Source organism: Pseudophryne corroboree, chromosome 1, assembly GCF_028390025.1.
Source record: "Pseudophryne corroboree isolate aPseCor3 chromosome 1, aPseCor3.hap2, whole genome shotgun sequence".
In the NCBI taxonomy this organism is placed as follows: Eukaryota; Metazoa; Chordata; class Amphibia; order Anura; family Myobatrachidae; genus Pseudophryne; species Pseudophryne corroboree.
In genome coordinates this window covers 490,990,726-491,279,083 of record NC_086444.1, presented here as the reverse complement: position 1 = coordinate 491,279,083, position 288,358 = coordinate 490,990,726, and the positions used below count along the sequence as shown (strand labels likewise).

At 43.8% G+C, this 288,358-nt stretch overlaps 1 protein-coding gene and 1 pseudogene across 8 annotated transcripts; one reads left to right on the top strand and one right to left on the bottom strand.

The window, feature by feature from the left end:
- Nucleotides 1-18,638: 18,638 nt before the first annotated feature.
- On the bottom strand, nucleotides 18,639-18,757 carry LOC134945901 (5S ribosomal RNA; annotated as a pseudogene).
- A 36,387-nt stretch (nucleotides 18,758-55,144) lies between these two features.
- On the top strand, nucleotides 55,145-256,502 carry LOC134895232 (transducin-like enhancer protein 4). Of its 8 annotated transcripts, none has more exons than XM_063913825.1 (21): nucleotides 55,146-56,133; nucleotides 58,349-58,446; nucleotides 59,775-59,838; nucleotides 60,061-60,105; nucleotides 112,862-112,924; nucleotides 142,999-143,073; nucleotides 174,459-174,660; nucleotides 174,785-174,801; nucleotides 199,622-199,741; nucleotides 207,129-207,182; nucleotides 207,339-207,491; nucleotides 208,700-208,829; nucleotides 209,351-209,538; nucleotides 210,622-210,698; nucleotides 211,407-211,656; nucleotides 225,826-226,073; nucleotides 244,337-244,484; nucleotides 245,043-245,193; nucleotides 249,010-249,086; nucleotides 250,237-250,724; nucleotides 255,753-256,502. In XM_063913825.1, exons 1-20 carry the CDS (start codon nucleotides 56,089-56,091, stop codon nucleotides 250,342-250,344), a joined length of 2,313 nt encoding a protein of 770 aa, XP_063769895.1. In that variant the 5' UTR covers nucleotides 55,146-56,088; the 3' UTR covers nucleotides 250,345-250,724; nucleotides 255,753-256,502. The 8 variants fall into 8 exon arrangements, with proteins under 8 accessions (XP_063769898.1, XP_063769897.1, XP_063769896.1 ...); XM_063913824.1 differs by having other exon boundaries at nucleotides 209,348-209,538; XM_063913823.1 differs by having other exon boundaries at nucleotides 174,456-174,660.
- Nucleotides 256,503-288,358: the final 31,856 nt, after the last annotated feature.

Here is a 288,358-nt window from a genome sequence, read left to right as displayed (position 1 = left end):
ATGATCTCTGACATTTTTTTAAAGGGGCAGTTACTTAGAAGGCAAAACCATGCCTTTAAGTGATTGCCCCTTTAAAAAAATGTCCACAATCGTCTGGCATCTCGCACCTCCAGCGATCTCGGGCATCATTACATTCAGCCCAAAATCCCTTATTAAAATCGACCAAAATCTAATTTGATTTGAAAAACGAATCCAAATCGATTTTTAGTAAATGAGGGATTTTTTAAAGGATTTTTTCAGTTCGAATAGAATCGATTTCAGTTGATTTTATTAATTCATAACATTTAATAAAAAAATAGACCAACTTCTGGCTGGTGTCAGGTCTCTGGTTTGTCTGTCCCCGGCGGGGGCGCTAGTGGGTCAGTGTTGGTGCGATGTACAAAGCGGGGAGGCAATATAAAAGTCCTGCGCATAAGCGCTGATATTTATTAATGCAAAGCAGATGGTATAATACTGAATACAATGGAAACCGGTAATGTGGAAAACTATGACAGGTAACTGAATCCAAACAACTTAAAAGTCTCTTGCAGCAGAACATAAAATAACTTGATAATGAATGCAGGTGAAATAACAGAACTCCAGTAGTATTTGGAAATACGCAGTCTCCGAATAACACAGGGCAAACTGATAATGGTTAGGAAAGCAGAACTACGGAATATATAAGTAACTCACAGTCTCTGTAAAGCACAAGTCCATATAGCCACACTTAGGCTAAAGCAGGAGACAGTCTCTAAGCAAGTAGATGTTATACTGCTGAGTTGCACAGATGGTATGCTGACAATTAGTGCACAGGTAAGTAATGCGAAAGAACAAAAGAACACCTGAGGAGACTAGAGTCTCTTACTGCTGATGGGTTTGAAGCTGGATGTAGCTGAAGTCCGGAGTAACAGGAGAGCTGTAGAAATGGAAACTGGAACAAATGAGGTAACCACAGGGGAACGCTGGAAACAGGAACGCAGGAACTGGGAGAACTAGACACAGGGTATGTGACTCGTTGTCCGAGGCGATGAGAGTGAGCCCCGGACAGGAACTTATACCCCTTGCTCTGCAGTGATTGGTCGCAGTGTTCTGGCTGGAAACACAGGGCTGGATTAGATGCCGGGATTAGCTGAGTGCAGGTGTCATAGCAGCATCCATACAGACCGGATGCCGGCACACAGCAGAACACAAACGCAGGACCAGACTCAGGGGTACTCAGCGACACTGGAGATGACGCTCGCGGTCAGCGCATCCATGCAGCCGCGACTGGGGCCATGACCTCCGGAGGCCTGCACACCAGCACGCTGGTAGGTGAGACGCAGCTGACCGCCGATTCCTGACAGTACCCCCTCCTTTATGGGTGGGCACCGAATACCCACGAGGCTTGGCAGGGAAGAGTCTGTGGAAGGCTTGTACCAACCGTGGAGCGTGCACATCTGTAGCGTTTACCCAACTCCTCTCTTCAGGACCATATCCAGACCAGTCAATTAGGTATTGCAAATGACCGTAGCGATGACGAGAGTCCAAAATTTTTTCCACCTCGTATTCCACGCCCCGATGAGTTTGTACCTTTGGGGCTACTGGAAGCGCTCTCTGGAAACGATTGAGAATTAGTGGTCTGAGGAGAGAAATATGGAATGAGTTGGGAACTTTCAAATAGGAAGGCAGTTTTAATTTATAAACCACCGGATTAATAACACTTTCTACTGGAAATGGTCCAATAAACCGTGGAGCAAATTTCATCGAAGGAACTCTGAGACGGAGATTCCGAGTAGATAACCAGACTTTGTCGCTTGGCTTTAAAATAGGAACTGCTCGTCTCTTTCGATCATCAAACATTTTATACCGTTGAGAAACCTTTTTAAGAGAGATTAATCTTCTTCCAAATTTGAGAGAACCGCTGAAGAGCAGAAGCAGCTGCAGGCACGTTTATGACGGGTAAATCATGGAAATCCGGTACTCTAGGATGTTGACCATAAACTGCGAAAAAAGGAGTTGTATCTGTAGAAGTATGATAACGGAAATTATGAGCAAACTCCGCCCAAGGCAATAAATCTACCTGTCATCCTGTGAAGAGAAAATATACAGTCTTAGATAAGTCTCAAGCTCTTGATTTACCCTCTCCGTCTGCCCATTTGTTTTAGGGTGATAGGCCATAGAGAACTTAAGTTTGACTTGTAGCGCAGAACACAGAGCCCTCCAAAACTTTGCCACAAACTGTACACCACGGTCAGATATTATTTCTGTTGGAAGTCCATGTAACCTAAAGATTTCATAAAGAAATAACTGTGCCAGCTTTGTAGCAGAGGGTAACCCCATGAGTGGGATGAAGTGTGCCATTTTTGAAAACCACTACCCAAATGGTATCATATCCATTAGAGGGAGGAAGGTCTGAAATAAAGTCCATTGATAAATGAGACCAGGGGCACTTGGGAATGAAATTTGGTAGCAATTGGCCTGCAGGAGCCTGACGAGGAACTTTGTGCTGAGCACATTTGGGACATGAAGCTATGAATTCTTAAACATCTACTTTCATATGAGGCCACCAATAAGCTTGGGACAGAAACTTGAACGTTTTTAGGACTCCAGGGTAACTAGTAAATTTAGACGTATGAGCCCGGGACAGGAGATTTGGACGAAGCTCAGGAGAGACAAACATCTTGCCTGGAGGTGGAACTTGGGATACCCCTGTAGCTGCGAACACCACAGGATATAATACGGGTCGAGCAGCTTGTTCTGATGATTCCTCAGTTGAACTCATAGAGCGAGATAATGCATCTGCCTTAACATTTTGTGAGCCAGGTCTAAACATCAACTTAAAATCAAAATGAGAAAAGAATAGGGCCCACCTTGCTTGTCGGGAATTCAGACACTGTGCTGCCTTCAAATAAAGAAGGTTCTTGTGATCCGTGTAGATGGTAATAGGGAATCTTGCACCCTGCAGCAGATATCTCCATTCTTCAAGGGCCAATTTGATTGCCAACAGCTCCTGGTCACCGATGGTATAGTTCATTTCTGCGGGCAAGATTCTACGAGAGAAAAACCCGCAAGGGTGAGTCTTACCATCAACGTCCACCTGGGTCAGGACTGCGCCCACGCCAACCGTTGAGGCGTCTACTTCCAAGATGAAGGCCTTATTGACATCTGGCTGTTGTAACACGGGAGCTGAAATAAAAGCCTGTTTTATTTTATGAAAAGCAGACAGCGCTTTATCAGACCATTGGGAAGGATTTCCCCCTTTTTGGGTTAGGCAGGTAATTGGGGCTATTAATGTGGAAAAGCCCTTAATAAACTTCCTGTAGTAGTTAGCGAAGCCAATAAAACATTGAACTGACTTGAGTGTTGTTGGAAGAGACCAGTTCTCTATGGCTTCTAGTTTAGCTGGGTCCATTTGAAGGTCTGTTCCGGAAATGATGTATCCCAGGAAAGATATTGAAGAAGCTTCAAACGTGCATTTAGATAGTTTGCCATACAGATGATTCTGTCGAAGACGTCGAAGACCCTCTTTTACCTGTTGGCGATGAGAAACTAAATCACGGGAAAATATCAGGATGTCATCGAGGTAAACTACTACACACTTATACAGGAGATCTCTAAATACTTTGTTGACAAAGTTTTGAAACACAGCCGGGGCATTACTCAAACCGAAGGGCATCACTAGATATTCGTAGTGGCCATCACGAGTATTGAAGGCGGTTTTCCACTCATCACCACTTCGAATCCTGATAAGATTGTAAGCCCCGCGAAGATCCAGTTTCGTGAAGATGGAGGCACCTCTGACTCTGTCAAACAGCTCTATGATGAGAGGTAACGGGTAGCTGTTTTTAATCGTGATGTCATTTAAACCCTGATAATCAATACAGGGGCGTAGTCCTCCATCCTTCTTCTTTTTTAAGAAGAAGAATCCCGCACCGGCCGGGGAAGAAGATGGACGGATAAACCCTTTCTGTAAATTCTCCTTTATATATTCGCTCATTGCTTGAGTCTCTGGAACTGAAAGAGGGTATGTACGCCCTCTAGATGGCTTGCTCCCTGGAACCAAATCGATGGGACAGTCCCATTCTCGATGAGGCGGCAAGACATCAGCAGCTTTCTCACTGAAGACGTCAGCGAATTCCTGATAGGCCTCTGGAAGGCCAGACTGAGGTTTTACACTTGTGGATTTTATTGGACATACTTGAGCTAAGCATGAATGGAGACAGGAGGGACTCCACGCCTTCAACTGTAAGGTAGACCAGTCAAATTGTGGATTGTGCAATTGAAGCCAAGGCATACCCAGTACAATTTAATAGGTAGCTTTTGGTATGACCAGGAATTTGATGAGCTCAGAATGCAGGAAGCCCACTCCCAGAACTACCGACTTGGTCTGCTGAGTGATGGATCCTTCAGCAATACGGCTTCCGTCTACGGCAGTAAGATAAACTGGATGAGACAGCTTTGACACTGGGAGGGAAAGTCTATCCACTGCAGCTTGTGTGATGAAATTCCCAGCAGCACCACAATCCACTAAAGCGGACAAAGACTGGAGTCCATCTGGCATTTCCAAAGTGACAGGCAATATTAGGTCTTGAGATGAAGGAGCTTTATTCAAGGTCCCTAACTTGACTCCTCCTTTGCAAGTTAGGACCTGGCGTTTCCCAACCAAGCAGGGCAGGAGCCAATCAGATGACCATCAGCAGCACAATAGAGACACAGTCTTCCCTTTAATCTTCTGGACCGCTCCTCAGGTGTTAAACGAAATTTGTTTACCTGCATAGGTTCGTCAGCAGTAATAGGTGGAGACTGTACAGGAGGCATAACTCGGTGCTTGCGAAGATCACCTCGAGAGCGTTCACAGGCTCGCTCGCATAAACATAGATCCAACTTGACACATAGAGAGATTAGGGCCTCCAGTTACTCTGGTAGATCTCGGGTAGTCAATTCATCCTTTATGCGGTCCGACAGACCATGCCAGAAGGCGGCAACCAATGCCTGGTTGTTCCACTTCACCTCTGATGCCAATGTCTGGAACTGAATGACGTACTGACCCACAGTACATGTTCCCTGGCGGATCTGAAGGAGGTCTGAGGAAGCAGAAGTCGTACGCCCAGGCTCGTCAAAGATGCGTCGGAATGCGGCAACAAACTCTGTATAATTATTCAGCAATGCATCTGCTCGCTCCCACAGCGGAGAGACCCAATTCAGAGCAGAACCAGCTAAAAGAGAGACAATATATGCAACCTTTGCTCTAGGTGTTGGAAAGTTCTGTTGTTGCAATTCAAAGTGGACTTCACATTGATTCAAAAATCCACGACACATTTTAGGATTACCATCAAATTTACTTGGTGTAGGAAGATGGATGCGAGACATTGGAATAGAAGCAACTGGAGAGCTAGAAACTATGGAACTAGGAACAGGAGCAGAAACTGATGGGGACACTGGAGGAGCTGAAGTTGGAAATTACTGTTGCAGAGTATCTAAGCGAGAAGACATTTCCTGCAGGTATTGTATAATCTGCTGCTGCGCAGCCTCTTGACCATCTAGTCATGACACTAAACCTTGGAGTGTCCCTGACCCCACACTCTGACCACCGTCCGGGTCCATGGGCCTCGGACAAACTGTCAGGTCTCTGGTTTTGTCTGTCCCCGGCGGGGGCGCTAGTGGGTCAATGTTGGTGCGATGTACAAAGCGGGGAGGCAATATAAAAGTCCTGCGCATAAGCGCTGATATTTATTAATGCAAAGCAGATGGTATAATACTGAATACAATGGAAACCGGTAATGTGGAAAACTATGACAGGTAACTGAATCCAAACAACTTAAAAGTCTCTTGCAGCAGAACGTAAAATAACTTGATAATGAATGCAGGTGAAATAACAGAACTCCAGTAGTATTTGGAAATACGCAGTCTCCGAATAACACAGGGCAAACTGATAATGGTTAGGAAAGCAGAACTCCGGAATATATAAGTAACTCACAGTCTCTGTAAAGCACAAGTCCATATAGCCACACTTAGGCTAAAGCAGGAGACAGTCTCTAAGCAAGTATATGTTATACTGCTGTGTTGCACAGATGGTATGCTGACAATTAGTGCACAGGTAAGTAATGAGAAAGAACACCTGAGGAGAGTCTCTTACTGCTGATGGGTTTGAAGCTGGATGTAGCTTAAGTCCGGAGTAACAGGAGAGCTGTAGAAATGGAAACTGGAACAAATGAGGTAACCACAGGGGAACGCTGGAAACAGGAACGCAGGAACTGGGAGAACTAGACACAGGGTATGTGACTCGTTGTCCGAGGCGATGAGTGTGAGCCCCGGACAGGAACTTATACCCCTTGCTCTGCAGTGATTGGTCGCAGTGTTCTGGCTGGAAACACAGGGCTGGATTAGATGCCGGGATTAGCTGAGTGCAGGTGTCATAGCAGCATCCATACAGACCGGATGCCGGCAAACACAGCGGAACACAAACGGAGGACCAGACTCAGGGGTACTCAGCGACACAGGAGATGACGCTCGCGGTCAGCGCATCCATGCAGCCGCGACTGGGGCCATGACCTCCGGAGGCCTGCACACCAGCGCGCTGGTAGGTGAGACGCAGCTGACCGCCGATTCCTGACAGCTGGTGAGTTTGACAGAAGCCTGCACAGATCACTGAGATCAAAGCATGCTTCTGTCAGGAAAAGTGCTAAAATAGTAAAAATAGGAGAAAAAAAAAGATGTTGTGTCGTTTAGATCTACTGTAAAATAAATATTACAATAAAGACATCACTCACACTCACATGCATACTTACATGCACATACACTCACATTTACATATACTTACCTACCGTCCCACATAGCGCCTCGGTCCCCTTGTGCAAGTAGAGATCCTTTGGGTACCTGTTAAAAAAAGAGCCAAGTAATATAGTTCTCTAATTCAGCATGGATTGTGTGGGGTGTGTTCAAACTGAAATCTAAATTGCAGTGTAAAAATAAAGCAGCCAGTATTTACCCTACACAGAAACAAAATAACCCACCCAAATCTATCTCTCTCTGCACATGTTATACCTTCCCCCCCTGCAGTGCACATGGTTTTGCCCATTAGAGAAAGATTTTGTTGTTGTGATCCATGCTGAATTAGACCCATAAAAATAATGCAAATATATCGACACCAGTCTATATATTACGTGGTCAGATCCTGATATACAGAGGTCAAGATGTGCTACCCTAGTATTGAATTTTCCTAGAATTATCCCAGGTTTTAGAAAACATTTTAGAGGGTCCACAATGCAAGTAAGACACTCTATTTTATTTATATACCAAATTCTGTTTATTAGAACAGTAAGAGACAGGGGGTCACGCATATCCACTCTGCCACACTTTGAGAGGTCACTTAGATGTAAATGTACATAGAGGACTATTTGAGAGACGTCAGTCAATGTACTGGAATGGAGGATGGATGTCAGGATGGAGATAACCCCCTTTAAGGCTGCTCCACCTGCTCCCTCCCCACAGCCCTTCTCAACCCACCTCCAGGACCCTCTTTGCCCTGTACCCAGCTCCAGCCACTACATTGTGTGGTTATTAACTGCGGGCTGGCCTTTCCTCTAGAAACACCCATGCGCCTTTCCCATCTTTCACTTCACATGGTCCTCCCCTCTTCCCCCTCAACTGCCCCTTCATCCTTTATTCCCCCTCCCACGCAACACCCCCCATATAGACAGAAAGAGTATCTGTCAGGTAGGTGGTGTGGCAGGCAAGAACAGTTGCCCGTGAGGGGGAAACATTCAGCAATGTCTGGACACCAAAATTAAATTTAATCTTGTTCCTAAAAACATTGTGGGGCCCCTGGATGTGGGAGGGAGGGTCTGCCTTTACCGGTACACTTATGCTGCACTGCACCGCTCCAAGCATCCTAAAAACACCCAGAGTGGCTGTAAAGCCTACAGAGAACATTTTCAAAGTACTGTACACGCCATTCAGCACTTCAGCATGCCGAATATTACCCTGCTAGCCAGATCTAGTGGCAGCGAGGGTGCCACCCCCAGGGTACTCTGGCCGCACTTCTCTCCTTATGGTCCTGCAAATGCTATTTGAAAATTTTGCTGAGATGTGTTTGAACATATTATTACATGTTATTTCCCCAAAATATACAATTGTTGATGGACTGAACACAAATTTCAACATACAACATATATTTTTAATGCATTGGCAATATTTACCAAAAACAATATACTGTATACTGATCATATATTACTGTAATCTTTTATATATTTAGAATGAATTGAAAAATGCCAGCATATTTTTCATATAAGAGTTTGTAAACAATTCAAACTTCTGCTACAAATGTATCATTTCTCCTTCAGGGTCAATCTCAGCAGGGCCAGATGCAGAGCTGGAGGGATATTATGTTGAAGATAGCAACTAATGCGGTACCAGCTACCAGTAGTGTTATTTCTACACAATCTCATGTATGTCTTTATGGATTCCAATCACAATGTCACTGTTTTTGCATGCTGCCTTGCAGTACTCCAAGAGGTGCAAATATGGTGAATTATCCCGACTACCAAACAGAGATGGGCTTGGCATGTTTGATGGCAGAGGCAGAACTGCCGGAGACAATAGAGTCAGGGGAGCACGTGTCCTCCATTGCAGGTCTGCCCTGCTGCCCCATTCCGTGTCCTCCCACCTACCCTATGCCTCCCCCGCCCCATCCCATGTCCTCCGGCTGCCCTGTGTAACCCCCGCTGCCCGTTCCATGTCCTCCCAGCTGCCCTGTGTCCCCCACCTATTGCCCTGTTCTATTATTGTGTCCTTCTGAGCAAAGCACTGTTGATAATCTTCAACCATGGTCCTCCCCCTTGACGCAGTGCTCTGAGCCTGACAGTGGAGGAGCAGCAGACAATGCGGTTATGCAGATAGGAGGGTGGTGCCGCTGTCCCTGTGTGCAGATGGGACTTGGGAGATGAGCACCAACAGTAGTAAGTAGCAGTGCATGCCCTGTGGGAGTGTGGTGGGGGTAGATGCTAGATGTGATATTACTCACCATTAGGGGATCATAATATTCCTTTAATCTGGGACACCTATGATTACAGTTTAGCCAGCCACAGAACCTGTGTAAATCATAGGTGTCCCAGATTAAAGGGATATTATGGTCACCCTACTCACCATGATATATTTAAAGATGGTGTAATAATGTCTTTAATATAGATTAAATACACCTCCAGTGCTGCTAAAATAAAGTAATTTAAATATATAAACAGGAAGTGACATATGGTCAAAAGAGGTATAAATATAGCAGCCCAAGTCCTAGGCAGCATTGTCTGTTTGACCACAGGACTGGAGAGACCAGAAGAGAGTACTAAGGTAGGACCAGTTAATTGCCTCAATATTTGGCCTGCTAATTACCTTAAAATTCCTGTTTTTATGTAAATCTTGTCTAATATAACTCCCTAATAGTAACATTGTTATCTAATAGGATTTCAGTAGAGAGTAACCTTGGTGGACCATCAAAGGATTTTCAAATAAGGAATACCAGAAAGTCAACTTTATAATTTAATTTATTTACCTCATTCCAATTTAACAGCTAATAATGGTATATTAACCCCTTAAGGGGGGTACACACGGAGAGATCCGTGCTTAAAATCTAAGCAATCTTGCTAGATTGCTTAGATTTTAAGCATGGATCTGCCGTGTGTATGCCCTCCAGCGATAGCGATGCGCGGCCCGCGCATCGCTATCGCCGATGCTAGATTGAGCCTGCATGCAGGCTCAATCTAGCGGGTCGCTCACTTCACCGTTGTGTGAAGTGAGCAGCCCCCCGTCGGCTTTCCCCCTCGCTCAGCACATCGCGCTGTGCTGAGCGGGGTGACAGATGTGTGCTGAGCGGTCTGTGTTAAGATCGCTCAGCACACATCTCTCCCGTGAGTACCCCCCTATACTAATATCTGTTAGGACAACCAAGCTCTGGAAAGCAACCGTCCTCCCAAAACAAACAAGGGAGGCATTTGATTGTTGATATAAATATAAGGGTAAAAACACTCCAATCGGTTCAATAAAGGCTGTTATTAAGTATTTCCAGACCAAGTGGATTTAAACACTCATTATAAGGTTATAGATATTAACAAAATTATTTGTCAGGTAAAAAGCCCACAGCTCCAGGCTTACAGTGGGTCCTAACAGAAGAGACTTGCATGCACTGTATACTTTAGGTAAGTTACCTAAGGCCTATAAAAGTCCATACTTTGATTATGGCTAAAAGACCATTCTATGATTATGTATATTACTACTCACTAATGAGTTACGTGATTAAGTTTTCACTTTTATGTAGTCCCATCACTAATCATCACTACAATGATATATGGTTATTAAAATGCATATTCTGCTTTGAGAAAATGATTGTATAAATTGTAATGGAACAATTGATGTGTATCAACCCACTTAAATCCTACTACTTTGTGAAATCTATTGTCTCATCTTTTAAAAATATTATGTGTTATCACCTTAAGATGTACAAAATAATATGTGCCCTCCATGTTTGAATTGTAACACCTTATGAAATGTATTTATTATTCTTTTGTGAGAAAGGATACTCTACAACTGTAAATTTATTTTTCAAATGTACTTCTGTAAATGAAATAACGTAAGGAATGTCCTTCTTATTGTCATGAGTCACTGCTGTGGCTCATTCCTGTTTGCATTCTGTTTATGTTTTTATGTTTGCATTCCATGTTTTTTCATGTACCTGTTTAAGCCAATATGTGGTGAGTCTGTGTAACTGCAGCCTGACTCCTGTTTGTGTGGCCTGTGCAGTCTCACCTGTCAGATAATTAGGCCATTATGTGGTGAGTCTGTGTAATTGCAGCCTGTCTCTTGTATGTGTGGCCTGTGCAGTCTCACCTGTCAGATAATTAGGCCATTACCTTGTGTCTGGCTTCCAGCCATCCTGATTGATGCTTGCTTCCTTTATTACCCACCCTGCCCTTCACTTGACACCGGTGATAGATACATGTTCCTGTTTGTACTAGTGTCCAGGCCTTGTCCTATGGTGGAATCTTTAACCTGTGCAATCGGTGATGTAAAACTACTTGTTATATTCTGTCCAGTTGGAATCCTGTGTACCCTGTCCTGACAGAATCCTGAGTACATTACCCATCACCTGAGTTCCTGCTTTTATGAGAACTTATCAGCTCGTATGAGATCCTGTCTGCCTGTGTTGAACCCGTGACCTGGAGACCTTGTCAGATTGGTACCTGACCAGAATCAGCTGGCGTAGTATTAAGGTTTTTGTGAGTTTCCACACAGACACTGTTTGCTTGCATTTCTGTATTATAACATATTTGAGCATTGTTGCTTTCACAGTTTATTTAGTAGCTTATAACACCTAGGAGCATTGTTGCTTTCCCAGTTAATAAAGTTGCTTATAACATCTTTGAGCATTGTTGCTTTCACAGTCTTAGTCAGTTTTCCTCTTGTTCACTCTCAGTCTCAGTTGGTGCCTTGTTATCTCATAAGACCTGGGGGCATTGGAGTCTGGGTGGACCTAACTCACCCATTCAAACGCAGCTGCTATAGGAGAAGACTAGCTTTGCAGGCGACCACTGACCACTGGGGAGAATAACAGAGTCAGTGGCTAGAGTAGATACTCGGATAATAACACTTATGAATCTATGGATATATTAAGACAATCCATTTCTGTTCTCTCTAAAGACACCCCTGATAAAGTCGTTACTAATGAAACGTGTTGGGTGATACGCATTCTTTGAGAACACAGAAGCTAACACAAAAACAAGCTCTGCCCCAATTAGGGAGTTCATAAGGAAATATTTGTAATAATTGAATGTACTTTATTACTACAGTGGTTTTTAAATAATGTTTTAATAAATCAAGTATGTATTTAAATTGTACTTCGAATAGATTTATTGGGTTGTATTGAATAGTACATCGTGTAAAGGTTATCCACTGTAGGCCACAATGGCCACCACATGACAGATCAGGTTGATACCAATTATAAATAAAAAATAGGCGCCCTTGAAGATACGCCATATTTTATATATATACACATATATATATATATATATATATATATAATGCACTGTGTTTTGGTACCTTACGATCTATCGTACCTCCACAGTTGCCTGCTGCCTTGATCGACTGATCATATGTGCACATATGATCAGTTGATGGGACATGCAAACCGCAGGGCCACGCATTGCACCCAGATCATGCACAATGTTCATTCGATGGGTCAAATGATGCGTTAATATCGTGTATTCGTACACGATATCGACCTAGTGTATGGCCAGCATTACAATAGCTTTACACAATCTTGCTTAAATATATCATGACCGAGTCAATACACAGAAAAAGAAGCTGCACTTAGAGTGTTTTTAAAGATGCTGAGAAGTTATATTTTTCATATACCGACATTTCAGGGCTCTCTAGCCCTTTTTTCAAGGTGGACAAACAAAATGTAATTACTGCTTACCTTAAAAAAGGACTGACAATTAATGGAATGCAGCAGGCTGGGGAGGTCAGGAACGCCATACACTTATTAGGAGAGTGCTGGACTGCATGTGTCATAAGAGCAAGACAGTGTAATAATGTCTTTATGATAGATCAGGTACACTGGAGGTGTATCTAATCTATCATAAACACATTATTGTTATCTGGCCAAAAACAAAATGGGAGCAGTCCTTTTGAATACCTACTGAAAATAATCATAGACTGCTATAGCAACAGTACCAAGCTCAGTAGGTAAAGTGAAACACTTGTATGCATACTTGCCTACTTTTAAAAACTAGAATCAGGGAGATTAAAGTAGGATGTGTGCACGAAGCGTGCCGCAGAGGGGTTGTGTCATACTCTGCCAAAAGGTTGAGTCTAGTTCCACAAATGGGTATGTCTATGCTTATATGCTTGTTGTTGCAAGATATTACTATAGAACATTAGTAACAATATATCTTGGGAAGTTTTTCAAGTACAGGTATTGATACTAACATTGCAGTATGGAGTTTCTTGTTTGCAATATGTATTCACTGTGATATTTCTTTCATTCTCACAATATACATTATAAATATGATGCCTATGCAATAAATTTCAAATGCAATTTGTCCTTGGGTGAATTCATCCTTAAACATATAAGAAAATTATGATTTTGATGTATTAGATATTATTTTATTGCAAACACTGGACGTCTACATCTTGTGAGCACTACCTATATTTATTAGATGTGTTGTTTTCCATACCATTACAGCATTAACCCAATCATTAAAGACACCAGATATTCTAATTAAACAAATCTGTCATACTAAAGAAAGATGAATAACAATTCTTACCCTAACAGCAGCAGCAGCAGCACTCTATGGATCAGTGCACACCAGCATAAACAAGAATAAGACCCTGTGCATGATCATTTGCTGCTGTCTCTTTCTCTTTCAGGGTTTCCACAAGTGTGGATAATGAGTCATCAGCAGTGACTCCTGAGCAGCTACAGCAAATCACTTTTCTTGCAAAGAAACGCCTTATTGTCACCCCTAGCAGAATCTGAAGAATCCGGGAGATGTGACCTATAAAGCAGGGCAGTAGGAGATTTATGGCTGAAATGGGCGCTGCAGGAGAGTAGGCAACTATACTTATATGGGGGTCACCAACATTTGTCTTTCCTCTGGGCAACTGGGATGAAGTTACACCACTGTTTCATGGTCAATGCTCAGGTAGGTCTTCCTCTGCACTGAGTATTTGCTCCATATCTAGGTATATGAGAGAAAAAAATTATATTTGATTGGGCTACTAAATTTGGATTTTCTTAATTTTTACAAAGTAAAAAGAAAATGTAATCAAGTTACTTGTTTGAAGTTGAGACTTAATTATTATACTTTTAAAAGTAGAAAAAATGTTGAAGTTAACAAAATATACCTTGTACTTAAAAATGTTCACATTCTATTATTATGATTATAGCAAAGAAGTTTCATGTGTAGCTTTGTAACTGAAAAGGAACAAGTTGTAGCAAGTGACATATTGTACTACCATAAAATAATTTTAAAATAAATAATATATATATATTACAGTAGCAACAATGACAGTATGACAGTAGTAATAATATGACAATAATATGAAACCCAACGTGTTCATCAAGGGGGGTCTTAAGAACAAAAGATGAAGGTTTTAGGATGAAATGCATTGGATTTTCCTCCCTGAACCCCTATATTACAGATAAGATATAGTTACAGACTCTTTTATGCATAGTTGATACCCTTTTTCTTTTTATGTGTCTTAGAATAACCTGAACATATTGTCTTTATGTATATATATATATAGAAAGTGGGGTAGACCTAACAATAGCGCTAAATGAAGAGCTCAACCTCAAGACGTACTCCCTGTTAGACGGAGTACAGAAGTACAAATGCAGAGAAAGGGGTGGTGTCTAAGGGAGCTGAACCCAATTATATCTTCCAGAATTTGACCACAAATCACTTTAAAATAATTTTTTTATATATTTATATAAAAGTATCCAACAATCACAGTGAATAACAAATGGCTGACATCAAAATGCAGACATGAGATATGGACACCATATATTGTGGATAATTATTAAGTCCAATGTGGTTTTCTTAATTATTGCATATAGGATGTTCTTATATCCGAATCGGGTGAATTAAACTAAAACATTTCTAAAATTTTAGAAATGTTTTAGTTTAATTCACCCGATAGGTTTTTGAAACATTATATATATATATATATATATATATATATATATTATGGTTTTTTCAGATGTGGGATTAATACGATCATTTATTGGTCATCTATTCCTTTATGTTCTTCCGACTTGTTTTTGGTATGTATATGCATGTACATATATGTATATATTGCTATCCAATTATCTGTCCCTATCCTTTTGACCATTATGGCCTGACCTTGCAATTGTTCATATTATCATATATCATTGATCTATTTATTGTTTAGATATTGAGCCCCCGATGAAGTCCAGTTGGACGAAACGCGTCGGGTTTCTGGTTCGGATATAAGAACATCGGATATGCAATAATTAAGAAAACCACATTGGACTTACTAATTATCCGCAATATATGGTGTCCATATCTGATGTCTGCATTTTGATTATGTCAGCCATTTGTTATTCACTGTGATTGTTGAATACTTTTATATAAATATATTAAAAAATTATTTTAAAGTGATTTGTGGTCAAATTCTGGAAGATATCATTGGGTTCAGCTCCCTTAGACACCACCCCTTTCTCTGCATATATATATATATATATATATATATATATAAGCTATAGCAATTGGTGCAGAACTCTAGAGTTATAAATTCTCACAGTGGCTCAAAAGTGTAGAATCAACGTTTCAATAAATGGCATTGAAACGACGTTGATTCTATACTTTGAGCCACTGTGAGAATTTATAACTTTGGAGAGCTGCACCGCTTGCTATATACACTGCTCAAAAAAATAAAGGGAACACTAAAATAACACATCCTAGATCTGAATGAATGAAATATTCTTAATAAATACTTTGTTCTTTACATAGTTGAATGTGCCGACAACAAAATCACACAAAAATTATCAATGGAAATCAAATTCATTAACCCATGGAGGTCTGGATTTGGAGTCACTCAAAATTAAAGTGGAAAAACACACTACAGGCTGATCCAACTTTGATGTAATGTCCTTAAAACAAGTCAAAATGAGGCTCAGTAGTGTGTGTGGCTTCCACGTGCCTGTATGACCTCCCTACAACGCCTGGGCATGCTCCTAATGAGGTGGCGGATGGTCTCCTGAGGGATCTCCTCCCAGACCTGGACTAAAGCATCTGCCAACTCCTGGACAGTCTGTGATGCAACGTGGCGTTGGTGGATGGAGTGAGACATGATGTCCCAGATGTGCTCAATTGGATTCAGGTCTGGGGAACGGGCGGGCCAGTCCATAGCATCAATGCCTTCGTTTTGCAGGAACTGCTGACACACTCCAGCCACATGAGGTCTAGCATTGTCTTGCATTAGGAGGAACCCAGGGCCAACCGCCCCAGCATATGGTCTCACAAGGGGTCTGAGGATCTCATCTCGGTACCTAATGGCAGTCAGGCTACCTCTGGCGAGCACATGGAGGGCTGTGCGGCACCCCAAAGAAATGCCACCCCACACCATTACTGACCCACTGCCAAACTGGTCATGCTGGAGGATGTTGCAGGCAGCAGAACATTATCCATGGCATCTCCAGACTCTGTCATATGTGCTCAGTGAGAACCTGCTTTCATCTGTGAAGAGCACAGGGCGCCAGTGGCGAATTTGCCAATCTTGGTGTTCTCTGGCAAATGCCAAATGTCCTGCACGGTGTTGGGCTGTAAGCACAACCCCCACCTGTGGACGTCGGGCCCTCATACCGCCCTCATGGAGTCTGTTTCAGATCGTTTGAGTAGACACATGCACATTTGTGGCTTGCTGGAGGTAATTTTGCAGGGCTCTGGCAGTGCTCCTCCTGTTCCTCCTTGCACAAAGGCGGAGGTAGCGGTCCTGCTGCTGGGTTGTTTCCCTCCTACGGCCTTCTCCACGTCTCCTGATGTACTGGCCTGTCTCCTGGTAGCGTCTCCATGCTCTGGACACTACGCTGACAGACACAGCAAACCTTCTTGCCACAGCTCGCATTGATGTGCCATCCTGGATGAGCTGCACTACCTGAGCCACTTGTGTGGGTTGTAGACTCCGTCTCATGCTACCACTAGAGTGAAAGCACCGCCAGCTTTCAAAAGTGACCAAAACATCAGCCAGAAAGCATAGGAGCTGAGAAGTGGTCTGTGGTCACCACCTGCAGAACAACTCCTTTATTGGGGCTGTCTTGCTAATTGCCTATAATTCCCACCTGTTGTCTATTCCATTTGCACAACAGCATGTGAAATTGATTGTCAATCAGTGTTGCTTCCTAAGTGGACAGTTTGATTTCACAGAAGTGTGATTGACTTGGAGTTACATTGTGTTGTTTAAGTGTTCCCTTTATTTTTTTGAGCAGTGTATTTCATGACTTTCTGTGATGGCACCTGGTATCTTACCAGTTTATGAGGCTGTGCCAGATCTATGTATTTTATTTATATATATATATATATATATATATTGGCAGGGGCAGCATAATTCCACATGAAGTTAATGTGGAATGTCCAGGTTCAGCAGAGCAAAAGCAGCAGGTTCTAAAGGTCCAGTTCAGGTGCTGCCTCAATCAGTTGTCAGCAAGGAGCTAGGCTAATTAATTAAACTGTACCTATGATATCAGCCTTTAAGTATGTGTTCAGGGTACAGGGACTAGCAGGAAGCAGAGAGCTTCCTGTCAGATGGGATCCTGGCGGATAATATGCCAACGCCGGGATCCCGAAGTAGGAGGCAATGCAGGCGTCAAGATACCGACGCCACATGGGATGCCGGCGTCACATTACTGACAGCTGACATCCCGACCATCCGGACAGCGGGAAGCGGTAGCGTCCTGACGCGGGGAGGTTAGGTTTAGACTGAAGGGAGGTTAGGGTTAGGGACCAGGGAGAGTTAGGGTTAGGCACATAGAAGGGGAGGTTAGGGTTAGGCATCAAGAAGGGAGGGTTAGGTTTAGGCACCACCAGGGAGGGTTAGGCACCCACAAGGGAGGGTTAGGGTAGGGGGCAGAGGAGGGTTAGGGAGCTTACTAGGGGACTGTCAGGATTATGATGGATGGGATGCCACTGTCGGTATTCTAACAGCCGGCATCCCGTTCATCGGCAAATCATATTGTTCCCAGACTAGCATCCAGAAGGAGGTGTGGGGATATCAGGGCCACTGAACTTGTGATATGATCCTGTGCTGCTATACTGATCTGTTTGGAGAACTGCCTAACAATATGAACTGCAAGCCTGGTGTATGAAGCTGTAACCTGCCTGTGCTGGTAATAAAGAGTGTTGGACTTTTCATCCTGTATATGTGATTTTGTGTCACAAAGTTTTTTTGCTTTTACATCCATAACCACAATCACAGTAGGGGTGCACAGTATGGAAAAGCAGCAAATAAAGAAGGCACTCACCGAAAAATAATCCACTTGAAAGAGTATGTGCCGACGTTACAGTACAGGCGAAATAGAGGCAGGGTGATTCAGCACCAGACAATAAAGATCAAAAAATATATATGTATCTCTTAAGAACCAGATGTCAAAATCCCAGGGGATTAACCCTATATAGTATTATACTGGTGGTGCACCCTGAGTCAGAGTGACATTTACGAACAGTAGTAAAGAAAGAAGAAGACTCTTTTTGGGTGCAGTCTTAGATTAGGACATAATTGTCAAAATAGTTATAGATTTAAAACATAAACTTTTATTAAGCATCTTAAAATAAGTCTGTGGTATCCAGACACACAATGGACAACATATAACACATAACACACAAATATTAAATGAACATATCAGGTCCCTAAAATAACCCTTATAATAGTGGGTGATAGTCACAATGTTTGTGTTTTAGGGACCCTGGCGCTGCAACCTTGATGCACATAAATGATATAGACCAAAGGTTGGTCAATAGGGGTGGAATTAGAGATACAGACTGTAGATAAGTAGTTAATTAGGTTTCTTATTTCATGGGCAAATAACCTATGAAGTGTATACATCAACAGGAGGAAGCAAGATGAATGGCGATTCTGCTGTCAGTGTTAGGCACTGAGTTATTTGACCTGATGTTGATTTACTAAACTCGGTATTCCCTGGTGGTCTCCCATCCAAGTACTGACCAAGCCCACCAATGCTTAGCTTCCGAGATCGGACAGTATCGGGCGTTAACAAAGTGCTATGATAGTAGATATTAAGGGTAAACTGTCACTCCTGGAGCACTGATGAGAGATCACCTAATAAAGAAATTGTAGAGGGAAAAATAGGAAGGAACAATAGGTGACAGCAGAATCCCCACTCTTCTTGCTTCCTCCTGTTGATGTATACACTTCACAGGTTATTTGCATCCTCCCGGTGAGGAGAACCTGATTTATATCTCATCATCTTATAAATTAGCCAACTCTGAACTAAATGTACTGTCTAAAGGACTCTCTTTAAAGGCCAGTACTCACGGCCTGATTTGGGAGAGATGTGTGCTGAGCGAACCGCTCAGCACACATCTCTCCCACCGCTCAACACAGCGAGATGTGTGCTGAGCAGGGGGGGGGTTATCATTTCACCCAGCGGGTGAAGTGAGCGACCCGCTAGATTGGCCTGCATGCAGGCCAATCTAGCAGCAGCGATAGCGATGCGCGGGGCTGCGCATCACTATCGCTGTTAGGGCTACATACGGAGTGATCTTACTGAAAATCTAAGCAATCTAGTCAGATTGCTTAGATTATCGCTCCGTGTGTGCCCCCCTTTATACATTTATTTAAATTTGAGTTATATAAACTTAATAGGCAGCTGAAACGTAAAGATTTTCAATAAATCACCAAGCCCAGTATCTACTGAGAACCTGGTGCCAAAACAACTTTAAAAATTGCAATCATTCACCATTTGAACCATAATCCTTAATTCCTACAATTAAAACATGAAGGTTACTAATTTATGTTTTCACAGCCAGCACCCCAATCTGACTACAAATAAGGATTTGGCCTAGCAAAATGTAGCTGAAAAAGTCTATTAATTTTCACAGTGACGATAAAGGAAGTGAAAAGACCTGGTTGTTTGTGAAGCTGGGACTCAATCCGTCCTTCTGAACATACTGGCTATAGAATCATTATTTCAACCACTCTATTTATATTTAGACATGTTGCTATAGCCATGCTTCAAAAGACATCCAAATATCCTTCTGTCTTCTACTTCTTTATTAAACAAGTTGAGGATATTACCACCTTTACCCAATAACTGTTGGCTCATAAGTGTATAAGCTACTAGTCTTTACAACATGATTCCTCATGGGAAAGGTTTAGAGGCTGAGGCATGGACGTCGCCATGTGAGAACATGTCAGATGATCATATTCTCCCCAGAGTGGTCATAACTATGGCAGCCAATCAGTGACCTGCAATTTCTATGTAAGTCTTCTCTGAAGATCAGATGACTGCCAGAGCAATAAGTCACTCCCAGGCTGCTGTTTGCAGCAAGCCGCGTTGCTATTGCTGGCTTTTGTTAGTAGAAAGACTACAGTTCTTAGTTTACTACAGATCCGTGCATCGCCGGGTCCCTGCTTGCAAAGCCTTCCAAGCCCCAGACTCCTCCTAAATTCATTGGGCACTAATCTGTTAAATTAGCTACAACATATCTATAACCAGCCTCTTAGCTCTGACCAGATTTCAGCTGCAGTCTACTGATTTCAAAACTCTTCAGTGCATTCAAGTTTCAAGTCTGCAGTAATCTTCAGCCTTGTTCAAGTGTCTGGTTCTTAGTTTGCTGTGACTCTTTGTTGAATAATCATCCACCTGTGAGCATTACCTGAGTATCTTGTCTGCTATATCCAAATTGCACATATTTCAGTTTAACCAGCTGCTGGATTAGTGCACTATTCATTTCAGCTACAGAGTTACTGAAACCCTGACGTGCATCCTGTCATGCATTTACATCTATAAGCAACTCCATTCATCTGCATCATTCTAAGGACACTGCCATCTTCTCTTGTTCAGTTTGCACTCAGTTTTTCTCTGATTTCTCTAACATTTGCTGGCAAGCAAGTATATATTAGGGATGCAGTTAAGTTACTGGCAGTTGGGATCCTGGCTGTCAGAATCCTGACACCAGTCACAATGCTGACACCGGAATTCTGAAATGGTCAGGAAACTGATATCGAAATTTTGACTGTCCGAATCCCAACCATACTATACTGCCACATTTAGGTTTGAGGTGGGGAGGGGGTTAGTTTAGGCACCCCCAGGGAGGGTTAGGCTGCAGGGGAAGGAGGGTTAGGCAGCGGGGAAGGGGAATTGATGTTATGCACCAATTGGGAGGGTTAGGTTTAGGCTGCAGGGAGGGGGGTTAAGCTTAGGCACTGCCAAGGGGAGGTTAGGGTTAGGCACTATAGGGGGAGATTAGGTTAGGCTGTGGCAAGTGAGGGTTAGGGGTAAGAAAAAGGAGAAAACAGCCACAACTCACCCTTGTTGGTATTCCAAATTTTGGTATCCCGGCATTGGTCTTCTTACCACCAGTATACCAAGCACTGGCATTTCCTACTGATTTCATATATTATTGTTTACTTTTCCTCAATCTCCTGCCATAGAACAAGCACCTGGAGCACAGACTCTGACTCTCTCTTAGGCATGCTTGCCAGCCTCCTGGTTGCCCTTGCCGGGAGGAGAAGGCCAGATCGGCTTAACAGGAGGGATATATTGGTATAGATGGGCAGTGTGGGGGTGTGGAGATGCGATTGCATCACTGTGAGTAAAGTTCCAGGAGACTTACCTCCTTTTCCTGGGGCCTTTTGGGAGCCTCCTGCCCATTCCAGGAGAGTTGGCAGGTATGCTCAAGTATCCTAAGGTCACTATATGTCCTATTCCTAGCTCAGCTGTATCTATGCCATAGTACTATTGAAAACAGCAATATCCGGTTCCAGTGTGGTTCCAATACTGGTCCCAGTCCAGGCACCTCATGGTTCCAGTGCAGCTCCAATACTGGTCCCACTCCGGTCATCTCCTGGTATCAGTCCAGCTCCAATACTGATACCAGTCCGGGCATTTCCTGTTTTCAGTCCGGCACCAATACAGGTCACATATCGGTCATCTCCCGGGTCCAGTCTGACTCCAATACCGGACCCAATCTGGTCACCTCCCGGTTCCAATCCAGCTGCAATACTGGTCTGTCTGGTCATCTCTCAGTTTCAGTCCAGATTCTACTTCCTATTCCAGACCGGATTCTGACAAGTTCCAGACTGGTCCCTAAGCATTCCCAGTTCCAGTCTGGTCTGATACATAACTGGTTCCAGGTTTACTCTAAAGCATTACTGGTTCCAGTCTGGTCACCAATCCCTTTCGCCTTGCTTTAGTTCCAGGGTTCACACACTAATCATTTAAGCACTTGCCTATACTACTTCATCTATAGAACAGTTGTTCAGCCCCTTGGCCCACAAACAAATACACTGGATCCAAACAGGATGGATCCTAAGAATATCATTTCATGGTCCCTATATCACAGTGTTGATAAGGTAATATTGGGGATAATGATATAGTGCTAATAAAGGTCATTATTTTGGGTCACTGTTGAAAATGTGTATATTTGTTTAATGGGAATACTTCTGTTTGTGGTAGGATATACAAGGGATCAAATATATAAATACTATGAAGAGAAAAAAATTGCTTAAACATAGATTAGCACATATTCAACTTAAATTTAGAAACAGTGGGGGTAATTCAGACCTGATCGCTAGGGTGCATTTTTTGCATCCCTGTGATCAGATAGTCACCACCTACAGGGGGAGGGTATATAGTGTGTGCAGGTGTGCGATCGCATTTGTAGCAGATCTGCACAAACATCAGTTTGTGCAGTCTCTGCACTGCCCAGGACTTACTTAGCCGCTGCAATGGTTTCCTAGTGTTCGGGGCCGGAGTTGACGTCAGACACCCTCCCTCCAAATGCCTGGTCCCTCCTGCATTTCTCTGAACACTCCTGTAAAACGGTCAGTTGCCACCCACAAACGGCCGCTTCCTGTCAATCACTCTGTGATTGCCCGTGCAATCGCTTTTTTCGCACCATCCCGTCGCTAGGCATCAATGCCTGGTGCATTCGTCCGACGCGCCGCTGCATTGCAGTGCAGATCTGATCGCCCACTGTGCGAAAGCGCACAGCAGCAATCAGGTCTGAATTACCCACATTGTTACAATAGATTCAGTGTCATAATAATCTATTAAGTGTAATTATCCAGAGCAAATATAAAATTTTCCTTTGAAACAAAACACAATGAAACAACGGTTCTGGTATGAATGGTCGACCATGTTAAGGTCGACATTCATTAGGTCGCCATAGACATGGTCGACATGGACTAATAGTCAACACATGAAAAGGTCGACATGGATTTTTTTAATTGTTTTTGGTGTCATTTTTTCCGTAACATGACCATTAACCCCAATTAGTGTACAGCGTCCCCTTGCATGGCGAGCAACTGCGGACAAGGTTACCGTTCCCAATCGTAGTCCATGTGGATGGTAAAGTATGAAAAAGTAAAAAAAAAAAATCATTTTTAAAAAAAAAAGCCATGTCAACCTTGTCCTGTGTCGACTTGTCCTGTGTCGACCATATGTCATGGGTTGGTCATATGTCCATGTCGACCTTAACATGGTCGACCATCCAAATGGATACCGAAACAACATTCATCACACAAACTCACACACAAACAAATTTTATTACCTGGTGAAACGGGTTCACTACGGCTGGCCGGCGGTCGGGCTCCCGGCGACCAGCATCCCGGCGCCGGGAGCCCGACCGCCGGCTTACCGACAGCGTGGCGAGTGCAAATGAGCCCCTTGCGGGCTCGCTGCGCTCGCCACGCTACAGGCACGGTGGCGCGCTACGAGCGCCACACTATTTTATTCACCCTCTATGGGGGTCGTGGACCCCCACGAGGGAAAATAAGTGTCGGTATGCCGGCTGTCGGGCTCCCGGCGCCGGTATACTGAGCGCCGGGAGCCCGACCGCCGGCATACAGAAGACCACCCGGTGAAACAGATATTTTAAGTCTGGGTACACACAGTTGCCAATATCACATCAGATGTGACATCGTGCAAGATTCCCCCCCCCACCCCCACCCCAGCGCAAGCTATATTGTTCATATACACTGAACGGTATAGTTTGCTTCTCATCAGTGATGGCATGCACTCACATCCAGCTGCATGGTATCTTGTACAATGTCTTTAGATTTCAAGGTGAAAATAGATATTGTACTTAGTTAATGACCAGCGGGAGCGCGCATCATTAGCGATATAGTGAATACACGTCGGACGATGTGAACGATATATCAGGGGCACATCACCAAGTGTGTACCCGACCTACAGTCAGCGGCACAAATTGGACTATAAGATATTAGCATTTTGCATCTAGTTTTATTCTCAGCCTTTCTACTCCTTATAGAGCTGCAAAATACTCACTTGGAGCAGGAAAATCCTATAGAAATATAAATACATTATTACGAAAGGCAACAATACATATACATTTTATTTAATTACAAATTGCTGGTGATATGGGTGGCGTGCCCAGGGTCTTTGCCAGCTAGTGTTCATAGTGATCTACTACTCCTGTGGTGACAAGCTGAATTTAAGGGGGAAATGTTCCTCTCATCTAGCAAGCTATTAAGCTCAGAAAATATTGCATGCCGTGTCTTTGGAGTTTAATTGCTCTCATGTGACAGGACAGGAGCATTCCCCATTTACTTTATCTTATTACCATAGCAGCAACTGATCGCTATGAATGCTAGCACTTTTGTAACTGGAAAAGCGCCATCATTCAGAGCACCTGTGTAACGCCACCCTCAGGGCTTGTTGTCAAAAGAGTATTTGCCAATGTGAATTGTAGCCCACTGTTACAATTACAAAAGATCACAGTGAAAGTACAAATGTAATTTAATTCAGAAACCAATACATCACATTGTGAAAAAATGACACATTCACAATCTTATTTGTTTATATAATCCATACATAGCAGAGCCAGTAGAAGTTCAGTGGGTGTTCAGAACCTCCTGGGACTCCCATCTCTTTGTTTCTTGCCTTATTTGGCGGAAGCAGCATCTTCTGTTATTCAGACTGGAAGGGTGGCGCAGGGCTGTGACATCACTGTCCAGCACCACAATTCAAATGTATCACAGACATGGAGGAGGTGCAACAGCCATTGGCTTCATAGGTAACAAGCCGTCAGTTGCTGTTGTTCTATGACTTCCAATGTGCAGTGGAAACATTCAAAACACTAACTCAGTAGAAGTAATTCAATTGTATTTTGGGCACCAATAAGTAATGGGCGACCGGTGGAGCTGTTCAATTGTTTTGCCGATCAACAGTAAGTGAATTATTCTACCTCCTGAGATGATGAGCAGAAATCAGCGAAATAGCCGACTGGGCACGCTGCCCAGTACTTTGCATGGGTTTAGCCACTTTATGCATCTAAACTAGGTGCATTAAGTGCAATTAGTAATGCAGTCACATCCGACTAGCAAAACAATTGAATAGCTTTCTTGGGTGACCATTACTTATTGGTGCCCAAAAAACTAATGAAATCCCCCCACCCAAACTGACATTATAGCACTCATTTGGTGCTTTAGGTACCTTTATGGGTGTGTATAGCGTGATACCGATGCTGGCGGGCAAGCACAGCGAAGGCCCCCAGGAGTGGGAATAGTCCCTGATAGTCGGCATTCCGACTGTCGGGACTGTGGGTTGGCAAGATGTAGATGGCAGTATTGTGACAGGCGGTCTCCTGACCACATAACCACCGGTGGTCTCCTGATCACATAACTACATCCCACCTTTATAACTTTGGAAGCCCAGGTATCCACATACAGATGTAGCCACCTTTATCTTGACTATTTCTCCGCCGAGACGGGCGTTTAGTCACGCTAATGCGATAGCTGAGTTTCATCACAGGCAGGCGCGTTGAGGCGATCTAGATACTCATCATGCATTACACATCTCCACCACTGTGTCGCTAATGCTCCACTAATCCAGTACTTTCGATCGTACAGTATAGCGGCGGATTGATCTACAGCTCTGGCAATACTGTAGGCGTAACGGGAGGCGGTGGAAAAAGTATGGAGTACTGTACAGTATGTGTATGGAGACGCAACTACAGTAATTGTGTAAAAGGAAGAATGTACAGTACAATGTATAAACACCGTGCTTTTAAAATATATGAGCGTCTGAGTTCGCTAATGCATAATGGGAATGGAGGACTAGCAGGAGGCGGAGGAAAACACCGTGCTTTACAAATGCGAGCGTCCGAGTCCTCTAAGGCATAAACCAACAGCAATGGGGCGGGGGCCGGCCGCTGTTTGCAGTACTTTCACACATGAAATTGGAAATCTCTCATGAGGCGTCGTGGGCTAGGGGTGAAGGCTCCCACCTCCCTCGCTGGGGGTCCAGGGTTCGAGACCTGATGTGCTTTCTTTCTTTCTTTTTTTTTTTTTTTCTGTAATAATGCACTGTATTATTTTATTTACACTGTAAGACAGTCAATGGAAGGATGCACACAGATTTCACATAAATCAAAGTACATCTGCAGGAGCGATTCTTTACGCTAAATGCACCTAAACAGCGGGAATGAAATGAGTGTATTCTGACGCTACCAACTGAGCAAAACAGTACTGTAGATCTTCAGCGTTTGTGTATTGCACAGGACCTGAATTTCCTCCCTGTGCAGGCCCCCAGGGGGGAAGGGCGATGGGGGTAGGGGGGAGACGATGGAAAATACTGTGCCTTTGAAATGCAATTACATGAGCGTCCGAGTACACTACGGCATACTGTAAACCAACACCAATGGGAAGGAAGTGCCAACCTTATTTTTAATGTGTTCCCGTGACATTCACTTTAAAAAAAAAAAATTTCTCTCCAATACAGTACATCCAATGGAAGGATGCACACAGGTTTCACATACAGTAAATCAAAGTACATCTGCAGGAGCGATTCTTTACGCTAAATGCAACCTACAGTACAGTACTGTAAGTGAGCAAAACAGTACTACAGTGGGCGTTTGTGTATTGCACATGACCAGCATTTGCATTCCCTCCCTGTCTACTGCATGATCTGTGCAGGCTCCCATGGGGGAAGGGCAACAGGCTAGCCGGAGGCGGAGGAAAACACCGTGCTTTACAAATGCGAGCGTCCGAGTCCTCTAAGGCATAAACCAACAGCAATGGGGCGGGGGCCGGCCGCTGTTTGCAGTACTTTCACACATGAAATTGGAAATCTCTCATGAGGCGTCGTGGGCTAGGGGTGAAGGCTCCCACCTCCCTCGCTGGGGGTCCAGGGTTCGAGACCTGATGTGCTTTCTTTCTTTCTTTTTTTTTTTTTTTCTGTAATAATGCACTGTATTATTTTATTTACACTGTAAGACAGTCAATGGAAGGATGCACACAGATTTCACATAAATCAAAGTACATCTGCAGGAGCGATTCTTTACGCTAAATGCACCTAAACAGCGGGAATGAAATGAGTGTATTCTGACGCTACCAACTGAGCAAAACAGTACTGTAGATCTTCAGCGTTTGTGTATTGCACAGGACCTGAATTTCCTCCCTGTGCAGGCCCCCAGGGGGGAAGGGCGATGGGGGTAGGGGGGAGACGATGGAAAATACTGTGCCTTTGAAATGCAATTACATGAGCGTCCGAGTACACTACGGCATACTGTAAACTGTCAAAGTCAGAAAAATGTCTTAGTCCACACTGCCATATTTGCACCGCACACTGGTCCGTGCTGCGCATGCGTACGCTCTCCCGTGGAAGCGCATACCCGCAATAGCGTGCACTCGCACGCGCAGTATGCGCATTTACGGTAGAGTTTATGTGATCGTAGCGTGCGACTCATTCGTTACAAAAGTTCACAATTAATGTCGTTTATAGATCATGTTCCCCTCAATAGTTTCTGTAAGTTTGGTTTAGATAGAATGTCCCTGAGCGGAGGAATCCCTCTTTGTATTGTACGAAGGGTCTAACAGGAGTCATACAGCAGTATTTGGTACCCATCGGAAGAGTATTTAATTAGCAATATTCCGGTGTTGGTTTGGAGCGTATTAATCGCTCGTGCGAATAGTTATGAACATAAGAAGTTTATGTCCATTTCTATTATTTACCCATACTCAGGTATGCGGCGGGAAACCCAGTTTCCCACCCACCTGAGCCGTTTAAACTCAGCACAGCCCACCTGTATGAATCAACCTATGACCTTTGGTTACAGTACAGGGCCGAATTCCTGTGTCCAATAAACTGAAGGATTGTAGGACCAGGAGATTGCATTGTGTGTGGGGCATAAATAGGCAGGCCGACCACATCCAGCTCTCACTCTCTCATCAACGGTTATCTGCTGATAATCGGGAGCTGGATATCGAGGCGCAGGCGATCATACCCTTTGTGCGTAAGTTCTCTCCGTAATCATTGTCTTTCTGTGAGCCAATATCTCTCTTTCTCTCTCTATCTCTCCTCTCCTCTTTTTCTCTTAAATACTTCGTAGTATTATTGTATTGTATTGTGTTAGACCAGGATAGCATTGTAGTTTATCCCTTAGTTAGGTGTTTGGTTAGGAAGTCTTTGTTATATTGTAGTGTATCATTTGTACTGTGTTACTCTTTTACAAGTATACTAGATATAATACAGATTATAGGCTTTGGAACCCTAAACCAGTATCAGTGTATTTACTATAGTGTTAAGTGTTCACTTGAGCGTCGGTGACGCTCAAACAGCTTTGTAGATAGTCAGGTTACACAAGGTTGCATTTACACCCTGTACTCACATTAAGGTATTCTGTGTGTTTCATCGGTATAAGGTTTAACATAAAGGTATAGTGTTGTGAGCGTCTGCATCGCTGGTGACCTCCTCGTGGTCTCTAGCGTACGCTACGTTACAGCGAATCTTTCCCCTAGACATAACCAATAACGTGTCCTGTGATCACTGGGCCGTGAGCGAACGTGACGCTTGAGCGTCTCGCCTACGGCTGAGCGATCGTTACGCAAATAGCGTATCATTACGGTATTTCTTAAGTAAGCAGCGTACAGTGTTCTTAGCTTCATAAGGGTTATTTATACGACAAAGGAATTTAGCATTGTCAATTGCGGACTCGTCCGGTCCTTTTCACATCTGCACTAGGTAGATCAGCAGACATTATCCCCCAGCAAAGGGTGGGAGGTTGTCTCGCAGTTGCTGACGGGATAAGCGTCTGCTTCACTTAGGTAAAGAGTGCTGAAGGAACCCGGTAACCGGAAGTAAGAACAAAACGCTTGTGTCTTTTTAAAACTGTTTATTTTTCTTTTGTCTTGCGTACGCACGCATATATCTGCATTTCTATTTCATTTTTTCGTATATCACTATTCCTGTTTGCCAAATTTTATAGTTGATAGAAAGGGCTAAAAGGAGATTTGCTGTTATTTAATAGTAGAGGTAATAGTTAAAGTATAGAACAAACACACGGTTTGTCTGAGATACAAGGCAGTCAGTGTGGATTGCGGTAGATGATCAGGGATCATTTACATTGATAAAAGTATATATATTGTGTTACGGTGGATCCTTTGCATTGCGTACACGTGTCGCTAACAAAGACTAGCGTACGCAATCCAAAAGGCAGACGCACGCAGCGTACACTACGCAACGTAGCGTCTGGTTACGCCCACGTAGCTCAAGTTGTGATAAAGTGGATTTTAGCGCAAAGCGATAATTAGCGCAAAGGCGATAAGTAACGCACAGCGGTAGATAACGCGACGCGGTAAATAACGCAAATCTATTTTTGGGAAAACTGAAATTTAGTTTAACAGATCCTGCTCCTAATTGGTAACACTTTTGGCCTGAAGACAATTTCTGCGCAGAAATAGATATAGAAACAAAAGTGTACATGTGTTGAGTGAGTGTGTTTTGTATACAAAAGTTTATATAACTTTAAGGTGGAACCAAAAGGAAAGTCGGGTACTCGTTAAGGAACATACGTGTAAGTGACATATACGGTGGCCAGGGAGGCATCTCTGGTTAAATAATATTTGAGCATTAGAGTATAGCGGACCATAAGGTAACAAGACCAGGAGGTCATAAGGTAACAAGACCAGGAGGTCATAAGGAACAAGACCAGGAGGTCATAAGGTAAAAAGGTCCGCTATAAAAGTCCAGTGGCACAACGCCTGGGGTGTTGGTGCAGAACCCATATAGGCCATACAAGCTCTGGTTGAAGGAATCGCAGCCGGAAACATCGATTCCATTGATCTTTCAGTACATGACAAATAGTGCTCGTGTACTGAACGATTGGACCGCACGTAATTGTGTGCAGTAGTTAGTAATCTGACCTAAATACCATTAGAGTAAAGTGGTCACAAACGCTATCTGTACATTCTGACGTGATTTGTGTAATTTTTTATTTTTGGAAGGGAAGTTCGCTGGTCACTCAGGAACTATCTAACAACCCCAACTTTACTGGAAAGAGTAAGTGTCCTGCGGGTAACCCTCATATGTTCCAGTAAACTAAAGGTTTACAGGGGCCCTGGGTTGGGTACCACAGCTCTGGTTACAGTGATTGCGGCACAGGCCAACGTGGGCGAGAAGTAAGTGGGGTACTTGATAAACCACCACCGCCGGCCTGCCCAAGGACATCTTGGTTTGTTTGTAAGGGTTCGCTGAAAACCTTGAGATAAAAGATCCAAGGAGGAATAAGCAACGCCTACAGATTATGGGGGCCATTTGTTCCGGTAGGGGGCGATCAACCCAGGTTCAGGTTGATTCGGAGGACCGACCAGTTGGGTCGGCAAGATACATTATGTGTGAAAAATACGGTAGTCACACAGAAGTTTTTTGTGATGAATGGGAGAGAATGACTGTACAAGACAGGGACAAGTTCCCAAGAATAGGTAGCTTCAGTCCAGAGGTGTTACAAAATTTAAGGAGGAGGATAAGTCTCGTTGAACTAACGAAGAGACAAAATAAACATTATGAATATTTACAGTTATGGCAACAGGAAAGTGAATTACAAAGAGAGTCTATTGACTTTTCTGACTCTTATCTTGAGAGGAGAGACATGGCATCGGGAGAGGAGTTGATTGCGGAGAGAAAAGCACAAGGGTGGAACAATAAAAATGCACTTAGTAACTGTATTAAGAATGAAAGTGTTAAATGTAATAATGTTTATGAAAATGAAAGTGTAAAAATTACAAATGTTAACCTGTGCAAGTCGCACCCCATGTTAAACTTCCCTCAGGATTACCAACAAGAAAGTGAGCCCAGAACGATGTCGGCACCTCTTCCAGAAGCCATCCTACAAGACATCCAGGTGGACACGACCAAATTGGTAAAGGCAATAATCAAACCCCCTAACGGAGGGTCAGGTGAGGTCGTGTCCACAGGTACGTACAATGTTTTATATCACGCACAAACAAATGTACCCCATATTGTAAGACCAAAACAAGGTGATGTAATTGAGTTTAGTCCTGTCAGGGTGATCTCAGTCCCCAATGGGAAGACTGACGATCAGGGAATCATTCCCGTCAAGGACAGTGCAATGCGCTGTCTCTTGTCCCGGACCGAATTGAGATCAATTGTGTCTGAATTTCCTGATCCTAGGAAAAATCTAGCCAAATGTCAAAGGTTTATAAAAGAACTAGGAAACGCCACAGAACCCACCAACAAAGAGTGGCGGACAGTGCTGAGGGCATGTTTGCCCTCCAGGGTTGACCCTGAAAAGTTCATTGCTGATTGTAAATTAAACACAGAGGTACCTTGTACGGAGGAACACAATCAGGAATGTATTAGGCAGATTAACCGACAGTTAGGAATATATTTCCCAGCTGCTGTCAAGTGGAATGAAATTTTCTCCATAAGACAAAACGAAAGGGAAAATGTTTCTAATTATTTCAATCGAGCACTGCAAATAATGGCTGGAAACACTGGGATCACGGACATCAAGACAAATGCACAACATAGAAGAATAGCGGTTAAGGTATTAATGAATGGTTTAAAAGATGAATTAAAAACAAGGGTACAGACCACCAACCCAAACTGGAGAGATATCTCGGTGACTGCACTAAGAGAGGCCGTCATCAATCAGGATCAGAATATCACCAGATACAGAGAGTCACAAAGAGATAAGTTAATGGCAGCGAAAATACAGGCCCAAACCACAAGACCACCCCAACAAAAGCCCCACACCCCTGCGAGAAATCCAGATATGGTAGTCTGTTACCATTGTCATAGAAAGGGACACATTGCAAGAGATTGTAGATCACGAGAAAGACAACACCATAATCATAAAAACCAAGGAACCAGGGAAGCACAGGGGAAACGATTGATGATGATGAGCATCCGAGCGTTTGAGGAGGCATCCAATCAGCCAAGACCCCATTTCACTGACACTTGGAGGAAGCCCAGGGTTTGTTATCATTGTAGAAGAGAAGGGCATTATGCCAGTAACTGTAATAACCCACATAAAGTTAGACCCCCTAGACATGAAAATGAGCAAAAGTTATGACACACCAAATTACAAGCAGGGATCATATAGGAAGAATTTTGGGCCACACCCATAATATATAGTCAGGAAAGGTGATCATTAGGACTGATGGTAAGCCTGAGGTAACGGTTAATAAATTGGGAGGTCATTCACTGAAAGACACAGGAATGACCAGGTGAAAAGTTGTAAATGTATTTGTGAAAAATGTTTTTCTCTCCCTCTCTCTATCCCCATCTCTGACGATTATTGGTAAGAATTCGAACATTGCATATTCGCTTGGTCCTTGCAGAAGTCTACCAAACCCCAGCATGACCTATCCACCACAATGTATTCTGGCCAGATACAGACAGTGGAATAATGCAAGTGCTGGTGGGGAGGGACTGCTCAAGGAGACCAGTAGACACATAGATATGACAGCCTAATAAGTCTGACAATGTTTTTCTAATGCTAACAATGTTTTCTTAATGTTGACAATGTTTAAAAATGCTTTGTTTCTCTTTTCTTATTGGTGGTTATTGTCGAGTTATGTAATGTATATATGCACATGAATTGTTCTCTATCTCTTTTGTTTTTTTTTGTTGCCTCTCTCTTCCCACTCATGTTTCCATGGTTTAAAGATGGTATGTCACCCCTCAGTTGGACCTATGGTAATGCCAGATTTTTGCTCCTTACAGAAAGATCGTCGGTTAGGAAGGAATATTGCATCACCAGAATGATCGTTTTTGAAGACTGAAGAGACAGCACCTTTTGAGAGGACAGCAGAACAAGAAGAACGACAAGACGAGAGAACTTATTATCGTAACGAGTTCTCTCCCCCTCAAACTGATTTTCTTATACCCCATTTACAAATTTCTTCTTTTCTCCTCCTGTAAGATGGACTTGCCCCAAGAGACTGTGATATGGATTTTTCCGTTAACCATGATGTTGACCAGAGCAGTCTGTTTCGGTGAGAGTACCAGTGAGGTCGAGAAAGGATCCAGAAAGGTCCTGATGACTGAGACGGAGGTGTAAATTTCCAATAGCAACCCAATCACCAAGCAAAGGCGAGTACCGGGCACGATCTAACAACCATGTTATCTGTAAACAACTGTGAAGGAATGTTAGTTCAAAAAGAAAGTTGTATCTGTAGGCTCTGTAACAAAGAAATGCCAATCCAGTTTTAATATCCATATGGACCGGCATCCATTGAGTGACTATCACTCTCTAGTGGGTAACGTGTTGAACCAAACAGATTGTTGGGTATGCTCTCAAGTACCTCAGGGTCACAGCAAATCAGGGCTAGTACCATTTCCTTTAACGGTAGGGGAGGTACTTGAGCTAAAGGGTGGGAGACCGGTGGACCGGAGGTTTAACATCTCCAGCCCTCCTAGTTTGAAGCTCCACCAATACCATGTGGATAGGTCCCTCTTATGTTTTAATATCTCCAATCCTAGAAAACCGGGAAATTGGGAAGTGTCATGGAGCAACCTTACCATGACCTTTTCACACAGAGCAGATAGAATGCCTACAGATACAGAGCTTGTACGCCACATAGCCAGTAGAGGAAAATCTTTCCGGTATAGGTATACCTTAGGAAATAGAATTACTAAAGTTGGAGAGGTATCACCAGGATACTGTGCACATATCGTACAAACCGATACATGTATTAGACAGATGGAAGAATTAGGGTCAGGAGATTTCACCTGGAAGGTTTGTAACATGGTCATGTCCTTCTCCGTCCCTTATGTTCTCCCCGATGATGCATATTTCATATGCGGGAGAAAGGCGTACAAGTGGCTTGCCCCAAACTCTGAAGGATTGTGTTATATTGGAAAAGTATTGCCTGAAGTGATGACTGTAACACATGACAAAATGAAAGACATACACCGTGGTGCCCAAGCTCCTTATACTCACACTCACTACGAACACCGAGTTAAAAGACAACTGTCAGAAAGGTTAGAGCATCCGGCCTCTGATCTTATCCATGAATCCACCGGGATTCAGGTTCTGGTAGCGTTAGATTTCACTCGTACCGCTCGAGGAGTGATGAATTATAAATACATTTCCGCACTCGCCAATTTGTTAGATAATATCACTGAAATGTATGATGACACGTTTAGATACACTGGAAGGGAACTCCAAGCTTATAAAACAGAACTAGTTCAGCATAGGATGGTTCTTAATTACCTTACAGCAGTAACAGGCGGATATTGTGTTACATTGGCAACACAGTACGGCATAAAGTGTTGCACGTACATCACAAATAGTACCGAGGATCCGGTAGAGGTCATAGACCAAAAGATGGACGACATTCTGCAATTAAAATGGGAATTTCGTCGAAAACACAATCTCACCCTTGTTGCTGTAGGTAATGAGCTGACTGGTTGGGTGTCATGGTTGAACCCGCGAAATTGGTTCTCCGGTTTAGGAGACTGGGCTCAAGGAGTCATAATGGATGTTGGAAAGTTTCTCCTATGTATTTTGGGTGTCGTTATATCTATTGGATTGATATTTAGATGCGGGCAGGCTTTAATGAGGTGCAAACAAAGTACGAAAGTGAGGAGCTTGAGGAGTGAGGAAACTGTAATTAACCTGGATTTGATTTATGACCCAATGCTAGAAACCATGACGTAATGATGTAATGAGTATACGGTCCGTCTTTCACCCATTTCTATGTTTTCCTCCGAGGTACAAAGACCCACGTAGACGAAGGATTTGATGAGCCAAGGGGCCGACAACGGAAAGATGGAAAGAAGAAGAGCAGACGACCTGATAAACAAGATTTTGATGGACAATGCCATGGGTACCCCAGTTTCCCTAGGAACTTTAAAACCACGCTAGCCCAACATTTTTTTGTAAATCCATGGACGTTGTATGCTTTACTCACGATTTATGAGCAAAAGCACAAAGAAGAAGACTCCAATCAACCGACACCAATCAAGACCTCAATCGACGAACGTACATTACCCTGACATAGAATATCATTGCATTTTTCGTAAGTGTTCTTTATCTTCATCTCTGCAACCCTCAGGCAATAACACACATAGTCGATAGGGAATACAGGCACAGATAGCAGCAACCACATACCCCCCCCCAATTCATGTATCATCAACTAAAATGTGCATCCCCATTTTGTTACAACTACAGCCGAAATGAGCTCGGTAAAGTTTGACAGCCCATCCACAGACCTGTACCACAGGATAAGAAGGAATTCAAATGTATACTTCGCAATACCTCGAAGCTTGATTTACCACACGTACGGCACGATGATACATGACCCTCCAAACATGGACTCATACACACATGCTTCTGCTTTCTCACTAGGTCATACCCTCTTCACACCTTCTCCTCTCTCCTCCCCTACCCAACCATGGAAATCAATTAACCCCTGACTTACATTTTTCTCCTTAAATATTTTGTGGCAGTTATTATTGACTGCCAAAGGGTGGACTGTCAAAGTCAGAAAAATGTCTTAGTCCACACTGCCATATTTGCACCGCACACTGGTCCGTGCTGCGCATGCGTACGCTCTCCCGTGGAAGCGCATACCCGCAATAGCGTGCACTCGCACGCGCAGTATGCGCATTTACGGTAGAGTTTATGTGATCGTAGCGTGCGACTCATTCGTTACAAAAGTTCACAATTAATGTCGTTTATAGATCATGTTCCCCTCAATAGTTTCTGTAAGTTTGGTTTAGATAGAATGTCCCTGAGCGGAGGAATCCCTCTTTGTATTGTACGAAGGGTCTAACAGGAGTCATACAGCAGTATTTGGTACCCATCGGAAGAGTATTTAATTAGCAATATTCCGGTGTTGGTTTGGAGCGTATTAATCGCTCGTGCGAATAGTTATGAACATAAGAAGTTTATGTCCATTTCTATTATTTACCCATACTCAGGTATGCGGCGGGAAACCCAGTTTCCCACCCACCTGAGCCGTTTAAACTCAGCACAGCCCACCTGTATGAATCAACCTATGACCTTTGGTTACAGTACAGGGCCGAATTCCTGTGTCCAATAAACTGAAGGATTGTAGGACCAGGAGATTGCATTGTGTGTGGGGCATAAATAGGCAGGCCGACCACATCCAGCTCTCACTCTCTCATCAACGGTTATCTGCTGATAATCGGGAGCTGGATATCGAGGCGCAGGCGATCATACCCTTTGTGCGTAAGTTCTCTCCGTAATCATTGTCTTTCTGTGAGCCAATATCTCTCTTTCTCTCTCTATCTCTCCTCTCCTCTTTTTCTCTTAAATACTTCGTAGTATTATTGTATTGTATTGTGTTAGACCAGGATAGCATTGTAGTTTATCCCTTAGTTAGGTGTTTGGTTAGGAAGTCTTTGTTATATTGTAGTGTATCATTTGTACTGTGTTACTCTTTTACAAGTATACTAGATATAATACAGATTATAGGCTTTGGAACCCTAAACCAGTATCAGTGTATTTACTATAGTGTTAAGTGTTCACTTGAGCGTCGGTGACGCTCAAACAGCTTTGTAGATAGTCAGGTTACACAAGGTTGCATTTACACCCTGTACTCACATTAAGGTATTCTGTGTGTTTCATCGGTATAAGGTTTAACATAAAGGTATAGTGTTGTGAGCGTCTGCATCGCTGGTGACCTCCTCGTGGTCTCTAGCGTACGCTACGTTACAGCGAATCTTTCCCCTAGACATAACCAATAACGTGTCCTGTGATCACTGGGCCGTGAGCGAACGTGACGCTTGAGCGTCTCGCCTACGGCTGAGCGATCGTTACGCAAATAGCGTATCATTACGGTATTTCTTAAGTAAGCAGCGTACAGTGTTCTTAGCTTCATAAGGGTTATTTATACGACAAAGGAATTTAGCATTGTCAAAACCAACACCAATGGGAAGGAAGTGCCAACCTTATTTTTAATGTGTTCCCGTGACATTCACTTTAAAAAAAAAAAATTTCTCTCCAATACAGTACATCCAATGGAAGGATGCACACAGGTTTCACATACAGTAAATCAAAGTACATCTGCAGGAGCGATTCTTTACGCTAAATGCAACCTACAGTACAGTACTGTAAGTGAGCAAAACAGTACTACAGTGGGCGTTTGTGTATTGCACATGACCAGCATTTGCATTCCCTCCCTGTCTACTGCATGATCTGTGCAGGCTCCCATGGGGGAAGGGCAACAGGCTAGCCGGAGGCGGAGGAAAACACCGTGCTTTACAAATGCGAGCGTCCGAGTCCTCTAAGGCATAAACCAACAGCAATGGGGCGGGGGCCGGCCGCTGTTTGCAGTACTTTCACACATGAAATTGGAAATCTCTCATGAGGCGTCGTGGGCTAGGGGTGAAGGCTCCCACCTCCCTCGCTGGGGGTCCAGGGTTCGAGACCTGATGTGCTTTCTTTCTTTCTTTTTTTTTTTTTTTCTGTAATAATGCACTGTATTATTTTATTTACACTGTAAGACAGTCAATGGAAGGATGCACACAGATTTCACATAAATCAAAGTACATCTGCAGGAGCGATTCTTTACGCTAAATGCACCTAAACAGCGGGAATGAAATGAGTGTATTCTGACGCTACCAACTGAGCAAAACAGTACTGTAGATCTTCAGCGTTTGTGTATTGCACAGGACCTGAATTTCCTCCCTGTGCAGGCCCCCAGGGGGGAAGGGCGATGGGGGTAGGGGGGAGACGATGGAAAATACTGTGCCTTTGAAATGCAATTACATGAGCGTCCGAGTACACTACGGCATACTGTAAACCAACACCAATGGGAAGGAAGTGCCAACCTTATTTTTAATGTGTTCCCGTGACATTCACTTTAAAAAAAAAAAATTTCTCTCCAATACAGTACATCCAATGGAAGGATGCACACAGGTTTCACATACAGTAAATCAAAGTACATCTGCAGGAGCGATTCTTTACGCTAAATGCAACCTACAGTACAGTACTGTAAGTGAGCAAAACAGTACTACAGTGGGCGTTTGTGTATTGCACATGACCAGCATTTGCATTCCCTCCCTGTCTACTGCATGATCTGTGCAGGCTCCCATGGGGGAAGGGCAACAGGCTAGCCGGAGGCGGAGGAAAACACCGTGCTTTACAAATGCGAGCGTCCGAGTCCTCTAAGGCATAAACCAACAGCAATGGGGCGGGGGCCGGCCGCTGTTTGCAGTACTTTCACACATGAAATTGGAAATCTCTCATGAGGCGTCGTGGGCTAGGGGTGAAGGCTCCCACCTCCCTCGCTGGGGGTCCAGGGTTCGAGACCTGATGTGCTTTCTTTCTTTCTTTTTTTTTTTTTTTCTGTAATAATGCACTGTATTATTTTATTTACACTGTAAGACAGTCAATGGAAGGATGCACACAGATTTCACATAAATCAAAGTACATCTGCAGGAGCGATTCTTTACGCTAAATGCACCTAAACAGCGGGAATGAAATGAGTGTATTCTGACGCTACCAACTGAGCAAAACAGTACTGTAGATCTTCAGCGTTTGTGTATTGCACAGGACCTGAATTTCCTCCCTGTGCAGGCCCCCAGGGGGGAAGGGCGATGGGGGTAGGGGGGAGACGATGGAAAATACTGTGCCTTTGAAATGCAATTACATGAGCGTCCGAGTACACTACGGCATACTGTAAACCAACAGGGGGCAATGCAAAGTTCACGGTCGGCGGCCATGTTGTCAGGTTGCTAAGCGATCCAGCTCGGTATACCGTAATGTGCATACAGTAGACCTCGCTTATCCCAGTGTAATTGAGCTAGGGGATTGTGACGCTCCTTCAGCATTGCCCCCTGGAGTGTGAAATGTATGCCATACTGTATCTCACTACATATCCGAGCGCTGCCACGTGCTGGGAGTTCACGGTCGGTGGCCATTTTGTCAGGTTGCTAAGCGATCCAGCTCGGTATACCGTAATGTGCATAGACCTCGCTTATCCCAATGTAATTGAGCTAGGGGATTGTGACGCTCCTTCAGCATTGCCCCCTGGAGTGTGAAATGTATGCCATACTGTATCTCACTACATATCCGAGCGCTGCCACGTGCTGGGAGTTCACGGTCGGCGGCCATGTTGTCAGGTTGCTAAGCGATCCAGCTCGGTATACCGTAATGTGCATACAGTAGACCTCGCTTATCCCAGTGTAATTGAGCTAGGGGATTGTGACGCTCCTTCAGCATTGCCCCCTGGAGTGTGAAATGTATGCCATACTGTATCTCACTACATATCCGAGCGCTGCCACGTGCTGGGGGTTCACGGTCGGTGGCCATTTTTAGTGTGCATAGAACTCGCTTATCCACATAGGCCCCTGTGTTTTTAACTACTATATTGAGATGCACATTTCTAGGCCTACAGTATTTAATATACAGTAAGCAGCATTGTTGTTAGGCAATAATTGAAGAATTTACATACAGTACTGACATGTACTGTATGTAATGCTTGTACATCATGTCAGTCGACCCTTATGCTGTACACTACTGTAAGTCTCACAGGGCCCATGCACTTCCAAGGAGGGTTATTTACTGTACTGTATCTGTTTCATACAGGAAACTAATTGCAGTCCATAACACTGAAGTTGTATTTTCAGTACTGTACAGTATACAATACTTAAATTTGAACATCAGGTACTGGATAGTAAACATGTACAGTATTAACTTCTATCATAAAACTCTTATGCATTTTCAGATGTGTAAATTTTAGACTACAGTATTCACAAATGTTTTCTCTCCATACAGGAATTATAGTTGGACAACATGCCAGTAACTATCAACAAAACGATGAGCAAGATAATCGCCAACATGAAAAAAGAAAATAAAACCATCAAAGAGATCCATGCATGGCTCAAGGAAAGTGGCATTATAGTCACTTTAGAAACGGTGCGCTATCATGCATTCGAGAGAACAACGCCCAGATTTGTATTTCCTACAAAATGCACATGGTACGTACTGTACACTACTGTAATGTTTAAATGACTTGCTTTATACCATAAACAATTTTTTTGAAATAAAATAAAAACTTCATCAATTGTAACTGTGATTGTGCTGTTCATGAATTCATATTTTTCATACTGTATTGTACTGTAGGAGAGTGCAACAAATTGTGGAGGAACTAACTCGTGAGGATGATGAGCGTACTGCTCTGCAAATAAAACGAATTCTCCATTCCAAGTATGACCTGGACATATCGGCCACCAGCATCAGAAGGATGCGACGGAAAATGGGATGGACCTTTGGCGCAACAAGGTAAAATACTGAAAGCAGTATAAACCATACAGTAAATGCACTGTTAATAATCCCTTGATACGTGATATAATAATGCCATAAATCATTATACAGAGTGTGTACTTTATACTATATACAGTATGTGTGTGTGTATATACTGTATATATTCTATCCCAAAAGAGATACCTACTGTATAGGCACTCAGAGACAGCAATGAAGCATTGCCGGCTTATTGTGATGATTACATACTGTATACTGTGTGTGTGTGTTTGTGTGTATGTACAGTATGTATATATATATTACTCTGTATGTAACTTAATGTACTGTATGTACAGTTTAATGTATACAGTAGGTATATAATACAGTATACTGCACATACAGTCTACTGTATATACAGTAATCTGTAAATCTGTAATTTCATAACTGTATCTGATTTCATTATTTTTGGCTCTTCACAGGATATCTCCAATGATAAGAGATGTGAATAAAGAAAAGAGAGTGGAACAGGCACGGCGATGGATTGAGAGTGGTGAAACATTTGATGATGTCATTTTCACAGATGAATCGTCTGTTGCCCTTGAGCGGTTCTCCAGAATGTCATTCAGGAAACGTAACCATATCTCTTTAAAACCACGCCCAAAGCATCCATTGAAAGTCCATGTATGGGGAGGCATATCACGATTAGGAGCTGGTCCCCTATTATTTTTCGAAGGTACAGTACTATACTTTATTCTGTGCCTGTGTTCTGTAAAAATACATGTTGTACTGTAGAGTACGTGTAACTGCACAATAAAAGGAGTTGCTTATTAATGAACAACATTTTTTGATTTCTGTAGGAATCATGGATAAGAAATTTTTCCAAGAAACAATAGTAGAGAAATGTATGGTGCCATTTGTGAATAAATATTACCCAACTCACCATAGGATATTCCAAGACAATGATCCTAAACACTCCGCCTCAGCCAAATTTATGGAAGAGAAAGGTATGAATTGGGAACGCACACCACCAGAGTGAGTATTCTTTCAACAGTGTACAAGTAAAATTTTGGATAGCACTCTAGTACTGTAAAAAAATTTTTTGTTTAATAAACAGTACAATATTGTATGTTTAATTTTCTCTATTTACTGTAATGTAATTAATTTTTTCTATACGCTTTTTTTTTATTTTTATATAGATCACCAGACATGAACCCAATCGAATTAGTGTGGGCTCAATTGAAGAGGTACGTTAGGAGTGTTGCAAAGCCAACAACAAAACAGCAACTGGTGGATGGGATAAAGAAATTTTGGCTAGAAGTACTCACACCTGAACATTGTAATAATTATATAAATCACCTGTATAAAGTATTACCTGTTGTAGTTGAAAGAAATGGTCAAGCCACAAATATGTAGTTCTGTATTTTCTGTTTAAAATTTTAAATTGGTGCATTATTAAAAAAAATGATAAAATTGCCTTTGTCTGATTATTGCATAAACTAATGTAGAATATTATACAGTAGTAATGTTATTGATGTGTACTGTATGAACAGTTATTTTCAGTTTTATAAGTCCTGAATAAGAGTACTGTACATTTTGATCAGTGCAGTACATGGAATCGGATGTTGTAATACTTTATTTTTACATTAATATTGATGTTTTTCCAATAAATATTCAATTTTACAGTATGGTACGGTACAGTACATGAGGGTACCTGTACAGTATGATACGTCATTATGGGGGAGAAATACTGTATCCACTAAATGTACAGTAAAATGTTTTTTTCTTATTACAAACACACAAATGCATCTCAGATGGAAATATGCTATACACAGCAGACAGCTTATGGTGACAGAACTTCCCTACTGTATCCCCACCCATAGTCGTGGTATATTTTAGATTGCCTAATGAGACACTCCTGCAGCATTGCCAATGATTCATGTAAAACCTGTGTGCAAACAGTATCTGTATTGAATGCAAAGTACAGTAAGAGTACAGTATACAGTATTATCAGAGCCAAACCTGACCAACATGATGCCCTAGGCTAGATTTTGGCTGATGCCCTCTTGCACAGATGCTACGTAGTTCCGCCTCTAACCCTGCACCCCTTTCCCAGCACCATCACCCATTTTGGCGCTCCTACCCCCTATAATCTAAATAAGAACAATGTGCACATTTAGTGCCAGCCCAAAACAGTGTACAGTATGTTCTTGCTGGGAAGGGGCATGGTAACACAATAATACCCGAAGATGAAATGACACAACACAGTACTGCAACTTTATTCACATTATATCATGCAGTGGTGTCTCTTATTCTCATGACATCATATCATAGTACCACATTACTCCTAACAGTAATGCCCCTTATTCACATTACACCCCACCACATTCATCTTTATTTACATTAGACCACAGGTTCTCAAACTCAGTCCTCAGGACCCCACACAGTGCAGGTTTTGCAGGTCTCACAGAATCACAAGTGAAAAAATTAGCTCCACCTACTGTATGGACCTTCTAAAATGTGTCAGCTAGTAATGAATACATCTGTGCACTTGCTGGTTTACCTGCAAAACATGCACTGTGTGGGGTCCTGAGGACCAAGTTTGAGAACCACTGCATTAGACCATGCAGTAGTGCCCTTTCCTTATGTTACACCAGAAAATATTGTAGTACACCTTATACACATACAGTACAGTAATGCCACACATTAGTAATGCATTTCATATTTAAATTTTCTGATTTAATTTCATAGAGCCGCAGTCACTCACAGAATATAGGCATGTACTGTAGCATCTCATTTTATTCTGCAGAAGCTGATTATTCCCGTTTGGCTAGTTTGCCGCCTCTGTACAGTATATCACAATAGAAAAAAGTTATAGTGTCAGTGAAAAAAGCACCTCATGACAGATACTGTACACAAGCTCATGTCTAAATACTGTATACTGTAAGCAGTGACATTAAGGGGTACAGTACTGTATATGCAATTGCAGTCGAATTCCGGCAGGAATACGGAAAAAATGGACACGGGATCCCCCATCTTTTTAGAACCAGCACCGGGCTCTGCGCCTGGTCCTGGTGCAAAAAATAAGGGGGACAAAAAAAGCGTAGGGGTTCCCCATATTTTTTGAATCAGCACTGGGCTCCACTAGCTGGACAGATAATGCACAGCCGGGGGAGACTTTTATACCGGTCCCTGCGGCCATGGAATTAAATACCCAACTAGTCACACCTGGCCGGAGTACCCTGGAGGAGTGGGGGCCCCTTAAATCAAGGGGACCCCCCTCCAGCCACTCGATTATCTCTATCACCCCTGTGTATTGTAGCTAGGGGATTGTGACGCTCCTTCAGCATTGCCCCGTAGCCTGCAAAATCTGTGCTGTTATTTGCTCCATAGCTGAGTGCCTCCTAGGAGCTAGGAGTCACAGGCGGTAGCCATTTCAATTGAGTCTGCCCTGCTATAGAATTGTACAGGTATGTGTACATTACCGTACGGTGCATAGAACCTTTACAGTAGAAACTCTCCTGCAGCTTTGGCCTGCTTTACTGTATGTACTGTAAAACTTGTGTTTTGTCAGTTTGCTATGCGACCGAGCCCGGTGTAACGTACAGTACTGTAATGTGCATAGACCTCGCTTACAGTATCTCTGTGTATTTTGGCTAGGGGATTGTGACGCTCCTTCAGCATCGCCCCGTAGCCTGCACAGCTTATGCCATTTCTCATTCCATACCCAACTGCTGCCTGCCACGAGGTGGGGGTTCAGGAGGTGGGGGTTCATGGGTAGTGGTTGTTTTGACAGTGTGCTATGCGATTGAGTCCGGTGTACCGTAATACTGTATGCAATCCTACAGTAGCTTATCCCTCCCCTGTGTATTTTGGCTAGGGGATTGTGACGCTCCTTCAGCATTGCCCCATAACCTGCACAAGGGTTCAGGGGCGGCGGCCATTTTGCCAGTGTGCTACAGTATGTCATCGAGTCCGGTGTACCATAATATGCATACTGTGTATTTTAGCTAGGGGATTGTGACGCTCCTTCAGCATTGCCCCATAGTCTGTACAATCTGGACTATTACTTGCTCCGTAGCCTAGGGCCTCTGTGGGGCAAGGAGTCATAGGTGGTAGCCATTTCTATTCAGTCTGCCCAGCTACAGAATTGTATGTGTACTGTGTACGGAGCATAGAACCTTAACCTGCATAGAACCTGCACATTATGGTACACCGGACTCGATCGCATAGAACCGCTCATGCAGCTACTGTATGCCCTGGTTTACAGTATGTGAATAAAAAAAATAATAAAGTGTCTGAAAAAAACTACAGTAACATGCATTCGTACTTAAGGAATCGAACCCTGGACTCTGAGTATAGGAAGCGAAACACTTCACCACTTCGCCGCAGACAAATGTATAAATCCGTTGGTTTTGATTATGCTGTAATGGCTACGGGATTAGGACGATAACATACTGTAGAAAATTCCTAATCTTGAGAGGCAATAGTGAACTTGTAACACACATCCATTTGCGACAGTGTACACTACTGGTTTTACAGTACTGTGTTTTGTCTGCGGGACTTGGACGCTCACATACAGTATTCATAAAGTATTGTAGATGGATCATATACTGTATGCTGTACTATTTGCGTCGGTGTCGTACTGTATATACAGTACTGTATTAAATAATGCAGCGTAATGAGTACAGTATTTACTGTATGCAGCGTAATGAGACGCCTTAGTAAAGTAGTCCTTATTATGTATGTCAGTATTGTATTTTACGGGAGACCACACGCATGCGCAGTGGTGATTGTAAAAAGCGACATCTGGTGGCTGATCGCAGGTATTACACGTAAAGGTAACGCCAAACGTCAAATGTCTGTCTCCGTGCGATTAGATAGCCTCTCTGTGGCTAGGCGCGCCTCGCTACGCCACAGTACGCTGCGTATGGTCGAACGGGACAAACGCCGCGGCCACTCAAGATAAAGGTGGCTACATCTGTAGGATCACCTAATTATAGTGCCAGCCCTGTAGACAGAGGAGACTGGCTTTTTATTTAAAATGTTGCATCACCCAATGCATTACAAAGTGTCTCCAACACCCAATGCATTACAAAGTGTCTCCATATATGGTTTAATCGGGAGGGTTTTTTTTTTTAACATAAATTCACAAAGATTTAGCCTGATGGGTTTCAGGTCATCAATGTCCCTCATTTAAGTATTTAAACCTAAAAATGGGAAGACGGATTCCTAAAACATCCATGAATTGTGGTAGCAAATATGCAAATGACCTTGTAATTATGCAGAAAATGGGATGTAGTCAGCATGCTGACGATCACAATACCAACAGCAGCATTCTGACTGTCAGAATCTGGACACAGTCTGCAAGTTAGTATTATGGGCCCTACACACATGGTTATTTTTTCCGATGTTACCAACCAACGATATTATCAATATTATCATTGGCCGATTTTTCTTCAGCGATTTTAAGCATGCCGATATGACATTACATACAGCGATATAGTCCAAATTGGCTTCATGTTTAAACGATGATTGATCAACAATGAACGATTGCGGGGATGCGCATCGTTGTTGCATACACACTGAAAGATATGAATGATTTATCGTTCATTTTTTAAATGAGCCAAATGTGTAGGGCCCTTTAGGGTTAGGATTAGACTGCGAGGAGGGGTGTGGGGGGTTAATGGTTAGGGCTTAGGCTGTGGGAGGGGAGGGTTAGGCTGTGGGTTCGGAGGAGGGTAAAGGGCCCTACACATTGGCCGATCCACCGCCGAGCTGCCCGATGGCGGATACGTCCGATGGGCGACCCGGCGGCGGAGGGGCAGTGACGGGGGGAGTGAAGTTTCTTCACTCCCCCCCGTCACCCGGCTGCATTGAAGTGCAAGCAAATATGGACGAGATCGTCCATATTGGCCTGCATGTACAGCCGACGGGGGACCAGCGATGAACGAGCACGAGGCCGCACATCGTTCATCGCTGGTGCCTCCACACTCAAAGATATGAACAGGATCTCGTTCATTTATGGACGAGATCGTTCATATCTTTGACTGATGTAGGCCAGTGTGTAGGACCTATAAGAGTAAGGGCTACAGTACTTACCAAAATATGTCAGGATTGACAGTCGGAATGCCTCTGTTGGTATTTTGAGCATCCTGACTGTTGGGATGTCGTGCCCAACCAATAGAAAATAAGAATTTACTCACCGGTAATTCTATTTCTCGTAGTCCGTAGTGGATGCTGGGACTCCGTAAGGACCATGAGGAATAGTGGCTCCGCAGGAGACTGGGCACAACTAAAAGAAAGCTTTTGGTCTAACTGGTGTGCACTGGCTCCTCCCTCTATGACCCTCCTCCAGACTTCAGTTAGGATACTGTGCCCGGAAGAGCTGACACAATAAGGAAGGATTTTGAATCCCGGGTAAGACTCATACCAGCCACACCAATCACAACGTATAACTCGTGATACAATACCCAGTTAACAGTATGACAACAACTGAGCCTCTCAACAGATGGCTCAACAATAACCCTTTAGTTAAACAATAACTATATACAAGTATTGCAGACAATCCGCACTTGGGATGGGCGCCCAGCATCCACTACGGACTACGAGAAATAGAATTACCGGTGAGTAAATTCTTATTTTCTCTGACGTCCTAAGTGGATGCTTGGACTCCGTAAGGACCATGGGGATTATACCAAAGCTCCCAAACGGGCGGGAGAGTGCGGATGACTCTGCAGCACCGAATGGGCAAACTCTAGGTCCTCCTCAGCCAGGGTGTCAAACTTGTAGAATTTAGCAAATGTCAGATAAGGAAAATCAGATAAGGGCTTTTACATGACAAAGCCGCCAATTCTGATACACGCCTGGCCGAAGCCAAGGCCAACAACATGACCACTTTCCACGTGAGATATTTCAATTCCACGGTTTTAAGTGGCTCAAACCAATGTGACTTTAGGAAATCCAACACCACGTTGAGATCCCAAGGTGCCACTGGAGGCACAAAAGGGGGCTGAATATGCAGCACTCCTTTAACAAAAGTCTGAACTTCAGGTAGTGAAGCCAGTTCTCTCTGGAAGAAAATCGATAGAGCCGAAATCTGGACCTTAATGGAAACCAATTTGAGGCCCATAGTCACCCCTGACTGTAGGAAGTGCAGAAAACGGCCCAGCTGAAATTCCTCCGTTGGGGCCTTCCTGGCCTCACACCACGCAACATATTTTCGCCAAATGCGGTGATAATGGTTTGCGGTCACTTCTTTCCTAGCTTTAATCAGCGTAGGAATGACTTCCCCAGGATGCCCTTTTCCTTCAGGATCCGGTGTTCAACCGCCATGCCGTCAAACGCAGCCGCGGTAAGTCTTGGAACAGACAGGGCCCCTGCTGCAGCAGGTCCTGTCTGAGCGGCAGAGGCCATGGGTCCTCTGACATCATTTCTTGAAGTTCCGGATACCAAGCTCTTCTTGGCCAATCCGGAACAATGAGTATAGTTCTTACTCCTCTTTTTCTTATTATCCTCAGTACCTTGGGTATGAGAGGAAGAGGAGGGAACACATAAACCGACCGGTACACCCACGGTGTCACTAGAGCGTCCACAGCTATCGCCTGAGGGTCTCTTGACCTGGCGCAATATCTTTCTAGCTTTTTGTTTAGGCGGGACGCCATCATGTCCACCTGTGGCCTTTCCCAACGGTTTACAATCAGTTGGAAGACTTCTGGATGAAGTCCCCACTCTGCCGGGTGGAGGTCGTGCCTGCTGAGGAAGTCTGCTTCCCAGTTGTCCACTCCCGTAATAAACACTGCTGACAGTGCTAACACGTGATTTTCCGCCCATCGGAGAATCCTTGTGGCTTCTGCCATCGCCGTTCTGCTTCTCGTGCCGCCCTGTTGGTTTACATGGGCGACTGCCGTGATGTTGTCTGACTGGATCAGTACCGGCTGGTTTTGAAGCAGGGGTTTTGCCTGACTTAGGGCATTGAAAATGGCCCTCAGTTCCAGAATATTTATGTGTAGGGAAGTCTCCTGACTTGACCATAGTCCTTGGAAGTTTCTTCCCTGTGTGACTGCCCCCCAGCCTCGAAGGCTGGCATCCGTGGTCACCAGGACCCAGTCCTGTATGCCGAATCTGCGGCCCTCTTGAAGATGAGCACTTTGCAGCCACCACAGCAGAGACACCCTGGTCCTTGGAGACAGGGTTATCAGCCGATGCATCTGATGATGCGATCAGGACCACTTGTCAAACAGGTCCCACTGAAAGGTTCTTGCATGGAACCTGCCGAATGGAATTGCTTCGTAGGAAGCTACCATCTTTCCCAGGATCCGTGTGCAGTGATGCACCGACACCTGTTTTGGTTTTAGGAGGCCTCTGACTAGAGATGACCTTGGCCTTCTCCTCCGGGAGAAACACTTTTTTCTGTTCTGTGTCCAGAACCATCCCTAGGAACAGTAGACGTGTCGTAGGGACCAGCTGTGACTTCGGAATATTTAGGATCCAGCCGTGCTGTTGTAGCACCTCCCGAGACAGTGCTACCCCGACCAACAACTGCTCCCTGGACCTCGCCTTTATCAGGAGATCGTCCAAGTACGGGATAATTAAAACTCCCTTCTTCCGAAGGAGTATCATCATTTCGGCCATTACCTTGGTAAAGACCCTCGGAGCCGTGGATAGACCAAACGGCAACGTCTGGAATTGGTAATGACAATCCTGTACCACAAATCTGAGGTACTCCTGGTGAGGATGGTAAATGGGGACATGCAGGTAAGCATCCTTGATGTCCAGTGATACCATGTAATCCCCCTCGTCCAGGCTTGCAATAACCGCCCTGAGCGATTCCATCTTGATCTTGAATTTTTTTATATATGTGTTCAAGGATTTCAAATTTAAAATGGGTCTCACCGAACCGTCCGGTTTCGGTACCACAAACATTGTGGAATAGTAACCCCGTCCTTGTTGAAGTAGTGGCACCTTGACTATCACCTGCTGGGAATACAGCTTGTGAATTGCCTCTAGCACTGTCTCCCTGCCTGAGGGAGCAATTGGCAAGGCAGATTTGAGGAAACGGCGGGGGGGAGACATCTCGAATTCCAGCTTGTACCCCTGAGATACTACTTGAAGGATCCAGGGATCCACCCGTGAGCGAGCCCACTGATTGCTGAAATTTTTGAGACGGGCCCCCACCGTACCTGGCTCTGCCTGTGGAGCCCCAGCGTCATGCGGTGGACTTGGAGGAAGCGGGGGAGAACTTTTGCTCCTGGGAACTGGCTGTATGTTGCAGCTTTTTCCCTCTACCTCTGCCTCTGGGCAGAAAGGACGCGCCTTTAACCCGCTTGCCCTTATGGGGCCGAAAGGACTGTACCTGATAATACGGTGGTTTCTTTGGCTGTGAGGGAACATGGGGTAAAAATGCAGACTTCCCAGCTGTTGCTGTGGAAACGAGGTCCGAGAGACCATCCCCGAACAACTCCTCAACCTTATAAGGCAAAACTTCCATGTGCCTTTTAGAATCTGCATCACCTGTCCACTGCCGAGTCCATAACCCTCTCCTGGCAGAAATGGACATTGCACTTATTTTAGATGCCAGCCGGCAAATATCCCTCTGTGCATCTCTCATATATAAGACTGCGTCTTTAATATGCTCTACGGTTAGCAATATAGTGTCCCTGTCTAAGGTATCAATATTTTCCGACAGGGAATCTGACCACGCAGCTGCAGCACTGTACATCCATGCTGAAGCAATAGCTGGTCTCAGTATAATACCTGTGTGTGTATAAACAGACTTCAGGATAGCCTCCTGCTTTCTATCAGCAGGCTCCTTTAGGGCGGCCGTATCCGGAGACGGTAGTGCCACCTTCTTTGACAAGCGTGTGAGCGCTTTATCCACCCTAGGGGATGTTTCCCAATGTGACCTATCCTCTGGCAGGAAAGGGTACGTCATTAGTAACCTTTTAGAAATTACCAGTTTCTTATCGGGGGAAGCCCACGCTTCTTCACACACTTCATTTAACTCCTCAGATGGAGGAAAAACTACTGGTAGTTTTTTCTCTCCAAACAGAATACCCTTTTTTGTGGTACCTGGGGTAACATCAGAAATGTGCAACACATTTTTCATAGCCTCAATCATGTAACGTGTGGCCCTATTGGAAGTTACATTAGTCTCATCGTCGTCGACACTGGAGTCAGTATCCGTGTCGACATCTGTGTCTGCCATCTGAGATAGCGGGCGTTTTAGAGCCCCTGAAGGCTTTTGAGACGCCTGGGCAGGCACAGGCTGAGAAGCCGGCTGTCCCATATTTGGTATGTCGTCAAACCTTTTATGTAAGGAGTCGACACTGTCACGTAATTCCTTCCACATAACCATCCACTCAGGTGTTGGCCCCCGCAGGGGGTGACATCACATTTATAGGCATCTGCTCCGCCTCCACATAAGCCTCCTCATCAAACATGTCGACACAGCCGTACCGACACACCGCACACACACCGGGAATGCTCTGACAGAGGACAGGACCCCACAAAGCCCTTTGGGGAGACAGAGAGAGAGTATGCCAGCACACACCAGAGCGCTATATAACACAGGGATTAACACTATAACTGAGTGTTTTCCCTTATAGCTGCTTATATATATATATTGCTGCGCCTAAATTTAGTGCCCCCCCTCTCTTTTTTACCCTTTTGTAGCTTGAAACTGCAAGGGAGAGCCAGGGAGCGATCCTTCCAGCGGAGCTGTGAGGGAAAAATGGCACCAGTGTGCTGAGGGAGATAGCCCCGCCCCTTTTTCGGCTGACTTTTCTCCAGCTTTTTTTATGGATTCTGGCAGGGGTATTTATCACATATATAGCCTCTGGGACTATATATTGTGATTTTTTGCCAGCCAAGGTATTCATATTGCTGCTCAGGGCGCCCCCCCCCCCAGCGTCCTGCACCCATCAGTGACCGGAGTGTGAGGTGTGCATGAGGAGCAATGGCGCACAGCTGCTGTGCTGTGCACTACCTTGTTGAAGACCGAAGTCTTCTGCCGCCGATTTTCCAGACCATCTTCATGCTTCTGGCTCTGTAAGGGGGACGGCGGCGCGGCTCCGGGACCGGACGATCGAGGTCGGGTCCTGTGTTCGATCCCTCTGGAGCTAATGGTGTCCAGTAGCCTAAGAAGCCCAAGCTAGCTGCAAGCAGGTAGGTTCGCTTCTTCTCCCCTTAATCCCTCGTAGCAGTGAGTCTGTTGCCAGCAGATCTCACTGAAAATAAAAAACCTAAATTATACTTTCTTTTCTAGGAGCTCAGGAGAGCCCCTAGTGTGCATCCAGCTCAGCCGGGCACAAGATTCTAACTGAAGTCTGGAGGAGGGTCATAGAGGGAGGAGCCAGTGCACACCAGTTAGACCAAAAGCTTTCTTTTAGTTGTGCCCAGTCTCCTGCGGAGCCGCTATTCCCCATGGTCCTTACGGAGTCCCAGCATCCACTTAGGACGTCAGAGAAATTGATAATTATGACACTACCTACTGGTGAAAAAGCCATCACATTTGTATTTGTATTTTTCCCACCTTACTTGGACTGCTGCACGGTTTCTGGTGATAAAATGGAGTGTGTCTAATGATTGTAATACATTTTCAAAAGGTATTTGCAGAATTATACTATTTTTCTGTAACAAAAAAGTGTACAGCTTGTGACAGTCACTTGTAGGTGTACAGTATGCTCACAATGGTTTAGATCATGCATGTCCAAACTGCGGCCCTCCAGCTGTTGTGAAACTACATATCCCAGCATGCCCTGACACAGTTTTGCTGTCAGAGAATGCTAAAGCTGTGTCAGGGTATGCTGGATGTGTAGTTTCTCAACAGCTGGAGGGCCGCAGTTTGGACATGTCTGGTTTAGATTGTTTTGAAAGTATCATAGGTTGCAGTTTATGCAGGAAAAAAAGCTAACAAAACCAGTCCTCTATCATCAGTAGGATTTAAATATTGCCTGTGAAATCAAATCACCCGTGCATATAAAATTCTACATCATCACAATATTGAGAAATACTTTATACCTGTATTGCTGTAACAAATATGGGATTGAGAGCACATAAACTGAATTTGCACTGCTGAAAAGGTCAGAACCCATGACTTGATAGACCAATTTATCAATGTAAAATACCTCCTCCCCCACTGCATCTAGGGAGAAATGATTGAAAGGATATCGTAAAAGCTCTATTCCTAATTAGATATTTATAGTCCAGATGACAACATTGAGATAGCAAACCCCCTTCATAATCAATGCAATGAAAAAGACACAAAGAACCCTCCGCGTGGCTTATTTAGGCACAGTGGGCTTTGCAATACACTTTTATTACATTTCAAAACACAAGTAAAAAGCATTAGAAACCCCATCTTTATTAGAATGCATTTGGTTTTCTATCTGCTTTACTGTTAAGAATATGGGGCCTATTTATCAAAGCGTTTTTCACAATAAGTATCAGCACTATGGTGGTCATTCAGACCCGAACGCAGCCATGCATCTGTATGCAGCGACTGCATTCAGGTGGTCTGCGCACACGCACTGGCTGCAGTGCGCAACCTTACACATTGCGGCCGCATCCTGGGAGGATGCGGCCGCAGTGTGATTGACAGCAGCAGCGGCTGTTCACGGGACGGCAACGCAGTGTTGGGGGGACAGGGTGAGTGGAACGGCGGCAAGCAGTGACCATTTTGGGGGCAGCCAGTGGTCGACCTTAGTTTGATGCATCCGCAATCTAATTGCGGATGCATCGGGAGGTGGCCTGTCACACCTTGCCCTGTGCTGGGCGGCCCCCAGCATGTGAGGGGATGGACGCAGATCTGGCTGCGTATGCAGCGATCTGCGTCCATCTCTGAATAAGGTCCTATGTACTAATAGCTTAATGCAGGAGTTTTCTCAGAATTCTCGTAGGAGAGGGATCCTGCATCCTCCGTTTGACTCCCAAATCTGGCACTGTGCACATGCAGAGCAGGATAGGGCGTGGTATGGTATGCCGGCGGCCGGGATCCTGTCAGACAGCATACCGGCGCCGGGATCCTGACCGCCGGCATACCGACAGCTGGACGAGCGCAAATGAGCCCCTTGTGGGCTTGCTGCGTTTGCCACGCTGGTGGCACAGTGACGCGAATCGCTATTTATTCTCCCTTCAGGGGGGTCGTGAACCCCCAAGAGGGAGAATAGTTGTCGGTATGTCGGGTGCCAGGATCCCAACAGCCGGCATACTGATGTTTTTTAAAGGGGCAATCATTTACAAGAAATGTAATGGAGTCAGAGTTTGCCCAACATTTGGGATGCCAGCCTAACTTGGACTTTTTTTAAAAGGGCAATCATTTACAAGGCATGGTGCCTGACTGCCCCTTTAAAAAAAAAAAAAAAAAAAAGTCAGAGCTCGGACAGAATCCCTTGTAAATTATTGTCTCTTTAAAAAAAGTCTGAGTTCAGTCGGCATCCCGGACAACGGTGCGAACCCGGACTCCATATCATCCCACCCACAGTGTAAGATTCCCAAGAGGAGCCTTCCAAAAATGTGAAAAACTCCTCCGATATGCCCGGGATATAAATTGCAGGGAAACAGGTTATTGCTACCTCTGTCCCTGCAAGTTAACTTTAGTACATAACGGGAATAATCATGAAAAAAAAAAAAAAAAAAAAGAATAGAAAAAGATTATCCTCACTTTAATGTAAATTGAAAAAATGATGGCACTCCCACAATGCATTGTACGTAGACCCCTATATCTTGCTCAGGCCACACACAAAATACATATGTAAATGCTTAAGTACACCTCATTGCCTTAAAAAGCGCTCACATGCAGATAATGATGAACGCAAGTTATCAGTTGCACTGAAGCCGCCCCGAATAAACCCCAATGCGCTACAGGTCAATGCAATATAAACACGCCTCAAAATTCAAATAGTTACTCATTTGCTAAAATGCTATTTTTATACCCATTTCAAAGAGATGAGCTGGCAATAAAAATGCATCTTAAGTGCAGAATTTACACGCCTGTATGTACGTAGTGTTTCACAGACATAGAAGTAGCAATTATTATTATCTTTGTATAAGATTGTGCGACCGATAGCTATCCTAGAAACCAATAATGCATGCAGAGCAAGGCAGTTGAGGCGGGTTAGGGGCTCAGCCATCCAAGCAGCTTGTTGGGTCTGTAAATAGCACAGAACAGCTTCTCCCTCCACCCCCCTCTTTTTTTTCACATGAAAATTATGCCAGCTCCAGTGGTGCGTAAAATTGGTATGAGCCAAGGGAAGTAGGTTATGCCTGTCCCTCCTCTCTGCCTTCACTTAGCATGGATTTCTCAGCACGTTGCACAAGGCCAGTCTTGTCTCTTTAAGGAGACACTGGACTCTAATTAGCCAACATTCCTTGATGTGGGTGATAGCTAACATAGGACAAGGGAGCAAGAGGAGGGAGGAGGACATGTGGTGATGTAGGCGTGCAGGCGCCCCCTCCTCTCTGACTCCTCATGCCTCCATGCTTGTTTTCACCACAGATTGCCACACAGAGCAGCAGCAGCTCCTCATCCACAGACTAGCAGCGAGCAAGTGGCCCACGTTACTTTGATTGACAGCCGGACAAATGTTTCTCCTGTTCGAACGCTCGTTTTGAGAACCGCCAGCCCTCTCCCTCCCCCATGTGACACCACCTAGGGCGGGGCTACGAGCATACTGTGGCGCTGATTGGCTGGGAGAGGCAGGACAAAGAGGAAAAGACTTTATCGGATACGTCTAAACCCCACGTGGGGATTACCCAATGACAGCAGCTTCTTTTGCTTCTCTTATTGGCCAAAAGAGAAATGATAGGCAGTCATTGGAGAGGGGCGATTAGCGTTCCTATGCTTGCTATTGGCTGGCGAGAACCAGCGCTGGGCTCCTCGGGCGGGGCCTCTTTCGCACTTCTTTCTGGGAATTGTAGTTTTATCTTAGCTGAGGACGCGCATCAACCTAGGGAGAAGCTCTTGGCTGCGGACTACATCTCCCAGCAGGGACGAGAGCTCTTTCCTCAATGTTGTGAATATGTATCAGAATGTTAATGATTTGCTGCTGCTAAATTTGGTCATAGAAGTCACCTACACAGAGCGTGTTGTGGGAGCAGCCGCGAGTGGTGCTAGCCTGATCGGTGCGGGGATCCTCTGGCTCCGAGTCGCCGCTTTCTCTTCCCCCCTCCTCTAGAGAAGTGTGAGTGTGTGTGGCTGTGTACGCGGGCAGCGAGGAGAGGGCGATATCACTCGCTTGGATTTAAGGGCTGGAAAGAGCAGACGAGGCAACATCAACAACACACAGCGGACACTCCGGGAGCAGCCACTCGCCCGGGGATCACAGCAGGGGACCGGGGAGATCTCTCCTCCAGCGCTCCCTTCATTCCCTCCGACTCATCAGAAAGTTGTATAGAAGACAGCAGCTGCTTTGTTACCCGGGAGGCTGCCCGTGTGCGGCCGCCGCTGCCGGTGTGTGCTACTCTCGCCTGGGGATCTAGCTGTGATCGTGCTACACTACTCTCGCCATCGCTGTGTGATTTGTTGTTTCCTTCCACCCTGTGTGGAGTGAGGGTGTCACGGAGCATCGCACCCCTGTCCTGGGTGCAGACAATGAGAGCGGGGTCGTCACAATAACCGATCCAGTTGCCCCCCTCATCCTCCTCCTTCTTTCCCCCGTGGAATGTGGAAGGTTTCGCTCCGGGGATCAGAGATACCCTCCGGCTGGGCAGCAGCATTAGCATTGCTATTAGCAGAGGGACCCCGGGGGCAGCAGTGTCATTAGCTGGATCACACGCACCCCCTCCCTCCCCTCTCTGCACTCCCTCCTCCCTTCCTGCTCGCAGGGGGAACCCCCCTCTCCTCTCCGGCAATTAGTCAATGAACCTTCGTGCTCCTGGGAGAGGCACCTAACAAGCGGTTTGGATGATTCGAGACCTGAGCAAGATGTATCCCCAGTCCAGGCACCCGGTGAGTACAGGGCACGGCGGCCCTTCTCTTCTATCACCCTATGCACTTCTACATCTCTCCCCAAGGTGTGGCCGCGGAAGGGTTAAGGTCAGGGAGGGCCCTTTAACCCAAGCACTCCCTGTGTAATAATGCGGATATATCATATACAGTAAAGTGGTGAGTAGCGTATGGTGCTGCGCTCTCTTTGTTCCTCCTGTAATGTGTGTGTGTGTAATACTCAGTCCTCCTCTCTCCGACAGCCGTGTGGTCCTCTGTGCAGCCCTGACCCCTCCCCTAATGCTGAGCTTCCCATGTCCCTCATCTGGAGCCTCCTATTGTACTGTAGCTTTTATGATCTCTCCTAGGACACAAATAAGAAGAAAAAAAAATGTCTGTATTGTGGTGACAGTCCTTATATAGAGGGTGAGGGGCATCGCAGCAGGCGCTGCTACATGTGCTGCAAGTGGGACAGTGGATGCTGGAGCTGAATAAGCCATTATGTCAATGGATCAGACTCCCCCACATCGAGTGAGCTGTAACATTTGGTGTGTGAGACTCCCCCCTCCCTCCTTTCCTCTCCTCGGACTGTGTGTTTCCCTAGTATGCTTACATTGGACAACGCTCCCCTCTCTCTCTCCCTCCCACCCCAGCTTTGCTTATCTTGGATTGTGTGCTTTCCTCCTCACATAATACACTGTGAGGTCTTTCTCATCTCTGACCTGGGTTCATCTTTCTGTCTTTTACTTTCCTCATTTGGCTTGCTTTTGTATGTTTAGTTAAGAACAGATTTCTTTATACTTTTATGTTACGCCATCCTTGAAAAACTAATGTTTAATTTAGATGGTGGCTGTTGACATACACTACCGTCCCAGAAAAAGGTGTATCTGGGATAAAACAGGAAGTGTGTGTGTATAGAGATACATATAGATTCACCGTTTATGCAGTATGATTCACCATCCACTTTGGGAATTAGTGGAGTCAAATAATTACAAGTTGTTAAAACCATTTTTGAAGACTTTATAGATGTTGTTCTAACAAGTTGGGTCTCCTATTTCCGGTTATTAACTGAAATGTAATTGGAACACACGGTGATCCTTTAATACACTATTGTGTAGACAGAAGAGGCTGATAAGAGATTGACTTCCCTCCGCCCAAATGCTCTGATCTTTTCTCTCCAGCAAATGACCTTAGTAAGAAAAATATGCTTATGTTGTGGCCATTTTCTTCCCGGCTCAGACTAAATTTAATCTGCAGAGTGTCTGAAATAAGAGAAGCAAGCAGGCACATCTTTCCCCATATTGCCTTTTATTTATGGTTCTCTATTTTTATATTTTATTTCTTTATTTGTTCACTTAACATCTGGCTGCAGATCCCTAAGATAGACAGGAGATTCTGCGGCCTTAGACTCCTGTGCCATATGAATCTGCCCTTTGTGCATATAATCTTTCATAAATGATTAAAATGAAAAGCTACACTTGTGTATATCTGTGCATCTATGTAATTGTGTGTGTATGTATGTATGTGTGTGTATATGTATGTGTGTGTATATGTGTGTATATATATATATATATATATATGTGTGTGTGTGTATGTATATATGTATATATATATATATATATATATATATATATATATATATATATATATTTTGTGTATGTATTTTTTTAAATTTATATTAGACATGCATGTAGGTTATAGTTTTGGCTATGTCAATAAATCTTGCTCACTGTACAGAAGCCACATAAATACATAATGTATGGAAGACTGGATACAAGGTTTCTTGTTTGCAGGTGTGATGAAAGGAAAAAAAATAAGACTACATTTTTATAGTCTTATACATATTAAACTTTCTCCTTTTTATACCTAGCCATTTACAGACAGTATACTTTTATTCATACTCTTCCAAAATGTTAATATCATGACTTAACTGATACATATCTTAAGATAAGAAGGTCACCTTTCAGCTGTAGGTCTGTTCTGCACCTCTAATGTAAGGCGTGATTTTCTGTAATTAGTCCTCTACAAAACACCTGTGTCTTACAGATGGCCTTTTCTTCATCATATGGACACGATTGGGAAACACAGCTTTTGTGCTTGTAATCTATTAACGATTCCTGGACTTTGGTTTTGTACAAGCACTATAATCATCTCCGTTTTATAGGGCAGACCCACGCCTTTCTGGCAATTAAGAAGCAGCCTAGCCTGATAATTTCATAATTAATATTTATTGTTTTAGGCTCCGCATCAGCCAGCTCAGCCCTTCAAATTCACCATATCCGAATCGTGTGATCGGATTAAGGAGGAGTTTCAGTTTTTACAAGCTCAGTACCACAGGTAATACTATTTACTTTAACTGATCCTTGTATTTACTTAGTCCTTGTTGTCAGATCCTTTTTTTTTTTTTTTTTGTGTGTGTGTACATAAGGCGTTAACTGTTCAAAGGGTTTGGCCTTTTCCTATAGGAAATGCATGTTAAAACACCTTCGCTTCTTAGAGCCAAATATGTGGCAGAGTATACCCATTATCTGTGATTACAAGCTTGTGCTTTTATAAACTGCTGAACTGTTACAACAATGGTACAAATGCGCAGCTGAAGTTTACCTTGAGGTGATCTCACCTGTGTGGATTACCTCCTCCAGTGTTTGAGATCAGAGGTTAGTGGTTTAAAATGCCTGCTGGCTCTATGTGGTAATTATGATTAAGCAGCCTTTGGCAATTCAAGTGTAGGGTGCATCTATTATTTTGATAAGCAGAAACAATATTGAACATAAAATATTTATGCTAATGGCATGTGACATAACTAATTCACTTTGCAGATAAATGCTTTTGTGGGGAAATGCTAGGTTTATATCCATTTTATAGAACATGTGTCTTGAACATGGAACGCAGAGGGCAGAATTGCGCGTACAAAAGCAGAATAGGTTGGTAGACCTGAATTTCCAGCATAAGAAATGTTACTACAATCCGCAATCGTTCATTCTTGCCCCAGTTTACAGTGCTGGATTACACTGTTTAATCCCCTTTCATTTGAGTAACATGCAATACATGTCACCGCAGTAGTGAAAGGATTAAAGGAATTTGTATGTGCTATTAACACACTGCTGATAGATTGTGTGTACATATATACTGTATATACACATTTATGTAATAGTCTATCAAAATGTAATTTATACGTAAATATTGTCTTATATTGATGAACCATCCTATAGTTGGTATGTTTTTGGAATTCAACGTAATCGTAAACCTTTCTTCATCTCTCCAGCTGTACCTTGAGTACAACGCCAAGTGTTCTTGGCAGTTGGCTGGATAATAATGATGGGAGTTTTAGTGATGCAATAGCTGGGCTCCAAAGCCTGCCCAGCTGTAGACTAACAAGGGGCAATGCAGAATACAATCATAGCTCAATCTCTGAGCTGATGTGACTGTCTGCAGATGATTAAAATGCACTAATGATTTCTTCCTGAGATAAAAGAGTTAACTGTACCATGTCAACAGAGGCTAGCATTTAAGCTGTTTGGAGCCATTAGAACAATCTACCTCATCAGCGCTTCACTGGAACATAAACCAGCCCTAATTCTATCTTCTTTATGGCTCCGTTCAGATTGCTGTGGTAAAAGTCAGTGCAGTGTAAATATGACCATTTTTGTCATTGCTTTGTGCAGCCTGAAACTGGAATGTGAAAAACTGGCCAGCGAGAAGACAGAGATGCAGCGACATTATGTTATGGTAAGAAAGCCGTAGAGCCAACTAAAATGTCTTTTTGCATTTCTGTTTACAGTTATCTTACATACCAGACTTTTTTTTGTTTCTGGAGGCAAAAGATAAATTATAGGTTAAACCATTTGGATAGTTGGTATGTTCCTCTATCATGTTACCACATTCTTAGACCCGTAGCTCTAAGGCTATCTAATGGGCTTTCTGTTCTGTTTTTTTTCTTTTTTTCTCCAGTACTATGAAATGTCGTATGGGTTGAATATTGAGATGCATAAACAGGTACGTTGAATTATCTGCTCCCCTTGTCTGTGTATCTGTACAATACAGACTGTCCACATTTCCTTTTACCGTGAATGTATTTCTTTCTTTCTGGATTTAATAAAGAATGTGAAGAATTTTTAGAACACTAGAGTTATTGTAGCCTGGTTTTGTGGTCCGTGGAGCTATGTATATGTAATATATATTATAGTGTGTGTGTATATTTTGCACTAGTTTTGCTGTAATTCTTCATTTAGTATATATGTGTTCTCAAATATGGATACCAAACATGTTTACCTAAACACCGATCTGCAGAAGTACTGGAAGACCCTACTATGTAGACAATATTTGGGTCTGTGTAACCCTGCATTTATGAACTGGAGCATGGAGACCCATGTTCTAGAGTAATGTTTTGACTTTTCGTGTTGTCTGTTTATATGGCCATTTGGATTGCTTGCTTCAGTAAAGTGGTTAAAATGTTTGCTAAGAAAATTGCATGTGTGGTGTTTTTTTTTTTTTTTTATTATTATTATTTTTTTTTTTAAAGAATATGAATAAAAAACATTGCTTATCAAGTACTAATTGTGCTAAAATCTAAGCAATCAAACTCTATTGTTGATTACAGATTCACAAGATAAATGACATTTTAATTCCAAACATTGTAAAGACAATTGTTAAGGGCTGCACTTAAGCTTTAATGGGGATGTTGTATGTGTAATTATGACTGGAATTGAGGATTACTGAGGATTAAGTTTAATTAGAATATAATTTTCCATTACTGTCGTTTTTGTTCAAATTAGTAATGTAAACAACCCGGTAATACTTGCGGACTTCATCAATTCCTGATGGCAGTAGTGAATTGCTGCATCAGACTTGCTTGGTAATTATCAGTGTTTTATATGCGATACAGCTCTAAATATTGCATGTCAGAGATTGCAGCTAGGAAATTAATTGGTTGCTTTAAAGAGTTTAATGATCTAAGATTTGGTGGTAATGTCATATTGAATCTTGTTGTTTTTTTTTTTTTTCTCTAGTGTTTTGTGCAATTCCATTTCCCCATATTTTTATTTATATGCATCTTTCTTTATGAGGGAATTTACTGAATTTTATTAGAGAGATTATGCTGTCATATTTCCACCAAATCTTCTCGGTTCGCCTTGATTTTTACAGCTTAAAAGAGAAGCTACATAATCTTCCTTCTACTCCAAAATTGATCTTTATACAGTCTTTCTTAAATGCAATCTTACCCAAAATCCTGCAGGCTGTTTATCGCATTAAGAACTACAGACAGCCCAGCAAAACCACCTACTTACTATATTCCCTTTTAATCTCGGCTTCCTCCTCTTTTCACCAAAGCAGAAGAGGGAAGGGGAGGGGTTGAAAGGGGGGTATATGTGTCTTTGTTTTCATCCACTAGACAGGCGGCCTTGGTTCCTCTCAGGCGCTCATCCAGATGTACTTACTCGATACCCTTGCAGCAGAAAGCAGGTTATAATTCTGTGAAGTTACCCTGCGGCATAATTGGACAGAGTGCTACAGATCGAGTTAGTCTTATTAGATTTAAGCCTCTCAGGGTATAAGAGCAGGGATCTCAAGAGACCTTGGTAGTACCCCCTAGTAATTGGTGACCCTGCTTTTTTAAACCTGTTGTGTATTTTAAATGATATATATATTTTTTTGTTTCCATGTCCGTTCTCTCTTGTTTATCATAGCATCTTTTGGGCAAAAAAAAACTTTATTATTATTATTATTATTATTATTATTTTTTCTTTCTGTGGTATAGTCTTTCGTTGGAAGAGAAAATGAGGGCGGTGATTGAGGCAGTAATCTGTGACTTGGCAAATTGATGAAAGCATAAGCACACACGGCTGTAACCGTGTGGGGTCGATGTTTCCAGCCCAGCCCTCCCCCCTTATTTTGATGCTCATCATCAGTCATCCAGTGTTGATTTTGATAGACTATTAAAGCGAACCCTATGGGGAATTTGTCATTCTGAAAGGAAAGCTAATGCAATTAGTACCAATTAAAGTACATTTAGTAAATTGGATTTAATCTTAATTAAGCCTGTGTAATGTTGCCAATTTTTAACAATTATGTTTGAGAACATAATTAATTAAAATTTTGGTAACTGAGTAAATAGCTGTAGCCTAGATGTTAAATGCATATAATTTTTTTTTTTCCCCCTCTCTCTTCCTCGTATCTGTTTTCCTGGAGAACGCAAGGGACAGTAGCTACTGTGACATTGGCTATAATAATTAACAATTGCAGATTTTTAATAGCGATGTAAGGCTACAATGAATGCCTAATAGTGAAACCATGTTCTACCCTATGGATATAGAATGCTGCTTGTTTTCAGTCTGACTTAATACATTTTTAATGTGTATCCTTTGACTGTGTCTTGTGTTGCTGGAAATGTCAGACCCTTTCTCCCAGCATGCGTGGAGCCCTATGTCTGCGCCTCTAGGGTTAAATGCAGCCGTGCCTATTGAAAACGAATCTGTTGCTCTCGCCATGTAAATTTTATTGCTAGACCTGGGCAACAGCCATTTTGAAGTGCTGCTGAAATATTAATTGAGCAGACATGAAAGGGCTCGGCAGCCTGATAGGATGTCATAATTGTAGATGCAGCAGTCGATGGCAAATTATGATAAATGGCATTAGAATCCTTTTAGCAAACTGTAATAACTTGAAGGAGGGAGGCACTATGGATTTGCTTTATATCTGATACCCTCTAGTACCAAGTGGATTTCCAATACTGCTTGTTTAGCATTTTCTAAGGGCTATAGGATATTGATTTTTGACTTACAAGGAATAGCTCTATTTTCACCATTGAAAAGTATTGCAGGTTGTTAAGAAGAAATTGACTTGAAGAGGGCTGACTGCTGCCCATCATGGAGCAAATAAAGCAGAACTGCCGAAGCATGGTGAAGCAGCGAGCTGGGCCCTCAGCAATTTGTTGCTATTAATTTACCATGCTCGACAGCAAATCAATCGGCATCTACTTCATCTGCCGGAGAAAATGCTGTCCAGGGCAGATAAAAGGGCCTGCGTGTTTCAGGGAATAGACTGGATTTTCCGAAAGGAGGATGAAGTTAATGTGTAAATAAGCTGCGGCTACAGAAGAAGCTGTTTTTAATTAGGTTGGGTATTTTGGTGAAGTTTTTTTTTTTTTTGTTAGATTAACAGACGCTCAGTCTGCATAACAGATTTCCAATGAATGCCTTGTTCTGCGTTGTTATAACAATTTGCATTGAATATCGTAACACATCCTTATACATATTTTCTTGTTTAGTATGTTGTAGGGTTACGAATATCCTAAAAAAAACAAAACAAAAAAAACTATATATTATGTGTTAATGGTGTAGAGTATGCACTAGCCATAAGTGTACTTGCATTTGCACCTATGCTGCTGTTGGGTTACGCTAGTAGTTTTTATTCCTGAAAGCTCGTTAACGCAAGGATGTTGTGATCCTAACTATGTAGTAGGAAGACCCATGTTTTGTTAGCAAACTGTCAGACTTCCCATTCCACATTTGGCCCTACTGTTGATAAGGAATGTCATGAAAGGCATTCAGCAGATTGTTACCAGTATGCACCAGAAACAAAATAACATATTGTTTGTCTTTCTGCAAAGGATGATGGGTAGGTTGTGTAAGAATAGCTGCACTGTGTTCTTTAACCGTTCTATGCCATTAGCCTCTACTAGAATGTAGAAGTTTCACTTCTGAAATGTTAGATCAGTATTTCCTGGAAAATTGGAGAAATGAAAATTGCTTATGTTAGCTTTGGTTTGGTTTATGTTTAAAGAAATACATCAATAATCTGTTCTGTTCCTCAGTTCTTTTAAATTTAAACATGCTAGGGTAGAGCATCTATCTATCTATCTATCTATCTATCTATCTATCTATCTATCTATCTATCTATCTATCAGTATGGGATGCCGGTAGACAGAATACGGACACTGGCATCACTGTCTAAAATCCCAACAGGGCTGCTCAACATCGGGATGCCACCTACAGACCTTTTTCAGCTTGTTACAGCTTGGCTAAAATAGCAAAACTGCAACTGCTTGCGATTGCATGATGGGGACTGCCCAGCATAGGGCAAGGCAACCCAGAATGCGAAGGGCCGCCCCATATTGCCTTCGCATTTCTAAATGCACCGCAATGTAGGCATTAGGAAATGCTGGTAGCCCCGTGCATACTCAATAAGGCTGCGTATGCAGGTGTACGGCACCATCTTTCCTGTCACAGCGAGCGTGTGGGATGTCTTGCGGCCCCCCTAATAACGTCCTGGCCCCGCCCATATTTTTGTTGCCAGGCCCCTGTAACGCCGCCCAGCGAATGAGTTCGCGTCACCACGATGCGACTGCATCTGCCAGGTTGAGCACCCACACAATAGGTCCTATGCGTGCGCACTGGCCTGGTAATCTGCCATATGCGATTGCATCGCAGTAGCGATCAAAGCTGAATAAGGCCTACATCCCATCCTGTATAATAAAAGCCATGTCTGCTCCTCTCCTCTGTTATGTGCGCTGCTGGCCACTAGAGACCACCACATGGACCAAATGATTCCTTTTGTGTGCTGGAAGCTGACACAGCTCAAAGTGAAACGAATACTTCAGGTAGATGTTACAGCCTCCTAGCCTGCTGCTGCTAATATTAGTAATACTGATCTGACTGTTTCTCACTTGGTGCATACAGAGAGAGAGTGGGTAGGGGCAGATAGGGAGTGAGGGTGGATAGTGGTGTAGGGGCAGATAGCACTCGGAGAGAGAAAGAGGTGGGGAAGGTGTTGGGTTAGATAGGGCCTGGGGAGAGAGTGGACTGGTAGGGACATATAGGGACAGTGGAGAGAGGTGCAGATGTTTTCAATATAGTCACCTCTGTGTGACACGGATGGACACGCACACACTCCCTATGTACAATGAAATCCCCATAATTTACTGCACTCCCTTCCTCTTCCATATTCTGCACCCTCCACCATATGCTGCCTCCATATAATGCCCCTATATACAGGGCGTCCCCTCCTCCATATATTATGCTGCAAGCCCAGGTTACCTGACATCCCGGGACTCTGCAACAAGTAGCAGCAATAACCAAGAAACGGATGCAGGAACGACCCATCAGTCCCGCAGTGCTCAGAGCGGAGGCAACGGGGACACGTGGCCACTTATCGGCAGGGGGAGAAGGGGAATCAGTCTGGCAGGGAGAGGTGAGACCCTGTGTTGGGTGAGCAGTGCGGTGACCGGGAGGAGGAGGAGCTGGTGCTGCAGATGAGGGTAAGGAGGAGGCAGATAACTAGCTCGGTTGCTTTATATATACTGTGTGCCGACGGAGGGTTGGGGTCCTGTGTTCAGCCTGTGCAGGGTGTAGTAGGGCCATGCCCAGACCTCTCCAGACAGTTGCTGGTGGCTACTGGTGTTTTGTGGAATTTGGTGCTCTATGCCTGGAATCTATTGAATTACTTTAATAGCTAAATCTCATTATTTCTCCATATTGCCATCCCCTTTATTAAACTCTTGATCTATGTTCTTTAGAGTAGTTATAGAGAGAGAGAGAGGCACTTGGTGATCAGAACTGTGCACAGGACCCTTACATACGGCCGCCATATTTTACTTATAGTTCTGTCTGGTTTATAGAATTTTCTGTACAAGAGGTTATCGTAGTACATTTCTTATACCTTGCCATATGGGAGGCTAAAAGAAGACCTTGCTCTGTTTCAGAATTACGTTTTTCCAATTGTATTTTTTTGCTGTGGGGTGTATTGAAGGAGTGATCATGTCAGCTGTAGAGAGGACAGCTGAATCTCTGGCTTTGCAAGCTTTATATATGTGTGGGCTTTTTTTTTTTTTTTTTTTTTAAATAGACCTAGGTATGTTAATTTGGAAGAATTTGAGGATGAGACAACACAGTTGGTAAACCAAAATGACCGTGAGTTAGGCTCTGTGTTTGCTGAGATATTTGAGGCAGGTTTGGTTGTGCAGTCTGTGTTGGGATTCCAGCAAGGGCTTCTGTAACCACAGTGGGACGTTAACTACACCGTACTATTCATTCCCCAAACTACAGAAAATATGAGGCAAGACAACCGCAGAGCTATAACACACATGTCATCACTTACATGATTTTTTTTTTTTTCTTGAGTGGAACTGAGCAGCTGAAATTTGAGGGGGTGTGTTGGGTTTTTTTTTTTTTTTCCCTCTCCCCTGGTCTCTTCTGGTATTTTGTTCATCAAGCAAGTGCAAATAGCAAGTGTTGATTATCTTGGAACCACTTTGTAAATGAGTAGTTCACCAAGCATACAGCTCAGTCATTGATACGCTGGCAACTTTCTTAGGTAAACATAATAGCTGTAATCTGTCTCCAATTGTCATAAGGTATAATATTGTAGATTATACGTTATTGCTCTTTAGAAATGAGAGGGCACTGATCATCTATAACTTTGGATTCTTGACAATATCTAGATATTTTTATTTCTCACACTTTAAGAGGTCTGGAAAATTTAAGAGACCCAGACAAGACTGTTTACTGCAGTTTGGTAAACCAAAGTATTACTCGGTGGCTTTAAGCCACATCCATTAAACTGTGCAGAACTGTGGTTTTGCAGTCTTCAGCAACCAAGCAAAACATGTTATGTCTTCAGATCTTGCTTTCAATTCCTGTTTTTAGATTTGAAACAGTTGTGTAGTAACCTTTTAATAAACTTTTTTTTTTTTTTTTTTTTTTTATATTAGTTTAATACAGCGTTTTGCAAATTGTAGTTTCTCTTTAAATGCAGTTTTCAGTAAATCTCTCCCTATAGTATGTGGGTTATCATATTAGTGTTCACTCTAGGCTGTTTTAGCAGGGCGCCGCGCCCTGCCCGTTTTTTAACAGGCAAAACCCGCCCTGCCCCTTTTGCGGCGCCCTGCTAGAACAGCCGCCCGCTCCCTGCCCTCCCGGCGTGTATAGATGCTGTGCGCATGCGCGCGGTATCCATTCACGCATCGGGAGAGGGCTGGGGGAAGCCCAGCACCGACGGAGGTGCTGGGCACGCCCCCAACAGTGACGTCGCCGTCCACAGACTACTCTCTATAGTAGCGTCTGTGGGCCGCACCGCCCCCTAAAATGACGGAGGCGTGGTCACGCCCCCTAATTTGCGTGGCCGCCCCCCCATTTCGAACGCGCGCGGCTTCGCCGCGCACGCACACATGTGCCCCCGGACTCCGGCGCCCTGCCCCATTTCACTCCTAGAGTGAACACTACTTATTGTTCACTATTTTGTGTTCCCACAAATGAATAGACACTGTGCGATCACTATAAGCCTGGTACCCGCTATGCAATATGCTGTTTAATCAGCCGACAAACTTCATTGCATCTGTCTGTGTGTACAGAAGATATGTCTGGGAACGATGTTATTCAGACATATTACGTTATCCCTTAACCACAGCCAATGCCAATCGGGGACATGCAGTGAGGTAAATTGCTCAGGAGGCTCTGGCTAGTACCAGAGCCAGATTTACACACCATATATGAGCCAAAGGGTTCACGTGGGCATTATACAAAGGTGCAGCAGTATATAGTACTAGAAAGTTGGTGAGTTTTGATAGACTTACGGAAAAGATGGGCACTGCCTCAACTGCCATAAACTTTTTGCTCCAGAGTTTTGATTATAGAAATGATTAGAATAATACAAAGAAAATATTTCCAATAAATTATTTCTCTTACGTCCTAGAGGATGCTGGGGTCCAATTTAGTACCATGGGGGTATAGACGGGTCCACTAGGAGCCACTGGCACTTTAAGAGTTTAATAGTGTGGGCTGGCCCCTCCCTCTATGCCCCTCCTACCAGACTCCGTTTAGAAAATGTGTCCGGTGGAGCCGGTCACAGCTAGGGGAGCTCCTAGGAGTTTTCTTTTAGTTTTAGTTTTTTCTTAAAGTTTAGAGTTTATTTTACAGGGAGGCTGCTGGCAACAGCCTCCCTGCTTCGTGGGACTTTGGGAGGGGTGGGGGAGTAGTAGGAACCAACTTAATAGAGAGTTAATGGTTCTCTATCTCCGCTGACAGGACACTGAGCTCCTGAGGGTGATGATCGCAAGCCCACGAGGCGACCACTCACTCCCGCAGCACGGCTGCCTCCCCCCTAACAGAGCCAGAAGAGAGAAGAGTGGTGAGTATGGCGCTGGCATCCTGGTTAGCGGGTCGCCAGCGGGTATGGTGGCACAAGGGTTGGAGCGCAGCCTCCCAGAGCTGCGCTCCAGTATGGCTCGGCAACATCTCTGCATGTAGACGCTAGAGGGGCGTCCTGAGTCGGCAGGTTAACCCTACACTGGTCATGGTGTTAACGGGCTAATCTCGCTGTTAACATATAAAATCCTCAGGCCAGTTTAAATAATAAGTGCGGGAAGCCGCAGGGCTTCCTCTCAGAGCGGATCTGGCATTCACCAGCGCCATTTTCTCCCTGCAGATTACACAGAACGCTAACAGGGAGTGCTGCCCTCCACATAACTCCAATGCCTCACGGTACCTGGGTGTTACAGACGGGGGGGTGGAGTGTGATAACAGTACTAACTGCTCTATTAAGGGTAGTTAGTTAGCGCCGGGCTTTTATCATTATTGCCTACAGGGGCACGGTGTGGCTGGCTCCTTATACTTTGACTCTCTCTAAAGGTGCTCTGGGAGAAACTGAATCTGACATTTTCCTGTGTGAGTAAGTGTGTGTATCTCGCGTTAACATGTCTAAGGACACTGGGGGTCATTCCGAGTTGATCGCTAGCTGAAAATGTGTACTGCGATTAAGTAAAAAAATGGTAACTTCTGCGCATGCGGCGCAGTGTGCACGCGCGACGTACTTTCACAACGGCCGATGTATTTTTACACAAGGTCTAGTGAAGCTTTTCAGTCTCAATGGCAGCCGCAGAGTGATTGACATAAAGGGGGCGTTTCTGGGTGTCAACTGACCGTTTTCAGGGAGTGCTCTAAAAAACGCAGGCGTGCCAGGAATAATGCAGGCGTGGCTGGGCGAACTCAGGGCGTGTTTGTGACGTCAAATCCGGAACTGAATGGTCTGAAGTGATCGCAAGCGCTGAGTAGGTCTGGAGCTACTCGAAAACTGCACAAATTTTTTTTTTTTGTAGACGCTCTGTGATCCTTTCGTTAGCACTTCTGCTAAGCTAAAATACACTCCCAGAGGGCGGCGGCTTTGCGTTTGCACGACTGCTAAAAACTGCCAGCGAGCAATCAACTCAGAATGACCCTCACTGTGTCCTGCGCTGCAGAGTGTTTATCTTCTCCAGAGGAGTCTATTCCATGTACTCAGGACTGCAATATGCTTTCTCAGCCTTCTGAATCCGAACCCGCATGGGTGGATTCTTTTAAGGGGAATGATATCCCAGATCTCAATGAGGATGTCGCATACTGAGACAGAGACTCCGTTTTTGAGGAGGACTGTGGAGGGGTTGCAATATCCAGCCCCCACTACTTTGTAAAAAAACACGTTGTCGGCAATCTTCATTCCGGGAGTGGACAACTGGGAGGCAGACCTTCTCAGCAGACACGATCTCCATCCAGGAGAATAGGGCCTCCACCCGGAGGTATTCGCAGAGGTATCAAACCGATGGGGCGTACCTCAAATAGACATGATGGCCTCTCGCCTCAACAAGAAGCTTCAGAGTTACTGTTCCAGGTCACGAGACCCACACGCAGTGGCGGTGGATGCTCTGGTAACTCCGTGGGTGTTCTGGTCGGTGTATGTGTTCCCTTCGCTTCCGCTCATCCCAAGGATTCTCAAATTAATAAAAAGAACAAGAGTTCAGGCGATCCTCATTGCTCCGGACTGGCCAAGACGAGCTTTGTATGCCGATCTTCTGGAATTATTGCTGGAGGATCCTAGGCCTCTTCCACTTCGCGAGGACCTTCTTCAACAGGGGCAGTTCGCCTGTCAAGACTTACCGCGGCTACGTTTGACGGCATGGAGGTTGAACGCCAGATCCTAGCTCGGAAGGGCATTCCAAACAGGGTTATTCCTACTCTGATCCAAGCTAGGTAGGGAGTAACGTCTAAGCATTACCATCGGATTTGGAAGAAGTATGTGTCTTGGTGTGAATCCAGGAAGTTTCCAGCGGTGGAGTTTCAACTAGGACGTTTTCTCCTCTTTATGCAAACAGGTGTGGATGTGGGCCTACGCTTGGGCTCCATAAAGGTCCAGATTTCGGCCTTGCCCATTTTCTTCCAGAAACAATTGGCTACTATCCCTGAGGTTCAGACATTTTTTAAAGGAGTTCTGCACATCCAACCTCCTTTTGTACCTCCTACGGCACCTTGGGATCTTAATGTGGTGCTGCAGTTCCTGCAATCGGATTGGTTTGAACCTTTGCAGGAAGTGGACGTAAAGTTTCTTACTTGGAAGGTGGTCACACTGTTGGCATTGGCATCTGCAAGACGAGTGTCTGAATTGGGGGCATTGTCACACAAAGCCCCTACTTGATTTTCCATGATGATGGGGCTGAGCTCAGAACGCGTCGGCAATTTCTTCCAAAGGTGGTTTCATCTTTTCATATCAACCAACCTATTGTGGTACTAGTTGCTACTGACACCTCGTTTACCTCAACATCCTTGGATGTTGTGCGGGCTTTGAAAATATATGTGAAGCAAACTGCTCGTCACAGAAAGTTGGATGCATTATTTGTCCTTTTTATGATCCAAACAAGATTGGGTGTCCTGCTTCTAAGCAGATGATTTCTTGCTGGGTCAGGCTTACTATACAGCATGCTTATTCTACGGCAGGATTGCCGCTTCCAAAATCTGTTCAGGCTCACTCTACCTGTAAAGTGGGTTCTTCCTGGACGGCTGCCCGGGGTGTCTCGGCTCTTCAGCTTTGCCGAGCAGCTACTTGGTCGGGGTCGAACACGTTTGCTAAGTTCTACAAGTTCGATACTTTGACCAAACTTCAGGTCCTCAGAGGCCAGTCTGTTCTGCAGGAACCTCAGCACACTCTCCCTCCCGTACTGGGAGCTTTGGTACATCCCCATAGTACTAAATTGGACACCAGCATCCTCTAGGACGTAAGAGAAAATAGGATTTTATATACCTACCGGTAAATCCTTTTTCTCGTAGTCCATAGAGGATGGTGGGCACCCGCCCAGTGCTTCGATTTCCTGCATGCTTACTTGGTTAAGTATTGTTGGTTCAGCCGTTGCTGAATCATTTGACGTTGGTTAGCTTGGCTTTCCTATTGGTGTGTGTGTGTGAGAGAGAGCTGGTGTGAATCTCGCCATCTCTGTATTTCTCATACGTCCTAGAGGATGCTGGGGTCTCCAAAAGAACCATGGGGTATAGACGGGTTCTGCAGGAGACATGGGCACTTTAAAACTTTGAAAGGGTGTGAACTGGCTCCTCCCTCTATGCCCCTCCTCCAGACTCCAGTTTAGAATTGTGCCCAGTGAGACTGGATGCACTCTGCGGAGCTCTGTTGAGTTTCTCGGAAAAGACTGTTAGGCTTTTATTTTCAGGGAGAACTGCTGGCAACAGTCTCCCTGCTTCGTGGGACTTAGGGGAGAGAAGAATGACCTACTTCTAGTGAGTTTTAAAGGCTCTGATTCTTGGCTACAGGACACCATTAGCTCCTGAGGTCTTGATCGCTAGGTATGCCTAGATGCTCTCTCACAGAGCCGGCCATCACCCCCCTTATAGAGCCAGAAGTCAGAAGACAGGTGAGTAGAAGCAGCAAAGAAGACTTCAGTGACTGCATTCTGAGGTACTACACAGCGATCGCACGCTGCGCGCCATGCTCCCACACACAGCAGCACTACAGGGCAGCATATAAACCTCTACATAGACTGGCCAGAACGGACATAGGTGCAGAGGCACTGTCCTAACCCCCGCCAGTATAAATATTTAGTTTAAAAAAGCGGGACTGAAGCGCGCCATTGCGGGGGCGGAGCTTAGTCCTGTCAGCTCACACAGCTCCGCACCATTTTCTCCACACAGGCTGCAGAGACGCTGGTCCTTCCTCAAACACAGTAATTTTGGTGCAATATATAGTTATTATAAAAGCGCTGCAGGTCTGGGGCATTATTTAGTGTTTCAGAACCGTTGGTGAAGAGCTGGGTTGTGAGCTGGCAAACTCCCTCTGTGTGTGTCTGACAGACTTTTTACTGTGGGTCTGTCCCCTATATGCCCAGTGTGTCTGTGAGTATTGGGTACACATGTGTCGGCATGTCTGAGGCGGAGTGCTCTTCTCAGGAGGAGACTGTGTTAGGGACACAAACGGCTGTGGGAGTGACCATGTCGGCACCGCCGACTCTTGATTGGGTAACTGTTTTGAATGCTAATGTGACTCTTATTAATAAGAGATTGGATAAATCTGAGTCTCAGAACCAGGCATGGAAGGAATCTGTGGAGGATGTGTTGTTGCAAGTCCAGACCCCTTCGGGGTCGCAAAAAAGATCGTTTGCCCAGTTGGCAGACACGGATACCAACACGGACTCTGACTCCAGTGTCGACTATAGTGATGCCAGATTAGATCCGAAATTGGCAAAGAGCATTCGGTACATGATTGTGGTGATAAGACGTATTACATATCTCAGAGGACCCTACTGTTCCTGATAAAAGGGTCTGTATGTATAAGGGAAAGAAGCCTGAGGTAACGTTTCCTCCCTCTCATGAACTGAACACTTTATTTGACAAGGTTTGGGAAAGTCCTGACAAAAAGTTTCAGATTCCCAAAAGGATTACGGTGGTGTACCAGTTTCCCTCTGGGGACAGGGAAAAGTGGGAGTCGCCCCCCATTGTGGACAAGGCTCTATCACGGCTGTCCAAAAAGGTGGCTCTTCCCTCCCCTGACACGGCAGCCCTTAAGGATCCTGCGGATCGTAGGCAGGAAAATACATTGAAATCCATTTATGTCACCACAGGTACGCTGCTCAGGCCAGACATTGCATCTGCGTGGGTGAGTAGTGCTATCGAAAAATGGGCAGATAACTTGTCATCTGATAAAGCTATCCCTATCTAGGGTATCTATATCTTGACACTAGGTCATATCAGGGACGCTGCAGCATACCTAAAGGAAGCTGCGAGGGATATTGGCCTTTTGGGATCAAAGGCCAATGCCATGGCGGTCTCAGCTAGGAGAGCATTGTGGATTCATCAATGGAATGCTGATGCTGACTCTAAGAAAAATATGGAGTCTCTACCGTATAAAGGTGGTGTCTTGTTTGGTGACGGCCTCGCTGATTTGGTATCTACGGCTACCGCGGGTAAGTCGTCATTTTTACCTTATGTTCCTGCACAACAAAAGAAAACACACCACTATCAGATGCAGTCCTTTCGGCCCAATAAATACAGGAAAGGCCGAGGTTCTTCCTTCCTTGCTACTAGAGGAAGGGGAAAGGGTATGGCCGTGGCAGGTTCCCAGGAACAGAAGTCCTCCCATGCTTCTGCCAAATCCACCGCATGACGCTGGGACTCCTCTGCGGGAGTTCAAACCGGTGGGGGCACGTCTCAAACTCTTCAGTCAGTTCTGGGTTCGTTCGGACCTGGACCCATGGGTTGTAGAAATAGTGTCCCAGGGGTACAAACTAGTGTTTCAAGACGTTCCCCCTCGCCGATTTTTCAAATCGGCCTTACCAGCTTCTCTTCCGGACAGGGAGGTTGTACGCGATGCAATACAAAAGTTGTGTCAAAATCAGGTCATTATCAAGGTTCCCCCGTCACAACAGGGAGAAGGCTTTTATTCGAGCCTGTTCGTGGTCCCAAAGCCGGACAGCTCGGTCAGACCAATCCTGAACCTGAAATCCCTCAATTTCTACCTAAGAAGAAAATTCAAATTTAAGATAGAATCTCTCCGGCCAGTGATCTCCAGTCTGGAGGTAGGGGATTTTATGGTGTCGGTAGACATAAAGGATGCCTACTTACATGTTCCCATTTATCCTCCACATCAGGCTTACCTGAAGTTTGCAGTTCAGGATTGTCATTACCAATTTCAGACGTTGCCGTTTGGTCTGTCCACGGCTCAGAGGGTTTTCACCAAAGTAATGGCGGAAATGATGGTTCTCCTGCGCAAGCAAGGAGTCACAATTATCCCGTACTTGGACGATCTCCTGATAAATGCGAGATCCAGGGACCAGCTACTGCAGAACGTTACGCTCTCCCTGACCGTTCTGCAACAACATGGTTGGCTCCTAAACTTGCCGAAATCGCACAGTTGGTGCCGACAACGTGGCTGTCGTTTTTGGGAATGATTCTGGACACAGAATTAGAGTTTTTCTTCCAGTGGAAAAGGCTCTGGAAATTCAGAACCTGGTCAAACAAATTCTGAAACCAGCAAGAGTGTCAATCCATCAATGCACTCGGTTGCTGGGGGAAATGGTGGCGGCCTACGAGGCCATTCAGTTTGGCAGATTCCATGCCAGAGTGTTTCAGTGGCACCTGTTGGACAAGTGGTCCGGATCTCACCTGCACATGCACCAAAGAATAATACTGTTTTCCAAGACCAGAATCTCACTCCTGTGGTGGCTACACAGCTCTCTCCTCCTAGAGGGGCGCAGGTTCGGGATCCAGGACTGGATGCGAGCCTCCGAGGCTGGGGAGCAGTCACACGGGGAAAACTTCCAGGGAAGATGGTCAAGCCAGGAAACTTGTCTACACATAAACGTTCTGGCGTTAAGGGCCATTTACAACGGCCTTCTTCAAGCGGAACATCTTCTGCGCAATCTGCCCGTCTTGATTCAATCGGACAATATAACGGCAGTAGTGTACATAAACCGCCAGGGCGGAACAAAAAGCAGAGCGGCGATGGCAGAAGCCACAAAAGTGCTTCGCTGGGCGGAAAGGCATACAAACGCTCTGTCAGCAATCTTCATCACAGGAGTGGACAACTGGGAAGCAGACTTCCTCAGCAGACACGATCTCCATCCAGGGGAGTGGGGTCTTCATCAAGAGGTCTTCACAGAAGTGACAAGTTTTTGGGGTATTCCTCAAATAGACATGATGGCATCTCGTCTCAACAAGAAACTTCAGAGATATTATTCCAGGTCGAGGGACCCTCAAGCAATAGCAGTAGACGCCCTTGTGGCACCATGGGTGTTTCAGTCGGTGTATGTATTCTCTCTGCTTCCTCTCATTCCAAAAGTGATAAAGATCATAAGAAGAACAAAGGTTCAGGCGATCCTCATTGTTCCGGACTGGCCAAGGAGGGCTTGGTATCCAGATCTTCAGGAATTACTCATAGGAGATCCCTGGCCTCTTCCTCTATGAGAGGATCTGTTGCAGCAGGGGCCTTGTGTGTATCAAGACTTACCGCGGCTGCGTTTGACGGCTTGGCGGTTGAACGCCAGATCCTAGCCCGAAAGGATATTCCCAGTGAAGTCATTCCCACACTACTTCAGGCTAGGAAAGGAGTAACGTCTAAACTTTACCACCGTATTTGGAGAAAATATGTGTCTTGGTGTGAATCCAAGAAGGCTCCTACAGAAGAATGTCAGTTGGGACGTTTTCTCCATTTTCTACAAGCAGGTGTGGATGCGGGCTTTAAGTTGGGCTCAATTAAAGTACAAATTTCAGCCTTATCGGTTTTCTTTCAAAAACAATTGGCCTCCCTTCCAGAAGTTCAGACTTTCGTGAAAGGCGTATTGCACATCCAACCTCCATTTGTGTCCCCAGTGGCACCATGGGACCTTAACGTGGTGTTGCAGTTCCTTCAATCACATTGGTTTGAACCTTTACAGAAGGTGGAGTTGAAATTCGTCACTTGGAAAGTGGTCATGCTGTTGGTCTTGGCATCCGCAAGGCGGTTATCGGAGTTAGCGGCTTTGTCTCACAAGAGCCCTTATTTGATCTTCCATGAAGATAGGGCGGAGTTGAGGACTCGTCAGCAATTTCTGCCGAAGGTGGTTTCATCGTTCCACATGAACCAACCTATTGACGCCTTAGTGGAGTTGAAGCTTCTCGATGTGGTCATAGCTTTAAAAATTTGTCGCCAGGACGGCTCATATTAGGAAAACGGAGGCTCTGTTTGTCCTGTATGATCGCAGCAAGATTGGGGCTCCTGCTTCCAAGCAGACTATTGCACGCTGGATCTGTGCTACGATTCAGCAGGCTCATTCTACGGCTGGATTGCCGTTACCGAAATTGGTGAGGGCCTATTCTACCAGAAAGGTGGGCGCGTTCTGGGCGGCCTCAGCGTTACAACTTTGCCGACCAGCTACTTGGTCGGGTTCAAACACTTTTGCAAAGTTTTACAAGTTTGATACCCTGGCCGATGATGACCTCAAGTTTGGTCAATTGGTGCTGCAGAGTCATCTGCACTCTCCCGCCCATTCTAGAGCTTTGGTATAACCCCATGGTTCTTTTGGTGACCCCAGCATCCTCTAGGACGTATGAGAAAATAGTATTTTAATACCTACTGGTAAATCCTTTTCTCTTAGTCCGTAGAGGATGCTGGGCGCCCATCCCAGTGCGTACTGTATCTGCAGTTATTAGTTCTGGTTACACACAGCATGTGTTACGTTTATACTCAGCCTGTTGCTGACATTGTTCATGCTGTTGACTAGAGTTCTGTTGAATGCCATGTTGTACATGCATGAGGTGTGAGCTGGTATGTATCTCACCTTAGTTTAACAATTCCCTTCCTCGAAATGTCTGTCTCCCTGGGCACAGTTCCTATAACAGGAGTCTGGAGGAGGGGCATAGAGGGAGGAGTTCACACCCTTTCAAAGTCTTAAAGTGCCCATGTCTCCTGCGGATCCCGTCTATACCCCATGGTTCTTTTGGTGACCCCAGCATCCTCTACGGACTAAGAGAAAAGTATTTACCGGTAGGTATTAAAATCCTATTATCCTTCTCTCGAAGTATGTCAGTCTCCTCGGGCACATTTTCTAAACGGAGTCTGGTAGGAGGGGCCAGCCCACACTATTATTAAAGTGCCAGTTGCTCCTAGTGGACCTGTCTATACCCCCATGGTACTAAATTGGACCCCAGCATCCTCTACAGACTACAAGAAAATGATTTACCGGTAGGTAAAATCTCCAGAGATTTCTTAAGAAATGTATTTTAGTTTTCTTATTTCTAGGCTGCACTGGCTGGCAACCAGTCTGCCTGCATTGTGGAACTTCCTAAGAGTTCACGGTTCGTAATCCTAGCTGACAGGACACTGAGCTCCTGAGGTGCTGTTTCTCACATCCCCAGGTTGTGAGCCCACGCCGGCAGCATGCTGCCACCCCTTAACAGATGCCGAAGTCGACGTGGTGCAGTGAGTTACACCAGGGACACTGTTAGCGGGTCCCTGGTACACATTGGCAGCATGAGGAGACAGTGTTCACCTGGCTCCGTTACCCACTGACTACCCAGACTGGCAACATGGTAAGCGGGATGTATACACCGATTTTCACAAATTATGGAGAAAACAAGTATAAATAGTATACAGGGACCATTCGTCATTATGGGGGCGGGGCTTCCCCGAGAATGGGACCAGAGGCTAAATGGCGCCATTTCCTGCTGCTGCTGATACAGTCTGCACGCGGGACTGCTCCAAGACCCACTGAATCACCATTGTAACTGGTACCAGGGGGTATATCATAATCAGCATTTCTACCACTGTGTGAACAATTACACATAGAAGACACCCAGCGGGGTGCTGCTCAGTCTGTGGTGTTGTGTGCTGGTTCCAATTTCTCTCTGTGTCACTCCATTCAGGGGGTAGTCTGGGTTAGTGTGCATATCTCACTAATACTGCACTTTGTTTTCATACTAAACTGTTAGAGAAAATAGGAATTTAATACCTACTGGTAATTCCTTTTCTCGTAGTTCGTAGTGGATACTGGGTGCCTGCCTCTGTGCTTCATTTTCCTGCCTTCCTGGTTGTAAGTGTTGTTGGATGGGTTTGCTGTTGCTTCCCTGTTCCATGTTTGGCTAGCGTTGCTATCCTTCTATTGTTAGCGTTGCTTTCCTCTGATCAGGTTAGCTCTGCTATCTTAATGTTTGGTTCGTTTCCTCACTGCTTTGTGTTATATCCTTCTCTCAAAGTATGTCAGTCTCCTCCTAGACTGAGTCTGCTAGGAGGGGCATGGAGGGGAGGAGCCAGCACACACTGTTGATTTCTTAAAGTGCCAGGCTCCAGTGGACCCGATCTATACCCCATGGTAATATACTATTCTCCAGTATCCACTACGAGAAAAGGAATTACCGGTAGGTATTAAATTCCTATTTTATTTTTTAATATACTTGACCTAGTCAAAACTCTGGTGCAAACATCAGTATGACGGGAAAGGATCTGCCTCACCTCACTGAATGTCATTGATGCCAATATATCTTGCATATATATCTGTACACCTACATGTATGTATGGAACACCCACTGAATGATCCATATGTTGGGTGCAGTAACCACAGAAAGAAGCACAACCTTTAAATGCACCCAGTTGTTTAATAATTTATTAGCAGTTTCTTATATAGCGCAGCATATTCCGTTGCGCTTTACAATTAGAACAACAGTTATAGAACAAAACTGGGCAAAGACAGACATAAGGGTATATGAAATTGTCGAATTTCGGGTCATTTTCGACCAAAAAAAAAATTCGCCTATGCAATTCAGTGCTTTCCGACCAAAAAACGGACTTTCAAAATTCGACTTTTTGAAATTCGAATTTTTGCAAATTCGACTTTTCTGCAATGATATAAGTGCTGCAATTCGACCAAAGCATATTCAATTCAAGTTTGGAAATTCGACAGCAGTGCTTTTAGACAGCAAATTCGTCATTTTCAATCCGCCACACTTTGGAGGATGAAAACAAATAAAAAAATTTTAAACATGTTTTTTTTTGTGTTTTTTTTTTTTTTGGGAATAGCAGATCTATTTATATTAGAAGGGATTAGGTACTTTTTTTTTTTGGAGGCACAAATATTATTTATATATTTTTTAAAATATAATTTTTTTTAATTTTTTTTTTTTACTGCTGGAACGGTAAAATCCTAAAAAAAAATGGCGTGGGGTCCCCCCTCCAAAGCATAACCAGCCTCGGGCTCTTCGAGCTGGTCCTGGTTCTAAAAATGCGGGGAAAAAATTGACAGGGGATCCCACGTATTTTTAAAACCAGCACCGGGCTCTGCGCCTGGTGCTGGTGCCAAAAATACGGGGGACAAAAAGCGTAGGGGTCCCCCGTATTTTTAACACCAGCATCGGGCTCCACTAGCTGGACAGATAATGCCACAGCCGGGGGTCACTTTTATGCCGTGCCCTGCGGCCGTGGCATTAAATATCCAACTAGTCACCCCTGGCCGGGGTACCCTGGTGGAGTGGGGACCCCTTCAATCAAGGGGTCCCCCCCCCCAGCCACCCAAGGGCCAGGGGTGAAGCCCGAGGCTGTCCCCCCCCCCCATCCAATGGGCTGCGGATGGGGGGGCTGATAGCCTTTTGTGATCATGAAAAGAATATTGTTTTTTTCCAGCAGTACTACAAGTCCCCAGCAAGCCTCCCCCGCAAGCTGGTACTTGGAGAACCACAAGTACCAGCATGCGGGAGAAAAGCGGGCCCGCTGGTACCTGTAGTACTACTGGAAAAAAAATACCCAAATAAAAACAGGACACACACACCGTCGACAGTAAAACTTTATTTCATACGTCGACACACACATACCTATGTTCACACGCCGACATCGGTCCTCTTCTCCATGTAGAATCCACGGATACCTGAAAATAAAAGATCAATATACTCACCTCAACCAGGGTCCAGAGATAAATCCACGTACTTGTAGAAAATAACAAACCGGACACCCGACCAAACGGACTGAAAGGGGTCCCATGCTGACACATGGGACCCCTATCCCCGAATGCAGAGAGACCTCTCAGTGACAGCTGTCACTGAAAGGTCTCTAAAGCCAATCAGGAAGCGCAACTTCGTTGCGCTCACCTGATTGGCTGTGCGCTGTCTGAACTCAGACAGCGCATCGCACAGCCCCGTCCATTATATTCAATGGTGGGAACTTAGCGGCTAGCGGTGAGGTCACCCGCCGGTCAGCGGCTGACCGCGGGTTAACCCCACCGCTACCCGCAAAGTTCCCACCATTGAAAGTAATGGAGCGGCTTTGCGATGCGCTGTCTGACAGCACAGACAGCGCACAGCCAGTCAGGTGAGCGCCACGGAAGTAGCGCTTCCTGATTGGCTGAAGGGACTTCAGTGACAGGAGTCACGTGATGTCCCGGCATTCGGGAGAAAGGGGTCTGATGTGTCAGCATGGGACCCCTTCAGTCCGGTATGGAGCGGGTATTTGCGTTTTTTTTTTTTTACAAGTACGTGGATTTATCTCTCTGGACGTGGATTTATCTCTGGACGCTGGAAGGTGAGTATAATTTTTTCACAGGTACCCCGGATCGTCGGAGACCGTGGCAGTCGGCGTGTCAACATAGGTAAGTATGTGTGTGTCGGTAGTGTGTAATAAAGTTTTACTTTCACGGTGTGTGTGTACTGTTTTTATTTGGGTATTTTTTTTCCAGTAGTACTACAGGTACCAGCGGGCCCGTTTTTCTCCCGCATGCTGGTACTTGTGGTTCTCCAAGTACCAGCTTGCGGGGGAGGCTTGCTGGGACTTGTAGTACTACTGGAAAAAACAATATCTTTTTATTATCACAAAAGGCTATCAGCCCCCCCATCCGCAGCCCATTGGATGGGGGGGGGACAGCCTCGGGCTTCACCCCTGGCCCTTGGGTGGCTGGGGGGGGGGACCCCTTGATTGAAGGGGTCCCCACTCCCCCAGGGTACCCCGGCCAGGGGTGACTAGTTGGGTAGTTAATGCCACGGCCGCAGGGCACGGCATAAAAGTGACCCCCGGCTGTGGCATTATCTGTCCAGCTAGTGGAGCCCGATGCTGGTGTTAAAAATACGGGGACCCCTACTCTTTTTGTCCCCCGTATTTTTGGCACCAGCACCAGGCGCAGAGCCCGGTGCTGGTTTTAAAAATACAGGGGATCCCTGCCCAATTTTTCCCCTGCATTTTTAGAACCAGGACCAGCTCGAAGAGCCCGAGGCTGGTTATGCTTTGGAGGGGGGACCCCACGCCATTTTTTTTTCCGGGTTTTTTCCCGTTTTTTAAAATCGCGGCAAAATCCGCCAAATCGTCCGATTTTCGCCCGCGATTCTGGCGAATCCGTTTTTCATTGAATATGGTGAATTCCGGCAGCCACCTGCCGGAATTCACCTGGCGAATTTAGTTGAATTAAAAAACGGCGAAAAATTGCCGCGATTCGCCGTGAATTGCATATACCCCATAGAGGTAGGAAGGCCCTGCTCGCAAGCTTACAATCTTGTAAATGTCAGCAGACAAGTCAGTAAAATGTGTACCCAGCATGAAACGGGATATGGTCGCTAGGTCGACATGCATTAGGCCGACAGGTCGACATGAGTTTTTCACAATTTTATTTTTCTTAATTTTTTGGACTTTTTCATACTTGACGATCCACGTGGACTACAATTGGGAATGGGAACCTTGCCCGAAGAGGGGCACTGTGCACGAATTGGGGTTCCCCATCACTTTACGAAGAAAACGACGCCAAAAACAGTCCAAAAACCCATGTCGACCTATTACCCCTGTCGACCTAATGCATGTCGACCTAAGTTGAGTTGACCCATACACCAAAAGACTCTCACATAAGAGTTAAACCTAAAATACTGATTGCATTCCATATATTCCTTTTATAAAAGTTCCCATATCATGATAGAACATAAGAGGTCAAACTTTGTATTTACCTGTACCATGCAGTTAAGTACAAGCTATTGTTCGGTTATCAGCCATTTTCAGCAAAGGTATTAATGACTAGGAAGTTTGTTGTGTGTCTGAAAGATCTCTGCTCACAATCACGTTACCTTTTTTATTTTCCATTCTGATAAGCTTTTAAAATGTTTACTTACATGTTTGTAAATGTTATTAGTAATATTTTTGTATAATCCAGCTGGTATTTCAGTCTCCAGTGGTCCTTTTAAAAAAACAAAAAAAAACCTTTAAGTTATTTATGTAGCGCACACATATTCCGCAGCGCTTTACAGAGCATATTTGGCCATTCGCATCAGTCCCTGCCCAAGTGGAGCTTTACAATCTTAGGGGCTAATTCAGATCTGATCGCAGCAGCAAATTTGTTAGCTAATGGACAAAACCATGTGCACTGCAGGTGTGGCAGATATAACGTGCAGAGTGTTAGATTTGGGTGGGTTATATTGTTTCTCTGCAGGGTAAATACTGGCTGCTTTATTGTTACACTGCAATTTAGATTTCAGTTTGAACACACCCCACCCAAATCTATCTCTCTCTGCACATGTTATATCTGCCCCACCTGCAGTGCACATGGTTTTGCCCAACTGCTAACAAATTTGCTGCTGCAATCTGATCTGAATTAGTCCCTAAATCCCCTATCGCATGTACACTCGGACACATTCATGCTAGGGTTAATTTTGTTGGGAGCCAATTAATCTACCAGTATATTTTTGGAGTGTGGGAGGAAACCGGAGTACCTGGAGGAAACACACACACAAGTGCAGAGAGAACATACAAACTCCACACAGTCAGGGCCATGGTGGGAATTAAACCCACGACCTCATTGCTGTGAGACAGTAATTCTTACCATTGCACCATCAGTACCGTCCAATGTTGTGTAACTGTTGGCATTTGAAATCGGTTGGTCATCTTGTTAAATTGTGCGTTTACATATGTTCGGGGGAGAACTTGTAAAACCATAAGGTTCAAAAACACAAATGCCACATAATGGGGGGAATTCATATGTTATCGCCGTCCCCCCCCCCCCCCCCCAAATCTCCCGTCTAAAGTGACGGGAGATCGCAGGGGTGATAATCAATTGATGTCCCCTATCGCGCTGATCGCTCCCGTTAGTGGCGGGTGGTACCCAAACGGATAACTTTTCCTGGGGCTGCAAACTAAAATGTCTGTGCCAGCAGCCATCGCGCCTGAACTGAGCTTCAATTGAATAGCTCCCTCTGGCACCATCTAGTGGCCGCTGACACGACCAACATTTGACTCTTGCCCAATGAGTCTATAAGAACTCATTGTTACTAAAGGTAGTTAAATACACAAAATGGACACCATTGTGTATGACCTCACATGGTCTCATGAAAGGTACAGTAAACCTCATTTATATATGATGTCAAATTACAGCAGAATTGCAACTACACAACTACTGCGGCTAAATGTGAGGAAAAACAATAATAAAATTACCAAGATGTCATCAATTTTGTCTTTATTGCAAATGTTTGTTATATGTAATGAACATTATTTTTTCTGCTTTTTTTTTTTTTTTCCTTTATTTCTTCGTTCCTCTCCGCCCTGAATTATTTAATTCACTGCATCGTACTCTTAAATTGGGTTATATAGTTTACTACAACTAGTTCCGAGGCACTAGTGAGAGCGGATTTCTGCTCTTCCGTCAGGAGGGTATGAGCAGAAATCCGCTAGTTGCGGGTTTGCAGCGCAGGCAGTTGAATAGCTCCAGGCACTCATCCCAGAAGCTACACACCCTTGCTTCTAGTTGAATTCCCCAATCTTTATATATAATCTCAAATTATTTCAATATCGTGCATGCTATGTATGAACACATTTAGTTTGTGTACGTCACAAGATAGAGTAAGATTTCTAATTCTGTAGTTGCAGCTGCCCTTCCTATTCTATTTGTTAGATGTGTAAGCCTGTGGCATACATGGTCTACAGACATTTGGTCGACAGGGAAGAAAGGTAGTCTTATGAAAGATCAACAGTGGAAAAGGTAGACATGGTCAAACAGTCAACAATTTTTTTTTTTTTGCATTTCTAAGGTTAGTGTGGATAGCTTTTTCATCGAGGACCACCATTTGTTGAAACTTGTCACCTTGCAGGTTCGCTTTGCTCACCAAGCTATCGGCATGGTGTCTTGCTCTGCTTCACTTGCCACAAGGATAGTAGAGGTTATGATTTGTGACATGGATAGTAAAGGATGGAAAGTCCAAAAAACATGAAAAAAACAAAAACGAGTGTCAGCAATACGTGTGTCGGCAATATGAACCTGTTGACCTTTTGTCTGTCGACCAGATACGGTCGAACTAATGACTGTCTATTTAATGCATGTGGACCCGTAGTCCGGATCCCAGTGGGTAAGACATCTAAGGCCATTCATTGTGTAGTGTAGTGCTGCATTGCCAGTAGGGCCTCTCCTAGATGTTTTGCATAGGCGAATGAAGCATTAATCTAAATGTGACAGGTTCTGCTTGTTTCCATTCTTACATTAGATACTTCACTACACTGCAGGCAAATCTGATAGTGAAGAAATTAATGAAGCATAATACTTTATATTTATTTTGAAGGTGACAGTGCAAACCATTTGCTGTAGTAATTTTTATTTTTTTTATTTTTGTACAAAGCTGGAAACTGATCTTCTTCTTTTGTACGAGTTAAGGCTTTATTTTCTTGTGACATTACTTCAATCAGCATTCATTAGTCTAAGATATGGAAGCTTCCATGCTAAGTACAACATTTTTTTTTTATTTTTTTTTCTATTCTTGACGTATATCATCCAGGCTGTTTTATTTTCCACTGTATTGCAGACAAGGTCACTGGCTTTTTCTTTTCTCCTATTACAAACGCTTGGTTTGGTAACAACACAGTAGTTTAGAAGTTTAAATTGTCCTAGTTGGCAAGTCATATGACCTTCAATATGCCTGTCTTATTGTACTATATATTTCCTGCTCTTAAGTATGTTAACATGTACCATATGCATTACACTGTTTTATACTACATCCCTTATGCTTTGTTTAATCTTAAACAGTGTTTTCTAAATGCTTCTGATCTTTGTTATTGGCGATTTAGAAAATTGCGTGTTGTGCTAACTTGTTCTGCATCTCAGTATGATAGAATTTCAAGTTAACAAAGGTTATATTTATGTAATCTAATCAAAACAATGCATGACACAAACAAGGTTATTTGTATAACCTAAAAGGGTATTGGCGTACCAATTGGTAAATACTAAAATTTATCATTTTAAAAAGTGTACATGGATGCATCCTATGTAATCTTAAAACAAAAGTGGTGTTTAATTAAAAAAAAAATGAAAAATTGTATTTTTGCGACTTTGGTTTAGGTTGATGGATTCTAAAAAGTCTTTGTAACCTGTGAGTTTCCGAAGTATTCAAGATGTAGTCTAGGTATACCATCAGCATTCTCTGATTCCACTTCTCATCCTCATTTTTTTTTTTTTAGCTGAAAGTAGCTGTCAAGACATCGGATTCCCTTTCTTCATACTTCGATGTTCAGCTAATTTGACCTTGCATTATTAAGGCTAGCTTAAATCATTATAGTTCTTAACCTTGATAATGCATTGAGCTACATTCAATTATTTTTAACCTTTTACAGCAACATTAAAGTATTGTAGTATAACATGAAGGATGTGCTTAAATTTAATGAGATTTTTAATAAAATACAGTGAATGTGGGGTGTTTTTCAAATGCGTCTTTGAAAACGGTTTTCTCTCCAACTGGAAAAATGTACATATAAAAGTTATCTACCAATGCATGGAGTTATTAACCTGGTGATTCCAGACTATATCAGTCATGGTGCTCTAGACTATTCGGTATGATATACCGATAGACGAGATGCCAGCAGTCCGAATACAGACAGCGGCATCCCGACCATCAGAATCCCGACAACCCTCAAAGTATCCTAACCCCCTCCTGCCCCCTACCCTAACCCTCCCTTGTGGGTGCCTAACCCTAACCCTCATTGCTGCCTAGACCTAACCCCTCCCCGCTTGGTACCTAAATCTAACACCGCCCCCCCCCTTCTAATGCCTAAACATAACCTCCCACCCCCTGCGGCTAATAGAATGTTCGGGTTTTCTGGCATCGGTATTTCGACTGCCAGGATCCTGTCCAGCGGCATTTTAACTACATCCCGCTCTAGAAGCTCTGCAGATATGTTCTACAAAATAATGACTACAATGTAATTGTGCTCACCTCCCGTCATTCGCTTAAGTTACGTAATGGTGGATATTTGCTCTATGGCTTTGTCCACATTGCTTCTGATATGCAACCATCAGCACTAGTTTTGTCTCACACCAAGCGGAAAATGGAAGACAAATTGGAGGGTGGAGCTGTGGTGGGTAGTGGGTTTGTGGAAAAAAAAAGGAAGGGCAACAGGCACACACATGGAGACAGAAGACAAGTAAAGGTACACATAGAGATTGGAGATAGAGGTGGAGAATGTATTAAATGTTTTAGAGACATAGGGGCTGATTGAATTGTTGGTCTCCCCAGCACCACTAGATGGCACCCAATGGAGCAATTCAATTGTCTCCTCAGCTGGATGCAAGCCCGAACAGTACATTTCATCTTTCAACCTACTGAGGTATGATCTGAGATGTGTGTGAACTCCGTGGTTCCTTTGAGCGCCCTAAACACGGTACTAACGGTGCGCATAATGGTATGCGCGCCCCAATAGGGGCAACAGTTGAATAGCCCCAGTGGGTGCCGAATACTTTTGGGCACCCACAAAAGTTTAATTGGCCCCATAAAGTAGTGTATTTGCCCATAGCAACCAATCCTCTCTTAATGGTACTTTTATAGACTCTGCTAGATAAATGACATTAAGAAGTTTTTGATATAGGAAATGTTTTATTTCTCTCGACAGATTAATACATTTCTCTATCGTCCTAGTGGATGCTGGGGTTCCTGAAAGGACCATGGGGAATAGCGGCTCCGCAGGAGACGGCACAAAAAGTAAAGCTTTAGGATCAGGTGGTGTGCACTGGCTCCTCCCCCTATGACCCTCCTCCAAGCCTCAGTTAGATTTTTGTGCCCGGCCGAGAAGGGTGCAATCTAGGTGGCTCTCCTAAAGAGCTGCTTAGAAAAGTTTAGCTTAGGTTTTTTATTTTACAGTGAGTCCTGCTGGCAACAGGATCACTGCAACGAGGGACTTAGGGGAGAAGAAGTGAACTCACCTGCGTGCAGGATGGATTGGCTTCTTGGCTACTGGACATTAGCTCCAGAGGGACGATCACAGGTACAGCCTGGATGGTCACTGGAGCCTCGCCGCCGGCCCCCTTGCAGATGCTGAAACGAGAAGAGGTCCAGAATCGGCGGCAGAAGACTCCTCAGTCTTCTTAAGGTAGCGCACAGCACTGCAGCTGTGCGCCATTTTCCTCTCAGCACACTTCACACGGCAGTCACTGAGGGTGCAGGGCGCTGGGAGGGGGGCGCCCTGGGAGGCAAATGAAAACCTTTTTTGGCTAAAAATACCTCACATATAGCCTCCGGGGGCTATATGGAGATATTTAACCCCTGCCAGAATCCGTTAAGAGCGGGAGACGAGGCCGCCGAAAAAGGGGCGGGGCCTATCTCCTCAGCACACAGCGCCATTTTCCCTCACAGAAAGGCTGGAGGGAAGGCTCCCAGGCTCTCCCCTGCACTGCACTACAGAAACAGGGGTAAAACAGAGAGGGGGGGCACTAATTTGGCGTTAGAAATATATAAAAAAGATGCTATAAGGGAAAACACTTATATAAGGTTGTCCCTATATAATTATAGCGTTTTTGGTGTGTGCTGGCAAACTCTCCCTCTGTCTCTCCAAAGGGCTAGTAGGTCCTGTCCTCTATCGGAGCATTCCCTGTGTGTGTGCTGTGTGTCGGTACGTGTGTGTCGACATGTATGAGGACGATGTTGGTGAGGAGGCGGAGCAATTGCCTGTAATGGTGATGTCACTCTCTAGGGAGTCGACACCGGAATGGATGGCTTATTTAGGGAATTACGTGATAATGTCAACACGCGCCAAGGTCGGTTGACGACATGAGACGGCCGACAAACAATTAGTACCGGTCCAGACGTCTCAAAAACACCGTCGGGGGTTTTAAAACGCCCGTTTACTTTAGTCGGTCGACACAGACACAGACAGGGACACTGAATCCAGTGTCGACGGTGAATAAACAAACGTATTCCTTATTAGGGCCACACGTTAAGGGCAATGAAGGAGGTGTTACATATTTCTGATACTACAAGTACCACAAAAGAGGGTATTATGTGGGATGTGAAAAAACTACCGTAGTTTTTCCTGAATCAGATAAATTAAATGAAGTGTGTGATGATGCGTGGGTTCCCCCCGATAGAAAATATGGGCGGTATACCCTTTCCCGCCAGAAGTTAGGGCGCGTTGGGAAACACCCCTTAGGGTGGATAAGGCGCTCACACGCTTATCAGAACAAGTGGCGGTACCGTCTATAGATAGGGCCGTCCTCAAGGAGCCAGCTGACAGGAGGCTGGAAAAATATCATAAAAAGTATATACACACATACTGGTGTTATACTGCGACCAGCGATCGCCTCAGCCTGGATGTGCAGAGCTGGGGTGGCTTGGTCGGATTCCCTGACTAAAAATATTGATACCCTTGACAGGGACAGTATTTTATTGACTATAGAGCATTTAAAGGATGTATTTCTATATATGCGAGATGCACAGAGGGATATTTGCACTCTGGCATCAAGAGTAAGTGCGATGTCCATATCTGCCAGAAGATGTTTCTGGACACGACAGTGGTCAGGTGATGCAGATTCCAAACGGCACAAAGGTGTATTGCCGTATAAAGGAAGAGGAGTTATTTGGGGTCGGTCCATCGGACCTGGTGGCCAGGGCAACTGCTGGAAAATCCACCGTTTTTACCCTAAGTCACATCTCTGCAGAAAAAGACACCGTCTTTTCAGCTTCAGTCCTTTCGTCCCTATAAGAGTCATATCTGCCCAGGGATAGAGGAAAGGGAAGAAGACTGCAGCAGGCAGCCCATTCCCAGGAACAGAAGCGTTCCACCGCTTCTGACAAGCTCTCAGCATGACGCTGAGACCGTACAGGACCCCTGGATCCTACAAGTAGTATCCCAGGGGTACAGTTTGGAATGTCGAGACGTTTCCCCTGCGCAGGCTCCTGAAGTCTGCTTTACCAAGGTCTCCCTCCGACAAGGAGGCAGTATGGGAAAAAATTCACGAGCTGTATTCCCAGCAGGTGATAATTAAATTACCCCTCCTACAACAAGAAAAGGGGTATTATTCCACACTATATTGTGGTACTGAAGCCAGAAGGCTAGGTGAGACCTATTCTAAATCTAAAAAAAAAAAAAAAAATTTTGAACACTTACAAAGGTTCAAATCAAGATGGAGTCACTCAGAGCAGTGATAACGAACCGGGAAGAAGGGGACTATCTGGTGTCCCGAGACATCAGGGATGCTTACCTCCATGTCCCAAATTTGCCCTTATCACTAAGGGTACCTCAGGTTCGTGGTACAGAACTGTCACTATCAGTTTCTGACGCTGCCGTTTGGATTGTCTACGGCACCCCGGGTCTTTACCAAGGTAATGGCCGAAATGATGGTTCTTCTTCGAAGAAAAGGCGTCTTAATTATCCCTTACTTGGACGATCTCCTGATAAGGGCAAAGTCCAGGAAACAGTTGGAGGTCGGAGTAGCACTATCTCGGATACTGTTACAACAGCAGGGGTGGATTCTAAATATTCCAAAATCGCAGCTGATCCCGACAACAAGTCTCCTGTGCTTAGGGATGATTCTGGACACAGTCCAGAAAAAGGTGTTTCTCCCGGAAGAGAAAGCCAGGGAGTTATCCGAGCTAGTCAGGAACCTCCTAAAATCAGTGCATCATTGCACAAGGGCCATGGTAAAAAAATGGTGACTTCCTTCGAAGCAATTCCAGTCGGCAGATTTCATGCAAGAACTTTTCAGTGGGATCTGCTGGACAAATGGTCCGGATCGCATCTTCAGATGCATCAGCGGATAACCCTATATCCAAGGACAAGGGTGTCTCTCCTGTGGTGGTTACAGAGTGCTCATCTTCTAGAGGGCCGCAGATTCGGCATTCAGTTTTGGATGTTGGTGACCACGGAGGCCAGCCCGAGAGGCTGGGGAGCAGTCACACAAGGAAAAAATTTCCAGGGAGTGTGATCAAGTCTGGAGATTTTTCTCCACATAAATATAGCTAAGGGTAAATTTATAATGCTCTAAGCTTAGCAAGACCTCTGCTTCAAGGTCAGCCGGTATTGATCCAGTGGGATAAAACATCACGGCAGTCGCCCACGTAAATAGACAGGGCGGCACAAGAAGCAGGAGGGCAGCGGCAAAAACTGCAAGGACTTTTCGCTGGGCGGAAAATCATGTGATAGCACTGTCAGCAGTGTTTCATTCCGGGAATGGAAACTTGGAAGCAGACTTCCTCAGTAGGCACGACCTCCACCCGGCAGAGTGGGAACTTCATGGGGAAGTTTTCCACAGTGGACGTTCTGGTAACACCGTGGGTGTACCAGTCGGTGTATGTGTTCCATCCTCTGCTTTTCATACCTAAGGTACTGAGAATTATAAGACGTAGAGGAGTAAGAACTATACTCATGGCTCCGGATTGGCCAAGAAGGACTTGGTACCCGGAACTTCAAGAGATGCTCACAGAGGACTTATGGTCTCTGCCGCTAAGAAGGGACTTGTTTCAGCAAGTACCATGTCTGTTCCAAGACTTACCGCAGCTGCGTTTGACGGCATGGCGGTGGAACGCCGGATCCTAAGGGAAAAGGCATTCAGGAAGAGGTCATTCCTACCCTGGTCAAAGCCAGAAAGGAGGTGACCGCACAACATTATCACCACATGTGGCGAAAATATGTTGCGTGGTGTGAGGCCAGGAAGGCCCCACGAAGAAATTTCAACTCGGTCGATTCCTGCATTTCTTGCAAACAGGAGTGTCTATGGGCCTCAAATTGGGGTCCATTAAGGTTCAAATTTCGGCCCTGTCGATTTTTCTTCCAGAAAGAATTGGCTTCAGTTCCTGAAGTCCAGAAGTTTGTCAAGGGATTATTGCATATACAACCCCCTTTTGTGCCTCCAGTGGCACTGTGGGATCTCAACGTAGTTCTGGGATTCCTCAAAACACATTGGTTTAAAACCAGTCAAATCTGTGGATTTGAAGCATCTCACATGAAAAGTGACCATGCTCTTGGCCCTGGCCTGGACCAGGCGAGTGTCAAATTGGTGGTTTTTTCTCAAAAAAGCCATATCTGTTTGTCCATTCGGACAGGGCAGAGCTGCGGACTCGTCCCCAGTTCTCTCCCTAAGGTGGTGTCAGTGTTTCACCTGAACCAGCTTATTGTGGTGCCTTGCACCTACTAGGGACTTGGAGGACTCCAAGTTGCTAGATGTTGTCAGGGCCCTGAAAATATGTTTCCAGGACGGCTGGAGTCAGGAAAACTGACTTGCTGTTATCCTGTATGCACCCAAAAAACTGGGTGCTCTTGCTTCTAAGCAGACTATTGCTAGTTGGATGTGTAATACAATTCAGCTTGCACATTCTGTGGCAGGCCTGCCACAGCCAAAATATGTAAATGCCCATTCCACAAGGAAGGTGGGCTCATCTTGGGCGGCTGCCCGAGGGGTCTCGGCTTTACAACTTTGCCGAGCGGCTATTTAGTCAGGGGCAAACACGTTTGTAAAATCCTACAAATTTGATACCCTGGCTAAGGAGGACCTGGAGTTCTCTCATTCGGTGCTGCAGAGTCATCCGCACTCTCCCGCCCGTTTGGGAGCTTTGGTATTATCCCCATGGTCCTTTCAGGAACCCCAGCATCCACTAGGACGATAGAGAAAATAAGAATTTACTTACCGATAATTCTATTTCTCGGAGTCCGTAGTGGATGCTGGGCGCCCATCCCAAGTGCGGATTATCTGCATTACTTGTACATAGTTACAAAAATCGGGTTATTATTGTTGTGAGCCATCTTTTCAGAGGCTCCGCTGTTATCATACTGTTAACTGGGTTCAGATCACAGGTTGTACAGTGTGATTGGTGTGGCTGGTATGAGTCTTACCCTGGATTCATAAATCCTTCCTTATTGTGTACGCTCGTCCGGGCACAGTACCTAACTGAGGCTTGGAGGAGGGTCATAGGGGGAGGAGCCAGTGCACACCACCTGATCCTAAAGCTTTACTTTTTGTGCCCGGTCTCCTGCGGAGCCGCTATTCCCCATGGTCCTTTCAGGAACCCCAGCATCCACTACGGACTCCGAGAAATAGAATTATCGGTAAGTAAATTCTTATTTTCCCCCAGAGAGACTAACGCAAAGATGGTGACAGTTGGCAGAGACACTGAGCATGGGACATTCCACTGTCTTTGTACAGCACTGTTTCTAATACTATAGTTGTGCGCTTAACAAATATGATACTCAAACCTGAATTTAGTATTCCATCTAGCGTTTGTTTGTATTTAAGGGTTTTTCCATCAAAAAGTATTTACATCATTACGACATCCAGGAGATGACGTGCATAGTCGCACAATAGCAGAGGTTCCCAAACGTGATCTTCAAGGCACCTTAACGGCCCAGGTTGTAAGGATATCCAGGCTTGAGCACGGTTGACTTTCTTAGAACCTCAGTCAACTTGATTTACCCATCTGAGCTCAACAATGAATATCCTTAATACCTGGACTGGTAGGGTGCCCTTAGGATTGGATTTGGGAACTACTGCACTAGAGTTCTGATTAGACACATAGCGGCTTATGTGTTAGTGTCACTTGCAGGGACAGTAGTAGCGATAACCATTGTCCCTGTGTGTTTTATCTGGCAGCATGCGCACAGTCTTCAGCACTTTTCTTATGCAATAGGTTTCTGTGAAATGGCTAGCAACGATATATGACATTATGCTTAAGTTGTTTCTACATCATTTTTTGAGAAAAAAAATGCTTGACACAAAGGGCCTAATTCAGGTTGGATCACAAATCTCGATGCAGCCACAGTTCTTACAATCTCACCCGCAGATCCCGTCCGTGGGCGTTATCAGGGCGGCTGTGTGTCGTCACACGCAGCAAGCTGCGTTGTGAAAAACGGTGGTGGGCCTCCTGCCGTCGCAGCCAGGCTGCGCCGGCAGGAGGCATCCACTATTTCAGCAATAACGCTGAAATTGCAGCTCCATCGCAATTTCAGCGTGATTGCTTCGCTGGGCAGGAGTTTGCATACTGGGTGGCCTTGCCCTGCGATAGGCAGTCCCCAGCATGCGAACAAAAGGATTGGTTACCTTCAGTAACACTTTTTTTTTTTTTTTAAATATGTTTCTCTAACGTCCTAGTGGATGCTGGGAACTCCGTAAGGACCATGGGGAATAGCGGGCTCCAAAGGAGGCTGGGCACTCTAGAAAGATTTAGGACTACCTGGTGTGCACTGGCTCCTCCCACTATGACCCTCCTCCAAGCCTCAGTTAGATTTTGTGCCCGGCCGAGGTTGGATGCACACTAGGGGCTCTCCTGAGCCTTTAGAAAGAAAGTATAGTTTTAGGTTTTTTATTTTCAGTGAGACCTGCTGGCAACAGGCTCACTGCAGCGAGGGACTAAGGGGAGAAGAAGCGAACTCGCCTGCTTGCAGACGGATTGGGCTTCTTAGGCTACTGGACACCATTAGCTCCAGAGGGATCGACCGCAGGCCCAGTCCTTGGTGTTCGGTCCCGGAGCCGCGCCGCCGTCCCCCTTACAGAGCCAGAAGCAAGAAGAGGTCCGGAAAAACGGCGGCAGAAGACATCAGTCTTCACCAAGGTAGCGCACAGCACTGCAGCTGTGTGCCATTGCTCCTCATGCACACTTCACACTCCAGGTCACTGAGGGTGCAGGGCGCTTGGGGGGGGGGGGGCGCCCTGAGCTGCAATAAAAACACCTTGGCTGGCAAAAATACCACAATATATAGCCCTAGAGGCTATATATGTGGTAAATTCCCCTGCCAGAATCCAGAAAAAAGCGGGAGAATTGGCCGCGGAAAAGGGGCGGAGCTATCTCCCTCAGACACACTGGCGCCATTTCTCCTTCACAGATCCGCTGGAAGGAAGCTCCCTGGCTCTCCCCTGCAGTCTACACTTCAGAACAGGGTAAAAACAGAGAGGGGGGGCACTAAATTTGGGCGCAATACATATATAATATAAAAAGCAGCTATAGGGGACATAACTCCGTTAGTCCCTGCATTATATAGCGCTCTGGTGTGTGCTGGCATACTCTCACTCTGTCCCCCCAAAGGGCTTTTGTGGGTCCTGTCCTCATTCGGAGCATTCCTTGTGTGTGTGCGGTGTGTCGGTACGGCTGTGTCGACATGTTTGATGAGGATAATGATGTGGAGGCGGAGCAGATGCCTTTAGAAGGGATGTCACCCCCTGCGGGGCAGACACCTGAGTGGATGGGCTTATGGAAAGTAATGAGTGCACATATAGACTCCTTATATAAAAACGCCCGCTACCTCAAGCAGACCCAGATGTCGACACTGATACTGACACCAGTGTCGACGACGATGAGTCAAACCTGATGCCCACTAAGGCCATTCACTGTATGATTGAGGCAATGAAAGAGGTGTTAAACATTTCTGATATAACTACTGGTACCACTAAAAAGGGTATTATGTTTGGAGAGAAAAAACTACCCGTAGTTTTTCCCCCATCAGATGAATTAAATGAAGTGTGTGAAGAAGCGTGGGCTTTCCCTGATAAAAAATTGGTAATTCCTAAGAAGGTACTAATGGCGTTCCCTTTCCTGCCAGAGGATAGGTCACGTTGGGAAACACCCCCTAGAGTGGATAAAGCGCTCACACGTTTGTCTAAAAAGGTGGCACTACCGTCTCCGGATACGGCCGCCCTCAAGGAACCTGCTGATAGAAAGCAGGAGGCGATCCTGAAGTCTGTATACACACACACAGGCATTATACTTAGGCCAGCTATTGCGTCAGCTTGGATGTGCAGTGCTGCCGCTGCGTGGTCAGATAAACTGTCAGAAAATATTGACACATTAGACAGAGACACGATCCTGTTAACCATAGACCATATAAAAGACTCAGTCTTATATATGAGAGATGCACAAAGGGAAATCTGCCAATTGGCATCTAAAGTAAGTGCATTGTCCATTTCTGCTAGGAGAGGCTTATGGACTCGCCAGTGGACAGGAGATGCAGATTCAAAAAAGCACATGGAAGTGTTACCATATAAGGGTGAGGAATTATTTGGGGATGGTCTCTCGGACCTAGTTTCCACAGCAACGTCTGGGAAGTCAGCATTTTTACCCCATGTCCCCTCACAGCCTAAGAAGGCGCCGTTTTATCAGGTTCAGTCCTTTTGGACCCAGAAAAACAGGCGTGGAAAAGGCGGGTCCTTTCTGTCCAGAGGCAGAGGTAGGGGAAAAAGACTGCAACAAACAGCAGGTTCCCAGGAGCAAAAGTCCTCCCCCGCTTCTTCTTCCAAGTCTGCCGCATGACGGTGGGGCTCCACAGGCGGAGCCAGGTACGGTGGGGGGGCCGCCTCAAGATTTTCAGCGATCAGTGGGCTCGCTCACAGGTGGATCCCTGGATCCTTCAAATAGTATCTCAGGGGTACAAACTGGAATTCGAGGCGTCTCCACCCCACCGTTTCCTAAAATCTGCCTTGCCGATTGCTCCCTCAGACAGGGAGGCGGTGCTAGCGGCAATTCACAAGCTGTATTCCCAGCAGGTGATAATCAAGGTACCCCTACTTCAACAAGGCCGGGGTTACTATTCCACACTATTTGTGGTACCGAAACCGGACGGTTCGGTGAGACCCATTTTAAATTTGAAATCCTTGAACACATACATAAAAAAATTCAAGTTCAAGATGGAATCGCTCAGGGCGGTTATTGCGAGCCTGGACGAGGGGGATTACATGGTATCCCTGGACATCAAGGATGCTTACTTGCATGTCCCCATTTACCATCCTCACCAGGAGTACCTCAGATTTGTGGTACAGGATTGCCATTACCAATTCCAGACGCTGCCGTTTGGACTGTCCACGGCACCGAGGGTATTTACCAAGGTTATGGCGGAAATGATGATACTCCTTCGAAAAAAGGGAGTTTTAATTATCCCGTACTTGGACGATCTCCTAATAAAAGCGAGGTCCAAGGAACAGTTGTTGGTGGGAGTAGCACTATCTCAGGAGGTGCTGCACCAGCACGGCTGGATTCTGAATATCCCAAAGTCACAGCTGGTTCCGACGACACGGCTACTGTTCCTGGGTATGATTCTGGATACAGTCCAGAAAAAAGTGTTTCTCCCGGAGGAGAAAGCCAGGGAGTTGTCATCTCTAGTCAGAGACCTCCTGAAACCAAAACAGGTATCAGTGCATCGCTGCACGCGGGTCCTGGGAAAGATGGTGGCTTCTTACGAAGCAATTCCCTTCGGCAGGTTCCATGCCAGAATCTTTCAGTGGGACCTGTTGGACCAGTGGTCCGGATCGCATCTTCAGATGCATCGCTTGATAACCCTGTCTCCAAGAACCAGGGTGTCACTACTGTGGTGGCTGCAGAGTGCCCATCTTCTAGAGGGCCGCAGGTCCGGCATACAGGACTGGGTCCTGGTGACCACGGATGCCAGCCTTCGAGGCTGGGGGGCAGTCACACAGGGAAGAAACTTCCAAGGACTATGGTCGAGTCAGGAGACTTCCCTTCACATAAATATTCTGGAACTAAGGGCCATCTACAATGCCCTAAGTCAAGCAAAATCCCTGCTCCTACACCAGCCGGTGCTGATCCAGTCAGACAACATCACGGCAGTCGCCCATGTAAATCGACAGGGCGGCACAAGAAGCAGGATGGCGATGGCGGAAGCCACAAGAATTCTCCGATGGGCGGAGAATCATGTACTAGCACTGTCAGCAGTGTTCATTCCGGGAGTGGACAACTGGGAAGCAGACTTCCTCAGCAGACACGACCTCCACCCGGGAGAGTGGGGACTTCATCCAGAAGTCTTCCAGATGCTGGTAAACCGTTGGGAAAAACCACAGGTGGACATGATGGCGTCCCGCCTCAACAAAAAGTTAAAAAGATATTGCGCCAGGTCAAGGGACCCTCAGGCGATAGCTGTGGACGCTCTAGTGACACCGTGGGTGTACCAGTCGGTTTATGTGTTCCCTCCTCTGCCTCTCATACCAAAGGTATTGAGAATAATAAGAAAGCGAGGAGTAAACACCATTCTCGTGGTTCCGGATTGGCCAAGACGAGCGTGGTACCCGGAACTTCAAGAGATGCTCTCAGAGGACCCGTGGCCTCTACCGCTCAGACAGGACCTGCTACAACAGGGGCCCTGTCTGTTCCAAGACTTACCGCGGCTGCGTTTGACGGCATGGCGGTTGAACACCGGATCCTAAAGGAAAAGGGTATTCTGGAAGAAGTCATTCCTACGCTTATTAAGGCCAGGAAAGATGTTACGGCAAAGCATTATCACCGCATATGGCGGAAATATGTTGCATGGTGCGAGGCCAAAAAGGCCCCAACAGAGGAATTTCAACTAGGTCGATTTCTGCATTTCCTGCAAGCAGGAGTGAATATGGGCCTAAAACTAGGCTCCATTAAAGTACAGATCTCGGCTCTGTCGATTTTCTTTCAAAAAGAACTAGCTTCAGTACCTGAAGTTCAGACATTTGTGAAAGGAGTGCTGCATATTCAGCCCCCATTTGTGCCTCCTGTGGCACCTTGGGATCTCAACGTGATGTTGAGTTTCTTAAAATCACATTGGTTTGAGCCACTAAAAACCGTGGATCTGAAATATCTCACGTGGAAAGTGGTCATGTTATTGGCCTTGGCTTCAGCCAGGCGAGTGTCAGAATTGGCGGCTTTATCATGTAAAAGCCCTTATCTGATTTTCCATATGGATAGGGCAGAATTGAGGACTCGTCCCCAGTTTCTCCCTAAGGTGGTGTCAGCGTTTCACCTGAACCAGCCTATTGTGGTGCCTGCGGCTACTAAGGACTTGGAGGACTCCAAGTTGCTGGACGTTGTCAGGGCCCTGAAAATATATGTTTCCAGGACGGCTGGAGTCAGAAAATTTGACTCGCTGTTTATCCTGTATGCACCCAACAAGCTGGGTGCTCCTGCTTCTAAGCAGTCTATTGCTCGCTGGATTTGTAGTACAATTCAGCTTGCACATTCTGTGGCAGGCATGCCACAGCCAAAATCTGTAAATGCCCATTCCACAAGGAAGGTGGGCTCATCTTGGGCGGCTGCCCGAGGGGTCTCGGCTTTACAACTTTGCCGAGCAGCTACTTGGTCAGGGGCAAACACATTTGCAAAATTCTACAAATTTGATACCCTGGCTGAGGAGGACCTGGAGTTCTCTCATTCGGTGCTACAGAGTCATCCGCACTCTCCCGCCCGTTTGGGAGCTTTGGTATAATCCCCATGGTCCTTACGGAGTTCCCAGCATCCACTAGGACGTTAGAGAAAATAAGAATTTACTCACCGGTAATTCTATTTCTCGTAGTCCGTAGTGGATGCTGGGCGCCCATCCCAAGTGCGGATTGTCTGCAATACTTGTAAATAGTTATTGTTAACTAAAGGGTTATTGTTGAGCCATCTGTTGAGAGGCTCAGTTGTTTTCATACTGTCAAACTGGATATAGTATCACGAGTTGTACGGTGTGATTGGTGTGGCTGGTAAGAGTCTTACCCGGGATTCTAAATCCTTCCTTATTATGTCTGCTCGTCCGGGCACGGTGTCCTAACTGAGGCTTGGAGGAGGGTCATAGTGGGAGGAGCCAGTGCACACCAGGTAGTCCTAAATCTTTCTAGAGTGCCCAGCCTCCTTCGGAGCCCGCTATTCCCCATGGTCCTTACGGAGTTCCCAGCATCCACTACGGACTACGAGAAATAGAATTACCGGTGAGTAAATTCTTATTTTTTTTCTTATTCTGTTTTAAATTGTTTATAAATAGAGCTGTGTTAGGTGTAACTTTGCACCTATAAGCTGGGTACACTACACACTAGATGATATGTTGCCCGATCCCACGGATCAGAGTGACATAACGGGTATATTGTCTAGTGTGTACCCATGACATGCGTGCTCCCGCAGGTCACTAGCAACATCTCCCGATGGCCCTGTGCGAGGGTTCAGAGGTCAGACCAACTGTCTGCAACTGTACTATAGTGGTTACATAGTAAAGGGGTTTTCAGTTACTCCATTCAGTAGCACCAATCTATAGCGACATATGCAGTGGGAGCAAGAGCCTCCCTCCATTGGCTAATGCTACCAACAAGACATAAGATTGAAACTTTTTTTTTTTTTTTTGCTCTTACCTCCTAGTTGGTCGAATGTTTATGCAAATTGCTGACCTTGTGAAACATACTATATATTTTTTTATTACATTTTATATGACACTGTGATACTGGTTGGTTCTTAGTAATTTTTAACTGAAGTTTATGACTTGCAAATAACTGTTCATATAAGTCTTGAAACAAAAGTTACATGGTTTACGTGTGCAGGTTACTTATCAGATTTTATGGTATGTTAATCTTGCACCATTAAAGATATATGTTTTTTGTAGTGTGCTCCCCCCCCCTTCTTGTGAATTGATTGACTTGAGTAAACAAAGACAAAAGCACTTCAACATTCTTAGTTTGCTCAAGCACTCCAACAAGCTGTCAGATTAGAAAGTTCAATGGGTTGCCCTTCTGTTTCCACTGCAACTAGATGTTTCATGACAACACAGTTTAACCAAATGGTCCCAATAGGTTGTATGGTTTAGCCACAATATCAGAATAGTAATGCATAACTACATATATTTAATCCTATCATTTCACCAAATTTATGCATTCAATCAGAATCCCTTTCATTATAGTATAACTAGTATTACTGACCTGACATTTGTTGGGGGGTTGTTGACTGTCTTTTCTCTGTCCTCCTTCTTTTTTTTCTTTTTTTTTTTTCCTCTCTGTCTTTCTCCCACTCTCTTATCCCATCTGTTTTTGCTTCCTCTGCGCCCCCAATCCCTGGTTTCCAGGGCCTCACTCCTTCCTTCCCTAGCAGTCATTGAGAACTGTGCCATACAGAGCATCTGCTAGACTGGCATTTAAGAAGTTAAGTTAAGAAGTTTCTCTGACGTCCTAGTGGATGCTGGGAACTCCGTAAGGACCATGGGGAATAGACGGGCTCCGCAGGAGACTGGGCACTCTAAAAGAAAGATTAGGTCATATGTGGTGTGCACTGGCTCCTCCCTCTATGCTCCTCCTCCAGACCTCAGTTAGAATCTGTGCCCGGCCAGAGCTGGATGCACCTAGTGGGCTCTCCTGAGCTTGCTAGAAAGAAAGTATTTGTTAGGTTTTTTATTTTCAGTGAGATCTGCTGGCAACAGACTCACTGCTACGTGGGACTGAGGGAAGAGAAGCAAACCTACCTGCGTGCAGCTAGCTTGTGCTTCTTAGGCTACTGGACACCATTAGCTCCAGAGGGTTCGAACACAGGGCCTGGCCTCGATCGTCCGTTCCCGGAGCCGCGCCGCCGTCCCCCTTGCAGAGCCAGAAGACAGAAGAAGGAGATAAAATCGGCGGCAGAAGACTCCGGTCTTCATTAAGGTAGCGCACAGCACTGCAGCTGTGCGCCATTGCTCCCACTGCACACCACACACTCCGGTCACTGTAGGGTGCAGGGCGCTGGTGGGGGGGGCGCCCTGGGCAGCAATAAGTATACCTTTTGGCAATATATACACATAATACAGTCTGGAAAACTGTATATGTGTAAAACCCCCGCCATTTTTAGTCAGAAACAGGACAGAAGCCCGCCGTTGAGGGGTCCGGGCCTTCTTCCTCAGCACACCAGCGCCATTTTCTCTTCACAGCTCCGCTGGAAGGAAGCTCCCCAGGCTCTCCCCCGGCAGTATCCTGGTACACAAAGGGTGAAAAGAGAGGGGGGGGGGGGGGGGCACATAAATTTAGGCGCAAAAATTTGTATATACAGCAGCTACTGGGTAAACACTGAGTTGTAGTGTAATCCCTGGGTTATATAGCGCTGGGGTGTGTGCTGGCATACTCTCTCTCTCTGTCTCTCCAAAGGGCCTTGTGGGGGAACTGTCCTCAAATAGAGCATCCCCTGTGTGTGTGGTGTGTCGGTACGCGTGTGTCGACATGTCTGAGGTAAAAGGCTCCTCTAAGGAGGTGATAGAGCGGATATGTGTGTGAGGGTGTCTCCGTCGACAACGCCGACACCTGTTTGGATATGTGTAAGTGCTAAGGTGAATTTATTGCACAAAAGGTTAGGGAACAGACAGGAAATCTACCCATGTCTGTCCCTATGTCACAGAGACTTTCAGAGTCTCTCAATGCTCACTATCCATAATAACAAACACTGGTATCGACATGGAGTTTAACTCCACTGTCGACTACGATAATGCAAAGTTACAGCCAAGATGGCTATAAGGTATTCAATATATGATTATTGAAATAATAGATGATTTGCATATCACTGATGACTCATCTGTCCCTGACACGAGAGTACACATGTTTAAGGGGAAGAATGCTGAGGTAAATTTCCCTCCTCTCATGAGGAAAAAGAGCGGGAACTCCAGACAAGAGACGGCAGCTTCCCACAAGAGAATTCTCAGGCTGTATCCTTTCCCCACTAGGGCCAGGATATGTTGAGAATCTTCCCCTGGGGTGTCCTGTTTGCACAGATGGTAGCACTTGCTATTCTCAGGGATCCTGCAGATAGCGTGCACATTCTAGTAAACTACCCAGCCCGGCGATTGTGTCGGCATGGGTTTATAGCGCTGTGGCAGCGTGGACAGGTGCCTTATCAGCAGAGATGAGACCCTAGTATGCAATATAAATATATTAAAGATGCTGTCTTAAGTGATAGATATATAGTTATAAAGAATGCCCAAAGAGACATGAGTATACTGGGTCCTAGAGTCAAAGCTATGTCGATCTCTGCTTGATGTGTCCTGTAGAATATGCATTGGACAGATGATGCCAACTTAAGAGGCATATGGAAGGCTGAGGATTGTGTGGAGAAGGGTTCTCGGGCCTGGTCTCCACAGCTATAGCTGGTAATTCTGCTAGTTTGCTTTGTATTCCTGCACAGCCTAAGAAAGCACGACATTATTAAATGCAGCCTTTCGTATAAAGAAACAAGAAAGTCTGAGGGGCGTCCTTTCTTGTCAGAGCCGGGCAGCTAGTTCCCAGGAACAGAAGTCCTCCCCGGCCCCTACAAAAATCCACCAATGTCGCTGGGGCTCCACAGGCGGAGCTAGGCCCGGTGGGGACACGCCTTCGTAAGTTCAGCCACAAGTGGGTTCACTCCCTGTTCGATCCCTGGGCAATAGATATTGTGTCTCAGGGATACAAGCTGGACTGTGAGAAGATGCCCCCTCACCGACGGCCCTGCGGGCTTCCCCCCAAGAGAGGGAGCCAGTGTTATCTGCAATTCACAAATTGTATCTTTAACAGGTGGTGGTCAAGGGTCCCCTCCTTCAACAAGAGGGTGTTATTATTAGACCATGTTGTAATCCCGAAACCAGACGGTTCGGTCAGACCCATATTGAATTAAAAATCCCTGAACATATACCTGAGAAGGTTCAAGTTCAAGATGGAATCGCTAAGAGCGGTCAGTGCAAGCCTAAAAAGGGGGAGACTTTATTGTGAATCGGGACATAAGGGATGCATACCTTCAGGTCCCCATTTATCCACCTCATTAGGCGTACCTCAGAATTGCGGTACGGGATTGTCATTACCAATTTCAGATGTTGCCGTTTGGTCTCTCCACGGCCCCTAGAATATTCACCATGGTAATGGCGGATATGATTGTGCTCCTGCGGAAGCAAGGTGTCACTATTATCACGTACTTGGACGATCTCCTCATAAAAGCGAGATCAAGAGAGCAGTTGCTGAACAGCGTATCACTTTCTCTGGAAGTGTAACGGCAACACGGCTGGATTCTATATATTCCAAAGTCGCAGTTGTTTCCTACAGCTCATCTGCCTCTCCTAGGCACGATCCTAGACACAGACCAGAAAAGGGTTATCTCCCGATAGAGAGAGCTCAGGAGCTCATGACACTGGTCAGGAATCTATTAAAACCAAAACAGGTGTCAGTGCATCACTGCACTCGAGTCCTGGGAAGGATGATGGCATCATACGAGGCCATCCCCTTCGGCTGGTCCATGCAAGGACAATGGGACTTACTGGACAAGTGGTCCGGATCACCTCTTCAGAGGCATCGGTTAATCACCCTATCCCCCAGGGCCAGGGTGTCTCCTGTGGTGGCTGCAGAGTGCTCACCTTCTCGAGGGCCGCAGATTCGGCATTCAGGACTGGATCCTGGTGACCACGGATGCAAGCCTCCGAGGGTGGGGGGCAGTTACACAGGGAAGAAATTTCCAAGGTCTGTGGTCAAGTCAACTGACTTGCCTTCACATCAATATCCTGGAACTAAGGGCCATATACAACGCCCTAAGTCAAGCGGAGATCCTGCTTCGCGACCAACCGGTTCTGATCCAGTCAGACCGCAGGGGTTCATGTAAACCGCCAAGGCGGCACAAGGAGCAGGGTGGCGAGGGTAGAAGCCACCAGAATTCTTCGCTGGGCGGAGAATCAAGTAAGCGCACTGTCAGCAGTGTTCGTTCCGGGAGTGGACATCTGGGAAGCAGAATTCCTCAGCAGGCACGACCTCCACCCGGGAAAGTGGGGACTTCATCAGGGAGTCTTCACGCAGTTTGCAAATTGATGGGAACTGCCTAAGGTGGACTAGATGGCGTCCCACCTCAATAAAAAGCTAAAAAAGGTTTTACGCTGTGTCAAGGGACCCTCAGGTGATAGCTGTGGTCGCACTAGTAACACCGTGGGTGTTCCAGTCGGTCTCTGTATTCCCTCCTCTTCCTCTCATACCCAAGGGCTGAGAATTGTAATAAAAGGAGGAGTGAAAACAATATTCTTTGCTCCGAATTGGCCAAGAAGAACTCTGTACCCGGAGCTGCAGGAAATGCTCTCAGAGGACTCAGGGCTTCTGCCTCTCAGACAGGACTTGTTGCAACAGGGGCCCTGTCTGTTCCAAAATTTACCGCGGCTGCATTTGACGGCATGGCGGTTGAGCGCCGGATCCTAGCGGAAAAGGGCATTCCGGATGCAGTTATTCCTACGCTGATAAAGGCTAGGAAAGACGTGACCGCAAGACTTTTTCACTGTATATGGCGAAAATAGGTTGCTTGGTGTGAGGCCGGGAAGGCCCTACAGAGGAATTCCAGCGGGGTCGATTCCTGCACTTCCTACAGTCAGGAGTGACTATGGGCCTAAATTTAGGATCCATAAAGGTCAAGATTTCGGCCCTATACATTTTCTCTAAAAATGAACTGGCTTCACTGCCTGAAGTTCAGACATTGTTTTCGGGGGTGCTGCATATTCAGCCTCCTTTTGTGCCACCGGTGGCACCTTGGGATTTTAACGTTGTGTTGGATTTCCTGAAATCCCACTGGTTTGAGCCACTTAAGACCATGGAGCTAAAATATCTCACGTGGAAAGTGGTCATGCTATTGGCCTTAGCTTTGGCTAGGCGTGTGTCAGTATTGGCGGTTTTGTCATGTAAAAACCCTTATCTGATCTTCCATATGGACAGGGCAGAATTGAGGACTCGTCCCCAATTTCTTCCTAGGGTGGTATCATCGTTTCATTTGAACCAGCCTATTGTGGTGCCTGCGGCTACTAGGGACTTGGAGGATTCCAAGTTGCTGGACGTAGTCCGGGCTCTGAAAATTTATGTTTCCAGAAAGGCGGGAGTCAGAAAGTCTGACTCGCTGTTTATTCTGTATGCAGCCAACAAGGTTGGCGCTCCTGCTTCGAAGCAGACTATTGTTCGCTGGATTTATAGCACGATTCAGCTGGTTCATTCTGCGGCTGGATTGCCGCATCCGAAATGGTGAAAGCTCATTCCACAAGGAAGGTGGGCTCTTCTTGGGCGGCTGCCCGAGGGGTCCCGGCTTTACAGCTTTGCTGAGCTGCTACTTGGTCGGGGTCAAACAAGTTTGCTAGGTTCTACAAGTTTGATACCCTGGCTGAGGAGGACCTTGAGTTTGCTCATGCGGTGCTGCAGAGTCATCCGCACTCTCCCGCCCGTTTGGGAGCTTTGGTATAATCCCCATGGTCCTTACGGAGTTCCCAGCATCCACTAGGACGTCAGAGAAAATAAGAATTTACTCACCGGTAATTCTATTTCTCGTAGTCCGTAGTGGATGCTGGGCGCCCGTCCCAAGTGCGGACTCTCTGCAATACATGTATATAGTTATTGCTTAACTAAAGGGTTATTGTTATGAGCCATCTGTTACTGAGGCTCAGTTGTTGTTCATACTGTTAACTGGGTATGGTTATCACAAGTTGTACGGTGTGATTGGTGTGGCTGGTATGAGTCTTACCCTGGATTCCAAATCCTTTCCTTGTTGTGTCGGCTCTTCCGGGCACAGTTTCCTTAACTGAGGTCTGGAGGAGGGGCATAGAGGGAGGAGCCAGTGCACACCATATAGTACCTAATCTTTCTTTTAGAGTGCCCAGTCTCCTGCGGAGCCCGTCTATTCCCCATGGTCCTTACAGAGTTCCCAGCATCCACTACGGACTACGAGAAATAGAATTACCGGTGAGTAAATACTTATTATAGATGATCTATTACCTCTACTTAAGGTTAATGATCAAAAATGAGAATGCATTGAAAAGAGGCAGCAAACTTGGAAGCTCTTGGAATCATGGAATCCAATGCATAGCATCTCGACAAGCAAAAATATGTGGTGTCTGTAAATTGTGGGTGGGAAATGCATATACCTGACCAGCGTTTGGCATGATGGTGCTCAGAAGACTGACAGCAGCATCCCCGATGATGAGAATCCCGATTTACCCTACCAGGTGGTGCGTAAGCCTAACCCTGACCCCCACTTAGTGTCTAAACCTAATATAATAGAACAGTAATACAACAACACTGGATAATAACAGATAAAGAGATGAGGGCCATGCTTTCAAGATTACCATGTACGTGCTACATATTGCATATTGGTCCAGCTGTAATGCAGAGCTTCTGGAAGGACTGTATGATCCAGTCACACAGCAGTGTTGTGGGCATAGTGCAGATATTCATAAATACAAGAGCAGCAATTTCTGGTAACCTGCGCCGGGATGTAATGGCGTCTGAGTTTGACGGAGGTAACAGATGCTGGCTGACTTCTGACCTTCTTTTTTTTTTTTTTTTTTTTTTAAAGCGGCAGTCATTTAGAAGGCATAGTTTTGCCTTGTACATGACTGCTGCTTTAAACAGATGTCCGAGTTCAGTCTGCATCCCACACCTCTGGCAAGCTTGAACGCCTTTACATCCAGCTGCTAGTCTTAAGAGGTGCAAAATAGTAAATAGATAATTTTTTGGATTTGGGATTAGCTGTGTGTGTGTGTGTGTGTGTGTGTGTGTGTGTGTGTGTGTGCGCGTGCGCGTGTTTTTCCCCCAGCTCTTTAGTCTCTTGGTGACCAGCCAGCAGAAAGATTCCTTGTTAAAGGAAGATGGTCCTTATCGATTTGACCCATGCTGCTCTCATTCTTTGTCACATTTAGAGGTGTAAGGATCAGGGGCTGGATGGCTTCAGTAGCATATGTAACAGTGTTGCCATTTCCTCCTATTGATTTTCTTTCTCCTCCCCGCCCCCTCCCTTCCTACAGCTTGTATTATATTTTGTTCTCCTTAACAGACTTGCCATTGAGCAGTGATGTGCATTTTCTATGCGGACATTGTGTATTGATTTAACAGCTGACAATGCTTTTGTTTGATTTTCTTTTTCCCCTATTTATTTTTCAAATGGTGTTAGCTTTGTGGTGGTTTAGTATGATTTGTGGTGTGTGTGTGTGTGTTGTGTGTTTTTTTTTTTTTTTTTTTTTTTTTTTTTTTATTGTAAATGACATGCATCATCATATACAATATAAAATGGCTACAAATTTTAGTTCCCGCTGTCTGAGGTTAAATGCAGTTTTATATTTGTTTCTTCTTGAAGGAAATAGAGGACATCTGCTTTTTAATGTGTTATTTTCAGGTTTGCTAAAATCACACTGCATCTAGAAACAATAATTTAGCAGCTGTTGATTCTTAATGCCTTGAATAGTATTATAACATGTAGCTAGGCCTAATAGCTTTTTGAAATCCGTACCGGGATAAACAGAATCTTCATGAATGTATGTGTTCAGGGATGCATGACCCACATAACCTACAAATTTGATTGGGTTGGCATCGACTGATGGATAGCAGATTAGAATCCCGTGGTTTGCAGGCTACAAATTTGTTGTCAAGCAAGATTTATCAGATACAATCAGAATTTCAAGAGGTCAGATAAAAATTCCAAAGCACACTTCTCTTGGTTTTTTTTTTCTTTTTCTTTTTTTTCTTCTTCCTCGCCCCCAGTATAAGATTCAGTGGTAAGGTTGTGTCTGAGTGGGGGTGGGGGATATATATGTATAGCTGATGAATATTCTCCTCTCCCTAAAGCTGTCTGTCTGTTATTCATCAGAAAGCAGGTCGCAGCTCACTGAGCAGAAGAAAAGATTTTAATAGAAGTTGTGCCAAGGGCTGTAATGCATCATTTTAGGGCCTTAATTACATTACAATGACAAATATCAATGGTGACAACAGCAATAACCTACATCCTTTAATGACTGCTGGAAAAGGAGTTTGGGCTCTGCGCCATTAGTTTAGCCTTGCTTTCAAAAACATAGGCCATTAGGAATATGTTTCCATAGTGGTGCTTGTTCAGTAAACGAAAGCCCAGTAGTAAGAACTGTTCACGCCTCTTTAATGCTTGGTCTTGGGGCAGCAGAGTTGGTCCATATTCGAACTTTGTTACTAAAGAAATAAATATATACTGTTATATGGGGGTCGATTCAATTCGGCAACTTATGAATAGCGCCGGGAATTAGCTCCCGACGCTATTCAATTCAGCTGCTAGTTACCCGCAATTGTCGGGAATTCTTCTCTCATCCCCGGGGGGGTGAGAGAAGAAAACCAACAAAAGTGCTGCCGCGAGGCTGATTCTGTCGGGAATCAGCATCGCCGCGGGTAGTTAAGTCGGAGAATGCCCGTTCTCCCGACAAAACTACCTGTTATGTCGGCGAGAACGGGCCATCGCCGACTTAACTGGAGCTGAATTGAATAGCGTCAGGAGCTAATTCCCGGCGCTATTCATAAGTTGCCGAATTGAATCGACCCCATGGAGTGGATGGTATTTCTGTACCGCAGTCCCATGCACTTTTGTCGCCTTGTACAATGTAATAAGAAACAATTCATTTTTTTGATGTGGCGGTTTTACTGGAACTTTCTTCCCTTTGCAAAATCTTTTTGGGGAAACCTGAAATCTCTGTAAAGTATCTCACTGGTTCATTTTAGTATGTTATGTTATTTCTGAGGAGATGACTTGTTCTCTGACTAAGGGGTTTATGTGGAAAGGGAGTGTGGCACCTGTAAAAAAAAAGTAATACTTAAAAACTTCTGTTTACAGCTCTTTTGGGAAATGGTTAGGTTGGTGGTATCCAGATATAGATGTAAAAGTCCGGAATCTAACTGTCCCTAACTTACCCACGGGGATTCCTCAGCCGTTGGTATCGCTATGAGGGCTGTCCGTGGCCGGCTTTGTGAGTCGCGGCTCTCACCGCTGCGTCCAGCGGGAGAGAGATGTTGTAGAAAAGCCGGAAATTGCGACGTCGGTTCGGGTCCGCCAAGCGGCGTAGATGTTCTTCTCTGTAATACCACTTGTCCACCAACGCGTTTCATGCTGTTCAGAGCACTTTTTCAAGGTGGTTATTTAGTTTAAAAGTCATTTATTTATACTAGTATTACTCTTTTTTTACAGGTGCCACACTCACTTTCTACACGCATAATTTAGCGCTCGTTTTTTAACCTATAATCATCATTCTTATCTGAGCTGCTTTTACATAAGCGCAGACAACATTTTTTATTGATTTTAAGGGGTTTATGTAATGCCCTGCAAGTTGACCACTTTGTGGAAATTCTGGAGAGTCTGCCCGAGGTGTGTGTGTGTGTTTTGTGTTTTTGTTTTGTTTTTTGTTTTTTAAAGCTGCTATCATTTAAAAGGCAAAACCAGCTTGGTTTTGCCTTTTTAAATGATTGCCACGTTAAAAATATGAGCGTGAATTTACGCGGAGCAGGCAGCTCTTAGGCTATTACATAATCCTCTATCTTTTCTTTATGAAAAGGGAAGAGGATTTCTTGTGACGGAGCATGCGCGGCAGAAGGGGCGTTCTAAAGCTTCTCTGCTCATTACCTCATATGTCATGTGACTGGTTATCATTACAGCAACTTGACATTTGGCAGTCTGTGATTCATTTATAACAGCTTGCAGAGCAAAAACGTCAATATAATCTATTTACTGTAAACTAAAGCGACTTACCGTATATACTCGAGTATAAGCCGACTTTTTCAGCACGTTTTTTTGTGCTGAAAAAGCACCCTCGGCTTATACCCGAGTCAGTGGAAGGAGGGACACGGAGGGCACAGCGCGCGGCTCTCCTGTGTCCCTCCTGCGTCTCCGTCTCAGGCGGCGTGTGTGTGTGTTAAATGAACTGCCCGTTCGTGAGCTCTGATTGGCTCACGAACCGGCACTTCATTTAATACACACACGCCGCCGGAGACGGAGACGCAGGAGGGACACAGGAGAGCCGCGCTGTGCCCTCCGTGTCCCTCCTTCAGAAGACAACGCGGGAGCGATGGAGGGTAAGTACCCTTCCTGGCACTGTGGGGCATATCTGGCAGCATGAGGGCACATCTGGCACAGTGGGGCATATCTGGCACAGTGGGGCATATCTGGCAGCATGAGGGCACATCTGGCACTGTGGGGCATATCTGGCAGCATGAGGGCACATCTGGCACTGGGGCATATCTGGCATATCTGGCATCATGATGGCACATCTGGCACAGTGGGGCATATCTGGCAGCATGAGGGCATATCTGGCAGCATGAGGGCACATCTGGCACTGGGGCATATCTGGCATATCTGGCAGCATGAGGGCATATCTGGCACTGTGGGGCATATCTGGCAGCATGAGGGCATATCTGGCACTGTGGGGCATATCTGGCAGCATGAGGGCACATCTGGCATCATGAGGGCATATCTGGCAGCATGAGGGCATATCTGGCAGCATGAGGGCATATCTGGCACTGTGGGGCATATCTGGCACTGTGGGGCATATCTGGCAGTATGAGGGCATATCTGGCACTGAGGGCTGTGTACGGCTAGAGCTGCATTTCCCACCCTAGGCTTATACTCGAGTCAATGAGTTTTCCCAGGTTTTTGTGGTAAAATTAGGTGCCTCGGCTTATATTCGGGTCGACTTATACTCGAGTATATACGGTATATAAAAATCGTAAACTCTGCCCCAAAAAAGAAATTAATGCCATTGCAGCCTTAAAAGGCTATTACATCTAAAATACGAAGATATGCTATATGGAAGCTCATGTTTAACCTATATGTACATTTTTTGTAAAAAATACTGTTCAAGGGAACCTAGTCAATGGTGCACTGTGATTACCATGAGGCGAATGCAGTTTGAAAGCTTGTCATATTTGTGATCTATCAGCTTCCATGGCAGATGCTGTCCTCACTCATAGCAGTTTCTACAAACCCGTTAAGGGATAATCCTGTTCTGTTCTGTTTAGACTTAAATAACTGTGGCATAGAGCAGCACGCTACCTCTCATACTACACATACTCTAACATTCTTTTTCCAATTTACATGTACCTGCAGTGTACTATGAGGTGTTATATATAGTTCTGTATCATTGTCATCCTCTGCATCATTCAGTTGGTTACAAATAACAAGGAGTATGGTTCCAAAAAGACCACTGACAATAATCCTCAAATAATCATTTCAGTTTTGAAACTGGTGGAAAAAGCAACCTTTTTGGCATCTTGCATCTTGGGCTGGCTGGACAGCGAGATCAGCTGGTGAATGTCCATATTTACAGTCTGGAGATCATTGCAATCCACTCTGCATAACTTGAGCTGGCCATAAAATGCTTGGAAATATGTGTTGAGTGTTGGCGTCGGTTATACCCATTTTTCCACCCAAAGCCTGGGTCGACCTGGGTAGTTAAACACAGTTTATTTCAAGCTGTGTCACAGTGGCTTGAAACCCCGTTCACACTGAAGGTTGGACCCGGGTTAGTAGCTGGTCTTCTATAACTTGGAGATGAGCTGGCTTTTGCTATGCTTTTAGTGTAACCTGGCTGGGCTGTTTACAGCGCACTGGTACCCGGGTCTTTCCTGGGTTCGATCCTGGTAGCTACCAGAGTCGGATCCCAGGTAATGCGCCAAGGTTCTTTTTCTCAGACCATTTCACACTAGACTTGGACCCAGGTTGTCCTATCAATAACCCGGGTTATTAGGTTCGTGGAAGAGGGCCATTAGTCTAAAAGGGATACAAACACTGTTGAAGAATATGATTAAAATGACAAACTACTGCTTTAGTTGTAGGAGATGGTGAACACACAAAGTATCAGAGACCATAGCCTATTTTGTTTCCTTTCTAGTTCTGCAACATGGTTTTCTACAGTGGAAGACAGTATTTTGCATATGCTTTGCGTGTTTCTAAAGTGTTGAGGTTTACTGTGGCCAGCTGACTAGCTTGCTGTGGTTAGCTATAGGTGTGACCTAATTGTCGGTGGTCCTCTGTAGAACAATGAATATCAATGGAATGCATGGTTTATCGTTTTTTTTTTTTTGTGTAGTTGTCAACAGTCAGCTCTATATTGAAAATTTACAGATCTTAAATATGTCACATCACTATGACGCACGCGTTCACCAAACATCACCTGACATTCTGTGTAACTGATAAAAAATCTCTGAGGAAACAAAGTGTTGCACATTGTTCTGTGTCCACTTGTTCACACGATGGTCATAGGTTTTACCAGTGCAGATTAATGATCACTTTATGGTTTGCAGACTACACTCGGACTAGTTTATACCCCTTTCATAGATTGAAACCGGGAATTTGCAGGGTCTAGCAGCCGACACGGCTGATGCTCATTGACATGCGCAAACTTGGGACTTGTGCTAGTGTGGAAGGGATATTTAGAGGGAGATTCAAGTAGTCTCAAACTTCACCTGTTTGGCCTAGTAATTCTATACACAGTACAGATGTCAGTTGACCTTGATTCATATTTGTAGTTGAAAATGTACATATGTTAAAACTATTATTCTGTCTTGCTATTTACATTTTTTATATATTTTTTTTTTCTTGTGGTTTTTTTTTTTTTTTTTAAATCTAATACTGAATATAATTTTAAATGCTTTATGCTGATTTTTTTATGCTGGTGACTTTCAGCCTGTGGATATTTTCTTTTGTGTAGCGAGACCTGTCACAATTCCAAACAGTGTATATATAAGACGTGTATGTGCGTGGCCAAATACATTCTACACCAGACATTTTGCCCATGTATCCAATAAACTTTAATGAGTGTCAGATTTTCACTTGACACGGGTATTGGGTTTATTTTGTCTTTGTGTTTTAAGACCTCTTTCCTTCTGTGCAATCTACTAGCCACATGCTAGATAAGCTATAGATACTTGAGCAGTTAACTCGTTAGATGGTGTCAAATGCCATGTGGATGTGCTCATTAATGAGTCACTGTCAGGTTTCAAGGCTGACTTGGCAACCTCTACAAGTTTCCATGGTCTACTGATCTAGCTGTAAAGCTTTAAAGCACAAAAAAAAAATGCAAATTATGAATGGAAATGTAGCTGTGCTTTTCACTGCAACAAAAACTTTTCAGACCTGGCCTTATTAACATACTGCTGAGCTGAAGGTTTTGGATGAACACCACCCACCTACTGCAAATTCGTGGTCCTTTTGCATTCCCTTCCTGGGTGTTTATTTAGACAATGTGCAGTTTGTATACATAATTCAGTATATCATACAGCCTGTCTCTAGGATATGCTGCGCTTAATGTAATGCTCTTATAATATCTAATTATTATTATTATTATTTTTTTGCAGGCTGAAATTGTCAAAAGACTGAACGCTATCTGTGCACAAGTCATTCCCTTTTTGTCCCAAGAGGTACGTGTGCTTCATTTATAGTAACCTAGCTAAGTAATTTCATTTAAATGATGCAGTATATATGTATATACAAAACGCCATTTTTTTTCCCCCCATCCTCAATCTGTGAATCGCTTGTATTTACTTTTTTTTTTTTTTCTGTTCCGCTCATTTATATCTCAGCATCTTATTAAAATTCAGAGCAATATAATTTAAATGCACTTGCATAGTGGAAAATGTTATAATGCGCTAAGCGTAATGCAGCTGTTTTCTTGTCATGTACGCTCAGTGTTGCTTGGAATTATGACTGTTTGTCAGAATGGCAGCTAATAGAGTAGATTGAAAAATTGCCAGAATAGGCAGAGAATCGTACTCCTCTCCTGATGATAGGCATTAAATGCTGGCGGAAATGTGGGTTGGCATATCAAATTGAAGTGCTGCTAAAACAAAATGAATAGAGATTTGGCTAACTGTTTGCATTTTCCTAGAAATAAAGTCCCCAAGTAAAAGGTGATTTTTGAAAGCAGTGATTTTCTCAGGTCCCATGGGGGGTCATTCTGAGTTGATCGCATGCTGCCGATTTTCGCAGCGCAGCGATCAGGTCTTTCTGTGCTTGCGTATGCACCACAAGGTGCACGCGCGTCGTATGGGTACAATGCGGATCGTTGCTGAGCTATGGATTTAACGAATCCATACGCACATCCGATCGCAAGAAGATTGACAGAAAGAGGGCGTTTATGGGTGTCAACTGACCGTTTTCTGGGAGTGGTAGGGAAAACGCAGGTGTGTCCGGGCGTTTGGAGGGCGGGTGTGTGACGTCAATTCCGGCACCAAAAAAACTGAAGTGATCGCAAGGGCTGAGTAAGTTCAGACCTACTCAGGAACTGCACAAAATGTTTTTGCAGAGCTCGGCTGCACAGGTGTTCGCACACTTGCAAAGCAAAAGTACAGTCCCCCGTGGGCGGCAACTATGCGTTTGCACGGCTGCTAGAAACAGCTAGCGAGCGGTCAACTCAGAATGACCCCCATGGTACATATGGGCAGTCTCTCGTACAAGACAATGCTAAATCTGTTTGTTTGCTGTGGAAAAATAGATGCTTTGATTCTTGTTTAAGAACTATTAAATTGCAAGTTCCTCCTGGTTAAATTTAGCAATGTACAGCTGTAACTACGGGATTGATGTATCAAACAGTGAAAAGAGCAGAGAAGTGGACCAGTGGAGAAGTTGACCAGATTAGCCAATCAACTCTTAATGCCCCCATACACTAGAGCGATATCGTGCCTTTGGGATGCCTTTCGCGAGTAAGTGGACTACATCGTGTGTGGTCTACTTACGATTAGGCACACTCCTAGGAGTCGTAAGTAGGGCTTTCAGATCTTACCTGCAGTGTATCTACACTATTTAGACAAAAGTTATTGGACACTGACTTCAAATAGCTACTGAAGATTTATTGACGTCAGTACTTTATAGGTCCACCGCGTGCAGTGATTACTGCAGACATCCTTCTTGTCAAACTGCCCACAAGTTCCTGGACAAGAGCAGGCAGTATGTTTTGCCATTTCTTAAGTACAGTGACCAACTGTGACACTGAAGGAGGTACAGTCCAGCGTCGCCATGGAAACATGACAGCGTGCAGCCTACGGTGATCCCCTTTTCAAACTCTGTTAGCTCCTTCCGGCAAACCATTTAGTTAGCAAGTGATTTAATGTGTCCCTCTATCCGTTTTATACCACCACAAACACAAAGGGCAAGCTTCAAATGTATTCTGGCGTGCAGCCACTAGATCGCACCCAACGGAGCTATTCAATTGTAGCTCCATTCGGGCGCAATCAACTGCCAGTGTCTACATTTCAGCTCGCATCCCCCGGGGGTGGCGAACTAAAATGTGTGAAAAGTGACCCGTTTGGGCGCCCAGACGACACTTTTCTATATCGTGCCCATTAGTGTAGTTGGGTTTAGTTGCTTTACGCAGCTCAATCCAACCCTAATGGGCGCAATAGAGGACATCAATTGAATATTGCCACCTGTCTTCTCCTGTCACTTTAGACAGGATATAGGGAGCGATAACCATTTAATTCCCCCCAAAGAGTTTGTCAGTGATATTGAAGAGCCAGCAAGATAGGGGTCTTTTCTGTTAATGTCAGAGGCCTACCTGTTAGGCTGGTAGTCCTTTTCTTACTCTCATTGGTCACATTGCTCACAAGATTTCTGCAGCGCATTTAGCCTAATGAATGGTTCATGGGCTGTCTGTGGTTTTTCAGTTGTTAGTAGCAAAAAAAAAAGTGACCACACTCGTGTCATTCAGAAATTGTTGTTGTTGTTGTGGTTTTTTTTTTGGTTTTTTTACGCTGACTTACCTGTAAGTGATTAATTTAAGCCATACTGTATTTAATTACAAAGCTTTGGAAGCCTAGAATCGCATATTCTTACCAAAATACAACATGAAGGCACACAATGGGTCCAATTACAAGTAAAGTACAAGACCTGAACACCTTTATCTCAAAGCCTGTCCAAACGTATGCTAGTTTAGGAAATGAGTAGTCCCCTCAGGGTCTCCAGGTGATAGGACACGGCTAATAGGGTACCTTCTGCATAAACAAGGGGTACACCCTCTTAGAGATGTGGTTATGCATCTCTGGTTGCCCCCCTTAACTCTCACGCACTCTTTGGGCACCCCTAGATCCCCGAAATACAGCAAGCAGGTTGCTTTAAAGTTAAGCCCTCTCCATTCTTTGGGCCAGATGCATCATTGTTTGGAAAGTGATAAAATGGAGAGTGAAAAAGTACCAGCCAATCAGCTCCTAACTGCCATTTTTCAAACACCGCCTGTTACATGGCAGGTGGGAGCTGATTGGCTGGTACATTTTCACTCTCCATTTTATCACTTTCCAAGCGATGATGCATCTAGCCCTTTATCTGCTTTCAGTAAACACACACCAAAGAGGAAATCTAAATTTCTCTGACGTCCTAGTGGATGCTGGGGACTCCGTAAGGACCATGGGGAATAGACGGGCTCCGCAGGAGACTGGGCACACTATAAGAAAGATTTGGTACTACCTGGTGTGCACTGGCTCCTCCCTCTATGCCCCTCCTCCAGACCTCAGTTAGATTTCTGTGCCCGGCCGAGCTGGATGCACACTAGGGGCTCTCCTGAGCTCCTAGAAAGAAAGTATATGTTAGGTTTTTTATTTTACAGTGAGACCTGCTGGCAACAGGCTCACTGCAACGAGGGACTAAGGGGAGAAGAAGCGAACCTACCTGCTTGCAGCTAGCTTGGGCTTCTTAGGCTACTGGACACCATTAGCTCCAGAGGGATCGACCGCAGGACCCGTCCTTGGTGTTCGTTCCCGGAGCCGCGCCGCCTTCCCCCTTACAGAGCCAGAAGCAAGAAGATGGTCCGGAAAATCGGCGGCAGAAGACTTCAGTCTTCACCAAGGTAGCGCACAGCACTGCAGCTGTGCGCCATTGCTCCTCATACACACTTCACACTCCGGTCACTGAGGGTGCAGGGCGCTGGGGGGAGGCGCCCTGAGCAGCAATAAAATCACCTTGGCTGGCAAAATAACCACAATATATAGCCCCAGAGGCTATATATGTGGTAATTACCCCTGCCAGAATACAGAAAAAAGCGGGAGAAAAGTCAGCCGAAAAAGGGGCGGAGCCATCTCCCTCAGCACACTGGCGCCATTTCTCCCTCACAGTTCCGCTGGAAGGAAGCTCCCTGACTCTCCCCTGCAGTCTACACTACAGAAAAGGGTAAAAAAAGAGAGGGGGGGCACAAATTTGAGGCGCAGTAAATATTATAGCAGCTATAGGGGACATAATTCAGTTAGTCCCTGCATTATATAGCGCTCTGGTGTGTACTGGCATACTCTCTCTCTGTCTCCCCAAAGGGCTTTTGTGGGGTCCTGTCTCCTTTAAGAGCATTCCCTGTGTGTGTGTGTGTGTGTGTGTGTGTGTGTGTGCGGTGTGTCGGTACGCCTGTGTCGACATGTTTGATGAGGAGACTTATGTGGAGGCGGAGCAGATGCCTATAAATGTGATGTCACCCCCTGCGGGGCAGACACCTGAGTGGATGGACTTATGGAAGGAATTACGTGCTAGTGTCGACTCCTTACATAAAAAATTTGACGACATGCCAAATGCGGGACAGTCGGCTTCTCAGCTCGTGCCTGCCCAGGCAATTCAAAGGCCATCAGGGGCTCTAAAACGCCCACTACCTCAGATGGCAGACACAGATGTCGACACGGATACTGATACCAGTGTCGACGACGATGAGTCAAATTTAATGTCCACTAGGGCCATTCGTTGCATGATTGAGGCAATGAAAGAGGTTTTACACATTTCTGATATAAACCCAGGTACCTCAAAAAAGGGTATTATGTTTGGGGAGAAAAAACTACCAATAGTTTTTCCCCCATCTGAAGAATTAAATGAAGTGTGTGAAGAAGCGTGGGCTTTCCCTGATAAAAAATTGGTGATTTCAAAAAAATTACTAATGGCGTTCCCTTTCTCGCCAGAGGATAGGTCACGTTGGGAAACTCCCCCTAGGGTGGATAAAGCGCTCACACGTTTGTCTAAAAAGGTGGCACTACCGTCTCCGGATACGGCCGCCCTAAAGGAACCTGCTGATAGAAAGCAGGAGGCTATCCTAAAGTCTATATATACACACACTGGTGTTATACTGAGACCAGCTATTGCTTCAGCGTGGATGTGCAGTGCTGCTGCTGCTTGGTCAGATTCCCTGTCAGAAAATATTGACACCCTGGACAGGGACACTATATTGCTAACCGTAGAGCATATAAAAGACTCAGTCTTGTACATGAGAGATGCACAGAGGGAGATCTGCCGGCTGGCATCTAGAATAAGTGCATTGTCCATTTCTGCTAGGAGAGGCTTATGGACTCGGCAGTGGACAGGGGATGCAGATTCTAAAAGGCACATGGAAGTTTTGCCTTATAAGGGTGAGGAGTTATTCGGGGATGGTCTCTCAGACCTTATTTCCACAGCAACAGCTGGGAAGTCAGCATTTTTGCCCCATGTCCCCTCACAGCCTAAGAAAGCGCCGTATTATCAGGTACAGTCCTTTCGACCCCAGAAAAACAGGCGGGGAAAAGGCGGGTCCTTTCTGTCTAGAGGCAGAGGAAGGGGAAAAAAGCAAAAAAGCTGCACCACGCAGCAGGTTCCCAGGAACAAAAGTCCTCCCCCGCTTCTTCCAAATCCGCCGCATGACGGTGGGGCTCCACAGGCGGAGCCAGGTAGGGAGGGGGGGGGGGGGGGGGGGGGCGCCTCAAAAGTTTCAGCGATCAGTGGGTTCGCTCACGGGTGGATCCCTGGATCCTTCAAGTAGTATCTCGGGGGTACAAACTGGAATTCGAGGCACCTCCCCCCCGCCGTTTCCTCAAATCGGCCTTACCGACAACTCCCTCGGGCAGGGAGGCTGTACTAGAGGCAATTCACAAGCTGTATTCCCAGCAGGTGATAGTCAAAGTACCCCTACTTCAACAAGGACGGGGTTACTATTCCACACTGTTTGTGGTACCGAAACCGGACGGTTCGGTGAGACCCATTTTAAATTTGAAATCCTTGAACACATACATAAAAAGATTCAAGTTCAAGATGGAATCGCTCAGGGCGGTTATTGCAAGCCTGGACGAGGGGGATTACATGGTATCCTTGGACATCAAGGATGCTTACCTGCATGTCCCAATTTACCTTCCTCACCAGGAGTACCTCAGATTTGTGGTACAGGATTGCCATTACCAATTCCAGACACTACCGTTTGGACTGTCCACGGCACCGAGGGTGTTTACCAAGGTAATGGCAGAAATGATGATACTCCTTCGAAAAAAGGGAGTTTTAATTACCCCGTACTTGGACGATCTCCTAATAAAGGCGAGGTCCAGGGAGCAGTTACTTGTCGGAGTAGCACTATCTCGGGAAGTGCTACAACAGCATGGCTGGATTCTAAACATTCCAAAGTCACAACTGGTTCCTTCCACACGCTTACTGTTCCTGGGGATGATTCTGGACACAGAACAGAAAAAAGTGTTTCTCCCGCAGGAGAAAGCCAAGAAGCTGTCTTCTCTAGTCAGAGACCTCCTAAAACCAAAACGGGTATCGGTGCATCACTGCACACGAGTCCTGGGAAAAATGGTGGCTTCGTACGAAGCAATTCCATTCGGCAGGTTCCTTGCAAGGACCTTCCAGTGGGACCTCTTGGACAAGTGGTCGGGATCGCATCTTCAGATGCATCAACTGATAACCCTGTCTCCAAGGACCAGGGTGTCTCTACTGTGGTGGCTGCAGAGTGCTCATCTTCTAGAGGGCCGCAGATTCGGCATACAGGACTGGTTCCTGGTGACCACGGATGCCAGCCTTCGGGGCTGGGGCGCAGTGACACAGGGAAGAAATTTCCAGGGACTTTGGTCAAGTCAGGAGTCGTCCCTACACATAAACATTCTGGAACTGAGGGCCATTTACAATGCCCTAAGTCAGGCAAGGCCCCTGCTTCAAAACCAGCCGGTTCTGATCCAATCAGACAACATCACGGCAGTCGCCCATGTAAACCGACAGGGCGGCACAAGAAGCAGGGTGGCGATGGCAGAAGCCACAAGGATTCTCCGATGGGCGGAAAATCGCGTAATAGCACTGTCAGCAGTGTTCATTCCGGGAGTGGACAACTGGGAAGCAGACTTCCTCAGCAGACACGACCTACACCCGGGAGAGTGGGGACTTCATCCAGAAGTCTTCCTACTGTTGGTAAACCGTTGGGAAAGGCCACAGGTGGACATGATGGTGTCCCGCCTCAACAAAAAGCTAAAGAGATATTGCGCCAGGTCAAGGGACCCTCAGGCGATAGCTGTGGACGCTCTAGTGACACCGTGGGTGTACCAGTCGGTTTATGTGTTCCCTCCTCTGCCTCTCATACCAAAGGTACTGAGAATAATAAGAAGGCGAGGAGTAAGAACGATACTCGTGGTTCCGGATTGGCCAAGAAGAGCTTGGTACCCGGAACTTCAAGAAATGTTATCAGAGGACCCATGGCCTCTACCGCTCCGACAGGATCTGCTACAGCAGGGGCCCTGTCTGTTCCAAGACTTACCGCGGCTGCATTTGACGGCATAGCGGTTGAACGCCGGATCCTAACGGAAAAGGGCTTTCCGGATGAAGTGATTCCTACGCTGATAAAAGCTAGGAAGGATGTAACAGCTAAGCATTATCACCGTATATGGCGAAGATATGTTGCTTGGTGTGAGGCCAGGATGGCCCCTACAGAGGAATTCCAGCTGGGTCGATTTCTGCACTTCCTACAGTCAGGTGTGACTATGGGCCTGAAATTAGGGTCCATAAAGGTCCAGATTTCGGCCCTATCCATTTTCTTTCAAAAAGAACTGGCTTCACTGCCTGAGGTTCAGACGTTTGTAAAGGGAGTGCTGCATATTCAGCCCCCTTTTGTGCCACCAGTGGCACCTTGGGATCTTAACGTTGTGTTGGATTTCCTGAAATCCCACTGGTTTGAACCACTTAAGACCGTGGAACTAAAGTATCTCACGTGGAAAGTGGTCATGCTGTTGGCCTTAGCATCGGCGAGGCGTGTATCAGAATTGGCGGCTTTGTCATGTAAAAGCCCTTATTTGATCTTCCATATGGACAGGGCAGAATTACGGACTCGTCCCCAATTTCTCCCAAAGGTGGTATCATCGTTTCATTTGACCCAACCTATTGTGGTCCCTGCGGCTACTCGGGACTTGGAGGACTCCAAGTTGCTGGACGTAGTCCGGGCTTTGAAAATGTATGTTTCCAGAACGGCTGGAGTCAGGAAGACTGACTCGCTGTTTATTCTGTATGCACCCAATAAGCTGGGTGCTCCTGCTTCAAAGCAAACTATTGCTCGCTGGATCTGTAGCACGATTCAGCTGGCTCATTCTGCGGCTGGATTGCTGCATCCAAAATCAGTGAAAGCCCATTCCACAAGGAAGGTGGGCTCTTCTTGGGCGGCTGCCCGAGGGGTCTCGGCTTTACAGCTTTGCCGAGCGGCTACTTGGTCGGGTTCAAACACTTTTGTAAAGTTCTACAAGTTTGATACCCTGGCTGAGGAGGACCTTGTGTTTGCTCATTCGGTGCTGCAGAGTCATCCGCACTCTCCCGCCCCGTTTGGGAGCTTTGGTATAATCCCCATGGTCCTTACGGAGTCCCCAGCATCCACTAGGACGTTAGAGAAAATAAGAATTTACTCACCGGTAATTCTATTTCTCGTAGTCCGTAGTGGATGCTGGGCGCCCGTCCCAAGTGCGGACTTTCTGCAATACGTGTATATAGTTATTGCTTAATAAAGGGTTATTGTTATGAGCCATCCGTTGAGTGATGCTCAGTTGTTGTTCATACTGTTAACTGGGTAAGGTTATCATGAGTTGTACGGTGTGATTGGTGTGGCTGGTATGAGTCTTACCCTGGATTCCAAAATCCTTTCCTTGTAATGTCAGCTCTTCCGGGCACAGTTTCCCTAACTGAGGTCTGGAGGAGGGGCATAGAGGGAGGAGCCAGTGCACACCAGATAGTACCTAATCTTTCTTTAGAGTGCCCAGTCTCCTGCGGAGCCCGTCTATTCCCATGGTCCTTACGGAGTCTCCAGCATCCACTACTGACTACGAGAAATAGAATTACCGGTGAGTAAATATATTATACACACAGCCAGCAAACGTAGCACTCCTGGTGTCTTGTCAAATGAATCTCTCAGATGGGCAGTTTAGTAAAACAACGTTTCTCTATCGTCCTAGTGGATGCTGGGGTTCCTGAAAGGACCATGGGGAATAGCGGCTCCGCAGGAGACAGGGCACAAAAAGTAAAGCTTTTCCGATCAGGTGGTGTGCACTGGCTCCTCCCCCTATGACCCTCCTCCAGACTCCAGTTAGATTTTTGTGCCCGGCCGAGAAGGGTGCAATCTAGGTGGCTCTCCTAAAGAGCTGCTTAGAGAAAGTTTAGCTAGGTTTTTTATGTTACAGTGATTCCTGCTGGCAACAGGATCACTGCAGCGAGGGACTGAGGGGAGAAGGAGTCAACTCACCTGCGTGCAGGATGGATTGGCTTCTTGGCTACTGGACATCAAGCTCCAGAGGGACGATCACAGGTACAGCCTGGATGGTCACCGGAGCCGCGCCGCCGGCCCCCTTGCAGATGCTGAAGACAGAAGAGGTCCAGAATCGGCGGCTGAAGACTCCTGCAGTCTTCTAAAGGTAGCGCACAGCACTGCAGCTGTGCGCCATTTTCCTCTCAGCACACTTCACACGGCAGTCACTGAGGGTGCAGGGCGCTGGGAGGGGGGCGCCCTGGGAGGCAAAATGAGTACCTATAAAGGCTAAAAATACCTCACATATAGCCCTAGAGGCTATATGGAGATATTTAACCCCTGCCTGATTTCTCAAAATAGCGGGAGACGAGCCCGCCGGAAAAGGGGCGGGGCCTATCTCCTCAGCACACGGCGCCATTTCCTCTCACAGCTCCGCTGGTCAGGACGGCTCCCAGGTCTCTCCCCTGCACTGCACTACAGAAACAGGGTAAAACAGAGAGGGGGGGCAAATTTATGGCGATATTTTTATATAACAAAGCAGCTATAGGGGAGCACTTATTATAAGGCTATCCCTGATATATATATAGCGCTTTTGGTGTGTGCTGGCAAACTCTCCCTCTGTCTCCCCAAAGGGCTAGTGGGTCCTGTCTTCATTAGGAGCATTCCCTGTGTGTCTGCTGTGTGTCGGTACGTGTGTGTCGACATGTATGAGGACGATATTGGTGTGGAGGCGGAGCAATTGCCAAATATGGGGATGTCACCTCCTAGGGGGTCGACACCAGAATGGATGCCTTTATTTATGGAACTACGGGATAGTGTCAACACGCTAAAGCAGTCGTTTGACGACATGAGACGGCCGGACAATCAATTAGTGCCTGTCCAGGCGACTCAAACACCGTCAGGGGCTGTGAAACGCCCTTTGCCTCAGTCGGTCGACACAGACCCAGACACAGGCGATGACTCCAGTGGTGACGGTGACGAATCAACCGTATTTTCCAGTAGGGCCACACGTTATATGATTTTGGCAATGAAGGAGGCGTTACATTTAGCTGATACTACAGGTACCACTAAACAGGGTATTATGTGGGGTATGAAAAAACTACCTATAGTTTTTCCTGAATCAGAAGAACTAAATGACGTGTGTAATGAAGCGTGGGTTGCCCCTGATAAAAAGCTGATAATTTCAAAGAAATTATTGGCATTATACCCTTTCCCGCCAGAGGTTAGGGAGCGCTGGGAAACACCTCCTAGGGTGGACAAGGCGCTAACACGCTTATCTAAACAAGTGGCGTTACCCTCTCCTGAGACGGCCGCACTTAAAGATCCATCAGATAGGAGGATGGAAAATATCCAAAAAAGTATATACACACATGCAGGTGTTATACTACGACCAGCTGTAGCAACTGCCTGGATGGGCAGTGCGGGGGTAGTTTGGTCAGAATCCCTGATTGAAAATATTGATACCCTGGACAGGGACAATATTCTACTGTCGTTAGAACAAATAAAGGATGCATTTCTTTATATGCGTGATGCACAGAGGGATATATGCACACTGGCATCACGGGTAAGTGCTATGTCCATTTCGGCCAGAAGAGCTTTATGGACGCGACAGTGGACAGGCGATGCGGATTCAAAACGGCATATGGAAGTTTTGCCGTATAAGGGGGAGGAGTTATTTGGAGTCGGTCTATCAGATTTGGTGGCCACGGCTACAGCCGGGAAATCCACCTTTCTACCTCAAGTCACTCCCCAACAGAAAAAGGCACCGACTTTTCAACCGCAGCCCTTTCGTTCCTTTAAAAATAAGAGAGCAAAGGGCTATTCATATTTGCCACGAGGCAAAGGTCGAGGGAAGAGACAGCAACACGCAGCTCCTTCCCAGGATCAGAAGCCCTCCCCGGCTTCTACAAAAGCCTCAGCATGACGCTGGGGCTTCTCAAACGGACTCGGGGACGGTGGGCGGTCGTCTCAAAAATTACAGCGCGCAGTGGGCTCACTCGCAAGTAGATCCCTGGATCCTGCAGATAATATCTCAGGGATACAGGTTGGAATTAGAGACAGATCCACCTCGCCGTTTCCTGAGGTCTGCTTTACCAACGTCCCCCTCCGAAAGGGAGACGGTGTTGGAAGCCATTCACAAGCTGTACTCTCAGCAGGTGATAGTCAAGGTACCTCTTCTGCAACAAGGGAAGGGGTATTATTCCACTCTTTTTGTGGTACCGAAGCCGGATGGCTCGGTAAGGCCTATTCTAAATCTGAAGTCCTTGAACCTGTACATAAAGAAGTTCAAGTTCAAAATGGAGTCACTCAGAGCAGTGATAGCGAACCTGGAAGAGGGGAACTTTATGGTATCCTTGGACATCAAGGATGCGTATCTCCACGTTCCAATTTACCCCTCACACCAGGGGTACCTCAGGTTCGTTGTACAAAACTGTCACTATCAGTTTCAGACGCTGCCGTTCGGATTGTCCACGGCACCTCGGATCTTTACAAAGGTAATGGCCGAGATGATGATTCTTCTTCGAAGAAAAGGCGTATTAATTATCCCATACTTGGACGATCTCCTAATAAGGGCGAGGTCCAGAGAACAGCTAGAGATGGGATTAGCACTGTCTCAAGAAGTGCTAAAACAGCACGGGTGGATTCTGAATATTCCAAAATCCCAGTTAATGCCGACAACTCGTCTGCTGTTCCTAGGGATGATTCTGGACACGGTTCAGAAAAAGGTTTTTCTCCCGGAGGAAAAAGCCAAGGAGTTATCCGAGCTTGTCAGGAACCTCCTAAAACCAGGAAAGGTGTCTGTACATCAATGCACAAGAGTCCTGGGAAAAATGGTGGCTTCTTACGAAGCGATTCCATTCGGCAGATTCCACGCAAGAATTTTCCAAAGGGATCTGTTGGACAAATGGTCAGGGTCGCATCTTCAGATGCACCTACGGATAACCCTGTCTCCAAGGACAAGGGTGTCTCTTCTGTGGTGGTTGCAGAGTGCTCATCTATTGGAGGGCCGCAGATTCGGCATACAGGATTGGATCCTGGTGACCACGGACGCCAGCCTGAGAGGCTGGGGAGCAGTCACACAAGGAAGAAACTTCCAGGGAGTATGGACGAGCCTGGAAACGTCTCTTCACATAAACATTCTGGAACTAAGAGCAATATACAATGCTCTAAACCAGGCAGAACCTCTGCTTCAGGGAAAACCGGTATTGATCCAGTCGGACAACATCACGGCAGTCGCCCATGTGAACAGACAGGGCGGCACAAGAAGCAGGAGGGCAATGGCAGAAGCTGCAAGGATTCTTCGCTGGGCAGAGAATCATGTGATAGCACTGTCAGCAGTGTTCATCCCGGGAGTGGACAACTGGGAAGCAGACTTCCTCAGCAGACACGATCTTCACCCGGGAGAGTGGGGACTTCATCCAGAAGTCTTCCACATGCTGGTAACCCGTTGGGAAAGACCAATGGTGGACATGATGGCGTCTCGCCTCAACAAAAAACTGGACAGGTATTGCGCCAGGTCAAGAGATCCGCAGGCAATAGCTGTGGACGCGCTGGTAACGCCTTGGGTGTACCAGTCGGTGTATGTGTTTCCTCCTCTGCCTCTCATACCAAAAGTATTGAGAATTATACGGCAAAGAGGCGTAAGAACGATACTAGTGGTTCCGGATTGGCCAAGGAGGACTTGGTACCCGGAACTTCAAGAGATGATCACGGAAGATCCGTGGCCTCTACCTCTAAGGAGGGACTTGCTTCAGCAGGGTCCCTGTCTGTTTCAAGACTTACCGCGGCTGCGTTTGACGGCATGGCGGTTGAACGCCGGATCCTAAAGGAAAGAGGCATGCCGGAAGAAGTCATTCCTACTTTGATTAAAGCAAGGAAGGAAGTAACCGTGCAACATTATCACCGAATTTGGCGAAAATATGTTGCGTGGTGCGAAGATCGGAGTGCTCCGACGGAGGAATTTCAACTGGGTCGATTCCTACATTTCCTGCAATCAGGATTGTCAATGGGTCTCAAATTGGGATCTATTAAGGTTCAAATTTCGGCCCTGTCGATTTTCTTTCAAAAAGAATTGGCTTCAGTCCCTGAAGTCCAGACCTTTGTTAAGGGAGTGCTGCATATACAGCCTCCTGTGGTGCCTCCAGTGGCACCGTGGGATCTAAATGTGGTTTTGGACTTCCTAAAATCTCATTGGTTTGAACCACTAAAAAAGGTGGATTTGAAATATCTCACATGGAAAGTGACCATGCTTCTAGCCCTGGCTTCTGCCAGGAGAGTGTCAGAATTGGCAGCTTTATCTTACAAAAGCCCATATCTGATTTTCCATTCGGACAGGGCAGAACTGCGAACTCGTCCGCATTTTCTCCCTAAGGTGGTGTCAGCATTTCATCTGAACCAGCCTATTGTAGTGCCTGCGGCTACAAGTGACTTGGAGGACTCCAAGTTACTGGACGTTGTCAGAGCATTAAAAATATATATTGCAAGGACAGCTGGAGTCAGAAAATCTGACTCGTTGTTTATATTGTATGCACCCAACAAGATGGGTGCTCCTGCGTCTAAGCAGACGATTGCTCGTTGGATCTGTAGCACAATCCAACTTGCACATTCTGTGGCAGGCTTGCCACAGCCTAAATCTGTAAAGGCCCACTCCACAAGGAAGGTGGGCTCATTTTGGGCGGCTGCCCGAGGGGTCTCGGCATTACAACTTTGCCGAGCAGCTACGTGGTCAGGGGAGAACACGTTTGTAAAATTTTACAAATTTGATACTCTGGCTAAGGAGGACCTGGAGTTCTCTCATTCGGTGCTGCAGAGTCATCCGCACTCTCCCGCCCGTTTGGGAGCTTTGGTATAATCCCCATGGTCCTTTCAGGAACCCCAGCATCCACTAGGACGATAGAGAAAATAAGATTTTACTTACCGATAAATCTATTTCTCGGAGTCCGTAGTGGATGCTGGGCGCCCATCCCAAGTGCGGATTATCTGCATAAGTTGTACATAGTTATTGTTAACTAATTCGGGTTATTGTTAAAGGAAGCCATCTTTCAGAGGCTCCGCTGTTATCATACTGTTAACTGGGTTTAGATCACAAGTTGTACGGTGTGATTGGTGTGGCTGGTATGAGTCTTACCCGGGATTCAAAATCCTCCCTTATTGTGTACGCTCGTCCGGGCACAGTACCTAACTGGAGTCTGGAGGAGGGTCATAGGGGGAGGAGCCAGTGCACACCACCTGATCGGAAAAGCTTTACTTTTTGTGCCCTGTCTCCTGCGGAGCCGCTATTCCCCATGGTCCTTTCAGGAACCCCAGCATCCACTACGGACTCCGAGAAATAGATTTATCGGTAAGTAAAATCTTATTTTCAATGCCGTTTTATTATTAAGGCATTTTCCTCAGGTTACAAATACATACAAAACAGTCTTACCTTTAAAGGCTACTAATCACCCTGTGAACCTGCCGTGTGTGGCCGGCGGGATGCCGCCCGCTCCGTCTGGCGCAGCTATAGTGACGTCAACCTACGTCACTTCCCCCATGAGTGCTCCCCATCACCATAACAACGTATACAGGACAGACGGATTGCTATAGAAACCAGCAGGAAAAAATGCTGCAGACGAATCTGAAAAGCGTAACTGGATACTATCAGCATACATCCATAGCTACAGTATATAGCCATGGATGGTAGATAGTGTCCTAAAATCTAAGACCGTGTCTATGCATAAAACATAATATTTGCAATACAAAGTTCTAGCACAAAGAGATCACAAAAGTATCTAACACCCATAAACACTTGGGGCATATCATAGCAACATGCTTACTCAGCGTACAATAAACAGTAGTGACGCATAGGGCTCAGAGGATGTAAATTTGGGCACTCAATCTAGTGGCCCTATACTGTCCTCCTGTATGCCCCCAGAGTAATATAGGTAGATCTAATCTGCAATAGCAAATGGTCAGAAACACTAGTGGGTTTATCAGCGGTGACAGTTGCAGGTGCAGAAGAACAAATGCAGCTACCGATAAAGTCAAGCTACATAAATGGGCAAGGAAGCTAAGATAACTGTATTAGTTCTAAAAAAACAGTTAAATTCCTGGGACTCATTGAGTCCCCTTGGGTGGATAGTGCCTAAACGATAGATCCATCGTGCTTCCAACCTAAGGAGTTTGCCTCCCCGATCACCACCTCGAATAGAGGCTGGTACGTGGTCGATCATACGGTATTTAAGCATGGTAAATGGATGTTTACTGTGGGCAAAGTGCCTTGCTACAGGCTGTTCGCTTGTACCCTTGGCAATAGCTAATTTAATTGCAGACCTATGGGCTGCCATACGTTCTTTGAACATTCGTTCTGTTTTGCCGATATATGACAGCCCACAGGGGCATATAAGCTGGTATATGACAAATTTGGAAGAACATGTAAGCGTGTGAAGAATATACATGGTCTTGGCAGATTGCTGGATGAACAGACTAATATGCATGTGACCAACATGCCACAATTACGTTACAATTTAACCAAAGCCGAAAATGAAGCCCTACACCATCTTGCAGCACAGGACAATCTCATTTTTCGCCCCGCGGATAAAGGCGGGGCACTAGTGATCCAGAACAAAAAGGACTATAAAGATTAAATGCAGCGACAACTACAAGATTCTGAGACATATTGTCGGCTTACTAAGGACCCCACCAATGAATTTAAATGTCAACTTACTACACTACTAGATAGTGCAGTACAGGAGGGTTTAATAACGAGTGCTATAGGCAATGCTCTAATTCCAGCTCATCCTATCATGCCATTACTATATACAACACCCAAAATTCATAAGTCCCTTAGTAAACCACCAGGGCGCCCCATTATTTCCGCTCGATCATCCCTATTTCAACCTGTTGCTTTATATTTAGATTCTTTGCTACAACCATGCATACAAACGCATCCGCGGTTCCTGTGAGATACCACTTTGTTACTTCACAAATTACAGCAACTACCTAGGTTTGATGATAATGTTTTACTTTGTAGTATTGATGTTCAAAACCTATATACAGTGATCCCCCATGATTTGGGCCTTGCGGTTATGGAGCAATACTTGAGTCATCATGTTGAATTTCATGGTACCAGTTTGAAACTGTGCATTCAATTATTACAAATGACCTTACAAATTTTTTTTTTCTTGTATGATGGGCAGATCTATCTGCAACGGAAGGGGTGTGCCATGGGGTCTTCTGTGGCCCCGGCGTACTCCAACATTTTCATGTTTCAAGTAAAACAGGAAATATTTTTCACAGATCCCGATGTGGCGAGCAGTATATTGTTCTACTGCCGCTATATCGACGACCTGCTGTTAATCTGGCAGGGTCCCAAGAGCAGACTTGAGGAGGTAATTCAAGCGCACAATATGTTGCAGCACCCTATCAGACTCACGTATACTATCAGCGATCATGCCATCAATTACCTAGATGTACACATCTCTCTTGAACAGGGAATGATAACAACTTCCCTTTATTCTAAAGCCACCGATAAGAACAATATGTTGCATTATAAGAGCTTTCACCCTCAGCCACTTAAAAGGGGGCTGCCATTCTCCCAGCTCCTTAGAGTTAGACGCATTACCTCTGACCCTGTCATAGCGAATGCTCAGATGGATGAGATGATAGAGCAGTTCGCCAAACGGGGCTATCCTATGCACCTTCTTACAGCCGCTAAGGATAAGGCATTGAGGGTAGAGCGGGAGACACTAATTGGCCCTTCCAAAACTCACAATGCAGAAAGCCCAATGATCCCTTGGGTGGTGCAATACCACGCTGCCAGTACAGGGATCAACCAGATTTCTAAAAAATTGTGGCCTATCATCCAGAGCGACCCTGAATTGGGACTACAAAACACCACATTGATGTCCTGTTAAAAACGCATCAAAAATCTTAGAGACATCCTAGTCAAAGCAGATGTCTCCCAACATGTATCTCCTCAACTTATGTATAATAAAAAGGGATGCATCCGGTGTACTTGCACTACGTGCCAGTTTCTAATACCGGGCGACACGTTTCAACACCCCCTATCTGGCAAGACCATGTATATTCTTCACACGCTTACATGTTCTTCCAAATTTGTCATATACCAGCTTATATGCCCCTGTGGGCTGTCATATATCGGCAAAACAGAACGAATGTTCAAAGAACGTATGGCAGCCCATAGGTCTGCAATTAAATTAGCTATTGCCAAGGGTACAAGCGAACAGCCTGTAGCAAGGCACTTTGCCCACAGTAAACATCCATTGACCATGCTTAAATACCGTATGATCGACCACGTACCGGCCTCTATTCGAGGTGGTGATCGGGGAGGCAAACTCCTTAGGTTGGAAGCACGATGGATCTATCGTTTAGGCACTATCCACCCAAGGGGACTCAATGAGTCCCTGGGATTTAACTGTTTTTTATAACTAATAGTTATCTTAGCTTCCTTGCCCATTTATGTAGCTTGACTTTATAGGTAGCTGCATTTGTTCTTCTGCACCTGCAACTGTCACTGCTGATAAACCCACTAGTGTTTCTGACCATTTGCTATTGCAGATTAGATCTACCTATATTACTCTGGGGGCATACAGGAGGACAGTATAGGGCCACTAGATTGAGTGCCCAAATTTACATCCTCTGAGCCCTATGCGTCACTACTGTTTATTGTACGCTGAGTAAGCATGTTGCTATGATATGCCCCAAGTGTTTATGGGTGTTAGATACTTTTGTGATCTCTTTGTACTAGAACTTTGTATTGCAAATATTATGTTTTATGCATAGACACTGTCTTGGATTTTAGGACACTATCTACCATCCATGGCTATATACTGTAGCTATGGATGTATGCTGATAGTATCCAGTTACGCTTTTCAGATTCGTCTGCAGCATTTTTTCCTGCTGGTTTCCATAGCAATTCGTCTGTCCTGTATACGTTGTTATGGTGATGGGGAGCACTCATGGGAGAAGTGACGTAGGTTGACGTCACTATAGCTGCGCCAGACGGAGCTGGCGGCGTCCCGCCGGCCACACGCGGCAGGTTCACAGGGTGATTAGTAGCCTTTAAAGGTAAGACTGTTTTGTATGTATTTGTAACCTGAGGAAAATGCCTTTAATAATAAAACGGCATTGAAACGTTGTTTAACTGCCCATCTGAGAGATTCATTTAACAAGACACCAGGAGTGCTACGTTTGCTGGCTGTGTATGGAATCTTTTACGAAGGCACCCGGTGCAGTAATTCCCTCAATGGAGAGCCGGAATACATGGATTTTGTGTGCATGTATGTATGTATGTATGTATGTATGTATATTTATATATATTTCTCTAACGTCCTAAGTGGATGCTGGGGACGCCGTAAGGACCATGGGGATTAGCGGCTCCGCAGGAGACTGGGCACAACTAAAGAAAGCTTTAGGACTACCTGGTGTGCACTGGCTCCTCCCACTAAGACCCTCCTCCAGACCTCAGTTAGATTTCTGTGCCCGGCCGAGCTGGATGCACACTAGGAGCTCTCCTGAGCTCCTAGAAAGAAAGTTTATTTTAGGTTTTTTATTTTACAGTGAGACCTGCTGGCAACAGGCTCACTGCATCGAGGGACTAAGGGGAGAAGAAGCGAACCCACCTGCTTGCAGCTAGCTTGGGCTTCTTAGGCTACTGGACACCATTAGCTTCAGAGGGATCGACCGCATGGAACTGGCCTTGGTGTTCGTTCCCGGAGCCGCGCCGCCGTCCCCCTTACAGAGCCAGAAGCAAGAAGATGGTCCTGAAAATCGGCGGCAGAAGACATCGGTCTTCACCAAGGTAGCGCACAGCACTGCAGCTGTGCGCCATTGCTCCTCATGCACACCTCACACTCCGGTCACTGATGGGTGCAGGGCGCTGGGGGGGGGGGGGGGCGCGCCCTGAGCAGCAATAAAAACACCTTGGCTGGCAAAAATACCACAATATATAGCCCCAGAGGCTATATATGTGATAAATACCCCTGCCAGAATCCATAAAAAAGCGGGAGAAAAGTCAGTGAAAAAGGGGCGGAGCTATCTCCCTCAGCACACTGGCGCCATTTTCTCTTCACAGTGCAGCTGGAAGACAGCTCCCCAGGCTCTCCCCTGTAGTTTGCAGGCTCAAAGGGTTAAAAAGAGAGGGGGGGGCACTAAATTTAGGCGCAATATTGTATATACAAGCAGCTATTGGGAAAAATTCACTCCATATAGTGTTAATCCCTAAATTATATAGCGCTCTGGTGTGTGCTGGCATACTCACTCTCGGTCTCCCCAAAGGACTTTGTGGGGTCCTGTCCTCAGTCAGAGCATTCCCTGTGTGTGTGCGGTGTGTCGGTACGGCTGTGTCGACATTTTGGATGAGGAAGGTTACGTGGAGGCGGAGCAGAGGCCGATAAATGGGATGTCGCCCCCTGTGGGGCAGACACCAGAGTGGATGGATAGGTAGAAGGTATTAACCGACAGTGTCAACTACTTACATAAAAGGTTGGATGACGTAACAGCTGTGGGACAGCCGGCTTCTCAGCCCGCGCCTGCCCTGGCGTCTCAAGGGCCATCAGGGGCTCAAACAACGCCCGTTACCTCAGATGGCAGACACAGATGTCGACACAGAGTCTGACTCCAGTGTCGACGAGGTTGAGACATATACACAATCCACTAGGAACATCCGTTACATGATCTCGGCAATGAAAAATGTGTTACACATTTTCTGACATGAACCCAAGTACCACATAAAAGGGGTTTTATTTTTGGGGAGAAAAAGCAGCCAGTGTTTTGTTCCCCCATCAGATGAATGAATGAAGTGTGTAAAGAAGCGTGGTTTCCCCCGATAAGAAACTGGTAATTTCTAAAAAGTTACTGATGGCGTACCCTTTCCCGCCAGAGGATAGGTCACGTTGGGAGATATCCCTTAGGGTGGATAAGGCGCTCACACGTTTGTCAAAAGGTGGTACTGCCGTCTTAGGATACGGCCACCTTGAAGGAACCTGCTGATAAAAAGCAGGAGGCGATCCTGAAGTCTGTATTTACACACTCAGGTTATATACTGAAACCTGCAATTGCCTCAGCATAAATAGTGCTGCTGCAGCGTGGTCTGATACGCTGTCAGATAATATTAATATGCTAAGACAGGGATAATATTTTGCTAACATTGAGCATATTTAAGACGTTGTCTTATATATAAAGGATGCACAGAGGGATATTTGCCGGCTGGCATCCAGAATTAATGCAATGTCCATTCTGCCAGGAGGGTATTAGAAACCCGGCAGTGGACAGGTGATGCTGCCTTTAAAAGGCACATGGAGATTCTGCCTTATAAGGGTGAGGAATTGTTTGGGGATGGTCTCTGGGACCTCGTATCCACAGCAACAGCTGGGAAGAAATTTTTTTACCTCTGGTTTCCTCACAAAAGCCTAAGAAAGCACCGTATTTTCAGGTACAGTCCTTTCGGTTTCAGAAAAGCAAGCGGGTCAAAGGCGCTTCCTTTCTGCACAGAGACAAGGGAAGAAGGAAAAAACTGTACCAGCCAGCCAGTTGCCAGGATCAAATATCTTCCCTCGCTTCCTCTGAGTCCACCGCATGACGTTGGGGCTCCACAGGTGGAGACAGGTGCGGTGGGGGCGCGTCTCGGGAACTGCAGGGACCAGTGGGCTTGCCCACAGGTGGATCCCTAGGTTCTGCAAGTAGTATCACAGGGATACAGGCTGGAGTTCGAGACGACTCCCCCTCGCCGTTGCCTCACATCAGCCTTGCCTGCTGCCCTCGGAGAAAGGTAGTACTGGCGGCAATTCACAAGCTGTACTTCCAGCAGGTGAAATCAAGGTACCCCTCCTTCAACAAGGCCGGGGTTACTATTCCAAAATGATTGTGGTACCGAAACCAGACGGTTCGGTGAGACCCATTCTAAAATTGAAATCCTTGAACACTTATATACGAAGGTTCAAGTTCAAAATGGAATCGCTCAGGGCGATTATTGCAAGCCTGGAAAATTTCAGGGCATCACTGGACATCAAGGATACTTACCTGCATGTCCCTATTTACCCTCTTCACCAGGTGTACCTCAAAATTGTGGTACAGGATTGTCATTACCAATTCCAGACGTTGCCGTTGGTCTGTCCCCGGCACTGAGGGTATTTACCAAGGTAATGGCCGTAGTACTTATTCCGTACTTGGACGATCTCCTTATAAAGGCGAGGTCCAGGGAGCAGTTGTTCGTCGGAGTAGCACTATCTCGGGAAGTGCTACAACAGCACGGCTGGATTCTGAATATTCCAAAGTCGCAGCTGGTTCCTACGACGCGTCTACTGTTCCTGGCTATGGTTCTGGACACAGAACAGGATAAAAAGGGTTTCTCCCGGAGGAGAAGTCCATGGAGTTGGCGTCTCTAGACGGAGACCTCCTAATACAAATACAGGTATCGGTGCATCAATGCACGCGAGCCTTGGGAAAGATGGTAGCTTCTTACGAAGAATTTCCATTCGCCAAGTCTCATGCAAGGATCTTCCAGTGGGATCTGTTGGACAAGTGGTCCGGGTCGCATCCTCAGATGCATCGGCGGATAACCCTGTCTCCAAGGGCCAGGGTGTCGCTGTGGTGGTGACTGCAGAGTGCTCATCTTCTAGGGGGCCGCAGAATCGGCATACAGGACTGGGTCTTGGTGACCACGGATGCCAGCCTTCAAGGCTGGGGGGCAGTCACACAGGGAAGAAACTTCCAAGGCCTATGGGAAAGTCAGGAGACTTCCCTACACATAAATGTTCTGGAACTATGGGCCATTTACAATGCCCTAAGTCAGGCTAGACCCCTGCTTCAAAACCGGCCGGTGCTGATCCAGTCAGACAACATCACGGCGGTCGTTCATGTAAACCGACAGGGCGGCACAAGAAGCAGGATGGCGATGGCAGAAGCCACAAGGATTCTCCGATGGGCGGAAAATCATGTGTTAGCACTGTCAGCAGTGTTCATTCCTGGAGTGGACAACTGAGAAGCAGACTTTCTCAGCAGACACGACCTCCACCCGGGAGAGTGGGGACTTCATCCAGAAGTCTTCCAAATGATTGTACACCGTGGGGAAAGGCCACAGGTGGACAGGATGGCGTCCCGCCTCAACAAAAAGCTACACAGATATTGCGCCAGGTCAAGGGACCCTCAGGCGATAGCGGTGGACGCTCTGGTAACACCGTGGGTGTACCAGTCGGTGTATGTGTTCCCTTCTCTGCCTCTCATACCCAGGGTAATGAGAATAATAAGAAGGAGAGGAGTAAGAACTATACTCATTGTTTCGGGTGGCCAAGAAGAGCTTGGTACCCAGAACTCCAAGAAATGATCTCAGAGGACCCATGGCCTCTGCCGCTCAGACAGGACCTGCTGCAGCAGGGGCCCTGTCTGTTCCAAGATTTACCGCGGCTGCGTTTGACGGCATGGCGGTTGAACGCCGGATCCTGAAGGAAAAGGGCATTCCGGAGGAAGTTATCCCTACGCTATTTAAAGCTAGGAAAGAAGTGAACGCAAACCATTATCACCGCATATGGCGGAAATATGTTGCGTGCTGTGAGGCCAGGAAGGCCCCAAAGGAGGAATTTCAGCTAGGTCGATTTCTGCACCTCCTACAAGTCAGAGGTGACTATGGGCCTAAAATTGGGTTCCATTAAGGTCCAGATTTCGGCTCTATCGATTTTCTTCCAAAATAGAACTGGCTTCACTGCCTGAAGTTCAGACTTTTGTTAAGGGAGTGCTGCATAGTCAGCCCCCGTTTGTGCCTCCAGTGGCACCGTGGGATCTCAACGTAGTGTTGGATTTCCTGAAGTCGCATTGGGTTGAGCCACTTAAATCCGTGGAGCTACAATACCTCACGTGGAAAGTGGTCATGCTGTGGGCCTTGGCGTCGGCCAGGCGTGTATCAGAATTGGCGGCTTTGTCAAAAGCCCTTATCTGTATTTTATATGGATAAGGCGGAATTGAGGACTCGTTCCCAATTCCTTCCTAAGGTGGTAGCAGTTTTTCATGTGAACCAACCTATTGTGGTGCCTGCGGCTACTTGGGACTTGGAGGATTCCAAGTTTCTGGACGTAGTCAGGGCCCTGAAAAGTATATGTTTCCAGGACGGCTGGAGTCAGGAAAACTGACTCGTTATTTATCCTGTATGCACCCAACAAGCTGGGTGCTCCTGCTTCTAAGCAGACTATTGCTCGCTGGATCTGTAGCACGATTCAACTTGCACATTCTGCGGCTGGACTGCCGCACCCTAAATCTGTAAAAGCCTATTCCACGAGGAAAGTGGGCTCTTCTTGGGCGGCTGCCCGAGGGGTCTCGGCTTTACAAATTTGCCGAGCTGTTACTTGGTCGGGTTCAAACGCTCTTGCAAGAGTCTACAAGTTTGATACCCTGGCTGAGGAGGACCTAGAGTTTGCTCATTCGGTGCTGCAGAGTCATCCGCACTCTCCCGCCCGTTTGGGAGCTTTGGTATAATCCCCATGGTCCTTACGGAGTCCCCAGCATCCACTTAGGACGTTAGAGAGAATAAGATTTTACTCACCGGTAAATCTATTTCTCTTAGTCCGTAGTGGATGCTGGGCGCCCATCCCAAGTGCGGATTGTCTGCAATACTTGTATATAGTTATTGCCTAACTAAAGGGTTATTGTTGAGCCATCTGTTGAGAGGCTCAGTTGTTATCATACTGTTAACTGGGTATAGTATCACGAGTTATACGGTGTGGTTGGTGTGGCTGATATGAGTCTTACCCGGGATTCAAAATCCTTCCTTATTGTGTCAGCTCTTCCGGGCACAGTATCCTAACTGAGGTCTGGAGGAGGGTCTTAGTGGGAGGAGCCAGTGCACACCAGGTAGTCCTAAAGCTTTCTTTAGTTGTGCCCAGTCTCCTGCGGAGCCGCTAATCCCCATGGTCCTTACGGAGTCCCCAGCATCCACTACGGACTACGAGAAATAGATTTACCGGTGAGTAAAATCTTATATATATATATATATATATATATATATATATATATATATATATATATATATATATATATATATATATATATATATATATATATATATATATATATATATATACTGCCACAAGCAGGAGGTGTTATGGGAACATAATGCTCAGGGGTATTCTTTGGTACTAGTGGCTGCATCTGTACTGCGTTGGAACTACACCAGAGCCCTTGATGAGTTTAACATATTGCACAACGTGTACAGTGAGACCGTTTCTTTTGCGGACCACATGATACATAGATGTATTGCATACATGTACCTATGAAACCATTGAAGTATTAGTCGGCTGAATCACCGGTCTTGAGAAACGTAGACAAAAATTAATGTTCCTGGTGATCATTAAGAAGACTCATTCACTGAATGAATTTTTGAATTATTAGACATTTGCGAGAGTGCACCGTCCACTTTTTGTGGATTCTTTTGTGGTATATTAGTGGACTGGAGACGGGTCATTGGGAGCACCCGCCCTCTTTCCTTGATAAGATGAGAGTGCAGGATAACGTATAGCTAGAGATATACTGGTATTTGCGGACCGACACTCCTCCCTCACTTGCAGCAATGCTCCAGTGCCCTCTGAAAAAACTTTTGAATAGCAAAGAAATATAGCAAAGTAGCAGCACTCGGAGACTATAGGAATCCAAAAATGTATTTCACAAGAAACTCTCCCAAAGTTTCGGGGCTACCTTGCCCCTTTGCTATGATATTATGAGTGCACAATTACAAGGATATTATGTAAGCATTAGTGACTAAAAAGGGGGATATCCAATTAACTGTGGTACATATCCGCATTTAATGGATTCTCCAGGGGCTATCCAATTAGCCCCTGACTGCCGGCACTTATCAGGGATTAGGCATGCACGTGAAGCAGAATCCCCGATAAGCGGCCTTCAGAGACCCATTTTTACTTGATAACGCATGGGTCCGGGAACTATGTAAACTTTCGCCGACAATTGGATACCGGCAAAAGTCTCTCCAGTCAGTTCATGGGCACAATTCACGATCTTCATAATTTAAGACAATGGGGAAGATCTACTAAGCTTTGAAAAAGTGATAAATTTCACAGAGATAAAGTACCAGACAATCATCTCCTAACTGTCATGTCACAGGCTGGGTTTGAAAAATGACAATTAGGAGCTGGTTGGCTGGTACTTTATCATCGTGCAATTTATCACTTTTCAAGGTTTAGTACATCTGGCCCAATAGGAGTACTTGATTGAAAAGAGAGGTTCAAGATTTGCCCAGCAGTGAAACTAGACCAGTATATGTAGGGATATTTGCTTGTAACTGGGAATATTGGGGCAGATGTATTAAGCCTGGAAACGGCATAAGGAAGTGATAAACCAGTGACAAGTGCAAGGTGATAAACGTACCAGCCAATCAGCTCCTAACTGTTGTATTACATATTTTAGCTGATTGGCTGGTACGTTATTACCTTGCACTTATCATTGGTTTATCACTTCCTTATGCCTTCTCCAGGTTAATGCATCTGCCCCAATATGTATTATACCACTTCAATGGAACGTTGACATTCTTGGTCCATTACAGTCTTTTTGTGTTCAGTTAAGCGTGTGAGTAAACATAGCTTTAAAAATACTCTGATAGCAGGTGAACTAGCTTCTTGGTATAGTATATGATGATGAACAGTGATATGTCCAATTTTATCAGTCTGGCTAAATCTGACTATTGGCTCACCACATCAAATGGCCCCAAAATGTATGTGTCATCTTTATTAGTAGGTGTTTAATTATCTAACAGTAGCTTTAGGGTGATATATGAAGTGGTTCGTATCGGGGATGTGATTTGAATTTATTGGGCCTAGAGACTTCACATAAATCTAGCCCCATCATATGCATCTTTATGTGGTAGACACAACTAAACTGCCCACAGACTGTCCACAGTATGTATGGAGTAATGTTTAGCATTACTGCCACACAGCACTGATGTCGTGGTATCGATTCCCGCCACTGCCCTAACTGTGTGGAGTTTGTATATTCTCCATGTGCTTGCATGGGTTTCCCCCGTGTACTCTGGTTTGCTTTCACAATCCAAACATATACTGGTAGGTTAATTGGCTCCCAACAAAAATTAACCATAGCGTGTAGGTGTGCATGTACATACATGGGCAGACTATATGGGCCAAGTGGTTCTTTTCTGCCATTAAATTCTATGTTCCTATGTTTGGTGACAGGCTGCACAACTAATTTTGTGCAGTGTATCCACCTATGTGACCAAGTTTGTTATACCTAATATATCTAATAATTATTAGAAATGAGCTACTGACTGCAGTGTTGTTCTACAGTACATAGGCCAATGATTGTGGCTCTCCAGTCTACTTTGACTTGACTATGGGAACTGGGATTCTTAATTACTGTCATTTGCTGTATGCATTAAATTAGAGGCAACTGATATTTAATATGGTTTATTAAATTGCGGTGTCTGTCATGCTGTCTTCATATTACTTGCAAGATTTCCCATTTCTCCAGGGCTAGGTTTTTGTGCCACAATCTCCTGTCACTGATTTTAACAGTAGCCTGAAATCACTAATGTTCTGTTTTTAAATATCCTGCTCCTTGTTTGCCTCAGTTCCCCTCGCCACATGACCCTTTCCCTGTCACATGAAGTCCTATCTATACTTAGACTGCACCCTAGAGTATCAGACATTTTTTCACTACACCCCTAGGCCAAAAATTTCTTACTGAGAAGTTCAGAAAAATATTAAAAATACCGTATATACTCGAGTATAAGCCGACTTTTTCAGCACATTTTTCTATGCTGAAAAAGCCCCCCTCGGCTTATACTCGAGTCAACGGCTGCAGCAGACGCCGTGGGCTGTGTGGGCGTCCGCTGCAGCCGGCTCCAGGGACAGACACTAGAGGTCATTATTGACCTCTAGTGTCTGTGCGGCGTTGCTATGGGAGAGACGTCATGACGTCTCTCCCATAGAGATGATCGGGTGCCGGGAAGCGGGCGCCGGCGCGGGCGGCCAGACGGAGCGGCGACCATACAGAGCGGGTGGACAGATGGAGCGGCGTCCAGACGGAGCGGGTGGACAGATGGAGCGGCGGCCAGACGGAGCGGGTGGACAGATGGAGCGGCGGCCAGACGGAGCGGGTGGACAGACGGAGTTGAGCAGCGCAGCAGCAGAAGAAGCGGTCGGGAAGCAGGAGCGGGGCAGTGGTAAGTATTGTTTTAGTGTGTGTTTGTGTGTTTGTAAGCTGCAACGGGGGCACAGTAACAGGGGGCAAAGAAAGGGGGCACAACAACTACTGGGGGCAAAGAAAGGGGGCACCACAACTACTGGGGCAATGAAAGAGGGGTCATAACTACTGTGGGCAATGAAAGAGAGGGCATAACTACTGGGGGCAATGAAAGAGAGGGCATAACTACTGGGGGCAATGAAAGAGAGGGCATAACTACTGGGGGCAATGAAAGAGAGGGCATAACTACTGGGGGCAATGAAAGAGGGGGCACAACTACTGGGGGCAAAGAAGGGGCATAACTACTGGGGGCAAAGCAACGGGGGCATGTTTTTATCTGGCACTGTGGGGAGATATCTGTCACTGGGGGTATATGTGGCACTGGGGGCACAATCCTAGAAACAAACATTACCCCCTGGCAACAAGCATAACACCTACCGCATGAAATCCCTGGCAACGAGCATGACACCCTGAGCATGAAAAGTAAACCCCTGGCACCGTGCATTTCCCACACTAGGCTTATACTAGAGTCAGTAATTTTTCCCAGTTTTTTGTGGTAAAATTAGGTGCCTCGGCTTATATTCGGGTCGACTTATACTCGAGTATATACGGTAAGTAAATTGTGTTTATATGTAATCCTTGGGTTCAGATATGCGCTGAGGGACAGAATTTGCTTCTGTTTGTCCACATGTTTTTTTGATTGGAACCCACAAGCACTGGTTTTGCCTATTGCATTGACTATATAAATAATTTGAGTTGGTTCTGTGCCCTCAAACAGCACATGAAGCGTAATAACCAAAAGGTGCCCTGACCCTAGTTGGTATCCAGTTTTTCACTTTTTTTTTTCCATACTTTACGATCCACTTGAACTACAATTGGTAACGGTAACCTGAGCAAAGTGAGCCATGCGAGGGGACACGGTGCACTAATTGGCTTTCCTGGTCACTGTACGGATAAGACACCAAAAAAAGTAAAAAACAAACAAAAAACCCTCATGTTGACCTTTTTCTCATGTCGACCTAGAAACCATGTCAACCTACTTACTGTAGACCAATAATGGTCGACCTAGACACCGTTGACCTAAGTCTAATCTACCTAACATACCACACCCCCCTAGTTTCATCTGATTGCTTAGTGTATGTCAGCTTCACATTGACCATAAATCCTCATTACCAAATTAATACCTTTTTATAGCAAGAGTATACATATGCATTCTGGTGAAGTTGGATCTAATAAATCTTATTTTCTTTTTAAGCACTATTAAAACAGAACACACAAACTCCCCCCCCCATATAATGTGCTGCCCATTGACTTAGTGTGAAGCCCATGTGAGACCCTAAGGTCAGTTTGAGCACATATGAGCTCCATCTTCCAAGCTATAGTTTATGGAGGTGGGACAGGTAGCATGCTGGGCGTTATAATCTTGTAGAGTCATTTTCTGTGCTTTGACAACGTGCTTGTGTCTAAAGGTATTCTATCTGAAATTGGGCTACAGCTGCTGCACTTTCTGCAACTAGTGACCGTCTGCATGCTTTTATCGCTATTGTCAAAGAGGGTCTGACGACTTAGTTGCGATTGGTGGATGTGAATAACTGCTTGTTTTCCTACAAAGTGTTCAACTTTGACCGATTTAGGGAGAATCGTAGAAATCTGGGGATTCTATGAGCAGGTCAGTTGTACACGAGATGTGCAGGGGAAGTTCAACTGTTCTATGATTGCATGTTTCATAGATATTATTGATTGAGGTGTTTTTTTCCTCCCTTTTTTTTTTTTTTTTCTCCCCTTGTATTTTTCATTGAACAGATTGTACTATAATTCTCCTAATTGGCCCAAGCTGACTTTAATTCCGCCTCATTAACCAATACTTCAATCCATTCGCAGATAGACTTGCAAGGAGAAAAAGCCTCTAATTGGAATGACTGAAGTATTTTTTGTTTCTAACGCTTGTCTCATTTTATACAGTGAGAGATTAGGTAGTTGGCTGACCACAGTCTTGTACTCCTGCGCTATACTGACAAGTCGCTGTCTTGCATTTCTGTTAGGCTGTTATCACCCTTTGTGTTCTAATGAACATTTGCAGCACATACAGTTTATAAATCTCTAAACTCATGGCTGTATTTTACAGTAACGGAGTAGCAGACCCCTGTTCTTCTTCTGTGTTACTAGGCCTGGATCTCTTTAGTTCACATCTGTATTAAAAGGCGGAGTAAAGATTCCACAGAAATCACAAGGCAGAAATAGAATCTTCAATGGTCATACATTATAGGAGCAATTAAACCGTTTACTCTCTTCCCTGCTGATCTGTGGTAAACCACTTATAGCTCTGCTGTTTGATGAGGTCATGAAGGAAATTGTCCATGCAGGGATATGTACATCCAGCGTAGTGTTCTGTATATACGCAGTCGTTTCAGCAAGAGGATGTTTACTTTTGGTTACCAGTTAGAGGAAAGGTTGAGGTTAATGCTGATTAAAGTTCTATAATTATTTCCTTATGGCAGAATCCTTACCCACACCTTGTTAACTTCTGCAGTGTCTTGCAATGACAGCATAAACCAACAAGCAGTCACCAGTGTGTTTACACATTGCGGGGAGGAATTTCCAGAAGTAAACACTGGGACTTTAGAGTGCTGCAGAGGAACACACAGTAGCTGTACTGTAATCTTGTCATGGAAGCTTTCTAAAGGCGGTCTGCTCCAAAGCTGCCCGTTGATATACCATACGCCTAGCAGTAGCGAGAAGGCGTAATAGAAGTGTGTTGAAATGCAGAGAATAAAATAATAAAAAAATGATGAATCTATTCTGACTTTTTTTTTTATTTTCTTCTCATTCTAGCACCAGCAACAAGTGGTACAGGCTGTGGAGCGTGCCAAACAAGTGACCATGGCAGAGCTGAATGCAATCATTGGGGTATGTTGTCTTTTTGTCGCAGGTTAATACAGTTAACATTCCTTTTTACTTAATATACACTTATAACCTTTGTTGACCTACAATGCAGACATGGGAACTTTTTTTTTTTTTTTTTCTAATGTAAATAGAATCTCTTTGATTTAAGGGTACTGACACTTGCTGCAGAAATCCAGCTAACACCACGCTCCCAGGCAGTCACACTCCTGTATGTATACAGTATATTTATTGGGGCAGATTCATTTGTTTTGGAAGTCTAAACAGGACTTTTTAGACGCCCAAGCAATTGTCACAATTTTGTTGTGTTTGGATGCCCATACACATTGCGCATGTTCCACCCAAACAGACTGGGTTTAGCAGTCTAGAACGGCTAAACAGGCCTCAACTCCCTGCTTTGGAAGCCCAAAGTGCAGAGCTTCCACACATTTCTTCTCGCACCTCCGGAGGCTACAAGAACAAATGTGTCCTCCGCGGCCGCCACACGCCCAAACAGTAGAACATTTGAATTGTTGCCGTTGGACACCCTCTAGTGGCGGCCTTGCACAAAACAATTGAATCCGCCCCATACAGCATAACTAAGTGTTACCACTGCATGGTTAGACATGACAGTTTGCTGAATAGTGGGTTTCTGTGGCAGCAGTATGTGTATAGAGATGTCAGTGTGCCACTACCCTTATTTGCACCTGCTCTACAACACTTGGGATACATTCATACTTGAGGTGCGGATGCTATATAGGTCTCTCTAAATGCATTTTTCCTGTATACAGCAGGAGTTTAGTTTAATGAATGGCACTCTGGAATCTATAAAAATATATGTATAGTTGCATTTCTTGGAGAGAACACATAATAAAATCATATCATCCAGGTATTGTCTGTCCATGCAGAAAACCTTTCCTGACAAACGCGAATGTCTTCTCACATAAGTGAAATAAAACCAGACGGACCTTAATAGGCTAAATTATTTCTCTCCATTCCTTCCCACATTCCCCTTTAACATTAAGACAAAAAAAAAAAAACCCTGAAAGTAATTTTTACCATATGTCACCACCGTAATTGCAGCTATAGTAACCGGTTCTGTTAGACTGGATTGGGACACACTAGCGACACAAGATGGCTAAACAATGAAATATTGTCTGTTTCACTTTACATTGTAGAGGTGAGAAATCATGGTTTAATAACACATTATTCATATGTATAATTATACAGCTGGTGGAAGCAGCTAAGTTATTCTAATGAAGACACTACAACTGTACTTTTCTTATTCGCCCCCTCCCAAATGCTTTTTCTTTTGTGTATAGATTATACATAAAAGTCTTTTCCTCTTTTATTCAGTGTATCAAACACACTTTGAAATGCTAATTATTCCATTTACTTTCATTAAAATTCAAATTGCTGAGTGAAGATGTGGATAAGGGTCGCCGAATAATCAATCTGAAGTGAAGATATTGCCTCAATTATGCCTCTGTCTTTTAACAAGGAAATCAGCACTCTCTGATCCTTGCTGACGGAGGTAGAGTGCAGTGTTCTGATTGTGGTCTGCATTTAATGGGCTATTTCTTATTCTGTTTTGTGCCCCTTTGACCGCAGGAGAATACTGGTAGTCAATTAAGGGTTCTAAATGGAGAAAGAGTAACCTTTTATTTCCTGTGAAGTTCCCCAATAAAAAAGACAAATCTGAGGAAGCTGTGTTCAGCCATGAATAACATTTGCTGCAAGCTCTTCAAGCACAAGTAAGAGTGCAAAAGGCCAGTACCCCTTTCCTTCAGAGCCTTTGCAGTCAGAGTTTGTGTGTATGTATGTATGTATATGTATGTATGTATGTATGTATGTATGTATGTATGTATATGTATGTATATGTATGTATGTGTATATATATGTGTGTGTGTATATATATATATATATATAATTATAATATATATTACACGTATGTTGTGCAATAGTCCGTTTCAGCCCTTTATAGAGCTCTCTGGAGTTCTGTTCCTCTCAATGCAGATGATTGGTGCTGCCTCCTCTGTTATGAGCCTTAACCACAGGTTCAACGTCACACATGTAAAAGATGAAGTGAGGGGCGCACCAGGTGAGTATTAAAGTATCAACAATTTAATAGCATAATAAAAGCTCACATACATCTAAAAAAGAATTCATAAGCCTCGCGCTCCTCCTGCGATACTTCTGGATGGCTCACAGTACAAAAGCTGTAACAGCTGGTATAAGTGGCTCCGGATCTCCTGCTGGCAGCACTCACAAGCATCTGCAGTATGTTTTAAGCACTCCCGGCTGGCTTCGGATCTCACTCTCCACGGACACAGACTGTGACGTCTATCCGTCTCTGTCCACAGGCCTCAGCCAATGCGTTTCGTCGTTAGACACACACACTAAGTCTAACGGCAAAACACGTTTGTCGTGGCCTGTGGACAGAGATGGATAATACTCACCTGGTGACTGACACACACACACTTTTTCAACCTCTCTTCATATCACAGGCAACTGGAATACCATTGCATTCCCCCTAGGTTGACTCTTCAACCAGAATGAGCGCTAGTTTGGGCTGGTGTCCACATTAGTGCTAGATCACAAGTATGGGCCTCCCCATACGATCATGAAAAACCGCTCCTTGCTGGTCGGTATGGGGCTGGTGCCTCTGGGGGTTGCCATGGAGGGTGGTTCTGAAAGTGTCCAGCCTCTGTAGAACTGGTTATGGATTTAGTAGAAGTAGCAAGCTGCCCATTTTGGTCTCTGTTTACTCTGCAGTATATATTGAGAAAATTTAATTTATTATCACATTTTGCTAAATGACCTTTCGTGAACCAAACCATTTCCTCCATCCCTATATTGTGAGGCTCGTTAATATGGCCATCATTTTTAAGTTCCTTTTTTTTTTTTTTTTTCCTTTTTGTTCCCAGACGGCTATTATGCCTCACATTGTGAATATGTTTGTATTCCTTTCTTTGCATTTTTTCTTTTTACTTCTTGAGCCTGCAATTGGAACAGATTGCATGTTCTGCACTGTTGATTCTCATACTGCAGATCTTAAACAACAATTTGTTTGCAGGCGGCGAACAGTCTAAAAAAACAGAATGTTTTCCTGAAACCTGTAAAGGCTTTCTTGTTGCTGTTTTTGTTTTTGTCTTTTGTTTTTAGCTGTAATAGACCATACTGATTGGCTATTGTAATACAGCAGAGAAGTAAACATCTAGAGAGTCTGTAAGTTATTTAAAAAAGAACCTGCTACATTCATGGGTTTTTTTATTTATTTTTTATTTATTTGTATTTGGTCACTATAAGCCATCTACTTTTTCTGGATTACTTAAACATACATTATAGCCCCCTTTGCAGATAATTTTAACTGAGGAATAGATGAAAAGTATGCTATACTTATACATAGTTTTCATATTGGAATATATTTAATCTTTTAGACTACACTGACTCGTGTGATCCTTGCATTGGGTTTTGTCTTGACGGGATGAGCACACTGTTAAGCATTCATGTTTGTCTTGGGCAGTAAATCTTTGTAGCATTTCCTGAATTTTTACACTAAGCACTCAGACAGGGGCTGCCGGGTTTCTGGAAGTCCTGCTGCTGGGAGCTAGGGCTCTCTCTCATGCAGAGCAGGTGTGTGCATGTGCAGCGTCAACCTTTTATGTATGTAGATGCTGTATATCTGTAATGGACAGGCAATAATGATTGTGTACTATATACACCAGTACTGGCACGTGTAAGCACACCAGTCCCCGCACAGCTCCTGGCCAGTCTGGGGGTAGAGGACACCATTAGCTACCAGCAGCTGGCCGGAAAGTCTGTGCTTGGCCTGTGTGGGGTGTGGTAAGGGTGCGAACAGGATCCCACCTCTCTACCGACGCTCATTGTATATATAAAGCAGCCAGTTATCTGCCACCTCCTCACACGCATCATCTCCAGGCCCAGCACCGAACCCCCCTCCCCTCCTCCTCCCGGTCACTGCACTGCTCATTTCTTCTTGCCTGACTGGTAAGTGGTCACACCTGTCTCCGGTGCCTCCGCTCTGAGTGCTGCTGGACTGTCTGGTGGTTCCTGCATCCATTTCCTGGTTACTGCTGCTACTTGTTGCCGAGTCCCTGGATGGCAAGTAACTTGGGATTGCAGCATAGTACAGTGCATCCTGAAAGTGATCACAGCGCTTCGCTTTTTCCACATTTTGTTATGTTACAGCCGTATTCCAAACTGGAATAAATTTCATTTTTTCCCTAAAAATTCTACACACAATACCCCATAATGACAACGTAAAAGTGTTTTTGAGATTTTTGCAAATGTATTAAAAATAAAAAAAAACAAAGAAATCACATGTACATAAGTATTCACAGCCTTTGCTCAATACTTTGTTGATGCACCTTTGGCAGCAATTACAGCCTCAAGTCTTTTTTTAATATGATGCCATAAGGTTGGCACACTTAACTTTGGGCAGTTTTGCACATTCCTCTTTTTTTGGCAGCACTTCTCAAGCTCCATCAGGTTGGATGGGAAGTGTTGGTGCATAGCCATTTTCAGATCTCTTTAGAGATGTTCAATTGGATTTAAGTCTGGGCTCTGGCTGGGTCACTCAAGGACATTCGCAGAGTTGTCCTGAAGCCACTCCTTTGATATCTTGGCTTTGTGCTTAGGGTCGTTGTCCTGCTGAAAGAGGAACTGTCCCCAGTCTGAGGTCGAGCGCTCTGGAGCAGGTTTTCATCCAAGATGTCTCTGTACATTGCTGCATTCATCTTTCCCTCTATCCTGACTAGTCTCCCAGTTGCTGGTGCTGAAAAACATCTCCACAGCATGATGCTGCCCCCACCATGCTTCACTGTAGGGATGGTATTGGCCTGGTGATGAGCAGTACCTGGTTTCCTCCGAACATAACGCCTGGCATTCACGCCAAAGAGTTCAATCTTTGTCTCCTCAGACCAGAGAGTTTTGTTTATCATGGTCTTAGAGTCCTTCAGGCGCATTTTGGCAAACTCCGAGCAGACTGCCATGTGCTTTTTACTAAGGAGTGGCTTCCGTCTGGCCACTCTACCATACAGGCCTGATTGGTGGATTGCTGCTCCTCTCTCCACAGCGGAATGCCGTAGCTCTGACAGAGTGACCATCGGGTTCTTGGTCACCTCCCTGACTAGAGCTCTTCTACCCCGATCGCTCAGCTTGGACAGCTGGCCAGCTCTAGCAAGAGACCTGGTGGTTCTGAAATGTTTCCATTTACTGATGGTGGAGGCCACTGTGCTCATTGGAACCTTCAAAGCATCAGATATTTTTCTGTACCCTTCCCCAATTTGTGCCTCAAGACAATCCAGTCTCGGAGGTCTACAGACAATTCCTTTGACTTCATGCTTGGTTTGTGCTCAGACATGCACTGTCAAGTGTGTGACTTATATAGAGACAGGTGTGTGCCTTTCCAAATCATGTTCAATCAACTGAGTTTACCACAGGTGGCCTCCAATTAAGCTGTAGGAACATCTCAGGGATGATCAGTGGAAACAGGATGCGCCTAGGCTCAATTTTGAGCTTCATGGCAATGGCTGTGAACACCTATGTACATGTGGTGTCTTTAGTTTTTTTTATTTTTAATAAATTTGCAAAAATCTAAACTTTTTCACATTTTCATAATGGGGTATTGTGTGTACAATTTTGAGGAGGGAAAAAAAATGACTTTATTCCAGTTTGGAATAAGACTGTAACATAAAATGTGGAAAAAGTGACGCATTATACTGTATATGGAGGAGGAGGAGGGGCAGTGTATGTGGTATATGGAGTAGGCAGGTGCCTTGCACATAGAGGGCACTATGTGGAGGGTTATGGTGGGTGCAATGTATGGTGGGGGGTGCAGTGTATATAGGGGCAGTATATGGTGTCGGGCGCAGTGTACATAGGGTGTGTGTGTCCTGTCGGGCTTTCTCCAGCGGCCGCATGCAGCACCACAGAGGTAAGGAGCAGCGTTAGCCTTTATCTAGATAGATCATTGCAACAGTTTAGGTTTACCAATAACAACCCTATTCAGGCCACATAACCACTGGTTTGTGTTTGCATGAAAATGGGACTGTACATGGAAATAATTTTCTCTGACGTCCTAGTGGATGCTGGGTACTCCGTAAGGACCATGGGGAATAGACGGGCTCCGCAGGAGACTGGGCACTCTTAAAAGAAAGATTAGGTACTATATCTGGTGTGCACTGGCTCCTCCCTCTATGCCCCTCCTCCAGACCTCAGTTAGAATCTGTTAGAATCTGTGCCCGTCCAGAGCTGGATGCACCTAGTGGGCTCTCCTGAGCTTACTAGAAAAAGTATTTGTTAGGTTTTTTATTTTCAGTGAGATCTGCTGGCAACAGACTCACTGCTACGAGGGACTGAGGGGAGAGAAGCAAACCTACCTGCGTGCAGCTAGCTTGTGCTTCTAAGGCTACTGGACACCATTAGCTCCAGAGGGATCGAACACAGGGCCCGACCTCGATCGTCCGTTCCCGGAGCCGCGCCGCCGTCCCCCTTGCAGAGCCAGAAGACGGAAGAACCAGGAGAAAATCAATAAGGTAGCGCACAGCACTGCAGCTGTGCGCCATTGCTCCCACAGCACACCACACGCTCCGGTCACTGGTGGGTGCAGGGCGCTGGGGGGGGGGGGGCGCCCTGGGCTGCAATATGTATACCTTTTTGGCAAAATGCACATAATACAGTTATAAACTGTGTATGTGCCTAATCCCCCGCCATAAATATTATTAAAAAAGCGGGAGAAGCCCGCCGCTGAGGGGGCGGGGCTATCTTCCTCAGCACAGCCAGCGCCATTTTCTCTTCACAGCTCCGCTGGAAGGACTCTCCCCAGGCTCTCCCCTGCAGTATACACTACGAGAAGGGTAAAATAGAGAGGGGGGGCACATAAATTCTGGCGCAAAAGGTGATATAAGCAGCTATTGGGGGAAAATTCACTTTGTGTATAGTGTAAATCCCTCTGTTATATAGCGCTGTGGTGTGTGCTGGCATACTCTCTCTCTGTCTCCCCAAAGGACTTTGTGGGGTCCTGTCCTCAGTCAGAGCATTCCCTGTGTGTGTGTGCGGTGTGTCGGTACGGCTGTGTCGACATGTTTGATGAGGACGCTTACGTGGAGGCGGAGCAGGAGCCGATAAGTGTGATGTCGCCCCCTGCGGGGCCGACACCAGAGTGGATGGATATGTGGAAGGTATTAACCGACAGTGTCAACTCCTTGCATAAAAGGTTCGATGACGTAACCGCTTTGGGACAGCCGGCATCTCAGCCCGCGCCTGCCCAAGCATCTCAGAGGCCATCAGAAGCTCAAAAACGCCCACTACCTCAGATGGCAGACACAGATGTCGACACGGAGTCTGACTCCTGTGTAGACGAGGATGAGACAAATGTACAGTCCACAAGGGCCATCCGATGCATGATTACGGCAATGAGAAATGTGTTGCACATTTCTGACATTTACCCGGTTACCACAAAAAAGGGTATGATGTTTTGGGAGAAAAAGCAGCCAGTGACTTTTCCCCCATCTGATGAGTTAAATGAATTGTGTGAAGAAGCGTGGTGTTCCCCAGATAAGAAATTAGTGATTTCTAAGAGGTTACTAATGGCGTACCCTTTCCCGCCAACGGACAGGTTGCGTTGGGAAACATCCCCTAGGGTGGACAAGGCGCTCACACACTTATCAAAAAAGGTGGCAATGCCGTCTCAGGATACGGCCGCCTTAAAGGAGCCTGCAGATAGAAAGCAGGAGGCTATCCTGAAGTCTGTGTATACACACTCAGGTACTATACTGCGACCTGCTATTGCTTCAGCATGGATGTGTAGTGCTGCAGCAGCATGGTCTGATTCCCTGTCAGAAAACATTGATTCCCTGTCAGAAAACATTGATTCCCTTGACAGGGATACTATTTTGCTAACCATAGAGCATATTAAAGACGTAGTCTTATATATGAGGGATGCACAGAGGGACATTTGCCGGCTGGCATCTAGAATTAATGCAATGTCCATTTCTGCCAGGAGAGTATTATGGACTCGGCAGTGGACAGGTGATGCTGATTCTAAAAGGCACATGGAAGTTTTGCCTTATAAAGGTGAGGAATTGTTTGGGGACGGTCTCTCGGACCTCGTATCCACAGCAACAGCTGGGAAGTCGACTTTTTTACCTCCGGTTCCCTCACAGCCTAAGAAAGCACCGTATTATCAAGTACAGTCCTTTCGGCCTCAGAAAGGCAAGCGGGTCAGAGGCGCGTCCTTGCTGCCCAGAGGCAGGGGTACAGGGAAAAAGCTGCACCAGACAGCCAGTTCCCAGCAACAAAAATCCTCCCCTGCTTCCACTAAGTCCACCGCATGACGCTGGGGCTCCACAGGTGGAGCCAGGTGCGGTGGGGGCCCGTCTCCGGAACTTCAGCGACCAGTGGGTTCGCTCACAGGTGGATCTCTGGGTTCTACAAGTGGTATCTCAGGGATACAAGCTGGAGTTCGAGACGTCTCCCCCTCGCTGTTACCTCAAATCAGCCTTGCCAGCTACTCCCAAGGAAAGGGAGGTAGTACTGGCGGCAATTCACAAGCTGTACCTTCAGCAGGTGATAATCAAAGTTCCCCTCCTTCAACAGGGACGGGGTTACTATTCCACAATGTTTGTGGTACCGAAACCAGACGGTTCGGTGAGACCCATTCTAAATTTGAAATTCTTGAACACTTATATAAGGAAGTTCAAGTTCAAAATGGAATCGCTCAGGGCGGTTATTGCAAGCCTGGAAGAGGGGGATTTTATGGTGTCTCTGGACATCAAGGATGCTTACCTACATGTCCCCATTTACCCACCTCACCAGGAGTACCTCAGGTTTGTGTTACAGGACTGCCATTACCAATTCCAGACGTTGCCGTTTGGTCTGTCCACGGCACCGAGGGTATTTACCAAGGTAATGGCCGAAATGATGATACTCCTTCGAAAGAAGGGAGTTATAATTATCCCGTACTTGGACGATCTTATAAAGGCAAGGTCCAAGGAGCAGTTGTTGGTCGGAGTAGCACTATCTCGGGAAGTGCTACAACAGCACGGCTGGATTCTGAATATCCCAAAGTCGCAGCTGGTTCTTACGACGCGTCTGCTGTTCTTGGGCATGATTCTGGACACAGAACAGAAGAAGGTGTTTCTCCCGTAGGAGAAGGCCAAGGAGTTGTCATCTCTGGTCAGAGACCTCCTGAAACCAAAACAGGTGTCGGTGCATCACTGCACGCGAGTCCTGGGAAAGATGGTAGCTTCTTACGAAGCAATTCCCTTCGGCAGGTTCCATGCAAGGATCTTTCAGTAGGATCTGTTAGACAAGTGGTCCGGATCGCATCTTCAGATGCATCGGCTGATCATCCTGTCCCCGAGGGCCAGGGTGTCTCTGCTGTGGTGGCTGCAGAGTGCTCATCTTCTCGAGGGCCGCAGATTCGGCATTCAGGACTGGGTCCTGGTGACCACGGATGCAAGCCTCCGAGGTAGGGGAGCAGTCACTCAGGGAAGAAACTTCCAAGGACAATGGTCGAGTCAGGAGACTTCCCTACACATAAATATTCTGGAACTAAGGGCCATTTACAATGCCCTAAGTCAAGCAGAACCCCTGCTTCAAAACCAGCCGGTGCTGATTCAGTCAGACAACATCACGGCTGTCGCCCATGTAAACCGACAGGGCGGCACAAGAAGCAGGATGGCGATGGCAGAAGCCACAAGGATTCTCCGATGGGCGGAGAATCACGTGTTAGCACTGTTAGCAGTGTCATTCCGGGTGTGGACAACTGGGAAGCAGACTTCCTCAGCAGACACCCGGGAGAGTGGGGACTTCATCCAGAAGTCTTCTAGCTGATTGTAAATCGTTGGGAAAGGCCACAGGTGGACATGATGGCGTCCCGCCTCAACAAAAAGCTAAAAAGTTATTGCGCCAGGTCAAGGGACCCTCAGGCGATAGCTGTGGGCGCTCTAGTGACACCGTGGGTGTACCAGTCGGTTTATGTGTTCCCTCCTCTTCCTCTCATACCAAAGGTACTGAGGATAATAAGAAAGAGAGAAGTAAGAACTATACTCATCGTTCCGGATTGGCCAAGAAGAACTTGGTACCCGGAACTACAAGAAATGATCTCAGAGGACCCTTGGCCTCTGCCGCTCCGACAGGACCTGCTACAGCAGGGGCCCTGTCTGTTCCAAGACTTACCGCGGCTGCGTTTGACGGCATGGCGGTTGAACGCCGGATCCTAATGGAAAAGGGCATTCCAGTTGAAGTCATTCCTACGCTGATAAAAGCTGGGAAGGATGTGACAGCAAAACATTATCACAAAAAGAACTGGCTTCACTGCCTGAAGTTCAGACGTTTGTTAAGGGAGTGCTGCATATTCAGCCCCCTTTTGTGCCTCCAGTGGCACCTTGGGATCTCAACGTAGTGTTGGATTTCCTAAAATCACATTGGTTTGAGCCACTTCAGACCGTGGAGTTGAAGAATCTCACGTGGAAGGTAGTCATGCTGTTGGCCTTGGCCTCAGCTAGGCGTGTGTCAGAATTGGCGGCTTTGTCCTGTAAAAGCCCATATCTGATTATCCATATGGACAGGGCAGAATTGAGGACTCGTCCCCAATTTCTCCAAAAGGTGGTATCAGCGTTTCATTTGAACCAACCTATTGTGGTGCCTGCGGCTACTCGGGACTTGGAGGATTCCAAGTTGTTGGACGTAGTCCAGGCCCTGAAAATCTATGTTTCCAGGACGGCTAGAGTCAGAAAAACTGACTCGCTGTTTATCCTGCATGCACCCAACAAGCTGGGTGCTCCTGCTTCAAAGCAGACTATTGCTCGCTGGATCTGTAGCACAATTCAACATTCTGCGGCTGGACTGCCGCAACCTAAATCAGTAAAAGCCCATTCCACGAGGAAGGTGGGCTCTTCTTGGGCGGCTGCCCGAGGGGTCTCGGCTTTACAACTTTGCCGAGCTGCTACTTGGTCGGGATCAAACACTTTTGCAAAATTCTACAAGTTTGATACCCTGGCTGAGGAGGACCTTGAGTTTGCTCATTGGGTGCTGCAGAGTCACCCGCACTCTCCCGCCCGTTTGGGAGCTTTGGTGTAATCCCCTTGGTCCTTACGGAGTACCCAGCATCCACTAGGACGTCAAAGAAAAAAAGAATTTTACTCACCGGTAATTCTATTTCTCGTAGTCCGTAGTGGATGCTGGGAGCCCGTCCCAAGTGCGGACTTTCTGCAATACTTGTATATAGTTATTGCTTAACTATAGGGTTATTGTTCTGAGCCATCTGTTAAATGAGGCTCAGTTGTTGTTCATACTGTTAACTGGGTATAGTTATCACAAGTTGTACGGTGTGATTGGTGTGGCTGGTATGAGTCTTACCCTGGATTCCAAATCCTTTCCTAGTAATGTCAGCTCTTCCGGGCACAGTTTCCCTAACTGAGGTCTGGAGGAGGGGCATAGAGGGAGGAGCCAGTGCACACCAGATATAGTACCTAATCTTTCTTTTAAGAGTGCCCAGTCTCCTGCGGAGCCCGTCTATTCCCCATGGTCCTTACGGAGTACCCAGCATCCACTACGGACTACGAGAAATAGAATTACCGGTGAGTAAATTCTTATTTTTTTCCCCAGTGTCACATAAGTTACCTGCTTATTTAAGTATAGCGCCAGAACTGAGTCCTCTCCATTCAATGTGTTTATCATTAAACATACTTAGGATTGGGAGATTAATATTGACCTCCTGAATGCAAGCAGCAACATGTTCCACATACGGCTTCACTGTTTGAACTTCTGCTTTTAAATGCAGATCAAACACCAGTGGATACCCAGCCTTAACTATTAAGGCTTAAGCAGTCCAATTATGTTTGTAGTTTTTTAGAGGCATATATATCAGAGGTAATGCCTGCATGCAGTGTACTCCTCTAACGTTACAGATTGATGCAAAATGTAAAATAACTTCCATACTTTGGAAAATCCTCAGGCACTTATTTTCTGAAACAATATGGATTTCTTCCTGCTTCCGGAAGAAGTTCAAAGAATTTAAAAGAAAACAAAAACAGTGCTCACTTATAACTTCAGTATCTTGGGAACTTGGGTTCTTCAGGGACTCCTCACTTCTAGTTGGGTTGGGGGCACAGAAATACATGAATCTCTTTAAAAAAAATAAAGAACTAGAGTAAAAACTAAAAAGTAGTTGTGAAATACTTTTATTTGTGCATAAAATCCTTCTTCGTTTTAGTAATGTGTCAAAACTTAATACAGCTATGACATTCCAGAGCGGCTGTTTGTACTTCTCAAAATGTTGTTCTCTCTGCAACGAACCTTTTTCATCCCCCCGCTCCCCCACCAATCCTGTTCTTGCTCCCCCCCCCCCCCCCCCCAAGTCTTTCTATGTTCATAAAATTGAGTTACATACATACATACATACATACATACATACATACATACATACATACATACATACATACATACATACACAGGTTGAGTATCCCATATCCAAATATTCCGAAATATGGACTTTTTTGAGTGAGATAGTGAAACCTTTGTTTTTTTGATGGCTCAATGTACACAAACTTTGTTTAATACACAGTTATTAAAAATATTGTATTAAATGACCTTCAGGCTGTGTTTATAAGGTGTATATGAAACATAAATGAATTGTGTGAATGTAGACACACTTTGTTTAATGCACAAAGTTATAAAAAATATTGGCTAAAATTACCTTCAGGCTGTGTGTATAAGGTGTATATGTAACATAAATACATTCTGTGCTTAGATTTAGGTCCCATCACCATGATATCTCATTATAGTATGCAAATATTCCAAAATACGGAAAAATCCCATATCCAAAATACCTCTGGTCCCAAGCACTTTGGATAAGGGAGACTCAACCTGTGTGTATGTGTGTGTGTGTGTATGTATGTATGTATGTATATATGTATGTATGTTTTTTTTTTTACCCCACTGTCTTGGTTTTCTCTCTCCATAATATCAGAATTATTGTCTGTGTTCCAGATTTTATATAGACATATATTATATTTATACATATATTATACTTAGGGTGGCTATTTAATGAAGTGACGTTATTACGACTGGTCAAAAAAAGGCCCGAATTCGACACAGGGTATTCAATTGCGGGCATGTTCACCCTTTTTTTTTTTTTTATCCATTTTCACCGATACTGTTTCACTTTTTTTTGTATTTTTTTAAATTGGTATGAGTGAAAATTGTGCAAAAAAATGGCGAAAACGATTTTACCAAAACACGTGCATTAGTGTTGAATCCGCAGATCACTTGGTTTTCGGCAGTGCCCGATTTTTCGACCAGTCGAAAAAAACGGCATGGGCATTAAATAGGTCGAATGTAAATTCGACCTAAAAACGGGCGGTACTAATTGAATATACCCCCCCATAGACTGCATAACAGACCTTAATCGGACACTTTATTTATATAAGAAGACTTGTGACGTAACTCATAAGTTCCAAATGTAGGCTTCTGTAGTATATCTTTTACCTTGAGAAGTAGTGTGAGTGTTCGGATAATATGTGTTCTTTAGTATAAAGTGATTAAGTGACAAGTGAATTAATGTAATAATAAGACTGTACCAAAAATTATTTTCTCCTCAGTTACTGGGTTTGCTTCATGATGTGGAGATTTGATGGCTATGGACATGGCAAACTGCACATGATTCAAAGGTGCACGCAGATCATGTCCAGCTGCGATTTCTTACAGAATAATATGAAAAATCTCATCTTGAGCATTCCTCTTGTGTACTGCCGTGCGACGGATTGAACAAACTTTGCTACATCCACTCTGTAATATCTGAGCAACACTCAAACCGACTCCACCATTAATGCACCTCTTGTAAATGATTTACTGTATTACCAGTTATGTATATAGTGCACATATTCTGCAGTGCTTTACAGAGATTATTTGGCCGTTCACATCAGTCCCTGCCCAATTGGAGCTTACAATCTATATTCCCTATCACATGTACACAGGGACGCATTCATGCGAGAGTTAATTTTGATGGAAGCCAAATAACAACAAACTAGTTTATTTTTGGATTGTGGGAGTACCTGGGGGAAACCCACGCAGGTACGGGAGAATATGCAAATTCCACACAGTTAGTCTTGGTGGGAATCGAACCCATGACTTCAGTGTTGAGGCAGTAATGCAAACCATTATACCATCTGTACTGCCAAAATGTGATTGTCTCAAAATATGTCCGCTGTGTTGCTGCAAAAAGATTACAGGTGCATGCTAAAATATATCCAGGACACTCCCATAACATACCCATGACCCATTAAAAATGAGAGCATCCGCCTTATGATAATGCAGTTTTGATCTGGAGTATCAAAGGAGCCATTTTTATTTTTAGTTATCTGCACTCAACTAGTGGTGTTTTGAGAGTCTTTCTTTCAGTAGATATTGCCTAGATGCATTTATATTTGGGAACTTGTTGCATGTGTAAGATCAAGGATAATATTGGGGTGCCAGCATTTTATATATAAAATATCCTGGAGTAGACGGTGTTGTACAGCAGCCAAGAGATCACACAAGTCCAAGGTTTCAACTGGTCTCAGACATGAAAAATGTAAAGAAAAGCTCAAAATAAACAACTTTGGCAGTCTGGCACGAACTAAACAGAAATGTCCTTGACTGTCAACTACAAAAAAACATTTGAAAGTTTCCACAAGTAAAGCTCACTTGTACTAATTAGCAGGTTTTCTCTCACAAAGACTCTGCAGTCCCCTTTCCACAGGCAGTAAGTGAATGAACGACTAGCCTACAAGCTTTTTTTAAAAACTCACTATGGTGCAAATGCTAATTGGCTTACTCTTAGGCTAGATGCTTGGAACACCCAGATTGGGCCTAATGGATGGAGCCCACCCTCCCTCTCCATCCATAACCTCAGGATCCCTTAGCCATCTTTTTTCCAAAGCCCAAAAGCTCTTAGCAATACAGCGCAACCCTTTTTCATGTGGTTTTTAAACCATGTAGGTCTGAAATCTGGAACAAATATACCTGCCCCCAAACACTTCCATTTTTCTTGTGTATATATAATCTTATTTTGTTGAATTGTGCTCTCCAACAGAGATGGCAGACACAGAGGTATGTAAAAGAAAAAAAAAGCTATGTCCTGTTGTATCTGCTTCTAGCTAATATTTTTCACGTACATTCTATAAAATGATAGGTAGAAACTGGTTGCTATGGGCACTTCCCCACTATTCCACTCTTTAGAAAGTTTCATCCCCCCGCCCCCCATATAAATCTGGACTACATCCCTTTCTTTGAAAAATGTCTTTTCCTCCCTCTCTATACATCACTGACCCCAAGGTAATTTGACTTTATCAGCTTAGTGCCTAAAATATGTGTATAGTGTTTAAATACAAAGGTGTTTATTTAGGCAAGCAGCAGTGTTTCGGGAAGCACAGTGCTCTTTACAAAGCTCCCTTTATAAATCTGTGTTTTCATACAGAGAAAGCATGTGAAGTCCTTCTGGCTCTTTCAGATTGTTGCTCTTTTAAGAAATGAAACCATGACTGATTCAACTGAGATTGTGCTGCTTATTTGGGGGGGGCAAAGTACTCAATAAGGTGGCAAAAAATCTTAATCAAAACATTCTGTACAAATGAGTCTGGAACAAAAGTTATTTCATTATGCACCACCTAAGTCCAAGTTCATTCTTGGAAGAAACACCTTTTGGCAGCAATTATAGCTCTGACTCTGGTGGCATGATGTAATGGAGTTCGAACTCACCAGGGGTGCGGGATGCTGGACGATCTGTTGTGGTGTTTTTTTTGTTTTTTTTTAAGGGTGGCCTTTAAAAAAAAATAAAAAAAAAATGTCAGATCGTCTGGCACCCCATACGTCCAATGACCTCAGACTCCTTTACATCCTGCCGCTGGTGTTTGAGTTTTCGCACATTTAGACACTGTAATTTGAGTCCATTCCTTTTGCTCAAACTCCATAAGAAGCTCCAGAACATTAATGTTTTTTTTTTTTTTTTTTTTTGGTAAGCCACTGTGACTTTCGTTGAATGCTTGGGTCATTGTCATGTAAGAAGATACATTTTTGTTTAAGTCCAAGCGCTCTTGTTCAAACTTTCCAGTCCCAGAGACAGAGAAGCATCCCAATAACATGATGCTGGCACCACCAAGCTTCACTCTAGGGATGGTGTCTTCGCAGTGATAGGATTACTTTGTTTCAGTTCACTGAGGATTCACTGCAGCAGGGGCACGAGAACATTACCCACTCTGAAAATTTAACAATTTTATGCACTTCTAAAGAGCTTACAAGTGAATCACAGATTATTATTTTTTTTGTGTGGCAGTGCGCTGAAGATGGCACGTTTTTAAGGGCAACATTGGGTTGTGATGCATCTTTACTGTTGTGTGGCATATTATGAATTTTGGGCACTAAAGTGTAGTATAGTATTTATGAAATGCAGTCACCATGTTGACAATCCCAATGGTGACCGTTACGATGTCGACGTGTTCACTGTCATCTTTTTGAAATGTCAGCATTCTGCAGAATGCAGACATTAGGTTAAGCTGCATGGCAGGTGGGGGTGTTAGGCTGCGGGGGGGGGGTTAGGAATAGCAACTCCCTGCTGGGACGTTGCATCCGTTGACACCCAGCAGACACAGCTGGAGCTGCTAAACCAGGTAAGGAGATCGCTGCACCATCCGGACTGTTATGTTGACATTTCAGGGGATCTCCTCACTTCATGTCTAAATCTTTCTCTCTCACCACCTACAATGCCCCTCCGTCTTTGCCACATGCCATCAGACCACAACTCATGACACACAAAGTAACTGGACAGAGCACTGTGCAGTGCTTTAGCAGAGTGGAAGAAAAAAACACTGTCCATCGGAATGGGCATGTGCAGGCTGCCTGTACAGGGAATCAGTAGTGGAATCAGCGGGTTATGCAGGAGTTCCGGGTCTCTGCTGCAGTTCCCGCAGCCTTCCGCCAGGCCCACGAGTCTGGCCATTCCAATCTCATATTCTCCTACAATTAATCCTGTCTTGTTCTGTGACTCTGCCTCCTAGTCCGCCCAGTGCTTGCTGGCACAAGGTCCTTCCAAAGAGAGCCTACTCTGCTTTCTCACAGCTAGATCACACCTGCCCCCTCTTTGCAGCTCTTTGTATGACGGCGACCTCCTCTTGCCTACAATATTGTGGCTCCCTGCGTCGAGATGTTGTTGCTTTGGGGTCCAGGAATGCACAGAGGTGGCAAGGAGGGTGTCCACTTCAGGGCTGATTATCCAATTGGCATGGCGCTCCCTAAAAGGGTAGGGTGCATTCTTCCATCTACAAGACAGGCTTAAACTGCCTAGTGGGGGTGTAACTCACACTTCTACAGTAGAAGAATCCCCTGTAGGAATTGGCTCCCGCGTGGCATCATTTCTGAAAATATCATCAATTGTATCTTCTGGAATTTTTTTAGGATACTATTGGTCCATTCTGTATACTGTTTCACCATCTGATTTTCTTTGAAAATAAGCAGAGTTATAATGACTACATTTCAGATTGTCCATCTGTCATTGTGGAGGAGCCTGTACAACAAGTCGATCCTACCTCACCATTATAGGAGAGTAAACAACCAAGGTCTTGTCTGAATTCCCATATATCATGCACTAATATTAAAATATATATATATATATATATATATATATATATATATATAAATAAATATTTTTATAATATGATATATTTTAAGGGAAAAAAAATTGTCACATTTCCCACATGCACCAATGAGAATCTTCCACTACGTGCACCTTCTGAGAGGCTACTGAAATCCATTCTTCATGTCAACTAGCTGCCTTCATCAAATGAAATGATGAAGAATCATTCTTTTGAACTCTAGCGTGACTCTAGTGGCTGAAAAGTTAGTTTGTTCTCATCAGATGATAGAATCTTCCTCAACATAGTCACGGATATGGTTATGTCTCCTGCACATCTTTTGCAAAACTATGGGCCTAATTCAGATCTGATCGCAGCAGCAAATTTGTTGGCTAATGGGCAGAACCATGTGCACTGCAGTGGGGGGCAGATATAACATGTGCAGAGAGAGTTAGATTTGGGTGGGGTGTATTCAAACTGAAATCTAAATTGCAGTATAAAAATAAAGCAGCTAGTATTTACCCTGCACAGAAACAATATAACCCACCCAAATCTAACTCTCTGCTCATGTTACATCTGCCCCCCCCCTGCAGTGCACATGGTTTTGCCCATTTCCTAACAAATTTGCTGCTGCGATCAGGTCTGAATTAGGCCCAATACTGTAGCTAAAGTTTGATGTTTTGTTTCAACAAGGAGTTTTTATTTCCGCCACCCTCCTATATAACCCAGATATATGCAGTGTGAATGCTGTTGTTCCATGTACACTTTCTTCTATCTCTGTCATAGAAAACTGTGCAACTCCTTTCAGCATTTCCATTGGCCTCACTTACTATAGCTTCTCTGTCCCGCCACTCCTTTTTGGTGGACAGTCTCTTCTAGGCAAATACACAATTGTATATGGAGGGGCTGGATGGCACGCTCTTTTTTTCCAAACATAAGAGGTGCTACACAGAACTTGGAGAAAATGCAAGTTTTAAGTACCAACACTGCTAATCAGAACAAATATAATAAACTCAGTATTTTACCATTGCGTAAAACTGAGGTTCTTTAGCATAATTTTGTCCAAAAATATGGGGCCACCTACCACGACCAGGTGACCTCATCAGGTAGGTCTCTAACATTCCTAAGATTCAAGTCCAGAGCACTGGACCCTTCCCCTCCCCCCGGGCTAGCACAACCCAACCACCCAAAGGCATCATACTAGCAAGAAGTAGCCAAAAATATTAAATCAGACAATGTACCACCTATATTGAATACCTAAATAAATATAAGGGAACAGATACACTATTATTGTCTTGTTTTATTTTTTTGTATGTATGGCACAATTTGGAGTGCTTTTCACATTGGGTGTTAAACCCCTGCAAGGGTTAACACACTTTCCTGCATGAGAGCACAATATTTTTTTTTATTTTATTTGTGAAAATTATCACATGCTTTTGTCTTTGTTTACGACACGTATAATTTCCAAATTCTGGTGCGTAAAGCTGGATACACACTAAGGTTATCCCAAAAGCCGGAAGATGTGAAAAAACGATCGTTCAGAGAAATTGGTTAAATTTAAAATGGATTTAATCAATTTTTCTGAATGACTATTTTGTCTGTTTTCCAGTGTTTGCGAGCAAATGGTTAATTGTCATTTGCTCCCATACATTATCAGATTTTCATTCCAACCAGAAAAAGCAGATAGATAATCTCGGGGTACTCGGAGGGGTTCCTTGTATTGGTGGTCCAGGGCCAATTAAAATTATTTATGGTCAATATAGTTGGCAAAAATAGTGTTGGTTGCTGCCAGTCATAAAATTTTCCCTCACCACACAATTGAACCTAAGGATGACATATAAACACAATTTATTAATTTTAATATTTCTTTCTAAATTTCTCAAGAAATTTTTGGCCTAGAGGTGTTGTGAAAAAGTTTCTGATACCCTAGGGTGCCGTGATTCAAAAAAGTTTGGGAACCACTGTTATGGTGTGCATCCAGCTTTAGAATGACAATTTTGAGGAGGAAGGAAATAAAACATTACAGGCTTGAATTTCACATCCTCTGGTACACTTTTATGTATGGCCTAAATGTTTAAAGGAACACTTTGAGTTCTAACACAAAAAAAAAAATATATATATATTTACTAATTTATGGGTATATTTCAGTTAGCATCATTGGAATGTAGCTCCCTCGTAAAGTGCTCAAAGCTATTAAATTGCTCCCATGGTAAGCCCACAAGTAGCTGATTTCTACTTACACTCTCTTGAGGGGCAAGGTCACTGTATTGCCGCGTGTGGCAACAACATTTTGCCCGGCCCTTTATCTGGGAGATGTAGCTTACTGTGACTAAACCCTGGGCATTAGTCGTGGTAAAGTGCATATCCCGCCTTAAGTGCCTGGTGTGATGCAGGCAATTGAATAGCTCTGGGCACTATACCCAGGAGTTACATCCCTGCAAAGCCAATTGAATCTCTTCCATTGACCTTCTCCTGAAACTGCTTTGATTGTTCTTTTGTGTTTATTTTGTAGTATTTGCTTGGAAATGCTCTATCTGCCTAGGAGGAGACCTTGCAGAGTATTTATGCTGCAATCGTGACACATTACCTACACACAGGTGGATTCTCAATGATCAACTATTGCCGCTTTCAGACATGTGACCTGGGAATTTTCTGGGTCTAGCAAGCTGGCAAATTCCTGGGTCTCTGCTCAATGACCCTGTCCGGGAGCAGGGTCATATACAAGGCACTTAGGGGTGTATTTACTAAGCCTTGGATGGAGATAGTCGCTTGGCTCCGAACTGTCATTTTTCAAACACAGCCTGTGACATGGCTGTTAGGAGCCGATTGACTGGTACTGTATCTCCAGCGACTTTATCTCCATCCAAAGCTTAGTAAATAGACCACTTGGTCTTTGGTTGTTTCCTTTAACACATGCAGAAATCCCGGGTTGATATGCATTGTCATGCAAAATCACAGGATTTCCATGTATGTTTGAAAGGGGTATATGTGACTTGTGAATAATGCTATTCACGAAAAATTAATTAAGTCCATCATGGCTTCTTGTGGTGATGCCACCAAATGTGAAAAAGCCCATGGGTTTTGAATATCTTTTTAAAGCCAATATAGATATGTGTATAGTATTCTTCATCCTATTTGATTTTTACCATTTGCTACTGCACTTCACTATAACAATTTGTCAGAGAGAATCCTAACTTTACCAAAAGATGCATCCATCACAGTTTGCCATGCTTCTACAATAGTTAAGAATTATAGAAAGACCCGACTTCAAATTGCAGAGTGTGTGATAAGGGGAAAAAATCAGCATGACCACCTGCTTTTCCCAGCGGTAGTGTTCCAGCATAAATGAACCTAAGAGCATGGCAATGACTCAAAGTAACCCAGAACATTAAATTAATGGCTAATGATAGTGGCTAAGGATTTGGCCAAACAAGAGTGCATGGGAGAGTATTCTCCAAAAACACATTGTCGCTCGTTTCAGGTTTATCAACGGCTGCCTGGATGATCCAGAAGGCTGTTGGAATGTGAACAGATGAGATGAAAGTGGAACTTCTTGACATTCATCAAAATATTTATATTTGGAGGAAAAAACAAACCTAAGGATCCGAACAGCTCCCCATCCCATCCTTGAGAGAACAAATAATTGATGCAGAATTTTTATTTTATTTTGTCTTTAAAGTTTGATTTGAAATAAAGCAATTGTATTTTATTAACTATTTAGGGGTCTGTTCACTAAGCCTTGGATGGAGATAAAGTTGCTGGAGAGAAAGTACCAGCCAATCAGCTCCTAACTGCCATGCCACAGGCTATGTTTGAAAAATGACAGTTAGGAGCCCATTGGCTGGTACTTTATCTCCATCCAAGGCTTAGTAAATAGACCCCTATGTTACATAAAACAAGTAAATACACATTTGTACCTACCGTATGGTTTATGGTGAATGCTTTTGGTCAAGTTTTGTAATCTAAAAAGAGCGTTTGGCTTTACTAAATGGCATACTGTACCTATGTGCAAAAATTAGGTTATTTGTCCGTTGCAGTGGGTTATGCGACATGACTATGATCCTAAATACAGAAGTTACTCCACAAAACTGTAAACATTTTTGAATGGCAGAAATAAAAAAAGATCTTGACTGTAAACAATGGAGGTGTCGTGAGGATTGTAATAATAAAAAAAATATATAAATATATAGTTTTTTTTTATCTTCTTTCATATTGCTTGGGAAAACTAGTCCTTAGAAATCTGGAATGCTAACATCTGATTCATTTTTATAATGCACATTGAATGCTGCTCATTTATGTGCTTGTTGCCATTGCTCCATGTTAACCATGCCTCAATACCTCATAAACGACTTATCTTTATGTAGTGTACAGTTGACCGCCTATTTAAGTAAAGCTAGATTCACAGCTGGAACTTGAGGTTTTGACGTACCTCCTACGCTATATGCTGGAGTATCATAGTCTGACCATCCAAAGAAATCATAGCAGATTTATTGTAGTTTAAAATTGTGCTTTTTATGCATTTAACAAAAAAAAAAGTCTTTGAACAAGCACGCTGCCCAAGTGGGTGGGGGGGGGGGGGGGGGGGGGGGAGAGGAGGAATTTTAGCATCATATATGCTGATCCTCCTTTTTTAGCTGTGACATTTTAATGATAGAAAGTCTGCAAAATTATTTGCCATCAATTGTGAAGGCAATAACAAGCCTTGGTGGTTTTTCTCACACTCTGTGTTAAGTGCTTTCAGAATGACAGCGTAAACTGTGTTAGAGAACTCCAAGGAAGTAAAACTGATTAAAATGTTCATGCTTGAATGGGGCTGATGGAATAGTTCATTTGGACTTTCCATACCTCCTGCAGCTCAACCTGAAATATTAAAATTCAGTGGATTTAAATCTCTCTCTCTCTCTCTCTCTCTCTCTCTCTCTCTCTCTCTCAGCTCAGGAAAAACATTATATTTTAATAGGGTTTTAAACTCATAATTCATTGGTTTGGAGCAGCATATATTGAATCTATTTAAATATTTCTTAGATGGGTGCTTTTTGTTTTTGAGTGTTTTACATTTAAACTATAATAGTTTTTGTTTTGCTTTAGTTTTTCTACCAACTCATGTTGCGTGTTACATTATTAATATTGTTTTGTCTGCCCGCCCTAGGAATAACTGGGAAATGCATATTATGTGCTACAAATAATTTATGCAATGGGTTTTCTATCACCTTCTCAATGAAAGGAAAAACCTCTAGATTTTATATACAGTGTGTATATATAGATACTGGGTATGTAATTTAATATGCTGAACAGAACCTTTTTAAAATTTGGTCAACAATTAATAATTTGTATTGTGGTAGGTATGAGTTTACAAACCTACATATCATGAAAATCTTCATTTTTGGTGTGAATAAAAAACCAAAACATTAAATTATATTGCCCTGGGAAGGTACCATAAAATAGAGCAAATTACAGTATTTTGTCTAATTTTGTGCTTCCTGTGAAAAATAAAAATAGAAAAGGTTTGCACAGCCTCCTGCTGACAGCATTTGGACAAATAGCATTTGAGGCTAAGAAATGAATGGCTGTTGTCAATATTAAAAAAATTTTTAGTTTCCCTCTAAAGAATTATAAAAACAAACAAAAAACTTTAATATAATACAATAGTGTAGTTATTTTTAAACGGGGTCTAGAATAATTTGTCTGGGTATACAATATGTATGTCCGTTATATGAAGGTATTGCCCCACACTTCTTTAAAAAAAAATAAACCCAAACAAACTGGAAGGCTTTTATTTTATAAGATCTGCTGGTTTGTTTTTTTAGCACCATCTGCTGTTTGAAGTTCCAAATTAGAGAATATGCTTAAAAAAGAAGACCTAGTGCCACCAGATTTGGTGTATTCTGGCATAATTTATCTTAAGGTGCATACACACTGGGCATTTTTGCCCAACGTGTATGCACAGCGATGATCGCTGACATCGCTGGGCTGAAAATCGCTCAGTGCATACACCCAGCGATGTCGGCGGGGGTGAACGGCTTTCCATAGTAGGACGCTATGGAAAATCGTTCACCCCGTCGTTCAACTGCTGGTAATACCAGCAGATGAACTGCGGCCGCCGGTGATGAAGCTGGGGCGCGCATCAGCGCTCATCGCCGGGGCATACACACTGGGCGGGTTTGAGCTGAAAGCAGCTCAACACACCAAAAGTGACCTGCTTTCAGCTCAAAATCACCCAGTGTGTATGGACCTTCAATCACCTTTGTGATAAATTTTAGCTCATTGCAGGTGCCCAAATGTTAAATGCTTCAGTTGTCAAGCAGTTACCCATCTATTTTTAATTATGGATTCATCACTGGCCAACCGTGTACACACACACACACCTCTAAAAATACAGCTGCGCCATATTGTATTTACTACGTCTAAGGTCCTCTTCCTCTTTTCATAGTACTGTATATAATGGGAAATTATACAATTGCCTTAACAATTATGTAGGTTGGTGCTACCTCTAATATAATGAAAGATCAATTGGTAACCCAGAAGGAAGATTCTTACTGTGATGCATTAAAAGATGGAAAATATTAAATTTATTGAAATATTCATTAATCAAGTATATTAATAATTTTGCTTCATTATATGCTGACAATAGTTAACAAAATGTTCCAGTTTGATTGGTGACTTTATTGATCTATATGGTACAGCTTTATTTGACCGTTGGCACAGGCATCCCATCCACAAGCTCATTTTCTTGAAGATTTTTTTTTTATAAATCACTGGTTTATACGGATTCAGCATGATATCCTGGCTGACCGGATTCTGGCAGTCTGATTACTGATGCTGGCATCCCGATAGTGTCAATCCCAACAGGGGGGAGGTAAGAGTGTCCCTCCTACTCCATAACCTTAACCTCCACCCTTAGTGCCATCATTGGGTCTTCCTGCATCGATCACCAGAACTATCACATTACATACAGATGTGTCCTCTTACATCCTTGCTGCAGTCATGCTAAACAGCCATTGAAGTCTAGCCATGCTGTGGCGGGACTCTGTAGCGACGAATGTCTGTTTGCGGGTTTTTTTCCATAGAAAATGCGTCTTAGACCCAAAGCTACTGCTGATTAAAATGACGTGCAGCATGCCTATACAGTATTCCTTGTGTAATTGTGGCTGTATCTGCATCTGAAATGCCACGTTAGTGGTTTCCATGAAAACACTGTAGCATACCATTTTGTATGCAAATACAGTCGCAGTCACACACAATATAGGCATATCATTTTAATGAAGCTGCTTGTGCGTCCTATTACATTACTTTGCATTTAAGATGCGTTTTCGTGGGAAAAAAATGCAAAAACAGACTCTGCGCTATCGAGTCACATGGCAATCGCGCGCAAGGCGCAAATGTGCAAGAGGAAACATCTGTACACCTATTTTTAAGATTTGATGAAGCTTTCACTGTTTCGATGTAATTTAGAAACATTCTGTTGGAGGGTGCACGTGGCCTCTTACAGATCACTACAAGAGAAGCACTTACTAGATTAGAATAGTGTTGCATTTTTACACTTTCCACTCATTCATGGTCATGCTAAAGGCACTTTTGGAGATTCCTGTTGTCGGAACCATATTTTGTGGAATAAAAAGGTGGATGCTGTGTGTAGTCTGCAGGAAATGCTTCGGACAGTCAAACATGCAGTGGATATTATGCATACTTAGGGGTATATTCAATTGCAGTCGAAAAACAAGGCAGTTTTCGACTTTTTAAGGTCGAATCCTGATTCAACCTATTTAAAAGCTTGTCGAAAAGCACGTGGATCGGCGGAATAGCTGCCGATCCACGTGTTAATGTCGAAAACGGGGCAAAATCCGACAGGTTTTGGCCCTGTTTTCGACCATCTCAATCCAACATCAAAATGATGTCTGAATGAGATGGACCCAGAGGTGGCGAGGGGGGGGGCGAGCCGCGGGGGGATAGCCGGCGGCATCCAGAGGAGATCAGCGCTACAGTAGCGCTACAGCTGGATGTCACTCACCCGCCCGACCTCACGGCAGCTTCCACCCGGCTCCAGCACGCTGCTGGAGCCGGGTGGAAGCTGCCGTGAGGTCGGGCAGCTGAGTGACATCCAGCTGAGTAGCGCTGATCTCCTCTGGATGCCGCCGGCTGTCCCCCCCGCGGCTCGCCCCCCCCTCGCCTCCTCTGGGTCCCATCTAAATTAGACTTGAAAAAGTAGAATTTTAGATGGGATTGAATAGGGGTTGTCTGATCCATTCCGACAAATACATGTCAGAATGGATCCAACTTTAATTGAATATACCCCTTAGCGTCGTATGTTTTATAAATATTTCAGAAATAATGAACAATGTATCTTTTATGTGTCTTTTAGGGTGCATATAGTAGGATAAGGAGAAGTTCATAGAGGAAACCTTAAGTTGTAATGTACCACTCCATTTTACCTTGACTGCTTCTTCTCTAGATAGATAGATAGATATCTGGACTCCTTACTAGATAGGGCAACAAGTAAACATAGTTACATATAATCTTTGTTGTAGTACACATGTCCACAACAGCCTTCCGTAACATCACACAGCCACCCGTTTTCAGCAAGAACTGTCAGCGATTCATAGAGTACCAGTTAACGCCTTAAGTAGGCATTCCAGGGCAGAGTCCCACGTTTTGTAGATAGATCTTTTAATTTTTTTTATTTTTATTTTCCAGCTCTGCTCATTTTCTGTAGCAGTACTTACTCATCTGTTAAATCACCACTTGTGGCTCAATGGGCTTAACTGGGCACCAACAAGGCGTTTGCACATTGTCTAGGTTAAGTGAGGGCGTGTAGATAGATGGAAATGTGGACTATTATTCTATGTTGTGCGTGCTTCAGTCCGATATCGGACTGATCTCCTGCACCAGTTATAGGGTTGGTGCAAAGTTGTGGTGATAGCATTTGACCTAGTGAATGGATAGGCGTGGCATGGTTGCTTAAGTACTTACAGTTCTGCATACAGGTGAGTATCCACATTTAGTTTTGTGCGAATGTAATGGCAGCCAACTCGCGTGTAACTCTAAATCTGCCCTTCTGTGCATTCAAGACAGTGTGGCCTCTTTCACCCAAATATATGTAAATTTTTTTGTGCAGAAGGTGTCAAATTAACACAATTTTCTGTCATTTTAAAAATGTTTAGCTCTTTTAAATTTTTGTATTAATTTTCTTATTTCTGGATGGGTCCTCTCTGCTATAGACTATTTCTCTCTCATTCACAAAGTAATAAGTGTCCTTATGGTTTCAAACCTTTCTGCCAAAAAGAGTAAAATAACCTGTCTACTAGGTTTAATTAAAATTTTGCATAATTGTGTGTAGTACAGTAAGAAGCATATTCCATACATAATTGTATATCATTCCCCTATGTGTAGTAGGTTATGTGCAAAGGTAGGCAAAGTGTATTTAGCACATATTTTACATGACACATTTTTGGCATTAGTAAGATTGACAGGAGGGTACTGTAGGGATAAGTGGATCATGCATTGAGAAAATATGTCTAATGATAAGCCCGAGAATATATGACCTGGTTTTTGTACCTGGTTTATGCTGAGAATACTTGATGGGCTGTTTGGGGCACTTGCAAATGACCTCATCTGCAGGCTCCAGAGCACAATGAGGCTGATGTATTAACCTGGAGAAGGCATAAGGAAGTGATAAACCAGTGATAAGTGCAAGGTGATAAACGCACCATCCAATCAGGTATAATATGTAAATTAACAGTTAGGATCCGATTGGCTGGTGTGTTTATCGCATTGCACATGTCACTGGTTTATCACTTCCTTATGCCTTCTCCAGGTTAATACATCTGCCCCAATGTGCAGTTACTCACACTTATTGCCAGGGTAGCCACAGGTTCAGTGTGAACGGGTTTGACCCAGGAATTTCCCAGGTCCAAGGTGTAGTGTGAAAGGGGGTCCCTAGCGGAAGCATGGGTTAAAACAGTGTTCAAAAAAACCCAGGTCAGAGCAATGTCAGAGCCGAGGCTCATATATGAGATGGTGGCTTAAAACCTATATAAATAGATTATTATACATTCATACCAAAGTGCTCTGAGAGCTAATGTTAGCGATTTACAACATCCTGGAGCTTTTTTTTTTAAGTAAATAGAACTATGGGGCAGATGTATTAACTTGGAAAAGGCATAAGGAAGTGATAAAAGCAGTGATAAATGCAAGGTGATAACGCACCAACCAATCAGCTCCAATATGTAAAGTAACAGGAGCTGATTGGCTGGTGTGTTTATCACCTTACAGTTATCACTGCTTTTATCACTTCCTTATGCCTTTTCCAGGTTAATACATCTGCCCCTATATTTCAAAAGCATGTTTTAGTGTGTACAAGGAACGTAGATGGATCATTTTCCTCAGCACATACTACACATGCATTTGTCTATAATTTTCTCTAATGTTTCATACAAGGACAAGATGTGTCTGCGTTCCTAGCATGTCTTTGTGCTAGGTGTCAAATATTCGTACCAGCATATGGAAATAGAGGCTAGTCTTTGTTATGAAATGACCTGCAGCAGTACATACTGAAACGTGTTTTATTATATTCTTTCGCTGTTAATGAAAGTCTAAATTTAACGTTTTAAGTAAGGGCAGTTAGACCAGTGGTTCTAAAACTGTGTTCCTAGCCAGCCTGGGGTGCCTCGGGACACTTGCAGGGGTGCCTTGGATTGGTGGTCCATAACCAATTCAAATTATTTATGGTCAATGTAATTGGCAGCCACCAGCACTAGTTTTACCTATCATAAAATATGTGGATAAACAGAGGTGAATCCTGTCCCTTACCACACAACTGACCCTAAGGATGACATATAAACACAATTTACTTCATTTAATATTTTTTTGTGATTTTATCAATATGACACTCTTGGCCTTTGGTAGGGGTTCCCTGAGCGAAATTCTGATGCTCTAGGGTGCCGTGATTCAAAAAAAGTTTGGGAATCACTGAGTTAAGGCCCGTACACACTGGCCGATATATTGGGCGTTCTCTTGAACGGCCGATATATTGCTGGTTCGTCAGCCAGTGTGTACGGCCGATACGTCTGTGAACTCCGTCGTTCACAGACGTATCGCGTCGGCCCCGCAGCACAGCCGGCGGCCAATATATCTAACGATATATTGGCGCGTCGCTGTGTGTACGGCGGTCGGCCGACCGCCCGTATACATGCGGCGGCCGGCGGTGATTGACAGCTGAACTGGGCGGGCGTGTGTACACACCCGCCCAGGTTATGACGTCGGTCCCCAACGGATCGGGCAGTGTGTATGCACAGCACACTGCCCGATCCGTCCATAGATATATCTGCAGATATATCTTTCCAGTGTGTACCCAGCTTTAGACATTTTGTATGAAATCTGTATTCCAGATCTAAGGGATACGGTTGTTAGGTCGACATAGCTTAGGTCAACAGTCATTATGTTGACCACTGAAGGTCGACATGGCCATTAGGTCGACATGTACTATGTTGACAGGTCAAAAGGTCGACGAGTTTTTCTAATTTATTTATTTATTTTAATTTTTCATACTTAACGATCCACGTGGACTACAATTGGAACGGTAACCTGTACGGAGCGAAGCGAGGCACCCTGCCCGAAGCCGCGAGGGGACACGGTGTACTAATTGGGGTTCCCCGTCACTTTACGAAGGAAACGACGCCAAAAACAGTCAAGAAACCCATGTCGTCCTTTTGTCCCTGTCGACCTAGTACATGACTACCTTTTGTCCCTGTCGACCTAATGCATATTGTCCTTCTATGGTTGACCTAATGACTGTGGACCTAAGTTGTGTCTATCCAACGACCCATACCCAGATCTAAAATGTGCTTTTCTATTCTTTGCTTTACTATATTGTTTGGGAGCAAGCCAGGTCTTAAAGCCATGTAGCCAGTGCACACGTACAGTATATATTTAATATGCCTTTACATGCTGTGTGCGTACTTCTATAAATAAACATATATTGATCAGTAGTTGCAAAACCTCCAGTTTGTGTGAAGGGTAATCAATGTTTCAATAATCCCAAGGACCATTCTCAAGATCAGTAACTCTTGTCCTTGAGTAAATGTTGGCTCACTTCCTAATAATAATTTATATTTACACACCATCAATACAGGTGGTTTTTCTTTTCACTGTACATTCCCCATGGCTTATTATAGACTTCTAAATCTTCACGTTTATTAATATAAATGGGGAGCTGCTAGCCTCCTTATTTCACTATGAAAGTAGAACAGTCCTACTCAGTAAACAAATGAATACATACCTTATATAATATTGGTGCCATTTAGATGAAAGCTTTGTTTTACGCTATATGAGTGCACACCTCTTATACGATTTAACTTCAATACAGTTATATATGGTAGTGTAAATGTCTGAAACCTGGAGATGCTGTATTGGATGAGGTCAAGCACTCCCACTTCTAACCTCTCAAGGGCTTTCTGTATGTGTTACCAGTGTGCTGGTAAAAATGACTTTAAACTCTTGTCAGCACAGTTACTGATGCATGCATCACAGTCCCACTCAAATAAACCTGTCACAACACAGAGTCAGCAGCAAGAGAAGAGTACAAGGGCAGGCCTCTAGCTTTTCATTCGAGCATCACTAAACGTGCACAGAGTGCCCAATTATTTCAGCATTATTGAGCAAGCCTACAGGAGAACCCATGCCTTGCTACATTAGATTTTCTTTAGTAATTTGCTCAAGTACCGCTGAGGACACTTAAAGAGCTTAAAACGGTGGCTGCAACCAGTTCTCTTTCTGAGTTGTTAATTCAGGTTTTTGCTTTCGAATTAACTCTCTCTGCATGCTGTGCAACAGGGCTAAAACTGTTCAGCACTAATTTTCTCAATTTAGCCATTTCTTTTATTCATAGCTACATCTGGAATATATATTATTTGGAAACTTTAATGATTTTGTACTTCTGTTTAGAATTTACAACTTGTTCTTTCATTATGGTAACTGTTCTTAGTCATCTGCAAATTGAATGGCAAAAGGATAGTAAAGAATGTTTTTTTTTGCAAAACAGGTCTCCTGCTGCATTGCCTGCTTATCACCATTACTTACCTGCTAGGGACTTGCCAGGAGTTTCATGCATACAAATTGTGCATTAGTCCGTGTGACTTAGTGCTCATTAGACGGGTAACTAGAGGGCAGACCAAAGATCAACTGGGGTAAAGAAAAAGAAGAAAAAAAAAACATGTACTTTCAATTATTAGATTATACAACAGGCTAGATAGTATTGTATAAAGTTCTTCCTTGGAAGGAAGTGTTAGTGACATTGAAATCACTTTAAAACATTTTAAGATCAATTATATTCTGGGTGTAGCGCTGTCCTGTCTATCCATCCTATAGTGGTCATAAGTCGTCTTCATTTTTTTTTTTTTTCTTTCTCCCTCAAATACCATTACAAATATTAACCCAAATTATTGGATGCCTTTTTTTTGTTTTTGTTTTTTTTGTTTTATCCCATTATAGTGAAATAATAACTTTGTATAATCGTTTTAGCGAACACATTAGGTGAAATTATAATACCAAGTTTGGTTAGTGTGCAGAGACTACCATTAAATCGAAGGTACAAGCCCAGTGCAGGCCCACGCCTTGCCTAGATTTAGGTGTATTACGTTAATGAAAATCTGTGCTATTAATCTTCCTGGTGATACACTGCTATTCTTTTCCACTGACCATATTTGTGATTTGTTTTATGTAATTGAGATGGTTTAATTATACTGAGCAAGTTCAAGATCTATGTTTAATTTCTCACAGCAGCAACAACTCCAGGCTCAGCATTTATCTCACGGGCACGGTCTCCCAGTGCCCCTGACGCCACATCCTTCCGGACTGCAGCCACCCACTATCCCACCAATCAGCAGCAGCGCGGGATTGCTGGCTCTTTCCAGCGCCCTCTCCGGACAGTCTCATCTTTCAATTAAGGATGAAAAAAAGCACCATGACAGTGACCATCAAAGAGGTCAGAATGTATTAAAGCAGAGAAATGTTATACCACACCATATGTGGCTTCAGCACTGTGTAACTAACTTTTATTCCTTTCTTTTCTTTTTCCTTTCTCTTGTTGCTTTGTTGGATCATTGCAGACAGAGATTCCATTAAGGTAAGACTTGTTTTGATCTGTGTTTCTGTAGGGATTTTTGTGTATTTGATTAGCTAATACAAATTGCACCTGTAATAATGCAGCATGAGTCACAGGTGGCACTAAAAGAGCCATTATCCCAATGCCCATGTTTAGAATAATTGATCACAAACCCAACATTGGTGGAGATTATTGGAAAGTGGGTGTATCTTGTGTGGAAATGGGTGGTTATAGTGCAATCTATCATGGGTTCAGGGGGCCCCTAGTTTGTCAATTTGTCCGTAGGACCAGCCAATCACTTTGGCTACTCATGCAAGGATCCCTCTTCCCTTCACTTGTACGGCAGACATCTTTCCGGTGGTATATTTGGAAAGATGGCTCTGCACAGAAGCTAGTAAAGACTCTGGCACTATACCAGAGTCCGATTTCTCCTGCACATGCACCATATTTCTGACAATAACACCAAAAAGATGGCACTTCTGGGATCTTGTATAGAAGGGGGTGCCTGATGCACATGGACACCCTTGATCCTGAAACATCTCTCTGGTATAGTGGGTAGTGGTAGAGTTTTATTGGACAAGGATATGGGGCTGGTTTCTTTGTTTTTTTTTTACTTTAAAAAATATATTATTCCATTTTGTAAGTGAAATCATTTGATGGTACCATATGGTCTAATCTAGTGCTGTATCTATATAAGGCTGTTTGTGGTAATGGACAAGCAAATACATTTAAACTGTGACCATTTCATGCAGTGTGGACAACTTTCTCGAATTCCCAGTCAGATTATGTTTACATTTTACTTATGTACACTTAATTTGCACAACAATGTCCTTAATGCCTCATAGCTTGTCCTGAAAAGTAGAGATATAACCAGCATTCTAATTAGAGACGGATATGCTAAGCTTGCATTGTTAGAGCCCCTCCCCATTATTGCCTCCCTTGTGCTGTGTCAGCAATCTCTGCTTCTAGAACAAGGAGTCCTGAAAGCACGTATGATCACGGAGGACTGAGTTGTTGTCGCACTTCTTTCAGGACAATCCAGGGTGAATGTTAGAGGTGTAAAAATGGCCACTCGGTAATATAAACAATAAAACCCCTTTTGTGACCGATTTTTAATTGGCTGTTACATGATATGAAAAGATATATTTTCTTTTCTTTCTTACATTATATATGTGACAGTCAGTTTTACAGTTTCAGCTTTAAACAAAAGAGCCAGTGTAGAAACAGATGTAACCTAAGATAATGACCTCTGCAGAGAAGTTAGTTTGCATCATTTCTGCTATAAATGGCCATAAGCTTTCCCTCTTCATTCAGTCGAGTGAGTTTATGTAGATGCATGTGGTGATTGGGAAATTGTGGTTTGACAGATTTTTCTAACGTAATGTATTTAAACTGTGAGTTAGTTTGTGTCAACATCCGAGGCGGGCTGCCAGCCTTTCAAGGTGAACTAGTTTGCTAATTTCCGTAAATGTTTGCAGCAATGCCCAGATTAGCAGTTAGCTGCTTGTTCTATTGATCTGCCTTCCCTTAAGTGTCTTCTTGTTAAGAAGGTTCCCTAGTTCTAGAATTGTCTGGCTCTCAATGAACTTGCTGTTTGCCAGAGCTTTGAGGCTTCTCTCTCTTTCCTCCGCTTAGGAGAGAGAATTTATTCATATACTGTAGGAGTCTGCTCCTTAACATTTAGCAGGTAATGAACGTGACAGAAACGTTCTACTTTTAGTTCTTCCCACTCATGTGCTTCTAATATGCAAGCTGACAATTTCGGTAATCTAAATAATAAGCAATTTTTGGCCATCTGTCAAAAGGAAATTTCGATACAAGTTTAAATTAATGGTGCCTGAATTTTTTTCATAGCTTCACTAAAAGCCTCTAATGTGTCGAATATTTCAGATTTGCTGGTTGTAATTAGTGTTGCATGTAATGAGAATATGGGCAGTGTTTTGAGGCCTCTGTAAAATCTTGTTATGGTAGCAAAATCTAGATTTATACAAGGCATAAGGTGGGTTTAATTGTCAGAAACACTTGAAGGTGCTTGATGTAGGGTGGTTTTTAGGAGTACTTGTAAAATGTAAATTGAAACACCCTGGGTGAATGACTTGGGTAATTAAGCTGCTTTGCTCATTGGTGAAAAGTGTGCATCACCTCGAGAGAAACCAAACTACTCGCCTGTTATAGCTTTCATTCCTTTGCTCAGTAATTGATTGCTTTTCAGTAATGTTGATAAAGATGCAGTTTTTTTCGTCTCTCCAGCTATGTGGTTTTCATCTTTGCTATCAACATCTGCCTATCTGTTGGTTTTGCTTGTGATTTCCGGCGAGTGATCCGTATTAAGTTCACAAATGCTGAATTTTGTGGCTAGTAGAGGAAGTGGTATTTATATGTCATGTGGGCCGGGCATAGTTGTAGACATAGTCATAGCATAATTCCCAATATCTCAGCATCATCCTGTGCGCTTGTATTGATTTCCGCTTAAAATTGCGTCCACAAGTGGTGGTTTTAAACTTGTTACTTTTTAACATACGGGGGCAGATTTATCAAAGCTTGGAGAGAGATAAAGTAGAGAAAGTACCAACCAATCCGTTCCTTTCGTTTTTCAAACGCAGCCTGTAAAATGACTATTAGGAGATGATTGGCTGATACTTTCTCCATGCTTTGATAAATCTGCCCCAAAGTATTTCATTAACTAGGCCCAGAGATCTTATACTGCTGCTGTTTATTTTGCAACATGGCAGTTGGTGAAAGTACTGCTCTAATGAAGTGTGAGAAAAGCTGTAAGAATAAATACAATGCAAAATGAAGGTTATTTAGTGTGTATGTTAAATTAAAGCGTAAACGTTCACTATCCCAAATATTTGTGGAAGCTTTCCGTAAGTAGTCAAAATCATACCTACTTCAGACTCTCACTGAGGAACCATTGTATCTGTGCCCTACAAACATCCTGCCTGCATACCGCTTGATGGGCACTGCATAACAGTGTTATCATGATATGACAAAGGGCCTAATTCAGATCTGATTGCAGCAGCAAGTTTGTTAGCTAATGGGCAAAACCATGTGCACTGCAGGGGGGGGGGGCAGATATAACGTGCAGAGAGAGTTAGATTTGGGCGTGGTGTGTTCAATCTGAAATCTAAATTGCAGTGTAATAATAAAGCAGCCAGTATTTACCCTGCACAGAAACAAAATAACCCACCCAAATCTAACTCTCTCTGCACATGTTACATCTGCCACACCTGCAGTGTTGGCTAACAAATTTGCTTCTGCGATCAGATCTGAATTAGGGCTAAAGTACAGACAATGTAGCTTGCAGTCTAGGCCAATAGCAAAGGTAGATACAATGCCAATCGGCTGTACGTTTTGGCCTGGGATGGGTACTTCCATGTGTAATGATTTCATTTGTAAAGCTATTTTATTTTTTAACTTTGCCAACAGTGTTTGAGTTATAGGATCAGTTAAAGATGGATTGTGCCAACTAACAATATGTGTGCTAATGCTGGTCACACGGGTAGCTCTGCTTTTACATTACTGTTTAACTTTATGCTTCACAAATCTAAAGCTTCCAAACTGTACCGTGCCAGATCTGTGGGTTTCAGTGTCTGACATGGGTTTATTACCTGTGACAAATCTGGGCTCTGTTCCCTATGGAAAACAGAACATTAACTTAACTAAAAATAGATAATATTGGTGTTGGGAAATGGGTGGAAACCATTTATATACCCAGTCCATGGCTATTCCATATTTTAACCATCTTGTTTTAATATCCCTGTGTACAGATGGCTATTATTGTATAGGAAAACTAATTCTACTTTGCTCTGTTAGTACTCCTTATAAAGTTTAAAATGTGTTTTGTGTCTTTATCTGGACAAAGATAGCGAATGTAGTTTTATTCTAGATGACTCATTAGTGTTTTTTATTGTTGGCAAGTATATATATTCTACTTCATCTGCAAGATTCAAACCTATAAGGCTCATGGGCATAGCTACAGTAGGTGGAGGGAGGTCATTGCTATGGGGATCACGGGGTTAGAAGGCCCCAGACCAGGGCATATAGTTGTCTACCAAGTTCCTGGAAGGGTCTACTTGGCAGTTGGGTCTGGGCCTTCGCCTAGCTTCATTGGGGTGACATTCCACATTTCAGAGTGGCATGTACAGTGAATAGTGTAATTGTAATGTCAAGGTTGAGTATCCCATATCCAAATATTTCGAAATACAGAATTTTTTGAGTGAGATAGTGAAACCTTTGTTTTCTGTGGCTCAATGTACTCAAACTTTGTTTAATACACACAAGAATTAAAAATATTTGTATTAAATGACCTTCAGGCTGTGTGTAGAAGGTGTATATGAAACGTAAATGAGTTGTGTGAATGTACACACACTTTGTTTAATGCACACAGTTGCTCAAAATATTGGCTAGAATGACCTTCAGGCTGTGTGTATAAGGTGTATATGAACCATGAATGTATTCTGTGCTTAGACTTAGGTCCCATCGCCATGATATCTCATTATGGTATGCAATTATTCCAAAATATGGAATAATCCGATATCCAAAATACCTCTGGTCCCAAGCATTTTGGACATGGGATACTCGACCTGTATAATAACAATGTAATGTATTATAATCTGACATAGGCACTGTAAACTGGAGACACTGTAATGTTTTATTCTTACTACTGCTGGAAAATAAAGAGGAAAACTGAACATTAAACAGAGTTATGGACTATATATTGTACATAGGATATATTTTTTTCTTATTTGCAGTTGCAGCATTTCCTAGAACATGGAGTTAATTGCTCAGTGGCAATTTGGATACAGTCTCTGATAACCTAATGTATAGCTTCCCACACACACACAGAGCTGTTGTCCATATAACATAGCATGTATAAACTGAAAATGAGTGTGATAATCCAATCGGACCATTGCTGTTAAATGCAGTCTGAAGAGTAGAGCTTTATGCTAACTGCTTCTGTGTGCAAACGGCTCGCTGCTCGACACTACCTCTATGGGCAAATTAAGTATTATCCCTCTAGCTAGGGAGGTGGCATTGCCCTGTGTGTGTGTATATGTATGTGTGTGTGTGTGTGTGTGTATATATATATATATATATATATATATATATATATATATATATATACTTGCAAATCAGTCGGCACTCCACAGCTCTTGTCAGCAACTTGCTCCATGCCAGGACAAAGTAATCACATAGGTCCAGAAAAGAACGGCACTGGAGACAGCAATATGCAACAAAGACTGTATTCTTTGAGAAAGTATTCAAGTAATTCAAACAACATCAAAATTATCTTCTTTGTAGAGATGTCAGAGAACAATGTGCTAACCCAATGCGTTTCGTCCTACAGACTTCATCAGGGGTGTATTAATCTAAACAATACAGAAACATTCATAAACAACTTCACTCTTCTAGTTATAATACAATTAACTCTCTTCAAAAGCTTACTGAATACATACCAAAGAATCACAATTCTTTGATGAAGTCTGTAGGACGAAAACGCGTTGGGTTAGCACATTGTTCTCTGACATCTCTACAAAGAAGATCATTTTGATGTTGTTTGAATTACCAACACAACTATCGTCTGTACAAACATTGTTTATTGTTGTTCTGGGCAAATTGTAAACAGTTTTATGTATTGCTTTTAAAAAAAATAAACAATCTCTCTTTTTTAAGATTATTTTATTATACAAAACTTGTACATACCAAAGTACGACATCAGCTCCCTGGGGAAATCTCTTCTTTCACTATCTGTTGTTCATACCCCATCTAACAGGGGGTATCTTCCCTAAGTTGAAGCTTTCACATCTTTAGCGCGATAAAGGTCTTAAATCTTTTCATATATATATATATATATATATATATATATATATATATATATATATATATATATATATATATATATATATATATTATTTTTTTTTTTATAATATTCACAAGCATACACATACACCAACCAGCAGGTATAACTTGAACTTGATTGGCTTTCTATTTGTACAATGTGCTGCACACTTGGCAATGTCACCTACACATATTGTACAGTGTACAATTCTCGTGGAGAATACATAATCCATAATTGAGGCTTGTGTTGCATATTTTTCCTCTCTCCCTGTAGACTTGCACGGTAGAAGGAAAGGCATTATTTAGCAAAGTAGAGCTACATTTAAGATTCCTCTGGGAAACCTCTTGTATGCTGCTGTTATGAGATGGTGCTTGGTTTTATTTACATTTTAACCTATTGTTTACTTTTGGAAGGAGTAGGGAGATAATTTGGTTTATACAAATTCCCAGTTTAGACTTGCTTTGAAGGACTTGTTTGCTTTGCCTTGTACATTCTGATATTTTGGGTATCTTTACTGAAGAAGAATAATTAGGAGCTTTCTTTCCGCTGGCTTGTTATATAGTAATTTGTTGGGTAATAATTGATATCTGCCTCTGGGCATGTAACTGTGGAAAGTGTGACAGGTGCCCTAATTCCAATGAATGTTTTGTAATTATTTGTTTGTGGAAGGAATGAATAAATATCTTTGTGATAAAGCGGATTTCTCTGCTGGGAAGTGTAAATATATCAGTGATATAATTAAGGGACACCCTTTTATGCATCATAGGTTTGCTGCAGTAGACTGGAGTTTCAAAAACCAAATACTAAAGCTAGGTGTACACTTGTACAATCATACGTCAGATTATATTTTAGATTACACTAGGTAGCGGAAGTCCCATTCAAAGTGCCAAGATATGCATACACACCTTTACACTTTGGCTTGCAATCCACACAACTCATCTGTCTAAAATATTTACTGAAAAGCACAAAGGCAGCGCTGCTGCTGGAGGAGCATGGACAGAAGCATTGGACAGGTCAAAGTGCCTACACACTTCACATTTTGGGGCAGGTTTATTAAGCCTGGAGAAGTGATAAGTGGAAGGTGAGAATGCACCAGACAATTGGTTTCTAACTGTCAACTTGCGTATTGGAGCGGACTGGCTGGTGCGTTATCACCTTGCTCTTATCACTGCTTTATCACTTCTCCAGGCTTAATACATCTGCCCCTTTGTCCGGTTTATTGTACGGGGGGTTGGGGTACACACGGGAGATTTCTCCCAGAGATGTGTGCTGAGTGATCTATCACAGATCGCTCAACACACATCTCTTCCCCCGCTCAGCACATTGCGATGTGTGCTGAGCGAGGGGGGTGGGTGGGGGGAGGGGGGAACCGATCATTTCACCCAGCGGTGAAATGAGTGATCTCACTAGATCAATCTAGAGACGCGATAGCAACACGCCGGCTGTCGACGGCACCCCAACACACAAAGCAATGTGTTCTTAATTTCTAAGCAATCTAGTCAGATTGCTTAGAAATTAAGTGAACATCGCTCCATGTGTACCACCCCTTACCATGTTTTCTCATGAATATTGGGAGGCCCATAAAACTTCTTCAGTTGCAACCAGTTTTATTCCAATAGAACTTGATTGTAGGTGTGTAAACACTCTATTGATGTGTCATGAATGGGTCAAGACTTGAACGAACTATCTGACAATTGTAGCAGGGTGTGTTCCCAGCCTAAGAGAGGAATAAAGTACATTTGACAATATTCCAGCTTCCCAAGTAATAGAATTGTTGTCAAGCTTATTATACACGGCTGTCGCTGCCTATCCATTCAGCTTTGACAACTGCTCATTGCAGCCCATATGCTCCGAAACGTTTCCCAGCCACCAAGGATCATGTGGAGGGGGAGTAGTTTTAAGACAGCAAGGTCCCAGTTATTGAAAGAAGTGACTAGTCTAAATGTCATTGTGGGACACACGAACGTCTGTCACTAGAATAGTTTTTATAGGTTTATGTTGTACTTATGAAGGAAAGAGGAGATCTGTTTAAGCGCCTATGTTCTGAGAGTTCAGTTCAGTGGCTGGAAAATAAAACGTTTTCCAGTATCTGGGATTTCATAATCTTTTCACAATGTTGAGGGTATAATCTGTTCTCACACCACCTATGGCTGGTCTTAATCATCGCACTGTTGTCAAGTGGGCTTTTGGAAAAACTTCATGTAGCACTTTGTCATATAACACAAACACCAAGCCCAAAGTCCTTACATCTTTCTGCAGCTCTGTTTAGATTTGATACTTTATAATTAAAACGCCTTGCTTTGTTTACATTTCGACTGACTTATATTGTTAAAAGTATCTAATGAACAGTAACTTCAGCACTCTAAAGGCGGTACACACAGAGAGATCCATGCTTTAATTCTAAGCAATCTGACTAGATTGCTTATAAATGTAGCGCGTATCTCTGTGTGTATGCCCATAGCGCTATCGCTGACTCTAGATTTGGCATGCATGCATGCCAAGTCTAGTCAGGTCACTCCGTTCACCGCTGGGTGAAATGAGCGCCCCCCCCATCCCCCTTCCTCGCTCAGCACACATTGCGCTGTTTGCTGAGTGGGGGGAAAGGTGTGTGCTGAACAGTCTTAGCTAGATCGCTCAGCACGGGATCCTGTCTGAAGATCGACACTGTCTAGGTCGACAATGTTTAGGTCGACCACTATAGGTTGACATCACTAGGTCGACAGCTCAAAAGGTCGACATGAGTTTTTCACTTTTTTTGAACTTTTTTTGAACTTTTTTATGTTTAACGATCCACGTGGACTACGATTGGAACAGTAATCTGTGCCGAGCGAGGCACTTTGCTTCGCTCGCCGTGCGAGGGGACACTGTGCACTAATTGGGGTTCCCGGTCACTCTACGAAGAAAACGACACAAAAAAGAAAAAACCTCATGTCAACCTTTTGACCTGTTGACCTAGCACATGTCGACCTAGAAACCCTGTCTACCTTCCAGCCCTGTCGACCTAGTGACCGTTGACCTATAGTGGTCGACCTAAACATTGTCGACCTAGACTGTGTCGATCTAATGATCCACACCCGCTCAGCACACATCTCCCCTGTATGTACTAAGCAGTGATAAAAGTGGAAAAGTTGCCCATGGCAACCAATCACCTGCTTTGTGTACTTTTGTAGTATGCAAATTATGAATGTTGCGTCAATGCTGATTGGTTGCCATGAGCAATTTCTCCACTGGCTCGCTTTTCCACTTTTATCACTGCTTAGTACATCTACCCCTTAATTTAAAGATGTAGCGTACTTATCAGAAGCTTTAGCTGCCAGTTTTGTTTGATTTTAAAGGTGTTTACTTTTCTTATTAATGTTGTTCATTATAGAACAGTGATTCTTTCCACATCAGATGCTGCTTTGGCTGTAAAATCTAATTTAAAACGGACTGGCTTAGATCAGCAATGATGTCAAATGACCACTTGAAAGCCATACATAACTTGCTGCATTTTGACTGATGTACTGATTTGAATGACTAGGTAAATTCGACCTTGGTTATGCAAAGTATTCCATTGTTTGAAGTAGTGTGTTTTCTTTATGGAGAGCACACACAAGCCAAGTACAAGGGGGAGTGGTCGCCCTGTCTGTTTGAACAGAGCTAACCACATTGATTCTAGAGCTGAGGCTCCTTCACCCAAGTTTAACCAGAAATCACTCATAAGGAACATTTACTTTACACATCACTTAATTGATTTAGATACACTTCCAACTTTGTATTACAATCTGAAAACTCTCTCTCCCATCACCCCCCACCCCCCTCCCCTTCTACCTCAAGCCATTCGACCTACTGAATAGCAAAATAAAATTGGAAATGTTAATGTGTGGCAGGCAACTGGGAGAGAATGAAGTCACCATGGTAACAAAGCTACTTTCTCGATGCTTTTCTAAGATATAGCTGAACTGGAAGCAGATGTCTGATCTGAGTATTTTGCCTCCTTCAATGTAAACAAATAACTTGTAGGCAGGTGTTGGAAATAATATGGAAATCCTATTAAGAGGCACTGGGTTCCTGTCAGCCAGGAAGCCGCGACCACAAAGGAAGCTGTTGTCTGAATGAGCAGCAAGTCATTTCTCATTAGTGCTTTATCTTTTCCCAGGAAATGGCTGCCTCTCTGTGTGTTCATTCTCCTGGTGTCTGAATGTAAGATGTTATTCATTCTGCTGTCATTCCCCACCTCCCCTCTTCTTGGTTAATAATAAAAAGAAAGTGCGTTTAAAGGTTAAAACCTAGAAAGAGTCGATTTTGATGCTCTTTTCATTTATTTTCAGCATTTTTCTCTTTGTATTTATAGTTATTATCATTATTTAGTCACTTCTGTTGTACTAATAGTGTGTACACACAGTGAGATTTTCTTACGATTTTGACTATATAGTCAAAATCGTAAGAAAAGTTACTGCAGATCGCAAGGTGAAAGTCACCTTGCGATCCCGATGCGATGCCTATGCGCGGTCCCGCGCGGTCGGCATCGCAAGCCTAGATAGACTGTGCAGGCAAGTCAATTTTGACTATCTCGTAGAAAAGATAGTCAAAATTTACACTTAGCCAAAATCGCACATAGTCAGTATCGCAAGCACAGCCATTATGTGCTTGTGATGCCGACCTAGCACCTGTCGCATAGTGAGAATCGGGGTTAGCCCGAATCTCGCCGTGTGTATGCACCTTAAGGGGATATACACCTTGGTATTTTAAGGTTCATACCCAGGTCATACACAATGTCATCTAGTATGTGACTTTGACATTTATTTATTCATTTTGGACTGACAGCTGTAAGTGTTGAGGGGTGGGGTGAGTGCAAAGACCAATCACAAGTCTCAATCTCTTGATGCTCTCATGCTCATCCTTACCTTCCTACTCTCCTTGCTTTTTGTTTGGGGCTGTAAGGGGAACAGAGGGAAAGAATAGTCAAATCTTTTCTCAAGGTGGTAGTGCTACTTTAATTTGCATTTTAATATATTTAGTACAATTTTCCTTTGGATATATAGGATCATGTAACATAACATTCTGTAAATATACAGTATATTAATTATTTCTGTCTTTTTATTGCATATATAAAGTATGGAAAAGTCTTTCAATCTTGTATGGCAAGATATCTCCACTTTGCGGTATTGTAAGAGTTAAGTATGTACATACAGTGCGTAGTTAGTGAAAGCATTGAGATTGTAATTCAGAGCTTCTGTGCCGATGGCCCCCGAGACTCACTTTATAAAGCTAATAATGTGCTCACTGGTGGTCTCTTGTTGCCCTAGCAACAGACCATAGGGCACAAGGTATGTGAAATGCATGAACATCTGTGATTTTCTTTTTTCTAAAACATTTTTATTTCTTGGCACTGATTGGGCCACTCTGGCTTGTGCCTGTGACATTGCGTGAGCAGGGATAAGCTAAAGAGCTCCCCTGGGCCCTGCCCTAAGTGGTTGGCAGTATGGAAAGTGAAGTGAGATTTATCCAGGCAGTGCTTTCAGTGGTTGAGGGATTTGGCCTGACACTACTCTCAGTGGGATGTTACTAGCTTGCTTCTGCTGCACAGGGATATGAATAAAAAATGATCTGGTAAATCTAGGAATTATTGGGTTTATTGGTGTGCCGCAGAATGAATAATCTAGGAGGAAAGTGGAAGCAGTTGCATAGGAGTGCTGTGTAATTTTCTGATCTTTAGCTTGTTTCTTTTAGTCGTTATTTGGGTGCCTCTAGACAATCTTAGCTATCTGGAGAATGTCCCCGAAACACAGAACCCGATAGGCGTGTCTGACAGGACCTGTGTACAATTTCTGACAGCCGTTGGGAGAAGCTCTTGACTGTGTTAGGTTATATAGCAGCTTCTCTTTACAGCCACTAAAGAGTCATGCTCTGCACTTCAATGCTTTATAGTAGCATTATTATTATTATTATTATTATTATTATTATTATTATTATTATTATTATTATTATTATGCTTTTATTTATATGTTGCTGCATGGGGCCCACAGTGCCTTACATAGTACATACAGAAGAGGTGCAAAAAAAAAAAAAAGTGCAAAAGACTTAATGCTAAATATTGTAGCACGTGGGATAACAAGCTATTAAACCACTGCTACACATGCAGTCGTAACACCTACAAAAGCAGTGCTGGCTGAACCCAGAGATTTGGTACTGTTGATGGCTATGGGGAGGAGAGGATGATAGGACTCTGCTCATAGCTTAATATTTTTCTCAACACATATACTCTGAGGGATATGTATCAAAGCTTACAGAGAGGTAAAAGGGCAGATGTAATGAGCCGTGTCGATGGATGAACTACTAACCAGTCAGCTCCTAACTGTAATTTTCAATATAGCCTGTAACATGGCAGTTAGGAGCAGATTGGCTGGTACTTTATCTCTCTCTCCTTTTTCTCTCCAAGACTTAGTACATATCCATAAAGTAACAGCCATAGGTGTGCGCAGGAGGGGTTCCTGGTGCGCACAGGCACCCCCTAATGTCTGGCACCACGATCTCACATGCCTGATGCAGCGATCGCCGAGCAGGCTGATTACTGTCCCCTCTGCGCTGCACCCTGTCAGGACTGCATTACTGACTGGACGCCTGGGTTAATCAAGGGTGCCACTGCCACCGGCTTTCAAATTCCCAGCTCCACCACCATGTACAAAAACAGCATGATGTGACGTGATTACGTCATGCTGCTCGCATGCCCTCCCGTCACACCCACCACATATACACCTCTCTCCTTCTATGCTATGCCAATGCCAGCCACTGATGAGGAGCAGCATGCAGCCAGCGTTCCTCTTAGGAAGACAAATTCAATACTGGCAGACAGCCGGCAGCAGCATTGAGACGTCACTAGTTTTTCCAGCAGCAGCAGTACTAGTCTACGACTGTCAGTGTCAGTGAGTGACTGATTTGTAAGGAAGCTGCTGCAGCTTGCAGGTGAAAGAGAGGGGGAGCCAGACCAGGCTGATGAGGAGCAGTGGAATTGCAGTTAATGCCATCAGGGGTGCTTGTTTGGTGCACACCACAACATCTGACAATGTATCTGCTTTATTAGGATTGGTACAAAGGTGTATATTTTATGCGTTGACCATCAATAGATAGTGCTAGACACGCCCAAAAGGCGGTGCTAGACACACCCCTCCGACGGTGCACCCCCTAATAAAATGTGCTGCGCACGCCAGTGGTAACAGCCAGTCAGCTCCTGTCATGTTACAGGCTGTGTTTGAAAAATGGAGCTGGTTGGTACTTTATCTCTCTCATAGCATATGTGTTAGTTTTTTTCTGTGTGAGTTTAAAAATATTTGGGAATATCAAACTAGCCCCATGGCTAATCATCGGAGGCAGTGTGATTTTATTAGCGGGGGATTCACATGATTCAGAAGCTATGATTAAAAGTCAGCGTGAAAATTGCATAATCTGGGGTTCATGAGCGGGGAAAACCCATTGCATCTGTTTGTTTCCGCTCTGTAATTCCTGGTTTTAAGCACAGGCAATAGCGAATTAATTGAATAGCTTTTCCCTGCCCTATGAGGTAATTACCCAAGAATTACAATAAACCTCACAGCTATGGATGCTTTTGCAGCCTTGTATCTCTATGCTCCAGATTTTATTTTTTTTCCCCCTGGTAAGTAATGTGCTCTTATCAAAATGGTGCTAGTTTACAAGTAGAATAATGTTTTACACTAGGGGAGATTTCAGTTGGACTTGCGGTTTTGACTGCAAAAAACTTGCGGACCACACGGCCATTTTTAGATTGCTGTAGCTATGCTCACTCCCGACACACACAGTATCCAATTCTGGTGGTCTCCGCGGTTCTTGGTGGTTTCTCACTCCATCTTTGCACTGGGGATAGGGCTGCTGGAAGATGTAATGTTGATCGTAAGTAAATTATAATCCAGTGCACCAATCCTGCACTGCATAACGGGCAGCCCAATTTGTAAACTCTGTTGCAGGTGAAACAATCTAAAAAACAAACGGGAATCTCCTTACCCAAGCGCACCTCATATTATATTATATTTAATAAACATCACACAGTGTGTGTGTATATATGTGTGTATATATATATATATATATATATATATATATATATATTATATTATATATGTGTGTGTGTTTATGCTTGTTTTGTCCTGCTCCACCGCTGTGTACAATATTGCCTTCTCGGGGATACCCATGGCAATATTGCACAGTGAGGTGCCAGTTTTGATGTTTTTTTGTTTTGTTTTTTTGCTGTGTATAATTGGTTTTTTTTTCTTCCCAAAACTGAAAATAGGCAGCTGACACTTGTTATTTAAGTGCTACATCTCCCCCCTCCGGCTAATGGTTTAGGAGAACTATCCATCTAAACTCAGCCAACGTGTTTTTAGCCCTGTACTTATCCTCCTCACCCTCTTAACCTTGTCACTGAGGAGTTTGAACAGACATGGAGCAGCTGGAATGTGAGTGAGCGATTCACACTCGCACCAGTCTGTTTGCAGTGGGTTATTTGCTCTTTATTCTTGTTGAGCTGTTGACACAAGCTTTAGGTACAAATGGCAACAAGCTGAAGTGATGCTGTGCCAGAAAGGCCTGATGATAGTGTCCTACTTTCATTTTCCAACTGTTGAAAAGAATACACATTGAAGGAGAGCAATCTTACCTTCACAAATCTTCCTTATCTTCCTCTTCACTGGAGATGATACATTCATGATGCCCAGTCAGGCTATGCTTAATGTTGGAAGTATAATTAATCCTTTTACTGGCTCCCAGCTGCCAGTCTAATTGAGATATAAAAATACCTGCGTTTGTGAACGAGTGTAAGTTATATGCTAATCAATATTTTCTCAATTACTTGTGATCTTGTTTTGTCCCCCTTTAGTCACTTGATGATATGTTTTTAGTGTATGGAGTTGTGGTGTGATTGACCAGTGACTATTAGCACTAAGATTCTTATTTAACTTACGAGGTCTCTGTTAGAACTCAGGATAAAGTAAAACAGAATGTTCTCTAAACCGAGGAAGGCTGATTCATCATCTTAAATATCATCAGGTTGTACATTTCATTAAGGCAAATGTTCTATAATTAACTTAACTAACATAAAGGCTGGCTTTCCCAAGCAAAAAAATAGTATAGGCAGTTGTCAACGTAATAAGTGACTAAGGATTAAATGAAATTGTATACCCTGAAATAGAATAGCTATTTGAATTACAAGTCATTTACTGGAACATAATTTAATTTGCGTTAAGGCAAACTGTTTTTCGTACAATAAACTCTGAATGCATCAGTCGTTGGCAAACAAGGGAGGGGAGGGTAAGAGCACTTTTATTTGTGGTTGAAAAAGTACCTATCATTTGGTAATTGTGGCAATTAGAAAATTACGTCATTATGAAGTCAAAGAAAGAACACTTTGCTGTTAACTTGTTTTCTTACATGTACGTGTGTTCCACATATTAACAGCATGTAATAGGTTAAAAGTCTCTCACACCTCATGTCATGAGCATCCATTGTTATCTGCATGTAAATAGAAGTTAGTAGTTGCCAAGGAATGTAAATATTCCTGCGATTACAATCGGTGTACATTAGACTGCAGTGAGCACACGTCATGGCTCCGATTTGTATGTATATCTGAAGTATGTGATCTTTCTTACCTTGTGTGTTGCCGTCCTTGGTCTGACACCACACAGCTCATTTGTTGTTGTAAAGAGCCCCAGGTAATAGCAGCAAAGCTGCTTCTTTAATTTCACTAAAATACTTGAGCATATCTCATTATAGCCACCACAAAGCTCTTGACAGAAAGGCTCGTAGGAGCAGTGTCAGTTTAGTGTGTTGCCACAGGGGAACAGAGTGTGTCCTGACATGTCTGGATAACATGGCAGAGCAGCTCATTGTAATCTGATAGGCTTAGCTTTGTTCATGTTTTTGAGTGTCCTTTTGACACCGCTAATGAGTGAGAATATAAAACGATAGCATATTGACAAGCTTGGTCTACTTCCAGAGTAAATTGCAGAAGTTATTTGAGATGCTTGGATAATTCCTCTCCCTGCATTTAATTGCTGGTATGAAAATTTGTATTCGTTTTGTAGGCTGCTCTGGGTTGAAGCATAGATTGCAAACGCACACTTTTACAATCTACCCATCCTCCCAGCTAACACTTCTGTTGACTAAGTGGATGTTCCTGAATTACAAGCCTTCAATCTTTTGTTGCCACCCACATCTCTTATTGAAAGGTTGAAGGATTTAGGGAGTGTTACAGGCTGCCAGTTATGGCGTCATGCAATATCTCATTTACATTGTGTACATTGGAAACCTCTGCCTAAGAATAACCAAGCGATAAATGTATTGTATATGTAGTGGGAATGGTTTTTTTTACCTTACCCCCCCCCTCCCCCTGTTCTTACAGTAAAAAAGTAAGGCATCATAAATTACTTTCTTATTTATTTTATTAACCACACCAGTGTTCTGTCTGGTGGTCGTTATTTTGTCAACCAAAAATAAAAAAAGTGTTAATGTATTGTGCACTTATAATCATTGGAAGCAGACGTCTTGTGGGTTGAAACAATATTTATAAAACTACAGTCTGTCAATTTACTAGGAGATAATTGCATCACTGAGGCATTGTGTGATTTCAGTAGTTCTTAGAGGTATCAAAACCATAACAGTAATGTCAGCATCTGCGGCTGTGCGCCTGAATGGAGCAAGAATTGAATTGCTCTGACGGGTGCCATCTAGTAGTCGCCGGTGTGCAAAACACTTGAATCCCCCCTGTAGAGATGATGAGCAGCGATCGCCTTTATTATATGGAATGTTTACATTTTAAAACAATGAATAAAAGTCAGTCTCTCTTGTTAGCAGACCACTTTGTGGCTGATGCATGGTTGAATGTACACCAATTTGTATGGCCTATCTTGCATTAAGTCGCTCTGCATGCTCTGGTATATGTGGCAATGCAGACTGGCACATATTATTTATTTATGACCAGTTATTTATATAGCACACACAGATTCCGCAGCTCTGTATAGACTATTTGGCCATACGCATCAGTCCCTGCCACATGTACACGCACACACATGCACACTATGGTTCATTTTGTTGGGAGCCAAATAACCTACCAGTATATTTTTGGTTTGTGGGAGGAAACCCACGCAAGCATGGAGAGAATATACAAACTCCACACCGTTACAGCCATGGCCGGAATCTAACTGATGACCTCAGTGCTGTGAAATAGTAATGCTAATCTTTACACCATCTGTGCTGCCCATATCACACTTTACATTCAGAGGGATAAAGCTGGTAAAGAAAAGACTGTTCTTGCAAAGTTCAGAAAGGATGTACTCGTACAAATGCAGAGGCATATTTTTACACCTACACTAGGGCTGGTGCAAGTACACGATGAGGATGACCTAGAGAAAAGCAGTCGCATATGTTGCTGATGATGGAGATGCATATAGCTCTGCATATCTGAAGCAATACACTATTTTTCCTGTGCACTTTTCTTTTGAGTAGTTTATGCCAATTGTTCTTACAACACTGCAATACAACAATCCATAGAGAACCCATTAAAACTTTACGCAACCGTGCTACTCCATTGTTAAACACTGAGGGGCATATGTACCAAGCCTTGAAGAGAGATTTTGGGGTCTGTACAGGAGCGGAGTACCAACCTCTCAGCTCCTGTCACTTTTTCAAACACGGCATGTAACGTGGCAGTTAGCTGATTTAACTGGTACTTTATCTCTCTCTCTGCTTTATCACTCTCCAAGGCTTAGTACGTCTCCCCCATAGTGTGTACAAAGTTGATTATCAATTTTAGTTGAATGCTGGCGTTGGATTGGTGGATAGCCGCTAGTGACATGGCAGCACTGTATACCTCAGTATGAATGAGTCCTTTAAACAACGATGATCTTGGGCAGCTTCTTCAGCGCTGTACCTTGTGTGCTGTGCTTGATAGTCCTTGAATGAGATTCACAAAAGAAAGTGGCTGTCGATGGTCTCTTTGTAACAACTAACTCCTGTCTGTTGCCACATAAATATTTGTGACATTGCAGAGCTTGTTTGGCAAGTCTGCAGCTCCTTTATGAATTTTTAAACCCATAATCTCTCTGGATGGATCTGACCCATCTCTTTGTGTTGCAATAATTCTATTCAGGGGTTTTTTTTTTCATAGTCTTGTTTTATAATTTCTAAAGAGTTATTTATTTATTTTTATTTTTTAAGTACAGTGGTAAAAAATGTTCTTATTCAGCTTGATCTCTTTACATTAAACTTAATAACCCTCTTAATGTGGAAGTGCAGCTTGCATTGAAATTTCAAGTATTGATATTGCTGTCCTGCTGTCTCCGGCAAAATGTAATAATCTGTTCTCCAAGGCATTTACAGCTTGATGGCTGCATTAACCATATAATGGCACAGTGCTTTTGATGCTGCAAGATTTTGTCAGTTAATTGAATTATAGATAAAACATGGGATGCAGATTTAATAAGAAAAAAAAATTAACTGCACTCTCTGGGGGATATTCAGTTGTTTGAAAAGTCGGTTGGGTGTCTGATTTTTTTTCCCTGTCTACTACATAGGAAAAGACAGACACCCAACTGAGTTTTCAAACAATTGAATACCCCCCCCCCCCCTTGAATGCTAACAAAACCAAAATGGTTGAACTTATTTATTTTATGTAAAAATGTAACTACTTCTTGCTAATTATGCAAAATCTAATTTTTTCGTTCTGCTAATGCATGCCACCTCTCCTGCCTACTGATTTACTTCCTCCCACTCCTGCCTTCAAGGTTTCTTTCTCATGTGCTACTCCCTTTCTCTGGAATTCTCTACCTTTTGCCCCTCAGATTCTCCACCTTTTTAAAGAACTTCAAACTGGCTCTGAACACCCACTTTTTCTCCAAACCCAGCCAAATCTCATCCTAACCCTGTGTTCCACGCTCACTGTCTACCCCATCTGTGCCACCCCTGTCTGTCTGCTCCTCCCTTTGAGAATGTAAGCTCTCACGAGCAGGGCCCTCAACCCCTCATGTGCTTATCCTTCTCTTACTTAAACCATCTTCGACGGCACCAAATTCCGCGGTTTTCCGCCACCCTGATACTTATGTCAGTGTTGTCTGCTGCTTTAGCTATGTTTATTTACCCTGTACATGTCCTATATTATCTTTACCTGTAAGTTACTTTTTTCCTGTTTTGATTATTTTATTTATATACTTTGTAATTGGGTGCTGTGGATCCCTTGTGGCGCTGCATAAATAAAGGAGAATAAGGTAGACGACATGATGCTTAACTTCCAACTTCTCATCACTTTATCATTCTCCAAGTATTAATGTGATGTGCTCTGTGAGCTGTATTTCCTAGTGTTTCCCCTCCCTGACCGGGCTGCCTGACAACGGGCATACACACTGTGCAATATCACTAATAATATCGCACAGTGACGTCATGCCACTGCCAGCCAGAGCATACAGCTTTGAGTCCAAATTGAGCTGCATGCACGGCGGAGACCGATGGTGGTTAACGATCTGTGAGGCAGCACATCGCTAGTCTTCGGCAGCATACACTCTGGGCGATATAGTACAGGTTGAGTATCCCTTATCCAAAATGCTTTGGACCAGAAGTATTTTGGATATCGGATTTTTCCGTATTTTGGAATAATTGCATACCATAATGAGATATCATGATGGTGGGACCTAAGTCTAAGCACAGAATGCATTTATGTTTCATATACACCTTATACACACAGCCTGAAGGTCATTTTATGCAATATTTTTAATAACTTTGTGTATTAAACAAAGTGTGTGTACATTGAGGCATCAGAAAACAAAGGTTTCACTATCTCACTCTCACTCAAAAAATTCTGTATTTCTGAATATTTTGATACAGGATACTCAACCTGTAAACTCTTTCGTTCGGAAGGGGAAAATGAGTGATATACTTCACTATATTGCGAAGTGTGTACCCACCTTGAGTACATCTGCTCTTAAATGTTTTCATAGTTGTAAACAAAACAAATAAAAAAAGTCCATTGTTTTCAGTAGTATAGTAAGATTGAAAAACAATTTTCTGACCACCTTAACTTTCATACCTGCTTGACCGGAATTTTCAGGTTTCAGGTAAGGGGACTTAGAGTAAGACACCCCCGGGGAGGTTTAAGGTTAGGCACCACCAGCGAGGGTTAGGGTTTGGCTGCAGTGGGGTGAGGGTTAGGTACAGCCTACAAGTTAGGTTGGTTGGGGATTAGAGGTAGTGTTCTTACCACCTTGGTGTCAGGATCCTAAGATTCGGGATGCTGCCATCTGTATTTTAACTGTCGGGATCCCAAATACCATCCCCTGTATCATACATTTCAGGATGCATAAAGCCCGGAAAATACACTTATGTACAGTAGCAACCAACCTGGTTTTGCCTTGTCAATGTTTGGCGCTTTAAAAAAAGTACGAGTTCGGCTGGAATCTTGGAGCACCTGCAGTTCTAGCACTGCCCCATAATTGTTACATAATCCATAGAATCTACCCCTTGCTTGCTTTCAATTGCTGAATAAAGTTAAATTTTTACATTTCAATGTCCACTTGTCCTGTCCCCATTAGGAAATAATCATTGAGAGTTTAATATTTTCACAGGGAGAAAGATTTCATCCTGGAAAACCTGTACACACCAGAGACTTAATCCATTTACAGTATATGAGTTTATAATTGTGACTGATTGTATATTGGTATAAAAATGATGGTTTGCATTAGCGTTATGCTGACTCGCCTGAAAAATTACTTGGAACGGTGCTGTGATGTATTGAATTTGCAATAAAAAAAGGAAAAGTTGACAGGAAGGGCAATAGGGATTGTCCTGTGCCACCACCTTGTTCTTTACTGATGAGGATGAAGCCTGAGAAATGAGCAGGCCTGCCTATTATGGTAGTAATGCAGTCATTGTATTTGGCAACTGTTAAGGGCTTTGTCGCCCCAATTTGTGAGTTCAGTTGCCCAGCAATATCCCCACAAGTAGAGGTCTGTCCATAAATATAGATTTGATATATAAATAAATATAGATTTAATATGCTTTGAAGTGTAGCTACCATGCCTATAGTGGAGTAGCACGAGCTAATTAGATGACTGAGAGCACTGGGCTGTCCTGACCTGTAAGGTTGAGGAGATTAATTAATCAAGCACAACCATTAACTACACATTCAGCCACATAAGAATTTGTGCGTTTTTAATGCAATCGGTACGGGCTTTGGTAAATGTGTATTTCATGGGTCCATGATTTATCAGCTGATCTATAAGGACTATCAGTGATGTGGTGATGACTTTTTAATGAGCATTTTGTTAGCTGCCTATATGTCTCTTGTCACCAGTAGAGCGTGGACATAAATTTGGGACACATTTCTACCATGACGCACAGAAATCTGCATTAAGGCGAATATGGGGCAAATGTCCGGTTATCAGTCTTTAATGGTGGGTTTTGTTTTGTTTTTGTTTTTTTTCATCTGTATGGGAATCGCAGTAGAACTTTACACGTTTGTATAACATAAGTATATTTATTTTTAAATGTTTGCTTACTGCTGAGTTTTAAGAAGATCCATGCCTAAGCAGAGGTGACTTAGCTTCCCAGTCAGTTTGCTATAACCATCTTTACTCAAGCATAGATATCCTTAAAACCTGGACTGTAATGGGGGTGTTTTGGAAAGTTTGGCTTTATAGGTTTTTATTTTTTTTGGCATGTATTATCTTATACATGTTTTCTTTAGAAGACTGGTGCTGTTTTGTGTGTGTATTTTTTGTTCCTCTGGAAACTAGTTTTCTTCTCCGTTACCTGAATCCATGTTTTTCTGGTGAAAAGACATTTGTTAATCCATTGTAGTGTGCATACCAATTAGCCTTGAACTATGATTATGTTGTCTGAATGGCACTGTGCATATTTTTATTTTTCCCTTAACCTCACACTATGCCATTTATATGGAGATTTGTGAATGGAAATTGTGCTTCTCCTTTGCCTCACTTTGCTTCCTAGGTTTCCCCAGGGTCTTTCTGACTTTTTTTTTTTTTTTTTCTCTCTAGCTGGTCATTTAATTTTATAGCTTGGGTGCTACATTACTTAAGTGTTACAGTTAATTCATTGTGATACCACCCCCATTTCCCATCCATAACCCCAAACTCCTGATACTGGAATAACTTAGTGGTAATAATTATGATTACTGCATCCGAAAAGGCTTGATTAAATATATCCTATTTATGTGAAATCTGGTTGTTTTGTGAGGGAATATTTATCTGTAGTTATGATTTATGCTGCGTTATTATTCAATGAACTCCGAGCCAGATTAAGATCCCATGGGACACAATGCTGGTTTGGGTACATTATCTCTCCTCAAAGCCACACCTAAAAAATAGTTAATGTAATATAGGCGCTCTGTCCCCACTAGAAAGTATAATAGGTTACATTGGTAAAGTGAAATGTGTTAGAAACACGTGTGTGTATAAGTTCTTGTCAGAATGGGATGGTATTGGGATACCTGCAGCCTAACCCTCCTTATTTAGTGCCTAACCCTTCCTCTAGCGCCTAACCTTAACCCTCCCCGGCATACTCACAATTGGGATGCTGACAGCTGGGATTCCGGCACTGGCATTATGTTTGATGTCAGAATTCCAGCGTCTGTATTCTAACTGCCAGCATCCCGAATGCCGGTAGGCTAACCGGATCCCATCAAAACCACCTACTAGAATTAGTTTTAACCTGATTCTGATTTTGAAGAACTTCCTATCTTTTATGCCACGCAACATCCAACTCAACTTCCATACTCTTACATGTCTTTTCTGTGGTTCTCTTTCCTTATATTCCTTATACTCCCAGCACGGTGTGTTGCAACTGATATCCATAACACCATAGAAATGTTGAATTTGCATTGGTGTTGGATTTAGCACCAGGTACTACATAACTGTACATAGGGGTTGCAATGGATAAGAGGAGCAATTCCTCCACTTTTACCTGGAACAGTATGTGTAGTATCATGTTGCTAAACACATACCAGCTTGTTCAGAGAGTATGGAAACCATAATGGAGTACAGTAAATTATGAAAATCAACTTGCCAAAAGTTGTAGTGTAGCGTTTTGCAGGAACAAGATTTTATTATGATTTATTATGGTATCTTAAGGTCCATACACACTTAACGATATAATGAGCGACGTCGCTCATTTTCCCCCTCCTTGAGCGACGTCGCTCATTTTATCGTTAAGTGTGTATGCCGCCAGCGACGACCGATGCGCGGCCCCGCGGGTCGGCAACGATCGTCGCTGTCGGTAGGGCATGCATGAAGGATGTGGACTGTCGTCCACGACCTTCATGCAGGGCTGGCGGGGGCGTGACGTCACTGAGCGATATGAGCTGTCATATCGCTCAGTGCATACAGGCGGCCGCCAACCGGCCGGCCCGGGAGGGGGAAACGTTAGACGATGTCGCTCACAGAGCGACATCGTCTAATGTGTATGGGCCTTTAGTTTCATAGTTGATGATTTTTATTACACAACAATCATGCTGTAAGTCATGTGACTGACAGTGAGAAGACAAATACAAAGATGTTTGTCATGACTTCCATCATAGCAAAACAACAAGTTAAATCCACGTTTGCACATCAGTGGTACTTGTGTTAATTTTTGGTATTGTTTTTTTTTTTAATTTTAAATAACGCTATTAGGGCTTCCATGTGTACCTGTTCTGCCGGGCAGACGTATTTTTCCGTCCTGAAAATGGGCAGTCATCTGACAGTGCTTTGTTATCTGGAATGTAGACATCTAATGGACCCTTATTATCAAAATACTGTGAGAATAATTACGGGAACCTGAAAAGTCAGGACAGTTTCGCCAGGCCTTTTAATCAGCCTTTAGCTAACTCTTGTAGTACACATTTGTGAGCCGCTCCATGCCCTACCTCCCTTATGAATATGTGTGCTCTGCTGTACTTAATGGAGTACAGCATATGTTGTTTAACAAATTGGAAGTGGTCATTTCAGCGTGTTATTTTATGATGTTAAATGGAGCATAGAGACTTCTTTCTAACATGTCAGTTTCACAATGTCTTCAGTGAAGAAATGTGACATCTTTTTCAGTCCATTATGAATAATGTTCCCTGCTGAATTATGTCACCAATACCGCACTTCATTAGACTTCAGAATTCGTCTATCAGTTCCGCAATTTGTACAGGAAAGTGACAGGAACCTGTTAAAAGGATCTAATGCTACTGAAAGTGAGCGTAGCATAGGTGGTGTATTAACTAATCAAAATAAAAGCAGCAACTTTTTGAGCTGGGTAAATTAATTTGCTTTGGCTAATTCCTTTTGTAGGCTACAAAACCCTGTTCTTCGGGTACACTTTTCCCATTTTGAGATTCAACTCATCCAAATCCTCAAGTGTTCTTTCATGTTTATAAGTATTGCAGGCATATGTGTAACGTTACGCTTGTGTCATCTTACTATTACCAGATATCGATACCTAGGTGAGAAACCACTACATGAATTAAACAATTCCTCTTTGTACTTGTTGTTGTCATGAGGCACCTTTTTATTTAAAATATTAAAGGTGGAAATCTGATATTTGCTCCCAGATTTATCAAGCCTTGATGAGTGATAAATTGCACATGATAAAGTACCAACCAATCAGCTCCTGTCGTTCTTTAAACACAGCCTGTGACATGGTAGTTGGGAGGTGAATGGCTGGTAATTTATCACTGTGCTATTTATCATTCTCCAAGGCTTGATAAATCTGGGCCTTAAAGTGTAACATATTTACATATGCCCATAACACACCAGGAGGCATTTAAGAATGGCATAATGTTTCTTGGTTACTGATTGCACACTCAGACTGTGGTGCATTTATTGGCTGATAGAAGATTTTACAATAGTAATCACCTTTTGATGCTGCCAAACTATTATTTGGGCGATTCATGCCTCAATTTGGGGCCAGGCTGGAATAAAGTTACTATATTTGACAAATATAGTTGTAACATCTCTGTGCCTTTACCTCCTTTTTTTTTTGCAGAGCTCGTCTGTGTCTCCATCTGCAAGTTTCAGAGCAGCAGAAAAACACAGAAATTCAGCAGATTATTCTTCAGACAGCAAAAAGCAAAAGACTGAAGAAAAAGAGATAGCAACTCGTTACGTAAGTAACAGGGGACTTCTTTTAACTATGCTTCAATATTGAGAGCCGCAGACTGGGCAGGTAAAAAGCAAACTCATGCCTACAACAATAATTCTGTTATATGATATATTATTTAATGTTCCTAGTTGAACGTGACTGACGCAGTTTATATTTGACAAGCAAATATGCTTAATGGATCATAAAGAAGCATAAATATTTCCTAAGGGTGTATTTGATTTAGTCTGAACGTAGCCAAGCATTTGTTTAGTGAGAAGTTAGTAAAGTTCATATGTTGTATGTGTTTACTTAGTCATCAATATGATGCTTTAGAACAATTGTTAAATTGAACACCATTTTAAACTTCAAGTATTCACTTTAGTTTCATATATTGACTACGTGAGTACAGAAAGAAAATGATGTATATCCTAATGGTAGGCTAGGTTCCTAGTGTTAACAGTGAAATATAAGTATATGCAATACAGTCTCAAACATAATGGACAGATTAAGGAATTCTCCAGTGTGAATGCTAGTATCGTCCCAACAAGTGATAATACCTGGTAGCCTGTGGGCTAGCTGCCTGCTCCCCAGGTCATAATGTAGTTGTAGCATGCTAATCCCCACCTCCTTACACACTGTAATAACATTGACATTTGGTGCCCACAAGCTACTGCGTATTATCCTGCACTGATTCAATGTGAAATTCTGAAACTCACATGTTGGGAAGATAGTAGCATTAACATTGGAACATGGCTGAAAATCCATTATGCTAGAAGATTTTGCAGACATATCTGTTAAGACATGGAGCCTAGATTGTCGTAAGTAAATCATTTATGTTTTGGAATGTACCCTACTTTATACAAGATGTACAGCTGTGGGAGTTTCTTGGTTCTATAAGTAAATAGCGCCACTTACAGCGTCCTGCGGAAAAGATATTTGCTACCAAACAATTTTAAGTCCTTGAAATAGTCACTTAGTTTTATTTAATCTTAACGTTGAGTCATTCTAGTTTGTCAGCTGTTTAGTGTCCTACCAGCTAAAGCCTAACAGCATTCATCTGTCTGCATCTCCTGAGACCGCACTGCTGTGACACAGAGGCCTCTTGTTAGTACACTGATATACAGTGGAATCTTCTCTTAAAAGTTCCATATTGGCCAATACATTGTTCTAATTATAATGAGGTTAGATTGTGCTAAATGTGCTATTCACTTGCCATACAAAGGTATAGCTGCTGTTTTTGGCTGTGGATGATTAAACTAGAGCTAGATAAATTGCCTGCTTAGCTTATTTTGCATCTAGTACCTTATAAAGCAGAAGAATAATGAAGTGTACTTTTATGTGCCCTTTTTTTTTTTTTTTAAAGGGGGTTTGTAGCAAGAAGTATTTTCCAATATCTGTCAGTTGAACCAAAGTAAATAGTGTTTCTCTGACGTCCTAGTGGATGCTGGGAACTCCGTAAGGACCATGGGGAATAGCGGCTCCGCAGGAGACTGGGCACAAAAGTAAAAGCTTTAGGACTACCTGGTGTGCACTGGCTCCTCCCCTATGACCCTCCTCCAAGCCTCAGTTAGATTTTTGTGCCCGGCCGAGAAGGGTGCACACTAGGGGCTCTCCTGAGCTTCTTAGTGAAAGTTTAGTTTTAGGTTTTTTATTTTCAGTGAGACCTGCTGGCAACAGGCTCACTGCATCGAGGGACTAAGGGGAGAAGAAGCGAACTCACCTGCGTGCAGAGTGGATTGGGCTTCTTAGGCTACTGGACACCATTAGCTCCAGAGGGACCGAACACAGGCCCAGCCTCGGAGCTCGGTCCCAGAGCCGCGCCGCCGGCCCCCTTACAGAGCCAGAAGCAAGAAGAGGTCCGGAAAAATCGGCGGCAGAAGACATCAGTCTTCAACAAGGTAGCGCACAGCACTGCAGCTGTGCGCCATTGTTACTCAGGCACACTTCACACTTCGGTCACTGAGGGTGCAGGGCGCTAGGGGGGGGCGCCCTGAGCAGCAATGTTAACACCTTGGCTGGCATAAATACACCACATATAACCCCCAGGGCTATATGGATGTATTTTAACCCCTGCCAGAACTCACCAAAAAAGCGGGAGAAAAGGCCGCCGAGAAGGGGGCGGAGCCTATCTCCTCAGCACACGGTCGCCATTTTCCATCACAGCTCCGCTGGAAGGACGTCTCCCTGACTCTCCCCTGCAGTCCTGCACTACAGAAAAGGGTAAAAAAGAGAGGGGGGCACTAATTTGGCGCAGTTTTGATACTAACAGCAGCTATAAAGGAAAAGCACATTTTATAGTGGTATTCCTGTCTATATATAGCGCTCTGGTGTGTGCTGGCATACTCTCCCTCTGTCTCCCAAAGGGCTAGTGGGGTCCTGTCCTCTATCAGAGCATTCCCTGTGTGTGTGCGGTGTGTCGGTACGATTGTGTCGACATGTTTGAGGAGGAAAATGAGATGGAGGCGGAGCAATTGCCTATTATACAGTTGTCACCCCCTAGGGAGTCGACACCTGAGTGGATGAGCTTATGGAAGGAATTGCGTGACAGTGTCAGCTCTTTACGACAGACAGTTGACGACATGAGACAGCCGGCTACTCAGCTTGTGCCTGTCCAGGGGTCTCAAACGCCATCAGGGGCTTTAAAACGCCCGTTACCTCAAATGGCAGACACAGACACGGATACTGACTCCAGTGTCGATGATGAGGAGACAAACGTGACTTCCACTAGGGCCACACGTTACATGATTGAAGCAATGAAAAATGTATTGCATATCTCTGATGATACAAGTACCACTAAAAAGGGTATTATGTTTGGTGAGAAAAAACTGCCTGTAGTTTTTCCTGTATCCGAGGAATTAAATGAAGTGTGTGATGAGGCGTGGGTTTCCCCCGATAAAAAACTGATAATTCCTAAAAGGTTATTAGCATCGTACCCTTTCCCGCCAGAGGATAGGGCACGTTGGGAAACACCCCCTAGGGTGGATAAAGCGCTCACACGTTTGTCTAAACAGGTAGCACTACCCTCTCCTGATACGGCCGCCCTTAAGGAACCTGCCGATAGAAAGCTGGAGAATATCCTAAAATGTATATACTCTCACACGGGTGTTATACTGCGACCAGCAATCGCCTCAGCCTGGATGTGCAGTGCGGGCCTGGCGTGGTCGGATTCCCTGACTGAAAATATTGATACCCTAGATAGGGACAGTATATTACTGACTATAGAGCATTTGAAGGATGCATTTCTATATATGCGTGATGCACAGAGGGATATTTGCCGACTGGCATCAAGAGTTAGCGCGCTGTCCATTTCTGCAAGAAGAGGTTTATGGACGCGGCAGTGGTCAGGTGATGCGGATTCTAAAAGGCACATGGAAGTATTGCCTTATAAGGGGGAGGAGTTATTTGGGGTAGGTCTATCAGACCTGGTAGCCACGGCAACTGCTGGAAAATCCACATTTTTACCCCAGGTAGCTTCTCAACCTAAGAAGACACCGTATTATCAGGCGCAGTCCTTTCGGCCCCATAAGGGCAAGCGGGCAAAAGGCTCCTCATTTCTGCCCCGTGGCAGAGGGAGAGGAAAAAGGCTGCAACAAACAGCCAGTTCCCAGGAACAAAAGCCCTCTCCCGCCTCCGCAAAGTCCTCAGCATGACGCTGGGGCTTTACAAGCGGACTCAGGCACGGTGGGGGCCCGTCTCAAGAAGTTCAGTGCGCAGTGGGCCCACTCGCAAGTGGACCCCTGGATCCTTCAGGTGGTATCTCAGGGGTACAAATTGGAATTCGAGACGTCTCCCCCTCGCAGTTTTCTAAAGTCTGCTTTACCGACGTCTCCCTCAGACAGGGAGGCAGTATTGGAAGCCATTCACAAGCTGTATTCCCAGCAGGTGATAATCAAGGTACCCCTCCTACAACAGGGAAAGGGGTACTATTCCACACTATTTGTGGTACCGAAGCCGGACGGCTCGGTGAGACCAATTTTAAACCTAAAATCCTTGAACACTTACATACAAAGGTTCAAATTCAAGATGGAGTCACTCAGAGCAGTGATTGCAAACCTGGAAGAAGGGGACTATATGGTGTCTCTGGACATCAAAGATGCTTACCTACATGTCCCAATTTACCCTTCTCACCAAGGGTACCTCAGGTTTGTGGTACAGAACTGTCACTATCAGTTTCAAACGCTGCCGTTTGGATTGTCCACGGCACCCCGGGTCTTTACCAAGGTAATGGCCGAAATGATGATACTCCTTCGAAAGAAGGGAGTTTTAGTTATCCCTTACTTGGACGATCTCCTGATAAGGGCAAGATCCAGGGAACAGTTGGAAGTCGGAGTAGCACTATCTCAGATAGTGCTGCGCCAGCACGGTTGGATTCTCAATATTCCAAAATCGCAGCTGATCCCGACGACACGACTTCTATTTCTAGGGATGATCCTGGACACAGTCCAGAAAAAGGTGTTTCTCCCGGAGGAGAAAGCCAGGGAGTTATCCGAACTAGTCAGAAATCTCCTAAAACCAGGCCAAGTCTCAGTGCATCAATGCACAAGGGTCCTGGGAAAGATGGTGGCTTCTTACGAAGCAATCCCATTCGGCAGATTCCACGCAAGAACCTTCCAGTGGGATCTGCTAGACCAATGGTCCTGGTCGCATCTTCAGATGCATCAGCGGATAATCTTGTCACCAAGGACAAGGGTGTGTCTCCTGTGGTGGTTGCAGAGTGCTCATCTTCTAGATGGCCGCAGATTCGGCATTCAGGACTGGGTCCTGGTGACCACGGATGCCAGCCTGAGAGGCTGGGGAGCAGTCACACAGGGAAGAAATTTCCAGGGCTTGTGGTCAAGCCTGGAGACATCACTTCACATAAATATCCTGGAGCTAAGGGCCATCTACAATGCTCTAAGCCTAGCAAGACCTCTGCTTCAAGGTCAGCCGGTGCTGATCCAGTCAGACAACATCACGGCAGTCGCCCACGTAAACAGACAGGGCGGCACAAGAAGCAGGAGGGCAATGACAGAAGTTGCAAGGATTCTTCGCTGGGCGGAAAATCATGTGATAGCACTGTCAGCAGTGTTCATTCCGGGAGTGGACAACTGGGAAGCAGACTTCCTCAGCAGACACGACCTCCACCCGGGGGAGTGGGGACTTCACCCAGAAGTCTTCCACATGATTGTGAACCGTTGGGAAAAACCAAAGGTGGACATGATGGTGTCCCGCCTCAACAAAAAACTAGACAGGTATTGCGCCAGGTCAAGGGACCCTCCGGCAATAGCTGTGGACGCTGTGGTAACACCGTGGGTGTACCAGTCAGTGTATGTGTTCCCTCCTCTGCCTCTCATACCCAAGGTACTGAGAATCATAAGAAGGAGAGGAGTAAGGACTATACTCGTGGCTCCGGATTGGCCAAGAAGGACTTGGTACCCGGAACTTCAAGAGATGCTCACAGAGGACCCGTGGCCTCTACCTCTAAGAAAGGACCTGCTCCAGCAGGGACCCTGTCTGTTCCAAGACTTACCGCGGCTGCGTTTGACGGCATGGCGGTTGAACGCCGGATCCTGAAGGAAAAAGGCATTCCGGATGAAGTCATCCCTACCCTGATCAAAGCCAGGAAGGATGTAACCGTACAGCATTATCACCGTATTTGGCGTAAATATGTTGCGTGGTGCGAGGCCAGGAAGGCCCCTACAGAGGAATTTCAACTGGGTCGTTTCCTGCATTTCCTGCAAACAGGACTGTCTATGGGCCTAAAATTAGGGTCCATTAAGGTTCAAATTTCGGTCCTGTCGATTTTCTTCCAGAAAGAACTGGCTTCAGTTCCTGAAGTTCAGACGTTTGTCAAGGGGGTGCTGCATATACAGCCTCCTTTTGTGCCTCCAGTGGTACCTTGGGATCTCAATGTAGTTTTGGGGTTCCTAAAATCACATTGGTTTGAACCACTCTCCACTGTGGACTTAAAATATCTCACATGGAAAGTGGTAATGCTGTTAGCCCTGGCTTCAGCCAGGCGTGTCTCAGAATTGGCGGCTTTATCCTATAAAAGCCCTTACCTGATTTTTCATACGGACAGGGCAGAATTGAGGACTCGTCCTCAATTTCTCCCTAAGGTGGTTTCAGCGTTTCACTTGAACCAGCATATTGTGGTACCTGCGGCTACTAGGGACTTGGAGGACTCCAAGTTGCTGGACGTAGTCAGGGCCCTGAAAATATATGTTTCCAGGACGGCTGGAGTCAGAAAATCTGACTCGCTGTTTATCCTGTATGCACCCAACAAGCTGGGTGCTCCTGCTTCTAAGCAGACTATTGCTCGTTGGATTTGTAGCACTATTCAGCTTGCACATTCTGTGGCAGGCCTGCCACAGCCAAAATCTGTAAAAGCCCATTCCACAAGGAAGGTGGGCTCATCTTGGGCGGCTGCCCGAGGGGTCTCGGCTTTACAACTTTGCCGAGCAGCTACTTGGTCAGGGGCAAACACGTTTGCTAAATTCTACAAATTTGATACCCTGGCTGAGGAGGACCTGGAGTTCTCTCATTCGGTGCTGCAGAGTCATCCGCACTCTCCCGCCCGTTTGGGAGCTTTGGTATAATCCCCATGGTCCTTACGGAGTTCCCAGCATCCACTAGGACGTCAGAGAAAATAAGAATTTACTTACCGATAATTCTATTTCTCGTAGTCCGTAGTGGATGCTGGGCGCCCATCCCAAGTGCGGATTGTCTGCAATACTTGTACATAGTTATTGTTACAAAAATTGGGTTATTATTGTTGTGAGCCATCTTTTCAGAGGCTCCTCTGTTATCATGCTGTTAACTGGGTTCAGATCACAGGTTGTACGGTGTGATTGATGTGGCTGGTATGAGTCTTACCCGGGATTCAAAATCCTTCCTTATTGTGTACGCTCGTCCGGGCACAGTATCCTAACTGAGGCTTGGAGGAGGGTCATAGGGGGAGGAGCCAGTGCACACCAGGTAGTCCTAAAGCTTTTACTTTTGTGCCCAGTCTCCTGCGGAGCCGCTATTCCCCATGGTCCTTACGGAGTTCCCAGCATCCACTACGGACTACGAGAAATAGAATTATCGGTAAGTAAATTCTTATTTTTATTATAGTGTAGCTGCTACCATCCTGCTATCCATGTGCCTAAAGCACTTATTCAAACCAGACAGAGGGTTAAGTGAGTGTCTGTGACTCGTATTTGTTTTATGTCCGTAATTCTTGGTAATCACTACATACTGTAGTCTCAGACTTTCACTGGTGGTTATGATCGTGCGCGTCTGTTGGGTTTTAGGAAAAAGCGGTCATTGTTGCTAAATGGTTAAAGGATTAAATTAATTGGATACAAGTAAACCACACCCCAACCTCCACTTATGTAATTGGCAATGTCACGCACAGCACCATATGATAAGTATTTTATTTTCCATGCAGGACAGTGATGGTGAAAAAAGTGATGATAACCTGGTGGTGGATGTTTCCAATGAGGTGTGTGTACTGTTTATTTTATATTTTGTTTGCTGGATTTAAATTTTTTTGTTTTATTGAATTTTCATTGCTCTACGTAAAGAGACAGGCTTGTGTATTGCATGTAACATGGTAATAGCAGTGATGTTACAACGTCTTGATTTTTTTTTTTTAAAGGACCCTTCTTCGCCCAGAGGTAGTCCGGCACATTCGCCAAGGGAGAACGGTTTGGATAAAGCCCGACTTTTAAAGAAGGATCCTCCAATCAGTCCAGCCTCCATTGCATCATCAAGCAGCACTCCTTCTTCAAAGTCCAAAGAACACAGCCTTGTAAGACCACTTACTATATGCTTACTATAGTTGTATATAGGATTAGATCTGCTACAGCTAGCCATGTCCATGGGTAAGCTTGTGAGAATGTGCGGGCGTTTTGTTTTACTGCCAAGTAATGCCCATCACTAGTCCAGTATTTCATTGTAAATAAATGCAAATAAGATAGGTAAAACCATTGTTTTCTTTTTTCTCTCCCTAAGTAGCAGTTTTGTTAATAAATACATAGGTTGAGTATTGTAGAGCTGCAGTTGTTATATGCATTTTCTGCTGCCAAGTAATGCATTATCACTGACGCTGTGGGCTCTGGCATAGGTAGAATTAGCCAAGCCAATTAAGTGTGAGGTGTCAACAGAAGAGCGGACTGTTGTACCAAACGTTTTTAGAAATCCAGGGTAAATGTCGAAGGAGCAATTTGTTACCCACATTTGTTTTTTGTTTGTGTTGGCAACCTACCTTGAGTTATTTAACAATCAAAAATACGGAATAGTCCGTTTTGTTCTATACTCAAAGACCTTAGTAAGCGTACCACCCTTTTAAACAAATAAAGATGACCTTTTTAGCATGCATTGAATGTTCAAAATGTGGTCAGAAGGGGTTAATTAGCTATATGTAGTCTCCTAAAATAATAAGTGTTACTACTTTGATAAATAAGGTTCAGTGTTGTGATTATGTTTCGTCAATATGTTGCACTGAGCTATAGGGAAAATACACTCTGGGGTATATGTTCCCTTTAAACCTTGCAGCTGGATGACATCTTCTGCACAAGCTATTCCTTACAGGTGTGTTCCATTCAAGCTGCTCTGGTTACACAGGACTGCTGTACACTCCTATGTTATGAATAGATACTTGAAAGATATGATTGTGAAAGCACATATGTTATGACTCTTCCATTAGGTATGTTGACTTTAGCTGGGTGAATATTTGAGGTTTGCTGTAGAGTAAACCATAAAGTCAATAAGTTGTTTACTTTTGGGAGGATTCAAGTCATTTAGCATGTTGTATCCTTTCGTTCAGCCAGCGATTCCTTTTGTTAGTGGCTGTGTAGTGCTGATGTAACACTTACCTGTTTTTTATTATTCAAAGACGAGCATATTTGCAGTCAGGCATTCGTATGGATTGATTTGTTTTTGGTGGGGGGCTTGGTTTTTTTTTCTTTTCTTTTTTTTCTTACTTTTGTCTTTAACTTTTTGTTCACCTCCTGGAAGAATGAGAAGTCTACAACTCCGGTTTCAAAATCTAACACACCTACTCCAAGAACTGATGCCCCCACACCCGGAAGTAATTCGACTGGACTGCGGCCTGTGCCTGGCAAACCTCCAGGAGTCGACCCATTAAGTAAGATGTTTTTTATTTAATTACACTTTTACATTTATTACACAGATGTCCTCATCGCCAATATTGGAATTCCGAGGCATTCATTTAATTGAATGCGATGTGCTACCGAACATCATTGTAATGCTCAGCTCTGTACATATCAGACTGTCACATTACCTCCATCTTCACAAGTTTTCCTTTGCCCTTCCATAGGGATTCCAGAGTAAACGTGCAATGTTAATAGCCATGAGGTTCCATTCTGGAACAACCATAATGGCCATTGCAGGTATTTGTTCCTGCCCCCTGGATCTAGAAGTGACCGTCCTATTTGTATGATTTTGACTTTGAATTATCACATCATTGCTTCAACTCTTTTGAAAAGTTGTGTATGTGTTAAGATTAGTTTAGATAAAAAGGTCTATAGTTGAAATGGGTTACTAAGGTAAGGCTCATTAAATAATGCAAAAAATATGCATGTTACTTATTTTACATGGTTGTACAGTATGGTTTACAGCCTAATTGTATACTTTTGCTTTCAGCAGGTCTGAGAACTCCCATGGCAGTTCCTTGTCCTTATCCAACCCCATTTGGTATAGTTCCACATACTGGAATGAATGGGGAGCTGACCAGTCCAGGAGCAGCTTATGCCAGTCTTCACAACATCTCTCCCCAGATGAGTGCTGCCGCGGCAGCAGCTGCTGCTGCTGCAGCCTATGGACGATCCCCTGTGGTAAGAACTTGATCCACTAGTTATGTGTTTACAAGGCTTTTCTTTTCCTGTGAACTGCTACCTTATGCTCATATGTTTTGTATAAAGGGGAATTCTACTTTTACACTCTGGAAGACCGTAGAACCTACAGTGCTAGGCTATTTGTATGATATGATAATAGGTAATGGTTTTAGGTGTTTTTTTTCTTTGGGGTGGGTTGAAAGTGGTCTGGCTCCTAGATTTTAGAAATATTTGTCAAGATCTGGCAGAAGGGCGTAAGCTTACCTTAAGGACAAACAGGGGCAGATGTATTAACATGGAGATGGCATAAGGAAGTGATATAGCAGTGATATGTGCAAGGTGATACACACACCAGCCAATCACCTTCTAACTGTTAATTTACATATTGGAGCTGATTGGCTGGTGCGTGTATCATCTTGCATTTATCACTGGTTTATCACTTCCTTATGCCTTCTCCAGGTTAATACATCTGCCCCACAGTGTTAATATTGTGTCCTTGTCAACAATTAATTTATGTCAACATGGTGAATGTTAAGCTAATATGCCAAGCCCAGTGAGAAGAGAGTTCAGCAAACATAGTTGCACAGTGGTAAGCATTGTTCCATGAGAGCACTGGGGTCATGAGTTTGATTCTCAACCAGGGTACTACTATCTGTGTGGCATTTGTATGTTCCTCCAGTACTTTGATTACCTGCCACTCTGAAAACATACTGGCAAGTTGGTGGGGCTCTATAAATTAGCTGTAATAACGATATAGGCTGTAGAAAACTTCCAATTTATATATCTAAGATTACAGCATATACAAAGACCCGTTTATAATAACTATTCCTTCTTGGTGAGGACTACAAAGCCACACACAGACCTATTTTAATAAATATATTGATAACATAAAGTAATTCAGCTTTCTCTTTAAAAGTGCTGATTAGAAAGACCAATACTCTGCAGTGTAGTGAAGGTGATCTGTAAGGGATGGCACTGGTTATCAGGATATTACAATCAATATTCAAAGCTATATACTTACGCCAAATGTGTTAAATAGCATTTATATTCAAGTAATTTTCTTCTCTTCCAATATACATTTAGGTTGGCTTTGATCCACATCATCACATGCGAGTTCCAGGAATTCCTCCAAATCTGACCGGAATCCCAGGCGGAAAACCGTGAGTAACTTATATTGGTTATCTTCCGGTCATATATTCTACTTTCTTATTTTAATCCCTTTATTTAAGTGTAAATCACAGTTTTGAAGAGGATTTTACCTTCCAGGGCTTTCGTAGTTGGCATCTGTTTCATCGGTTTCGGGGTTTTTTTTTTTTTTTGCTCCTTTGTAATGGTTTCATGGTTCATGGCACAAGCTGCAGATGCTTATTTTATGTATCTTTTGGAATACATTGTTTCATAAATAATTGCTATGTTGAACTTCAGTAGAAAGCTTCTAAATCAAAAGGATAGTCATGATGGTAAACTATGATGAGGGAGTGCAGTGTGACACTATAGGATAAGTAATGATGGTGCGCTTCACTTTAAAGCTTATATGGAGGAAAATAAAAATAATTTGTTTTTGATGCACATTTCCCGTATAAATACTCATAGAGCCTCATGCCCAATTAGATTTGTCCATTCGAGCTTAACTAAACTTAAATTAATAACGATTTTTAGGAACTGCCCTTTTGGTATTAGTTCAGAGGAGGTTATGGCTAGCCTTTATTACTTTTAATTGCAGTTGCTTTATTTTATCTGTAGTTAGTTTTTAAATAACATTTTAACATTTTCAGTGGGTGTGTGAAAATTTCTTAGTATAACAATAACATTTTGTGTACAGAAAAAAGATTTACCATTTGTTTTATGTTTTTTTTTTCTGTAATTAGTGCGTATTCATTCCATGTAAGTGCCGATGGCCAGATGCAGCCTGTCCCTTTCCCTCCTGACGCACTGATTGGCCCAGGAATCCCAAGGCACGCACGACAGATAAACACTCTAAATCACGGAGAAGTGGTTTGCGCAGTTACCATCAGCAACCCCACAAGACATGTGTACACCGGTGGGAAGGGATGTGTCAAAGTCTGGGACATTAGTCACCCAGGGAATAAAAGCCCCGTCTCCCAACTGGACTGCCTGGTGAGTGCCAGTAATAATTTGTGTATATTTTATTAGCTCTTTCTTATCTTGGCATGTTTACATTGTATTTCTCCGGCAGGGTCCACAGGTTATCCACAGGATAACATTGGGATATGATGAAACGACAACGGCTTTGCACCTATCGGTCAAAGCTTTTCGGCCTCCCAGCATGCAACGGGCCTGTCCATATATCCCTGCCTCCTGGCTCAGGCAAATATGTTTTTTGTTTGGTGCAGCAGGAGCCAGACCATGGTCAGAGGGCTGCTGGTATTTAGCAGCCTAAGCTTTCTTCTTTTTATAATCTTACTATTTCTCTGACGTCCTAGTGGATGCTGGGGACTCCGTCAGGACCATGGGGATTAGCGGCTCCGCAGGAGACAGGGCACAAAAATAAAGCTTTAGGATCAGGTGGGATACAGGTGGGATCAGAGTGGGATACAGAGAGACTCACCCCGCTTCCAGGACCGATCAATAAGTTTGCGAACACTGAGTGGATCCAGGCGCTAATAGTGTACACTGCTGCTCCATGAACCTACAGTGAACACAGACGCACCAGTCACACAGCCGCCTATGCTGCGACTGGGTCCCCTTTGTATACAGCGTCTCAGACGGAAGCTGGAAAACAGTTCATGGCGGGAGACTCGGAGGAAACTGGCCATGAACTGGTGGGAGAGGCGACCAGGAGAGTATCCGACTCCCCACTGCTGACATCGACCCTAGGGATCGCGGCCTCATACTATTCCTGGAGCCTATAATTCCTAAGACCTAGCGCTGGTGCACCTGAGGTGGCAACCGCGTCAGTTACTGTTTGGTAGTCTTCTCCCAAAACAGTACAGCTGTGTCCGTATTCCCCTTCTAAACGGAACCGATGCCTTACCTTCTCCCCGTGCTCCGGCCACAACCTGGTAACGTCTGCTGGACCTGCTAGTATATCCGACACAGACGCCCGCCGAAACAGCACTGTACTCGTGGGTAAGCATTGTCGCGACCAGGCGGAGAGTTGTTGGAGCAACTCTTTCTAAGGTATGTATAAGACACTTTTTAGAAAGATCACTTAAGAAAAAAATAAGATTTTACTTACCGATAAATCTATTTCTCGTAGTCCGTAGTGGATGCTGGGGACTCCGTCAGGACCATGGGGATTAGCGGCTCCGCAGGAGACAGGGCACAAAAATAAAGCTTTAGGATCAGGTGGTGTGCACTGGCTCCTCCCCCTATGACCCTCCTCCAAGCCCCAGTTAGGTTTTTGTGCCCGTCCGAGCAGGGTGCAATCTAGGTGGCTCTCCTAAAGAGCTGCTTAGAGTAAAAGTTTTGTTAGGTTTTTTATTTTCAGTGAGTCCTGCTGGCAACAGGCTCACTGCAACGAGGGACTTAGGGGAGAAGAAGTGAACTCACCTGCGTGCAGGATGGATTGGCTTCTTAGGCTACTGGACACCATTAGCTCCAGAGGGATCAAACACAGGCCCAGCCATGGAGTCCGGTCCCGGAGCCGCGCCGCCGACCCCCTTGCAGATGCCGAAAAGTGAAGAGGTCCAGAAACCGGCGGCAGAAGACTTTTCAGTCTTCATGAGGTAGCGCACAGCACTGCAGCTGTGCGCCATTGTTGTCACACACTTCACACCAGCGGTCACTGAGGGTGCAGGGCGCTGTGGGGGGCGCCCTGGGCAGCAATGAAATACCTATACTGGCTAAAAGATACATCACATATAGCCCCTGGGGCTATATGGATGTATTTAACCCCTGCCAGGTCTCAGAAAAACGTGAGAAGAAGCCCGCCGAAAAGGGGGCGGGGCCTATTCTCCTCAGCACACAGCGCCATTTTCCCTCACAGAAATGCTGGTGGGAAGGCTCCCAGGCTCTCCCCTGCACTGCACTACAGAAACAGGGTTAAAACAGAGAGGGGGGGCACTTATTTGGCGATATGATTATATATATTAAGATGCTATAAGGGAAAAACACTTATATAAAGGTTGTTCCTGTATAATTATAGCGTTTTGGTGTGTGCTGGCAAACTCTCCCTCTGTCTCTCCAAAGGGCTAGTGGGGTCCTGTCCTCTATCAGAGCATTCCCTGTGTGTGTGCTGTGTGTCGGTACGTGTGTGTCGACATGTATGAGGACGATGTTGGTGAGGAGGCGGAGCAATTGCCTGTAATGGTGATGTCACTCTCTAGGGAGTCGACACCGGACTTGATGGCTTATTTAAGGAATTACGTGATAATGTCAACACGCTGCAAGGTCGGTTGACGACATGAGACGGCCGGCAAACCAATTAGTACCTGTCCAGGCGTCTCAAACACCGTCAGGGGCGTTAAAACGTCTTTTTACCTCAGTCGGTCGACACAGACACGGACACTGACTCCAGTGTCGACGGTGAAGAAACAAACGTATTTTTCTTTTAGGGCCACACGTTACTTGTTAAGGGCAATGAAGGAGGTGTTACATATTTCTGATACTACAAGTACCACAAAAAAGGGTATTTTGTGGAGTGTAAAAAAAAACTACCTGTAGTTTTTCCTGAATCAGATAAATTAAATGAAGTGTGTGATGATGCGCGGGTTTCCCCCGATAGAAAATTATTGGCGGTATACCCTTTCCCGCCAGAAGTTAGGGCGCGTTGGGAAACACTCCTTAGGGTGGATAAGGCGCTCACACGCTTATCAAAACAAGTGGCGGTACCGTCTCCAGATAGGGCCGCCCTCAAGGAGCCAGCTGATAGGAGGCTGGAAAATATCCTAAAAAGTATATACACACATACTGGTGTTATACTGCGACCAGCGATCGCCTCAGCCTGGATGTGCAGCGCTGGGGTGGCTTGGTCGGATTCCCTGACTGAAAATATTGATACCCTTGACAGGGACAGTATTTTATTGACTATAGAGCATTTAAAGGATGCATTTCTATATATGCGAGATGCACAGAGGGATATTTGCACTCTGGCATCAAGAGTAAGTGCGATGTCCATATCTGCCAGAAGTTGTTTATGGACACGACAGTGGTCAGGTGATGCAGATTCCAAACGGCACATGGAAGTATTGCCGTATAAAGGAGAAAAAGACAACGTCTTTTCAGCCTCAGTCCTTTCGTCCCCATAAGGGCAAGCGGTCAAAAGGCCAGTCATATCTGCCATGGGATAGAGGAAAGGGAAGAAGACTGCAGCAGGCAGCCCATTCCCAGGAACAGAAGCCCTCCACCGCTTCTGCCAAGTCCTCAGCATGACGCTGGGGCCGTACAAGCGGACTCAGGTGCGGTGGGGGGTCGTCTCAAGAGTTTCAGCACGCAGTGGGCTCACTCGCAAGTGGACCCCTGGATCCTACAAGTAGTATCCCAGGGGTACAGATTGGAGGTTCGAGACGTCTCCCCCTCGCAGGTTCCTGAAGTCTGCTTTACCAACGTCTCCCTCCGACAGGGAGGCAGTAGTGGAAACAATTCACAAGCTGTATTCCCAGCAGGTGATAATCAAAGTACCCCTCCTACAACAAGGAAAGGGGTATTATTCCACACTATATTGTGGTACTGAAGCCAGACGGCTCGGTGAGACCTATTCTAAATCTGAAATATTTGAACACTTACATAAAAAGGTTCAAATCAAGATGGAGTCACTCAGAGCAGTGATAGCGAACTAGGAAAAAGGGGACTATATGGTGTCCCGGGACAGATGCTTACCTCCATGTCCCAATTTGCCCTTCTCACCAAGGGTACCTCAGGTTCGTGGTACAGAACTGTCACTATCAGTTTCAGACGCTGCCGGTTGGATTGTCCACGGCACCCCGGGTCCATACCAAGGTAATGGCCGAAATGATGATTCTTCTTCAAAGAAAATGGACGATCTCCTGATAAGGGCAAGGTCCAGAGAACAGTTGGAGGTCGGAGTAGCACTATCTCAAGTAGTTCTACGACAGCACGGGTGGATTCTAAATATTCCAAAACCGCAGCTGTTTCCGACGACACGTCTGCTGTTCCTAGGGATGATTCTGGACACAGTCCAGAAAAAGGTGTTTCTCCCGGAGAAGAAAGCCAGGGAGTTATCCGAGCTAGTCAGGAACCTCCTAAAACCAGGAAAAGTGTCAGTGCATCATTGCACAAGGGTCCTGGGAAAAATGGTGGCTTCTTACGAAGCGATTCCATTCGGCAGATTTCACGCAAGAACTTTTCAGTGGGATCTGCTGGACAAATGGTCCGGATCGCATCTGCAGATGCATCAGCGGATAACCTTATCGCCACGGACAAGGGTGTCTCTTCTGTGGTGGTTGCAGAGTGCTCATCTGTTAGAGGGCCGCAGATTCGGCATACAGGACTGGGTCCTGGTGACCACGGATGCCAGTCTGAGAGGCTGGGGAGCGGTCACACAGGGAAGAAACTTCCAGGGAGTATGGTCAAGCCTGAAGATGTCTCTTCACATAAATATACTGGAGCTAAGAGCGATTTACAATGCTCTAAGCCTGGCAAAACCCCTGCTTCAGGGTCAGCCGGTGTTGATCCAGTCGGACAACATCACGGCAGTCGCCCACGTAAACAGACAGGGCGGCACAAGAAGCAGGAGAGCAATGGCAGAAGCTGCAAGGATTCTTCGCTGGGCGGAAGATCATGTGATAGCACTGTCAGCAGTGTTCATTCCAGGAGTGGACAACTGGGAAGCAGACTTCCTCAGCAGACACGATCTACACCCGGGAGAGTGGGGACTTCATCCAGAAGTCTTCCACATGATTGTGAACCGTTGGGAAAAACCAAAGGTGGATATGATGGCGTCTCGCCTCAACAAAAAACTGGACAGGTATTGCGCCAGGTCCAGAGACCCTCAGGCAATAGCTGTGGACGCTCTGGAAACACCGTGGGTGTTCCAGTCAGTGTATGTGTTTCCTCCTCTGCCTCTCATACCAAAAGTACTGAGAATTATACGGCAAAGGGGAGTAAGAACGATACTCGTGGCTCCGGATTGGCCAAGAAGAACTTGGTACCCGGAACTTCAGGAGATGCTCACGGAATATCCGTGGCCTCTACCTCTAAGACGGGACCTGCTTCAGCAGGGACCGTGTCTATTCCAAGACTTACCGCGGCTGCGTTTGACGGCATGGCGGTTGAACGCCGAATTCTAAGGGAAAAAGGCATTCCGGAAGAGGTCATTCCTACACTGGTCAAAGCCAGGAAGGAGGTGACTGCACAACATTATCACCGCATTTGGAGAAAATATGTTGCGTGGTGTGAGGCCAGGAAGGCCCCCACGGAGGAATTTCAATTGGGTCGATTCCTACATTTCCTGCAAACAGGATTGTCTATGGGCCTCAAATTGGGGTCCATTAAGGTTCAAATTTCGGCCCTGTCGATTTTCTTCCAGAAAGAATTGGCTTCAGTTCCTGAAGTCCAGACTTTTGTAAAAGGAGTACTACATATACAGCCCCCGGTTGTGCCCCCAGTGGCTCCGTGGGACCTTAATGTAGTTTTGGATTTTCTCAAATCCCATTGGTTTGAGCCACTCAAATCGGTGGATTTGAAATATCTTACATGGAAAGTAGCCATGCTACTGGCCCTGGCTTCAGCCAGGAGAGTGTCAGAATTGGCGGCTTTATTGTATAGAAGCACATATCTGATTTTCCATTCGGACAGGGCAGAACTGCGGACGCGTCCTCAGTTTCTGCCTAAGGTGGTGTCAGCGTTTCACCTGAACCAGCCTATTGTGGTGCCTGCGGCTACTAGCGATTTGGAGGATTCCAAGTTGCTGGACGTTGTCAGGGCATTGAAAATATATATTTCAAGGACGGCTGGAGTCAGAAAATCTGACTCGCTGTTTATACTGTATGCACCCAACAAGCTGGGTGCTCCTGCTTCTAAGCAGACGATTGCTCGTTGGATTTGTAGCACAATTCAACTTGCACATTCTGTGGCAGGCCTGCCACAGCCTAAATCTGTCAAGGCCCATTCCACAAGGAAGGTGGGCTCATCCTGGGCGGCTGCCCGAGGGGTCTCGGCATTACAACTCTGCCGAGCAGCTACGTGGTCGGGGGAGAACACGTTTGTAAAATTCTACAAATTTGATACCCTGGCTAAAGAGGACCTGGAGTTCTCTCATTCGGTGCTGCAGAGTCATCCGCACTCTCCCGCCCGTTTGGGAGCTTTGGTATAATCCCCATGGTCCTGACGGAGTCCCCAGCATCCACTAGGACGTCAGAGAAAATAAGATTTTACTTACCGATAAATCTATTTCTCGTAGTCCGTAGTGGATGCTGGGCGCCCATCCCAAGTGCGGATTGTCTGCAATACTTGTACATAGTTATTGTTACAAAAAAATCGGGTTGTTATTGTTGTGAGCCGTCTGTTCAGAGGCTCCTACGTTTGTCATACTGTTAACTGGGTTCAGATCACAAGTTGTACGGTGTGATTGGTGTGGCTGGTATGAGTCTTACCCGGGATTCAAAATCCTTCCTTATTGTGTACGCTCGTCCGGGCACAGTATCCTAACTGAGGCTTGGAGGAGGGTCATAGGGGGAGGAGCCAGTGCACACCACCTGATCCTAAAGCTTTATTTTTGTGCCCGGTCTCCTGCGGAGCCGCTAATCCCCATGGTCCTGACGGAGTCCCCAGCATCCACTACGGACTACGAGAAATAGATTTATCGGTAAGTAAAATCTTATTTTTTTCTTAAGTGATCTTTCTAAAAAGTGTCTTATACATACCTTAGAAAGAGTTGCTCCAACAACTCTCCGCCTGGTCGCGACAATGCTTACCCACGAGTACAGTGCTGTTTCGGCGGGCGTCTGTGTCGGATATACTAGCAGGTCCAGCAGACGTTACCAGGTTGTGGCCGGAGCACGGGGAGAAGGTAAGGCATCGGTTCCGTTTAGAAGGGGAATACGGACACAGCTGTACTGTTTTGGGAGAAGACTACCAAACAGTAACTGACGCGGTTGCCACCTCAGGTGCACCAGCGCTAGGTCTTAGGAATTATAGGCTCCAGGAATAGTATGAGGCCGCGATCCCTAGGGTCGATGTCAGCAGTGGGGAGTCGGATACTCTCCTGGTCGCCTCTCCCACCAGTTCATGGCCAGTTTCCTCCGAGTCTCCCGCCATGAACTGTTTTCCAGCTTCCGTCTGAGACGCTGTATACAAAGGGGACCCAGTCGCAGCATAGGCGGCTGTGTGACTGGTGCGTCTGTGTTCACTGTAGTTTCATGGAGCAGCAGTGTACACTATTAGCGTCTGGATCCACTCAGTGTTCGCAAACTTATTGATCGGTCCTGGAAGCGGGGTGAGTCTCTCTGTATCCCACTCTGAGTATGGGTAATACCGCACTAAGTCTCTATCTACCTTTTGAGTACGAATAATTAAGTGCCTATCGCATATGATTCTGTATTCTATTACTGTTGTTTCTTTTGCTGTGCGTCTGAATACGGTAGATCTTTTTAAACATGATTCAGTAATATGTTCTCTTACATACTTGAAATGTAGTTGATGATGTGCTCATATTGCTTATTATACTAATGTATAACATGTGATTGACTGCTAGTGTGATTGCTGACTTTACTATATGTTCTGTCAGTTTATTTTCTATTCCGATCCTCAATGCTGGTGCATAGCGGGGTAGGGTCAGATAGTATGTCACTTTAAAAAGCTTAAAGTGATTACAATCACAAATTGTGTAGTACACTGGGGAAGTGTTGATTATTTATCATGTCTAATGAGCGGCTAAGGTGAGGAAGATACTCACAGCAACACCTACACTCATATCATGTTTGTCTTACAAAGCTGGGTTAACCTCTCAGGATCTGGTTCTGGATGGTTTGTGTGCAAATTGTTTTAGCTTTCACAAGGGTCTCTTGAAAAATACAAGGCAGATTCAGGTGCAGGTTGATCTGCCTTAGGCTATGTTTGCACAGACATTATCCAGTATAACTGAACGGATAATTCCAACTCCAGTACCAGGGAAAGGTTACACAATTAACCCTTACATGCAGCTTCCCACCTGCGGTTTATCACTTCCAGCAGCAGCCTCTCAAAGGAAACAGGCTGATAAGCCAGTGGTAAGTAAATCTTCATCCTCACAGGCTACACATGTTTCAGATGAGGATTCATCGGAGGATGAAAGCTCAATAAACTCTGGTTCGGCATACGTAGAGGAGGAGGAAGGTCTCAGCTCAGTGGATATAACTGAGTTATTTAAAGCTATGAAAGCCATTCTATCCTTAGAGGATTCAGCAGAGCCCGTGTTAAAAACCAAGGCACCTGTGTTTAAACGTCCCAGAACAGTTAAGACTGAGTTTCTGGGGTCAGATAAGCTGACTGAAATCATGGAAGAGGCTTGGGCTATGCCCAATAAGAAGTTTAGAATTCCTAGGAAATGGAATTCCAATTATCCTCTTCCAGCAGGGAATCGTTTTAAAATGGAGGTGGTTCAGAAGGTCGATATGCATGTGATTTAAATAGTGTGAAAATCTACATTACCTCTGCCTTCAACATCATTAAATGATCTCACGGATAGGAGAGTGGATGGATTTAAAAAACAAACAAACATTTTTTTCCCTGTCTGGGGCAGTCATAAGGCCAGCCATGGCTTCAGCTTGGATGGCAAAAGTCAGTGGCTGCCTGGGCTGATGCATTGGAGGGGGATTTTTCAATGGCATCTAGAGAGCAAAAATCCCATAAAGCACATATAAAACAGGCTGCAATGGTCTTGGAAGAAGCAGCATTAGATATGGGTACTATTGCCTCCAGGGCATCAGCTTCAACAATAGCTGCTCGCAGAGCAGTTTGGCCATGTACGTGGAAAGCTGATTCAGAATCTAAGAAGGTTTTTGGAATCTGCCTTTTTCTGGAGGTATTCTTTTTGGTAAAGAATTGACAGATATTTTGGAGTCAGAAGCAGACTCCAAGAAAGTAAAGTTTCCTTCCACATACAAATTCAAACCTAAATTTCCAGCTTTTCGGTCTCAAGGAAAAGCTAAAGCAAAAAGTGATGGCAGGCAGCCCCAATACAACAAGTCTGGTAAGACTAAAAAGCATTAGGCTACCGGTGACCAGTTGGTAAAACTGAAAATAAGCCATCAGCCTGATGGTGCGAGCCTCCACCTGGCGGATCCCTGGGAGGGGGCCGACTTCTTCAGTTTGCACAGATCTGACAGCAGTCTACAACAGATGCCTGGGTGCAGGAAGCAGTATCTCTAGGTTATGCTTTTGCCTTCAAGAAGCACCCTCCTCAAAGGTTTTTTTGTACCAGCCTGTGTAGGGTAGAGACGAAGGCCAGGGCTTTGCAAGAAGCAGTTCAGAAATTGCTTCATTCAGGAGTAATCATTCCTGTTCCTCCTGCACAACGAAGACAGTGTTTTTACTCTAACCTGTTTCTAGTTCAGAAGCCAAATGGGTCTTTCTGACCCATTCTCAATCTCAAAGTGCTGAACAAATACATTTGGGTACCTCTGTTTCATATGGATACTAAACGTTCCATCATTTTGGCCATGGAGCCAGGGGATTATATGGTATCCCTGGATATCCAGGATGCTTACCTACATGTTCCTATAGCACTGTCCCATCAGTGCCATCTCAGGTTCACTATCCTCCAACAGCATTTTCAGTTCCAAGCCCTACCTTTTGGGTTAGCCACAGCCCCCAGAGTATTTACCAAAATTATGGAGGCAGCTTATCTCTGCCAGCAGGGGATACACATTTTTTTCTATACCTCGACGATCTTTTAATCCTGGCACAGTTGCAGGAATTGCTCCTAGGTCATCTGCAACAAACAATAACATGTCTGCAAAGGCATGGGTGGCTCATAAATTGGACAAAATCGTCTCTGGTTCCGTCACAGCGGATGACTCACTTAGGGGCTGTACTGGATTCAAGCCTTCAGAGAGTAATTTTACCTCTGAACAAGATATCCAAGGTTCAGTCAAGGATTCAGGAGTTGCTACACAGTCAAAAGGTATCCATTCACACAGCAATGCGTGTGATGGGACTGATGGTGTAACATTTGACATGGTGAAGTATGCACAGTTCCACTCGAGGCCTCTGCAGCATCTGATCCTTGCCAAATGGAATGGGTTGCATCAGATGATAAAAACGCAGACCATGGTCCTTACGATGGAAGTAAGAGGGTCATTAGCCTGGTGGCTACAGACATCTCATCTGGACAAGGGGAGACCCTTTTGGATATCAGATTGGCATCCATTCTCAATATTTCCCAGTCTCCAGGGCTGGGGAGGAGTGTCAGAAAGGTTTTGTTTCCAGGGCAATGGAACTAGGAAGAATGTTGCCTGCCAATAAATATATTCGAACTTCGGGCCATATACATGGCATTGATTCAGGCAAAGGACATTCTTCGGGGAAAAACAATTCAGATCCACTCTGACAATGCGACGGCAGTAGCGTACCTCAACCATCAGGGAGGAAATCGCAGCCAAAAAGCTATGACGGAGGTAAGTCACACACTAAAGTGGGCAGTACTTCATCATCCAGCCTTTTCTGCAGTGTTCGTTCCAGGAATCCTAAACTGGGATGCGGATTTTCTCAGTCGACACACCATTCAGGCAAGCGAATGAGCTCTACACCAGGAGGTCTTCCAGACTCTAGTCGACAAGTGGGGGTTGCCAGAGAGAGATCTCATGACGTCCCGTCAGAACAACAAAGTTCTCGCATACGGGTCAAGAACAAAGGATCCCATAGTGATCTTTGTGGATGCCCTGTCTGTGAGATGGGACTTTCATTTGGCCTATGTGTTTCCTCCAATCACCTTATTACCCAGGATGGTGAGAAAGATAAAGCAAGGAAAGGGTGCCGTGATATTAATAGCTCCGGCTTGTCCCAGAAGACATTGGTACAGATCTGCAGAGAATGTCGATGAATGCTCCACTCCTGCTCCCTCAACGTCCAGATCTACTGATGCAGGGTCCTTGTTATCACAGTCATCTGTAACGACTGTCTTTGACGGCGTGGCTCTTGAAACCTCTATCCTGAAGTCAACAGATAATTCAAACAATGCTTAGAGCAAGGTAACCTTCCTCAGACCGATTTTCTCACCGATTATGGCAAACCTATATTCATTGGTGCAGTGAACAGAAAATGGACCCTAGGTCTTTCAGAGATTCTGGGGTCTTAGCATTCCTTCAGGCAGGAATGGATCAAGGTTTGAAGGTGGCTTCCTTGAGAGTGCAAGTGTCAGCATTGACTGTATGGTTCCAAAAGACAAATTGGCAACTTACAGGATGTGCGTACTTTTTTCCAGGGAATGCTGCGCATTCAACCTCCTTTTGTTCTTCCTAAAATGCCTTGGGACTTAAATTTAGTCCTAAAGGCCCTTCAAGTTGCCCCATTTGAACCACTTAATAAAGTGGATCTTAAATGGTTGACAGCTAAAGTTCTCTTTCTACTGGCCATGGCATCAGCTAGAAGAGTACCAGATTTAGGGGCATTGTTATGTCGGCCTCCATTTCTGAATTTTTTTTTATCCAGATAGACCAGTTCTTAGAACTAAATCTGGGTATCTTCCCAAGGTGGTGTCTAAATTTCACCTTAACGAAGAAATTGTAATCCCGGCTTTCCAGGAACCGGGCCTTTCTTTGGGAGATGCATCACTGGACGTGGTCCGTGCCTTAAGGATCTACGTGGATTGTACCAGTGCCATCAGAAAGACAGATTCTCTCCGTTCTCTAGGATGGCCTGCTGATAAGCAGACACTGGCAAGGTAGCTTCGGATGACGATTTCATAAGCATATTCTCGAGCTGATCTCCCTGTTTCGGCTAATGTCTCTGCTCACTCTACTCGTAAGGTAGGTCCATCGTGGGCAGCACAACATGGTGCTTCAGCAGAACAGATATATGTAAGGCAGCCGCATGGTCTTCCATTAACACATTCATTACACATTATGCCATGGATACCTTTGCCTCTCACAATGCTGAATTCGGACAAAGGATTCTCCTGTCCAATCAGGAGCATCCCCACCACTAAATTGCTTTGGGAAATCCCAATGTTATCCTGTGGATAACCTGTGGACCCTACCGGAGAAATATACGTTATGGTAAGAACTTAACCGTTGATAACAGTATTTCTCCTAAGTCCAAAGGGATCCCACTCTGACTCACCTGATTTGAGGATCCTTTTACTCACTAACCTCTTCCTTCTTGTACGGAAGGGTGTGCTTGTGTGTTCTTCTCGCCTGATTAGGGCCATCTATGCTGCTCCTGCCTTGAGCTTTGAGAATACAACCGATTTGCCTGAGCCAGGAGGGGGGATATATGGACGGGCCCGTTGCATGCTGGGAAGCCGAAAAGCTTTGACCGATTGGTGCAAATCCGCTGTCGCTTCATCATATCCCAGTGTTATCCTACCATAACGTATATTTTGTGTAGCAATGAGATTGGAATGTTTTTTTGTCTCTTTTCCTCCTACAGAGCAGCTCATTTGGTTACGGTCATGTAGGATATCTGGAAAACTACATTGTTTTATTTGGTTTTCAAAAAATTTAATTGAACTTGTATGTTAGGTTTATCGTCCTTTTTATAAATTGGCAAGTTGGTTCAGTATGTAGACCCATTTTGAATGATCAAATAAGTATGTGGAAGTTCATAGGCAACAAGTAGTGGTGGAACACATGAACAAGACTAATAGCAAAATGTCCAGCCACCTGCACCTGTGCTGTGAAGCTCTGTTTATGCTCTTCGATGAGTTTGGGTGCGGGTAATGGTGTAATTAGCACTTTAGAGACTGCTACAGGGCCTGCCTCACCCTAAGACCTGATAGCCAGTGCACCTCCTGGAATGTTGGTAGTTATACTTACAGTTGTCGCCGGTGGCAAAAAAACAATATATATTTTAAATGTCCACCAATAGGGCAAAATTAAGTGGTCAAGAAACAATACATAAATTATATATATTCGTGGTTTAGATATTAAATCTTTATCATCTATCTTACGCTGTAATAGAATATATACTGGATGTGCATGAAATACCAGTTCAAGATCAATGAGATGATAGAATGTAAGCACTGCACAATCATCCAAATGTTGAAATAGTCTGTGGAACTACAAGGCCCATAATAGTGTGGATACTTGCATGCCCTCAATGCAGTTTACACAGGAAACATTCAAATCAGAAGTCCGGCTGTGTGTAGTTAATCACCCCAGTGAGATATGGTATTTGTCGTTAACACTGCAGCACCATTCTCCACTCCAGATTTGGGTAAGGATACTGCGCACTGCTGTGATGAAGCGTGCTTCGGGCTGCACTCTCCAAGGCCATTATATCTGCGGCATCACTCCTCTACTACCGCTGCGACTGCAGCATCATACTTTAGAGTGAGCGAGACATTTTTAGGGCTGAAATGTCACTCAAGGGCACCGGGCAGTAGGAATCCAATATGGCACACCAGCGTAAGGTAACACCTGACACGTTTCATCCACTTAAAGGAGAACTTTTTTTAAAGAGAACCCTAATGTGACATAAGACAATGTACTAATTTAACTGGAATTATTATATTACAATTCAGTTGGAATTTAGTAGTGCGAAGTCTTCATTTACAAAAACCTCATCAAAAGAAAAGCATTTAATAAATACAGCACAATTATTAAAAATGCATCTTTGCAGTAAGTCATAAATAGCTACACTGTTTGGATATTAACGGATTTTATAAATTGAATAGAATCAGAGCATTAAATGAATGTGTATTCAGGGAAACAGTGGGACATAATATCGCAGGTCTATATTTCATTTATTAGCATATTGGCTCCTGCACTGAACTATGTATCATGTTGAGCAAGTTGGCGGTGCAGCTTTGGAAAGTTTGAGTTGACTTTATGGCTCTACGTATTTTGATGCTAATTAAGACAAATTATCTCACAACACTAAATTTTGTAGATCGAGTTTAAGTACTTCCCTAATGTCATGCAATTTTCTGGCATTAATCTACTTTATCATTGTCATAACGGCAAATGGCTCATTAAAATCAGGAGGGAATGTTTGTGCGGTTTCCAATGTAGTGTGTAAACTGCCATCCATGAGATTTGTACCTAGGGCTTGTTTTTATCAAAGTATAAATGATATTTCTGAAACATCTAACACTTTCATAACTCCTGTTGAGTCCTATAAACCCGTAAAAACATTTGTATGTGAAACTGATGATTGCTCTGTAAGTGTTGTTGAATCTAGCTTTTAAGTACTGATTTTACATGTTGATGGCTTTTGTCTTTACAGAACAGAGATAACTACATCCGTTCCTGCAGATTACTCCCTGATGGGCGCACTCTGATTGTTGGGGGGGAAGCCAGCACGTTATCCATATGGGACCTGGCAGCTCCTACTCCACGTATAAAAGCCGAGCTGACATCATCTGCTCCTGCCTGCTATGCTCTGGCTATAAGCCCTGATTCCAAGGTCTGCTTCTCCTGCTGTAGTGATGGCAACATTGCAGTGTGGGACTTGCACAATCAGACTCTTGTAAGGTATGTACGTTAGGTTTGTGAACACAACTAATAACACTGCCCACATTAACATGCTGCCTACCTGATGATGTGATGTATATTCCTTATTTTTGAATACATAATGCACAATACTTGGTGGATCAGTTTGTGAGAGATTGCAATCAAATATATAATTAGCATCCTTTTATAGTTTGTAATGTGGGGTTTGCCAAACTCAGTCCTCAAGACACCCTTGCACTCCAGGTTTTATAGCAAAGCTGGTTAAATAAAAATCACTGAGTTACTACTTGTCCCAGGTAACCACTACTTGTCCCAGGTAATCGGGGAATGAACTAGGCATAGGGCTATACTGGACCTAGTACTAACTAATAATGAGGAAATAGTATCAAATACTAAAGTAGGGGAGACCCTAGGAAATAGCGATCACAATATGATCACATTCGATATCAGCTTTCAAAAACTACAATATAAGAGTCTAACTAAAACTTTTAACTTTAAGAAAGCTAATTTCATATTGCTGAAACAAGCAATGAGGGACATCAATTGGGAAATTGTATTGCATGGTAAGAATACTGCTGAAATGTGAGATGTTTTTACAACTACGCTCAATAAGTACACTCATTTGTATATTCCCATAGTCAACAAAAACAGGATTAGGAAATTCAAACCGATGTGGCTTAATAAGAGGGTCAAGGAACAACTGGATAAAAAAAACACCCGCTTTCAAAGCATTTAAGTCTGATGGAACGTTGGAATTATTCCAGTTCTACAAGGAATGTAACAAAAAATGCAAAAAAGAAATCAGAGCAGCAAAAAAGAAAACGAAAAACAAATCGCAAAGGAGAGTATAACAAACCCCAAAAAGTTCTTTAAGTAAATAAACGGAAAAAGGTTAAAAAGGGAGAATATTGGGCCTTCAAAGGGCGAGTTGGATGTCTTGATTAATGATGATGGGTATAAAGCGGATTTATTTAATAAATTCTTTTCATCAGTATTCACAAATGAGGACACGTTGACGAGAGTAGAGCATAACATAAGCTACGAAAACGAACAAATGCGAGGTACTTGGCTAAATGAGGATGTAGTCCGGGAGAGACTAATATCGAGACCCCTATATTTGATTTTCAGAGAGTCCATTAGATCAGAATCAATACCAAAGGACTGGCGTATAGCAGAGGTAGTCCCAATATTTAAAAAGGGTATTAAAACTCACCCCGGTAACTATAGACCGGTAAGTTTGACATCTATAGTGGGGAAATTACTAGAAGGTATATTAAGGGCCAGCATACTTGAGTACTTGGATACCTCAAAGGTTATTACTAGGAATCAGCATGGTTTTGTGAAGGACCGATCCGGTCCAACTAACTTAATAAGCTTCTCCGAGAAAGTGAGCGATAATATTGATCAGGGTCATGCAGTGGATGTGATCTTTTTGGACTTCGCTAAGGCCTTTGACAAAGTTCCACATAAGAGGCTAATTCTCAAATTAAGGGAGCTTGAGGTAGGGGACACTATTTGTACTTGGGTGAATAATTGGCTGTTCAATAGGGAACGGCGAGTGGGGATTAATGGGATGTACTCTGAACGGGCTTCAGTGCTCAGTGGAATACCACAGGGTTCAGTGCTCGGGCCATTGTTGTTTAACATATTCATTAATGACCTAGGAGAGGGCCTGGAAAACACAGTATCAATTTTCACAGATGATCCTAAACTATGTAGAGTAATTAATTCAGACAAGGATGTTGAGTCTCTACAGAATGATTTATCTAGACTTGGTCTGGGCGGATAAATGGAGAATGAGGTTCAATACAGACAAATGTAAAGTTATGCACTTTAGGACTAAGAACAATCAGACAGCCTATAAACTAAATGGGGAAAATGTAGGGACAACATTAGTTAAAAAAGATTTGGGGGTGCTCATCGACAATAAACTTGGTAGCAGTACGCAATGTCCAAATGCAGCAACAAAAGCAAATAAGGTGTTAGCATGCATTAAACTGGGAATGGAGACAAGGGGTGAGAGTGTAATCCTGCCACTGTATAAATCATTGGTGCGGCCACACCTGGAATATTGTGTACAGTTCTGGGCACCTCACTATAAAAAAAGATATCTAGGGACTCGAAAAGGATCAGAGGCGAGCCACCAAACTGGTTAAGGGGTTAGAGGCACTGGATTATGAGGAAAGACTTAAAAGGTTAGATTTGTTTACACTGGAAAAGAGGCCACTGAGAGGAGACATTATTAATATTTTTAAATACATTAAGGGGCAATACAAGGATTTACCAAACGATTTGTTTATCAAAAAAACACTACATAGGACACGAGGACACCCCCTGAGGTTAGAACAAAAAAAATTCCATAGACAACAGAGAAAAGGATTCTTCACAGTAAGAACAGTAAAGATTTGGAATTCTTTGCCAGAGAAGGTAGTAATGGTGGACTCTATCAATAAGTTTAAAAATGGATTAGATAAATTCCTAGCAGAAAAAAAATATCCAAGGATACTGCATTTAATTAAGATTTTAAAAAAAATACAAAATTATTATACAGGTTGAACTCGATGGACATCTGTCTTTTTTTCAACCTCAACAACTATTTAACTATTAGAGTCATACAATCTGGACTGTTGGGGTGTATTAGGGTGTGTGCTGTTACATAACCTAAAATGAAGTCTATTATATTAAGTTATGATGCTATGCTATCTTCCGCATATTTTAATATCCGTAATTCAGGCATTATCTTCAAAGTACAATCTCATGACCCTCTACTATACTTGTAACATGTCTGTCGGTCACGTTTCTTGACACTCATTTTATGGTTTTATGGTATATTCTGCAGGCCAGTGAGGATATGCCAAACATGTCTCTCTTCTCCCTTTTGCCTCCAAACTCCTTGAGCGTATTGTCTACAACTGCCTCACTGTCTTTCTTTCTTCCCACTCACTGCTTGACCCTTTCTGATCTGGTTACCGTCCTCAGCACTCCACTGAAACTGCCCTCACGAAAATCTGGATTCCCCACCTTGCCGCTAAATCCAGGGGCCACTACTCTCTGCTTATTCTCCTTGACCCCTTTGCTGCTTTTGACACTGTAGACCACCCACTCCTCCTGCAAATCCTTTACTCCCTTGGTTTGCGTGATACTGCTCTCTACTGGCTGTCCTCCCTATCTGACCGTTCCTTCTCTGTCTCCTCTCATGACTCCATCTCCCCCCCCCACCACCACCACCACTTCCTCTACCAGTAGGTGTCCCCCAAGGTTCTGTTTTTGGGCCTCTCCTTTTCTCTCTACACATCCTCATTAGGTGAGCTCATTAGCTTTTTTGACTTAAAATATCATCTCTACGCTGATGATACTCAAATCTACCTTTCCTCCCCTGACCTTTCCCCTGCTCTCTTCACTCGTATCTCCAACTGTGTCTCTGCTATCTCCTCCTGGATGTTCCAACGCTTTCTTAAACTTATGTCAAAGACTGGGCTGGTCATCTTCCCTCCCTTCCACACAACCTCACCTCCTACAATTTCATTATCCATTGATGTCACAACTATCTCCTCTAGCCCCCAAGTGCGATGTCATGGAGTACTCCTCGACTCTTCCCCCTCCTTCAAACCCCACATTCAGTACCTCTCGATAACCTGCCATTTCCATCTTAATAACATCTCCAGGATCAGACCCTTTCTCACCCAGGATGCTACTAAGACCCTCAGCCACTTACTGGTCATCTCCAGATTGGACTACTGCAATCTCCTCTTATCTGTACTCACTCAAAAATGCCTCTCTCCACTTCAATCTATCCTCAATGCTGCTGCCAGTCATCTTCCTCACCAAACGTACAACGTCCACATCCCCTCTCTTGCAGGACCTTCACTGTCTACCCTTCCCATTCAGAATCCCATTCAAGCTTCTCACACCTACAAAGCCCTCACCCACTCTTCTCCCTCTTACATCTCTGACCTTATCTCTCTTTACATTCCCACCCATCCTCTTCGCTTTGCTAATGCACGCCGTCTCTCCTGACAACTGATTACTTCCTCCCACTCCTACCTACAAGTTTTTGCACAAGCTGCTCCCTATCTCTGGAATGCTCTACCTCTCCCCATCCGACTCTCCACCTCTCTACAAAACTTCAAACGGGCTCTCAAGACCCACTTCTTCACCAAACCCAGCCAACTCTCCTCCTAACCCTCTTGTCTATGCTCACTGTCTACCCCTTCTGTGCCACTCCGGTCTGTTAGCCCCTCACCTTTTAGATTGTAAGCTCGCAAGAGCAGGGACTTCTTTCCTCACATGCCTTTCCTTTTCTTACTTACACTATCTTATACTCCAAACTACCTTTAATGGCACTTAACCCCGGGTTTTCTATACCTGTTGTATATTGTCTTGTACTGTAAGTGCTGTTTTCTTGTTTGCTCATTTGATTATGTACTGTGTAATGGGCGCTGCGGATCCTTTGTGGCGCCATATAAATAAAGGATAATAATAATGTCACTGAGGGGTAAATGTATGATACCGGCACATGTCATGTCGGTGTAACTCTCTTTTTTGCCTTTTTTATCAAGGCAAATTGGGAATCACTAGCACAGAGACGCACTAACACTTCCTCCACTGTTTGGTAGTCCATTGCACTGAGCTTGCATTGTCCACGGACAAGTAATGGCCTACCAGTTAATGATCTAAAATGGCCTATCAATAACTCCAGACATCCTGGTGTTTGGAGTTCTTGATAGACCATTTTTAATTAAATTGTCTGCTTGTTCCACAGGTTGAAATTTGCAGACAAATATCCTGTTCATCTTTTGTCCAGCCCTGCATGTTACGGATGTGACATTTCTCGAGTATGCACTTTCACTCACTGGTGCTTTTTTGATGCTGATATGTTTACCACAAAGTCCCCAGATATTACCCTAAGACACTATTGCACATAAAACAGTTGTTTTCTTCACTGAAGCGCATGCAAAACCTTTCCAATCCATGTTCCCTCTTACAAAGTGACCTTGGTCTCTCAGCAGTGTCTTAGCCATAATTATAGGCACCCTGGCAGCACATCATTTTTACGCAAGAGTCTGAAGGTGTTATTTGCTTAATTTGAGTGAACGCATGGTATCCCTCGTTTTCAATGTACTTGGTGCAAATTATATAACCTGGTGTTTTTTGTTCTTTTGTGGCTGTGTGTACATTTATATATACAACCATCAGTTACCTAAATGACTAATATTGTGTAGGCAGCAGGTCTTGTGAGGTGCTTCCAATATGCAGTGGTTGGTACCCATCAAAATTTAAAACAACCGGTGAATCATGGGTGCACAAGGCTCACTGATGTTCATTGGGCGCGAAGGTTAGCCCATCTGGTCAGATTCCAAAGAAGAGATACTGTAGCACAAACTTCTGAAAAAGTTAACACTGGCTATGATAGAAAGGTGTCCAAATACACCGTTGGGAGACTCCTGTCACTCGTTGCTCTGCATGCGCACAGTGTCTATTCACAGAGATCAGAGGGACTGGGGGCATGCCAGCAGCTCAGAGAGCGCTGGACATGCCCCCATAGTGACTGAAAATGGGGGCGTGGTTCGTGATTGTGGCATTACTGTGAAGCCACTCACTTCACCGAGGCCACATACCCTTTTTGCGGGCGGGCTAGGCTATGCTGCGCCGGAATCCTACTTCCTGCCTCCACAAAGTTGGAAAGTATGGATATAGACTAAGGCTGAAGATTGCAATAAACATATTGGTTTACTTAATCACAAAAACAACGTCTGTAAATATATATATATATATATATATATATATATATATATATATATATATATATATACACACACACACACAAACTAATCTGATCCTGAATTAACACACTCCCTCACCCTCTCCTCCTTCTCCCACTCTGTCTGACATTACCCCCGTCTCTGGTTGGTGCTCATCATATATATATATATATATAGATAGATAGATAGAGATAGATATATATAGATAGATAGATAGAGATAGATATATATATATATATATATATATATATATATATATATATATATATATATATATATATATATATATATATATATATTAGTATAATTGACACCTAGTAAGCCTGGTCATCTCGGTCTCCATTCACCCTCAGTGCCCCGTTCTGTCTTGAAGACTCCATGCATACATACATACATACATACATACATACATACAGTACATATATGCTTTCACTATTCTAGTGCACAAGCTATCAGGTGTGTAGCGGAAAATAGTTTTTTGTTCCCCATTGAGGACTATTAAAAACTGTAAGGTTCGGAAAAATCTTGTATGTAATGTGTATCTGTATAATGCATGTATAATTTTAAATCAATGCTTAGAAGTGACACAAGTAGTTATTCATAATGCACAATGTTCTCAGCGTTATTGGACGAAGAATAAATATGTACAAAATGTTCATGAGCCCAGTCTAGTCTATAGTAGATTATTTTATTGAAGTAACACTGGGCCAGACACACATTAACCTTGGATCACAGTCTGTAATTCAATCATTTAATTACATGTATCAGTGCTTTGCAGTATACAGCTATCTTCTCTTGAACTCGTTTGCCAATAAATTGGTTTGCATTTTTCTGTTCCGACGTTTGCTGCATTTTGACTGTCTGCTATATAATTTTAACTGGTGCAAATCAATGAACATACCAATAATTTGTCAGCAGTTAGGCTTTTCAGAGCCCAAAACGGTGCCACCTGATGAAGTAGCTGATTGGTCTTTCCCTTTCATAGTGTGATTGCCCTAAGTGAGCAGTAATACTAGCAGAAGAGGAAATTACATAGTGTTTGATTAGTAAAGATTTCTGTCTGTGCTCAGGTTAATGCTGATGGCTCGGGAACTTTAGTTAAAAAGGTACGGTGTCAGAATTGTAGGCCAAGGAGGTACCACACTTGGCATTACACATCAGCTAAGATACAAGCAGATATAAACACCTCATGTACTAAGTGGTTCTGCATAGTAACTCCTATATTTTGGCCCATAAATTCATTATTACATGCAAAACTCAAGTCTATTGTGGGCATTAATAAAATTAGTTTGTGTTCTAAATCGACAAATGTAGGAAATGTGTGGAAAATTATATTTTTACTTTTAGAGCGCTTTATTATGTAAATGATGTGGATATTAAAATATTAGATCTAATCGAGTTTTTAATATGGTTAAAATAAATTGGAGATGGTCAATTTTTTTTTTTCCTGCTTCAGAAAAGTCATTAACTGGAAGATATGACGTATTTATTAATTAAGCTCATGTTATTTTTGAAAAATGTTCAGAAATGAAGCAAGTACTGTATGTTGCATGAAGCTAGCATTATTCATTTACGTATTTACGTGTTAATGCGCTGCGCTGTGCTGTGCAAAATAAACAAAATTCCATATTCTACACTGGGTGTGGTGACACCTGGTGCGGCAGAAGAAAGCCAAAAGGTGGTGTTTGCCTCACTGGGAAGTGGGCATGACCTTGTGACACATCCTCTTATCCTCTTTTTCATCACTTCGGGGGCGTGCCCAGCATTCCAGGAGATGCTGTGCTGCCCTGGAGACTTCCCCTACACTGCAGGGTCCTGCACGATAATGGGGTCTACGAGGGGTGATTGATAAGTACCCATCTTTGAAGACAGATGGCGCCAATGACGTCAAACCTGTATATCATTTAGTTTCATCTGTCAAACAACGACTGTCAGAATTTAAGATAAATTAATTCTGTACCTTTGTTTTCGTAGCTGTTGGAAGTGAGCAAGTTTGAGTTTTTTCTGACTATGGAGAAAGTGCAGTACCGAGCGGTGATTAGATTCTTGTTTTTGGATGAGAAGACGTATGAGGAAATCAAAGAAAAGTTAAAAGCCGTTTATGGGACCTTTTACCTTTGATGACAACAATCCGATGTTGGTTCAGTGAATTCAAGCGTGGTCGTACATCCGTCCTCGGTGAAGAGCGTCCAGGTCGCCCAATTGAGGCGACTATGGATGAAATGGTCAACAAAATCCATGATATCGTAGTGGCAGACCAGCGAGTGAAGATCAGAGAGATTGTTGAGATCATAGGCATCTCATTAGAACGTGTGCAGAATATCCTACATGAACATTTGGGCATGACAAAGCTATCGGCAAGATGGGTGCCGCGTTTGCTCACTGTGGACAAGTGGAATCGAATGACCACTTCGAAGCAGTTTTTGGACCTGTTTAAGCGCAATCCGAAGGAGTTTCTGCGCCGTTTCGTGACTGTTGATGAAACATGGATCCTTCACTACACGCCAGAAATGAAGGAACAGACAAAACAGTGGACTTCACCCGGCGAACACGCACCAAAGAAGGCGAAGACTGTTCCATCGGCCGGAAAGGTCATGGTCACCATTTTCTGGGATTCGGAAGGCATAATCTTCATCGACTATTTGGAAAAGGGAAGAACTATCACAGGGCAGTATTATGCTCAATTTATTGAGCAAATTCGACGACGCATTGAAGAGAAAACGGCCCCACTCGGCTAAGAAAAGTGCTGTTCCACCATGACAATACGCCAGCACACTCGTCCCACCTCGCCACAGCGAAATTGGTGGAACTGGGCTACGAATTGCTGCCGTCTTCTCCAGATTTGGCCCCCTGCGACTTCTTCCTGTTTCCAAACAAGTAAAAATGGCTCGGCGAAAAGATTTGTATCGAGCGAGGAGGTCATCGCTGAAACTGAAGCCTATTTCACAGAGTTTGACAAATCCTTTATTTTGGGGGGCTTGAAAAAGTTGGAATATCGTTGGGCCAAGTGTATCGAGCTAAAAGGGGACTGTTGAAAAAAAAAAATCAAAATTTTCCTATTTTTTTTTTTTTTCTTGCCTAACATGGGTACTTATCAATCACCCCTTGTATGTACTAAGCCTTGGAGAGAGCGAAAGTACCAGCTAGTCCGCTCCTAACTGCCATGTCACAGGCTGTGTTTTAAAAATGTTAGAAGTTGGTTGGTACTTTGGGGAGTATCCAATTACCCGTGGTCAATTACCACAGCTAATTGTCTCGCCAGGGGCTGTCCTATTAGCCCCGATAAGCCGGCGTGAGCTATGGCTTATTGGGGATTTTGTTTCCCTTGCCTCAGACAGGGAAAACCAAATCCCTGGAAGCAGCCCTTCTGTTTCTATTGAAAACACACAAGTTTCAATGAACCTATTTGTTTTCTTGAGAAATGTTTTACAGTCGATCAAATTGTATATCCCGTAACAACAACAACAACAACAACAAAAAAAAAGGTGAAAAATCGCAAAAAAGTCTGATGTTTCTGCTCGGGTAATTGGATACTCCCCTTTATCTCCGTCCACTTGATCTCTCTCCAAACCTTAGTACATAGACCCCACAGTCACAGTGCAGCTCCCTGTCACTGTGCAGGAGTCAGCATTTCGTTGTCACTCCCTCCACCACCCATATGCGGTTCGCATCCCCGTAATGATTTCTCTGACTACACTGCATTGCTAATCAATGGCTAATATTCATGAAAAGCCTTAGATCGGTTTGGCTTTCGTGCACAAAATATCGGACTATGGGGCTAATTCAGACCTGATCGCTCGCTATCTATTTTTGCAGCGCTGCGATCAGGTCAGAACTGCGCGTGCGTATGCTCTGCAATGCACAAGCGCGTCGCACAGGTACAAATCGGTTTATTGCTCTCTGCGATGGGTTTGTGTGAAGAATCTATTTGCACGGGCGATCGCAAGGTGATTGACAGGAAGGAGGCGTTTGTGGGTGTCAACTGATTGTTTTCCGGGAGTGGTTGGAAAAACTCAGGCGTTCCCAAGCGTTTGCAGGGCGGGTGTCTGAAGTCCATTCCGGCCCCGGACAGGCTGAAGTGATTGCAGCAGCTGAGTAAGTCCTGGGCTAATCAGAAACTACACAAAATCTTTTTGTACCGCTCGGGTGCACATCCGATCGCACACTTGCACAGCTAAAATACTTCCCGGTGGGCAGAAACTGTGAACGCAGGACTGCAAAAAAAAACAGCTAGCGAACAATCAGGTCTGAATTACTGCCTATACCAAGAATAATCACTCTTTACTTTATCCAGCTTGCCTTACTACTTAGGACATGTTGACAGTTTGCAAATGGGTACAGAGCGTGTGTATGTATGTATGTATAGGCATACATACATACATACATACATACATACATACATACATACATACATACATACATCCAAACATCCAAACACATGTATAATATGATAAATAATTGCACCCACAATGCATTCGTACACGGGAGTATGAATGAACAGTGACACGTACGTGTTTATGTATGTATGCGCGTATGTATGTATGTATATATGTATGGATGGGTGTGTATGTGTGTGTGTGTATATATTAATATAATATTATTATACATAATATGTATAGATGTATGTAATACCAAAAGAGCCAGCAAAGCTGCCTGGAGAATAGTTGGAGTATTTTAGTTGAGCTGTGCGCCAATTTACTACACCACACTGACCCCACTCACACAATGAAAACTTGGAGGAAAACCATTATGATTGCAGGTGACATAGTCCCTTTTAAATAGTGTGGGGTGTAAGATCATGCCCCGCATCCTTTGGTTCAGCCTTCAGTTCTATGCTGGGTCTGATGTTAAGGTAGTATTTCGTTAACATGAAACTGCCATGCAAGAAATGGTTAAATTGTGAATAAAGAGACCTGCTGAGAGATTTATGATGATGGGAGGCTAACATCCTTTGAAATGGCTAATCCCACTAGCTCCTGGATGTTCTAGGTCAGCACAAACCTGTTTCTTTTTTCTTCCTCATCATTTGATGTCCTACTTGATAAGAGGGAAGTAAAACTGGTTTTACACACTTGAAAAATATGCCACGTTGCCATGCATATTAAATCATGTTTTCTCTCATTTTACAGAGGAATCCTTGCTTCTTTTTCTCCCAATAGCATGGCTCATTGACATGACTGATGAGCCATTGAAAAGTCTAATTGTTCCTTTATTTTCTACAAATTAATAAGATTGTCCATGGGCAGGACTCTAAGGTCAGGTGATTTTCTGCTGATGAACATCTGCCTGCGTTTATATGCCTATGACAATCAGTCTTGTTATCATAATGTAGGGCACAGACAACTTCTTTTTAAATTTAATATGAAACATGCTTTAAAAAATCCTTTATACTTATACTTTATAGATGCATTTAGGGCTTAATTCGGGGATGTACCTAAACCTAATGTTTTACGCAGCACATCTCTGAAGCCGCACTGCACGTGTGCAGATCTGGGGCCACGATGCCGCTCGCAGTGCCCCAATTGCCAGAGCATGATTGCCTGTTGCTGGCGTTTGAGGGCAACATTCCAGATAACGGGGGCATGTCCTCGGACACCGCTTCACTGGCTTCAGCAACGTGATCTAACAGAGCATTTAAGTAACCTTAGGGTTACTCAGGTATCTGATGTTCAAGCAGTTGATCCGCTGCTGCGTACTCTTAACACATCAGCAGATTATGGAAACCTGCAGTGTGCATCTTTTAACTCCAGACTCCTCCTGCTGCTTTTTCTATAGTGTCCGTCTCTGAACCAGGCCCTTAGTCAGAAATTAGTCTTCCTAATTCAGTATGTTTTTCTTTTTTTAGGAAAAGGTATGGAACCCTATATTGAAATGGAACCTATTGGTTCCAATTACCACATGTCTGCTAAGATTGCGTTTTCCTTGCAACACTGTGATTGAACCACTGCTTCAGTTACTGCATGGGATCACATTGGCTGCATGTCAAATGTGACTGTCTTTCATATACCCAATTGTAAAGCACAATGGATTAACCTGGCTCTATATTATTAAATGTTAATGAATATGCTGTGTCACTGGTATTTAACACTACACCACTGGGAAAAGGACCCAAGTCATAACTTAACCTGCTACTAGTTTATTACCCTTAACTGTTGGCTTTGTGTTAAATGCCAGTGGTAATGCGTAAACAGCAATCTTATGTGACATGCAGCGGTTAGAGAGTGCTTATGGTTGCAGGGCCAGTGAGGATACTTCAGTGAACTCTTGTGTTAAACTCAAATAAATGAAGCAGTGGGCAGTAACACAAACGCTCCTCTATGGAAGTGCAGATGGTCTAGTGTAGCGGTGGGTTTGCATGTTTTTTGCTACCTATACAGATGTGTCCTCTTACATGCATATCATTTTAATCAGCAGAAGCTGCTTGTGCGCCCTATTACATTACTTTGAGTCTAAGACGCATTTCCATAGAAAAAAAGATGCTCTGTGCTACCAAGTCACATGGCACTCATGCTTTATGTGTAACGCAACTTGTAGCGCATGGAGCAAAGATGTAAGATGACACATCTGTATATATTAAAAAAATAATAATAATAATAAAAATAAAATAAAAAGTTTCTAAAGGCCTTTATTTTGATGGCAGTGGGTAAGTGGCCTAAACCTCCTGGAGACATTTTTTAAATGGGAAAAAGAATAAAGTGGGTTCTCTGAAAATATATATTATGATAATACTGAGTTTTATTATGTGAATCCCTCAAGTCCTCCCATTATTTAGCTTGCCCTCACCAACTTCTAGCCTCTTTTTAGGATGCTGAGAAGTTAAGCTTTCAATCGCCGCAAAGTGTAAAAGTGATAGACGTGTCTGCGTCTCTCATGACTTTGACATTGATTGTTTTAATTGTTTCAGTTATGTACTTACACCTCTTTGATTAGACTATGCACACTTCTGTGGTGGTCAGAAATTCCCCTCCAGTAATTCTTGGTTTACCAGACACTCTGATGCTGTATAGAATTAAGGCGTAGAGGTATCCGTAGAGTTGTAAAGTCATAAGACAGTTTTTGGTTGTGTTCTCTTTGAGATTCAGTTGTTTCTGTAGACAGAGCCAGCCCTAGGCATAGGCAAATGCCTAGGGCAGAAGCTATTAGAGCCTCCTAGCCACCTAGTAATGCAAATAAGATGCATTTTTGTCAAAAATGGCGCCCAATGTTAGCAGAGCTACCAGCTGATTCACGCCAGCCATCTCCTGCTGCATGGTGTATTGAGGAAAGATGTATGAGGACACATCTGTATCCAAGCAGAGGCAGAGGTCACAGTGTTAGCGGCAATGTGACTGCTGTGTGCGGGTGGGTTTGGTTGTGCAGTAGTGTTCAGCATACGTGTAAGGGGCATTATGTGTGTCGTGTATAAATGCATTAATAATGTGCGGCATATGTGTAAGGGGCACTGGGTGTTGTGTATAATGGCACTGATGTGCGGCATATGTGAAAAGGACATTGTGTGTCGTGTATAAGGGCATTACTAATGTGCGGCATATGTGAAAGGGACATTGTGTATAAGTGCATTAATAAAGGTTGGCATAATGTGTAAGGCGCATTATGTTTATAAGGACTTCAATAATGTGTGTTGTGTGTAAGGGCCATTACTGTGTGGTATGTGTATAAATACATTACTAATGTGTGGCATTATGTGTATAAGCTGCTCTACTGTGTGGCGTAAAGTAGAGAAAGGGCTATGTCTAATGTGAATAAAGAGCAATATAGTGTGGTGTAATGTGAATAAGGAGCAATTCATTGTGATGTAATGTGAATTAGGGGCACTACTGTGAGGAGTAACATATATAAGGTGGTAACGTAGTACTACTGTGTGATGTAATGTGAATATGAGACACTATCATATGATAAAATATGAATAAAGTTGCACTACTGTGTGGCGTTATTTAAATTGGGGGTTCTTATTGTGTGGCCATGCCCCTTCCCAGCAAGAACACACCCCTTTTTGCGTTGTACACTGAATGTGCACACTGTTCCTATTTTAAAATATAGGGCGTAGGAGCACCAAAATGAGGGCTGCTATAGGTGAGGGGTGGTGGTGCAGGGTCAGAGGCAGAACTAGTGGCGGTGCTAAGGGGCACTAGCCAAAATCTTGCCTAGGGCATCATATTGGTTAGGGTCGGCTCTGTTTTGTAGATCAGCATATGTTGTGTGTTACAGATAGTATTCTAAAATGTAGTACATCTAAGTTGCTATATAAAAACCTTTCAACTATTGTCAACACTGTTTTTCATTTTTCTATAGTAATGTGTTTTTGTTTTGCTCTGTATAAGTAAATGATCTCGCTTTCAGAACTTAAGACAGCTCAGTTTATTTTGTTCCTCATTTTAGATTTTTATAATGCATTTTACTTGTCTAAATATGTTGCAATTTAAGCAATTGTAGCAGATTTCTAGGTACATGCAAGCACTTGTGTGAAAACCCTGTGAGCTTCAGAGTTAGACGCAAGTAATTTTTGTGACCTAAATACACTGCTCAAAAAAATAAAGGGAACACTTAAACAACACAATGTAACTCCAAGTCAATCACACTTCTGTGAAATCAAACTGTCCACTTAGGAAGCAACACTGATTGACAATCAATTTCACATGCTGTTGTGCAAATGGAATAGACAAAAGGTGGAAATTATAGGCAATTAGCAAGACACCCCCCAATAAAGGAGTTGTTCTGCAGTTGGTGACCACAGACCACTTCTCAGCTCCTATGCTTTCTGGCTGATGTTTTGGTCACTTTTGAAAGCTGGCGGTGCTTTCACTCTAGTGGTAGCAGGAGACGGAGTCTACAACCCACTCAAGTGGCTCAGGTAGTGCAGCTCATCCAGGATAGCACATCAATGCGAGCTGTGGCAAGAAGGTTTGCTGTGTCTGTGAGCGTAGTGTCCAGAGCATGGAGGCGCTACCAGGAGACAGGCCAGTACATCAGGAGATGTGGAGGAGGCCGTAGGAGGGCAACAACCCAGAAGCAGGACCACTACCTCTGCCTTTTTGCAAGGAGGAACACTGCCAGAGCCTGCAAAATGACCTCCAGCAAGCCACAAATGTGCATGTGTCTACTCAAACTATCAGAAACAGACTCCATGAGGGTGGTATGAGGGCCTGACGTCCACAGGTGGGGGTTGTGCTTACAGCCCAACATTGTGCAGGACGTTTGGCATTTGCCAGAGAACACCAAGATTGGCAAATTCGCCACTGGCGCCCTGTGCTCTTCACAGATGAAAGCAGGTTCTCACTGAGCACATGTGACAGAGTCTGGAGACGCCAAGGAGAATGTTCTGCTGCCTGCAACATCCTCCAGCATGACCGGTTTGGCAGTGGGTCAGTAATGGTGTGGGGTGGCATTTCTTTGGGGGGCCGCACAGATCTCCATGTGCTCGCCAGAGGTAGCCTGACTGCCATTAGGTACCGAGATGAGATCCTCAGACCCCTTGTGAGACCATATGCTGGTGCGGTTGGCCCTGGGTTCCTCCTAATGCAAGACAATGCTAGACCTCATGTGGCTGGAGTGTGTCAGCAGTTCCTGCAAGACGAAGGCATTGATGCTATGGACTGGCCCGCCCGTTCCCCAGACCTGAATCCAATTGAGCACATCTGGGACATCATGTCTCGCTACATCCACCAATGCCACGTTGCACCACAGACTGTCCAGGAGTTGGCGGATGCTTTAGTCCAGTTCTGGGAGGAGATCCCTCAGGAGACCATCCGCCACCTCATCAGGAGCATGCCCAGGCATTATAGGGAGGTCATACAGGCACGTGGACGCCACACAAACTACTGAGCCTCATTTTGACTTGTTTTAAGGACATTACATCAAAGTTGGATCAGCCTGTAGTGTGTTTTTCCACTTTAATTTTGAGTGTGACTCCAAATCCAGACCTCCATGGGTTAATAAATTTGATTTCCATTGATAATTTTTGTGTGATTTTGTTGTCAGCACATTCAACTATGTAAAGAACAAAGTATTTAATAAGAATATTTCATTCATTCAGATCTAGGATGTGTTGTTTAAGTGTTTCGTTTATTTTTTTGAGCAGTGTATATCCATCTCTGTACTATGCATGTACCGAAAGGTGTCCATATTTTAGACTTGCAGCCCCTTATTCCTGGAGAGAGAACATGGGTAGAACGGTGTAAGCAGAGTACAGCTATGTGTGTATACCTACATCTAGCATGTCCCCTGGAAATGCAACCTAATGACACTTGTTTATTAGGGTGTATATTGTGCAAGTAATAGAAGCCTTTTATGAACGTACGTATAAGTGGTAATATTACCTGCAGCACTGTTTAAATGGCTGTTTACGTATGTACGTGTTCTTCTGACAGTACTTTAGTCATTAGTGCTGAGACTAATGATATAGCATGAGACATTTTATTATTAATACGGTCACACCACATCTCTGTGCTATCAAGGGACATAAATATCTAATAAAGGGGTCTATTTACTAAGCCTTGGTTGGAGATAAAGTGCATAGCGATAGTGGGTCTATTTACTAAGCCGTGGATGGACATAAAGTACTAGCCAATCAACACCTGTCATTTTTCAAACCCTGCCTGTGACATGGCAGTTAGACAGTGATTGGCTGGTACTTTATCTCCATCCAAGGCTTAGTAAATAGACCCTATAGTATGTAAGGTGAGTACACACTAGGCCAGAGATGGCTAACCTTGACACTCCAGCTGTTGTTGAACTACACATCCCAGCATACCCTGCATCAGTTTTAGCATGGCCAAATAGCAAAACTGTAGCAGGGCATGCTGGGATGTGTAGTTCAACAACAGCTGGTGTTTCAAGGTTAGCCATCACTGCACTAGGCGATGTCCTCTATGAGTGACATTGCCTAGTGTTTCCCCCTCCTGAGCTGTGGGTGTCGACGGCAGTGCGTACACACACTGAGCAATATGCAAACGATATCGCTCAGTGCCGTCACGCTGCGCCCGGGCCATGTATGCAGTTTATGGACGACAGGTCAAATTGAGCTGCATGCATGGCCGACAGCGAGGGTTGTTAACGACCCGCGGGGCCGTACATCGCTCATCGGCGGCGGTATACACACTTAGCGATAATTTAAACAACGTTGCTCAGGAAGGGTCAAAATGAGCGACGTCATTTAATTTATCACTAAATGTGTACCCACCTTTACTTGGTGCCACAGATCTATGGGGTCTATTTACTAAGCCTTGGATGGATATAAAGTCAACAGAGATCCTAACTGCCATGCCAGGTGCTGATTGGATGGTACTTTATCTCCGTTGACTTTATCTCCATCCAAGTCTTAGTAAATAGACCACTATATTCCTACTATTTTGAAAAAATACAGTAAATAAAATGCTCACACACTGTAAACAATGTTAATAAAACTACACTCCCTTGTTACAGTGGGTGGCTGCTCTCTCCCGGTATATCAGATAAGTCCAGTTAATAGATCGAAGAAAACAGGGGAAGGGGAAGAGTGCCTACAAATGTAGTAATTAGAAATTCAAAACGTTTCAATATTCTTTACAGTGCAGGAGCCAATCAATATGTGCATACCAGGAGGATAAAAAAAAGGATGCTTCTCCAATAATTGCTAGTATCCAGTTACAGTAGGTCACAACTCCACTCATACCAGAATTTGATTTACATAGAAAAATAAATGAACAAGTAAACAAGTGCACTAAATATAGTGTTGTACTCCGTTGCATCACACATCCAATGAATGTCCTTGAAACTCACACAAACATGGTTACTCATGCAGTTTTCTCCTGTTCTGTGATATTGGTGTTAGGTGTGACTCACCAGACATGTCTTTATGTACTTTTTACAGCTGTTGTCAAAGTCTTTAATTGTTGTGAAGCAGCAAATTTGCTAATCATGTTTTGTTTGCTGTAATAGAAACGTGCACTTATAGGATTGTGTCGTGTTGAGCATGTGGCATAACCAGATCCTATCATTTAAATAGCTGAAAGCTTCAGGGTGTTTGGCACCTGGGAACAGTATACAGCAGAGCTACAGCTCGTGGCTTGAGAGAACATAGGCTACATGTGTGGGAGGAGGGGTGGGTGTGATGTCTCTATGGTCTGTTGCCAACCAATCATATTTCGGCTTGTGCCAAAATCAATAGAGACGTCAAAACACTTTTTTTTTTTTTCAATGTGTGCTGCTAACAGAATAGTATGTGATATTCTGAAGTTAAGATATTAGGGGATTTTTAATAGATGACAATTGCAGTAAATTTTATTCTGCAAAGCTAAGAAAACTATTAATTATCAAATAAGTATAAATAGCTGAAAACCTACCCAAAGGAGAGAGACGTATTTGTGTATGAGTACACAATAATACGTCTCCGACAGCTGAACATTTGTTATGACAAGCCTGCAAAGACGGATTTGTTTGTTTATGAAAGTAATTTTGATAATACTAATCATTTTACTGTTGTGGCACATGTCTGTATATTTACATTTGAGTATTTGTGTGTTTCATGATGTCTGTTCTTATCAGGCAATTCCAGGGCCACACAGATGGAGCCAGCTGTATTGACATTTCCAATGATGGTACCAAGCTCTGGACAGGAGGTTTGGACAACACAGTGCGATCTTGGGACCTGCGTGAAGGGCGACAGCTCCAACAACATGACTTTACGTCACAGGTATAATCAGATCAAAGTGTCCTGGGAAGTTTGCCCTTACTGTGTAGGTTTCCCTGTCACCCACAGCTCCCATGGATAAAAGTTTTAAAGCCACCTTGAGTTTAACCTCAAGTCCCTGTACATTCATTAGAAAGATGGCTGATTCTGCCGTACTGACATGCAGCATTTATTTGTAGGATTTTTGTACTGCAGCACTCCTTTTTTAATATTTTTTTTTATGGGGTGCCTTTTATTATTTCCAAAGAGGCTGATTTATTTCATAGTGTAATACATTTGCTTAAATTGCACGCAGACATTAATTCACAAGTGTAATTGCACTTTAATATATTCAGGATACAACAACTTTCATTTTAGAATGTCCCATGGCAGATTTAACCCCTATTTTACTGAAAATGCCCCATCATTGTTTTACATATAACAGGATGGATCCTGACATGTCAACTTAATTTTATTGACCATATACATTAGTGGCTGGCTGTTACACTCTGTATTTCCTTTTCCCCTAAATGATTATAAATTTAAGCTTGAGGGTTTTTTTTTTTCTTGCTCTATTTACAGATTTTCTCACTGGGATATTGCCCAACTGGTGAATGGTTAGCGGTGGGCATGGAGAACAGCAATGTGGAGGTGTTGCATGTCACCAAGCCAGACAAATACCAGCTACATCTTCATGAAAGCTGTGTACTCTCCCTCAAGTTTGCCCATTGTGGTAAGCATTTATTTGCTTATTTTGCATGATGGATTTGATCCACTTGAACGTGCTACTCTTCCCTGGTTACAGTGCGGATGCCAAAGTGTTGATTTCCTACTCATGAATTTTTCAGAGGATTACAGAGGATAAGGTGGCTTACTGCAGAGTCACTGTAACGCAATTAACCAGTTACCTTAAAGGGCCTTCTAACTTTTCATAGCATTAGCTAGGCATTCAGATATCCATTTAAAATGAAAAGACATACTTGTAAATATATATATATATATATATATATATATATATATATATATATATACAGTGTATATATATATATATATATATATATATATATATATATATATATATATATATATATATTAAAAAAATTCCCATTCGCAAACTGTTCTGCGGTTATAAATTGCTCGATTGCTTCTCTGGTTTAAAGGAATACTTACTGATTTCAGATGAATCACTTCAAAGTTATGCGAGTCTGCAAATACATTATTTGATCCGGTGTGATCCCTTATTATAGTCTGTAGTTGTCACTGTTGTTGGTGCCAAATGGGAAATATTAGGGCCCACTGTATATGTTAATTATGCTTTCATGAACTTAATGGTATGGTACACTAATTTGAACTGCACACATATACACAGGTCTGTTCTGGTTGCTTATTATTTGGTAGCCGAACAGACCAGATTCTGTGTACTGCACAGTTTAATACACCTTACCACAAAACAATGGATTTGAGCATATACTGCAGCTATATTAAATAGCTATCTATAGAAATATCACACACTGTAACGGTAGAATAAGGTTCCTCAAACATGGAAGGGAATCGACATGACAGCATTTTGTTAGCTATTTTGTAGTGCATAATTATGTAATTACCGTATATACTCGAGTATAAGCCGACTTTTTCAGCACATTTTTCTGTGCTGAAAAAGCCCCCCTCGGCTTATACTCGAGTCAATGGCTGCAGCAGACGCCGTGGGCTGTGTGGGCGTCCGCTGCAGCCGGCTCCAGGACAGACACTAGAGGTCATTATTGACCTCTAGTGTCTGTGCGCGTTGCTATGGGAGAGACGTCAACGTCTCTCCCATAGAGATGATCGGGTGCCGGGGAGCGGGCGGCCGCACAGAGCGGCGGCCGGACGGAGCGTGCGGCCGGATGGAGCGAGCGGACGGACGGAGCGGAGCAGCGCAGCAGCAGAAGAAGCGGTCGGGAAGCAGGAGCGGGGCAGTGGTAAGTATTGTTTTTGTGTGTGTTTGTGTGTTTGTAAGCGGCGACGGGGGCACTGCAACAGGGGGCAAAGAAAGAAGGGGGCACTGCAACAGGGGGCAAAGAAAGAAGGGGGCACTGCAACAGGGGGCAAAGAAAGAAGGGGGCACTGCAACAGGGGGCAAAGAAAGAAGGGGGCACTGCAACAGGGGGCAAAGAAAGAAGGGGGCACTGCAACAGGGGGCAAAGAAAGAAGGAGGCACAACTACTGGGGGCAATGAAAGGGGGCACAACTACTGGGGGCAATGAAAGGGGGCACAACTACTGGGGGCAAAGAAAGAGGGGCACAACTACTGGGGGCAAAGAAGGGGCATAACTACTGGGGGCAAAGCAACGGCAGCATGTTTTTATCTGGCACTGTGGGGGGATATCTGTTACTGGGGGTATATGTGGCACTGGGGGCACAACCCTAGCAACAAGCATTACCCCCTGGCAACAAGCATAACACCTACCGCATGAAACCCCTGGCAACGAGCATGACACCCTGAGCATGAACACCCCTGGCACCGTACATTTCCCACCCTAGGCTTATACTCGAGTCAGTCATTTTTCCCATTTTTTTGTGGTAAAATTAGGTATCTCGGCTTATATTCGGGTCGACTTATACTCGAGTATACACGGTATATAGAAAGAGAGCGCATACCAGATAGTTTGTGTGTGTGTATATACCGATCAGCAATAACATTTAAAACCACGGACAGGTGAAGTGAATAACATTGATTACCTTGTTACAGTGGCACCTGTCAAGGGGTGGGATATATTAGGCAGCAAGTGAACAGTAGGTTCTTGAAGTTGATGTGTTGGACGCAGCAAAAATAAGCAAGTGTGAGAATCTGAGCAAGTTTGACAAGGGCCAAAATGGAAATGGCTCGATGACTGGGTCAGAGTATATCCAATATTGCAGGTCTTGTGGGGTGGGTAGTGCCTAATAATAGTGGTCCAAAGAAGGACAACCGGTCAAAAGTCATCAGGGTCATGGGCGCCCAAGGTTGATTGGTGTGTGTGTATGTGAGGAGTGAAGACTAGCCGGTATGGTCCAATGCCACAAAAGAGCTACTATTGCACAGATTGCTGAAAAAGTTAATGCTGTCTATGATAGGAAGGTGCTAGAACACACAGTTCATTGCAGATTGCTGTCCACCGCCGAAGTACCTACAGTAGGCATGCCTCAGAACTGGACCGAAAAGGAAAAATGTGTCCTGGTCAGATGAATCACATTTTCTTTTACATCACGCTGCTGACTAGATGCACATGCGTCATTTACCTGGGGAAGAGATATCACCAGGATGCACTATGTGAAGAAGGCAGTGTGATGCTCTGGGCAAGTTCTCCTAGGAAACCTTGGGTCCTGGCATTCATGTAAATTTTATTTTTATATGTACCACCAACCTAAGTATTGTTGCAGACCAAATACACCCCGTCATTGCATTGTTATTCTCTGGTGGCAGTGGCCTCTGTCAGCAGGATAATGCACCAATTGCAAAAATTGTTAAGGAATGGTTTGAGGAACATGACAATTAGTTCAAGGTGTTGACTTGGCTTCCAGATTCCCCAGATCACATTCCAGTCGAGCATCTGAGGGATGTGCTAGAAAAACAAGTCCAACTCATTGAGGCCCCACCTCGAAGCTTTCAGGACCTAACGAATGATCTGCTGCTAACTTCTTGGAGCCAGATACCACAGGACACCAGAAGTACATATGTGTCCTCACTCATCTAGCCTCAGTATGCCACACAGCGGAAGCTGCATGTTGTGAGTTAGCTGACTAGTCCTGTGCAACTCTGCAAGAATCTGGCGTCTTTTTTTTTTTTTTTTTTTTTTGCTGAAATTGCGTATTAGGCACAATGCAATGCAACTTGGTTGCGTAAGGAGACTGTGCCAGTTAATTTGATATGCAACACTTGTATATCTGTGTGTGACTGGGTCTGTATGGAGCACAACGGAACCTTGCATGGAAAAAAGCCATTGCTGCATCGTAGTACTTTGTATGCATATTTAGCGACTTGGGGGTTCAGTTAGCGGACTTCACGATCAACAGCAGCGGCACTCTCTCACTTTCAGAGCAAATAGTGTGTATTTTACATCAAAGAATAAGACAACGTTTCGGGGCTCGCGCGCCCCTTTGTAAAGGTGTGTTACACGCATTGACAAAGGGTCGTGTGAGCCCCAAAACGTTGCCTTATTTTTTGATGTAAGCTACACACTATTTGCTTTGAAAGTCTGAGTGCCGCTGCTGTTTATCATGGAGTCTGCGTAATCATTCCAGAGGGCACCGGAGCATATTCACATTACAGTGGGAGGAGTGCCGGTCCATATATGAAAATCTAAAATATAGAATAATAATTGTTCTCCCTGTTATTGGTTCCTATGGGATATACAGCTACACACAGAGTGCAGTTTGTATGTATAAATGTGTAACTGTGTATTTATAGGGTAAAACATAGTAACCTTGTCTTATTTACTTATGCTCAATACAGACAGAACACAGGTCGGAATAGTGCAGGGAACTCCTAAAAATTGGTTTAGCATATAGATAACCGTTGCTTTGTTTCTAGGTAAATGGTTTGTGAGCACTGGAAAGGACAACCTTCTTAATGCATGGAGAACACCCTATGGAGCTAGTATATTCCAGGTAAAGCTTTTTTCTGTTTACTAGTTGTAGTAACGTTTCTATACCTTGTTGCGTCAGAACAGAATTTTTGTTGAGGTGCCATCAATAACATACGGCTTAAAAATCTGTTTTAAGAGTGACGTTAAAGGAATTATTTATAGATGGATACTAATGTCATCTTATAATGTAATCTGTCAAATGTATGTTGCCCACGATGGAAGCCATCTTTCCATAAGTTAATAAATAAATTGTGAACTTTCCAAAGACAAATTTTGGCATATAATTTTTATGTTTTATTTCTGATAGCTTTCTTATTCTTACATTAAATTTAAGATTTGTGTAACCAAATACGAAGTGGTAGTTTTCCTCCACTTGTGTATAAAGCAAGTAAAAATACCAGCTATGCAATGCACTGCCAAGCTATTGTTACAGAATATTTGCTATTTATAAACTGCATTGTGCTGCGATTAACAAGAAGATCTAGGGATGTAATACTTCAAAGCCTTACTAAGATGCCTCTCAGAATACTGTACTGTGTGAGAGAATACAGAAGGACCGAGAGAGCAAAAAAAAAAATGATGTATTTCCGCAATTTAGTTCCCGGCGGTTTTGATCTTTTCATTATTTAGAAATAGGCATTTTTAGGTGATGAATTAAAGGTAGCCATGTCTAGAAAAAACCATGGACATATTTTCATTAAGGTCTAATGGTTTTTTATAAATGTACATCAGTACATTTCTTTTACAGTATGCATTGTCATGCTCTGTGTAATGAAATGGTTGCTGATTTGCACTGTAGGATTTTAATAAAATCTCTAAAAACATTAGGTTTTTTTTTAACCTCATGGTGGATGGAGATTTATCAAAGTTTTGAGAGAGAGAGAAAGTAGCAATCAATCAGCTCCCAACTGGAATTTTTCAAACACCGCCTGAACGACCGTTTGAAGCTGATTGATTGGTATCTCTCTCCACTTTCTCTCCAAGCTTTGATAAATCTCCCCCATACAGTGTACATTTTTTGTTTTTTAAAGACGGCTTGTTTTATGGCTAGCCCCTACAAACCCACATATATGCAGTCTTTATACACAGTGTCTTAATACTGCCACTTACATTTCTTGGACAGAATCTAACTTCTCACTGTTCATTGTTTATCCATTTATCCTTTCCCACAGTCCAAGGAATCCTCATCAGTGCTGAGCTGTGACATCTCTGTGGATGATAAATACATTGTTACTGGATCAGGGGACAAGAAGGCTACAGTCTATGAAGTGATTTATTAGACACAAATTCAGGCTGCCAATGGGACGCTTACTAGTAGCACTTTTCTGTAAAATAACTTCTTTTCGAACTAAGGGCCTGAAATATCCACTATGAGACATTCTTCTTTTTTTTTTTTTTTTTTTTTTTGCCAAATGCGCTCCCGGGTTTCCCTATTCGTTGTATACGCTTACTAGGAACTTGAAACCAAATTTTTCTGATAATGTGTGTGGATGATGCACCGAAAGCCTGAACTTATACTATACATCGGACTGAAACGATTGGATTGTGTATTATAGTTGTAACATATTTATTTTGTGTAAAGAAGACTTTCTAAAAAAATAAAAATAAAAAAAATGAACTGACTTAAGAAAAGTGGCCTGTCCTGGCCGTGCAAATGAAGGTGAGTCTGGATTTTAGCTTTGTTTTACTGGTGAGAAGTTTAACATTCTAACATCCTAGATGAATATTTTTATGTTAAAGAATAACAATGATGGATAAATATTTGTCTTTTATTTTAAATATCCCCATAACATGGGACTAGACAGGAAAAGGAAACATGATGTCTTAAAACTAAATGAAAGCTGTTGGAATTAATTTCTGTAAATGAAGTATATGGGTGGTAGATATTGCCATATGTTCTTGGAGGCTGGCTCAGTGAGTGATGCAGTGTATGTACCGTGACCATAGACAATTATATGATTAATGAGAGATCTTATTTGTTTTTAAAGAAATAATGTGATCTTTAGACTGATGAGAAAGAAATAATGCAGTCTAGGTGCTATCATGGTATGGGATTTTTGTGTAAGCCTGAGTTTTACAAAATACATTCTCAAAATTAAATCATTTTGGCAGTAGATAGCACTTTTAGATTATTCATCCTTTAAATACTGTATTGTTAACTAGGTAAGGGTATGTGCTGATGGATGTTATGTAAATCTCTTTCCTCCCATTTCTGTTTGTTTTTCACCCCCATGTGAATAGAGGAGAGACACAACCTTGTGCATGTCCGATACCTGTGCATTGTGCTCATGGCTGCCCTGTCAGATAAACATGCTAGTCTTTCCCCACCCTGCTTACTAAACGGCTGTGTTTATTGCATCAGCATTGTCACCATAGACATCTCTGTGATTTTTTTCCATCCCAACACTGTTCTTTTATTAAAGCTGGTATGCAGGAGAGTTGAAGTTAAAACACTTCTGTATATATATTGTCTAACTATCGTGTACATATTTAGACCAACTTCTTGTCTTATCTGGGTGTGGTGGTCAACAAGTCTTTGTCACTGTTTCTCTGGTTTAATAGCGATGACAGACTTTCTACAGATCACTTTGAGCTTTGTGGTGAAACAGATGCTCAAAGTTGTTAATGATGATTTATTTATTTTTTTAAACTGTGATAACCGTTTTATAGGTAAATGAGAGAATAAAACATGAAAGCTTTATCGGTATATGTAGTAGTCATTCTGGCACCCTACACTGTCACAACATGTTCATTTCCTCTTTCCTGCCTGGGGTGCCGCTCTCTGCTCTAGTGCTTCTAGCACACTCTGATCTGTTTCTCAGCACTGAGCTACAGACCCAAGGGGATCCGGACTGAAAGTCGACAGTAACTAGGTCGACAATGTCTAGGTCGACCACTATTGGTCGACAGTAACTAGGTCGACAGGGTGTCTAGGTCGACAGGGTCTTTAGGTCGACATGTTCTAGGTCGACAGGTCAAAAGGTCGACATGAGTTTTTCACATTTTTTTTCCTTTTTTTGAACCTTTTCATACTTAACGATCCACGTGGACTACGATTGGAACGGTAATCTGTGCCGAGCGAAGCGGTAGCGGAGCGAAGGCACCATGCCCGAAGCATGGCGAGCGAAGCGGTGCACTAATTGGGGTTCCCGGTCACTCTACGAAGAAAACGACCCCAAAATAACATTCAAAACTCATGTCGACCTTTTGACCTGTCGACCTAGAACATGTCGACCTAAAGACCCTGTCGACCTAGTTACTGTCGACCAATAGTGGTCGACCTAGACATTGTCGACCTAGTTACTGTCGACTTTCAATACCACACCTGACCCAAGTGTGCCAGAAGAACTAGAGCAGAGAGCGACACCCCAGGCCGGGAAGAGGAACTGCATGGGTTGTGGCAGGTGCAGGGTGCTAGATGAACACTCATATGTATGACAGTGCTAGTGTATGATCCATTTTAAATATACTTATTTTGTATACAGCTTCTCGGAAGACATTCTTAATAACAGATATTAAGAGATTTTTCTCCTTGGCAAATAAATGCTTGTGATTTGTTATATAAATATAACATACCAATGAATCAATTTTCTGCTATCAAAGACTTGCCCCTTTGTACTTACCATTATGTCCACTGTCCGTTTTGAAGTTACTTTAATTAGCTCTGACCGCTGTTCACATGTACTTTGGATTTAATTTAAAGACTGATTGGTTTGCAAGATGGCAGATACTACGGAGCAAGGACTTTCCATGTTTAGGGGGATATCCTATTAGCCCATGTAAAACATCGGATGTGATAAACCTATGTTTTTCCTGATGATTGACTGATTTTCCTCCCCCTAGTATGGAGCAGGCTTTGCAAAAAAGTGCACTACCAATTTACTCTGCAGCAATACTTGAATTTTGTACCAACCAAAAGTTAGCTGTAATCTGGAATCATCTTGAACTTTTAGTGGCACGTAGTGTAGGCAACTATTCCAATGAAAACAAAAATGAAAACAAAATTTCAAAAATGCCAAAGTGCTACATATGATAAGCTCCTAATGTCCCCATATTTCATTATTAATTGAAGCCAATAATGAGTATAGACTGAGCAGTTAATATGGAGAAAACTGTTACATGCATTTAAATCATAGAGATGGTTTAAAGCACATAGGAGGTTGGATGTGACATTTAACCTCGAAGTTTTTTTCAGTTCCCTGCATACCTAGACACTGAGTTTACAGAGAAAGTGAAGAGTAGGCACTCTCCTTACAGTGCACAGGTGCTAAACTAAGTTGATAGCAGTGCTCATATTACAGGTTGAGTATCCCTTATCCAAAATGCTTGGGACCAGAGGTATTTTGGATATCGGATTTGTCCGTATTTTGGAATAATTGCATACCATAAGGAGATATCATGGTGATGGGACCTAAATATAAGCACAGCATGCATTTATGTTACATATACACCTTATACACATAGCCTGAAGATCATTTTAGCCAATATTTTTTATAACTTTGTGCATTAAACAAAGCGTGTGTACATTCACACAATTCATTTATGTTTCATATACACCTTATACACACAGCCTGGGGGTCATTTAATACAATATTTTTAATAACTTTGTGTATTAAACAAAGTTTGTGTACATTGAGTCATCAAAAAACAAAGGTTTCACTATCTCACTCTCACTCAAAAAAGTCCGTATTTCGGAATATTCCGTATTTCGGAATATTTGGATATGGGATACTCAACCTGTAATACATTTAGTTATATAGAACGTCTTCTACTTGCATTAGGTAAGAAACCAGATGAGTAGGAAACCTGTTTATGATTAGTGAAGATGATGTTTCAGGACCAGTAAGAGAGCTCCTAAATCTCTACTAATATAAAGAGAGAAAATAAATATCTAATAATTTTGTTCCTATTTAATTCTTACTATGCAACTGCTTAATTTATATGAAAAATCTTCATTCAAGTCTTCTGTTACTTTATACATATGGGCTTCCTATGAAAAGGCCTGTGATCTGTAAATATGCAAAATGTGTTAGTAAAATGTAACCGTACAGCCAAAGGATATTAGACATTGGAAACGGTTTGGTCATTAACGCACATGCAAAGAAAATAAAAGGGTTATGTTTGTATTAGACAGTATGTGCAACTTCTGACCTCCCTCCTCCCAACTAACTACCAGAAATTCCCCTCTGGCCCGTTCAATCTGCAGTTGGAAAAACCACTGCTGTGATGAAAGATTCTCATACTGGTTATTACTGAGGATTAGAGGCCAGTAGGGGCAGCTAGAGCACAAAGGCCACATTTCAGACATGTCATATCAGATTGCTACTGTGTTGTTATATTTCCAAAACAAGAGACACGCCAGGCTACAATTATGTAAATATACAGCCTTCATAATGTGTAATCACTTTTAGCCTGTGTCAAAATAGATTCTGTTGCCGGCAGCATTACCCTAACAAGCAAGGGTGTAACTTACATCTAGGTATTATTATACAACAAACTACGGCACTCATGGTATTGCTGCTTTTAAAAAAAAAAATTGTTTAAAATAAAAAGTAAGTCTGTCCTGATAAATTTGCATATTGTAGTATTTTTTAGTTTTGTTATAGAAGTTTACTTTTTGTTACATCTTTTCACTAACTCCTTTATTTCAGTTACCTTTGATGTTACAGTACAGGCAGCTGAGTGTCAGACGTATTTAGCAGAATTGTAGCAGTGATGAACTAACATGAGTTTATACTTTCCTTTCTGTCTTCAGAGTCTACGGGGGATATTCAATTGTTTGAAAAGTCGGTCGGGTGTCTGGTTTTTTCCTGTCTATTAGATAGGAAAAACAGACACCCAACTGACTTTTCAAACAATTGAATACCCCCCTGCATGTTTTTAAGGTCGTTACTGGGTGGCTGCCCGTAAGCTTGGCTTCTGGAATAACTGTGCTAATCAGGAATGATTACAACTATCATATCTAGTAAAAAAAAAAAATAGAAAAAAGACTCTCTATCGTGAAAAAATATATATGTATATGTGTGCTGTGTGAAGAAAATGAAAACATAACTATTAAAATAGTATGGTGCCACTAATATATTTGAACTGATCCTCCGATTCGAACAACCCTGAAGAGATTTATTTCTTGTGCAGAAATTTTTTATCCACAAACTATATTTAATTATCAAATATATTAGTGGCACCATACTACCGTATTTTAATGTGATATATTAAGTTATGTTTTCCTTTTCTTCACACAGCACACACATACATTTATGTTTTTGATAATATTTTTGCAATCGTGCCCTCATAGAGAGTCTTTCTACATTTTATTTACGGTCTGTTACTGACTTAAAGGAGCACCACCAACCCTTCCACTGTATTCCATCTATTATAGAAAAAATGTTAAAGGTAGTTTGTTCATACTTACATGTTGTGTCTACCCATTCCACTTAGGTGGAATCTTAACTGGCCAAAGTTGGGTGAGGATCCTGTGTGGATACTCAATTTGTGTTTTAACTATCATATCTATAAAACATTTGTGCAACCATTGAGTACCAAGCTTGACTATTAATTCTCTACTAATCCTCATTTAAGGTTTCAGGCAACAGTATTTTAGGCATGTGATTTTCAAATCTACTATAGCTGTAATCATAATAAGGCCACATATATACCATATTGAAAGTAATTTCTCATTATTTTGCAGACAAAGCCTAACTTCGCCCAAGCAATGCAGCCTTTTCCCTCCTGGACACTTACAGAATGTACAGTTTACAATGGATTTATGTTGTACGCTGTCATTGATGGTTTACTGAATGAGATGTGCCACAACAAACCCAAAGGGATCATTTTTCACCATCACCATTGCTTCATGGCAACCAAGAACGGATGACATACGAGGAGATGCAAACGAATGTAACCCCTCCGCAGAAAGGATCTTCACTTCTTAACTTTTCTCTTTCCTGAACGTCCCAAATCTGAGGCAAACTGAGCCGCCATGCCTCAGAGTACTTTAACTTTTTATGTCATTGTTGCTGTTTAATTATTATGTGATTCTTTTGTATTTTTACTTTGTTATTTTAAATGCTTTAAAGATTCTTAAAGTCTGTGGATCTGCTGATGTACAGTGCCTTTGCTGCTATGGATCAAAATCAAAAGGACGTTGTAGATAAATTTTACCGTATATGTAGAGAATACTTAATTTCCTACTAGAAATCAATACTGAAAGTTGGACTGTCTTACTGAAGTTGCAAAATGTGATAGCAAAAAATGGTGTTTTAAGTACACAGTGTTTGATGTCATTAACAGTTTCGTAATAATCTACAGTGTAGAAAGATTTTGATACTAAATTGTGTCATTGTACATACTGATATAACATTGTTGACCATAAGTACATATATTATACTAGATTGTTTGTGCATTCAGACTTTTAAGCATTAAACTTAAGTAACTTCTAGTTTTTTTGTTTTGTTTTTCTGTGAACATGTGCTTGTTAGCCAGAATAATTCTGCCATTAACCTCCTTCAAATAATTAGTCATTACACTGTGTCTTTTGGACACATAACCGCATTGCTAAATTCTCCCATAAATCCTCCAGTAATTACACTTTTTTCCTCTGACATTGTCTGGAACATCTCCCAGGGAAATTTTGGTCTTAATTTTTTAATTAGCCCACATCATTAGACTCCATCTGGACACTGCAAAATCCAATCGTTCGAAGTTGTTGAAGTGGCTTAAAATTTTGTGTGACAGAAGGTATACGTCAACAAGAAACTGAATCCACTCACTGCATATAGTACAATTGTTTCTTTAGCCAAAATACTGTGTGGTGAGATTGAGAGGTTTTTTTTGTTTCCTCTTAAAAGGATACAATCTCCAAAACTGTGTTCTGGGAAGGTCAGAATATTTTGATGCTGCCTAATCCTTTATTGCAATGCTTTATGGCGACTTGTGCGCTGCACTCTAAGAGGACACATTTGTATATGTGTGTGTATATATGTATGTATGTGTGTGTATATATACTATATATATATTCTCAATTTGTTCTGTGCCACAAGGTGTCTGCAGGGCCATACACTGAATACATGTCTACATAGGCTAACTAGAATTCAGTGATACAAGACGAGGCAATTAGAGAATAACGTGACCTACGATGGCTAGTAGGAGTAGTGAGTAAGGGGATAGAACTAGGGGGTGAAAACGAGGGAAGTGGGCCCTTCCTGTAATGTTTACAGGCTAGATGGGAGGTCTGTAATAAGCAATGGGAACTGGGGTAGGGTGAGTGAGTGATCAAGGGAGCTGAGTGTTGGGTTAAGAGGGCTGAAGGCTTTTATGAAGAAGTGAATCTTTTAGCATTATCTGAAGGTATGGAGACTGTCAAAGTCTTATAGAGTGAGGAAGTATATTCCAAAGTAGAATTGCGGCACAAGAGAAGTCTTGGCTATGGGAGTAAGGAAGTGACCAGAGTCATGGTGAGGTGGTGGAGGAGCGGAGAGAGTGTGGGCTAAAATGAGACTGAAGATGTTGGAGGGAGTTGTTCTTTTGAGGGCTTTATAATATGAGAGTAAGAAATTTAAACTGGATACTTTGGTGGATGGGACACCAGTGAAGTAATTTTTAGAGGGGGAGGCAGACCCATATCTGTGCAAGATAAATGAGGGAGTGTCCGCCTTAAGGATAGATTGAATTGGGTATAGTTGTGTGTAAGATAGGTCTCAGAGAAGGCGTTTGTAGTAGTCTAGGTGGGAAACAAGTGCATGAATGGGAGTTTTGCTGCCATCCATGGTGAGAGGTCCTGATTCTTGAAATTGTAATGTAATCAAAATGATGGAAACAAGTGTTCTGTGAAGCACTGTTATGACGATGGCAGAGACAAGATTATGAATTATACCCCTTTTACACCAATGTCCCAGGTTTGACCCAGGATTTGCAACCAAACATCTTCTGTAACCAGATTTTTAGGACAAAGGAGGGACATATTTGTCAGAAAATACAATGACTTTGGTTTTTAATCCATGCAAGAAAGCCCTGGGACATGCATAGAGATGGCAGAAAGAACTGAGACACAGCGGTACATTTACTAAGATGGGAGTTCTATTTAAGATGGGATGTTGCCCATAGCAACCAATCAGATGCTAGATAAATGAGAAGTAGAATCTGATTGGTTGCTATGGGCAACATCCCATCTTAAATAGAACTCCCATCTTAGTAAATTTCCCCCACAGTGTTGAAAAGGTAGGTTTGGGTGTTGTCAGTTTATAGGCTGAAGGAGCTGATAAAATCTCCATGGTTGAGGTGAAAGGAAAAAGAAAATTTGGACACTGACATGTAGTGGAAGATGGGGGAAATATAATCTGAGGAGGAGACGATGAAGGAGTGATTAGAGAGGTAGGAGGTTAATAGCAGAAAATGTCTAAATACCATCAAACAGTTATTAGAGTAGGAGGTAACTGACCATATACACGCTGCTACATCCACTTGGTCTGATTGATGTGAGGAATTATGGGGTCAATTTACTAAGCCTTGGATGGAGATATAGGGGGATATGTACTAAGCAGTGAAAAGAGTGGAGAAGTGAGCCAGTGGATAAGTTGCCCATGGCAACCAGTCAGCACTAAAGTAACATAATTTGCATACTTTAAAATTATACAGAACAGCTGACTGGTTGTCAACTGCAACTTCTCCCCTTGCTCACTTCGCCACTCTTTTCACTGCTTAGTACATGGGTCTTCCACCTGCGGCCCTTCAGCTGCTGTGGAACTACACATCACAGCATGCCCTGCCTCAGTTTTGGCATACCTTAATAGCAAAACTGTGGCAGGGCATGCTGGGATGTGTAGTTTCACAGCAGCTGGAGGGCCACAGGTTGAAGACCCATGGCTTAGTACATCTCCCCCAAAGTATCAGACACCCTGTACCTAAGTGTCCTTTTTCAAACACAGCTTGGAAAATGGCAGTTAGGAGCTGATTGGCTGGTACATTATCTCTATTCAAGGCTTAGTAAATAGACCCGAAGTCTACTGTAGTCCAATTGTATAATGCATATACAGTATGCATATAATTTGTCCAAATGAAATATTCCGCAAAGCTTAAATTGTGCAGTCTGGAGCTGAACACACATGGTCAGTAAGATACTAGAATGTGGTAACAACTCCTTTTCCCTTTATTTGAAAATGTAAGAAGGGGTGAAAAGTATAGTTAGATAAGCTTTACTATGATATTATATGTGTTGGTAATTTCTAGGTATTAAAAAAAAATATTAGAACATGGTATTCAAATTAGAAAATGAATGGCTGTAACTTTGTTCTACCACTGTACACCGACTGCAGTGGAGGGAGGAATTATGTTGTTCCAGTGAACTAAAGAAGTTCTCAAAGCGTTGAGATGAGCTGTTTGGCTTTGCTAAAAACGGAATACATCCAAACTTTGAGAATCCAAGTCTAACAGAGTGCTGGCTCAGGTCCCTTTTAGGGTTCTGAGTTGAACAGAGTCCCAGCTCAAGACACGTTGAGGTTCTGAGTCTGACAGAGTACTAGCTCTGGTCATCCTGCCAAGTTCTGACCTCGGATATGAATACCAACTCTTGCGTATTTTGGGTTGCACGTAAGTCCCTCCCTTGTGATTTCAGGAGACAAATTACACTGGAAATGAAAAAAAAAAAAGATTGAGCAATCCTTTATAATAAAAGCAAAGTCTGCTCCTCACCTCTGTTATGTGCACTGCCGGCCACTTGAGGCCACCACATGGACCAAATAATTTCTTTGTGTGCTGGAAGCAGACACAGCTCAAATTAAATGTAATACTGCAGGTAGATGTTATAGCCTTCTATCCTGCTGCTGCTTATATTAATAATACTGATCTGTTTCACACTTGCTGCATATGGAAAGAGGAAGCTGGGGAGAGAGAGTGGGGGGTGGAGAATGGGGTGTGGGCAAATAGGAACAGTGGAGAGAGATGCATATTTTCTCTAACGTCCTAGTGGATGCTGGGAACTCCGTAAGAACCATGGGGAATAGCGGGCTCCGAAGGAGGCTGGGCACTCTAGAAAGATCTTAGACTACCTGGTGTGCACTGGCTCCTCCCACTATGACCCTCCTCCAAGCCTCAGTTAGATTTCGTGCCCGGCCGAGGTTGGATGCACACTAGGGGCTCTCCTGAGCTCTTAGAAAGTTATAGTCTTAGAATTTGTTATTTTCAGTGAGACCTGCTGGCAACAGGCTCACTGCAGCGAGGGACTAAGGGGAGAAGAAGCGAATTCACCTGCTTGCAGCCGGATTGGGCTTCTTAGGCTACTGGACACCATTAGCTCCAGAGGGATCGACCGCAGGCCCAGCCTTGATGTTCGGTCCCGGAGCCGCGCCGCCGTCCCCCTTACAGAGCCAGAAGCAAGAAGATGGTCCGGAAAATCGGCGGCATGAAGACTCTGTCTTCACCAAGGTAGCGCACAGCACTGCAGCTGTGCGCCATTGCTCCTCTCACACACTTCACACTCCGGTCACTGAGGGTGCAGGGCGCTGGGGGGGGCGCCCTGAGGCAGCAATAAAAACACCTTGGCTGGCTAAAATACCTCAATATATGGCCCCAGGGGCTATATATGAGGTAAATACCCCTGCCAGAATTCCATAAAAAACGGGAGAATAGGCCGCGAAAAAGGGGCGGAGCCTATCTCCTCAGCACACTGGCGCCATTTTTCCCTCACAGCTCGGCTGGAAGGAAGCTCCCTGGCTCTTCCCTGCAATTCTACAGTACAGTAAGAGGGAAAAGAGAGGGGGGCATTAAAATTGGCACTGTATACAGTATATTATATAAAAAGCAGCTATTAGGGACATAACTCAGTTAGTCCCTGTATATATATAGCGCTCTGGTGTGTGCTGGCATACTCTTACTCTGTCCCCCCAAAGGGCTTTTGTGGGTCCTGTCCTCGTTTAGAGCATTCCCTGTGTGTCTGCGGTGTGTCGGTACGGCTGTGTCGACATGTTGAATGAGGAGGCTTATATGGTGACAGAACAGAGGCCGATATATGTGATGTCGCCCCCTGTGGGGCCGACACCAGAGTGGATGGATAGGTGAAAGGTATTAACCGACAGTGTCAACTCCTTACATAAAAGGGTGGATGACGTAACAGCTGTGGGACAGCCGGCTCCGCAGCCCGCGCCTGCCCAGGCGTCTCAAAGGCCATCAGGGGCTCAAAAACGCCCGCTCTCTCAGATGGCAGACACAGATGTCGACACGGAGTCTGACTCCAGTGTCGACAAGGTGGAGACATATACACAATCCACTAGGAACATCCGTGACGTGATCCCGGCAATAAAAAATGTGTTATACATTTCTGACTTTAACCCAAGCACCTCTAAAAATGGGTTTTAGGTTTGGGGAGAAAAAACAGGCAGTGTTTTGTTCCCCCATCAGATGAATAAATGAAGTGTGTGAAAGCGTGGGTTCCCCCGTTAAGAAACTGGTAATTTATAAAAAGTTACTGATGGCGTACCCTTTCCCGCCAGGTGGATAAGTTACTCTGGGAGATATCCCCTAGGGTGGATAAGGCGCTCACACGTTTGTCAAAAAAGGTGGCACTGCCGTCTTAGGATACGGCCACTTTAATAGGTACCTGTTGATAAAAAACAGGAGGCTATCCTGAAGTCTGTATTTACACACTCAGGTACTAGACTGAGACCTGCAGATAGTGCTGCTGCAGCGTGGTCGGTGACCCTGTCAAACAGGGATACTAGTTGGCAAACATAAAAACATATTAAAGACGTCGTCTTATATATGGGGGATGCACAGAGGGATATTTTGCCGGCTGGCATCCAAAATAAATGTAATGTCCATTCTGTCAGGAGGGTATTAGAGACCTGTCACTGGACAGGTGATGCTGACTTAAAAAGCGCATAGAGAGCCTTATAAGGGTGAGGAATTATTTGGGGATGGTCTCTGGGACCTCGTATCCACAGCAACTGCTGGGAAGAAATAATTTTACCTCAGGTTTCCTCACAGACAAAGGTACAGTCCTTTCGGCTTCAGAAACAAATGGCGCTTCCTTTCTGTACAGAGACAAGGGTAGAGGGGAAAAAAGCTGCACCAGTCAGCCTGTTCCCAGAATCAAGATTCTTCCCCCGCCTCCTGTGAGGCCACACCATGACGCGGGTGCTCCACAGGTGTAGCCAGGTACGGTGGGGGGCCGTCTCAAAAATTTCAGCAATTAGTGGGCTCGCTCACAGGTGGATCCCTGTTTCTTTCAAGTAGTATTTCAGGGGTACAAGCTGGAATTCGAGATGTCTCCCCCCAGCCGTTTCCTAAAATATGCCTTGCTGACAACTCCCTCAGGCAGGGAGGCTGTGCTAGAGGCAATTAATAAGCGGTATTCCCAGCAGGTAATACTCAAGGTGCCCCTACTTCAACAAGGACGGGGTTACTATTCCACACGGGTTGGGGTACCGAAACCGCATGGTTCGGTGTGACCCATTTTATATTTAAAATCCTTGAACACAAAAATTCAAGTTCAAGATGGAATCGCTCAGGGCGGTTATTCCAAGCCTGGACGAGGGGGATTACATGGTATCCTGGGACATCAAGGATGCTTACCTGCATGTCCCCATTTACCATCCTCGCCAGGAGTACCTCAGATTTGTGGTACAGGATTACCATTACCAAGTCCAGACACTGCCGTTTGGACTGTACATGGCACCGAGGGTGTTTTATCAAGGTAATGGCCGAAATGTTGATACTCCTTCAAAAAAAAGGGAGTTGTAATTATCCCGTACTTGGACAATCTCGTTATAAGGGCGAGGTCCAAGGAGCAGTTGGTAGTCGGGGTAGCACTATTTTGGAAAGTGCTACAACAGCATGGTTGGATTCTAAACAGTCCAAAGTCACAGCTGGTTCCTATGACACGTCTACTGTTCCTGGGGATGGTTCTGGACATAAACCAGAAATAGTGTTTCTCCCGGAGGAGAAAGCCAAGCAGTTGTCATCTCTAGTCAGAGACCTCCTGAAGCCAAAATAGGTAGCGGTGCATCATTGCACGCGAGTCCTGGGAAAAATGGTAGCTTCCTACGAAGCAATCCCATTAGGCAGGTTCCATACAAGAACTTTTCAGAGGGACCTGTTGGACAAGTGGTCCGGATCGCATCTTCCGATGCATAGGCTGATAACCCTGTCTCCAAGGACCAGGGTATCTCTACTGTGGTGGCTGCAGAGTGCCCATCTTCAAGAGGGCCGCAGGTTCGGCATACAGGACTAGGTCCTAGTGACCATGGATTCCAGCCTTTGAGGCTGGGAGGCAGTCACACAGGGAAGAAATTTCCAGGGACTTTGGTCAAGTCAGGTTATTTCCCTACACATAAATATTCTGGACCTGAGGGCCATTTACAATGCCCTGAGGCCGGCAAGGCCTCTGCTTCAAAACCAGCCGGTACTGATCCAATCAGACAACATCACGGCAGTCGCCCATGTAAACCAACAGGGCGGCACAAGAAGCAGGATGGCGATGGCAGAAGCCACAAGGATTCTCTGATAGGCGGAAAATCATGTGTTAGCACTGTCAGCAGTGTTCATTCCCGGAGTGGACAACTGGGAAGCAGATCTTCTCAACAGACACGACCTCCACCCGGGAGAATGGGGACTTCCTCCAGAAGTCTTCCAATAGGATTGTACACCATTGGGAAAGGCCACAGGTGGACATGATGGCGTCCCGCCTCAACAAAAAGCTATAAAAGATATTGCACCGGGTCAAGGGACCCTCAGGCGATAGCTATGGACGCTCTGGTAACACCGTGGGTGTACCAGTCGGTTTATGTGTTCTCCCCTCTGCCTCTCATACCAAAGGTACTGAGAATAATAAGAAGGCGAGGAGTAAGAACGATACTCGTGGATGGCCAAGAAGAGCTTGGTACCCAGAACTTCAAGAATTTATATCAGAGGACCCATGGCCTCTGCCACTCAGACAGGACCTGCGGCAGCAGGGGCCCTGTCTGTTCCAAGACTTACCGCGGCTGCGTTTGTCGGCATGGCGGTTGAACGCCGGATCCTGAAGGAAAAGGGCATTCCGGAGGAAGTCATTCCTACGCTTACTAAAGCCAGGAAAGAGGTTACAGCAACTCATTATCACCGCATATGGCGAAAATATGTTGCATGGTGTGAGGCCGAAAGGGCCCCAACAGAGGAATTTCAACTAGGTCGATTTCTGCATTTCCTGCAAGCAGGAGTGACTATGGGCCTTAAATTGGGTTCCATTAAGGTACAGATCTCGGCTCTGTCGATTTTCTTTCAAAAAGAACTAGCTTCAGTACCTGAAGTTCAGACATTTATAAAAGGAGTGCTGCAGAGTCAGCCCCCGTTTGTGCCTCCTGTGGCACCTTGGGATCTCAACGTGGTGTTGAGTTTCTTAAAATCACATTGGTTTGAACCACTAAAAACCGTGGATCTGAAATATCTCACGTGGAAGGTGGTTATGTTATTGGCCTTGGCTTCTGCCAGGCGAGTATCAAAGTTGGCGGCTTTGTCTTGTAAAAGCCCTTATTTGATTTTCCATATGGATAGGGCAGAATTGAGGACTCGTCCCCAGTTTCTCCCAAAGGTGGTGTCAGCGTTTCACCTGAACCAGCCTATTGTGGTGCCTAGGCTACTAGGGACTTGGAGGACTCCAAGTTGCTAGACGTTGTCAGGGCACTGAAAATATATGTTTCCAGAACGGCTAGAGTCAGAAAATCTGACTCGCTGTTTATCCTATATGCACCTAACAAGCTGGGTGCTCCTGCTTCTAAGCAGACTATTGCTCGTTGGATTTGTAGTACAATTCAGCTTGCACATACTGTGGCAGGCCTGCCACAGCCAAAATCTGTCAATGCCCATTCCACAAGGAAGGTGGGCTCATCTTGGGCGGCTGCCCGAGGGGTCTCGGCTTTACAACTTTGCCGAGCAGCTACTTGGTCAGGGGCAAACACGTTTGCAAAATTCTACAAATTTGATACCCTGGCTGAGGAGGACCTGGAGTTCTCTCATTCAGTGCTGCAGAGTCATCCGCACTCTCCCGCCCGTTTGGGAGCTTTGGTATAATCCCCATGGTCCTTACGGAGTTCCCAGCATCCACTAGGACGTTAGAGAAAATAAGAATTTACTCACCGGTAATTCTATTTCTCGTAGTCCGTAGTGGATGCTGGGCGCCCATCCCAAGTGCGGTTTATCTGCAATACTTGTACATAGTTATTGTTAACTAAATCGGGTTATTGTTGAGCCATCTGTTGAGAGGCTCTATTGTTTCATACTGTTAACTGTGTTTCATATCACGAGTTGTACGGTGTGATTGGTGTGGCTGGTATGAGTCTTACCTGGGATTCAAAATCCTTCCTTATTGTGTACGCTCGTCCGGGCACAGTACCTAACTGAGGCTTGGAGGAGGGTCATAGTGGGAGGAGCCAGTGCACACCAGGTAGTCTAAGATCTTTCTAGAGTGCCCAGCCTCCTTCGGAGCCCGCTATTCCCCATGGTCCTTACGGAGTTCCCAGCATCCACTACGGACTACGAGAAATAGAATTACCGGTGAGTAAATTCTTATTTTTTTCAACATAGTCATCTGTGTGACACACACACACACACACACACACACACACACACACACACACACACACACACACATACTCCCTATATACACTACAACCCTATCCTTTTCCAATCTCTGCAACCCTGACTATATTCTGCCCTTATATATACACTGCACCCTATACCCCTCCATAAATGCTGCAACCCCAGGTTACTTGCCATCCCGGGACTCTGGTGGTTTCTGCATCCATTTCTTGGTTAATGCGGTACTAATTGCAGACGGTCCTGCAGCACTCAGAGCAGAGGCATCAGGGGCACATGTGGCCACTTACTGGTGGGGGGAGAAGGGGAGACACTGTTGGGTGAGCAATGCGGTGACCGGGAGAAAGAGGGGTCAATGTTGGGGCTACAGATGATGTGGGTAAGGAGGTAGATAACAGGCTCAGTTGCTTTATTAGTAATGTGCGCTGATGAAGGGGCAGGGTCCTGTGCTCGCCACTTCCACACCCAGCACAAGCCATGCCCAGACCCCTTCCGGCCAGCTGCTGGTGGTTACAGGTGTACTCTACCCCCAGACTGGCCGGGGACTGCTCAGTTTACACGTGCCAGTACTGGTGTAAATAATGCTGCATCATTATAGCCTGCCAATTCAGATATAGAGCATCTATATTTATAAAAGGTTATCGCTACACACACACTCAGCATGACAGAGCCCCGGCTCCCAGCAGCAGGACTAACAGAACCCCGGCAGCTCCTGTGTGAGTAGCGACCGCCCTCCTAATATAATCCTGCCCAGGTGTCCATCATTTTGACGGACTTTTAACTAGTAATAGTAATTAAAAAAACAATGTGTCTACACCATATTCTAAAATATGTCAAGGACCCCCCATACATCAGCAAGCAACCCAAAAAATTGCACATTCTAATATTTTTTTTCCCAGATTTAAAGATTTCCCAATCCACAAATTTGCACCCCCATACATTACAGGGAATACATACTATATGCCGGAAGTCACATAACCGACCGCGGCATCCTGACATTGAAGATCCCAACATCAGAGGGGCAAAGTATTTCTACCCTCCTTGTCCCTATCCCTTGGGGAGTTGTGGCTAGGGCTAACCCCCTAGTGCCTAACCCTAATCCCCCTGCCCTAACCCGCACCCTGGTTTGGAGGCTGTTGTGATCTGGTGCCGGAGTCCTGGGTAGTGTTGGGATTCAGGCGTCGGTTACATGACCGCCGGCATCCTGACAGCTGTGATGCTAAACGTACTCCCATTACAGATGTTTTTCAATAATTTGCAAATCATTTTCCGCAAATACAGATCTACCAAGCTTGAAAGGCTCACCAGTTTAGTACAAACAGCCTAATTCAAGGTTGATTTGCAAAGCAACATTTTCCTCGTATGATCAAAACCATGTGCACTGCAGGGGGGCAGAGAGAGTTAGATTTGGGTGGGTTATATTGTTTCTGTACATGGTATATACTGGCTGCTTTTTTTTTTTTACACTGCAATTTAGATTTCAGTTTGAACACACCCCACCCAAATCTAACTCTCTCTGCACATGTTATATCTGCCCCCCTGCAGTGCACATGGTTTTGCCCATTAGAAGAAAAATATTTTGCAATCAACCTTTAATTAGGCCCACAGTACACCATACACTAGCAATCTACAGCCCCAATTGATCTGTGAAATCCAACATATTGGACAACCTGATTTACCAATCCCAATCACTTTTTGGTTGGAATCTGCGATCTTTGAACCCCATACATTATTTACACAATCATCTGCAAAACAGGTATTACAAGAGTATACACCTGGCGCTGTCACCTTACAAGGTGAAAGCAGCTAGTCTCGGGAGACTGATCCCAGTTCACCCAAAAATATAGAAAACAGAGTTAAAGAATGAGACCGCGCTGTTCACTTTGTATAAAAACTTTTTGTTTACTTTTTTAAATATAAAAGGAATACAACATAAAAATAAACAATACAGATATTATACTATAATACCGGCCGGTACCGATATGGCATATTTTTAATATTATATTTCTTAATAGATAAATATCAGGGCTAAATATTCCACAATAAATCAGCTTTTTAACGACATGTGTCATAAGACTCTTTGTCCCTTTAATGGGAGTTCTTATTCTTGGAATCCCTAGATATTCACTATAACACAGTGGTCAAAAAATATATAGCCGTAAACCAATCCGCCTAAACACTATCAACAAGATGTTAATCAAGCAAAATATATGTTAAAACAGATATAAGTATTATTCTTGTAGCTATAGATAGTGTCCATTAGTCATAGCAGACTGTTTGTTAAAACACTAAACATATAGTAAACGGTGCAGCTGTTAATTTGTAGTCAGCTGTTTTGAGGTTAATCAAGCAGGGTGGATATATCAAATGAGTCTCCTCTTTTATAATGGATAAAGTCCATATATTTCAACCCAATCACTTGTTGTAGGTTAGTATGGTTAATATCACAAATGGATCTCCTTTATAATTGTTACCGTCCATATATATTATCAAGTTAGTTGTTAATAACTATAAAGTGATTAGTAGTTCAGTTGTTAATATGAATTAAACCACAAAGCAATTAATTGATGGAAACAATCACCACCACTTTTCCTGGAGTCTTGCCTGATCACCCTTGAAAATGTATTAGAAAACAGCAATTGCTGATGTATGGGGACCTTAAAATGTAATCCCATGGGACAATTGATACAATTTTGCTTTGTTATTGTTTATTCAATGAAAAATAATCCAATATGAAGAAGCTATGTGAAACATAAGAACGCCCCATACTTTTCATGATTCACCTACAAAATCTAACCGTGATAACGTGAATTACTTTCTTTATGAATTTGTCTTTTGCATTGTATTTTAGTAATCTTTGCCTTTTGGGGGGGTATTTTTGCACAGCTCTCTTTATGCTAATTGTGATGCTATCACATAACTTTGAGATTTGCTCTTTGACTATTTCAAAAGGGCCCTACACATTTAACGTTCTGCCGCCGAGCTGCCCAACGGCAGATACGGGCGACGGGCGGGGGAAGGAGTGAAGTTTCTTCACTCCCCCCGTCACACGGCTCCATAGCAGTGCAGGCAAATATGGACAAGATCGTCCATATTGGCCTGCATGCACAGCCGACGGGGCACCAGCGATGAACGAGCGCGGGGCCGTGCATCGTTCATCGCTGGTGCCTCCACACTCAAAGATATGAACTGTATCTCGTTCATATCTTTGAGAATTATCGCCCAGTGTGTAGGGCCTAAAAACTATTCACTTGTAGATTTGTTGATGTCCAAGTTTACATTTTCACTCAGATTTATCTGCTGTAAAGATGAGTTGATGCACTCAATGTTTTTGCTATATCCAGGTTCTGTAGGTACAAAACAACCATCAAATCATCACCCTTTACCACCATGCTTGCTTAACAGTTAATATAAGGTTCCAAGAGCGATACAATATGTTTATGGACATTGGGCCTAATTCAGACCTGATCGCTGTTGTGCATTTTCGCACAGCGGGCGATCAGGTCTGAACTGTGCATGCGCCGGCGCATGCCAGAGATACCATCAGCATCTCAGCCCAGATATCGCCTCTGCCTGATCGACAGGCAGAGGCTTTTGCTAGATGGGAGGGGGCGGGCTGCCATGCAATGCTTTTGTACCTGTGCGGCGGGGGGAGGGCCAGACATGCAGGGCAGACTAGCCCTGTGCTGGGCATCCCCCCGCATGTCAGGGTGGCTGATTGTAGCTGTGCAATATTTTGCATGGCTGCGATCAGGTCTGAATTAGGCCCCTTGGAATGAGTTTTTCTTAAGATGTAATTTTTTATTTTATATATATATATATATATATATATACACACACACACACACACACACACACACACACACACACACAGCATACAGGTGGCACCTGGTATACACACACAATGGTGCAGGTAAGTAATCAACGTTTCGAAGTTTTATGTTTCTTCATCAGGATACAAAAAATAGAAAAGTACACATACCTTTTAAAAGCCATCACAACACCACGTGTGCCTGCCACAAATCCCCTGCATGAAGACGCCCACAGATGACGTCATTATCTGGCAGCCGGCGCCATGACTACAAGGAAAAACAAAGTGATTTCTGCAGGTTAACCAGGAAGTAAGCAATGTACACAAACATAGAATCACATAAGACGGTATCACAAAGAGCATATATGAATCCATGAATGAGCAGCAGCATAAGACAGATAGTATTATAACATTATTCAATGTGAATATAATGTTTCATATCGTCCCTATAGCAACAACACAGAATCTACACAACAAAGAGGAATCATAAGCATATTCTAACCAGGCGGATCACCGCTGTTACAAGCTACTTATAACATCTAGTATGATCATAGAATAAATCCAACCACAATTATAGTAGCTCAATTAGTAATTACAAGATCTATGACATCTAATAAATCAATAAAGAGCAGGGCAATAACTGTTTATAAAAAACAGTGTAACCTTAATGTCTCATTGAGACCATTAGGGGCAAAAGTACCCAGCCTAAAGATCCAATTAGACTCACCTAAGCAGCCTCAAGGCTCTATCGCCGCCACGCATGTTCCAAGGTACATAATCTATAATGATGTATCGTAAGCATGCTAAACTGAGCCCAGCCTCGGCAAAGTGCCTGGCAACTGGCTGTTCACTATGGCCAGAAGAGATAGCGGCTTTTATAGAAGAGTGATGTGCGGCAATCCGTTCACGCAATGTTCGCTCGGTCTTTGCAACATAGCACAATCCACATAGATCTATCCATAATAGATTTTTTAGTCAGCCCCAAGTTGGGGTCAGATGCTACAATAGGCCACCATTTCTTGGCCATCCTAATACCATTACTGGCTACATTATAGTGATTTACCCATGACATGCGGGCTCCTTGATCTGTCCTCACCTTTTTAGATAGTAACTGACCTCTAGCCATCTTTAGATCTTTAGTTTTTGCCTGCAGCAACAACTCACGATCATAACCTCTTGTTAAAAATGTACCAATCATTAAATCAATCTGTTCAGTTGCTTTAGCAATATCATTACTGATACAGACAGCTCGTATAAATTGTGAATATAGCAGTCTGAATTTCATAGTTCTTGGATGGCAACTCCCTGCATGTAACAGGGTGTTGCGATCAGTAGACTTACTGTATAATTCTGTTGAAACCCTCCCCTTTAAACAGAGTTACCTTAACATCTAAAAAATTAACAGTGTGTGGATCAATGTTATAGGTAAACTTAACCGGATGGTCAGTACAGTTTTGTTGTTGAATTAAGGACTCAAATAAGCTCACAGTGTTGGTCCAGATAACAAACAAGTCATCTATATATCTTACATAGAACCCAATGTTGTCTGCAAAACATGGATTGTTGAAGAAAATGTCCTGCTCGGTAACAAACATGTACGCATTGGTGTACAATAGGGCCACACTGGACCCCATTGCACAGCCTGATTGCTTCAGGAAAAAAATTGCATCAAACAGAAAACAATCACATGTTCGCAACATCTCCAACAAATCCAAAAACAGTTCAACATCGGGCCCCATGTATAATGGATTATCACAAATCAATGACCTAACTGCCGCCAGTCCCTGTGCATTTGGACTTACAGTAAATAAGCTTGCAATATCTACTACACAGAAGACTGCCAGCTGTAACCCCGCCAATATCATTCAGCTTATTAAAAAACAAAGTAGTATCAAGCAAATACCTGGGATGATTTAATAATAATATAATAATAATAATTTTATTTATATAGCGGCCTTTCTCCAATAGGACTCAAGGCGCTTAACAGATACATAGCATAATATAGTACAGAAAATAATGAAGTACATTTTCATAAAATACAGAAGCATGAAGATACTAAAAGGGACATTATGGAAATGCTTGAGTAAACAGAAAAGTCTTGAGTCTACTTTTGAAGGATTCTATAGTTGGGGCCTCTCGCACTGTGCGGGGAAGTGAGTTCCATAGAGTCGGAGCCGCATGACTAAAAGCTCGACCCCCAGATGAATTACGGTAGATTCTAGGTACTGCTAAAAGTCCTTCATCTACAGATCGCAGTAGTCGAGTGGGGCAGTATGGGGTCAGAAGCTGTTTCAGGTACCTTGGGCCTTGGTCATGTAATGCTTTGAAACTCAGTAAGCCAATCTTGAAGATGATTCACCATCGTACAGGCAGCCAGTGAAGGGAGTAGAGGATGGGTGTTATGTGGCTAGAACGGGGCTGGTTGGTTAATAGCCTGGCAGCTGTGTTTTGCACCAGCTGTAAGCGCTGCAATTCTTTTGCTGGTAGACCAAGGTAGAGGGCATTACAGTAGTCTAAACGAGATGATACAAATGCATGTATGACTTTTGGCATATCATCTGAGGGAATTAAGTGCTTGATTCTGGCTATGTTCCTCAGGTGAAAGAATGAGGATTTGATTGTGGCTGATATCTGATGTTTAAGTGTCAAGCCACCATCCAGGACAATGCCAAGATTCCACACACGATCACTGGTCTGTAATTCTGAATCCCTGAGTGTAAGTCCAGTTGGTTGGCTATGCTGCAGTCTTGTCCTTTGATGTTTCGGTTGTATCATAAGGACCTCTGTTTTATCCGGGTTCAGTCGCAGCCAACTGGCGCTCATCCACTCCTGTAGTTCAGCTAGACAGCCATTTAGGATTGCTATTGGGTTATCAGTGCCCGGAGCAAAGGACAAGTACAGTTGTGTATAATTTACATAGCAGTGGTAGACCAGGCCATGGCGCCTGATTATTTCGCCCAATGGGAGCATGTATACTGCAAAAAGCATGGGGGATAGTATAGAACCTTGTGGGACACCACATTGCAACGGCACTGGTGGTGATGAGTATAATCCAGATGATACTCTCTGTGACCTGCCTGTGAGAAATGATTTGAACCAGTTTAGGACTGTGCCATCCAGACCACAGAAATGTATCAGTCGCTCAATCAGAAGCCCATGGTCCACGGTATCAAATGCTGCCGAGAGATCCTGAAGGATTAATATTGAACAGTCACCTCTGTCTTTTGCCATCAGAAGATCATTTAACACACACACCAGGGCTGTTTCAGTGCTATGTCTTCTCCTGAATCCTGATTGAAATGGATCATAAATATCATGAGTTGTCAGGCGGGTTTCCAGTTGATTTGCAACGACTTTCTCAATAACCTTTCCTAGGAAAGGAAGGTTTGATACCGGTCTGTAGTTGGTCATGCAGTCGGGATCTAAATTAGGTTTTTTAAGAAGCGGTCTAACAATTGCTTCCTTTAGGGGTCCAGGAAAAATGCCTGTCTGCAAAGAGCATTCAACAATTTTTGTAAAGACAGGACCAATTATATCCATACAACCTATTAGAAGCTTGGTTGAGGCTGGGTCCAGATCACAGGTGGTGGGACGCAAAATCCGAGCAATTTCAGCAGTGTCCTTTACATCCACTGGGTCAAAGCTGGTCCATGATGGCAGTTAGCTTATATTGGCAGGCTTTGTAGTTTGGCACTCCTTTGATGGCACTGTGGAGATTCCAGCCCGGATGGTGTATATTTTATCTGCAAAGAGGTTTGCAAACTCGTTGCATCTTGCCTGGGAGAGGGTCTCATCAGTCTGCAGGCATGCTGGCTTGCAAAACATCTCCACTGTGCGGAAAAGTTGAGCTGGCCTGTTGTTTGCTGCTGTGATCTCATTTGACAGGAACTGTGCTTTCTTACGAGTGATTGTCGATTGATATTCTTCGTTATGCTTTATTAGTTTTATTTTGTCATCAAGGTTGAAGTATAGCATTGAGATATGTCGCTACAGGCTGGAATAAACTACCACTGGCCGCAATGATAGGCCACACAGGTGGTTTGACAAGAGACTTGTGTATTTTAGGTAGTGAATATAACAGTGGTACCATTGGATGTTCTTGAATTAATGCCGCCATGAGTGTACCATCAATTGTCCCTTCATCTACCACCAGTTGTAAACGACATTTAAGACATCTAGCAAAAATCTCTGTAGGATCATTACTTAACTGTCAATACACCTTAGTGTCACTCAATTGATTATCTAATTCAGCATGATAGTCTACCAGATCTTGAATAACTATCGCCCCGCCTTTATCTGCGGGCGTATAATAATATCAGAACAATGTGACAAACCCATAAGTGCATTAAATTCAGCTTTACTCAAGTTCTTGTGCATAGAAGATTTAGACACTGCAGGTATGACCTCAGCAGAGACAGAAGTGTCCAATAAACTGTTAAACGTTTTAATAGCCGTATTATTTTAAAGCAGATCAAACCTTGATTTCTTCTGAAGCTTCCTCAACTGATCAGGAATATTAATGTCACCCTGTCCACCAGATATTGCCTTAGGACCCTTAAAATATTCCTGTAATTTAAGTTGTCGATTCAGTTGGTACTTTTCCACTTCCCATCGTAGTCTAAATTGATCATTGATTCTCATCGTAGTCTAAATAGTTAAATTGAACCGTTGGTACAAATGAAAGTCCTTTATTATGGACACTTATCTTGGCTTCAGACAACTGGTAAGTAGATAAATTGAAAATAATTTCCTCCGTGGGAGCGGAGGTCTCCCTGGTCTTCCACAACCACGACCTGGCTTTCTTGTTACCCCTCCTGGTCTGTCCTCTGTAGCGCAGATTCTTTGATTACAAGCAGTAACAAATCGAAACGTCACTTGTTCAACACTGCTATCCAGTGTTTACAAAAGGCTGTGTTGAATCTTCCTATTGTGGGTGAGTTTCTTACGGAAACCCCTTCTTTTCTCCTTATCATAATCACTCAGGGTAATACTGTGATACAGGTAATCAATTTCCTTTTGTTTGAGTCTGAGCCACTCTTTGTACAAATGTTCCACAGGTTGTGCATCAATGTCATCCTTAAGCTGTTGCTCAAACAGAATTGACTCAGCTTCAATATCAGTAAAAGTCAAATTGCTACTCCCTGCATTCTCAGCAGCCACCTCAGTGTCCACATCAGTCATAGTGTCACAAACAACACTATCAGTGCAAAACAATCAAACTGACACGAAGTGCAGAAGATGTCCAGTAACATATGGGTGCTATGCTTCTAGTAGTCCGCTTCCTGCACAGAGGACCACTATATATACAGTTTCAGCAAGTTAAGCAGCACTCCCAATAATGATTATCTGGTCCGGTGCCTCTCCTAGGAATCCATGGCAAGACTCAAATCAATACACAGCAAACAGACGGCACCCGGTATACACACACAATGGCGCAGGTAAGTAATCAACGTTTTGAAGTTTAATGTTACTTCTTCATCAGGATACAAAAAAGCGAAAAGTACCCATACCTTTTAAAAGCTATCAAAACACCACGGGGTATATTTACTAACATTCGTAATTTTCGGAAAAAGGTCAAAGTTCAATCACGAATGACATCGACAGTGTAAAATTGCAACTTTTTGAATTGATTACGACTAATTTACTAAGCTGCCGTATTTTGGCCCTCATTCCGAGTCGTTCGCTCGGTATTTTTCATCGCATCGCAGTGAAATTCCGCTTAGTGCGCATGCGCAATATTCGCACTGCGACTGCGCCAAGTATCTTTGCTATGAAGAAAGTATTTTTACTCACGGCTTTCTCATCGCTCCGGCGAACGTAATGTGATTGACAGGAAATGGGTGTTACTGGTCGGAAACACGGCGTTTTATGGGCGTGTGGCTGAAAACGCTACCGTTTCCGGAAAAAACGCAGGAGTGGCCGGAGAAACGGGGGAGTGGTTGGGCGAACGCTGGGTGTGTTTGTGACGTCAAACCAGGAACGACAAGCACTGAACTGATCGCACAGGCAGAGTAAGTCTGGAGCTACTCTAAAACTTCTAAGTAGTTTGTGCTCGCAATATTGCGAATACATCGGTCGCAATTTTAAGATGCTAAGATACACTCCCAGTAGGCGGCGGCTTAGCGTGTGTAACTCTGCTAAATTCGCCTTGCGACCGATCAACTCGGAATGAGGGCCTTTGCCTTTTCGGGTTTTCCGATGTCGATGTCATTCGTGTTTTTTTTCTGTTTTTTACGGCAGTGATTAGCAAAACACTGCCGACTTTTTCAAAATGAATCTCGGCCGGATCTGTGTGATCCGTGCTGGGGTTCATTTTTTTTTAAAATAAACACTGTAAAACTAAAAAAAAAATTGCGTGGGGTCCCCCCTCCTAAGCATAACCAGCCTCGGGCTCTTTGAGCCGATCCTGGTTGCAGAAATATGGGGGAAAAAATGACATGGGTTCCCCCATATTTAAGCAACCAGCATCGGGCTCTGCGCCTGGTCCTGGTTCCAAAAATACGGGGGACAAAAAGCGTAGGGGTCCCCCGTATTTTTAAAACCAGCACCGGGCTCCACTAGCTGGACAGATAATGCCACAGCCGGGGGGTCACTTTTATATAGTGCCCTGCGGCCGTGGCATCAAAAATCCAACTAGTCACCCCTGGTCGGGGTACCCTGGGGGAGTGGGGACCCCTTCAATCAAGGGGTCCCCCCCCAAGCCACCCAAGGGCCAGGGGTGAAGCCCGAGGCTGTCCCCCCCATCCAATTGGCTGCGGATGGGGGGCTGATAGCCTTTTGTGAAAATGAAAAGATATTGTTTTTAGTAGCAGTACTACAAGGCCCAGCAAGCCTCTCCCGCATGCTGGTACTTGGAGAACCACAAGTACCAGCATGCGGCGGAAAAACGGGCCCGCTGGTACCTGTAGTACTACTACTAAAAAAATACCCAAAAAAAGACAAGACACACACACACCTTGAAAGTAAAGATTTATTACATACATCCACACAAACATACAAACATACTTACCTATGGCCCCACGCAGGTCGGTCCTCTTCTCCAGTAGAATGCAAGGGGTACCTGTTGAATAAATTATACTCACCAGCTCCAGGGTCCCAGGCTCCTCGTAGCATCCATTTGTAATCCACGTACTTGAATAAAATAAAAAAACGGACACCCGAGCCACGCACTGAAAGGGGACCCATGTTTGCACATGGGTCCCCTTTCCCCGAATGCCAGAAACCCACTCTGACTGATGTCTAAGTGGGTTTCTTCAGCCAATCAGGGAGCGCCACGTTGTAGCACCCTCCTAATCGGCTGTGTGCTCCTGTACTGACTGACAGGCAGCACGCGGCAGTGTTACAATGTAGCGCCTATGCGCTCCATTGTAACCAATGGTGGGAACTTTCTGCCCTGCGGTTGACCGAAAGTGACCTCACCGCTGAGCAGAAAGTTCCCACCATTGGTTGCAATGGAGCGCATAGGCGCTACATTGTAACACTGCCGTGTGCCGCCTGTCAGTCAGTACAGGAGCACACAGCCGATCAGGAGGGTGCTACAACGTGGCGCTCCCTGATTGGCTGAAGAAACCCACTTAGACATCAGTCAGAGTGGGTTTCTGGCATTCGGGGAAAGGGGACCCATGTGCAAACATGGGTCCCCTTTCAGTGCGTGGCTCGGGTGTCCGTTTTTTTATTTTATTCAAGTACGTGGATTACAAATGGATGCTACGAGGAGCCTGGGACCCTGGATCTGGTGAGTATAATTTATTCAACAGGTACCCCTTGGATTCTACTGGAGAAGAGGACCGACCTGCGTGGGGCCATAGGTAAGTATGTTTGTATGTTTGTGTGGATGTATGTAATAAATCTTTACTTTCAAGGTGTGTGTGTCTTGTCTTTTTTTGGGTATTTTTTTAGTAGTAGTACTACAGGTACCAGCGGGCCCGTTTTTCCGCCGCATGCTGGTACTTGTGGTTCTCCAAGTACCAGCATGCGGGGGAGGCTTGCTGGGCCTTGTAGTACTGCTACTAAAAACAATATCTTTTCATTTTCACAAAAGGCTATCAGCCCCCCATCCGCAGCCAATTGGATGGGGGGGACAGCCTCGGGCTTCACCCCTGGCCCTTGGGTGGCTGGGGGGGGGGGAACCCTTGATTGAAGGGGTCCCCACTCCCCCAGGGTACCCCGGCCAGGGGTGACTAGTTGGATATTTGATGCCACGGCCGCAGGGCACTATATAAAAGTGACCCCCGGCTGTGGCATTATCTGTACAGCTAGTGGAGCCCGGTGCTGGTTTTAAAAATACGGGGGACCCCTACTCTTTTGTCCCCCGTATTTTTGGAACCAGGACCAGGCGCAGAGCCCGATGCTGGTTGCTTAAATATGGGGGAACCCCTGTCAAATTTTTCCCCATATTTCTGCAACCAGGATCGGCTCAAAGAGCCCGAGGCTGGTTATGCTTAGGAGGGGGGACCCCACGCAATTTTTATTTAGAAAATAACCACTTTCCCACCCCTTCCCACTGATATACATGCACGGATCTCATGGATCCCTGCATGCCTATACAATCACGGATTAAAAAAGCAGGTCTGTTTTTTTTTAGCACTTTTTTACGAGTTGTAATTTTTCACGGCAGTGTTTTTTTTTTTTTTTGCTTTGCACTTCTTAGTAAATGACCGAGATTCATACTTTTTTTTTTTTTTTATAAATTTCTTTATTAAAGATTTTCAAGAAATAACAAAACAAAAAGAGTGGTTAGAGGTTCATAGTGTAGGTGATACAACCAAGTGCATTTGACATTAACAAATCATTCTAAGCAATGCTCATTCTCAGATAGTCAAGCAGTAGTGGTCTTGTATTCAGTATAGTTCAATATAGGAAATTAGACTAGGTCGGACCAATTATACCTAATCAAAATGATATTAAATCAGAATTAGGCTTAAAAAGTGTTATGGTTAAACATGCATCAGCAAAACCACCTACAAATTATAGAAGAAAATGACATACTTTGTTTTCTTTTCTTATTTTTTTAAAATAAAGAAAGACTAAACTAGTTACAAGACAGACATTTCGGGGTTGTGAGATAAGGGTAGAAGGGATAGAAAGAGAGGAGAAGAAGAAAAAGAGAGACAACACTCTGACATTCTATACATACTGAAACCATGAAGGATCATACAGTATTGGGAGAAGTAGAATACACTTGTTCAAAAACAGTCATAATATGATTTTGTATGTGAGATTCTAGGGTAGTGATAAAAGGCATCCATTTCTGATAGAATTTATGAGCACCTGTTATTGCTTCTAATCTGGCATACTTGCGTTCAAAATACAGAATTTGGAGTAGCTTCTGTTTCACTGTATTTAACTGGGGAGCCGTTTTTTTTGTCCAGTGGGCCAAAATACATTTTCTGGCCACTGTTATAATAGTAATAAGTAAAGGAAAAACAGGTTTCTCCAGTTTTTGTGCAATCCAAACAGAAAAGTTAAGCCCCATACATGCAAGCGGTTCAAAGGTTAACTTGGTGTGAAAAAGTGAATTGACATAAACCATTAACTTAGACCAGAAGCGTTTTAATTTGTAGCAATTCCACATGCAGTGGGAGTAATCCGCTATCATGGTTCTACATTTCAAACAATATCCTTGCTCCTCAAGGACCATATGCCGTCTTTGGCTTGGTGTTATATAAGCCCTATGAAGGGTTCGAATGTACACCTCTTGGAGGTAGCTGGACTGTAACGTTTTCAGAGAAAGAGTGTGTAGAGCCAATACATCACCAATTTGAGTAACAGATGGGATATCCGATGCCCATTTTTGTACCAAAACCTCCCATTGAGGGTGAGTATTATAACAGGCCTTCAAGAGAATTGTATACAAGTATTTAACCTTGTAGGGTTTATGTAGCAGAAATTCTAATAGGATATCAATATTGATAAGTTGTGAGGGAAGAATTGGAGTGGGGTAAGTATTAGTCCTGACTATTTTAATACTGTTTAAGTAATGTCTGATTTGAAAATACATAAATCTGTGGGTGTGGGGCAGTTCAAAGCGTTTAGCAAGCTCTGTAAATGAATATATATTTCCTCCGGGATCAAAAACCTTATGTGAAGTATCTAGACCTTTAGATTTCCAGTAATAAAAAAGCGAATTATTCAAAGATGGGGAAAAAGAGGGGTTACCCCACAAGGGGAGAAAACAAGAGATGCAAGGATTCCTATGACAAATTTTGTTTAAAGAAACCCAAGCAGCATATGTATCCCTAAACAAAATGTGCATTTTTATCTGGGTAGGAATCTTTGACAGTTTAGTTTGAATCAAAGCTCCAGGGGAGTATGGGTAAAAAATAGCTTGGTCCAAAGTAGAATCTGTATAGGTAGAATTGTTTAGAATCCAATCGTTGATATATCTAAAAAAGGTAGCTAAGGAATAGTTATTTAGATCTGGGCATCCCATTCCTCCACCTGCCCGGGGAGTGACAAGTTTAATTTTTGCTATTCTAGGCCTTTTACCTTGCCATATAAACTTTAGAAACAAATTTTCCATTTTAGCAATATCTGATTTATGCAATGCCAACGGGATCATTTGCATACAATAATAAAGCTTCGGAAAGATTATTGACTGGATTATGGCAAGTCTGCCTAGCAAAGAGACTGGTAAGTCTTTCCACGATTCCAGTCTAGTGGTTATTTTAGATATTATGGGGGGAAAATTTAGGGAGTATAATTTAGTTAAGTCCGAAGGAATGTGTACCCCTAAGTAGGGAAAATGAGAGGAGGCTACTCTAAAAGGAATGTCAGCTTTATCAATAAAGTCTAGGGCGTCTGCTCCCAGCGGCATAATTTCCGATTTTGTTAAGTTGACTTTAAACCCCGACAGCGCTCCAAAGGAGTCGAGAAGGTGAAGTAGGGCAGGTAAAGATTGTGTAGGTTTAGAAAGGAAAATAAGCGTGTCATCAGCAAAGAGAGCTATCTTCAGTTCAAGAGAGTGTATAGTAATTCCATGTATCAGGGGGGAGCTACGTACTGCGACAGCTAGAGGTTCAACTGCTAGTGCAAAGAGAAGAGGGGATAACGGACATCCTTGGCGAGTACCTCTTTGAAGTAGGAAAGGGGAAGATAAAAGACCATTGCAAGATACCATTGATTTAGGGGAAGAGTATAAGGTGCGAATTATCTGAATAAAGTGAGGGGGAAAGCCAAAATTATATAATGTTTGAAAAAGATGGGGCCACAATACCAAATCAAAAGCTTTTTCTGCGTCTAATGTAATCACCATGTTGGAAGAGGAAATATCAGAGGTCAAGGTAGATTGTTGGATGACTGCTAAAAGTCTTCGGACGTTCACTACAGAATGTCTGCCGGTGATAAATCCTGTCTGGTCTGAGTTAATCAAGAGGGGCAATAAAGGTTTCAATCTCTCTGCCAAAATTTTTGTCAGTATTTTATAATCTACGTTTAGCAGAGAGATCGGCCTATATGAACCAGGGAGGCTAAGGTCTCGCCCAGGCTTAGGGATGACTTTTATAATAGCATCAGAAAAGTAAAGAGGAAGAGACTGTTGGTCTATTGCAAAGTTGAAAGTGTCCGCCAGCGGCCGGGCTATCTGTGGGGATAATATTTTATAAAATTCATTTGAAAATCCATCAGGGCCCGGCGCCGAGGCCAGTTTCAACTTTCCAATAGCCCAAGAGATCTCTTCAGGGGCAATGGGGTTCGTCAGGGTCGTCATAAATTTCTCTGGTACTTGTGGTAAAGTAAGGGAATTCCAGTAAGAAGAAGAAATAGAAGAGATAGAAGTTGAGGAGGAGGAGGGAGGTAAAGTGGGGATAGAGTCATGATCTTCTAAGGACTCCTCTGGTACCACCGCCGGGGCTGAGTACAAAGACTGATAGAAACCTTTCATAGTTTCAACTATTTGTGTTTCAGAGACAGTTTTGGAGCCGTCAGGACGTATCAAAGGGTGAACAACTGTGCGCGGTCTAGATCCTTGTAATAAGTTAGTTAGGAGCTTTCCCACTTTATTCCCAAACTTATAAAATTTTGAATGCACATTGTAAAGGTATTTGTCTCCTAAAGTTAGGAGAAATGCATTATAGGCTAATTTAGCTTCCAAGTAGGTAGTTTTATGTGCTGGTGAGGGGAGTGTCTTAAACATTTGGAACGCATTAGATAGTTTCTCTTGCAACTGCAAGTATTCTTGTTTATGGCGTTTTTTGGTATTTGCGGTAAAAGCTATCACTTCACCTCGAAGGACCGTCTTGGCGGTTTGCCAAAAGAGGGGGGGGGTTAGTAGAGGAATGGGATGCATTTATTTCTGCGTAATTATTCCATGCAGTCAGAAGTTTTTGTTTTAGACCCTGGGATTGAAACAAGTGGGATGGAAATCTCCAACTCGGAGGGGTGGCTTTACTTTTTGTCAGAACTAGTTTCGCAGTGATCAATGAGTGATCTGATAAAAAGGGGGGTTCTATCTCCACCGAGGCAAGTGAAGGAAACAGGGATTCAGCAAGTAATATATAGTCTATTCTGGACCAAGTATTGTGAGTTAGTGATAAGCAAGTAAATTCTCTCTCCGTTGGATTGAGTGTCCTCCAGGAATCTATTAAGTTAAGATCTTTGCTAAGGTATGGGACACCCAATCTAGGGAGAGGAGTCTGCCGTTTGGAGGGAGGGGATCTGTCTAGATATTGAGAAGATATTAAGTTTAGATCTCCACATACTATCAGGGAGGAGGTGTCATATTTATGTAAATGTGTAAGGAGTTCCACAAAAAAGGATTTTTTATATTGAGTAGGAGCATACACATTACAAATAGAGAAGGAGGTACCTGTATGGGAAAGGGATATAGTCTGGTATCTACCAAGCGGGTCAGAAAAGGTTGACGTAACCTGCAAGTTTAAAGCTTTTTTTGCTAAGACTGCTACCCCACATGACTTAGTATTAAAGGACGCTGAACCTAAGACAGACCAACCCATAATTTGTAACTTTTTCACTTCATCTGGCATCAAATGAGTTTCCTGTAAACATATAAGATCAACATTGCGTTTGTTAAGGTAGGTAAAGAGTTTTCGGCGCTTAGCAGGTGTATGAATCCCTCTAATATTAAGAGAGCCTATATTAAGAGACATTAAAGTGGTATTTGAATAATAATTGCAAAGGAAAGTCAGAGAGAGAAAAGTAAAGAGAGAGGAGGGAAAAAACACAGGGGAAAGGGGAGACGCAAGACATAAGGAACAAAACCATTCCTACAAAAAAACTAAGTGACCTCCAGAAAAATCCCTGGTACCCAAACCGGTACGATTCTAGATATCAGGGAGGGGTCTTTCAATAATAAAATTTCAAAACAATCAAGAACGGCAGAGCTCCGCTCTCCGAGCTGCTCAAACATATAATTTTCCAAACTCAGGTAAGTAGATCCACTAAGCGTGGGCTATCTTCCCATTATAACATTATTATGTTATATAAGTGTATATATGGGTACAAAACTTGTGATATCAGACAAGATTGCACACTCATCATGTCTAAGATTGAGTGTACGGTGTATGTCTCGTTTCAAGGATCCAAAGTCAAATTCCCGGTAACAGAATAGCAAGTGCTTCACACAGCCATATCATCAGGTTCTACCGTGGGATCAGTTCCTATTTCATCCGACTCTTCCTTGAGATAAGCTGCAGCATCTGCTGCGTTAGAAAAATCAGCAAAGCCTGACGTTGTGAAAATTCTAAGCTTGGCTGGGTATAACATATGAAACTTGCGGTTTGTTTGTATCAGCGTAGTACAGACCGTTGAGAAGGATCGTCTCACTCTGGAAAGCTCTACAGAGAAATCCTGGAACAGTCTCAGGGTATGGGATTCCCAAACGAGGGGGTTGTGTTTTCTAGAAGCAGACCAAAGCACCTGTTTATGCAAGTAATTCAGTGTTTTAAAAATGACAACCCTCGGTTTATGTGCTGAAGCAGGTTTAACTTCTCCCATCCTGTGTACTCTTTCAATCACTATATCTGAGCATTCAGATTTTACATGTAGTAATTCAGGTAGTGTATGACGAACAAAAAATTCTAACTGCGCCCCTTTGATAGATTCAGGGAGCCCGGTGATACGCAGGTTGTTACGTCGTGACCTGTTTTCAATATTGTCAAGCTTATCAGCCATGCGTTTGTTATCTAATAGCAAGTCTTTGACTGACTTTTGTAGCGTGTGGATATCATCCATGTTCTGGCTTATGTGTGCCTCTGCCCCTGATATGCGGTCAGACATGCGGGAAATCTGTGTAGTTATGTCTGCAACCGCCTTCTGTAATAACGGCGCCATAGTGGCTTGCATAGCCTTGGTAAGTTCATCATATGTGAGGGAAGCTGTGATATTACCTTCCGGCATACTTTTGATCCCTTCCGCGGCTGAGATAGCTTTCTTCGCCGCTGGCGTCCCCGGACCCTTGTCTGTGTCAGGCGCCATGTTATGGTCGCCACGACGCTTCTCCTGGCGCTGCTGCTGCATTACCGGAGGTTGCTTTGCGGGCGGTGGTGGGCTCATGAACTTGTCCATAGCTATACCCGATCTGTTAGGGGACCGGGAGCGGTGTCTAGCTGCGGCCGACAGGGTTAAGGCTGGGAATAGCAGCGTGGAGAGCGGAGCTGCAGGGAGAAGCTGTTCACTCTCCCATGCCGGAACCGGAAGTGACCGAGATTCATACTTAAACAGCCGCGTTTTGACCGATGGTGTATTCATTCGTAATTATTTTCATGGACTACCCAAAAAATACGAATGCCCTCATCACTGCCGTGATTTGAGTTTAGTAAATTACCGAGATGACACTTTGAAGAAAAAACGGCATCTCGGTCAAAATCGGGACCTTAGTAAATATACCCCCACGTGTGCCCGCCAAGGCGCGTATCCCCAGTATGATGATGCCCACAGATGAAATAGGATCTCTCTGGTCTCCCCTTGCAGAAAAGCAATATTTTTTGTTGACATCTTTTGGGGTTTTTTTGCAATTTCTTACACCATCATAAAAAGTCTGATCTTTGGATAAATTTTGCTGGAAAGACCAATCCAGAGGATTGACAGATCTTCAATTTTTACAGTCATATTTTTTTTTCAGTCTCTGATGAGTTACATCAATTGTTTGGCGAACCAATATAACCTGTTCCAAACTGGTAACCAGCAACCACCATTACCATTGCGAATAGTTTTCTTATCATCAGTTTTTTTTTCTTCCTTCCTCTCTTCCACCCCACCGTGTTTTTTTCCTGTAATGTTTACCTCCACTGATTGCACACCCTGCCATTGCGCCCTACATACAGGGTACATCATACTACTACATAAGCGTCAGTTTTCCCATATATGAACTTGGCCCTTGTATGGCTTACCTCCCACAGTGTAACCTTCAAAGTGCGCCCAACATGGCTGCCCCATATGGTACACTTGTGGATGGGGTGAAAAATGCATAGGCCTGATGGTTTTGATGAAACCCTACTCTGAACTGTAGGACTCTGAAATCACCCCCATTTTGTGTCATCTCTTCTATGGGTGGACTATTCCACCCTGGGTAATCCTACGCTGAGCGCCCAAGATGGCTGCCGCACTTGGTACCTTGTGAGGGTGGAATACACAACCCTTGGAAGTTATTACCCAAAATGCCTACACCAATCCTGCATTATGCTTTCTGTGTGCTTAAGGTTTTCTTTTATGTCTGTGTGGCTTATCTATTGCTGTATTACTCAAATCCTCTGTATCATGTGCATTGTTTTTGATATCTGTAAAGCGCCTTGAGTCCTGTTGGAGAAAGAGCGCTATATAAATAAAATTATTATTATTATTATTATTATCATTGTGATAACAATTCTGACTGGCTCAGGCAGCTGCCAAAGGATATGCGGTGGTAATTCTTCCTGATAATCAAATAAAACTTGGCTCAAATGACCTTTATTGATATGAAAGCAGTAAGGATACTCAAACTTTTTCACACATGGATATACAGATAAGGGGCCTAATTCAGACCTTATCGCAGCAGCAAATTTGTTAGCTAATAGACAAAACCATGTGCACTGCAGGGGGGGCAGATATAACATGTGCAGAGAGATTTAAATTTGGGTGGGTTATTTTGTTTCTGTGCAGGGTAAATACTGGCTGCTTTATTTTTATACTGCAATTTAAATTTCAGTTTTAACACACCCCACCCAAATCTAAATCTCTGTGCACGTTATATCTGCTCCCCATGCAGTGCACATGGTTTTGACCAACTGCTAACAAATTTGCTGCTGCAATCAGGTCTGAATTAGGCCCAAGGATGTGTAGTTATTGATGAACAGTTTGCAGTGGCACATGCAGAGGGAATTTCAGAATACCTAGAAACTAGAGATGTGCACCGGAAATTTTTCGGGTTTTGGTTTTGGGTTCGGTTCCTTGGCCGTGTTTTGGGTAGAGATGTGCACCGGAAATTTTTCGGGTTTTGTGTTTTGGTTTTGGGTTCGGTTCCGTGGCCGTGTTTTGGGTTCGAACGCGTTTTGGCAAAACCTCACCGAATTTTTTTTGTCGGATTCGGGTATGTTTTGGATTCGGGTGTTTTTTTCAAAAAACCCTAAAAAACAGCTTAAATCATAGAATTTGGGGGTCATTTTGATCCCAAAGTATTATTAACCTCAATAACCATAATTTCCACTCATTTTCAGTCTATTCTGAACACCTCACACCTCACAATATTATTTTTAGTCCTAAAATTTGCACCGAGGTCGCTGGATGACTAAGCTCAGCGACCCAAGTGGCCGACACAAACACCTGGCCCATCTAGGAGTGGCACTGCAGTGTCACGCAGGATGGCCCTTCCAAAAAACACTCCCCAAACAGCACATGACGCAAAGAAAAAAAGAGGCGCAATGAGGTAGCTGTGTGACTAAGCTCAGCGACCCTAGTGGCCGACACAAACACCTGGCCCATCTAGGAGTGGCACTGCAGTGTCACGCAGGATGGCCCTTCCAAAAAACACTCCCCAAACAGCACATGACGCAAAGAAAAAAAGAGGTGCAATGAGGTAGCTGTGTGACTAAGCTCAGCGACCCTAGTGGCCGACACAAACACCTGGCCCATCTAGGAGTGGCACTGCAGTGTCACGCAGGATGGCCTTTTCAAAAAACACTCCCCAAACAGCACATGACGCAAAGAAAAAAAGAGGCGCAATGAGGTAGCTGTGTGAGTAAGCTAAGCGACCCTAGTGGCCGACACAAACACCTGGCCCATCTAGGAGTGGCACTGCAGTGTCACGCAGGATGGCCCTTCCAAAAAACACTCCCCAAACAGCACATGACGCAAAGAAGAAAAAAAAAAGAGGCGCAATGAGGTAGCTGTGTGACTAAGATAAGTGACCCTAGTGGCCGACACAAACACCTGGCCCATCTAGGAGTGGCACTGCAGTGTCACGCAGGATGGACCTTCCAAAAAATACTCCCCAAACAGCACATGACGCAAAGAAGAAAAAAAAGAGGCGCAATGAGGTATCTGTGTGACTAAGATAAGCGACCCTAGTGGCCGACACAAACACCTGGCCCATCTAGGAGTGGCACTGCAGTGTCACGCAGGATGGCCCTTCCAAAAAACACTCCCCAAACAGCACATGACGCAAAGAAAAATGAAAGAAAAAAGAGGTGCAAGATGGAATTGTCCTTGGGCCCTCCCACCCACCCTTATGTTGTATAAACAGGACATGCACACTTTAACCAACCCATCATTTCAGTGACAGGGTCTGCCACACGACTGTGACTGAAATGACGGGTTGGTTTGGACCCCCACCAAAAAAGAAGCAATTAATCTCTCCTTGCACAAACTGGCTCTACAGAGGCAAGATGTCCACCTCATCATCATCCTCCGATTCATCACCGTGTACATCCCCCTCCTCACAGATTATCAATTCGTCCCCACTGGAATCCACCATCACAGGTCCCTGTGTACTTTGTGGAGGCAATTGCTGCTGGTGAATGTCTCCATGGAGGAATTGATTATAATTCATTTTAATGAACATCATCTTCTCCACATTTTCTGGAAGTAACCTCGTACGCCGATTGCTGACAAGGTGAGCGGCGGCACTAAACACTCTTTCGGAGTACACACTTGTGGGAGGGCAACTTAGGTAGAATAAAGCAAGTTTGTGCAAGGGCCTCCAAATTGCCTCTTTTTCCTGCCAGTATACGTACGGACTGTCTGACGTGCCTACTTGGATGCGGTCACTCATATAATCCTCCACCATTCTTTCAATGGTGAGAGAATCATATGCAGTGACAGTAGACGACATGTCCGTAATCGTTGTCAGGTCCTTCAGTCCGGACCAGATGTCAGCATCAGCAGTCGCTCCAGACTGCCCTGCATCACCGCCAGTGGGTGGGCTCGGAATTCTGAGCCTTTTCCTCGCACCCCCAGTTGCGGGAGAATGTGAAGGAGGAGATGTTGACAGGTCGCGTTCCGCTTGACTTGACAATTTTCTCACCAGCAGTTCTTTGAACCCCTGCAGACTTGTGTCTGCCGGAAAGAGAGATACAACGTAGGTTTTAAATCTAGGATCGAGCACGGTGGCCAAAATGTAGTGCTCTGATTTCAACAGATTGACCACCCGTGAATCCTTGTTAAGCGAATTAAGGGCTCCATCCACAAGTCCCACATGCCTAGCGGAATCGCTCAGTATTAGCTCCTCCTTCAATGTCTCCAGCTTCTTCTGCAAAAGCCTGATGAGGGGAATGACCTGACTCAGGCTGGCAGTGTCTGAACTGACTTCACGTGTGGCAAGTTCAAAAGGTTGCAGAACCTTGCACAACGTTGAAATCATTCTCCACTGCGCTTGAGACAGGTGCATTCCACCTCCTATATCGTGGTCAGTTGTATAGGCTTGAATGGCCTTTTGCTGCTCCTCCAACCTCTGAAGCATATAGAGGGTTGAATTCCACCTCGTTACCACTTCT

Coding starts and splice junctions, on each gene's coding strand:
- LOC134895232 (XM_063913822.1), top strand. CDS start 56,089: ATGATTCGAGACCTGAGCAAGATGTATCCCCAGTCCAGGCACCCG. Junction 60,106..112,861: donor ATATTGAGATGCATAAACAG/GTACGTTGAATT, acceptor ATTTTTTTGCAG/GCTGAAATTGTCAAAAGACT. Junction 199,742..207,128: donor AAGAGATAGCAACTCGTTAC/GTAAGTAACAGG, acceptor TTTTCCATGCAG/GACAGTGATGGTGAAAAAAG.